The sequence below is a fragment of the Leguminivora glycinivorella genome, chromosome 11 (assembly GCF_023078275.1).
Source record: "Leguminivora glycinivorella isolate SPB_JAAS2020 chromosome 11, LegGlyc_1.1, whole genome shotgun sequence".
Taxonomy (NCBI): domain Eukaryota; kingdom Metazoa; phylum Arthropoda; class Insecta; order Lepidoptera; family Tortricidae; genus Leguminivora; species Leguminivora glycinivorella.
Window position 1 is genome coordinate 4,934,492 of NC_062981.1, and position 258,342 is coordinate 5,192,833.

The 258,342-nt window shown below is 37.7% G+C and overlaps 4 protein-coding genes and 1 non-coding gene across 5 annotated transcripts; 1 reads left to right on the plus strand and 4 right to left on the minus strand.

The window, feature by feature from the left end:
• The first annotated feature begins 6,592 nt into the window (after positions 1 to 6,592).
• On the plus strand, positions 6,593 to 125,442 carry LOC125231311 (dorsal root ganglia homeobox protein). Its single transcript, XM_048136752.1, has 10 exons — positions 6,593 to 6,643; positions 9,859 to 10,056; positions 39,723 to 39,840; positions 55,196 to 55,287; positions 57,281 to 57,382; positions 76,429 to 76,542; positions 77,168 to 77,325; positions 77,768 to 77,875; positions 123,712 to 123,848; positions 124,672 to 125,442. Exons 1-10 carry the CDS (start codon positions 6,593 to 6,595, stop codon positions 124,899 to 124,901), a joined length of 1,308 nt encoding a protein of 435 aa, XP_047992709.1. The 3' UTR covers positions 124,902 to 125,442.
• A 6,590-nt stretch (positions 125,443 to 132,032) lies between these two features.
• LOC125230943 (chromosome transmission fidelity protein 18 homolog) lies at positions 132,033 to 206,574 on the minus strand. Its single transcript, XM_048136241.1, has 18 exons — positions 206,362 to 206,574; positions 205,728 to 206,136; positions 205,177 to 205,330; positions 203,793 to 203,969; positions 202,983 to 203,132; positions 202,223 to 202,292; positions 201,568 to 201,696; positions 200,284 to 200,446; positions 199,649 to 199,844; positions 198,516 to 198,661; positions 190,985 to 191,152; positions 190,408 to 190,471; positions 189,553 to 189,708; positions 188,320 to 188,464; positions 187,696 to 187,787; positions 186,705 to 186,854; positions 147,933 to 147,987; positions 132,033 to 132,762 (listed from the first exon to the last, which is right to left on the minus strand). Exons 1-18 carry the CDS (start codon positions 206,447 to 206,449, stop codon positions 132,659 to 132,661), a joined length of 2,616 nt encoding a protein of 871 aa, XP_047992198.1. The 5' UTR covers positions 206,450 to 206,574; the 3' UTR covers positions 132,033 to 132,658.
• On the minus strand, positions 133,282 to 133,354 carry Trnan-auu. The gene has a single exon. It is a non-coding gene; the product is annotated as a tRNA-Asn (tRNA).
• Positions 206,575 to 208,798: 2,224 nt separating the features above from the next.
• Positions 208,799 to 233,606, minus strand: LOC125231035 (cyclin-dependent kinase 5 activator 1). Its single transcript, XM_048136375.1, has 2 exons — positions 232,893 to 233,606; positions 208,799 to 212,334 (listed from the first exon to the last, which is right to left on the minus strand). The coding sequence occupies exons 1-2, from the start codon at positions 233,589 to 233,591 to the stop codon at positions 211,954 to 211,956; spliced, it is 1,080 nt and encodes a 359-aa protein (XP_047992332.1). The 5' UTR covers positions 233,592 to 233,606; the 3' UTR covers positions 208,799 to 211,953.
• A 13,699-nt stretch (positions 233,607 to 247,305) lies between these two features.
• Positions 247,306 to 249,284, minus strand: LOC125231378. The gene is made up of 3 exons (XM_048136822.1): positions 249,031 to 249,284; positions 248,195 to 248,310; positions 247,306 to 248,037 (listed from the first exon to the last, which is right to left on the minus strand). The coding sequence occupies exons 1-3, from the start codon at positions 249,185 to 249,187 to the stop codon at positions 247,453 to 247,455; spliced, it is 858 nt and encodes a 285-aa protein (XP_047992779.1). The 5' UTR covers positions 249,188 to 249,284; the 3' UTR covers positions 247,306 to 247,452.
• Between the last annotated feature and the right edge of the window lie 9,058 nt (positions 249,285 to 258,342).

Below are 258,342 nucleotides of genomic sequence, written 5' to 3' on the forward strand. Positions count from 1 at the left end.
TGCTGTGAGCCACCGTTTTTGAGTTATCAACAAAAAGCGGCCCATTTAAAAATAATTTCCAAATAAAATATTGATTCTAGCGAAAAATGTTATAGAACCCTTCTTGTAGGAAATATTATGTAGATTAATTTTGTGTACATTAGTTTTGGCTGTGAGCCACCGATTTCGAGTTATTAACAAAAAACGGCCCATGTAATCTATTTAAAAATACTTTCCAACTAAAATATTGATTCTAGCGAAAAATGTTATAGAACCTTTCTTGTGGGAAATATTATGTAGATTAATTCTGTATAACATTATTTTTGGCTGTGAGCCACCGATTTCGAGTTATTAACAAAAAACTGCCCATGAAATGTATTTAAAAATACTTTCCAACTAAAATATTGATTCTAGCGAAAAAACGTATAGAACCTTTCTTGTAGGAAATATTATGTAGATTAATTCTGTCTAACATTATTTTTGGCTGTGAGCCACCGTTTTTGAGTTATCAACAAAAAACGGCCCAAATATCTATTTAAAAATACTTTCCAACTAAAAAATTGATCCTAGCGAAAAAAGTTATATAACCTTTCTTATAGGAAATTTTATGTAGATATTTTCTGTTTAACATAATTTTTTGCTGTGGGCCACCGTTTACGAGGTATTGACGAAAAACGGAGCATGTAATCGATTAAAAAAAACTTTCTTACTAAATTATCCATTTATATATTGATCCTATCGAAAAAACGTACATAACCTTTCTTGTAGGAAATTTTATGTAGATATTTTCTGTTTAACATATTTTTTTGCTGTGGGCCACCGTTTACGAGTTATTTACGAAAAACTAAAAAATTGACTTTCAAGATCGAATGGCAGGGTACGGACCCCACCTCATGTCATGGCATTATTTTTCCATGGCTATTTAGACCCTCATCTTTCACTGGTAAAAATGACAGACTGCCTCAAGAACCTTTTTTGGAATTTTTTTTTTTACCACTTTGTACCGTTCTGGCACGGTGAAGGACCCGGCCAAATGATCTGGCATAAATACTATGCGACTTCTGAGGAACTCTATTTTCACTTTTTAATAATTCCAGGTTGCCTCAAATACCTTTTTTGGGCCTCAAAAAATTAAATCTTTAAAAATTCATAGCTCGATAAAGCCCCGCTCCCCAGCTGCCAGACTTGCAGACCTGATGTTGGCTATGATCAGAGAAGCATCTGAGCACCTTTCCAGGTTGCCTCAAGGACCTACTCCAAAATCCTGCCAGCTCTTGGACCATTAATTGAACAAAAAATGGCTGGTGCTCCTCCAGAAAAAAAGAAAAGCAAATACGTCACCAAGGACGAACGAATTAACAGAATATTAATGTTGAAAAACGAATATTCAGAGATAAAATTATTAAAATCGCTGGCTGTTCATTTAAAATTACAATAATGACAATCAAAGAGTGCAGAATTTATAATTAATATAAATGATTTGATTCGGAATAATGTTTTTCATTTGACTCATGTTATAAATTACTATTACAGAATCACTTGTCAAATAATACATTATAGCAAACATTTTTAGGCTAAACGTAGTTTTATTAGTCAACTTATTTGTCAAATATTAACTTGTCAAAAGTATCTCTTATAAAATGTAATTTTGTAGGTTAATTATTTGGTCATGCCAATAATTTGTCAAAAATGTTTTTGTAAAGTAAAGATTTGCCAAAATATCATTTTGCCAGTAGTTGGTTGTCAAGTGTCAATTTGCTAAACAAGTTTTGGTCAAACGATAGGACACCACTATAAGTACATGTCGGCGGCCGCGAGTTCGCGGCCCATTCAGTGGTGACGACCTTCGCGCGGCGCAATAAAATTCAATGTTGGCCGCTCGCGTGCGGTCCGTTTGTTAATGTAGGTAAGAATTTAGAGTGGCGGCGTTTTGTGAACATCAAAGGAGTGAGCCTTCCAGGTACTTTTACTATTATATATTATGTGCCAGTAGTCAGCCTCAAATCGAAAATTCTATTTCAAAGCCGTCTAATTTGATCTCCAATAGACCGATTTGAATGATTCATGTTTTTATAGTTCAAGAAAAAAGGTGATTTTTGAGAAGAATAAACCTTATTGTTTGTTTTAGAAATATTTCGTTTAAAAGGGCGTTTTTGCCAGTACTGAGCACCAATATATAGCCTACTAAGTATCCAGTTCCCAGCCCTCGGCGTACGTATACGTTTGACGTGTCTGTCTGTTTGTCTGTCTGTCTGTCTATCCGTGTGTATGTCTGTCCATGGTGTCGTAGCTCCGGAACGGATGAACTGATTTAGATTTAGTTTTTTTTGTTTGAAAGCTGAGTAGAGTGTTCTTATTCTTAGCCATGTTTCATGAAAATTGATCCACTATGTCGCGGCCGGGCGTTTTTTCAAAATTTTAATTTTGTGGTTAGGTTATTGTTAAAACAATTGTCACTTTTATAATAAGTGCCTACATCTTAAACGAAGTATAAATGTGTCGCTTAACTTCAAACTCGGGTAAATCCATTCTGCTTTAAGGTTTATGTATAAAAATATAATAATAATATAACATCGACTCTCGCTAGGTGGATGGATCAAGGGCCAGATGCAGAAGGCGGTGATCTTGGACACGGCGCGGATAGGTAGTCCGACGGTTCCTCTCTCTGCAGCCCTAACCACCGGCAGCTTGGGCCCTGCCCCGCTGCTGGCGGCACCCTAGGTTAGGTTTTTTATAATGTGTTTATATATTTTGGGTGCGTATCGATCGATATAACCTTATTTGATATATTTTTAGTCGTTATAACGATCATTTGATATAATTATTGAATCATATAACAACAAATAATATACTAAAAAATTGTATAATTCTTATTTAATATAATGATCATTTCTTCGAATAACATTTACTATAACATACTTTGAGCATAATGCTTATTTCTGATAATAAATAAATTGTATAATACAAATTCTTTCTAAAGCACAGTTAGAATAAAAAAACTTGTACAATAAATTAGATCCATCATTTACCAGAACTGTTAGAACTGTGATCCCTACACACAACGCGCTGCTACCAGAAAAATAGGTTTGGTTAGGTTAGAACTGTGACCCTTAAACATATGTACTGCTATCAGAAAAGTAGGCTAGGTTAGGTTAGAACTGTGATCCCCTCAAAAAAGAATAAAATTACTTCATGAAAATGTTTTATACTGTTTGCTAGTTATATTATACTCGTCGTATATCAATAGATAGTTATACCATGTAACGGTTATTATAAATAACTGTTATAGGAAATAATGATTATACAATATAAAAGTAGATATTTTGTTGTTATACCAAATATTAATTATGTCAAATGAGTGATTATATCCATTAAATATATACCAAATGTTGTTATATCAAATGTTACTATACCAAAAATAGTTATACCAATCATTACACACCCATATATTTTGTATTGTTTTTGTAAGTCGTTTTGTATTTTACTTTTATAATCATATTATAAAATACCCTAGCCTAAGAGTTAAAATAAATAAAGAATATAATATTAATATTTAGGTAATCTGAAAAAGAATCAACTTTATAGGAATGGATTTACCCGAGTTTGAAGTTAAGCGACACAAATATCTTAAATGAAGTAAAAAAACCCCAACCAAATTAGAAACAGACGCCAAACCCCTCAAAAACAAATGACTCGCGCACAATAACGTCATCGCGCTGGTAATTGTATCTCTTTGTGCCGACCCCGGTGATTTATCGAAGAAAGCTTTTAAACCCTTACCCATTGTGCATGGGTCATTGCCGGTTCTGCGATTTGCTCTATTAATTTAATGTTTCTTTTATGTGGTAGATAAAAGTGGTTAGGTAAAAAATATAAGTACTTGTGTTGTGTTACAGAATCTTCAATAAGTTTAAACATTTTAGTTTCCTGGGGACCGATTTTTGAATCTCGAACGCACGAATTCACCGTTCGAAATTTTGTGGAAAACGACGTAATGCTATTTTTGAAAAAGGAGGGCTAGGAATGTAAAATTTGGCGGTAATGACAACTCGTTTCTGATACTATTAGTAGAATTTTAATCGCTAGTCTCTCTCTCTTCCAAGCTATTAATCCCACATGGTGGTGGGGTCAGCTTTCCTTGTCAGCCGCTTCCACTTCGCCCTATCCTTGACGTCGTCTTCGGACACTCTGCACTCAGCCATATCTTTTAGCACTACGTCCCTCCATCTTGTCTTCGGTTTTCCTCTCTGCCTCTCTTACCGGACTTCTGGGGCCTCTGTAAAATTGACTTTTAAAATAACACATTTACAGTCTGCTGTCAAAAAAAATGCTAATTTAGCTTGGCCGCTCTGAATCAAATTGTCAGGAAAGCTACAGTTAAATCAAACAGTAAGTATATAAAGTAAGTATAGTTATGCTATCATATTATCCTGAAAAAGTAACGACCTCAGAAAATGTATTTTTTCAGAAATAACTGCCTAAGCCGCAAGTGACCTTAAAGTCTCAAGTAAATGACTCAGGTTCCTCGTAAGTGACGTGTCCAGAATGTGACTTAAATCTACAATGATGATGATGAAAATGATCTGCTCCGTCCGCCCAAAGGGTAGAACCTCTAGGTGAGAAAAAAAACCTTTTATTTTTTATTTGCTTAAGGAACTCCTAGGCATGACTTTCAGGAGTCATGGATGAGGTCAAGTCATAAAACATTCCCTAAACACCATTAGGTAGAAAAAATAGAATTTAATTTCCAACTCTACAAAAACCCGATAGCAAACAAAAAGCCTTCAGACAACACTGAATATGTATGGGGCAAAGGCAATAAAAGTCAACTGCGGCAATAAAGTGCCAAATAAATTCAGCGAGCAAATGAAAACAGGACGCTCCCGCGCGCCATTACCCTCCAACGATTACAGCAAAACGGGAATTCAAATGAAATCATTTACCATATTATTATTTCTGTACTCCCGCAAACTCCATTTTGTCTGTACATACGCGCGAAGCCAATTTTTTAAGTGTGCCCGCTCAAAATAAATTATGTAGGGGGAAACGGACAAGAAATAAAACTCGCGAAACCGAGCTAGAAAGAGACGGGTATAGTTTTGTCGTTGCGTCTCGCCCTCCGTTCCACTTGAAGACGGCCTCGAGAGCTAAGCTCCCATTTTATTGTCACTTACACCGCTCCAAACTTTGCTTTGCAATCCAAAAAACAACTAATCCGTACCATTGTATAGATTTTAAAGCTCAAGTTTGGAGTATATGCAGTTTTGTAAACGCAAGGTTAAGTTGGCACGAGAGTATACAAGACAAGTAAATTTTGAATCAGCGCTCTGATTAAAGAATCAGACGCTGAAACGATTGCTTATAAAGTATTAAGCTGCTTATTTTGGATTGTCCGAGAATATTTCATAATAATGTCGTCTTATTGTTCTGTTTACGAATTTTGAAGGTATTATTTCGGATAAGATGTTTTCCTGTGAAATTAGACTATGAATTTTAAAGTTGCAGCACCAGTTACGCCAGGCTATTAAAATTGTAGAACACCTAACATTTCCAGCAGTAAAAATTCATACGTAAAATAAAATCTATTTAAAATAGCATTTTATCTTCAGTTTTGTAGACTTGTTTAAAGTGAAAACTAACTTGATATTCAAAAATATTTAAGTGTAAAAAAAGGTTTTTTTTTTCTATTATATCCGAATCAAACCTTAAGATAAATTAAATAAAATAGGTGTCAAGGGAATTCAATACATAACGCTAAGCCGATGGTTTTCTTAGATATTTTGAAAATTTATGATTTATAAAAAAATATACATATCAATTTTAGAATATATTATGCTCTTTTTATATTTAAACTTTGGTAGTCATTTATTTTAAGACCTTTCATTAGGAAAATTTTATGTTAAATTTCCATTGGCTTGAGACTGATTCAGATCAGATCAGTAAGGCTCTCCATTTAAGCCTGAAAAAACAAACTTAAGGTAAAATAAAAAACCTTGTCGGAAAACTTGTAGGAAGTGCAAAAAGGTTTGTGAACGAGCTAATCCCGTTACCCTCTCGAAGGTAAACAGAGGTAACTCGATATCTGTAAGGTTAATGAGTAACCATGTTAGTGGCCGAGAATCGAGTTATCTCGATACCTGAATTACCTGACGAGCCACGAGGCTCGATAGAAATCGAATAGTGAGGTCGAAAAAAGAGTTGAAGCGCCAATTGTTGTAAGCATTATTTTATTTTGAAAGTATTTCCTATCAAGCGGAATACTAACGAAAATAATTTTATTTTTGAACTGCACTTAACACGCGAGTGGGCTTGAAATATTTGAAATATGTTTGTCTCAAGAAAGTTTTGTATCTACTTACCTAGTTAAAACTTAAAATAAGTACCTCTAACGTTTAAACTGTTTAAGACTTTTTTTTTCACTGTAGGTACCTACTAAAAGTACTTACAAAGTGGTACTTTACTGTTAATAAAAAAATCCTACTGAATCAAGTATATTTTCGATTTGAGCAGTTAAGTCCGTTCTACTATAAATAGTCTAATTTACCCCGTATTTATTTAGCCCGTACATATGACCGGACTTTGAAATTACCCGAAAGTAGGTACGTAGAAAAACATGTTGATATCTGATAGAAAGTTAAAGTCCGAGAGCAACAAAATTTTACATGTATGTATGTATTTTCTAAATGATAACTAAAAGTTATCACCTTAGATGAGTTCGATGACACTTCCAGAAATTCTGAATTACGCATAAGTACTATGTTCGCAAATATTTTTGAAAAATAATTTATACTTTGACAAAAAAAAAAATTAAAACTTAACTTTTTTGAATATAGTGCATTATCAGTGCTTATTAAATAGATTCAATCAAATATGAGAGAAAAATAATGTTACATTTAAATAAACAATGTATGAAACGGAACATCTGCCCCTAGTATTTTCCGTTTCATGCATTGCGTTATAAATTTTAATATAATATTATTTTTCTCTCATTTTTGATGGAATTTAGTAAATAGACCTTGATAATGCAATATATTAAAAAAGTACAGTTTTTACATATTTTTCTTTATTTTACGCAAAAATATAATTTAGTTCGCAAGAATATTTAGCGAACATAGTAGGTATGCGTAATTCAGAATTTCTGAAAGTGTCACCGAACTCATCTAAGGCGAAAAATAGTATAAACGATGGACTTCCGGTTCGAACGCCATCTTAGCGGTATCGTGTCGTAAATAATTTATGCATGTATATCGTGTCGTAAATAATTTATGCAAATATTATGCAGTAAACTAATGTTATAGTAAGAAGCTGATGAAGAATTAATCTCGAAACGCGTTTAGCCACTTTTTTGTCGTCAACGGCCGATAGACCACGTGCCCTTGTAAAATCTAGCTATCAATTTACAAGTGCCAACTACCGAACACTGTCGTACTTACCGTACCAAAATCAATAACAATTAGCTTATATCACCTTGACACTGGCAAAATAGTCCCACCAATGAACTGGGGCCATTTAATTTTTAAAACTTAACTTAGTATAAATGATAATTGATAACTAAAACAAACAATATTCATGTGTCCCAATTTTAAATAGTGTTTCTTCATCAAAGTCGACCAATCGAACCACCAACTAAATTATCACTCATTACTCTTGTACCTATTACACAACGTGTCACTCCCGAAGACGCGCGCCTTGACTCGTGACTTCATGTTCTTAAAGGTGTGATTTGACAAATGAACCCGACATGATTATGACATGAACTATATCGAATGTGGCAATTATCTGGCATTCTATTATACTCTGGGAAGGTGCGTGACTTTTGTACTGATGTGGCACACAATAAAGCAAGCGCGGATCCAGCTTTGTGCCCAGGGAGGGGGGGGGGGTCACGTGGTACAGGCCCAGGCCCGGGGGGGGGGGTACTAATTGAGACTTTAAAGTTATTGTAGCGAGGTTAAGAGCCCGATTTAAATAAATAAATAAATATTATAATATAAGACATTATTTCAAGCTCACAAGCTCTCAAGCTCAAGACGGCTTGTGTTATAGGTACTCAGAACGCAATATATAAAATGAAAAAAAAAATTAAAATGAAATATTTATTTTCCAAGTAGGCATATTACAATGTGCATATGAACAATCCATATTATTTAATATTATAAATGGGAAAGTATGTGTGTCTGTTTGTTTGTCCGTCTTTCACGGTAAAACGAAACGACGAATTGACGTGATTTTTTAAGTGGAGATAGTTGAAGGGATGGAGAGTGACATAGGCTACTTTTTGTCTCTTTCTAACGCGAGCGAAGCCGCGGGCAAAAGCTAGTATAATATAATATACAAATACTTATAAACATAGAAAGCATCCAGGCACAAATATCTGTGTGTGTGTGTGTGTGTCATTTAATTTTAACAATTTGATAAGGATGTAATCTGGTTTTGATAATTTTTGTCGTTTTGGCGCTCTTTGACGACCGGTCTGGCGCAGTCGGTAGTGACCCTGCCTGCTACGCCGCGGTCCCGGGTTCGAATCCCGGTAAGGGCATTTATTTGTGTGATGAGCACAGATATTTGTTCCTGAGTCATGGATGTTTCCTATGTATATAAGTATGTATATATTATATATATCGTTGTCTGAGTACCCACAACACAAGCCTTCTTGAGCTTACCGTGGGCCTCAGTCAATCTGTGTAAGAATGTCCTATAATATTTATTTTATTTATTTTATTTATCTTTGAAAAAAGTATCTCAATAAGTGACCAAAAAAACCGTCAAAGTAATATTAAAACCAGTTTTGAACTATATCAAATTGTGACGCCTGAATCTGGCTCAAAATTTAAAGATGGTAATATTCAAATTGAATAATGAATTTATTTCCATGGAATACTCAAAATGCTGTGAATTTTTATATTATAATATCTTTTTTTTTTAACAGTTTTTACTTCTAAATTCTGAACTAAAAAAGTCTCGGCTCTCGAAACACAAAACTATTTAAATTTATATAATTAAATAATCGTTTTTCCATTTTGGACACGACATCGTTAAAGTTACTAGTCCTCCTATACATCTTCATATTAATTATTCATTGCTGCGCAAGTTCACGTCGGGTGTCGAAGTACGGCGCCTATTTTGATTCGTTTTAAGTATTTGAACTTAATAAAGTTCAATTCGATGGAACACTCTATGTTTTATCGATAAAGTTTATAGATACAAAGTATGTGGGTTCTTAATTTGTCAAACCTATATTTTTCTACGGGACGACCGTATCGTAATAACATTTAACTACACTTACAAAACAAATCTGTTATTTTCAGAATTTTCGAAAATATTATCCCTTGCCCATAAGTGGGAAACTATAACAAACGAAAAGAAAAAAAGCTAACCTCGTACGTTGAAAATTCGGAGCCTGCATACAATTTATCATAAATATGCACCTGTCTACTATTCAGTTTAATCAGTGGTAAATTGTATATTGTTGCTGTGAAACTTCACAATGAACTTTCTGACTAAGTTCTCCATTTTCCTCAATTCAAGTCCAAGACTAATGAAGTTTGTCCTTAACACAAAGGGGATTAAAAACACGACAAAATGCTGCTTAGACGAATTAGAGTGATCAGAGACGCAACTCGATTACTCCTCCGCCCTAATCCGCCCAACGGTCACTTAATTCTCTTTTAAAGCAATCTTTTCGGCCGCTAAAAGTATTTCCAAACGTATAAATAATTTAACGAACGAGGACGTAAAGTTTGCGACCGCCTCACATGCAAATCGAGTCACGCGCTTCGTCTCGCTCTTACCTATACTTTTTAGACTGGTGTGTGCGAGACGAGAGATGCGCGAGAGAGAGGGAGGCAGTCGGTAGTTGCGTTCTGCTAAGTGAATCAGTGCCCGCGCTCGCTATTAAATCAGGGCGAGGGTGGGGAGGGGGTCGGCGGGTGGGGTTTGTTTGCGCGGCCGAAGGCGGTTTCAGTCTGGCGCGAGCGCTCGCGTGGAGTGGATGTACGCGCGGTGACCGCGTGTGTACGGAGTTGGCGGGAACACTCCCGCCCACAAAACGACAAAATATTTTCAGACGCTAATAAGGTAATGTGTTTGTGGTGTTTTCGAGGTCCGATTTGTGGTTGGATAAGGTTTGGTACCAAGTTTTGGGTTTTTGATGAAAGTTTTGAAAACTTTTTTAGGTTATGGCTACCGAGTCTCAAATATTTTAATTTAATATGAAGCAATGGAAACAACTTATACAGTGTCATTCAAAAACGTTTACTAATTTTTCATTTTCTTGACAAAGATATGCCGTCGGTATTTTATCAAAATTGTATAAGCCGGTTCACACAAGACGATAGATACATTCAATAGCTTATTTAAATGAATGTAAAGAATGAATAGAATAACACAAAAATATTATCCCAAGAACACGCAACCATAAGTAGGCAAATAGCTAGTGGTAATGGGTGCTACGCGGCTACGGCGGCGTAGCACCTGCTACGCGCGCGCGTGAAACTTTCGTAGCGCTTCTGAAGTAAGCGAAGGAAAAATCTTTTTGACAATCTCATGGACTGTAAACGCGTAAGTACTGTTAATTTGAATTAGTTTTCAATACTGGCTATATGAACATTTTATCAACCGACGAAGTTTACAAACCCGACGGATATTTTCAAAATGTGTTTTGCTCTAGCTATCTCTTTCATCTTCAATTATCATTTTTAGGGTTCCGTAGTCAACTAGGAACCCTTATAGTTTCGCCATGTCTGTCTGTCTGTCCGTCCGTCCGTCCGTCCGTCCGCGGATAATCTCAGTAACCGTTAGCACTAGAAAGCTGAAATTTGGTACCAATATGTATATTAATCACGCCAACAAAGTGCAAAAATAAAAAATGGAAAAAAATATTTTATTAGGGTACCCCCCCTACATGTAAAGTGGGGGCAGATTTTTTTTTTCATTCCAGCCCCAACGTGTGATATATTTTTGGATAGGTATTTAAAAATGAATAAGGGTTTACTAAGATCGTTTTTAGATAATATTAATATTTTCGGAAATAATCGCTCCTAAAGGAAAAAAAAGTGCGTCCCCCCCCTCTAACTTTTGAGCCATATGTTTAAAAAATATGAAAAAAATCACAAAAGTAGAACTTTACAAAGACTTTCTAGGAAAATTGTTTTGAACTTGATAGGTTCAGTAGTTTTTGAGAAAAATATGTAAAACTACGGAACCCTACACTGAGCGTGGCCCGACACGCTCTTGGCCGGTTTTATCTACATAAAGAAACCTTATTTAATTTAAAGCCAGTACATTTCGCTTGCAGTAATGTTTTGCTCGAGGGACGTAATAATTATGATTGACTGAAAATGAAAGAATTGAACTTACCTACAGCAAATTCATAAAATTAATCGCTTGATTGATCACGGCATTAATTCGCATTTATACAAAAGTTTATTTTAATTAGCACAATTATTTTTTCACCGCATACCTGACTTAATCGCGAGTTGTTACAGTTTCAAATTCAAGGTTCCGTGGTCGGTAATGGCTTTTATGGCTTCAACCTATGGCTTCAAGTATCCTTAATATTTAAGTACATTATATGTGTAGATATTGTAAAAAAAATAAACGTTATAATAAAATAAATAAATAATTGCTCTAATATTTGCAGTTGAAAGCCGGTATTACCTACTGGATTTTGAATTATTTGAATAAATAATAATTGTAGGTACTTATTCAAAGTTATGCCGGCGGTTCTATTCTAATCAGATTATTTTTTAAAGATGTAGTCAATTTATTTAGTACGAAAGTAATGTAAAAGTTTAGTCCTATTCCACAGATGTCATATATATACCATAGATCAAGCAAACGTATCTACTTAGCGTGTCAAATGAACTAAGTGAAATCCACTGAGTTGTCCGTCTTAACTCGCAGCTTGCAGCTTTCGGGCGTCAATTTTTGTAAGTTGAAGTCAACCAAAACATAAAAAATGCCTCGTTACGTGATATTCAATTGCAACAACACAAAAATTATGAACAATCAAGATCCTGAGACATATTTAAAAATATTTTAAGCGGGTTACTCACGTATTAAGTCGATATAGCGTTCGACATGTGCCGCGCGCACCGAGCAAGCGCCCGCAGTATGCGTCGCGCTCTCGACATGTAAAGGCGGGGTGTCGCTACTCTTGAGAAAGGTTCTCGAAATTGAACCGAAACATGTCGAACGCTATATCGACTTAATACGTGAGTAACCCGCTTAAAATATTTTTTTTTAAATATGTATGAGTCTCACGGGAGTTTTATAGTTAAAATCCTGAGACATATTTAAAATTACAGGCAAGAATCAACTTCAATACAAAATTTGACACGCTCGGCACCTATACAAATATATGAATTTGTTTCTTCTATCTAAATTATGTTCTGTGTCCTATTCAGATGGTTGTCAGCAAGTCACATCAAATCACTTCGCACTTCTTACAATTTTAACCCCGACGCGACGGAAAAGGGGTTAGAATACCGCCTAATCTGTCAGTTTCCGCTTTCCTTACACAGTGTGTATTTTTGAGGAATTCGCACATTTATAGGATATGTAAAAATTAAAGTAAATTACATAGAAGGATACAGCTAGGGAACAAATCAAATTTTTTTTTTTGATTTTTTGTTTTTCAAGTAGTCACACTACTATATATAAATTACTAGCTTTTTCCCACGGCTTCGCTCGCGTTAGAAAGAGACAAAAAGTAGCCTATGTCACTCTCCATCCTTTCAACTATCTCCACTTAAAAAATCACGTCAATTCGTCGCTCCATTTTGCCGTGAAAGACGGACAAACAAACAGACACACACACTTTCCCATTTATAATATTAGTATGGATAGTATGGATAAACTGAAATAGATGTCATACACGAAAGAAAAAACGACAAGGCCCACTGGTCTCCGAGCCGGGAATCGAACCCAGGTCTTCAGCTTACGCGGCTAACATCTTAAATAATAAATAAATAATAAATATTATAGGACATTCTTACACAGATTGACTGAGGCCCACGGTAAGCTCAAGAAGGCTTGTGTTGTGGGTACTCAGACAACGATATATATAATATATAAATACTTATATACATAGAAAACATTCATGACTCAGGATCAAATATCTGTGCTCATCACACAAATAAATGCCCTTACCGGGATTCGAACCCGGGACCGTGGCGCAGCAGGCAGGGTCACTACCGACTGCGCCAGACCGGTCGTCAAACACACCACCACTAGCCACTCTTACCAGAGCCTTTACCACTAGACCACCCGCCCGCCGTGGTACCCGACGAATAGAAGATGATTTCGAGGATTCGTATAGAAGGTACAAGCACACATTGCTGGCCCTTAGAGTTTGTCAAAGGCGCCTAGCCTTATCAGAGATAACATGCTCTAGAGACATTTCGTCGGGTTCGCGGCGGGCGGGTGGTCTAGTGGTAAGGACGTTAGTCGCGTAAGCTGAAGACCCTGGTTCGATTCCAGGCTGGGCCTTGTCGTTTTTTCTTTTGTGTATGATATCTGTTTCAGTTTAGACAGAAGGATGTTGAATGGATTTTATTCATAATTTAATGTTTAGAAGCAGTACCAGAGTGTATGTTATGTATAATAGTGATAGTTCATTTATTGATTGATTTATTAGCATATTTTAAAATTAACACCACCAAAGCAAAGAAATTATAGTTCATTGTAATAGTTCCGTTCTCTTTGGTTAAATTTATTCTAAAAAATACTCGTAGTATGTTAGTTTTTTGTAATTTTGTACTAAAACGATACATGTACCTACGCACATCCACCTTAATATTAACCTTTTCAAGGGAACTTAGAATACATATGTACTTACAAATATTTTAAGTGACAGGTACACACCACATATAAAAAAAAACCGGTCAAGTGCGAGTCGGACTCGCTCACCGAGGGTTCCGTACAAACTTTCAATAGTTGAATCATCAAAATGTTATTCATAGAACTCTACAGATTTGACTAAATCCCTCAAGACTCAATTTCCCACATAATAAGTAATATTTTAATATACAATTTTATTGTTAGACAACGTCCAAATAAAATCAAGACTATTCGACTTCAATAGTTTACGACTTACGACATGTCGCAAGGACGCTCCTGAACTGACCTCATTATATCAGGAAAAACGCGATGTAGGAAATGAGCGTTCAATGTACAGCGACATCTATCGGCAAATTGAGTAAACTAATGCGCGCGAGCTAGTATGGAAGATGGTTTTTATGGAATAATTGTTTATTGCGTGAACCGATTTTAACCATTTTGCCTCTATATTAAAGCAGGTAATTTCATTATTATTTTATTAAAAAATACAGGTACAATAAACACCCGCAAGGGTGTTGAAATTGAAAATGTAAATCTGAAAGGTTTTTTATAAATAAATAAAAAAATTTTTAAGATACGTGTACGATTTTATTTTTCCTGTAATATTCATTATAATAGCCATGTTTGGTGAAAATTTCATAAATTTATGTTGGTAAACTTCGGTGATAAGGGGGGGGGGGGACGGTATTTTTTTTTACATTTTCCATCAAAAAACATTTTTTTTCCACAACCAAAAAATTATAAAAAATAGTTTTGATATGTACAATTTGAGCTCTTTCTAACGATATCCCACTTGACCTAGTTACTTGAAATTTTCAGTTTGCTCCCCTTTCATTTTGGCCATTTTCTACCATTTATATTAATTAATTAAAAAAAAAAATACTTTAAACTTGTAGAGGTTTACAATGTTTATAACTATTCCAAATTTCATATCGATAGCATAAGTAGTTCTCGAGATATTTAACAATGTGACAGACGGACAGACAGACGGACAGAGTCGCACCATAAGGGTTCCTGTTGTACCTTTTTGGTACGGAACCCTAATAACGTATCTATAATATGTTCTTGTCATTGATCATGAGATGTATAATATACCCACGCTTCATGTGTAGAATATTAAATTCCAGTCATTAATTTTAACGTCACAGTCTCAATCGGCAGTAAAGTAACGCAATAAACTTCAATTACCGCTCGATTCGCTGCATTGAAATGTGATCATGAAGGCGCCACTGCCACTGCCGTACATATTCTATGTATTATTTTGCACTCAGAGCATATTGTACTATATAAAATATACTAGCTTTTGAAGGCGGCTTCGCTTGCGTTAATTTCTAAAATTACGGAATACTCCATACAAACTTCTACCCCACTTTTAGCGAAGTGGGGGGTTAGAAAGAGACGAAAGTAGTCTATGTCACTCTCCATCCCTTCAACTATCTCCACTTAAAAAACACGTCAATACGTCGCTCCGTATTGCCGTGAAAGACGGACAATCAAACAAACACACACATTCCCATTTATAATATTAGTATAGACACACCGCCGACGGACGTAGCAGTTGGTAGCTCACTGAGCATACAGTTGTGGTTGTGTGCATGTGTGAGGAACTGATGACACGATTCGCTGGTTCGCATATACACAGATAAGAATATGATGGTTCCAGAGATTTTGTATATATTTTGTTACACTGTGTATACTCATCTTAGACGTCACACATCTCAATATTACCGCAATAAAGAACAATTATTGCTCCGTATGTGTACATTGGAAATTAATCAGGCGCCAACATTACATTAAACCCCCTTATTCATAAACGTACTCTAAAGTTATGTATAAAGCCTATAAAGTTCATTTGTCCTTTTCTATCACACTAATGCATCGGAAAGGGACAAACGAACTTTATCGGCTTGATAACTTTAGAGTACGTTTATGAATAAGGGGGTAAATGTTTATACATTACATTCTGACAAATAGTGTAATTACTTATATGCAAGATTTTGCCATGAAAAATGTGGTCAGTTTTTTTATCATTTGTAGCATTTTGATTTTTTTTTATTCATTCCAAAGACATATGTAACTCCATATTGACAGCTACAGTCTAAGAAAAAAAACCGGCCAAGTGCGAGTCGGACTTGCCCACCGAGGGTTCCGTACAAACTTTCTTTCAAACTACCTAGTAAAAATAATCTCATATTTTCATATAACTCTAATGACTTGACTAGAAGACAAAAGTATAGGCACTAATGAGTATTATTGTGTATAGCGCCATCTCCCGGTCAATTTGCTAACTAATTTGCGCGACCTGGTTTTTCAGGGATAATTCTTTATAATGTTAACCGATTTAAACAGTTTTTACTTTATTGGACAGAATATGGTTTACGTAACATCTCGTATTAATTTGAAGTACGATGTGCATCCGCAAGGGTGGGTAAATTAAAAGTAAAAATCTGAAAAGTTTTTTGTGAATAAAAAAAAAAGTATTCAAAATACAAACACGATTATATTTTTCCTGTAATATTTAGCATAAAACCAATGTTTACTAAAATTTTCATAATTTTTCGTTGGTAAACTTCGGAGATAAGGGGGGGGGGAACGGTATTTTTTTTTACATTTTCCTTCAAAATTCATTTTTTTTCCACAACAAAAAAAATATAAAAAATAGCTTATTTACGTTCAATTTGAGCTCTTTCCAACGATACCCCACTTGACCTAGTAACTTGAAATTTACAGTTTGCCCCCCTTTCATTTTGGCCATTTTCTACAATTAAAATTAATATATTTAAAAAAATTATACTTTCTATTTGTAGAGGTTTACAATGTTCACAACTATTCCAAATTTCAAGTTAATAGCATTAGTAGTTCTCGAGATATTTAGGAATGTGACAGACGGACAGACAGACGGACAGAGTCGCACCATAAGGGTTCCTGTTGTACCTTTTTGGTACGGAACCCTAAAAACGTACCTCAGAACCATATAGAAATAGGTACGGTGGCCTAGATGGCGTTACACCTTTGGGGCTTTGGGGGACGCTCGGCTAGAATATTAATATTTGACATTTTAACACATATCAAGCTAACAATATGGCCCAACTTGTCAAAACTGAGGTTCAAAAGTTTTAAGCTTGTGTCGAGAGACGGCAATCTATGCACTGTGATTACATATTTTACTTTGACAGTAACTCTCTATAATACTTGATCCTCTTTGTTTCATTTGAATCTAGGCATCTTGATTTATGACCAAAATATTAAATATGTAGAATCAAAAAAAGTCGGCCATTTTGAAAAAAAAAAATATGGCTGCGTTAAAAACTGCCCAAGGTCACATCTTGGACACTGGCGATCAAATATATGAAAGAGGCGCGTTCCTAGCACACATTCTAAGCTCGTGTAGGTGAACGCGTACCATGCTTGTATGAGTGAGATATGACAGGTCGACTGTTCGCGTTTTTGACAGGCGGTAACTGTGAGGTAACCGAGAGGGGGTGGGCGCCACTTTCAGCGGGGAGCGGGAGTGGCCATACTGTACGATAGTACTCTTTATTATACTGTGCCAAGGTCTGCTATGACATTCGGTCGAGCACCCCCTGCATTACTACATTCATTATATCTCAGCATTGGTCGTCTCGAGTTCACGACGCATCTCAATCTCCGAGTCAACGCAATAAGTTGTTCCGCATGCGTATATTGGAATCTGATCAGGCGCCAACCAACAGTATGTTTACTTATGTATGTTTTCTATGTATATAAGTATGTATTTATCTATTTAAGTATGTATATCGTCGCATAGCACCCATAGTACAAGCTTTGATTTATTTATTCTTAACTAAGCGTAATGATCTTTTTTTTTTAAATAGAACAAGAAATTGGGTTATTTTAAAATAACATTTCTGTGCACTGGTATACTGCTTATTATTATCACGGCAATACATATAACATCTGAAAAGAGTTCTGGCAATTAAAAAGGTGCGTGGCAACCGCACACTTTTTCAGTAGCCTCACAAAAAAAATAGCGCTTAGTGCCAGACTCCGTTTTCCGACTTAATTTTTTCCACATTGGCCGATTCTTCAGCAAACATTGAGTCTATCATTATCATCAGCATCATCATTGGCTTTCGAGTCTATAACCGACTATATAAGTAGAGTTAGGTGGGGCGACAACGTTTTTTATGGCTATGTAAGACAGTAAAATAAGTAAGGTACAGTGGGCCAATTTCGACTAGGGGACAAATGAAACTGACCAATTTTTTAACATGTTTCACAATGTTTGCATTATTAATTAGAGTGCCCACTGGTTATAGATAGATAGATAGAATACTCTTTATTGGGACACCTCGGCAAAAGATACAGTGGAGACAAAACAAATGATTATAAATAGAGGCAGACAACAGGCGGTCTTATCGCTAAAGAGCGATCTCTACCAGATAACCTAATAGGTATATGGCACACGTGTTCAGTGGATACATGTGGAACTAAACTTAATAATGGAAAAATTGGATCAGTCACAATCGCCCCCCAGTCGGGATTTGCCCCGCTGTACCTTATATTTCATCATCATCATCAGGCCTTGTACATCTTTACAGATGATTCAAGCAGCGTCTCAGATCTAGGGACAGCGGCGCTTGTGACTATATAACCCGATTCGTGATCGGCATAACCTACCACATCTGTCACAAATAAAACTAGAATTAGTCTCTATCTCTACACGAGCGCGATCCTCGTTATGCCTTATTGCCCGTTTTCGGGCTAAGTTTTGAAACCAGGACCTGTCATGGGTTTCACGACCTCTTAAAAGGCTGGCCCTCCACTCGACGCGTATTGCTGCTAGGTCTTCCCACGAGTTAAAATCTATGTTAAAAGCTACCATATCGCGCTTTACACAGTCCTTAAAGCGGAGGAGTGGGCGTCCTACATTGCGCTTGCCTGATGCGATTTGGCACAGCATAGTCCGTCTGGGCAAACGAGTACTGTCCATACGCTGCACATGGCCCAGCAACCGCAAGCGTCTCTGCTTTAGGAGCACCTTCCACATGCGCTGTCTTCGGAGTATACTCGACATAACATGGAAAGATAGGGTCACCAACGAAAGTGTGCTGGACATCGCTCAGCTGCCTAGTATTACCTTATATTTATAATTATGTAAATACCTCTTACTTACCTACATAACGTAACGTCAAATTTTCACACTACACCTAAGCCATGCTGCTGCATATTAACGACACGCAAACAACTCAATTTTGTGCTGCTAATATCGTATTCACAAAAGGCCCCTAGTTTCGAAGCTTGCATATAATTGGTATGCGATGAGGGTATTCCTGAAGCGTGCGATACTGATTCATTTTAGGCATCACATACTAATTGTAGGGCCTATTTTAGACATTAGCTAGCTTTTAAGTTTAATCTTAGTTTCTTATATAATTATGTAAATATTTTATGGGTTAAATTGTGGCGTAGGCGAGAGGCTGGTAACCTGTCACTGCAATGTCACAGTTTCGTTTTCTTTCAACCCCTTATTTGCCAAGAGTGGCACTGAAGCTTTAGTAGTTTCACGTGTTCTGCCTACCCCTTTATGGGATACAGGCGTGATTGTATGTATGTATGTTATGTAAATATGTTCATGTAAATAAAGATTATTTTAACCTCATTGTAAGTGTAGATAATAATTATAGTAGCTCAATATTAGGTTAGCTTATCAGTCGTGATAAGGTGAAAATAAAAGATTCATTAGATCAGCTAAAATGGCGGCTAAAGTTATATGTACTTAATTTACATTTGGAAAACGTCATATCTACGAGCTTGAAATTTATTTATCTAATTAATACTTAGGTACTTCGTTTTTCTTCTACAAATAGATAGCATTGGTTTGGTAAACTTATCATGATCGTTTGGATATTTAAGAATTACATTTTGCTAGGTATAATAGGACCCAATAAAATTGCAACAATCGGGATACAACTCTGTTTATGTATGATACAAATACTATTTAACCGAATGCTTTGCACGTGACAAATACAGTGAGCTGCTTATTCAACAAATTAGTTTTATCATACACTTACCACATTTCCATAATTCCCATAACCAGTCAGAATAAACCCCCACCCCAGACGGATCGAGTTAGCGAACGCGGAGGCTTTTAATATCAACTTTAAACTGGCTTTACATAATAAGTCTGCGAGTTATGTTACTTCGGGTAATTAGATTGGTCGTGCTTAGAGTTTGGTAGTTTGGCTAGTCCAACTAGATGGTTCTGTATGTCTGTAATTAAAGTACCTACCTATAAATTCGGGTTATTAGTTTTTAGCATTTTTTCATAGATGATTGCCAAAAAACACAGAAGCAGAGCAGTTTGCAAAGTGGCGGAAAACACGGCAGGCCTTTTATTGAAAAAAAGTTTTACGACCCTTAATTACCCATTTATAATAAGCGGTTGAAATGTTAATGAAATCTTCGTTCATACACTTCTCAAAATCCTTCCTGAAACTGAACGCAACAATATAATATTGAGCATTAATAGGGTCAGCATGCGAAGTTTATTCAATAGAAATAGCGCTCAATTGCGCCGCGTCACAGTAATTGTTCGTAATTGATCTCGACGGTTCGCTGTTCCAATCCGTTACCGAGAATTCGTCTCGAGACAACCAACACTAAGGGCCACTTGCACCGACGAAAATGGAGGGTTAACCCACCATTTTCATCGGTGCAAGTGGCCCCAAGCGTCATATCTTCATTATAAAGTACCTAGTCAACGTCAAAATCGCTTACGCTTCGTAAGCGTATTACAGCTTTAACTATCCCTCTTCTCTACTATTTTCTTCTGTAGTGGCGTGACAGAGATAGTTGCGTTTCGACTGCCACGTTACGTCAACAATTGTCACCTCAGCTAGGCTGGCAGGGCCAGATTTCACCTTAGACCCACTAGGCTCCGGATTAGGATCGTAGGGAACCCGTCAATTGATTATTTTGAAATGAAGAAGAGCACCGTGGTGCCCACCTGGTGCAAGTGGCATACATGTACCTAGTTCTCTGAACCCGGGCTTGTTTCTCTGATAGTGTCATACTCCTTGTACCTTATACTGGTTATGTTGAGTAGGATCTTTTGGGCTTGGTGAATCTGACGCAGCATATTACTTGTGGGGGTTGTGTAAAGGACGTGTATGATATGGAAAATATTGTCGCTTACGTCATTTATATTGATGAATAGAGCTAAATCATGTGGCGAAGGTATGCGTAGCTCGATTACATTTGCATTTTGATTGACAGAGAAGAGATAAAATTAAATTCAAACTAATTCGTACGAATTTCGACAGTAAATATTTAAAAAAGAACTATTTTGTGGACTACACATATTGGTTTACAAATTACCGTAGATAAAATGTACAAATCGTTACCTAATTATTTTTTGTGTTAATAGACACGAAAAATCGGGTTATTTTGCATGGATATAATAATACATAAACGCATTATGCATACTAGACTAGACTCTAGTGACTAAAGCTACTTTCCAACTTACTTTAAAATTACTTAACTTCAAACCGTATATCTAACCCATTCGAAGATATATTTAATTCATCTGTGTCTCACATTTCAGTCTTGTAATTCAATGCGTTTTTTCCATCACTGCCCCTTGTAACCCGTTATTAACAGTTAATTTAAACGCTCAATTGATCTCCATTACCATTTATAAAACTCCGTTACCGTGATTAAATATTATTGATTGTTTAGAAACAAGCGGGCTGAATCGTATTGTTGAATCGTAAAATAATTTGTATCAATTGATGACAATGAATTTACGTATTAGGTACGCGACGTAATGTAAGGTATACTACGAGCATTCTGAGTTCAACCAATGTCTACATAGTTTATTAAAAAAAAACAGTATATAGAGGAAGCGCGGCGCAGCGCGGAAGAAGTGAAACCTCATAACATAACATCAAAAAATATTTTTTCTACTCCAGCACTTAAATCTGTCAATTAGATTATTGTCAGCGGTATCCAAATTAAGTTCATTTGAGTCGATGAGAAAGTCTATTTGTCTATAGGTTCATATGATGACTGCTAGCAGTAATCATATGAATATAGGAGTTCTGTTAATTTTTTTTTAAAAGCACAACTTCCATTTATCAGGTATGTTTTCATTTGCAGCAATAAGTAACTTTTAATAAATAATATAATATTTAGGTTCATAATTTAAATCAAGATGAAAAAATAAACTGAAATGCGTTTTTAATATGAGATATTGCAAAACAAAGGTAAAAATCATAAGTTTATCCAATAATTTTATATTCGATATTTAAATATTCTTGAACGCAACCATATTTTTCGTAATTGAAAACCGGCTTATTTTCTATTTCTCTTGTCTATGGTATGTTTGACATTTGTAAACTTTTGACGAAACTATTTGAACTACATATTTCGGTGTTGTGTAGTTTGTTTTAATTCGACGTTATTGTGCAAAAACTTAAGTGATTATGAGTGATTCTGGTGAACAATGTACTTCCGAAGAAATCAAGGCTATGGCGCTCAAAGTGACTGACAATTTGTTACCTGAAAAGTCACCAAAAATGTTATGATTGTTTTGACATGGAAATTGCAAAAAAATGTTTCAACTTTCTCTGAAACCGCGTTGTTGGCATATTTTGAAGAATTGTGCAACAAGTAAGTTCTCGCCATCAACATTGCGGACAGAATACCTAAGGCTCCCCACAGACAGTCTTAAAAATTCATAATCTTAAAAAAAACTTGTATGCAATCTGACAGTTCAGATCTGTCAGTGTCTTGTCAGTGTCAGTTTGAACTGTCAGATTGCATACAAGTTTTTTTTAAGATTATGAATTTTTAAGACTGTCTGTGGGGAGCCTAAGATCCGCACAAATGTTCCCATTCATGATATGAAGTACATACGTAAGTAACCCATTTTATTATTCTCGAATACGTATGTATTTGGCTGTCGTAGAAAAAGTATAGTATACAATCGTAACATTATGAAGGCTATAAAAGTCTCGTACCTTACTTAGGCCACTCGGCAAGCCTCGTGACCTAACCGCGGTACTCAACTTTTATAGCCTTCATAACGTTACCGTTATATAATATACTATTGTCAAGTGGCCATCACGTTTTTGCGTTTAGTTACGTCCATATTTTTACTGTTTTAAATATTTTACATTTAGCAATGTACATCGCTTAAATTATTGAAAAAACCGGCCAAGTGCGAGTCGGACTCGCGCACCGAGGGTTCCGTACAAACCTGCAAGGTTTACAAAGTTCGTTTTTTTTTTCGTAACTAAAAATTTAAGGTTTTCGGAATTTTTCCTTTATGTGTGCTATAAAACGTTGCTTCATGCCAAATTTCAAGATTCTAGGTCGACTGGAAGTACCCTTTAGGTTTTGATTCCCTTGCGAGTACTTGCGAGTTTCAAAATATGCAGCTTAAATTGCTGTTTCTTTTGATTGCGTTGACATAGAAGTTTGATTTTGTTACAGCTTAAAGGTATTATAGACTTGAGTATTTGGTATGAATTTCAATTTAATACCTCTACGCGTTTATGAGGAAATGGGTAGTAAGGTTAAAATTATTAAAAAAAAAATATATTATGTCATGTAACTAAAAATTTATGGTTTTCGTAATTTTTCCTTTATCTATGCTATAAGACGTTGCTTCGTACCAAATTTCAAGATTCTGAGTTCACGGGAAGCACCCTGTAGGTTTTGATTCCCTTGCAAGTGTCGAAAATTTGCGGCATAAACGGCTGTATCTTTTGATTGCGTTGGCTTAGAAGTTTGATTTTTTCACAGCTTCAAGGGACAGTAGACCTGAGTAATTGATATAAATTTCAGCTTCATACCTCCACGCGTTCCTGAGAAAAAGGGTCTTGACAGACGGACGGACGGACAGACGGACAACAAAGTGATCCTATAAGGGTTCCGTTTTTTCCTTTTGAGGTACGGAACCCTAAAAACAAACATAAACTCAATTAAATAGCTCCAAATCTTTTATTTCAAATACGGAATACACATTCAATTAAACATAACTCATTTTGCACTCGATCTAAATATAAAACACACACATTCCAACCAACCATTCCACCATTCAAAACCATTCTGGGCATTATGTTCTGTCACTGACTGAGTGAATGAAGAATGAAATGAGTAGGTAAGTCGCGTTCAGCGCAACGACACTGACAGAATGTTTCGCTCTGAGTGAGCGGACTTTCACGCAACGTATCACTGACTGAGTATTACGCGCTGTCAGTCGGAAGTCGCATTATGGCCGCTGTACACATATGGCCAACGGTTCCACCAACCCTTTGTGAAACCCCTTGGCCAAGATAAGAGCCGCTGTTTACACATTGGCGAACCAATCACTTGGCATTGGCTCTTCATGAAAGATGGACGTGGAATGGAAAAGTCTAGGAAATTCTAGATCATAGACGTTGACAGAAAAATTTGATTAAAAAATAATAACCCCGTAGTAAAATTAAATTATTTGAAATATTAACAATTTTTTGAATATTATGATAAGAACATTTATCTTTTTTAGGAAATACATTAAACATTTGCAAGGTTATTTTATTTCCTAAAATCTACACTATTATTGACATAGATAAACTTATTATTTTCGTAAATATTTCACTACCGTCCTCTCTGACGGCTGACGACCAACTGAATGAAGCGCCAACGTGTAAACGCAGTTGGCCATTGGCGCCAAGATCCTTTGATGTGTGGACAAAAAACCGACACCAATCGGTTGGCCGGCAAGCGCAAGCGCCAACTGCCAACTTACGGCCAAGTAGCCCTCTACACGCTTGGCCAAGGGGGTTGGTGGAACCGTTGGCCATGTGTGTACAGGGGCCATTAGAAATTTCAATTCAAAAACCAATGCTGGACCAGGGGACCGATTTTTGAATCTCGAACGCATGATTCGCCTTTCGAAAGTCTGTGGAAAACGACGTAATGCTACGACTTTCGAACGGCGAATTCATGTGTTCGAGATTCAAAAATCGATCCCCAGGCCGTGTAGCCAATATTAGAATAGATGACGATCCGTATCGTATCTAAATAGAGCGAGACGGAGACAAGTCCTTCCCTTTAGACCATGTCGATTTGTCTTCGAACCGCAGCGAAATTTAAATATTACGGCTCTCATCACATTTTATTACTAAGTTTTTCTATGAAATGATATTCTATTCACAAGTTTCACAACTTTTCTGTTTTGCATACATTAACAAAATTTCATTAATCGTACATTTTTTTATAATTACCACTTCGGTGGCAAACAAGTCCGCCTGATAGAAAGCGGATTTGATTAATAAGTTAATAACTTGCACGAACTAATTCAACCTTCATAATGAAATAGCCAAACTCGCCGGTAACTGATCTAGCAAAGCAAAATCATCTGAAAAATTTAATGATTGATATCCTATTAATTTCTCTCGATAACTAAGTATAAAAACAACCTAGTTATGTTAAACAAAAGGTTTATTTTAGTATATTAGATGAATGGAAGATACGAGTTTAAGACAGTAAGGTCGGAATTGGATACAGCAGAGGATAATTGAAGCCATTAAGTCGCTTACCAGATAAATTCTTTATGTTTCACGTCCAAATTGGTCTGGCCGGGCATGCGTCATTGTGGCGGGAGACGAGAATGACAACCATTCTGTTCTGATGACAAGATTAAATAGTTGGATAACTAAAAATTAAGCTGAGTTTAGACCAGCAAGTTATTGCTGCAAGTTTTGAGACGCGACTATAGGAAAGAGTGAGTGGCAAATATCTGCATCTCTTTCTTGCATATACTTCTGTCTCAAAACTTGCAGCAATAACTTGCACATCAAAGGCACTGGTCGCACCAAAAGCGAGTAAGCCATGAGCTTTCGCCGATAGAAACGAAGAAAGGGGAAAAATATGTAGGGGGGATGTTGAAGATCATGGAGAGCGATCATAAAAATTATACTTAAAGCAAAATATGAATTTCAAGACGTTTCTGCTTGAGTTACAAATGAGTTAATGTGAATTTCGTTTCTAAAGGAGAGTTTCTTGAGCTCTTAATCTTTGCGTTCGTCCCTGTATCTGAGGAGATGCATCTAACCTAAATTGAATTTGATATTGAAAAATATTAATTGATGCCGATCTCTAAAATTGGTATAAGTACTAGGTACACAAGGATTAACAGGTATCCACCAATATCCCAGTGTTAGCTCAACAGTTGTTGATCAACCACATATTCTACACTTCAACATACTAACCAATGTAAGCCTGTCTCCGAACACGTTCAATTCTTACGGCTCACAGGTCTCTTTAATCTGGACATCAGTTCGCAGTCGATGAAAAAAGCTTAGCGCATAGATAAGTAAACAGTTTTCGTTCAAAAACGGGAGTAAACACAATTTGGCGCGCAATCGCGTTTGTATCGCTTAATTCGACGAGTCTCATTAATGAATTGGATTAATTTCAGTTAAAATGTCTAATTAATATTCTGCCTGCGTTCGTTACGAGTAATGTTTGAATTTCATTAATTATTTCCATCGGTTTAATTTATAAGTTGTTGTTGCTTTCATACAAAGTAGAAAAGTACTTATGAAAATGGATTTATTTGATCTTGGCTCACTTAAACTTTGATTAAAGTAAAATAGCGGAAGATACGGCACGTCAACTAATTGTCAGCTAATAAATGGCACTACACACTACTACATACAAGAAGACCCACACAGCTATGTAAATTTACGCTATTGAACGACAGAGACACACCGATTTATTACGACGGTAGTGCGAACGAGACAAACGCGCGCATCGAGATGAGCCTCTTTTCAAGTGTCATGTCAAAGCTCTTTAATAAAGATAAAAAAAATGTCATTGCAAAGAATCAAGAAGCGTCAGCAGACAAATTGGAGTATAAGAATTATGCAACATATTTTTTATGAAAAAAAAAAAAAATTACTTATTATTTATTACTTTACTATTTTGCACTGTGGAGCGCTGTTTGGTTTGGTGTAAGTAGGCGGGTTACCAAAAAAAAACATAATTATAAGTATATTTTTTAATATTTATTTCGTCTTATTTTTAAACTAAATTATGAACTTATTAACCAAAATTTAGATGAGGCATGTTTTGCCACAACTGTCAACAATATCTTATTTGATACAGACATTAGAAAAAAGAGCGTGGAGTTCCTCCGCGCGAAAGAAGTGAAACTTCGTAAAATTGAAATGAAAATATAAGAGCTTGATGACATGTATCTCACTTAGGGTTGCAAAAAATACGGTTTTTTCGGGCTTAAAAAAAAACATGAAAAAAACCGTGAAAAAAAAACAGGTTTTTTTTCTGGAGTATGAAATCTCAAAATTTGCAAAGCAGTTAATACTTTTATACGGTTTTTTAGACTTAATGTTAACTTTTAAACGAATTTAATCAAATAACTTTAAGTTCTGGTCTTATAAAAGTAACATTTACGAAATCTGTAGTTGGTAGTTATCACTATTTACTGTTGGCAACACGACCGCCTCTCTACGCTGCACGTAGCATCGGGGATTCCCCAATAAACGTTTGTAGGTATACTGAATGTTAATCGTATTAAAATGTACGTTATTGTTATTGAAACACGTTACAAGTCACGAAAAACCGTTATTGTCGAATTATTTGTTCATGTGAAAAAAAAAAACATATTAAAAAAAACCATGGTGCTCGTTTTTTTTTCGTAATTCTGAAAAAAAAAACATTTGTTTTTTTTTCTATTTGCAACCCTAATCTCACTCACAACACACTATTACTTTTTGAAAATATGAAATGGCAGAAATTGATGGAACTAAAATAGTGACCTCATATTTTTTCTTTAAGACAAACTTTATTAAAATTGCTTACGATAGGGTACTTTCCTATACTTAGAATAATAGTTATTTACAAAACTTTTCCCCTCACTATAGCGAGAAAAGTCGAGGCGTCCAGTCTGGCTCTTGTAGTTGTTTACGCACTACAATAAGCCTTTTGTGTCTGACAAGTTCATCTCCAGGAAAACTAGAAAACAAATAAACATATTTGGTGCGAGTGAATTAAAAAAAAATCTTGTCGATAAGGCAAGCATTTTTGCAACAAACTTTAGTTGATCATTATTTTATTATTTGTAAATAAAAATAACAAAATAATGTACTACTAAAGTTCAAATATCATTAAACAAAAAATAATATAATCAATCAACAATCAATACCAGGTAAAAGTTTTGTTATATAAATTATTTATTATGATCAACATTTTATGCTGACGCTACCGCGAAGGCAAATCTCAAAAGGCAATTTTTGAGCGTCATTAATGTATCATGCGTATTTGGTCGCACGTCAATGAAACTTATATTTCTATCCCGCTCTACAAAATGGCCGTCAAAACAAAGACTTTATAAATTATCTTAGAAAATAAAATTTTTCATGTACTTACGAGTGAAATGTGATTCCATGCGATTGGTTTTTCCTTTTAGAATGGTTTGTGCAACGCATAAAAGCACACGAAAGCATTTTGGTTACGTTTTACCCATAAAAAATAATTTATAATTTCCTCACGTCACACGTCTCACGACATCCGATGCGCACGCAGTGCCGATTGCAACTGAAGGCAATCAAGCGACGGGAGCTTGATTTTTGAGGGCCACATTTGAGTGGCGCGTCACCTATCTTCCGCTATTTTACTTTAATCAAAGCACTTAAAGGAAAGAAAACGAAGGAAATTAAATCGCCCACTGAGATAAAAATAATATTTTTAGACCTATAATATTTTTAACGGTAATGAGACTAATGAGTGATGTTAAGACCTTAAAGAAACGCATCAACTTAAAGAAATCGACACGCTAGATTCAGACTTTATTTAGTGTTCAATTCTATTTTATTCTATTAAGTTACTACTATAAGTAAACAGAATAAATTCAGAGCTTATTATGATCATGAATTGATTTCTATTCCCCAGAATCTATGTTTCTTTCTGGTAAACTAAATATCTGATCAATTTAAATATAGGTAAATAAATGTAGGTACGAGTAATTGCTATGTATGATAAAGCGTATTCTTTCAATTAATTTATAAAACCAGATAAAATCAGTTCTCACACAAATCCTGTCGCTGCTCAAAACCTTTGCATCACCGACATTACCGACAGCATGACGCGCTGAAACAAAAACACCTTTTGTTTTTTCTCCAATTGAATTAGGTTGTTTATGGTGTAAAAGAGGTCTTTTAATAAGACAAGTGGCTGGATGTGTGTGATTTAAACACTCGGCCAAGAATGTCCTGTTCGCTATTCAAGACGCAGGTGTTTTGTTTCGCACATTGAGGTACTTAAAAATAAAGGTTCTTTATGAAGCGTGATCAGTTTTTTTTGATGTGACAAGGGATTATTGAAAAAGGTATAATCTTGATTTGCATGTAATCTCGTTTGTGCCTGGATGGTATTTTTTTTATTATTATGCTAATTTGAAGAAACTTAAACTAAAACAGAAATTTTCGAGGAAAACGTTGTGTTTGTACTTACTTTGTTTTATTATCAATAAGTCAGTTCATTTTATTTTAAATAAGTTGATACTTCTCCACCATAACTTAGGTTCTAGAATAGTTTCAAACGTATTTTTAAAAAAGGTCTTAGCTGTAAAGTTGGAGCTAGTGTTTGTTTAATATAATTGTACACTGACTTGTACTTATAAATGTATCATAGCAATTCCACTTCATGGGGATACCCCCATTTGCCAGAATTTCATTTGCCATAATTTTATTTGCCATCCTATTCAACAATCATAATATTGTTTCTCATAACAACTTATGCCGTAATCATTGTTTACTATATTAATCTAGTGCCAGAAACTTTGTTTCCCATAAAGTCAGTTTCCATAATGTCATTTGTCAGAATCATCGAAATCCGTAATTACCACATTCCATACCATCATTTGTCATACAAATTAGCGTCCAGAAAAGTCAATTTCCATAATGTGCTTTGGCAGAATCGAAAACTACTATAATAGGTACTAGAAGGACTAGAGAATGAAACTGCTATCAGAAAGTAGGTTAGGTTAGGTTAGAACTGTGACCCCCTGGAAAATGAAACTGCTATCAGAAAGTAGGTTAGGTTAGGTTAGAACTGTGAACCTCTGGAAAAGAAAACTGCTTGAAAAGTAGGTTAGGTTAGGTTAGAACTGTGACCCCCCGGAAAATGAAAATACTATCAGACAGTAGGTTAGGTTAGGTTAGAACTGCGACCCCCTGGAAAATGAAACTGCTATCAGAAAGTAGGTTAGGTTAGGTTAGAACTGTGACCCCCTGGAGAATGAAACTGCTGGAAAAGTAGGTTAGGTTAGGTTAGAACTATGACCCCTGGAAAATGAAACTGCTATCAGAAAGTAGGTTAGGTTAGGTAATAATATGGGCAACAATTAATATGGCAATAATTGCTTATGGCGTTTGAATATTCTGTGAAACCATATTAGAGCAATTCCCGTTTAGTTTGTACATTTGGATCACGTCTCCGATTTTGATAAAAATTGGTAGGCTGATAGAGTCCATGATGCTGAGCAAGATCCACTAGGTTTCCCAAAATGTCCTGGGTTGTTTGTATGAAACCTTCCTTTTTTGTTACCAGATTTCTATACATTTTCGGTAACAAAAAAGGAAAGTTTCATACAAACAACCTAGGACATTTTGGGAAACCTAGTGGATCTTGCTCAGCATCATGGACTATCAGCCTACCAATTTTTATCAAAATCGGAGACGTGATCCAAATGTACAAACTATTCGGGAATTGCTGATTATTGCACTTAATAATATGGCTAACAAATAGTATGGCATTGTATGATTATGGAAGGTAATATTCGGATAAACAACGAGTATGTCATATGATTTTTATGGTAAACAAATCATTCGGGCAAATGAAATTCAGGCAAGTTAGATTCGGGCAAATGAATATTATGTTAAATGACTGTCGGGCAAACAATAGACAACCCACTTTATGTCATTTTTTTTCACACAATTCAAAGTTATCTAAATATGTTCATATCTACCGCCAATCTTATGTAGTCCTAGTCCCGACTCTCGTATTATTAACGTCATTACAATAACTGTCAATACCTGTCAAGCAGCGTGTCAAGGTTGGCGCGCGAGGATGTGGCAAGTCCTGATAAATAAATAGGATTATGAGCCCCACGCCACGGATTAATACAATTGCTCAGTGCCAGGACGCTGTAATACGGAACTGAATACTACAGTTTATAAAAATGGAGATGAGCGGGATAAGGTAGGGTAGGAAGGTAGCTAATCGTAGATATTTTTTGTAAAAAAATTCAAATAATAAAAAAAATACGGAGGACAAAAGACCCGCTCAAAGGTAAGCATTGCAAGTTAGCGAGAAAATGCTGCCAATGTCAGCATCTTGGGCACTATGCCTCAAGAAATGATTTCATCCATAACAAATGTTAGATGTGACTAGAGATACCATTAATCCATATGGTGGAATGATTCGCTATGGATAAGGTCGGTTCAGAAGCCAAGAGTCTCACGTACGAGAGAAATAGGCTGATTTTGTACTAGTTAAATCGGCTTCTTTTTAAGAACTGTCTAAACGATTTGCTTACGTCACGGTCAATTCATTTAAGTACTTATAGGTAAAGTAAGTTCTCTTTTCTCTTTGATTTATTAAATTAAAATGTTTTTGATATAAAAATAACTAAGGTAACGGACCCAATCACGGACAGTTTAAGATAAAATTTTGCCTATTTTTGATATTTCACTGATACATGTAAAAATTCTACCTCTAAGCGTGTTAAAACTTGAAAGTCTTATCCTTCTTTTACATTTCAAGCGTATTGCAGAATAGATGGATCCCCCATTATGGACAGTGAAATAAATTTAAAATTTTACTTTTAAAGCCAACTGATACTCAATGAGTCAATTTTATATACCCCAAATAAAATAAAGTATTTATTCAATTAAACATATAAAATAGGTACAAATTAGCCTACAAATAAAACTAAATTAAATCTAAAAAACCTAAATAACTTTAAAACAGGGGTAAATAAATGTACTATAAATAACAAACAAAACAAATTAAAACTATTCTAAACTAAAAGTTAACAGCTAAACTAAACTAAAACTAAATTAATAATTAAGTTCCGTTCCGGCTATCACCTGATCTAAAGGTTCCAAAAATGATTTGTTAGACCTGTACCCCAAAAGCATAAAATTGTTGTAGTAATTCACCGAATCGCATTTCACCTCGATCTCATATTTAATTTTCGCATTGTGTCTTAATAGTTTTTTTTTCAAGTGGCTATAAGTTTTAGTCGCATTTCACCTCGATCGTGCATTTAAATATCGCGTTGTGACTCAATCGTTTATTATCTTAGTCGTTATTAGTTTTAGTCGCATTTCACCTCGACCGTGCATTTAACTTTCGCGTTATGACTCAATCGTTAATTACTTTAGTCGCATTTCACCTCGATCGTGTATTGTATTGGCGACGTGATTCAACGCAACAGTATGAAGATTGAGTAGATTGATGATTCTGTAGACTTGGGTGTAATTCTTAATTTCGGATACTTGGCGTTAAAGAAAGCAAAACAAATGATCTAAGACACAAAGCTGCTTTATTACTCCTTAAAAGAAACCTAATTATCTTCTTAAACTAATACAAATCTGCTTTGTTACTACTTAAACTAAAACACAACAGAAAACGTATTAAACGTAAATTAACGTATCAATTTAATTAGAGTCCCAAACAAACATCGATCGCGGCGAAATGCGTCTACGGTAACATACTACACAAAAAATTTAATTCTACAATTTAATTATACTAATGTCAAAAGCTACGCGAAAAAGTCGATCACGGCGAAATGCGTCTACGGTAACATACTATACAAAAAATGTAATACTACAATTTAATTCTACTAATGTCAAAAGCTACACGAAAAAGTGCGTCAAGTAAAAAAAATCTAGTGATATCTTTTTCATTCAAGGTGAAATGCGATTCGGTGAATTACTACAACAATTTTATGCTTTTGGGGTACAGGTCTAACAAATCCCAAAAATGCTGGCAGCGTTGCCGCGTTGCACAGCCAGTGAAATTTGTTGGACCAGGTAAGAGCCGATTAGTTTGGGTTATTTTAACATAGGACTGTTTCTTGTAAATTTTGGTTTCGTGAAATGTTCCTTGTCCATCATAGGAGGTACGCAGTTTTCCGGTTCCAGTTATGGACACTTAAATAAGGTAATGGCGCCTATTAACGTGGTACTTAAGGCAGATTTCAAAAGATACCAAAAAATTAAGGGTATCAAAGCTCATTAACGACCACAAATATTTTTTTTATGGAAAAGTATTTATTGAACTATTAGTTTTGAAGAGTTTTAGGATCATTTTAGTTTATTATATGTCATAAAATGATTATTGAAGTCAACATACCTAAATTTTCTATTACCGTGGTAATGAACAGGTTGCAGTTCTATTAACGCGAATTGAGATTTCATTACCGAGGGTACGAATGACAGTGTTTTTCTGCCATCGGTAAATAGAAACCCATCTCAAAATTCGGAGCTTAATACCGACGGTTGAATATACAAATTATGACAAATACATATACCTATACTATCCTCCTTTATGAATACCCACAGAAGACTCAGTTTCACCTAAGAAATCTGTACTTACGGTACACTAAATGTCATATTTTGATACAAGACTAATATGTCGCTCGGTAATAGATACTTCTATAGGAACCCATTACCGACCCAAACAAATATTGCATGGATCGGTAATAGATTCTTATATATTCTATTACCGAGGGTTATCTGATCGTACCATCGGTAATAGGCATAAATTGGAGTATTATAAAATCTAATTCCGACCCATAAAAACAAAGTCATACAGATGTATTTTCATTACAAATCAAAATAAAATATTGCAACCTTATATTAAAACCAAGTTTACATAACTGGTAAGTAAGCATCAGACTTTATGTCAATGTTTAAAAAAATTGACAAATTAACGGTTTTCATAGAAACTACGAAATCAGTCATGAAGTTTTTGCTAAAAATTAAGGTTTTGTTGAATAATTTTCATACCGCGTAAATAGTTCTTTGATAGCGTGAATAGATCAAGATTGAAACAACTGTAAGACATTATATAACTGATCACATATACTTAAAATAAAGCAAAAAGAACTAATATCACTACTTTAACTATTACCGTGGTATACCACAGTAATAGAATCTACTCACGAAATGGCGCCTTTCACCGCTGTCTTTTAATTTCCACTTTAAACACATTTCCAGGCTAAACAATACGTAAAAAGTACTCAGAAGTCATGTAGAAAACTATAAACAATAATTTGAAATGCATAACTTTCTCCTGTTTGCCATAATTATTACGTAAACTACTAAATGAGATTGGAGTTCACTTAGGTTTAGCGTCACACGTCAGTATGACACAACCTCTTCTCGCGGCCCCGTGGCAAAAACTGTCAAATAGCGAGCGTCTTCTTTCATTCACACTCTCTATCGCCTATATGTGCGTTAGTCAACTAAACAGGCTTCCTTTGTGTGAGTAACTTTTTTTAAGAAATTGGTCGGTTTGCCTATAAAATGCGTATTTGCAAATGCGGCGGTAATGGACGTCGATTTCGATACCCGCGTTGATAGCCGCCGTTACCTTAACACTATTTCTTTATATCTTTGGAGCAACAAACTAGTATGTTTTATACCTTATCTCATGGTTAATGCAGTAAGTAAAACTCATTCAAGTTTACACCGAGTATTATTTTTTTATTATGTTATACATTAACTCAACTCTCTTAGCAACATTACTAATAATTCGTCCTGATATTATTTTCAGTAAACTGATGACTTTTATCTTGCCGCCAAATCGTTTAGAAATAACCGAATTAAATGAAACTTAAAATGAAGCAGCTTTATGATCCTTGTTTATGGTACAATTTGAGATACTTATTTTTTAGGATTTGTGTTTTGTTTTGTCCATAATCGCATCACCGTCAATTATAGGGTATTTTACAGTACTACATGTCCATATTTTTCTTTTAATTATTTGGTGTTTTATTTCGTTTCGTGCACTGCATAAAATATTTTCTTTTAGATATGTTTAGGAAAACACCCTATTTTTCTATTTTTATTATAAGCTTAGGATAATAATTTAGCATTGACATTGAACACGTAACAAGCAATAACGGTGATAACAGACAGTAAGGCGGTAACCTAACGATAATATAATAAACGGGATTATGTCGGCCCCACGCGCCGACAGGACGAGCCAATACAACGATGGTTACAGGTTACACTCAGCGTATACAACTAAATATAATATATACAAAATAAAATCTTAGATAATCTATCGTAATGTATAATTATTATGAATATGAAAGATTTTTTGATTAAAAACCTATCGCCGATTGACCCTAGTCACATTTTTTTTTTATTTATTATAAGAGACTAGCGACCCGCCCCGGCTTCGCACGGGTACTATACCTACATGTAAACCTTCCTCTACAATCACTCTATCTATTAAAAAAACCGCATCAAAATCCGTTGCGTAGTTTTAAAGATTTAAGCATACATAGGGACATAGGGACAGAGAAAGCGACTTTGTTTTATACTATGTAGTGATGTAGTGATAGTGAGTAGTGATAATACCTCACCGTTGATTTGAAGGTTGCCGGGTTATATGAGCATAAGAAAAGTAGAAGCAAAGCGCTTCGTGCGAATTCGGGGAATATCTACCAAGAAAGGATGCAAACCGGCCGTGCGTCTAAGAGTCCGATGGTAGAATGGGGATGGTGGAACAAGCTCGTGTAGCTCTTGAGCACACACCCCAAAGTGCGACCTGTAAAACACCGACAGATTGGCGACTTTCCGCCGATGGGCCAAAGACTGTAGCTTAGCCGTTAGCTTCTTGTCGCCAATCATCTTTCTGGAAATGATGATCTGATCTGATCTGATCGAAAGTGAAGACTGGGCCTAAGATGGAGCTCAAGCTCACTGATTCGGTAATTTGTCAATTGTAAATATTCAAATAGGTTCATATAGGCAGCGCCGGCCCGCGCACTTGATCAGGGTAGAGCGAGATACAGTTTTGGCGCCCCCTTGTTTAAACCTTTTTGGGGTCCAAACCCAAAACGCCATCGTTATAGATTTGCTTTGTCCGTCTGACACCTCACAAACATTTAATTAATTAAAATAGCTATATTAACGCGAGCGAAGCGAGCGCGAAATTTTTTCCTATAATTGATGGGGGGGTCTACATCAGCCCCTGTCTTTCATAGGTACACGTACCTATGCGAGGCTAAAGCTTTCCTGCGAAACTGATAACAGTCGGAATTGAGCTTCATTTCAGGGCCAATGCAAGACATGGGAGACAAAAGCAAATCGCGGCAAAGGCCAACTTGGACAGACATTGGAAATTCGACATGTTCGACTTCAACTGCAAAACTGCAGAGCTTGGAATTAAATAGGTTAATTATGCTCTCATGTTGTTCGGCCTTTGGCATATTTTGGGGAATTTAGACTTCAGTGTGCTTACGTTCCCGACTTCTAGGCCTTTTATCTCGTCATCAGTTTAATTTTATAACACTAACGCCGTGGCTTGCGTGGGCGACGGTCGCGCGACCGTCGCCGTCGCGTCTCATACTTCCATGTCGATAAGGTTTGATTTCGTATGCGTCGCATCGCCGTCGCACGATCATCGCGCGACCGTCGCCCACGTAAGCCACGGCGTTAGAGTTAATTAGGCCACAGTAACTCGGTAGTCAGCGTCGGGATGCCATAATGGGCATCGGTGGTTTGCCATGTGTCGGTTTCCTAGTGATTAAAAGTTCGTTCATCATCACGCTTACGCTCCTTTGATTCATACAAAATTGCGCGTCTCTGAGACTTTTTGCGCCTCTGGCTTTAAGAGGGACTCCGCTTTGGATTGTCGGTCATGTCATTTGGATAGCGACGTAACTTTGTCTTTGTCGCTCGGCCTCGCAACAATGTGGTTCGTCAAGAGCTATTAGATTCATCTTTCACGACGCCCTAGCAACAGCTCTCACCTTATGAATGTTGTACATTTTGGCATTGTGGTGCAACTTTTCAGATAATCAGAATCACAAATCTAGACTTTAAACAACTAAATAAAATTCGATCCCGGGTTCTCTCATCAATTTAGGCTATGTGTGCGCCCACGTAATGACGATTTTGGCGCCCCCCTTACCATTCGGCGCCTAGAGCGGCCGCTCCACTCGCTCTACCCTTAATCCGGCCCTGCATATAGGTATAATTCAAAATTCTCAAATGAGAAAGATATGTTTAATTGCAGTTATTTTTAAAACCCTTAAAAGTGGTCAATGACACTCCATTTCAGGCAATTTCGGATCGGTTTGGCTCGGCATTACAACTAGAGGTTCCTTTTCGTGCACTACCACAGATATATAAGATATTTAAGAACAGATTTTTGACAATTATAAATAGTCAAAAGTTATATTGCCATACATTACAAGGACTATCACAACTTGACCCTGAACTGCTCTCAAACATTAGTTTTGTAGGAAGTGTCATTTCTCTAGGGCAGTATTTTTATTCATTCACAGTCGGTGACAACCCTGCGCGCTGACGTCACGCGTCGCCCGCGCATCGCTTAGCTCTATTGCTCCATTAATGTCATTTATGCTCGCCAACACGTGGGCCATCGCAATTGAATTTCATTGCCATTTTCCTCTCGCAAACAAACTTATGTCACTGAAAGAATGTTAACCAAATTGTCTGAGATTGCTGGCTTGATTTTACTGTTTGGGTATGACGTGAGTGTTGAACTATTCACATATTTCACACACACTTCCATAGCCGCTATGGAGTTCGTATGAGAGACTATTTGACTGACTTCTTTATGATTGTTATTGGATATTATACTAGTGATATTCCTCTAACTCTATTTATTTATTTAGTCATATCTATGATCAAATTAGGGAGGCTAACCAACCAACTAACTATTTTGGCCCAGTGATCCAAAGTGAATTTTGGCCTCCGAAATGAGAGCACGCCACCTATCTCTATCCTGCGCAACTTTCTGCCAGTCACTGACTTGAAGCTGACGCAGATCTGCTGCCACACTGTCCTCCCAGCGATACCTGGGTCGACCCGCCCGACGGCCACCAGCCCGTCGACCCAAGAACGATCTCTTGACAGCCCGATCGTTTCCTCTAAGTAAGTGACCAACACCCGACACTCGAAACACCAGAAGAGTTGGAGGTTCCGGCCTTTATGGCTCTTTTCTTGAAGGTTGAAGGTAGGGTTGCAAACTTGCTATTGAATAGTTAGTACCTATTCAAACAAATCTATATTTGCAATCGCTAAAATCATCTAGGATGACGATACCGACTTGAATAGACTGATCTAATATGACGATTGCGATGCCGACCGGTTACATAAACTCCCCCCGACGGGCAAAGGACACGGCGCGCATAAATCAATTAATTTCGATGAGTAAATTGCTGGTGCACCGAGTGAATCCGTTGCAACGTATGCGCATTTATGCAAGTAGGTGTGTGCGATATATGTATATCGCACATAAGAAGTTAATGTGACTCAAAATTATCGCTTACCTGTTGTTGTGAATGATTTTTGAGGTACTTAAACTTAAAACAGCAGTTCTCGAAAAGTTTGTACAAAAATTAAGGAAAAAGTTACATTTGTTTTTTTATTCCTTTTTTGTCACCAAGATTTATTTCATGAATTAAGATTTTAAGTTTTATTTCGTCATTAAGGTTCTCTAGTATCTATATTTTCTTAATTATAACATTGTATCCTGAATATATCTTACGAAAGTCGACTTATATCACTAAATGTTGGTAACAAAATACTTAGGATCAATTAAAATTTGCTGACGTGGCTACGTACAAACTTTTCGAGAACTGCTGAAAAAGAGTGTAAGGCCAGTCAGTTGTACCGTACCGACACAATTATCATGAGTAAAATGCTGGTGCACCGACTGAATCCGTTGCAACGTACTATGCGCATTTAGGTACCTATGTAGGTGTATACGATAGCTGACGCATACGAAGATCAATGTGACTTAAAACCAGAGAAAACGTTAAACAAAATGCATATTGTTTATAAGGACGTCCACGTCCACACGTCCTCTTTTTAATTTTTCCAATGGGAAAAAAAATAAAATAAGAGGTGAAAAAAATGGAGTAAAGATAGCTCCAGTAGCAATTTAAGGCAGCTCAGAAAGTGAAACCATTTGTCCAATACCCGATAATGACACCATACCCAACATAACTATACACCCATTAACGATTGGAAAGCGCCAAAGCCAAAAATGAAGCCATCTAGACCACGATCACGAATCTAACACTGCCCCGATTACCATAGAAACGAGACCGCCGATTACAGGCCGCGATATGGATCACGGCTTAAAGATCTATAGATCGTTGCGCGCGCACTGTAATTGTGTTCGGCGTGATAATCATAGATTATGCGAGCGCTTTTATTGAATATTAATCTGGTGCTGCGTTGTGGGGAAATAGGTATGCGGTGCAATGGTGTGTTTAGTGTTGTGTTATGGTTTAATTGCGAGTTTAATGGTCGTAATTGTTAAAGAACAATGACAGTAAATTATTGGATATGCCGGTGTCGCAATTGTCTGTTCTTAATATGAATTTTAATAAACGTATTTAGTACTGTAGTACATTTCAATCAATATATTTTATTTTCAGGTAGTATTATGTCACTTTATTTCAATTCTAAGTAAAAGTATCTAATGTAATTAAAAAAAAAACATAGGTAATGTAAAAGTGTAATTCAAGGGTTTCAGAATCAGCACGAGACACTATTAGTGTTCTCGCTTAAATAACGCGTGGTATTAATAAGACTATTTTTTTTTAATTCGTCTGTTTTTGGTTCCAGCTGGCGAGCGGCGGTGGCGGCGGCCGAGGTCTCTTCTGCTACCACTGCCCGCCGAGCCTGCCGCCGCACCAGCACCGACTGCCTGCCCTGGAGTACCCCTTCACCGCCTCACACCCTTGTAAGTACGGTCCTTTGCTACCACTGCCCGAGGTGCCAACAGGCTGCCCTGGATTACTCCTTTAGTTCCCGTTTAGTTCTAAAAAATACCGAGGGAACCGGCAGAAAATAACAGGGAGGGAATTAAATCTACCGCGGAATGGAATAGTTATCGAGACAAATTTTATTGGTTTTACGATACTGCTTAAATTAATTTGAGATTTTTGTTTGTACCTAATTACAAAAAAAATCTTAGTCAAGCTGTGATGTCCAATAAAGTACACTATACTAAGTACCTCGCCGCCCGCCGGCGTCTTGCAACAACATGCTGAGTTCAAAGCCTTTTCCCTACTGCACACATTGCTGGACACACAAGTGTAATTTTCTGTTTTGTGTGTATATAATTTTTCTTCGAATGTTTTTGTGTATTTGTTTTTACTATCTGTTTCTTTCTTTTTCAATTTCACCATTTTGTCCTGTGTATGTGTGTTGTACTGAATAAATGTCTTTTTCTTTTCTTTCTTACTTTACATTGGATCGGTCTACTCATAGTACTGCCTTCTGAACATGTTGACCAAATCACTTCTTGCTATGAAACTTGAAATGCTGTGTAAACACCATCACAGCCTTGAGTCATTAAAACAACAAAACTGACTAATAGTAGAATCAAGTAGAATACAAAACAATTTCCTATCTCTTTTGACAAGACCATACAATGAGAGACGACTAAACCTATCTGTCACAATTAGATTCTTAAATATCTGAAAGACTGTATCTACAATACAAAAAAAAATCTAAACCAACATCTGTGATCTCTCATATATTTTGTTGAGACCCCAACTCCCCAAAATTCCCCATTTCACCACCGCTACACGTTACCACACAACGTCCGTAGGTCAGGTCCGAATGGTCCGATTAGTCCACTTATCGGTCGGCAAACTCCTAACTAAGTTCCTCCTCGGTCCCCGCTAACTGCATTACCTAAGCTCTTGTCTTGTACCGATTTTACAACTCGATTTTCAACGCTAACTTGATACCAGTATTGATGGACGGTAATGAATCTGTATTATTGAATTAGGAATTCGGTTACGGTTTTAATTGATTCGAAATTTGAAATTTTAAAGCGGTTAATCGGATTTGCAGTTATTGTCGTTGGTACTGCGATGAATTTATGAATATTTTATTGTTGCACTCATTTGTGTTTTTTTTTTTAATTTGATAAGTATGTATAAACATGGCATCGATAAGTATAACGCTGTTACGTCGTCGCCTAAATAAATATTGTTTTTTTTTGTCTGATTTTTACTGTTTTATGTGCTATACCTAATGTTTTTATTTTTTAGTTTCACAGTGCTTTGGTTTTACTGTTATGCTATGTAACTTATTTGAATAATAAATAAATAAATAGAGTGGAAGTGAAAACCTTATAAAATAATAAATTCTAATAACGAATTACTTCTACAAAAAAACATTTAAAACCTAATTTATTTAAATGCAAATACTGAAGCAAACAAAAATAAATTAGGTTTTTATAGAAATATTTTTGGCAAATCTTGTCACTAAAATTCAAAGGCTTGGAATTAAAAATTCTGTGGGACTTAAACCATTTTTCTAATTTGCCGCCTTTTTGTAGTGCCACGATTTGCTTTACCGTCTACACCTTAGTGGTTTTTTGCATTATTTATAAAAGAAAAACTTTAAAGACCTAAAATAAAATAAATACATCAGTATAAAAAGTAAAACAAAAACTTACTACATAAATTGTTTAATCAATAGCAGACAGATCACGAAAAAGGTTTACCGCAAACTGCCCGCTAAAAAACGCCCCGAAAGTTCCAAATTCGAAAAAATCAGTTTCTTACGGTAACCCCTCGCGAGGGGTGGTAATGTGCTAATGAATAGAAGGCAGACGAGACGGGGTGGCGCGGGGGCGGGGGATGGGCGGGGCTCCCTTGGGATTGGTCGCCGCTGGCGTCATCTATTATTCATAAAATAGTTTTTGAGTCGCGCCAATGTCGCTTTAAACGAGTTACGTCCTCTAACTCAATAAGGATCATGTCACTTTTGATTAGTCCGATCTTTTTTGCGATCAAAGAGAGCATAACTGCGTTATTCGGTTTTATTTAATTACGGCCGTCGAAAATGACAGCCAGCGTAGCTAATTTGGATATTGTTAATTTTTAAAATCTATTAACGAATTGCTGGATGGGAGGTTTTTAAAAGCGTAGTTAAAAACGCGGCTAAGCGGATCGTTTAAAAATGCATGACGCAATTTGGCTCCGAGTCGGGCGGTTAGCACAGCTAGCAATCAGATCGCGCGATGAGCGCCCAAACGTTTACTTAACTTTTTCACTGAAGTGTGTTTCACTTTCACTGAAATATACCAGTCTGTAGGGAAACGTATCAGAATACAAAGGGGACCAACAGAATTTTCACTTTTTTAAAACGAAATACATTACAATTCATTAAAACCCTAAATTCATACTGTTGGTTAATATTGCTAAGAACAATAAAGCAATAGTGTGCACTGGCCCCGTAGCCGAATGGCATTTCTCCGACGCTAAACGAAAACGAAACGCCGCGAAAGATTGTCTGGCTCTGTCGCGCCAATACGCAAGAGCGATAGAGATAGATATCTACTAGCGTTTCGTTTCGTGAGCGTTTCGTGAGCGTTTGTGCCATTCGGCTACGCACCCAGATAGCTAAATTAATTTAGGCAGGGTAAGAAAGAGACAAAAACTAGCATATGTCACTCTCCATCCCTTCAACTATCTCCACTTAAAAAAACCTCCGTTTTGCCGTGAAAGACGGACAAACAAACAAACACACACACTTTCCCATTTATAATAATTAAAGTATCTTATACTTTTAAACGAGCAATTCTTGTATATTTATTTATTTATTTATTTATTTATATATATATTTATTTACACTGACGATCTCGGAAACCGCTCTAACGATTTCGCAGAAATTTGTTATGTGGGGGTTTTTGGGGGTGAAAAATCGGTCTAACTTATCCTTAGGTCCCGGAAAACGCGAATTTTCGAGTTTTCATGCGTTTTTCTTCGCGCGCCATCTCGTGTGCAGTAGTTGTACTGTTAAGACAGAATTCTTTCGGTCGATGTAAGTACTATTTATTGCAAACACTAGATGGCGACACAGGTCAAGGCTAAAACGAATAGAAAATACACTATTTGAGTTTTTGTGGCGAAATGCGCGCCATCTCGTGTGGAGTAGTTGTGTTGTTAAGGCTGAGAATTCTTTCGCTCGATGTAGGTACTATTCATTTTTGAACTAGATGGCGACACATGTCAAGGATACGAAACAGAACCGAGCGAAGCTCGGTTGCCCAGATATATTATGGATATTTAAACAATAACACACGAAATGCGAATTTATAGTATCCGCATGCGTAATCTTATAAGTAAGTACTTATAAGACATTTTCACGTAAAAGCTAATTACTTAGGTAGACTCAAAGTACTTACATGAAAACATTTTTTTAATCTGTTATCTGTTATAAAGGCGAGACGTACACAACTAAATAATATAGCTTCCAAAATACTTCTATAACTTAAGTAGCTTTTTAACTAGGTTTTCAACTGTTGATAGGTAAGACCGATTTCACAGTAAGTAAGTACATTAGAGTCTTGAAGTTTAACTTGGTCCGGGTCATCTAAGCCAGTTAAAGTCTCAGCTTCATAATCAATTTGACCTGGGAAACTTTAAGCTTAGTTGTTCAATCCTTGACCTATAATTGATTGTTGAATAGGGAACTCTCTTGCCGATTTCACTAGTCCTTCCTTTATATATACACTAATTATCCTTTATTTAATGGTTCTTCCATACTGGCTGTTATAAATGTCATATAACACGGTGTGACAGGGACAGCGCGATGGCGCGATACGTCCAAAAAACGCAACAAAAAAAAACAGTGCGTGGAGTCCCTCCGCGCGGAAAAAGTGAAACTTCGTAACATATAATCTCAAAAACATTTTGTTAAGTGACCATCATGTTTTTACTAGAGATGCACCGAATATTCGGTTACTATTCGGTATCCGACCTATTCGGCCCTTATTTTAATATCCGGCCGGATACCGGATGTGCTATTTTTGATTGTATGATTTTGGGGTAAACAAATTAAATGTAAAAAAAAAAACAGTTATGGTTATAATACTTATAATCATAGCCCTTTATTATATATGTCGGAGAATGACTAAAATGTGGTTTGAGACACGTTTTATGACGCTATATTAGGGTTCCGTACCTCAAAGAGGAAAAACGGAACCCTTATAGGATCACTCGCGTGTCTGTCTGTCCCTCTGTCACAGCCGATTTCTCCGAAACTACTAGACCGATTTACTTGAAATTTGGCACACGTATGTAAACAAGTGGCCCAAAGACGGACATGTAATATAATTAAATGAAATTAAACGAAATTTAATCATAGGGGCCACTTTTGGGGGGTAAAATTGAAAATTAAAAATCAAAGTTATTAGAACTATATTGTGCTACATATCAAATGAAAGAGCATTTTATAAGCATCTCAAATATATTTTTTTTATAGTTTTTATTTTGGTAATTTAGAAGTAATTTAAGAAAATAAGCAAAAAATTACCATTCCCCCCCCCTTATCTTCGAAACTACTAAGCGGAAAATTTAAAAAAAAATACACGAGATAGCCCTCTACCTGTAGATTACAGGAAAACCTATTAGAAATCTACAGTCAAGCGTAAGTCGGACTTAAGAGAAAAAAACTCAAATTGAGATTTTTCACTCACTGCCGCTGCAAGTACTTACTAAATGTTTTGAAATTTTGTGAGCGCCATGGACAGGTAGAAAGAAATTCATTTCTGTTTAGAAATTGTTAAAAATTTTAAGCATTTGCCAAAATGACTTAAGTTCCTACTAAAAAAGAGGCGCTTACGACTGTTTAGAACTGCACTGACCATAATATTGCCCTAATAGGTCCAAAAATGGTGTATATATACGAAAACAAAAAAATTGTGCCACCGACAACCAAAATCTGAAGTCTATTTGCTCTATCTCTTATAGTTTCCAAAATATACGCAAAATCTTTAAAGTACAAATCTAGTGTAGTCAGGCGCTCATGACCTTTTTGTATGGAAATGTCGAAATCCGACTCGCACTTTACCGATTTTCATAGAAAGTTGTGTTTTATTATAGTTTTGAAGGAGGTTTCTTGTTTTTAACCACCAACGCAAAAATATTATAATAATAATAGGTTTGACGCTTGACATGTCTGTCTGGCATCATATAGCTCCCGAACGAATCAATCGATTTTGATTTAGTTTTTAATGTTTAAGGTGAATTCGTCGAGAGTTTTTTTTTGTACCACGTAGGTGGCAAACATGCATACGGTCCGCCTGATGGAAAGCGGTGACTGTTACATATGGACGCCTGCCACTCAAGGAGTGGCACATGTGCGTTGCCGACTCGACTCATTAGAAACTTGTACAAACCTGTACTTAGAAGGGGCCTGGGTGCCGACGACTGAAGGAAGGAGGGGGAAGGAAGGAAGGAGTACCGCACCCTCGTTGAGCTCTGGCTGCCTTACTCACCGGCAGGAACACAACAATGAGTAAAGTCTAGTGCTACTTGATTGCGGTCTTTTGTAAAGCGGAGGTAATAGACTCTGCTCTACCTTAGAGTATATTCAATTTAGTATTAGAGTTATCAGTCAAGAAATTTAAATGCAGCGCCATCTATTATTAGTTTCGACAACTTTTCATGTGACTTTCCATGCCTAAAGGTTCGCACAAGTCTCAAGTCGCGTAAATTACTTAGTAAATTTTGCCGAGAGACGGCGCTAAATACAATAATACTCATTAGAGTACATATACTTCTAGTCAAAGACATATATAACTCCGTATAGACAGATAAAGTCTAAGAATAAAACGTACTTACCTCAGTACCACACAGAAGAAGGGCTCAGCTAGATGGCGCTAATATTAATATTAACACGCTTTTATTAGGTCGTCGTGTATGTAACTATGTAATGGAATCTACGGAGGCTAATTTAACCATCATCCAAGGATCGTAGCGTAATGATAATTGGCAGCTGTATGTAGTTCTGATGACAGTACAATAATATGGTACTGTTGAACTGATCTGATGATGGAGCCGGAAGATATGAACTGGAACTACATGATGGAACATCGTATCATAGCTGTTTTTGGGTTTCTTAGAAAAGTCTTGTAATGAACTTTGACTACGATTAGGTTTCAAGGTCTGATGATGGAGCCGGAAGATATGAACTAGAACTACATGATGGAACATCGTATCATAGCTGTTTTTGGGTTTCTTAGAAAAGTCTTGTAATGAACTTTGACTACGATTAGGTTTCAAGGTCTGATGATGGAGCCGGAAGATATGAACTGGAACTACATGATGGAACATCGTATCATAGCAGTTTTTGGGTTTCTTAGAAAAGTCTTGAAATGAACTTTGACTACGATAAGGTTTCAAGGTCTGATGATGAAGCCGGAAGATATGAACTGGAACTACATGATGTAACATCGTATCATAGCTGTTTTTGCATTTCTTAGAAAAGTCTTGTAATGAACTTTGACTACGATTAGGTTTCAAGGTCTGATGATGGAGCCGGAAGATATGAACTGGAACTACATGATAGAACATCGTATCATAGTAGTTTTTGGGTTTCTTAGAAAAGTCTTGTAATGAACTTTGACTACGATTAGGTTTCAAGGTCTGATGATGGAGCCGGAAGATATGAACTGGAATTACTAAAAAGATCAAAGTAGTATTTAAAATAAGTTGGGATAGGGTTTTCTGGAGACCCTTAAGAGCAAATAAAGGGAGGCTCAGGGGCGATCGAAGCCCCCCATAAAAAAGACAGATCAACGTAGTATTTAAAATAAGTTGGGTTAAGGTTTTCTTGTGACCCTCCAGAGGAAATAAAGGGGGGGGCTCGGGGGCCGAAGCCCCCCGCAAAAAAGAAAGATCAACGTAATATTTAAAATAAGTTGGGATAGGGTTTTCTTGTGACCCTTAAGAGCAAGTAAAGAGGGGCACAAAAAAAGATCAACATAGTATTTAAAATAAGTTGGGATAGGGTTTTCTTGAGACCCTTAAAAGGAAATAAAGGGGGGCTCGGGGGGCGAAGCCCTCCGCATAAAATAAACATCAACGTAGTATTTAAAGTAAGTTGGGATAGGGTTTTCTTGTGACCCTGAAGAGCAAGAATAAGGGGGGCTCGGGGGCGAAGCCCCCCGCATAAAAGAAAGATCAACGTAGTATTTAAAATAAGTTGGGATAGGGTTTTCTTGAGACCCTTAAGAGCATATAAAGGAGGGCTCGGGGGACGAAGCCCCCCGCATAAAAGAAAGATCAACATAGTAGAGAATGCCTTAAAGCATAAGTCCGCCTTTTGTACTGCAAGATTTTCTTTTATCACTGCTTCCAGTAGTTCCACAGGTGGTAATAGTTATTTGTTATACAAGGGGGCAAAGTTGTATTTTAACGCCGAGTGTGGAATTGAAAAACGAGCAAGTGAAAGGATTCTATAGTTGAACCACGAGCGAAGCGAGTGGTTCGAGAATAGAATCCTGAACTTGCGAGTTTTTTAACACACGAGATGTAAAATACATTTGCACCCGAGTGTAACACAAAACTTTTCTCCTCACTATAGCGAGGAAACTTCAATGCAAAAAGTGCGTTAATCACTGCTTCCAGTAGTTCCACAGGTGGTAAATCATCTTTATTACTAGATTCACCTACTTTTATCAATTTTAAAGCAGTTAATTTGACTTTATTCAAGGTCAAATTACTTTACCCACTAGTGGATAAAATGCGTTTTTACCCGCTGGTATTAAAGGACAAAACACGTGTTTCCGAGCTAGTGAGGGGAAAATGATCTTTATTACTAGATTCACCTACTTTTCAATTTTAAAGCACTAGTGGATAAAATGCGTTTTTACCCGCTGGTATTAAAGGATAAAACACGTGTTTCCGAGCTAGTGAGGGGAAAAATTCAATGTTGGCTGCTCGCGTGCGGTCCGTTTGTTAATGTAGGTAAGAATTTAGAATGGCGTCATTTTGTGAACATCAAAGGAGTGAGCCTTCTGTACTTGTACTATTATACATATATTCTGTAACAAAACTAACAACATGTGTTCCAAGTACAACATTCGAAATGCCGGAAAGTTAGTAGGTATTGACCGTAAATTGGCGAAATCCAATTTACGGTCAAATTAACACATGTGATGGACCCTGCCGTCTATAATAAATTGCCGCAATATGTGGTTGAAGCGCCTAGTGTGTCGAACTTTAAGTACCTATCGCTTAAAAAATTGGCTGATCGAGCACCCGTTCTACACTTATGACAATTTTTTTATTACCTAATTAGAAAAATATTTTTGTGCATTTTTTATGTGAATATTGCCTAACTTTTTGTAATTTCAATCTTCTGTCTATTTATTCTCTAAGTATTATTGTTGTATGAATATTATTTTTTTAAATCAAATCTTGACGTGTAAAATGGCGTTGAATGAATAAATGAATATGAGTATGAGTAGTATGATTATTTTAACCATTGAAAGTTAGTACGGAACCCTCGGTGGGCGAGTCCGACTCGCACTTGGCCGGTTTTTGACAAATAGAGCAAACAAGGGTTTACAACTTTGTACAACCTGGCTGGTATTCGACTGAGTTCTGCCAAAACGCCAGAGAGGACGCTATTGTCTAAAAGAACAGAATCGAAAAACAGATGATGAACAGATGATTGGAGGCTGCCGATCGAGCTGCAGGCAAAAATGGTTGAGGAGTGCTGGCGTTGTTGGAGGTTCTTCGGTCTAATCCGGCAGTTTGCTCGAAATAATAGGCGGGATGTAATCTATAACGTGTTTTAATGTGTAATCTATTTTGTGAAGTAAATTCTGTGATATGGACATGGTATTTCATTGAAAAGCTCTCATAAACAACTACAACGGGTCCTGACAACGGTTCTGGTATGATACGCCCACGATCCGACATATATTAAAAAAATAAATAAACAAAACTGGACTCCGCGCGAAGTTCACTACGAAATAAGTCAAAACCTGCACGACGCGCCCGCTCCCTGCTTAAATTGTAACATGTATTGTAGGTAAAATTCTACTGTCCGAATATTCGGTATCCGGTATCCGGCCAAACAACTATTCGTTGCATCTCTAGTTTTTACGTTTAGTTAGTTATGTCAATCTTTTTTTTAATATTTTACATTGCTATTTGCTCAAATTATTGAAAAAAAAAGAAACAAACTCAATTTGCACTCGATTTTGCACATTTTGCGCATTCCATTTTGTACATTCGAAACTATTCTAGGAATTCTGTTCTGTCACTGACTGAGTGAATAACTGAATGAATGAAATGAGTGAGTCGCGTTCAGCGCAACGACCACGCAACGACACTGACAGAATGTTACGCTCTGAGTGAGCGACATTTCACGCAACGTAACACTGATTGAGTGTTACGCGCTGTCAGTTGGAAGTCGCATTAGAAGTTTCACTTCAGAAAAATAATTTTCTTTTTCTTTTTTTGGTATCAGAAACGACGGTGTCTTAAAGTTATGCGGTCTCCTCACGAGCTCCCTGTATATCTTATTATTCTTATTTTTATAGGACATTCTTACAGATTGACTGAGCCCCACGGTAAGCTCAAGATGGTTTGTGTTGCAGGTACTCAGATAACGATATATAATATATAATATACAAATACTTATAGAAAACATCCATGACTCAGGAAATATCTGTGCTCATCACACAAATAAATGCCCTTACCGGGAGTATATGTAGGTAAAAAGCGAGGAAACACGCAATACAAAATTAAAATTTTGAAAAAACCCCCGACCGCGACATAGTGGACCGATTTTCATGAAACATGGCTAAGAACACTCCCGCCTAACTCAGCTTTCAGACAAAAAAAACTAAACCTAAATCGGTTCATCCGTTTGGGAGCTACGATGCCACAGACAGACACACACACAGACAAACAGACAGACAGACAGACGGACAGACAGACAGACAGACACGTCAAACTTATAACACCCCTTCGTTTTTGCATCGGGGGTTAAAAAACAGCTCTGACCATTCTATTAACCATGGTTTAGTTTATTTAATCCCAAAAGCTTAAAAGGAATAAAACTCATCACCAAGGATAGTTGCCGCCGCCGGACGCTGGCAACTCTTCAATTTCCGCCGCCCGGGATTTTTCTACGTGATGAGCACTCAATTATTTACACTCAATTAATGAAAATATTTATAATCCGGTGTAATCCTCGCTTTTGTTATTTCAAATTTCTTTTTCGCCGGAATTTAATTCGGGTAATCTGTTGCGGTTTTAGAAATTGTGAGTTTTAAGATTTGGTGTAGAGATTTTTTTTTAAATTGTACTCGCTATAAAATCAATATTGCTTATGCTTAAATAGATTTATTTTACTCGCCTTGTCAACTTTTCAACTACCGGGTATTACTTAATAAGCATGCAACACATACCATTTGCACACATACCACCTGACGTCGCTTTGGCAAAAAGCTTCATCGCGTGATTTGACTGAGTATTTATCACTATATGCCCCATCATAAGTAAGTACTTACAATCATATTTTACAAATGCCTATAAATAATATATCAGATACCCGAATAACGTTGCGCTTCGAAGTTCTTATTACGTGTCTAATTAAAAACATGTTTTTAAGTAGGATGTAGGTGCTGAAAACAACCCAAATCTCACTTCCCTCACCCGTTTGAAACTTGACTTCCCACCTCATACGAACCCAAACCGCTGCTCAATCCAAAATGCACATTCCTTATAAAACTGAAAGTCCTTTTTTCAATGTACCAAAAAAATCCCTAAAGTGCCAACATAGTGTAACTGAAACTCCGCTTTATTTGTATAAGATAAAGTTGATTTTGAAATGCAGTAAAAGCACACCTAGCCAACGCCATAATCGCTTACGCTTCGTAAACGTATTGTAGTCAGGGTACGTAATCAAATGCACAAACGCTCTCGATACGATCCGCTTCGTAGCTACCTATCTCTATCGCGCTTGCGTGAGCCAGACTCCATTTCTATCGGCGTCTGGCGTCGACGGTTGCCATTAGGCTACACCGGTAGGGTATGTAGCCGAATGGTGCAAACGCTCAGCTCACGAAACGAAACGAAACATATCTATCTCTATCGCTCTTGCGGATTGGCCCGACAGAGTCAGACTACCTTTCGTAGCGTTTCGATTTCGTTTTGCGCCATAGAAATGCCATTCGGCTACGGGGCCAGTTTCTCCCTATCGCTTTTCTGTAGTGGCGCGACAGTCTGCGTGTCGATCGCGTAGCGCCAACGATTGTCGGCTAGGCCGGCAGACGCGGCAGAGTGAATCGTTACGCAGTTGAGTCGCCAATTAGTCGCGGCACCTGTGCATGTGTGTGTTAATAAGTGTTTGCGACAAATGTGTGCGTTATCCAGTTACTACAAAGGCCACTACTGTGCAAACACTAGACGTCAGACGAATACAAACCCTTTTAAGTTATTGTATTCTTGCAGTTTCTCTAACTTTTAATTGTTTTGCATTTTATATTTACAAGTTAATTCTGCATAAAGATTTTGCTCCCTAGAGCTGAATAATTTACGATGTTTCATGTTTCATCGAAGCCAATTATGTACGTGAAATGAAGTAGGCACAGTAACAAACTTTGAATTACCTTCTTATACAATTTTTTATCACACTCTGATTCAAAGGTTCGCTGGTCAAGTCCTGCCTGCGGATTTTTTAATTTTTACTTGAATATAAACTTAAACAAGGCGCTTTATTAGAAATAAAATGTTACTTTAACAGTGGTTAAATGTTGTTAACTTTTACCGAGAATGTTTTTAAATGAATATTTCTCTTAATAGTTCATAATAATGAATTTACCACGAATACAGATAATATAGATATTAAATATGTACGCTCCCAATAAACTCGCAAACTAAATTACGGCCCGAGTGCGCTGCAAATTGAAATGAATAAACTTCTGAATAAAAATATTCCGTCATAATTATATCCACAGGCTACTTCCCACTAGATGGAGCAAAGAGTAAAGCAGATAAATTGCGCCCAGTATCGCTACTGTAAGAGAGACGGCCTATCGGTGATGGGCACCCATTAAAGCACGGGCATGGGATTATTTAAACTATTTTTTTATTCCATGGGAGCTAAATTACAAAGAATTACTCTCAATCGCTGCTTCTATCCGAATGCCCCGTCAAGTGTTCGTTGAGTGTTCGTTCTGCTTAACGTTTATATATTTATTCTTAATTCAAATCGGGGACTACTGCCAGTCACCGGACATCAAATGCTGTAAAAGGTTTCATTCCGTATATAATATGAAGCCTCTTACACTACACATTAACCTACAATAGGTTTCCTCACTCACGGTGTTTCTTCACTATGTTTATGTCTCTAGCTCTTGCGTCACTTTTACGATGCTTGTCGTCCCATCATCTCTGTTTCGGTTTCATCTGCGCCGACAGTGATCCTATAAGATCCAATCTGTTGCTATAGACTTGCTAGTTTGATTCAGTAATGTGCATTCGGCAGATACATTATTTCTAATATTTATGTAAACTCTGTCAAACAAGTCTGTCAGTAAATAAGAACAAAGAAAACTATTGGTATCCTTTTCTCTAGCACCCTAAAGAAAACTATATGCATCCTTTTCTTTAGGGTGCTAGAGAAAAGGATACCAATAGTTTTCTTTGTTCTTATTTACTGACAGACTTGTTTGACAGAGTATATTTCACAACTTTTGATGCCTTAACAAAACGATATAGGCACCTACTAATTAAACCGACCGACCAATTTTAGACCCTAGTATTAACAAAGTGTAAGGTCTGAGGAAAAATAGCCTACAGTCTTCGAAAAAAGAATAGGTAGAAATTGAAAAGTGGCAACATTGTAATGTACCCTTTCAAATATTTAAATTGTTATGTCAGAAACAGAGAATATGATGTTGCCACTTTATAATTTCTACTATTTTTTGCCAGGTTGTATGACAAGTGTAGCAATCATCAGCAACATTCTACAGAAACCAGCGCATCATAAAGCGAATTCTACTAATGGTAGTCTATAACCACAATATTACTTTATCGTGCCGTTACGCTTTTATTCGCGTTGACCGCGCGTAATTGATGCGATATTAATATCGTGCGATTTAACGAATGTTTAAATTTAACGCCATATTCAATTAGCATTTTAAAACGCTCAGTTATATGTACGAGAGAGTTCTCGGGAAACGGATATAAGGATGTTTATAAATAAAAAACAATTTGCTTCCAGCACGCGAAGCATTTACAAACACTACATAGTGGGAAACGAATGTTAGACAAAACAAGTACCTAAGATATTTAAAAATATTTTAAGCGGGTTAGTCACGTACCTATTATTAAGGGTTATTAAGTCGATATAGCGTTCGACATGTTTCGATCCAATTTCGAGGACCTTTCTCAAGAGTAGCGACCCCGCCTTTACATGTCGAGAGCGCGACGCGCTCTAAAATATTTTTAAATATGTAACCCGCTTAAAATATTTTTAAATATGTATGAGTCTCACGGGAGTTTTATAGTTAAAAGTACCTAAGATGTTTTAGATCAGACAAATTTCGAAAAGATTGGTCAAACGTTTGTATAGACAGAAATTACCAAATATTTTGAACACTGACATATCGGTATCATATCGTATCGAGAGCTAATATTTGAAGTAAATTAATGTTCGAATTGGGCATATACAACTTATAGGAACCGTTACCCGTGCACCTCGTAGCTTATGAATCTTATGATACACTAATGTAGTTCTACATCTTTGATATTTACTGTATTATGACGTAGCGTTTTTCATCTCCGTAGCAGTAAGACGAACGGAGTGAGACTTTAACATGAATTAAAATAATATTGATAAAAATAACTTGTACTGTCTTCGGTTACCGCGATAGTTACTCGTGAAATAAAACTATGGAAACGGATTATATAGCGTATAATCCGTTAATTACGAACGCTGTAAAATGTTCGACGTCGGGTCGGGATGAATTGTAAATTCATTATATGCGATATAATCCGTTTTCATAGTTTTATTTCATGAAAAATAACTTGTGCTACAAGATTTAGATTTATTTATTGCATAATATAAAATTACATTATAAATTATTCTATCTTAATCTATACGAATTTATATTATGATCGTCGAGTATGATTTTTATATAGAAATGTCAATTACAATTATAATTTGATACTAATTAAAAAAAAAATTATAAATAATCACAATGTAATTTTTTTACATAAAAAGGAAAAAAAGAAAAAAACAAGGTTCATCTCATAATGAATGAAGAATGATCAAGTATGATTTTTTGAGAGTAGTAAAGTCAGATCTCTTAAACGCAAAAATGTCTATAGTACATTTTTTCGATTCAAAAAACTTGTCAACTTTTGATTCATAGTCTAGAAACTGATTTGATTTCATTTTCATCACGCCAGTAGCTCCAAAGGCAATTAAGCATGAATTAAGCAAAAGTTGATATTCCCGGGTGACCCCACGGCACGGCAAGCGGGACAGAAGCCGGGTAATGGCGCGGGCGTCCGGTCTTTTCACGACGTGGGGTGACTCTGGCGTTATTGCGTTTATGGTAATGTGGGTTTGTGATGGATTTTATACACTGAGAGGACCATATCGAAATACATGAGTGGTACTCGTAAAGACAATAGGGTTTTATGGATTTAGATTTTTATAATGCTTGCATGCGACTTTATCGGAATAAGATGTAATTGGAATGTGTATGTGTATACCCAATTGCAATTTGTAATTTTGTATGCCAATCGGCGAAACATAGAGCTCTTATATATTTTTTTACCGACATTGTTACCTATGTTTACACACAAATAAATAATTCGAGTCATTGGGACAGTAATATGAACTAACATTTTCCCGTTTAAAAGGAAAACGTCAAAATCTAATTTTTAACCAAAACGAAATAAAAGATGGTTCCCAATAAAATACTGCAAAGATGGCTCTGTTGTCTGCTTGTTAGAACTTTCAGATAAGTTTTCAGATTTTATGCATTGAAATTGTCTGGCGATTTTATAGTTTGTGTTTTTATACAAAAAAAAAATTAGTGTAGGCTCATTCCAAACGTACAGTTGTGGTATATTGTGCCATTTAAATATCTATGCGTTATGGGCTAGACTATAGAACCTTCAGACACTCAGCTTAAGTGGATAGAGTTTACTTTTACCTCCCATTTGTCGCATTGATATTAACTGACTGCCCATACTCATTTTGCCTGAGTTACAGTCTCATGTGCAGCATTTTACTGACGACTGTTATTGTTACAGACACGAGCTACTCGTACCACCCGGCGATACATGATGACACGTTCGTGCGGCGGAAACAACGGCGGAACCGGACCACCTTTACGCTTCAGCAGGTAATCAACACCCTGGCACACTTCGGACACAAATATATGAAAGAAGCGCGTTCCTAACACACATCCTAAGCTCGTGTAGGTGAACGCATACCATCCTTGTATGAGTGAAATATTGACAGGTCGACTGTTCGCGTTTTTGACAGGCCGTAACTGTGAGGTAACCTAGAGGAGGTGGGCGGCACTTTCAGCGGGGAGTGGGAGTGGCCATACTGTACGATAGTACTCTTTATGATACTGTGGCCCTGGCTAGGATTTAGAGACATAAGAGGTCCATCAGGCACTTGGACCACTTGGTATGATTAACTAACTAGATAACTATTTTTGCTCAGTGATCCAAAGTGAATCTTGGCCTCCGAAACGAGAGATCGCCACCTGTCCTGATCCTGCGCAGCCTCTTGCCAGTCACTGACTTGAAACCGACGCAGATCCGCCACCACACTGTCCTCCCAGCGATACCTGAAATGGCACTTGGAATTTCAGGCAGCCCCTGTTAATTTATCGAGACGCCTTTTTCTTTTTCAAAGCCATTTCCAGGTGGACTGCATCTGTACATCCTTCTATGCTTATTTAGAAAAACGTCCCTTAATAAAGCAAGGAAGAATTTGAATTTTAATTCATTTCGTATTGAATCTTCGACGTTCAAGGACAGCAGAGTATTGTTTCAGCAATCTTGAAAAAGTTTCACGAGTTTTTCAACTATCCCTTAATTCCCTTATTTACTTACGGACACTAAGAAGCATATAGGAGAATTAGTGAAGTCGTGTTTTTTTCGTCTTAAGGTCTTATACCAAGTACGATATCTCTTAAATGAGGAAATTCGTAAGTTGTTGTGCGAATCGCTGGTACTCTCTAAGTTAAATTATGCAGACATTGTGTACGGGACACGACTATTGGAAAAAACTCGTCGTCTTATCCAAAGAGTCCAAAATGCCTGTTTCCGTTTTTGTAGCTCAATACCACCGAGAACACACATTACACCATACCTTAACAAAGCATCCATATTAAACATGTCCTCACGGAGGCACTTACATCTAGCTAGTCTCTTATTTGGCGTTTTTAATGACAAAAAGCCCCATTACTTATTCTCTAAAATACGCATATCCTCTTTCCATGAACGACATGGTACACGGTCTACCAGGCGCTGTCTCCTAGAAGCTCACCCTCACAAAACTGTTGCTTTTACAGGCTGTTTCCGGTATCTCGCAACCAGGTGCTGGAACAATATCCCGCCCCCGATTCGTCAAATTAAAACTAAATTTACTTTTAAACGTCATTTTAAAAAATATCTTTTAGAAAAACAAAGTTTGGGTATCCCTTATGGCTACCTGGTTGCAGATTACCGGATTTAGCTTCAGCTTTAGCTCTAGCTGTAGCAATTATTTTACTATCTATCGATCTAACAGATCAAACACACATTTCTTTTCATCATAGCATTCATCTCACTCGTTTCATAGGCAATTATTTATAGATATTTTAGGTATATAATTTCATCTCTTTACAATATTTCTTATTCAATCAATTATGTGTTATCGTGATCTGATCCGGTTCCGGCAGAATATCAGTGCTGCTGCCTCAGGGCGTAGCGTAATATTGAGCCGTAACCCTTTTGTCTTGTTGCGACGCGCACAGTATCATAGTACGCTATGGTAAAAATCTGTGTAATTTCCTGTTTTCCAATTTGCTTATTATGTATTCTAATTCTTTTTTGTAACTTATTTCTTTTGTGTATTCTGTGTGTATTGTGACAAACAAATAAACGTATATCTATCTATCTATCTAAGGATGACCAACTCAAATCGTTCATGGTGTTTTAGGAACCTATTTCAACTTATTTAATCTTCTCGATGAGCATTAGTGACACATTAAAACCACCGCTTTCCATCAGGCGGGCCGTATGCTTGTTTGCCACCGACGTAGTATTAAAAAAAAAGCGATGAAAATTTATCGAAAATGTAAATTTTGACAATTAGCTTATTTGTTGTGTTTGACACAGTTGGAGGAGTTGGAGACGGCGTTTGCGCAGACGCACTACCCTGATGTGTTCACGAGAGAAGACCTCGCGCTCAAGATCAACCTCACGGAGGCCCGAGTACAGGTCAGTCTTAAACATGGAATTACAGCCATAACATTACGGCAGCAACACATGACTGTGACAAAGATACACACTGGGTTTTACGTAGCTACTCGATACAGATTGATTAAGCACAATAATATGTAGGTATTTTTTTTGTGATTAATTTAAATATCTGGGCGACCCTTTGCGTTTACTAACGTGAAAGAAAAATGCGTGAAAACTCGAAAATTCGCGTTTTCCGGGATCTAAGGCTAGGCTAGATCGATTTTTTACCCCTAAAAACCCCCACGTAACAAATTTCAGCGAAATCCGAGCGGTTTCCGAGATTGTCGGTATATAAATAGATATTTATTTTTATTTTTTATTTATTTAAAGGATAACAAACAACTGTACAAGGGGTATTACAACAACTGTTACAGTAAGTGTTATTATATGTACAATCAACAACATTATCCACAAAGTACTATGCAACTGTTGAAGGTTGTCAGACACAATATACAAGAATTGCTCGTTTAAAGGTATAAAGTGCTCGTTTAAAGGTTTATGTTTTAAGGACGTCTTTAACACTTGTCTCTGATCTGTTCTGAACCTGAAAAAAAACCTGCAATATACGTAGGTTAGGTTGCGTTTTCACTTAGTGCTCTGAGCGAGCATTCGTCCGTTGGTGCGCAGATGAATACACTTGACTTCCATACATTTATCGATGCACGTACGAACGAATGCTCGCTCAGAACTGTTCAGAACACTAAGTAAAAACGCACTTAAGGAATCTTTAAATAGGTAAGGCAATATTTGTAAGTGTGTTTAGTGAAAGTTGGGTGTGGGAGAAAAGACTTCAAAGTCAAGTGAATGCCGTAGAAATGAGAGCGTTAAGAAGCATGGCTGGTGTAAAGTTGAGTGATAGGATCAGAAATAGCGTGATAAGAGAGAAGTGTGGAGTGGATGTAGATGTGGTGACAAAGATTGAGATGGGTATGTTAAGGTGGTTTGGGCATGTAGAGAGGATGGATGAGAGGAGATTAACGAAGAAAGTATATGAAAAAGGAGTGGAAGGGTCAGTTGGTAGTGGAAGACCTAGGCGAACTTTTCTTGATCAAATCGGGGAAATATTGCAAAGAGGCCAGGTCAGAAGTACTCGAAACCGACGAGCGTGTATGAGAAATGTTATGAAAGTGTGTGAAGCGAAAGTGGTTTGTCAGGATCGTAGTAAATGGAAATCCGTGATCTCTGCCTACCCCTCTGGGAAACAGGCGTGATTGTATGTATGTATGTATGTATGTGTTTAGTAAAACGTCCCACTTTGTCGGTTACCATTTAGGCGAGATTGACTTGTATCTTTATATGAATAAATACAATAAATATTATAGGTAGGACATTCTTACACAGATTGACTGAGGCCCACGGTAAGCTCAAGAAGGCTTGTGTTGTGGGTACTCAGACAACGACATATATATTGTCCCGGATTTGTAAGGTCACATTTTTGACACATTTGTTTTGAAGTATGTTGCGATGTGGCTAAGACGTATCGTTTGCCAAATCTAACGATTAATTTCGAATTGGTTGAATCGATTAGGTCCTATGTACAAGGAGGCGCTTAAACAAATATACGATTTCTATCAACTTACTGAAATGTCATTCGAATCGAAATGACAGACTGCCACAGCACTAGTTTAAAAATAAAAATGAATGATAAATGACATAATAAGTCAATCCTGCGTGATAAATTAATATCGTAAAATACTCACTAACGAAGATCCGCAAAAATGTAACATGTGTAAGATTATGTTTAAAGTAAGCGAAATATTGTTTTTAAGTACTTGATTTTTTTAAATATTATTACAAGATTTTTTAAAATTTCATTAGGTCGCGCGAGTTTACGTTTTGTGGACGCTGTCATGTGTCAAAAAGAGGTTCTAACAGCTCTGGGACAATAATATACATAGAAAACATCCATGACTCAGGAACAAATATCTGTGCTCATCACAGAAATAAATGCCCTTACCGGGATTCGAACCCGGGACCACGGCGTAGCAGGCAGGGTCGCTACCGACTGCGCCAGACCGGTCGTCAAACTGACAAAGCGGCTTTGTTGCAATCGACAAAGTGGGACGTTTTCCCGTGCACACTCACATTTTGTTACTGTACAAGCAATAACATTTCAAAAGTGATGATTATAGGTAGTTTCAGAATTGCTCATTTGACATTGATATCAATATTAAATTCATAACCGCGTTTAACAATTTAAATACACCTCCAAATCATCATAAACGTAATGTGATTACTTATTGTATACAAAATGGAGGCTCATGCAAGTTTAAACAAGGTGCACACTGGCCATAAACCGGTGAAATACGAGCGTTACACGCGCGTGTAGCCTGAGGAGTTTATTGCGGGGGTGATTGTGTAAATGTATATGCGCCTTTAGAGTCATAGATACGTAGAATTTTAGTTATGACTGCGGGCGTAGCGCACTAGTGTGATAAACCTTATCAAGTCGATGCGTCCTTATTGGATTTACAAATTAGTGCGAAAAGGACGGCCTGCAGGCTTAGCACATGATTGGCGCGAGAGTATCTGGTCGCGAGATAGACTACCCGTACCCGTCCTTGCCCCGTAGCCGAATGGCATGGCGACGCGAAACGAAAACGAAACGCCGCGAAAGACAGTCTGGGTCTGTCGCGCCAATACGCAAGAGCGATAGAGATAGATATCAACGAGCGTTTCGTTTCGTGAGGTTTCGTGAGCGTGTGTGCCATTCGGCTACGTACCCTTATGCCATTAATACAATTAGAAGAACATACGCGGCGACATATATCTCTCGCATCAATCATGTGCTAAGGGTGCTGACACGATAGTCTTTATCACGCGACCATGCGTCTAGCTCATACTCATTGATGCCCGTGAGAAGCAAACGGCACTATAAGCGAAGTTTAGTATGCTACGGTGTAGCAGTGAGTGCAGCGTAGCAAATTTCAGCTACGGCTCTGAATATGTTAGGATATCGATCTTATTTCTATAAGATTTTGAATATCGCTCACGCTGATGATAAGAGCTAACTCATGAAATGAAAATCGTGTGTGCCATGCGCGCTAATATCCACAACGATCGTCAGTGTGGTGTCAAAACCAGTTGAAATCCATAAAAATAGATTTAACTGAATCGGACTCCAAAACGAATTCATAATGTAATTATCCGCTTCAAGCGAGCGACGTCTATAGACGTCGCCACGTAAGCGTTACCTACACTTTAGTTGGCATTTCTCGCTTGAAAGCGTTAAAATACTTCAGTTTCCTGTTTTTTACATTATTGAAGGAACATAACGTGTTTAAGTAATATATATTTAAATGACCTTCATTGTTTATTTTAAAACTTACACATATCAACTTAAAAATAAGTAAATTCGTAGCCTTTGGTCTATTTAACTTAAAGAGTTTATACATAGACACAGACATAGATATCATTTATTGGTAATAACTTATTACAGGTCACAAATGTTACTTATTTCTACATATCTTATATCTACTATACAATTATTGTATCAATTAAATATTACATTTATTATTACATATTAAATTATTCTTTACAGTCAATAAATTCTTTAAAGCTGTAGAAGCTTTTCTTGATGAGCCAACTTTTCTATTTTTTCTTAAATGAACTAATAGTTTCAGCTTTTGTGATATATGCTGGCAGCTTTACCTATAGAACTTATATTTTGATGAAATAAACATGTTCGAAAGTCATCCAATAGTGGAACATGCTTTTATCCCGATGCAAACTCCGCAGTGGAATTCATTTTATTTTAGATTTTATTTTCATAGCATTCGGAAGATATTGGTTGGTTAGTACGCTCGTCTGATAGGTATTTGCGTAATGGAATTGACGTGAAACTACCCAACATTCCATTTAGGAAATAGTTCCGTACATACGTTTGTTGGTTGTGTAGTGCTATAAACTAAGTAGTTAGATATTTTTGCTGTCGTTATGGTGTTTATTTGAATGTATTTTGACCTAGCCAGTATAATTTATGACCAAGTCCCTAATCACAAATTCTATCACGATTATTGTAGTTACTTGCAATATGATTTGATTACAGGTACAATATAAAAACTTAACGTAAGGTCACTGTTAACCGTAGCAGTTGTTGAAAATGAAAAAAAAAATGAACAAGTGAATAATATAGGCGTCAAGAATCAGTTAGGTACGCAAAATCTCTTACTCACGCATTCCACAAGAAAGTCGCTTACGACATGCTTTTGCCTTGTATAGCAGCTATATCAATCAAATCCGTAAAGCTTGAGAAAATATTGCCAATTGGTTAACCAAGTCATGACATTGTCAGACACAACTTCGCTTTCTTAGCGTCTTCAGAAGTATTAGAAGAATTGCATGTCGTTAGCGACGTTCTCGTGGACTGCCCGTGATACACGTTTGACTACCAATCAGAATGGTTCAATAATAAATTCCTAATAAACTACACAAGTAGGTTTACATCGCGAAGACACCACTAAACAGAATACATTCCGCCCACCGAAGCGTGTCGCTCGAAAAACATCTAGGTAAATTACATCATTTGCATGCAATATTTGGGTTCGCTGCGACTCGGTTTTAGGCAAATTGCTGGGAGCAACCAGGCGTGTTTTATTTATGCCCAAATAAAAATTGCCCAATTCCGTCGGCTGAGCACGAAACTGTCTGAATTTAGTGGCTCGCTGTCGCTTCGAGGCCTACGCGAATGGTTTTTATGGCCTGAACGGGAGTTCGGAAATCGGGCAAAGTGTTTGGTTAACCCTTAATGGGAGGGTTCGGAAAGTAATTTTCGCGGTTGTTATTTTTTGTGGCGTTTTATGCAGAGGGTAATGTGATGTTTACGCGTTTAGAGCGTTTATAGATGCGTAAGCCGGTCAAATTTATGTTTTTATATTGGACAATTTAGCAAGCATGATGTAAAGCTTCTTATCAAAGAGTACGTAACACAAACGTTGCTAAAACCAAGTACGATTTAATACTGGACGGACAAAGCCCATACAAAAAAGCGTACCCCTGAAATGTATGGGCCTTATAGGCTTAAAACTAGATGGCGCTGTTCGCAGCCTGGAACTGGCCTAAATCATATTTTCCCCAATATTTTTGTGTGTTTTTACTTTTTATAAGAACATAAGAACATCTTTCTTTATTTTAAAATCATGATATCACGTCAATACACATTTTGAAACAAATTCATTTGTAGGCATCATCAGTGTAGTTATGATAGTATTTAATAGATGGCGCTAAAAATCGAAGTACGATTCTTAGTATGAAGTATGTAAATCCTATATAAATTATCCTTGATAAAACTATTATCATTGATACTGACTTACTGTATAAATAGGTATTATTTAATAATAAATAAATAAATATTGGGGACACCTTACACAGATCAACTTAGCCCCAAACTAAGCAAAGCTATGCTAGCAAACTAAGCAAAGCTATGGGTGCTAAGCGACGATATACATACTTAAATAGATAAATACATACTTATAATTATATAGAAAACATCCATGACTCAGGAACAAATGTCTGTGCTCATCACACAAATAAATGCCCTTACCGGGATTCGAACCCAGGACTGCGGCTTAGCAGGTAGGGTCACTACAGACTGAGCTAGACCGGTCGTCGTTTTTACCAGAGATGTTGCGTTCTTTCATCCACAAGCAATTTACTTGTCCTCCCGACACCAATACACTTATTAAAGTTTTCTCCCATCGATCAAAAACCGTAATTCACTCTAAACTAAACTAGTCCATCCACAATTGACACCACTGACGGGCACGTAAGACCAATTTGGACACGTCGATCTCACAGATCCACTTCCATTAGTTAACTAGCATTGTCAAAAGCCACTCTGTTGGCAAAACCACCAAAACAGTTGAGAATTGAACGCTGCACATAACCAATTCTATTCGATCTTCGACCGCTCATTGGTATCGTAGCGTGTGAGGCGGGTATAACGGATCAAGTTGGTCTGGCGGTCTGTAACGCGTTTAAGTCGTTCATCTCGCAATGGTATTAGGGTATGAGTCCCGTCCCTTTCGCACCTTTTGGAACGTGTTACCGGGATTAGGGGTGTCGCCGAATGATTTGTGGCTTAGCGGACTTAGGATATTTATGATGGCGGAAATATTGATGGAAACTTGGTAATTCGACGAGTTAGATTATTTTGTGTAGTTGGATGTAAGTATTAGTTACTTATAGTTCAAAATCTGCTTTTGACGGGTTCTGAGAATCTTTGTAACTAATGAAATAAAACTATGGAAACGGATTAAATCGCGTATTATAATGAATTTAAAATACATCCCGACGTTTCGAACTCTTTACAGCGTTCGTGGTCAACGGGTGACTGCGGGGGTGACGGGTGGGGTGGGAGTTTTATTTCATGAGTAACTATCGCGGTAAACGAAGACAATACTTTGTAACTAAGTTAAGTATTACGTTTTACATTAGAAAATTACCCTGATTGTTCTCCCGTACAACCGGCTGGAACGGGCTACAAGGCATTAAAAATGAAGAATAGTGATTTGTTTTCGATAGTCATTGATTTGGTTTAGGTATGTTTAAAAAAAAGGCATTTTGAAAATCGATATATCTAATTCATATCGTAACTAGAGCTAAAATTTGACGTATCTTAACCTTCGAATTGAGCCCTTAAACTGCAAGCAACACTATCAAAGACTTATTAAAACTGTCAATTTAAGTTAAACTAGAGTAGGTTAGTCTTAGTTTTGCACCACCTAAGTACGCTCCGCGCAGATATACTCGTAACGATAATACCAAAAACATAGGCCGATAATGCCGGTAACCCTAAAAGAGCTGGTAATATAATTGAGTCGGCTTTCAATTTGATTCGCATCCTCGTCCGACGGGAGTGTCGGTGATAATTCGCCCGAAAAATATAAAAAGGAAGCTTTGGGAGCAGCTGTCAGAAATATTGGATTACCGATGCCGCGGTGTGTGGAACATACCTTTTTAGGTTTTGACCGTATTGAATTTTCACTGCGACAGATTGGAACTGTCCCGTCGTAACATAGTCATAGGTATATCTATTACCTTCCGACGCGTATAAATATGAGGAACTATATTCACTGAAAATAATCAGATGTTTAACCCAGAAACATATACATACTTAAGTACCGTCATAATAATTGGTGTGAATTCGATGACGAATAGGTAGATGTATGAAAATATTTTTTTGAGGACATTAATAACTTGGTATGCAATCGAAAATATCATGGCCGTATATTCTTAATTTTTCGACGCCATATACATATAAGCTAGATACTCACAATTCAGTTCAGTTTATGATAAAGCCTAACAAACACTATTCTGTAATTACACTGAACGGAAAAAAATATATCTAAGGTCCACTTGCACCAACCACTTAATTCAGGGTTAGTGGGCTGTCAACTGTCAAATTCCATATAAAATGGTGGGTTAACCCTCAATTTTCGTTGGTGCAAGTGGCCCTAAGTAATTTACTTTTGAACCTAACGGAACCTTTGGAAAGTGATTTCTTATTTACTTAGCTAACGTAAGGGCCTATATGAGTCTTGGTTCAACACAAGAGCATGCCACTTTGCTATCTATAAAAAAACCGGCCAAGAGCGTGTCGGGCCACGCTCAGTGTAGGGTTCCGTAGTTTTCCGTATTTTTCTCAAAAATAATGAACCTATCAAGTTCAAAATAATTTTCCTAGAAAGTATTTATAAATTTCTACTTTTGTGAATTTTTTCATATTTTTTAAACATATGGTTCAAAAGTTAGAGGGGGGGGGGGGACGCACTTTTTTTTCCTTTAGGAGCGATTATTTCCGAAAATATTAATATTATCAAAAAACGATCTTATTAACCCCTTATTCATTTTTAAATACCTATCCAACAATATATCACACGTTGGGGTTGGAATGAAAAAAAATATCAGCCCCCACTTTACATATAGCGGGGTACCCTAATAAAACATTTTTTTCCATTTTTTATTTTTGCACTTTGTCGGCGTGATTAATATACAAATTGGTACCAAATTTCAGCTTTCTAGTGCTAACGGTCACTGAGATTATCCGCGGACGGACGGACGGACGGACGGACGGACGGACGGACGGACGGACGGACAGACAGACAGACATGGCGAAACTATAAGGGTTCCTAGTTGACTACGGAACCCTAAAAATCATAAAATGGCTACAACCTATCTAAAGACACCTATCATGTTGTCTATTAATGAACTCAATCACTTTAAAACCGGCTTAAGAGACTTCGTTCAATTAAAAATCTTTGAAAAATCACACTTCAGCCGTCACTCGTAATTATTACGAACAAAGAAACTAAGGCGAAAAATCTAATTCAATACGACTTTGATATAGAGTCCTCGAGCTCTTAAAACAATCGTGGCAAACAAAACAAGGCATTACGAGTACAATGGTGCTTATGACATCCCTACCATGGAGTTAACTTCTTTTACAAAATTCACGAAAAATCCGCCTAATTTTGTTCGCGGAAAAAGTTCAAAATCAAATGCAGATATTTCACGACGGAGGCTAAAGTGATTGCAACACCCTCTCCTTCTATTTTAACCAAATTTCTCTGTTTCTGTTGCACATCACTTTCGAAACTAAAGTGAGAAAGAGAGGATACAAGTTTTTGTTTTTAGAGTTAGATATATTTAGGGTTTTTGTGAGCGCGGACACTCAGTCTGTTCTACTATGGAGATCCTTACGAATTCGGCAGAAGTGTTGTAATGTCACTTTGGAAAAGCTTAAATTTAGCTTTAAATTGAAGCACATAAGTCATTTTAAATTGAAATGGTTGTGTAGGGTTGTGCATTGTTGAATTTGCGACGCTTTTGAAATAATTGCTTGTTAAAATGTTAGTTTGGAGTGTTTGCGCTGTTGAAGTGTATTGTGATTTTTGAAGGGTTTTTAAACATTGTTTTATTATATTGCTTCAAGAGTATTAAGGTACTTGTTGTGGAGATTGTATCATATGTTCAGCGATAATTATTTGAAAAAAAAAAATCGAAAACTTTATTAATTAAGAAACTTAAGACTTAGACCGTTTTCACATTATCCGATCCGATATCGGATGTCGGAAGGATTTCAATAGAAAAAATCCAAGATGGCGCCTGTAATGTATGGGATATCGATCCGACATCCGATATCGGATCGGATAATGTGAAAACGCACTTATTGGTTGACGCTCTAAAAAAAAAAATTTTTAAATTATTTATTCAATAAAAGTGAACAGTTTACATAAAACTTTCCGCCAAACTGTAGAACAGTTTGTTGGCAGGAATAGGCTTTCATCACATGTACTGTTGTTTCTTAACCTTAGGTGCTAAAGTGTTAGTACAAGTTACAAACATAGTTAGTTACTTAATACTAATTACTAAATTATGTTATTTTATTTTAATTACGTAATTTTATTAACTAAAGTTGCTATCAGTTGCTAAGGATGTTTGACATAATATGTGGATGTACTCATTCCTAACTTTAGGTAACTACCTTTGTAACGCATGGAACTTAAAAAAAACCGGCCAAGAGCGTGTCGGGCCACGCTCAGTGTAGGGTTCCGTATTTTTCTCAAAAACTACTAAACCTATCAAGTTCAAAACAATTTTCCTAGAAAGTCTTTATAAAGTTCTACTTTTGTGATTTTTTTCATATTTTTTAAACATATGGTTCAAAAGTAAGAGGGGGGGGGGACGCACTTTTTTTCCTTTAGGAGCGATTATTTCCGAAAATATTAATATTATCAAAAAACGATTTTAGTAAACCCTTATTCATTTTTAAATACCTATCCAACAATATATCACATGTTGGGGTTGGAATGAAAAAAAATATCAGCCCCCACTTTACATGTAGGGGGGTACCCTAATAAAACATTTTTTTCCATTTTTATTTTTGCACTTTGTTGGCGTGATCGATATACATATTGGTACCAAATTTCAGCTTTCTAGTGCTAACGGTTACTGAGATTATCCGCGGACGGACGGACGGACGGACGGACAGACAGACATGGCGAAACTATAAGGGTTCCTAGTTGACTACGGAACCCTAAAAAGGATAATATGTAGTTGATTTCATCCTTTTTGAAATCGATTTATCTTTTGTTTTTTTTTATACTGTAAATATCTGATCGAAATCGTATCTAGATCTAATATTATTCTTATATTAAAGTTCGAATGAGGTCGTTACTCTCAATAGAAAAACTAATCATCAGTTAACAACCCTGTTTCAATGAGGTCGGCTAATTTGCCCCATGTGACCGAGGTTACATGTTTCGGTACTTGTTTAAGATACTTATGAAAACTTTTTCATTTCAAGTAACAACAAAATATAACCTGTTGAAAATACCAATCACTTGACTTGCTTTATAAACTGGACTCAACTATCCAAACATCGTCTTAATCCCGATTAAAACCCCCAATCACAGTGAAATCACCCGGCGCCGGCGCCGGTGGTGTCACATTTCAATTTGATCGCTAACTCGCCCCCTGCGGCCGCCGTAACCCTAGCGCCGTGTGACAATGCGACACCCACTGTTGAATGTTAGACCCGATGCGCGAACTGTCAAATCGTATGGGTTGTCATGGAAACACACGTGTAATACAAGGCTTGTACCTTTCGAGAAACGGGCCCCAGCCCACTTATCGAAGCTACAAGTTACAATTTACAAGTGGTAGTCACTGTCTAATATGACAAGTTGGAAAGAGACTTAAATTCCGCTTGTAATTTGTAACTTTCAGTTTTGAGAAATAGGCTACTGCTATGGTTCGTGTCATTCAAGAAGACGGGGGCTGATTTTTGATTGTCAACCAGACGACCATTCAATTTCGTTCAATATTAACGAATTAAATTAAACTAACAGAATCGAAAACGTGTGGTCGTTACCACTATTTTCAAAATACATAGGTTTACCATATCTCGCTCTGAGTCTCATCCATTTTATTGCACACACATCTGTAATTTTACTTGTAAAGTTTTTATAAGTTCTTGCATCTCTATTTCGTGCTGTGTTGGTAAATAAATATCTTTTTATTTTTTTATACCTACTTTCGAAGGGCAGCGGCGGCGTTCGAAATTCAAAAATCGGTCCTCTGTCCGTATTATTGTCCTGCAATTTACAGATTATATTTAAGAAAGTTGCGCGACTATGCTAGTATGCCGTGAATGACACAATTTACATATGTATGTAGTCGAATATTTACTTTCTATTTTTTAACTTTCGATTAGCCGAAACGTCTGCAATCGATGCCACTAATAAATTTAAAAATGAAATATGTCGGCCTTGGATGAGACTTGAACTCACGGCATCTGGATCGATACTCCAGCGCTCTGACAACTGAGCTACCAAGACTTCAAGCAAGCCAGCGAAATTATCCACCACTTAAGTCAATGAGACAATGACTGTAGGTATACTAGGTATTGACTTCCTATACCTATATTTTCAAGTTACAATAACTCTGATTGTCATTCACTTTGTGTGCGTTTCAGGCAATTAACCACGCGCCACAATAAAGTGTCGTCTTCCACTCGATTTGATTCCAACGCGGGATTGACAGAGTGACAAACCCTCGGAGGGGCGATAGCTGCTTGTTTTTGTTTTTTTATTCGGTTGGGTTTTGTTCATAGACTTTATTATATTTTTAGGAGGTCCATTTGCTTTGAATCTTTACAGTCTTTGGCATTTTGTGTAGGTGTTTTTTTGTATCGATATCAGCCGCTTAATGCAAAATTTGCTAACACTTTAAGTATACCTACCTACTGGTTTAGCTTAGGTTTAAACTTTAATGCACAAATACAAAAAAAATAGGTTATAAATGGCGATAATATAACCTATAAATGGCGAGCTTAACGCCTAACGGGATTCTCTACCAGTCAACCATCGGGCCAAACTTATCATGGAAATAAAAATATAGGGAACATTCTCACCCTAACAATATTAATGCGCAAGTTGGCGTTAAGTTTTTCATCACATGATTAGGGGCAAATTGCCCCCCTCTCCCCTCACCCCCTCTTCCCTCCGTTCTTGGGTTGGGATCCGGCAAATCCTCGGTTATCCTCGCTAAGACCCGGAGAGCTTTCTTAGAGACTAAGAAATCAAATATGGGGTTTGGATGAGGCATATATACGCATTTTCGGTAAGTACGTATCATAATTGAAATGATCGATGTGTAAGACGGTGCATGTACCTATCTCAAATTAATATAAGGTACAGCGGGGCAAATCCCGAAAGGGGCAAAAATAACTGGTCCATTTTTTCCATGTTTTACAATGTTTGCATTATTAAATAGAGTGTCCACCGGTTATATATATATGGTAGGCGTGTTCAGTGGATACGTATGTAGAACTCAACATCATAGTGTAATAAAATAATGAAAAAATGGATCAGTTACAATTGGCCCTCCCTCGAGATTTGCCCCGCTGTACCTTAGGTATTTTTCGTTTCAGAAGAAATTATCATCATGATGGTCATACAAAAGTTATTTACTAGTCTGTTAAATGAGATTACGTGGTTCAAAAGAAAGAAAGGTGTTTAATTTTGTATCTGAGTGTGTTTGAATTTTTGTAAATCACAATTAATCGATAGTATTGAAAAAAAAAAAAATATAATATATCGTCACTACTTTAAAAAAAACTTGTATCTTCGTCTGTCAATGAAAAGAAAATTGTAGTAAGTATGTATGGAATGCATATAGACTTACTGCGTTTTAACTTTGAGAAGCAGCGTGAGATAAGAGATTTTTTCAAAGTAGTGACGATATGAAACCAATGAAACAATATTTTTTATGATTTGATATTATTCAAAGAGGATCGAGTAGGTATTATCAAAGAGGATCTACTTTTTTAGTTACTGTCAAAGTAAAATACGTAATCACAGTGCATAGACTGCCATCTCTCGACACAAGCTTGAAATTTTTAAACCTCAGTTTTGACAATTTGGCCCATATTCTTAGCTTATATGTGTTAAAATGTGAAATATTAATATTAGCGCCATCTAGCCGAGCGTCCCCCAAAGGTGTAACGCCATCTAGGCTACCGCGCCGTACCTATTTATATGGTGCTGAGGTACGTTTTTTTCTTAGACTTTAGCTGTCTATACGGAGTTACATATGTCTTTGGTATTATAGAGAGTTACTGTCAAAGTAAAATGTGTAATCACAGTGCACAGACTGCCATCTTATTTAAAACTTTTGAACCTCAGTTTTGACAATTTGGCCCATAGCTTGATATGTGTTAAAATGTAAAATATTTTTATTAGCGCCATCTAGCCGAGTGTTCCCCAAAGGTGTAACGCCATCTTGGCCACCGAACCTTTTTCAGTATGGTTTTGAGGTATGTTTTTTTCTTAGACTATCTGTCTATACGGAGTTATATATGTCTTTAATATTATTTAAGTATTGTTCTATCATCAAGTCAAACTCTGGCTAGCAAGTGTCAGGAAAATTAACTGAATCTTATAATATAATAATAGTCAAAGGATAGCAAAATTTGCTGGTCCAAAGCTGTTTGGTGTCAGTTTTCAGTTTTTCTTTCTATATTTTTGACAATATCAATAGAAAACTCACATTGTCTCATCACACTGATTCTCACATCCTCGCGAAGTAATTAGATTCCACGCGGAGTGGTGTAATTCTCACAAAATGGAAGATGTATCGCATCTAACCTGTTTTGGCAAATTATCTCCTGGATTATTCAGTCTCGCGGGGGTTGGAGCCCGACCGCGTTTTAAAAACGCGCTTTGATCTCGTTGCGTTTAAGGAGCTCTAAAACCTTTAAATACTTTAAGATAAGTTTAAGTGCCTGCTTGTGGTGTGCGGGGAAAAAGGATTTGGAAATCGTGAATGTAAAAGAAATATCGATTATTTTCAGGGGGCCGATTTTTGAATCTCACGGCGTTCGAATTCAGAAAATTGTCACTAAAAATAATAGGCAATTCACCGTTTTCAACCGGTATTTTAGTGACAGTGAGACTCAAAAATCGGCCCCCTGATCGGGATTATGTGCGACTATTTTAGTACATGGGCTAGGGAAGGCCATCGTTTTATAACTAGCATTAAGTTACTCCTAAGTTAGGTTGGGGTATTTTCTTTTATTTTTGTGGTTATCTGTAGATATACATATGTATATATTCTTATATATGTATACTAGCTTTTGCCCGCGGCTTCGCTTCGCTTGTGGAATGCTCCTTAGTCCATTCAAACTTCCACCCCCTATTTTAGGAAAGTGGGAGGTTAGCAAGAGACAAAAAGTAGCCTATGTCACTTTTCATCCCTTCAACTATCTCCACTAAAAGAATCACGGCAAGTAGTCGCTCCGTTTCGCTGTGAAAGACGGACAAACAAACAGACACACACTTTCCCATTTACTTATAATATTAAGTATGGATACTTGGATCTCGCCGCTAATGTCTATTCTTCTCATTATTGATATTTGTAAATCCATAATTAATGAAAAGATAACTAATATGGTGGTGACGGGTTAAGAATTTCACCACCCCCTTTCTTCCCGTGGGTGTCGTAGAAGTCGACTATGGGATATGGGTTAAATTGTGGCGTAGGCGAGAGGCTGGCAACCTGTCACTGCAATGTCACAATTTCGTTTTATTTCAACCCCTTTTTGCCAAGAGTGGCACTGAAACTTGATTAGTTCATGTGCTCTGCCTACCCCTTTATGGGATACAGGCGTGATAGTATGTATGTGTATGTATAACTAATATGGAGGTAATTAAACTTAATGGAGGTACGTAGTACCTACGTATATTCAAGGTAATGCTTAAAGCACCTATAAAGCCTTGAAAATAACTCTAGGTACCCAATAAATTGAATCTGAGTCAGTTGGACTCTATAAATTGTGAAGACAGCGTGAAATTGGCCGCCATTCCATTCCGTAATTCAGAATCAGATTTTGTTACAATTTCCTATTTCAAATAAATGTTCCTCGAGATTGTCACTTTTATTCCGTTGCATATAAAATGTCAGCTAAGCATAAAAGCATAATTTGTACCCATTTTTCGCAAATATGCAAAGAATACTAAGAAACACATTTTTGGAATATTATAAAATTTTGTAAATCTACCAAGCCACGCTCTGTCACATCGATTGTAACCATTTTTATCAATATACAACCAAAGCTGACATATGTAATTTCCATAAGAACATTCCACGTGAATCAACCCTCCGTGAGCTGCGGAGGGCGTGAAATAATGTTTCAACTCCGACCCATATCGGAGCCTCTGGTTTAGAAGGAACATCATATCAAAGAGTTTCATTTCGTCAGCTATGCGGCTTTGCACTATAGGAGGGTTTATGAAGATGAATAAGGTGTCTTAGATCGGAAATTCCTACATAACACTACTTTAAACTTTCACGATTTTTAAACATAATAAATTTTAAATCAGAACTTAATCACATTAAAACTGCATGACCTCCAACATCTGACGTCTGAAGTCTTCGCTGAAACCACAGGAAAACACCGTTCCTGAAACGAGTGAGGTCAGTTTTAATGTACCTAATTTTACTAGATTAAATCCGATTTTTATATATATTTTGTATATTTTTTTTTCTACAATAAAGTTTAAATAAATACATTCTAACAAAATGGTCCCAAGTGGTCCCTTTGTACGTGTATCGTAAGGACCCTTTATGCATAGAATGCCACATATTTTCAGTAGTCATTAAGCTTTAACTTTCCCGTATGAAGTGTTTTAAAACATAAGCTCCGCTGACATAATTACGCAGGTAGAAACTTTTAAGTAGGTGAGTGCAGAGACTTACGGTTCTAATGTGTGTTTAAAAGTTGTTCTGAATTCATTTTGTATGGTTAATCATGTGAAGCAGGCGCTTTTAAGATGAAGGGTGTTTTTGCGTTTCGTCTTTTCGCTAATAGGAGTTAAAAGGAGGGGAACTTTGTCTCAGAGAAAGTGGTTTTTTAAATTTAGTATATTTTTACTGTGGTTGGATTTTTTAGGATATTCTTTAGCATTAAAATAGACAAATATGGTAGTACACACTACAATGCTTTGAAGTTTCTGCGTATATATTGTATTTAAATATTTATTTTATACTTGACACGTAATAATACGGGTTATTTACTTTATTCTGATCACTAAGATTGACTCATTAAATCTTAATAAAAAGGGTATTCCCCTTATATTACCTATTATCCTTATGCTGGATCATTAGTAAGATGTTTAAAAATGCAAAAACCACATCCCACCAACCAATCCACTTAAAAATAAAAGAGGTGATAGTCCATTGTTGCAAAATCGCTCCAAGCGCCCTTAAAACAGCTGAATAAAAGCTTCCATTCCCTTTACAGAGCCAGACAAAGGAACCAATTGCGGACCACCCGCTAAAGAGCCATTACACACTTCACACTGCACTAAACAATACATTTGTTATTATTTAACCCGGAGTAGCGAAACCAAACAAACGAGCCAAACTGTAGGTAATTATGAGCCCCCTACAGTGAGAAACACCCCTTACTCAAGCGGTGGACCATACCAGTTCACAAAGATACCTTTCGGTGTTAGCAATGCCCCGCGCTCTTTCAATATCCGTTTTACTTACGAAGGGTGAGGGAGGTCAATGTTAATTTGTTGTTTTAAGTTAAGAATGACAAGGTTGCAAGTTGACATGTGTTTTTGATAGATTACAACCTTGTGAATTTTGGGACGATTCTGTCGTTTAGTAAGCGTCGGTTTTCATTAAGTGATTGTTGTAAGATTAAATGGGCGAGAAGTAATTTGTTTTGTAAATTGTTTGCTTAATTGCTGGCACTCGAGCTTAAAATTACGGGTAAAGTATTATTTTAGCCGTGCGAGTATTAGCTTGGCAGTGACTTTTATAACTTATATTTAATACTTCTTATACTTTCAATAGCAATTTGGTTGGAACACTAAAATGTTATGAAAATAAGTATGTATCTATTTAGATAGACTATGAAATAGTCGTAGGTCACATTTTTGATTGATCTTGCATTGCATGTGTACCTAATGTGTACTGCATTGACGCACATGTGTTGGACTATAAATCTTGAATCGTACTACATACTTGTTTTAAATATTAAATTGTTATTACAGTAGGTAGAACCACATCTACCAAAATAAAATGGGTTCTCGATTGCATTATGTTAAAATATTTATTTAATATAATTATGTTTGATCCGAGGCTTTCTGTATAACTTCATTTAGTGGGTACATGGGAAACTTACTATTATTTTGCGTACTCTTATGTACACGTGTAACTAATGTGTACTGTAAAATTACCCTTTTATATGAATAAACTACCCATTTCTACAAATAAACAACAAGATATCATCTAATATTGATTCTATTCTATCAACACGAAAATAACCGTCCACTAATCCTAACATCCCAAACTTAATAACACCTCTATTATCACTAACATAATCAAAGAACATTATCGCCAACCCTGGCGAACATCGGACAAAAAAGTCCTTACACGCGGTAGGGGCATTAGGGCTGCCACGTTCAAATATTAATTCTACCCTTAACGATAAAAACTATTAGGAGGGAGAGGATTATGGGTGGATTATTATTTTAACGAAATTAGCTTACGATAGCCGAGGGACTTGGGATATGCATAGACTAGGACAGAACAGACAAGCCGTTCTTGTGGATATCTTGTAGGTATTTTTAGAAGGTGACAATCATAAAATAACAGAAAAGATTCTTTTCAGATATTTTTGATATAAATTACCATTACGATCGTCTACGCAAGTCTACAAAGGCTACTTTTCAACCATCAAAAACCAGGAAAATTATAGTTATTCGTTTCATTTGGGTACTAATAATAGTATAGGGTAAGGTAAAGATGTATGATTAGTCTTCGTTGGAAGCGACACAAATCTTACTTCATTCATTTAAATAAATACATTTAAATCAAACGACTTTTGACAGTGACAAATGTTTTAACCTATAACAAATCTAGTTCTAATTTGTAATAAGAATTAGCCCCCTGATGTCAATTTTTAACTCAATTACCGTAAAACCACATGCTACGCTGTAGGCCGTAACAATGCTGTACAAAAATTCAGAGAATATATGTACAGTCGAGTTCAGAAATATGTGTACATTTTTTCACCTTATTGTAACGAGTTAAGGTGAAGAAATGTACAAATATTTATGCACACGGAGCATGAGCAATAGAAAAGTACATCATCGAGATAAACTCTTTTGAAATCAATTTGGATTCGCGTACACATAATCATCCTCCTTGCGTTATCCCGGCATTCGCCACGGCTCATGATCATGAGGTCCGCTTTGACAGCTAATCCCAAATCCCAACCAATGGTTTCGCGTAGGTGCACATATTCTGAAACATAATTTCAATAATGGTTAATTTTTCGCGCTAACTCCCTAACATTTCACATAATTTATACTGGCACGTCTGCGTCGCTCATCACTGCAAGATTTCATAGCACTCACCCACTAGAGGGCTTATTAAAAGTAAATTGCGAAAATTGCAGTGCAAATGTGGCCCGGCGCTGTATTCAGCTAACCAGCTTACCGCTACCAAACTAACTTGATCTACAATCCACTGATCGTTAATTCTAATCATAGCTCAACTTTAATTGGCGATAAATTCTACTCGACCAATTCCTGACCTATTGGTCTGTATAACTTTCAAGTAGTGGCAGGTCATTCATACTGGTCTTCAAGTTTCGCACCCCTGTACTTTAGGGGTATATCAAAATGATATTTAATCTTTGAGTTATAACAAGGCAGTGCAGGGGTAGTAATACTGGTTGGAGTGGTGTTATTTTTGATATTTATGGGTCAAGATGAGGATAATCCTTGGATTTGGCTGGTAATGTGTTTGGGAGGATGATTTGGGAGGATCAGGTTACCTACACACACATTTGCTTATAATAGTAATCGAAGCTTACGAATGAATCTTTCTTGATTCAGTATTTGCCTAACAATAAAATATTAATTTCAAATTTTGTAACTACTTAAGTATGCTTACAAAAACTTATAAGCTTTACTTACAAATAAATTTGTAATTTGTATCAGGTGTGGTTCCAAAACCGGCGGGCGAAGTGGCGGAAAGCGGAGCGGTTGAAAGAAGAGCAACGGAAGCGGGAAGGCGTTGATGTGCTTCCGAAAAGGGACCCTGCCGATGATAAGGTAAGGATGACACGAGAAATCTTGAAGTAAAAAGATTGCTCACATCAGTCACATCCAAGTAAGCTATCAAAAACACTTCGTAACCAGGTCGAACAATCCATGTTCTAAGCCCTCGTGGTGATCGTACTCGTGGCTATACTTTTTATAGGTAGAAAATTATGTGTCGGACGAGTAGACCAGCCGGCGTATTATGCTTCCAATTTTATCACTTATCCACGTCGATAAAGCATCCGTCACGCTTCGGCAAGCATCAGTGTGAGAGTGACAGATGTCTTATCCACGTGGATAAGTGATAAAATTGGAAGCATGATACGCCGGGGTTCCGGACCACTGTAACGTAGGTGATTCTACTTACGAAATATTAGCCTATAATGAAAATTTTAACTTTTGAGCCATTTGTAAAGTCGAATTTTATTTTAGTTATTTTATTTTAAGGCCTCAAGGGTGCAGTTCCAGTATGAGGTTCTTTTATACATATCAAGGTACAGAATCATTATCAAGTTGTAGCTACTGACTAACATGACTGCACCAGACCGACGTCAAACTCCGTTTTTGAAAACAATAGGTACCTAATATACTCTTACCTCCTCCCTTCTCTTTGAACTTATACTCGTGTATATTCCAGGGTTCATCGGAATGCATGTCCCGCGGCTCCGCCGAAGCCTCCCCCGTGTCGGGCGTGGTTTCCCCCCGCGCCTCGCCCCCTGTGACGCCTGGTTCACCTCGTCGCTCACCGCACCGCTCGCCAAGAAGATCGCCCAACAGGTCTCCGAGGCCTGACAGGTCCTTTTACTCATGTATCTATTTATTTATATATGTTTTGGTGGCGGTTGCGCCGAAGCTTATCCCGTATGATATGTGTGGCATCGCAGCGAGCCGATTGCCACTTCGTTTACCGTGAAGACCGTTCACCGTCTATTAAGAATACAATTACAGTCAAGTTGGCCCAAACGCTTGGAGTTTGTCGCTGGTTCTGTGAGCACACAGGCGTACTTACTATTAGCAAGTACATTGTAATAGGATCCTGCCGCCCTGTTAAATCAAGAACCATTTTTGATTAGGTAACTAAGTCGAATTAAGATTTTCCATCAATAATAGGACAGGCTTATCTGTTCAAGTTCAAAGACTTTCAATGGAACGACGAAGATTTCTCTTCTTTACTCTTTTCACTGACATCATGATTTCAAAAGCATGCGTTTTTCAATTTGATTTTCTGTGATATCAGGTCTGAGACCAGTTGTCCGTCGCCGGCGCCATCTGTCGGCAGCGCAGGCTCCAGGGAAGCAGCACCAGAACCTAGGCCGCAGCACCACATCTTCTCACCTTTCGACCAGTGAGTACCTACCATAGTTTCTTCTTTATTGTACCCAGCAGCGATTAGCCGCTCAAGCACTAGACGCCAGTAAATATTAACTTAGATGCTAGTTGTTCCTTCTCGGCACCTATCATCTTCATATGGGTAGATGGCCGAGCCCTAATATTTTGCCGGTCTGGATCTGCTGACTACTGTGACTACTGACTACTGTTGGATAGAGCGTATTATCGTTTATCGTTAAAATCATTAAATAGAACAACTGACGACATAATAACAAGTAAAAACAACCAACCAAAGTTATGTTACTTATGTTTATTCGCCTAGTAATCCTACCATCTACTTGCATCAACCTAATAATTTTAACAGTCCGAACCGAGTTATTTCATCAGTCAACCTTACTCGTAGTGTACAAGCAATTAGCAATTAAGGCTACAAGTGAGGTTTAATGAAAGATAATCGTATTGCGCGCGATGTTCGCTTGACTCACGTCTTTATGAGTTTTGAAGAATTTGCGTTTAGTACAATAAGTATTGTATGTCTGCGGTGGTCGTAATTTTTAAGTTTAAAGAGATACTTCGTTGTTCTTGAGTTCTCACTTACTCGTATCTATTTAAGTATTATTAAAGTTGTCATATTTCATATTAAGAGATAGGTGTGGACAACACCGTAGCCAAGAACCGGGAACAGTGAAAACGACAAACAAGGAGAGCCGACTCCAGATGACGGAATAAGGTTTAGGAGGAGAAGAAGAAGTCATATTTCATATCAGTATTCATTGGAATACTCGTATAGTAGAGATGTAGACACATTTATCTATACGAATATTGATCAAGCAGAAAGAGCATGGAAAAATCGCACAGATCTGGTAGGCCTTTGGCGCCCGTTGCTCAGTTGGTCAGAGCAAATCGTTCTAGTCCTACCGGAGGTGTTAATTTATCCTTCAGTTTAAAAACATTTATCTATATAGCGGGTTCGGGCTTCAAATGTAGGGTGCTCCATTGTACTCGTATCGGAATCACGGTTGATCAAATGTACGCTAAACATATTGTAACAGATATCAGCCACATTGATTGACATTGATTTAATACCAATTGAGGTGATAACAACCAATGAAGCTATTTGGGCTGCCGTCAAATTGTTTAACCAAGTGCCGATGCGTTGGAATTTATTTGATTCCAGCACATTGAATAAACAAATCAATGATGAAATACATAGATACTCATAACTATATTTAATAATTCGATAGATTGAATTAAGAAAAAATGACCTGCGTTAGTCAGAAGAACTCGGTAAAGGGCACAACGAGACTAGGAGACAACGAAATGAAAATTAGTAGAGTTTTTATGCCATCTGACCATAATTTTTTTTTGGGTGGTGACACTAATGATTTCTAAATTTCGCTTTTTATAAGATTAGATGCCAAAAAACTAAAATAAGGTCAATAACATTTTTTCTTGTGACAATACGTGATATTCGTGTCCCCAGTAGTGCTGAATTTTTTTTGGTATTTATGTAGTTGTATTTAGTATGTGTAATTTGGAATTTTTTCAAGTGTTCCTGAACTCATCCCGAGTGAAAAATAATATAAAAGACTATTATTATCGACTGCCGAAATAGTCAGTATGGCCTTTCGGCATTACGATCAAGTTAAATTCACTATCTCAATACAAGTTAAATTAAACCTATTCCATACAAGATAAATGAAGATGTTAATTTCATGTTACGTTAAATAATTAACCCATCAGAGTTCGCTAAACATGTAATCGAAACACATTACTGGCATAATTGGGTTTGATTGAGTATTAGTGTAACTAATCCGACAGAGTGACAGATAACTGGAAACAGAATTATATTGGCTGGCGGTGTAAGTCATGAGCGCAGGTGCCTTGGCCAAATGGCATTTCTACGACGTAAAACGAAAACGAAACGCCGCAGAAATGTAGTCTGGCTTCGTCGCGTCAATACGCAAGAGCGATAGAGATTTGGCTACGCACACAGGTTTAGTTTAAAACTGTCACTTTGACTGGTAAGTATGTATTTTCGTTTCAAATCCCAATGCCCGATAGTTGAAACTTAACACTTTTGTTATCATGTTTGTCCTTTGTTATCTAATTAAGAACACTTAGAATCGGCACGCGTCGGAGCAAATTTTTCTGCATACAACTAAAGCGGAAGTACATGTAAAAAAAGCCACACCGAAAAAATGTCTGGTGAGATTTTTTGCGGCCTTCTTTTTGTGCGATGTTATTGATGGAGACTGTACAGTCTGCTATGGAGACAGTTAATCTCCTCAGCAAATAAATTTTGTAATAAAATCAAGCGCTGAAGTTATTGACATTGTCAATGATACGGACAGTTATTATGTCTAATTAAGATATAATGAAATGATTTATTAATAGTAATTGCTTAGTAAATATTAAAATATGTTAAGAAAATAATGCACATTACAGCACTATAGGTACTACATATTAATAAATGCAGTTAACTTTGTGTGCGCGTTCAAACAGCTTCAGAAAGCTACTTTACTTAAATGTAAAATAAAGAAACCATTAGATGTGCATATTGTCAGCCGAAGTCAACAAATAGGCTTTCTTATTTACTGGCCGAGGTGTGTAATACTATTTTTCTGTCCGACGGAGCCGGAAAGCGATAGTGCTTTCTGGCCGGAGGACAGAAAAACCATTTCCCGCTGACGCTTGCAACTTGGGTCACAATTTCATCTTAGTTGTACAAGTAACTTGGAAGATTCCCTTAATCGAATTAACAGTTTAATTGTCGATAATAATGATCCGGGGCTAACTCGGCTCCAATTGAGAAATTAACTTTGTGCTCGCTTTAATTATTACAGACATTATTATTTAATTAAACAAGATTGATTTCTGCCTTGTTTAAACGTGATCTAAGTGATTAAAATGATTAAGTTGCTGTGCTCTTGTTTATATCGGCTTGGCTTTAAATTAAACGTCTACAGAAATAAATGGTTGAACCTTGAACTGAAAAAATATGTAGGTACAGCTAGTATAGTAGGCATATGAAACTAAACAGCTAAGTATGGCAAGAAGTTTAATACAGCGGAATTTTGACGTAACCCTTAAGAGGATACGGTAGCGAAAATGCTAAAATGGAAAGGAGCCCCCCTTTCAACTTGGGAATTTTAGTTAAATATACAAGTGTTATTAACTAGATTTATCGAAAAAAAATGTCCATTAAGAACAACTCAGTCAAAAGATATTTCAAAAAAATCTTTAAAATCGAGGTTCCGCTCTCGACTCTTTCCTCCTTCAAAACTTAATCAATCGGAACGAAATTTGAGAATCTGAATAACAATGAAATAATCTATGTCGGACCGTTTAGCTTTTTTGGTTAATTGTTACCAATCTTGAGTATCACACCTTTTTTGGGCCACAATGAAAAAGGCCGTTTTTGGAAATTTTTGATTGGCTTTAGAGTCTTTAAAAAGCAGAATATCAAAAAAATCAAAACGGTCCGACACAGATAACAATCTGTGTTGAAAAAATCATTGCTCTATCTTCAAAAACCAGGGAGGAAATAGTCGAGAGCGTTTGTATGGAGAATTGACCCCTACCGTATCGTCTTAATCATCCTTGATCATTTGATCCACAAATTTTACATTTTGATGCTAACTGTAACATGGTTTGGTATAGAGTTAAATTTCAGTCTAAACACATGATATCTAATAAATACGAATAAAGGCGCCTTCCGACCCGGATGTGTCCCGGCTTAGGGCGCCGACTTATCGCCTGGCGTGGGATAGTCTGACCGCTCCTTAATATTTCAGGAGCCGTAGCATGGTCAACCTTTTGTCACTTTGGCACTTACATACTTGTTGGAATGTACTCACTATTGTCATAAGCATAGATATATTAATCATACATATAATCTTCGTAAAAACTATTCATATGGCGTCAATATCCGTCAAGCGCGCTTAGTGGGTCACAGTAGAAAATATTCCATCGGCATCAGACGTCTAAATACACATAAATTAAAATCGTTGGTCAATCATAAAGAGCAAATCCTAAAAGGGGCCTGGCCGAGATTAACAACAAAATCATCGAAATGATGGAAAGTTGGAAACACTCAAATGACATTAAAGCCTGGTGCCGTAGCCGAATGGCATTTTTGCGACGCGAAACGAAAACGAAACTCCGCGAAAGGTAGTCTGGCTCTGTCGCGCCAATACGCAAGAGCGATAGAGATAGATATCTACTAGCGTTTCGTTTCGTGAGCGTTTCGTGAGCGTTTGTGCCATTCGGCTACGCACCCTGACCAGAAATATTATATGACTATTGTCAGGAGGGCGCTGTTATTTCATGTATGGGGTGACAGTTCAGTATAGTATGAAGAAAATAGTTCTAATGAAATTCCGCAACATGGCGCGTAGTCATATATTGCTGGTCAGCCTTTAGTAGCATCTGCCATCCAGATACACTTAATAGTTATTTGTTATACAAGGGGGCAGTGTTGTCACATCTACCTATTTATAGGTAGATCTACCTATTTTGCCTCCCATCTACCTGTCTACCTATTTCGGTCCTAAATCTACCTATTTTCTAAAATATTACTATTGTAGAAAATTCTCCATGCGTGTTACGAAATTAAGTTTTACCTGTCTTATAATTACAGCATTTTACTTAAATCGGAACGTGTGTTTAAAATATTTTAACAAAAACATGTATAAACACCATAAAGAACTCACCAAGTAAACCAATAAATATATTTTAATAGTTTAGAAGCATTTTTAATCATTAAAACTGGACTTACCTTAGATGGTATTAAAACAGGTAGATCTACCTATTTTTCGTTTCTAATTCTACCAGTTTCTACCTATTTTTTCACCCTGGTCTACCATTTTGTTCAAATTGTATGTGACAACACTGCAAGGGGGCAAAGTTGTATTTTAACGCCGAGTGTGGAATTGAAAAACGAGCAAGTGAAAGGATTCTATAGTTGAACCACAAGCGAAGCGAGGGGTTCGAAAATAGAATCCTGAACTTGCGAGTTTTTTAACACACGAGAAGTAAAATACATTTGCACCCGAGTGTAACACAAAACTTTTCCCCTCACTATAGCGAGGAAACTACAACGCAAAAAATGCGTTTATCACTGCTTCCAGTAGTTCCACAGGTGGTAAATCATCTTTATTACTAGATTCACCTACTTTTATCAATTTTAAAGCAGTTAAATTGCCTTTATTCAAGGTCAAATTACTTTACCCACTAGTGGATAAAATGCGTTTTTACCCACTGGTATTAAAGGACAAAACACGTGTTTCCGAGCTAGTGAGGGGAAAATTAATTTAGCGTTCGATGTACAATTCACATCTTATGAGTAAGTACATAACCTTCTAAATGACGTCAAGAAAAACAAATGAGTGTTAAATTGACTCATATCAGCGTGATCAATAACGCGCATAACAAAGTAATTGCGCGAACGGGGTCGCCGCCCTTTCTAACCCTAATAACAATACGTTCTGCCGGGAATTTGGGACGAAAAGCGGCGCGTGCGCATGCTCGAACAATTACGTGTAGTTTTCTTTTCTACTAATAGTGTTGAATTTTTGAAGACCAAAAAGTGTAGGTGGGCATTGAAATTATATACCCACTAGCTTTTGCCCGCGACTTCGCTCGCGTTAGAAAGAGACAAGAAGTAGCCTATGTCACTCTACACTCTTCAACTATCTCCACCTAAAAAAAAAAATTACGTCGATTTGTCGCTCCGTTTTGCCGTGAAAGACGGACAAACAAACAGACACACACACACACTTTCCCATTTATAATATTAGTATGGATATAACAGGCTATGTATTTATTTTATTCGTTTCTAGTTGAAGAATGTCTCTTTTGACATTGATACCGTCGAAGATCATATTCAAAATAATTCAGACTAAGAAATTAGTTGTAGTGCAGAAAAGTATATTATGTAAGTTGAGTGACATGAAAGTCGAGGACTCTCTTTGGTTTGTTTGTGTGTGGTGGTCGAAAAATCATGGGTTCAAATCTCGGTCGTGCTTATTACTAAGTAGATCGTGTTATTTATGATAACACGTGGATTTATCAAATACCTATAACCTTCAATATACCAGTAGCTAACTTATGATAGAACAGAAAAAAACTATTCTCGAAAAAACTAAATTGTCACATACACAAAGAAGTTGGAAATAAATGAAACCTTTTACTATCTTCTAGCTTTCTCCTTCTATATATTGTTGCCAGGTCCTGGGCATATTTAATCATATTGAACGAGTTCTCTCAGCTCATTGTGCATTGATGGGAGATGCCAATAGCAAATGCTTTAAGAGAACGAAGCCCTTTCATTCACATCATCAACAAATTGAAATGCAATCGTATCAAGATACTCAACATTATTGCTTTAGAACAAACCCACTTGATAGATAGATTTGTTGACAACAAATCTATAAATAAATAAAATAAGGGAAATATAAGTTTTTAATACAGTTCTTCGTAAATGGAGTGCAGGTATACCTTCGTGAGCTTGGCTTCGACGATAGGTGGCGCGATATCGCTCTAGACCGAGCTCATGTCAAGTCAGTGTTCTTGTGTTGTGTGTGTGTATAATTTAAAGGGTAAGTTACAAACAAGTAGCAGTAAGGCAGAAAACATTTCCCATAGAGTAATTGCATTCGCCCCTTTAATTAATACATAGATGAAATTACCCTGCGCGTGCGTTTCACAGCTACCGTTTCTTACCATGACTTTGACACTGACACAGCTATAGTATGAATTTTCTGAGATGAACTTTTCGCTTTAGCCGTAATCTGTTAAACAAAGGCCTTTGTTTCTATTATTCCCTGCGGCTAGCTCCCGTTTCCACAGCACGTGCTAAAGTCTCAGTGTAGTTAAAAAGCAACTATCATGATAGCAATAAGGTTCAAATTTATTAAACAGTTTGCAGTATGCAGGTAACCTTTTTTGAAGATGACAAAACGTGTTATCTCCGAAAGGTCTTTTTATGGATTTGAACCTTATTACTATCATGATAGTTGCTTTTTAACTACACTGAGACTATAGCACGTGCCGTTTAAACGGGAGCTAACCGCCGTGAATAATAGAAACAAAGGCCTTTGTTTAACAGATTACGGCTAAAGCGAAAATTTCATCTCAGAAAATTCACACTATAGCAGGATGCATCTCCCTCATACGGACATCCAGTGTCTCTGTCGCCCGACAGTGACAACAAGGAAATATTGAAGCTGAGTAACAATGTTACTTCAACCCAGAAGGTCAATGTCACTCTGGTGAAATAATCCACTGGTGCAAGTTTCGACGGTGGCTAGCGTTTAGAGTCGCGTAAAACTCTTGGTGATGGTACTGTTCAACCCCTTCGCCCGCATGCCGTAATTGCCCACATTAATATGACAAATAGGTTTACGGCCCGTGCCGATAGCACCCTGTAGTGTGGGGCTACCATTGATTTGACCTTTGTGATTTTGTGCAGTGAGAGAGTACTATAAATATTAGATTTTCTTCATGTAGGTTCATGTAACTTCTATTCAAAATTGTCGCGGTTAACCACAACTTGAATAAGGTTTCTAAAGCAAATTGAAATGAGCTTTTAAAGAGGCAAATACCTAGATCGTTTCTTGTGGTGTTCGTAATGAGTGATAACTTGGTTGTTACTTTTTGCCGTTTCATAGGGAATTGCGATATAAGCATGGTCGCGTGATATGAGCCTATCGCATAGTATGACATTAGGCCCACTTGCACCAATCACTTAACTCAGGGCTCATTTTATATGGAATTTGACAGATGACAGCCCACTAACCCTGAGTTAAGTGGTTTGCCTCGTCAGACTACTAGTCTACTGAAGTCGTGTTGAAAATGCTCCAAAGTGGAATTATAAGCGACCGAAATCATCCAATTACTCGTCTAACATCGTTTAGCGTCCAACTTAAGTGCGTTAACGAGCGCACATGCGCTATTTCACAGTAACGCGATTACACTCGGACTCAACTAACTTTGTATAGTAGCGTTGGCAGTAACTAATCCCCTTATTCTTAAAAGTTTACTAAAGTTAATAAGCCGTACATAACCTAAACAGATGAAGCGCACCTAAACAGTGCCATCCCCATTTCGGTCAGGATGCCAGAACGCATCGCACGTACGTATAATTCTACGTATATAAGTATTTATATATTATATATATCGTTGTCTGAGTACCCACAACACAAGCCTTCTTGAGCTTACCGTGGGACTCAGTCAATCTGTGTAAGAATGTCCTATAATATTTATTTATTTTTATCGCTCGCGAGAAATCGCTCGTTAGTATGTAGAATTGTAGACGCTTACGCGTTGGAAAGCAGAGCGCATGCGTACGCATGTGCATACTCTAACGAGCGATTTCCTATACACAAGATGCGAATAGATGAGGATAGATGTGGTTACACCCTAGCACAGAGGTTGAAAGAGAGGTCTTTGCTCAGCAGTGGGCGATAAAGGCACACCTCGGACACTGGCGATCAAATATATGAGAGGCGCGTTCCTAGCACACAGTCTAAGCTCATGTAGGTGAACGCGTACCATGCTTTTATGGGTAAAATATGACAGGTCGACTGTTCACGTTTTTGACATGCGGTAACTGTGAGGTAACTGAGAGGGGGTGGGCGGGACTTTCAGCGAGGAGCGAGAATGGCCATACTGTACGATAGTAGTGCGATAAAGGGCTGATATGATGACGATGATGACAGAGGTTAATGGTGGTTCCAATAGCTACCTACATCCTTATGGCAAGCGACAAAGTGGAACTTTTTGCTTGAAAACGACTCATTTATTAATTAGAATCATAAGTAGATGATGACGTTTGCGTTTGTTGTCATCGCATAAACAAGGCAGCCCATTCGAGTCAATTAGCGCTGGTTAATGAGTTAATGAAACCGTTGAGACTCCGGCCTTCCTGTGTCGCGTTTATATTGTCTCTGCCGTTATTGTGTCTATGGTACAGTCGTGAAAACTTACATTTTAAGAGTACCCTTACCCGACGTACAAGTAGCCAATTAGAATGTATTTTTTAATACTACGTTTGTGGCAAACAAGCATATGAACCACCTAATCGTAAGCAGTCTCACTGGGACGCATGAATGCATGCCCTTTGCACCATGGTTGAGCTCTGGCAACTTTACCGGCGGGAACATTCAACTTTGGCATAAAAATCATATTTTATTTATGATGCCATGCTATCACTTGCGACTAAGCGAATGGATAATCCGAGAGAGAATACCAACTTTCGACGAACATACTATAACTCGACCACAATGATCCAGCACTCACCACGCTGACTGTACCTACACTACAGTCTGACATAAAATAGTAGAAATTAAATGCGTTTGTACGTGTTATTAATTTCATTTTCTACGTATTTGACGTAAAGACCTTTGGTATGCTTACGAGCTGCTCAATATGAGTATAATTTGTTAATCTCTAAGGTTAGCCTTGATTCTGGTTTCTGTGTGAATGCAATTTTTGGCAGTAGCCTACAAGGTTAAACATGGCATCCATTTTTATGGAATTTTTTGGTTCCATTTTATTTAAATTCCTTGTTGGACTGTATATTCCAACTGCGCGGATGCATGATCCAATTGTCCGCTAAATTGATACTCTATTTGGCTCAATTAAACATTAATTAGTGCCGCTAATGAACACCGAGCCGCTCCATGGAAGAATTGCTTTGTGTCTAAAACGACAGAAAAATTATTACTCTGTATAGAGATAGAACCTTTTGGTTCTGAGGAGTCTGAAGTGTGGTAGTAGAAGGACAGAAATAATGATTGTTTTATATAATGATACGCTTTTCTATCGTGCTAGTTTTAAAGTGGCAGGCTTTGTACAGTCAGATGTATTTTTGGTCAGTGACGCAACTAACACAAATGTCATAGGGTGCGCGCCCACGGGGGCAACAGTTGCTCGGCGACTTTCGCATTTGTATGAAAAGTTTTGTCGCCTCGTGTGCGCACTTTCATACTAGGCCATAGTCGCGACAAAAAAGTCGCCGGCAACAGTTGCCCGTGTGCGCGCTCTCTTACTTCATTGTCTAGTCCGGCTGTTACCATCACAAGTAGGTATATGGTAAAGTCATTTATAAAATTTTCTATGGTCAATTGTCAGTGGCTAAAAGCAGAACTGCAACAAGAGCTATTTAATAAAAAACACTTTAAACGCTATTCATACGTCCATTAAACCGCCCTCAACTGGCCATTACTTTATTCACACCACTTTATAAATCAAGCCATCAATAAATCGACGCCCAAATCCAAACACCATAAAAAGCACTATCTTAATAGCGAAACAGATTTCAATCAACAAAAACGGACAATAGGCTGCGTCCACACTCACGCACAAACTTACTCATACCGCCATTAATCGAGATAATCTATTAAAGTCATGCTACTTCCACATTTGCCGACCAGCATACATAACCTTGTGGTAGCATAGCCACCCACTGCGTTAAAAAGCCGAATCATTCCGAGCGCTGCCGACTTTCTCCGAGGGTGCCGCCCCCGTCGCCAAAGGGCACGGCGATTGTTAACGCTAAATTGACTCAAATCTGGTACAAAACAAACGAATGGCACGTGCTAGGCGAAGCGTGTTCGAGTGTCGCCATTGATGCTAAATGTACCGTAATTGGATCTTGATTTCCGCATGTCGTATGTCAGAAGTGAAGGTTTTCGAGACTAAAGCCCGGATGCAATGATCATCTCGAAATGTCTTCCATTCATTATCGAAGTAGCTATCTAAATTACTCCCAAATTACCTACTTGAGACATCAAGTCTTATATTTATTTATACACTATCAATAGAGTCCGTTCGGAAAGAAAACAGTCGTAGAGTAATGAATATAATGTATGGGATCCCATATATCACTAATTCACTATTCTACTCTGTCACCACAGGCTCTAGTGTAGTGTATACCTAGTTATACAGTTGCATAAAACATTTATGAAAAAAAAAAAGCCGTTCAGCTACCGTAAAAACCAAACTACAAAACAAGAACTTCACTTTTTTCAATTCACTTTCTTTTAACAGTTCATTATTTCCATTCCCCACTTGAAAAGGTGTCCAAATATTGACAATAATGATAGCTATTACTTCCACGCCACCGGTCACTTGACTCAGGCCCATATGTATGTACCCAGCCAAGCAGTGGTCTCCCGCCGCGCGCCGCGGGCGTCGAGCGCTCGACAATGGCGCGTGTGCGGCGCGTGTATACCCGGCTTTATGGACAATGAGTATCGTTTTAATACGTTTTGTGGTAAAAATGATATTTAATGTGTTTAATGTTGTGGGTAAAGGGTGAATCATTTGTGGCAAATATTCGCGAGAAATGTTTTTTTACTTGGTGTTTGTTTTCGTACAACCCTATAAGTGCCAGTTGGAATTTTTCCGTTTTTGGAAAACATTTTTTCTTGCTTTTGACGGCCAACCTGGCCTAGATGGTAGTGAAGCCGGTATTCCCCGGAAAGGGCATTTATTCGGGTGACACACATACATGTAGGTTCCTAAGTTATGAATGTTTTCTATGTATTGTAGAGGTATATATTTACGTATTTCTATATTTTGTATATATCGTTGTCTGAGTATCCACACCACAAGCATTTAGCTTACGACTTAGTCAATTTGCCTAAGAATGTTACCTAGCATAATATTATTTGTATTTTTTAATTTCAAAACTTATGGAAAATATTGTCGCACTCATGAACAGATTAGAAACGCCTGCATACAATCGGGTGTTTAACCGATAAAAAATAAATCAAACTAACACTGTGGCCGCCCGCGCGGAAAGATTGAGTGGTCTTTTTAACCCTTTGGCCGCCCATGCGGGTGCATTTTGTACGGGTTAATTATGGCTAATCTTGGTTAGGTGTAATGTTACAAAGTGATTACAATCTTTTTGTGTCATTAAAAGCAAATTAAGAACCATTTCACTTAATTAATTTTACTTTGAATTCTTCAATTCTTACTTTTTTGTTTCATCTTGTGTGTAAATCTAAGTAAATCGGTTAAAAAATGGAAATATTCAAACAAACACTGCCAGCATTGTCAAGCACATGTACTTAGATATATCTATAATTTACGAGGGCAGATACAGTACCCCTTCTATACAGGATGTCTGCGTCTAAATAGCTTGGCCAAGACTACAAATAGGTAAGCTAACACACTTAAGTATCCATTCACATAGTTTCTCTTCTTTATACTTAAATATACATATTTCCGAGACATTAAAACAAAGTTTTGAAAGGCTTTGGTTAGCTTTTTATAATTAAATAAATAAATAAATAAAATAAATAAATAAATATTATAAGACATTCTTACACAGATTGACTGAGTCCCACGGTAAGCTCAAGAAGGCTTGTGTTGCAAGTACTCAGACAACGATATATATAATATATAAATACGTATATTACATAGAAAACATCCATGACTCAGGAACAAATATGTGCGCTCATCACACAAATAAATGCCCTTACCGGGATTCGAACCCGGGACCGCGAATGACACAATTACGGGTAGACGCGGCGACATATTTATGCGCCAATCACGTGCTACCCTGCTGGCAGTTATGGTTTATGTTACGGAAAATCAAGCATTCACTCCGAAACATTAAGTAAATTCTGCGTAATAAGCATCAAAAGCATGTATCTAAATTTAAAATAATTTCATTCCAATTTTCCTCACAATCAAACTCGAGCAGCCCAAACTGTCCCCAGTGCCAATAATTAGGCCTTATCCGATAAACTCGAACTCGTTAGCGTAACGAAACTAACGTAACGGGAACGAAACGGGTGTAACGGTAACGACGTTACGGGATACTGTTCGACTAGCAACCAAGTCATAGGACATGACATGGATTTAGTAAGTGTAGAAAACTAAAATGCTGTGTAACTAATATCTACTTCTATAATTAAGTTATAGTGTTAAATAAATTTGGAATTTGTTGTATTTAAAGTACCCAAGTAACATTTTAGTGCTATAATTTTGGTTTTCGACGCCAAAAGCTACTATAGATGTCGTATAAAGGTTTTCGGCGTGACTGCTTGTCGTATAAAAGCCTCCAGTAACACCTTTTAGCTCTATAAGCTTATACCGCTAAAAGGTGTTATTAGGAAGTGATGTAAACGTTTATATCACCATTTTATAGAGCCGCTATAGGCCTGGTCTATAACAGGAACAAATATGACTACTATAGATCTATATTATTGTATAATAGTGTTAGGAATCACTGCTATGCAATCAATTTGCGCTATTAAGGTTCCCGACAAGCCGCTATAGTTGTTGCGTTATGCAGCTAAAAGGTGTTATTAGGAAGTGATGTAAACGTTTATATCACCATTTTATAGAGCCGCTATAGGCCTGGTCTATAACAGGATCAAATATGACTACTATATAACAATATTATTATATAATGGTGTTAGAAATCACTGTTATGCAATCAATTTGCGCTGTTAAGGTTCCCGACAAGCCGCTATAGTTGTTGCGTTATACAGCTAAAGGGTGTTATTAGGAAGTGATGTAAACATTTATATCACCATTTTATAGAGCCGCTATAGGCCTGGTCTATAACAGGATCAAATATGACTACTATATAACAATATTATTATATAATGGTGTTAGAAATCACTGTTATGCAATCAATTTGCGCTATTAAGGTTCCCGACAAGCCGCTATAGTTGTTGCGTTATACAGCTAAAAGGTGTTATTAGGAAGTGATGTAAACGTTTATATCACCATTTTATAGAGCCGCTATAGGCCTGGTCTATAACAGGATCAAATATGACTACTATAGAACAATATTATTATATAATGGTGTTAGAAATCACTGTTATGCAATCAATTTACGCTATTAAGGTTCCCGACAGGCCGCTATAGTTGTTGTGTTATACAGCTAAAAGGTGTTATTAGGAAGTGATGTAAACGTTTATATCACCATTTTGGTCTATAACAGGATCAAATAACCTACTAAAGAACAATATTATTGTATAATAGTGTTAGGAATCACGGTTATGCTATCAATTTGCGCTATTAAGGTTCCCAACAAGCCGCTTATAGTATTTTTAGTAGTCGTATTTTAACAGAAATTAAAACCTAACTATACCACTATTTTGGGATATAGTGGCTTTGGAAAACACTGCTACAGTATTTAACACTGTAGTAGTGGTATGAATACCATTATAGAGCTATTTTGCTGTATAATGAAGTTTTCAGGATACGTTTATATAGCTTTGAAAAGCGTTAATAGTCGTTTTCTAATGCCTTTTATATCTCATCGCCGTATACGTCACAATTACTCTTTTATATCACAGAACTGTGGAATAATGGTTTCGGTATCTCTTTTAAAACACAATAGCGTTATAGCTGAGTTTACTATGTGTTTTATAAAAAAAAAACTGTTTAGAAGATCTTTCTATAGTAAAACATTGAAAACAAGTATTGTTTTCTATATAAAGAACTTATAAGTTAAACTGGATCATAGTTAAAGTCTCATGCAACCCTAATTGAATCCACAATGGCGGGCTTATGGCAGTGAATGCGTATGATAAGTGACATAGTCGAACTATAAAAGCGTATGTTTTACTTCTTGGATCCATAGTAGAAACTATGGTGCCAATAATTTTATTGTATTAAATTATATTTATTTATTTTATTCAAAACAGGTATAAATCGAGGGCGCACTTAAAATACTCCATTAAACTAATATTCTTCTAACGGTAAAATTTCCATCGCATACCTTTTTGCAGTAATGATGGAATTATACGAAATCCAAATTATTTTGATTGACACTAAACTTCACAAGTTCACACGCCACTTTTCATAAAGTTCCTCGTTTAGAACAGTTTTTGTTAAATATTACACACATTAAATTATTTTAGAAATTTCATTCATTCGCATTAAAAGGGACGGCAACTGCTATTACAGAATAAAAAACCTGTATAACGGAATCTCAAATGCTACTATAGCATAAATTGATACTATAATAGCATTACTGTGTCCTCTATGTCAACAAATTAGCACAATAGTCATCATCACATCACCATTATAGACCTTAAACGTCACGGATGATACTGTTATAGCCCTATTATATCACTAAATGGCTGCATAATTGCGCCAAATCGGCTCTACAGTACCAATATAGACTATTTATAGGACCATTTAATGTGATTTAATTTGGTGCTCGCGACCACTATAGGACCAGAAATTGTTACTTGGGTAGTTACATTACCTACTGTAATTATAATCATAACTGAAATAGATTTCATACACAAACGAAATAAGAAATACTGGTTGTCTAATATTGTGTAATTTAACGCCCATCCCCTAGTTAAGGCACTGGTCCCACCGCGAGCTAGTACCTAAGCTATGAGCTATCGGCTATAAAACGAACAAAAAATAATCACTCCCGTGTAAATAAAAGAGACACGGCGATGTTTATACTTACTCGCCCAGCGGTGAGCTATCAAAATCGCAAAATCTTTTATTTGCACGGGAGTGCTTATATCTTCTGTTCGTTTTTATAGCCGATAGCTCGTAGCTTACTAGCTCGCGGTGGGACCAGTGCCTAAATTTGAGGATAACTTTTTTAAGGTAGTACATATAGTTTAACTTATTTTACTCGATTAACTATGAAGACATTGATTTTACACGTTCACTGCGAGCGATCTTCTAGGTGGCTTCTCTGTTTTCGGTGATTTTTCTCTACATACTTATGGATTTTCTCGTGTACAGTACCGCGAAGCTTAAGGAGACTTAATCTGAATTCAGATATTAACCCTTTCGCTGACAGTGCTCCGCATGTCGACGTACTGTCTGTACGGGTATGTCCTTTCTGCGGCAGTAGTTCGGCTGTCGACTTAGTGTCAGTGAATGGGTTAAGTAGCAGTTGAAACTAAGAGAGTTAAATCACTCACCCAGACATTTCTTATGTTTTCGTTGCGTTACCTATAAAAATTGACGCACGAATGTTGCAAGCTGTGAGTAGGTACCAGTGGCGGCTGGTGAAAATTTCTGCTAGGCAACACTGAGCAAAAAAAAAACCTACCTTAACAGTAAGGTACTTTACTAGCAATCAATTTTAGGCAAGCCGTTGGGAATCGGCTTGTATGGACCAGCCGCTCCTGGTAGGTACCTACGGACGGACCAGCTAGACGTGTTGACTGAGTATGGTATATTGGTATAGTATGGTATATCCATCCATACTAATATTATAAATATGAAAGTGTGTGATTCTGTTTGTTTGTCCGTCTTTCACGGCGAAACCGAGTGTCGAATTGACGTGATTTTTTGAGTGGAGATAGTTAAAGGGATGGAGAGTGACATAGGCTACTTTTTGTCTCTTTAAAACGCGAGCGAAGCCGCGGGCGAAAGCTAGTATGAAATATATGTGGTACCTACTTAGTTGTTTGCTCTTAGTTTTGTAAAATCCCAAGCAAGTTTCAGTAAGATTGACTTGACTGCAGTCGAATAGAGCTCGTTTGTCGTTGGTGTTCCAACTCTTTTTGCCGCTGCCAATCTAATTTGAGCCGTATAGACGCTGGATTAGGATTCGATTTGGCGCGGCGGGCGTAGACTTCGTTAGGGCCGGACGCGGGCGGAATTGCGTTACGGTTGCCATGGTTACGGAATAACCCTTTCCAACTATCACCCTGTAGCATTTTCTGATTCTGTATTTCCTTCTGTTATTCAGTTTATTACAAAATTTCAAATTAGGTAGGTATGGTTTGAATAATTATATTGTAGCTCGGAAAGAGAAGAAATAAGTGCATAGATTTTTTATCGTTTCCAATGACAATATGGCTGGTCCTGGGGCCTAGCCAAGTTAAAAATCATACATCAAAAAATATAAAGGAAAATATTCAGTATAAGAAACGCTCAAAAGTCACATCACCGATTCCATATTTTGCATATTTATTTTTCGATAGTTGTTTTGTATCGATGATTGTCTCTTGGCCAGAATAAAAATCTTAAAAGTTAACGTTAATTATCTCATAAATCTCATAATTATCAACATAAAATCAATTCCTCTTGCCTAATTACGAATTAATTCAGTTTGAAAAAGAAGTTCCCAGATAATAGAATAGGAGTTGGGAACAAATTGTCACGATGACTAAAGCAATAAGCCGATATAACTTAACTACTAGTCACGGCTTGTGATCACAGTAAACACGATAATACAGTACTTCAACTCGTTAAATGTAACCTAACATATTCATTGCCGGAGTGAGGTATGCGCTACGTTACGAGCGTAGCCAATGACAAGGGAAAATCATTTGTAGCGAAACGCGTCTACGAATAAACTAAGCGGATGGATGGCAGTGTATGCACTAAGCACCGTGTATTAGTATAGGCATTGAATGCAATGCACCAATGTACTACTCTACAAGTTAAGTCAAGATTTGAAATGCATAATCAAGATAGTAAAATAACGTAAGAAGTGTAAATGTACAGAAATTTTGAGTTCAATTTTAGAAATACGTAGTTAAAGTACTTTTTATGTTACGCAACTAACAAATACCTCCTATTAAGTAATTAATTAAATCGTTATATGTGAAAAATATAGTACATTTCGATACAAGTGCGAAAAAGAGGAAGCTCGAAACGAGTGGCGATAAATTAAACGACCGAGTGTTTTAAATTGACACGAGTTACGAATTCCCTTTTCGCACGTGTATCGAAAGACGTTTTTCAGTACAGATGGACCTCCGAAGTTTCGACCTGCCATATATTGAACCACTTCTCGCACTAGTGCGTAAAAAAACATCATCTGTACTGAAAAATTAAGTATGTACCTATACATTTGCTATTTTAGTGCTAGTATCTTTACATACATACATACAATCACGCCTGTATCCCATAAAGGGGTAAGCAGAGCACATGAAACTACTAAAGCTTCAGTGCCACTCTTGGCAAATAAGGGGCTGAAAGACACGAAACTGTGACATAGTATCTTTACATTAATTATAAAAAGGCTCGTATGAATTTTACGTACCTTCTGTAGTAGGCGCAATTGCGACATAACAGAAGTTAAGATACTGTTAAAACACTTTTACTGCGTCCCAACTTATGGACAAATTGCGAACAAATAACAAATTAAAATTAGCCAAGTTTGTGGGGGACGATCGCTCCCTTTAATTTGCATCGCGAGCGAGCGAGGGCGGTTATTATACTTATTATATGAATGAATAGTAATCGTGACAACTTGTTTTAATGTGGGGGGAGACGTTTTCATTTATTGAGAGTTTTCAGTAATGAAGAAAATTTGTGAACGCTTTCAGACGCGAAGTGAATCCAAATTGGAATATTATAAAATTAAATAGATAAGACTCGTGAATCTCATGACAGTGATTTTTGTGCTATAGACGTTTCAAGGCAAATAATCCTATCGAATATCTGTAGGTAGGTCTGGTAGGTAAGTATACTTATTTATACTCTGTATTTACGTAAAGTAGGTTGACAAAGAAACTGTCAAATAACAAAAAAAAAACCGGCCAAGAGCGTGTCGGGCCACACTCAGTGTAGGGTTCCGTGGTTTTCCGTATTTTTCTCAAAAACTACTGAACCTATGAAGTTCAAAACAATTTTCCTAGAAAGTCTTTATAAAGTTCTACTTTTGTAAATTTTTTTCAAAAGTTAGAGGGGGGGACGCACTTTTTTTTCCTTTAGGAGCGATTATTTCCGAAAATATCAATATTATCAAAAAATGATCTTAGTAAACCCTTATTTATTTTTAAATACCTATCCGACAATATATCACACATTGGGGTTGGAATGAAAAAAAAATATCAGCCCCCATTTTACATGTAGGGGGGGTACCCTAAAAAAACATTTTTTTTTATTTTTTCACTTTGTCGGCGTGATTGATATGCATATTGGTACCAAATTTCAACGTTCTAGTGCCAACGGTTACTGAGATTATCCGCGGACGGACGGACGGACGGACGGATGGACAGACATGGCGAAACTATAAGAGTTCCTAGTTGACTACGGAACCCTAAAAAATGAGACCAAATGTGGAACAATTTCATATTCATTTATTCATGCTTTCACATAAGTATACAATAAGGGGTAGGTACACGTTATATGACACCCTGTTAGGGCATAGCAGGTAAACTTATGATCTAGAACTTAAATACTAATCTATCTTAATGAAAATACATACTAATTAACAATAAAAACAATATACAAAGCTTAATCACAGTTACCTAAATATTTGACATATTATATATATGTATACAAATCATTAACTTAAATTTTGAATTTCTTTGTCTAGCAAAAAATCTTGTAAATTATAATAACATTTCAAGTATCATTGGGAATACTAAATTCAGAAATTATATGATTACTAGCTTTCGCCCGCGGCTTCGCTCGCGTTAGAAAGAGACAAAAAGCAGCCTATGTCACTCTCCATCCCTTCAACTATCTCCTTTTATAAAATCACGTCAATTCGTCGCTCCGTTGTGCCGTGAAAGACGGACACACACTTTCCCATTTTATAATATTAGGTAGTATGGGTGTGAATAATTTGCTTTTCTAACTGGCCGCCCAGGTTGGTAATAAATATTACCATTAGATTAATGCAGTGTCTGGCTCCTAAACTTTAGCCTAAAGATGCCAACTCAATATACCAAATGAAAATACATAAACTCTACTACATAGTAATAAGCATGAAAACATCTGAAACAGCATAACCAAACAAGACTCATTCATTTATGCATTCCGCCCGTCTCGCCCACCGTAGGCAAAAACTCAATTATCATATTTTATACCTCATAATACTTACGAAAGAGATATTCAATTATATAATTTTTCCTCGGGAAAGGGATTCCCTTTTCATTTCTCATTTGGATTTTTCTCTTAAGCAATTACGAGCGCGCCTGAGGGAGCGAGAGATTGGATCCGCGAATATATTTCCACGTCGGACGCGAATTTTCTAATTTGTGTTTTAACAAGGATCTGCGCGACGCTGTGTTTCGTTTAAACAGAAGCTATACTATGAGCTTTTCGCGTTTTACGATACGTTACTCGAAAGCGTAAATTTCATGTTTGTAATTTTTGGTTCTAGTAAGTAACCGTAAGTGCGATTTCACATTATCCGATCTGATATCGGATGTAGAACCGAAATTCTTTTTCGATATTTTTAGGATATGATATGACGAATTACGTTTAGGTACTTTCTTTATTATACATTTGATGTCATTTTCCGTGAGGCGTTTACTCTATCGAATAAAATTCAAAGAGCGGTTTCGCACAACTTCCGATCCGAGTCCGTGAAAATAAGATTCATAATAGTAGCCGTAGAACTATTCGGAACAGATTCGGATCGGATTTGGATCGGAAGTAGTGCGAAATCGCTCTAAAACGTCAAAAAATCGTGGTATCTAGAGGCTTGGCTTGAAGCAGCGCGTACTCGCGTTTCCGAGTTACTGATTCGATTGAATAGAAATGAGACCATTACTGAAGAGGCGTCGGTGTGTTCGAGTAAGTAATAACTTTTTAAAATAAATAAAAGTTGGGACAATCTCACTCAATAGGATCTAATCTTCAGAGCTCAATGTGGATTATGGTATCGATGTGGATAGCATAGAGAAGATTACCATAACCATATTTGAACCCGTGATTTGATCAGGATCGTTGAAGAAGAAAAGGACGATTCCGTACATGACGAGGTACGAGTAAGAATGTAGCTAAAAGTAAGATTATTTGTCACTATTTGTCCCTGTGAATATTACATACAACTAATACGAAAGCAAATATGTATGTCCATATGCTACTTCGTCTTCAACCACTGAAATAGTAGGTATTGAGACTAGGAGGCATGACAACAAAGGATAGTTTATAAACATTATCAATCCTACTCTGACGCAATCTAGTCAGATACAAATCAGCCGGAATGAACATCACCAAAGTCGGCCAAGTTGCCCAGCGATCGCCTGATATTATAATCGCAAACCAAGTTCGCCGGAGCGGTTGCTCATTCGATTCCTGCCATCGGATTCCAACTCGTAATCGCATTGAAGTCGGGAACACAAATTATTCGTGCGCGGAAACTCGGTAACTTCGTCAACCCTATAAAGGAGAACAAAGCTACCACAATTGGCCGACAATCGATGTACCTGAGTCGATGGGAGTTTTAAAAATGGCGGGTCTTTGAGAGCAAACTCGATAAGGGCGCGGGCGCCCGTGGGAGTGAAACGCAATTTGTGAGGAATTGCTTGCCTTTGACTACGGGACTACTTGCCTGTTTGCTTTCACTGCCGACTATTGAGTTTATTGTAACTTTAAGAATTAGGGACGGATACGTATGGCGAGCAGGCACCAATTGGTGTCAACGCCTACGTTAGATTCAATTTCTATTTGGTTAGTTTGTACCTATAATGAGCTGAAAATTTGCATGGTCGAATTATGAAAGAATTCGTAGATAAAAGGACCACGAAATTTTGTGACTGTAAACTACAACATTACCTCATAATAAAATCGGCTTTTCCTTGTTATTTGATTTTTCCTCAATCACAAACGAAGAAAAATCACAATATCAATGCCATTATCGATTTTCCCTAAACTACCTCAATCAAACACTCAAACAACAAACGAGATCATTGGCAAGTGTGACACCCATCCACTTACGACATCAAAGACCGAATGTATCGTCAAAATAGAAAAATCGCAATCCAATTTCCGTGGCCTGAGGCCGGTCGCAATCAGAATCACGTCTATAAAGTCCTTAAAGATCGTATCGTTCACCAAGACGCCTACTTTCGACCGTATTGTCATGTGATTAAAGGATAGATTTTTCAATTCTGGGCGCCATTGTGGATGACACCAAGTATAGACTGAGTCGTGACTTGCCTGCTTATGCGGGCGCAGTGCGACAGCTTTTGCGAATCTGATTGTGACATTTGCGAGTCTAAGATTTGTTTAGAAGGAAAAAATAGATTTGGTGCGAGTAAGATATAAAAATAGTTAAGAATAATAATATGGCTGATATTGTAATAGTATGGTAGAATATTAATGTGGTAGTGGCATTAAGTTCGCCTTGTACCGAACAAGGATGTCCTAAAGCGTCACTTGAAGAGCTGTGACATAGAGCCCTCTCAATGGGAGCATTTGGCAACACAGCAGTTTGGTGACCAACAAAATGCAAGAAACATTGGATAAGAGTCGAAGTGGTCACCAGGGTCGAAGTTAAAATCGGTCGGACATAATAATTACCTGTCATTAAGTCCGCCTATTGTAATAGTGTTCAAGTGCCCGCCAAGTCATGCTAATGATGCTAAATAAAGAAACACGGACGAACCGTACCGACATTAAAATAGGTGTAAAGTCTCAAGCTCCCGAAGTACAGCCTCTACACTATTAAGTATATCCAACAACCATGCTAAAAACTAAAATAAACACAATTTATTATCAAAATATTAGGCATTTACACGGGCAAGTTACTAGCCCACTATAAATCATGCTAACTTTCCGCCCAGGGGCGGGGCGCACACCCCCGATAACTGTTATTACAAACGGCTACAAATAATAGCTTCAGGTAGGGAGCAATTTCATCCCTGAATAATGTATGAAAGTCCGCCTCCTAAGTGTGTTACGATTTTTCATAATACCTTCTTTTTGATGTTGCGCGCCCTCTATTGGTGATTCTTGGCAGTTTAGTTTTATATTCCTTTTACGGTTTATGGATATGAACGTTTTGTTTAGGTTATGACGCGGATGGAAAGACTTCGTTTATGATTGATGGAATTGTGTCGATGAATATTGGGTAAAATGGTTCTTGCAATGGTCAATAATAACGTATCCAATCCATATCCCATTTAAACCTAAATGTATTTGAAGTCAAGTATATTAAAGTTAGTTTCAGACTGTTTGACACTATTGGGCTAAATTTATTTAGATGAGATGAATTTTATTTACAGCAGTGGTGCTATCTACCGGCAAAATTTATCGCATTTGCAATATTGTTATTGCATGGGGTTTATAAATAAAAAAACTTTTATAAATAAAAATCTGAACAAGATGTATTTACATCGTAGTTACATTTTGTAGATCAAATCTGTAGCGAAATTGTTACACGTGTCGAGACAGGCACCTAATGTTACCGTGTTGCACAGTATACCTATTAGGGTTTGCAAAAACCGGTTAACTTTAAAAACCGGTTAATAACCGAACCTATACATTCAAAACCGGTTAACCGGTTTTTAACCGGTTTTGCGGATTTTTAGTAAATTACCGTACTACGCAATAATATTACCATTACATTCCAGAATTCTGTTGTTTATGATATCGTAGCAGGTATTACTTGCACGATGAAGATCATTTTTATCCAGTTTTTGTAAATTTTGTAAAATGCAGAAGATGCCACAAATGACTTGAGTGCCCATAGTGTATATGGCGCTTAAAACTGTCGTGACTTTACTGTGATAATCACTTTAAGAACTAAATATTTGTCAGTTGTGCGTTTCTAAGCATGTCGCGGAGGTCTACTCTACAGCTCCCAGAGACACTAGTAATATTTACAAGGAATTAACGTAAGAAAACCAAGATCTTAATTTTCCCTCACAGACTACCCAATACATGGATGATACGGACATATAGAGTCCGGATATAACCACGCCCAAGGGACCGCTGAGATTACGTCGTACTAACTGGACGCCGTACAAAACGAATTTCATTTCGGTTTAAAGATATGTCATTTTATGGTATGCGTGCTTGCTCATCACCGGCAAATTACTGTCGTATATCGTAATAATAAATAGTCGCATTCCTTGAACCTCGATTTACGTAACTAATATGACAATCGATTTTTTTATTATGTAAAACTGGTTTATACGCAATCGAGAAATAAAAAGTGGGTTCTATTTAGCTTATAAGACTAGACCCGAGGCGAACTAATGGTTAAAATTATTAAAACCAATGCTCCAAAAAGTCACATGGCCACAATCTCATCTTGCTACTTGTAGGCAAGACAGGGGCCGTGCTTAGGGCGGAAATAGTTTTGTTTCCTCAATTTACTAGTAAAAACGTTGTCGCTCGTCGTTGTAACCAGACTTGACGGATGGATTTTGCGTAAAATTACGTCGTAAAAAGCGGTTGGACGTTAAAACCGGAGTCGTAATAAACGGGTGTACTTTCATAATATCACATATGAAAATCAAACAAATACCTGTTCTTCCGTTATTCGGTTATTGTAAGCCGTTGGACGTTAGGTACATGCGGAGTCGTAATACTAACCAGACTCTACTGTATAAAATATATTTTTGAGTGGACTATACTATGACTTCTTTAAGAAATTCAGTGCAGGTGCGTAATGTTGTCAATGAAAAGTATTCAAATCAAGAGTGAACAGGCATCTTCTGGGCGAGCTCACTCCATCGTAGGCCACGTCTTTGCCTTTGGCTTAGAGTAAGCCCATTTATAATAAGTAAATAAATAATAAATAAATCTTTATTGTTACAAAACATTGAAGAATTACATACTTTTGACTCTTTTTTATGCCTAATTTGGTCATTTTGGGAAATAAATATAGTTTCGGTTATTAGCCGGTTAGAGACTATGAAAACCGGTTTTTAACCGAGGCCCAAAAGTCTCGGTTAACCGGTTTTTCGGTTAACCGGTTAACCGGTTTGCATACCCTAATACCTATATTTCCATCCCATACATTAAAATGCGACCGCCTAAGAACGCGCATACACTACACACATAGATGGTGCCACAAAAAAAATGTCTTGTAGCTTTTGATTATACTTGTAGATGGCGTTAAGTGTCACTTTTGACATAGATTTGTGGCTCGAAAGTAACACTTAACGCCAATCTACAAATAATCGATGGCAACAAGGCATTTTATGTGGCGCCATCTATGTGTGGTGTTTTGTAGTGTATGCGCGTTCTTAGGCGGTCGCATTTTAATGTATGGGATGGTATGATCTTCTTATATTTAATCTATGCTAGAATCCAGTAGAATCTATGGTATCACTATAACAATTAACAGACACGATACTCCTATCTATTACAAGTAAACAGTGATCATTAAAGCAATTAAACAATAACAGACGATTACGATGAATAGTAGAGTTTATGTAAATGACCCTCATACTGGTGGGATTGTGTTGCAGAGCCTTTAATTGGAACCCTTCCACAGCGGCTTAATTAATACAATTTAAACGCGTAATTAGAGGGCACACGTGAAATGCGACTAGTGATGGGACGGTGTGGTTTATCGATATCGATTTTTGTCAAGGATTCCCAAGACGATCGAAATTTATACCTCAGTATAACACTACACTGACGTGGTCAGTCTGATTTTTCACAATACTATATTTAATTTATAATATATCAAACTAAAACCACGTATAAGTTTAATTTAATTACCGAAATGTTTTATAGGTATATGTATTTTCATCTAACAGCCATTGAAAACTGTCTTGGCGACGTTTTAATATTGTTAAACTATAAATATTTTCATGTCATAGAATAGTTTCAATGTTTTTAAGTCATACATAACAAAAGCACAATAATTAAGGCTAGTGCCTGTCTCAGAAACAACTTCTTCGTATTTACCTTGTAGCTATTCAGCGCCCATATTTTTCTCATACCTAAGTCTATTTAATTTTATAATTTATTAGCTTTTTCCTGCGGCTTCGCTCGCGTTAGAAAGTAACAAAAAGTAGCCTATGTCACTCTCCTTCCCTTCAACTATCTGCACTTAAAAAATCATGTCAATTCTTCGCTCCGTTTTGCCGTGAAATACGGACAAACAAACAGACATACACACTTTCAAATTTTTAATATTAGTATGGATTGATCCAGAACCTTGAAGCTATAACCAGTACGCTGTTTATTGTCTTGATTGATGATTATTACCGAGAGGCAGATTTTAGCGCCGTCATTGTTTCTAAGTAATTACTCAATCTCAATGGACTAAAATCGCAATTTAACCGCCGAATAAAATAGTGGACTCTTGTGGCCTGTATTAGGTTCCTTGACTGCCTTGTTAATTATGTTTTAAGTAAGTTTATTTTTTCGAATTCATAGACAACGAGCCACATATTAATTTATTTTATGAGGGCCTTTAATTTACATACATACATACATACATACAATCACGCCTGTTTCCCAGAGGGGTAGGCAGAGATCACGGATTTCCATTTACTACGATCCTGACAAACCACTTTCGCTTCACACACTTTCATAACATTTCTCATACACGCTCGTCGGTTTCGAGTACTTCTGACCTGGCCTCTTTGCAATATTTCCCCGATTTGATCAAGAAAAGTTCGCCTATGACCCTTCCACTCCTTTTTCATATACTTTCCTTTAATTTACATTGTTTTAAAGCTCATACTTTTACGATTATGGTCAATATCCCGTGCCACATACGTAGAATCATGTTGATAGTAATAGTAATTCTCCTAAATTGTGTGACTAATTTTGTTTGTAACGTAGAGTTCATGAGGTTAAATTAATTTGGTCACAATCATCATATTAGTATGAATAGCTGATTCATTCACGGGATATGATATTGTATCTATGATTTAAGTAGAGATTCGATATGTTAAACAACTTTTATATTAAAGCAATTTACACAACTAATGTATTTTCGTAAAAAAAATATCTAAGACAAATTCAATGGACCTAAACAATGCACAGCTACGATAAAATGAGGTTTATAATAATTATCATGTATGAAATCGAGCGACTGATGTCTAGTCTTACTTTTTGCGATTTGTTTAGGACCCTTTGGCATGCGTGCAATATCGATATCCGCACGCGAACAAACTGTCGACACCGCCCCTCCCTCATCCAGTTGACTCGTCTCAAATGCCTCGTCTGCTTTTTCGTCCGCATTAATTTATGCCTTTTTTACGCAATAACGCTTAATTGGACTTTATTTATCACTTTAATTTTTCTAATTTGATAACTCTCGCGGTGTTTTCATTGGAATTTATGACGTGTCCGGGGGAAGATCTCAATATCAATTTAGATGCATAATTTGAACAAATGCGTTTCAATTGTTGTGATGAGCGGTCTTTATTTGTTTAAATCGAGCGGCGTCTCTCATCGGCGATGGTTTGATTTACCCGCTCACTCTAAGCGAATCGCATTACGTTGTACAGTCACCGTCAAATATATCTGAGCGGTCGGGGCGCGCAAAAATATCTGAACAAGCCTTATCGACAATAGAGGCGTGTTAAGATATTTGTGAGCGCCTTGTCCCTTGACTGTACGTCAAATATAAACCCAATATAAGTGTGTTGTACCATATTATCTTGCCAGATGTCACGTTTTCTCATGTAAATAAACGTAGGTATTGTCGGTATATATGCCACTTCATAATTCAATACGACCGAGAATTTATCTTAAACTGTTATTATTTGTAGCTTCCTTCCATTCTTTGTTTCTTCCTACAGCTTAAGAAAAAGCTCCTTATTGTGCACTAATATAAGTACCTACTCGAAGTATAACAACTAATGTCGTTGGCTTAAGAGTGCTTTCACATTGTCTGATCCGATTTCGGATAAGTAATAGAAGTGAAACGTTAGTGTTTTTCTCTTCCTTTTATCAATTTAAATAAGATGTTGATAAAATGATGATAAAAACAAATCATTCAAAAAATCATCAGGAGCTCTCTAGCAGCTGCTTGTCTCATGGGCACCATACGACACCCCATATCAGAGAGGCACATCGTATTCAACCTTGTCGGATCATCATTTTGTCATTATTGGAGTCTGAATATCGAAATACTGTGAAGCCAGCAATCAGTCTAATTCCAACATTGCTACAAAAATGTCATAGTGGAATGTTATCGATCTGTCAATTGATATGTCAATGTGAAAAGTGACATTTAATTTTCTTCAAACAAAAATTTTACTTTGACACAGGTTCAGTATATCTAGTACCGCTGTGGTCTCTTAGGAACACTTGCCTTGTCCCAAATGGGGTAAATAAATGTCTTTGTAGTAATTTTTAGACTCTTAGGACCCTAAGTCCGCTGCCGGATCGGACGATGTGAAACGCACTGGCAGGCAGTTTTTAAACCTGTAAGCAGTTTAAAGCCCGCGGGGCCGGGTACATTAGCGGCCGCGGATCTGCGCAAATGTTATTATTCCTAGCGGATTACCGGGTTTGACTTTTGGGGTTCGCTCTGATCCCGTCTTGGATGAAAAAATCGATATGCTGTGATTTGTGGTTCTTTTAAATTTTATAGTCGTCAGCATTAACTACTCTGTAAAATTAATACTTATGTAATATTGATTTAAACTTTCACGATTTTTACACATATTTAAAATTGCAAACGGAACTTAATCGCGTATTTACTATGTTTTAAACACTAACCTCCGACGTTTCAAGGACGGCATTGTCCCCGTGGTCTCGGAGCAGACTCACATAGTAAATACGCGATTAAGTCCCGTTTGCAATTTTAAATATTATGTAAAATTGTTAATAAAACTGTCAAGAACACTGTAGGTATTCGTTAAAAATATTTTGACCTTAAAGATTTGTTTAGACAAAAATAATACAATAGTAGTAGGAGAACGTAGTAACGTAACTTTCGATAGTTATTGGTATACTCGTAAGTAATCACAAGTGATTTATCCTTAATTACTTAATAGAATATCGCATTTCCTGCGAGTATTGTCACTTACAATATGTATATATCGATTTGTGTCGTAACAAAAATAAATCGCAAAATTATATGTATGATTTGACAAACATTTAAGAACACATTCATCAGAAGTCTTAAATAAATCGATGATGATGATGACTAAATTAGAAATTTGCCTTTCATTTTTTCTTAACCCTCATTAGAGATATATTAATAGAGTCGACCTCAGGCATGGGGTTGATGGTTGAGCCCTGTTTGCGTTGTCAGTCCGGATTATGTTATTATATTTAATGTGCACGAGGGCTTGTTGCAATTTCGGTTAAGATTTGTTTGACTTGTGGTACACATGTTGTTAGATAATTTCGTATCAATAAAGGGTGGAAAAATATGTTAGTTTGTGAACAATTTGTACAGCTGGTGCAATCAGTCGAAACCACATACTTGACACGCTTTGATGTCATGTCTTAGCATTACTATTTAACACCAGTTACCAGTTAGAGTAGATATCATATCGTCACTACTTTGAAAAAATCTCGTATCTCACGCTGCTCCTCAAAGTTAAAACGCAGTAAGTCTATATGCATTCCATATATACTACAATTTTCTTTTCATTGACAGACGAAGATACAAGTTTTTTTGAAAGTAGAGGTAGTGACGATATGTTGTTATAGTAGTTTAGACAAACAAAAAATACAGTAACAAAAATACAGTCAATGAGGTAACTTCCATAAGTTGTGAACGATTGGCCACTAGGCCCCATATCGAAGATGTTTTTCGAGTTATCGTCGTACCGACCTTAATGAAAAGAGCCTTCACCCATTTTAAACCTCCAACCCTTCTGGGTGATTCGGGTGTCCATGGGCGGCAGTGCTCCTTTCCCATCAGGCGACTTGTCTGCTCGTTTATCTCCTATCGCATAAAATGCATGGCGGATAAGATTTTGGAGCTTTTATAGACCATAGATGTTGAAAATACGCTTAGATAACCTAAACGAGTGAGAACCAGTGAAACATTTGAATACCATTACTAAATAGGTATGTCAATAGATACCTCTTTTTCTCAACTTTCCCGAAATATAGCGCGTCTGTATCACTTAAGAAATTCTCAAGTCCGTAACTGATTAGAATTCCCCACCGCGAACCCTTTCGTAACCAGCACGTAACGTAATATATCCCTCGCCATTTGTACATTTGTACGGAGATACGTTTACAATTTGCACCTTACTGCTCTATGATACGGCGGAAAGTGTAAGTGTAGATACTACACTATTCACGTAAAGGACTAGTTTATTTATTCGCGAGCCGGCGCGGACGCATTACCTGATTACGTACGGCAGCTGTAGGGTTGGGGACACATCGATGGTGTGGAAATAGTAAGAAAAACATGACGGGTAAACTTATACCGTCTTGAGCTATATTGCACCTGTACTTACCATTAATTGCAGAAAATTTGATAGTTGACTCTAGCGCCTAGCTATTTTTCCCAAAAAAATAACAAAAATACTTACTCGATGTTGTTTACGTCACTTCAAAGTCCCGCGACCACGGCCGGGAGTAGCGGGTAATTCTCCAAATTCCTGTAATGTTACAAGGATATGAGCGCAACGAACTAAAAAGAACATCACACTACTTCAAGACAGGTTAAGGACATGCGCTGATGACCAATCTTATCCTCACCACCAAAGCACCAAATACAGCGTGCGTAGCCGAATGCACAAACGATCAAGAAACGCTCACGAAACGAAACGCTCGTAGATATCTTTATCGCTCTTGCGTATTGGCGTGGCGCGACAGAGCCGCTTTTGCGGCGTTTCGTTTTCGTTTAGCGTCGTAGAAATGCCATTCGGCTACGGGGCCTGGGTGCGTAGCCGAATGCACATGTAAACACTCACGAAACGCTTTCGATAATATCTCTTTCGTAGCTATCTGCTCTATCTTGCGTATTTCGATCCAGCGGCCAGCGGCCTTTCGATCGGCGTCTGGCGTCGTAGAAATGCCATTCGGCTAGCAGACCAGCGGGCCGATTTTTGAGTCTCACGCGTTCGAATTCAGAAAATTTTCACTGAAAATAATAAGCAAGTCACCCTTTTCAACCGGTATTTTTGTGACAAAATCCCTTATTCGAGATTCAAAAATCGCCTTCCAGGTCATCAAACTCATAAGATACAAACTCTTTTTATTAGATTCCGCTAAGTTAAATAATTATATTTTATACGTACCTATTGTATTGTCAAATTAAAAGCGGAATTGAATTTCCACCGCACAACTACCTCACCTTTCATGTTATTTTCGTTACTTACATCACTTGTAAGCCGCGACCACGGCCTGGGGTGGCGGGTAATTCTCCAAATGGTTGTAACTTGAGCCGGGCCGGTTTAAAATTGAAATTTATATGCGCGCATAATACATGAGGGATTACGGCTGCGGGGCTCTTGAGACGTCACTAGCGGGGATATTTATCATTTTGTATGGATTGGGCTGATTTCTAGTGCTTGGTGAACTATGGAGAATTTCTAAAATTTATAGTAAAATATCTATGTGAAATTTGAAAAAAAAAAAAACACAAGTTTAAATCACCAAAAGTAATACCTTACCTACGTATTAATATAATTTTGTATCTTTAAGTTATAGCTTAAAATTGGGCCGGTAAATGATAAATTTGGATGTGACAGGTTCTTTTAAGAAATAATTAGGTAGAGCTGATTCTTAAATTTCTTAAGTGCGAAAAACACATAAACACTAAATAGAAACACTTATTTAGTGTTTAATCTAGTCCACATTAAATTCTTTTAAAGCTTCACCATCTGGCCGAAAGATTTGAAATATTAAAAGCTATTATTTATAAAGCCATTATAAATATTAAAGAATCTATTCCTAAAGTGTAGACGACGTAATTCGGCCGGGAGAGGCGATTATAACGATTAAATATTCATTAACGAATTTTTCTTTTTAAAAGCTGAAAAAATGGCGTAAAAAGAAAATTGCCAATTAGGATCCGCCTCCTACCTTCGCTTGGAATTGAATTTTCTCAAGGAATGTATAAAGTGAGTGTTAGGATGTTTAGCAAACGAATGAAATGATTTTAGCGACTGAATGTTTTATGGTTCTTTAATATTCGAGATGGTAAATAATTGCCTTGATGGCAACTGAAAGTAGATTTTTTTATTATTTCTGTTTAGCCTGCATTATGTTTTTGGTTTATGTCTTGTGTTATTTATATCATATTCATACACTTATAAGATACTTAATTAGGTACACGTATAATATAAAGAAGGTATACCTAACTAATAACCGTACAATTTTAGACTTGTAGAATTGTTTTAGACTTGATGCACATTACAAAAATTGTACAAAAAAAACTTCTATAAAGAAATCATGTATGTACATTGCTAGCATAGGCAATTATCTTCACCGCCTCAGCAATTTGTACTTTACACCACCACCACCGCGCGTTGCCCAAAAGGCATACAAACTACACACTATCAAAGGTACATAAGCTTTTACAATTTGCAACAGCAACCATGTAATAGGCACGACAGCCGAGCAGGGTGCTCCGTAGGTATGTTCGCAGCCTCGCTCACGGCTCAATTATTCATGCAATTAACTGATTATAGCGACATCCGGCGACACCACCCTAAACTACTCTATACTTGGTACAGTCACCGCCAGATATATCGCGGCTTTCGAGGTGTTTAGAAATTACTGAACACGCACTCTAATGTCTCTAATGCCTTGAAAGTTGGGGCATGTTTTGATAATCGATGGAATTCAGTATTCAGTTCTTTGTTTGCTAATATAGACACGAAAGCCATGCAAATAAAATACATTATATAAATAGTCAACAACAAAAAGGTAAGTAACAAAACAATAACAACAAACAAAGGAGGCATTACTTTGTGAAAATACAAATGTATAGATTGTATAGCGCGAAAAGGGTTTCCTTCGTATTTTTCCGGAAACGTTCGTATTTGTCATGGTAGTTCAGTCAATGTCAGTACATCTTATACTGAGACTACTGAAATAGTATACAAGTTACCGTAATAATACGAAAGCAAATCTTTTCGCACTACATCTGTACATCATAATCAAATTCTAGTAGATTATTTTGCTAGTCTGCGAATAGATAACGCGCTAGTCAATCATAACCTTCCTTGGGTATTTTATACATGCAATTAATGTTATCCACCCTCCCACCTTAAAAATAAATACACAAATAGCTAATTATCCTGGTGGTGGGTTGTTATATTTGTATATTTTTGGCTGCACCGAAATATCTGATGGGACTGTACGAGTAAGGTTACTACTGTATACTTGTATAGTAAGGTTGCCTTACCTAACCTCGTAAATGAGAAACAATGTAGGTATAGAGCTGATTAAATATACTCCTGCGTTTACTTAGTTGGGCGAACGTTAATTTAGCTGCAGGAACGTTAACATGGTAGGTAAATAGATGTAAGTAATTAACAAGAGACGCTTAAGTACTGTAGGTAAGTAGTAATAAATGCAAAGTAGAAATAATGATTAATTAAGAGCCAAAAGAATGTAAGTTTTTGGCGACTTCGGTAAAATTACACGTAGGTAACTAGGTATCACCAGTTATTTTTTGTTCAGTGACTAAGCAGAGACCCATTAGGCATCCAGTCACGATTTATTTAAAAGATTCAATTACATGTAAAAATATTACCTGTCTTTTTAAATAAAAAATACAATAAGTACTGAATTTTTTCACCTCCCTAGAATTTGTTTGCTATTTTATCCGTTCGCATGACCTAATGTGATACTGTCTATTTACTTCTAAACAAACCTACTTTACAAAACGCTCCTAAACTACATTAGTAACTCTTATTGCCATATAATTGTAACTTTATTCACTTGAGATTGTAGTCACCCACCGAATTACCGAATGTCGTCAAATATGCCTCCATATTAATAAGATAATCATAATCTTCCAAGGAAACATGCCTAAACCCTTTACCAACGCCGTCACGACGTAATCTCCCCACTCCGTCACCTCATGACGTATAAACCTATCAAATTTGACGGCACATACACCTTTTTTGAAATAAGAGGTTGTACAGCGCCCCTGCATGTAATTACTGTCAATTTATCACCATACATAATTAATTTTCATTTGTAGCAAGTGTGTATTCCGTTACGCTATATTTGATCATTTATTCACGGAGCTTCAAAGGCGGCCAATTAGATTGGGATAGTGTGAAGTAAACTATGTTATTAAGTAAGCATAGTCGACACTCAAGGCTGAGAAGTTAAAAGCTAAGAGACGCTTGGTTATAATGTAAAGTATGGGATAAATGCAGAAGGCCTTCCATAATCCGATTTTGAAATGTTAAAATTCTGGTCACCAAAAAATAAGACGACCTTGAGCTTCAAAAGCAGAATAAGGGCCCATTTAGACGGTACGAGAACTCCTATACGAGTTCTATTACATTGCGGTATTTGATGGCTGTGTAAAATTGTATGTTACCTCAACAGCCCGCAATGTAACTAAAATCGCATGCTTGTTCGAACGCCGTCTAACTCAGGCCTTAGGGCCAGTTACATCAAGCCAAAGAATATAATACTGCATCAAGCACATTTAAGGCTGCGCGTGCTACGCCGCGCCGTAGTAACATTAGCTGCGTAGCGAAATTCATTCGTAGATGTGACGTATGGTAGGTCCGTAGGTAACCTCTACGAACAGACAAGATGACAAGTTACAACAAAAGGCATAAAATGAAGTGTATTTTGCTACCGCTTACCTGACATTTCTTCTTTCATTTCTTAGATTTGTGCTAGAGGAACGTTATGAGTTATCAATAAGGGATTTAATTAAAATTTTGAAAAAACCCCCGACCGCGATATAGTGGACCGATTTTCATGAAACATGGCTAAGAATACTCCCGACTAACTCAGCTTTCAGATAAAAAAAACTAAATCAAAATCGGTTCATCCGTTCGAGAGCTACGATGCCACAGACAGACACACACACAGACAGACAGACAAACAGACAGACAGACAGACAGACATACACACAGACAGACACGTCAAACTTATAACACCCCTTCGTTTTTGCGTCGGGGGTTAAAAACAGTCGAAGTGTTATGTTGACTTGACATTATTGGCGGTGTAAAACTTAGTTTCTAAAAATTAAAGATTGTAATATGAATTTGATGCTCAGTAACAAATTATAGGTTACTAGCTTTCGCCCGCGGCTTCGCTCGTTAAATTAAAAAAATTGCGGAATGCTTCATAAAAAACTTTCACCCCCCATTTTACACAAGTGGGGGGTTAGAAAGAAACAATAAGAAGCCCATGCACTCTCCATTCCTTCAACTATCTCCACTTAAAAAAATCACGTCAATTCGTCTCTCCGTTTTGCCGTGATAGACGGACAAACAAACAGACACGTACACACTTTCTCATTTATAATTACACATCGGTAACTTGTGGCATTTAGGTGGCACTTGACAGAATACCGATATACAGACTATTGGTAAATATAAAATATCGTCACTACTTTAAAAAAAAACTTGTAGCTTCGTCTGTATAGGTATAAATTAGGTTTATTTTGCAATAATACTTCAAGTACTAAGTTATGAGCACTTGTTTATTCTTTGAAGATTCAACATCAAAAGAGGGCGATTACAAGTAACAGTGGCTTATATAACTTCACAGCATGAATAACTGGTTCGAATGAATGATTGAATGATGTCACTTGAAATGTCAATCACATTACTAATTTGTCTGAATTACAAGTTTTAGAAAACCGAAAATAATAATAAATGTCATCTGATTAATTAGTTCAGACAACACCACGACAAGTGACATCACACATCAACATAACAACAATCAATTTAATCATAATTTGCTTATAATTAACACTCGGCTATTCCTGACATCCAAATTACGCCCCCGTAATTACAAAAAATCGTCGGTAATGGCAACATTACAGTAAACCTGACAATGAAAAAAAACAATAACAATCAGGGTAGTTCTTAAATTTGCAATAATATTTAGTGATGGTAGTTGAAAAGTAAAGAAGTACAATTACTAATGTTATTTATCACATGAAAACTTATCACTTACTTATCGTTATATTCCAAACATTATTCGTGAAATACATTTAAATCATCATCAACATTATATAATATTCAGTGTACAAGGTGATAAAGTGAGGATGCACATAATTAACTCATAATACAGGTGATTGTGACTGAGGACACTAAGGAATGTTTACACCAATGTGTGCACAACGTATTCTGCCCGGCCTTTCCTGACCCGTACTTTACGTCCTCGTAATGTAATTATGGTTTGGATTTTATACGTAATCATCATCATATAGGACACACACAGTTTATGTTTACGTGATGGGACACACCCTTTTGAGATTTTTACGTAATCATTACAGGACACACACAGTTAATGTTTACGTAATGGGACACACCCGTATGTGATATCCAATGGATAATCAAGAATCTAGCTTGATCTATGCCATTAGATATATATTTTTTTTTTTTTTTTACCAACGGACACACCAGGATGGTAACATATATGCTATAGATTCAGGTTAACAGTGTATAAAAAGTACATAGAAGTAACTTCACATTACCTACGATACTTCTATTTATCTAAGTATTTCTGTAAGAACTGTGTTTAGATCTTTAGTCATAAATCATAATCAAAATAATGCATGCACATAACATAAGAACATTAATTAGATTTTAAGAAAGAACTTTTTATTTTGTACAGTTTTTTTTTATTTGGCTTTTTATGACATAAATCAAATATGTACATACCTTCGTTTTTGATATTGAATTTAATAAATCAAAATAAAATTTGTGTTTTGTTTTTATTTTATTACCTACCTACCCTTTTTTTATACGAATTTCAATTTAGGGTTCCTCTTCATCTTCACTCATAGACTGTACAACAAACTTTTTCATTTTATCTGCTGCAATTACATTATTGTATTTTCTACCACGCGTATTTAAAGATGTAACCCTGTAGCGATCGTTATCATAGACCTTTATAACTTTATAAGGTCCAGCATATTTATCAACAAGTTTGCCACTGGTAAGGCCTTTTTTTATTATCTTACGTTGTATTTGAACTAAATCTCCTACCTTGTAGTTAATACTGGGCAATCTACGTCTATCATACCTAGCCTTACTTTTCTGAGAAACGTTTTCAGTATTATTTTGTGCATGAGCTCGTAATTCAGGTAAGTTAACAACGGCCTGATTTTTATTCGGTAGATCAATTTCAAACCTAGGTTTAAAACCGTAAACTAATTCAAACGGACTCTTTTGTGTGGTACTGTTAATAGTAGTGTTAATTCCTCTTTCTACTTGTGTTATATACTGTTCCCAATCATCATCATCCTTTTCACCGGTGTAAGCTATCAGTGACTGTAATATTGTTCTATTAAAACGTTCTACTTGTCCATTCGCTCGTGGACATGCTACCGCGTTAAGAATGTGCCGAATTTGTTTTTCGATGCAGTAATTTTCAAATTCGTGACTAGTAAAGGCTTTGCCGCGATCAGTAATAACGCGAGTTGGATATCCAAATGCTCTTGAAAGTAAATTTATAGTAGCCGTAACGTGCGCCGTGCATGTATTTGGTACTGGTTGTAACCAGGTAAACTTGGTGAATCCATCTACGACGACTAAAAGGTAACTGTTTTTATTTTTTGACAAACAAAAAGGACCCAAATGGTCGATATGCCACGTGTGCCATGGAATGTTACCCTTATCAATTGGATTTAAGTATCCTCGTTGTTTACCCGGTGGCTTTTTTGCAAATTGACAAGATATGCACGCTCGAACGTACTTAGTAACAAATTTTCGTAACTTTTCAAACCAATAATCGCGTTGTATAAGTTCTATGACTTTATTTTCATTCAGGTGACCATTATCATCGTGAAACATTTTTGTTACGCGCCAGCGAACCGATTTAGGAATTACAATTTTATGCTCAGTACCAATTTTTTTATATAAAATACTATCTTTTACCATGTAATTGTCTTTATAATCAGGATGTTTTATATTTTTAACTATGTTTTGTATTTTTGGATCGTCCCATTGCACAGCGGTAACCCAATTCTCCTCAGTGATATGTTGTATAGGGAGGAGACTGCGACTCAGGGCGTCTACGTGCTGCATTTGTACACCCGGCCTATAACGTATTGAAAAATCAAAGCTTTGTAATTCGAGCCACCAGCGTCCTATCCTAGGCAACATATCTTTTTTAGTCCATGTAGTACTAAGTGCTTGACAATCTGTATATACAATGAAGGGCCGTCCTAACAAATACACCCTAAACTTTCTGATGCTTAGGACCACCGCCATGGCCTCTAATTCGTATGAATGATATTTTTTTTCAGTATCAGAGGTTTGTTTGCTAAAATAAGCGACAGGTTTTAAAGAACTATCAGGTTGAGTTTGGAATAATATACCGGCTACTCCATGGCTTGATGCATCAGTGTGTAATTGAGTTTCATATGCCGGGTTATAGATAGCCAGTACGGGTTCACGAGTTAATGAGGTTTTAATGTCTATAAATGCCTTTTGTTGTTGATCAGACCATTGCCATTGCTGATTTTTTTTCAGTAAACGTGTGAGTGGTGCAATTCGACTCGCAAATGACATTATAAATTTTCGGAAATAACTGGCAAGCCCAATAAACCTCCTTAATTCGTGAACGTTCGTAGGTTGTTGAAAGTTGTTTAGTGCCTCTACTTTCTCTGAAGAAGGTCTGATTTCGCCTTGAGATATTAAATGCCCTAGGTACTCTATATTGGCTTTCAGAAAAGAACACTTGTTACGTCGCAACACTAATCCAAATTGACTTATTAGCTCTAACGTCCGTTCAAGATGAATAAACGCGTCCGAAACCGATTTCGAAGCTAACAAAATATCATCAATGTATGCTGTCGCAAATTCAAATCTCGATTGATCTAACATCATATTCATTGCTCTTTGAAATACTGCCGGACCGTTGGCTAAGCCATAGGGCATCTTTTTATACTGAAATTGTCCGAAGGGAGTCACGAAGCTAGTATATTGTTTGCTATCCGGATGCATTTTGATTTGATGATAGCCTGCCGCCAAATCTAACTTCGTAAATACTCTGTCATCACTCAACCTATCCAACTGATCTTGTATGACTGGTAACGGATAACGATCCTTTTTTGTAATTTTATTTAGTTGACGGTAATCGACACACATTCTGTATTCTCCCGACTTTTTTGCAACTAATATGACCGGGCTGGCGTATGGCGAGTTACTGGGTTCAATTACATCTTTATCAATAAGGTCTTGTACTATATTGCGAACTACTTCTTGTTCCTTAAGGGACATTCTGTATGGTCTATGATAGAAAGGCACTTCTGTCGTTAATTCAATTTTCATTTCCACGTTACATTTATTTGAATTAGGGCCGGAATAGTCGTCAAAGCAATGACTGTATTTTTGTAGTATACTCTCTAGGCGAGAAATGTCGTTACTATCTAAATCCAAGTGGATTTGTTTATTTTCGTGTGATTCATTTACTTGCGCTCGAGCTATGCAACGTTGTGAATACATAGTAAGTGGTTCTGATTGTAAATTAAGCACGTTAATATAACCTATATTGCAGAAAAAATCCGTTGTTTGTTCTGGAATGTCTATCTCTTTACCTAACTCCCTGTGTTCAGACCGGTGAACTTTTATACTACTAGTATCTGTATCAACCTCTTCGTCTGTGTAAACAATGATTCGATTTAAGCCTTGAAGTATTACTGTGTCGTGGGGAATCTTAAGCTCGATTTTAGAAACAGGAACTTCTGCCGCTTCCGTGCAAGCAAATGGAAGTTCTTGGTTGAATTCATTTTCCATAGAGAAAATTAAAGTATGAGTGGTCTTTTTTACACAAATCCCTGGCATTTCGCTAAATTTTCGACCAATAATCATATCAGTTTCTTGCATATCATCTGAAACTACGAGAACTGGAGTGTTCATACAGATACCATCTACACTAAGGTTAAGCATTGCTTCACCTTCCGGAATTGTGATTTTGTTACCGTATCCTACAATGTTAGAACGCGACTGTGTTTTGAACGGCAATGAAATTTTGTTAGCTCCTGATAAGGTAATTGTGTTGCAAGCACTGCCTAAATCAATAAACGCTGACAAGTCATGTCCATTGGCCACAACGGTTTTGAAATATTTACGATCTGCCTGGTCTACTGCCTTAATGTTAAACAACTTAGATTTTTTTTCGCGGTTATCTTCGGGTTTAGTGTTACTGGCGGGGGAAACTGGTGCTGCCTTCTTAAGACTATAACATTCGTCTCGAGTATGACCCGTTTTATTACAATAAGAGCACTTTTTAGACATTCTACAGTTTTCTGTTTTATGTCCTAGCTTACTACAAGTACCACAACGCAGATTATCTTTACACTGAGATGAAATATGACCTCTTCGACTACATGTGAAACATTTTGGTCTATTATCAGTAACCGATTCAGTGTTTTTGGCGGAGTTTGGCAAATCAACGGCGGAATCAGTTAAATATGTTAATAAACTTCGCGTATCCCTACACCCTGTACCACGAGCTCCTGCCTTTAACAGTGGGTCGCCTAAAGTAAAGATTATTACATCGCATATCATATCGTCATTTAGTTGGCATAATTTACCCTGAGACAACTTTTTATAATAAAAGTCAATTACCTTCTCGTCCTTGCGTTTGGTAACAGTCACGAAGTCGTGTAGCTTGGCTGCGAGTCCTCGTCCAGTTGGGAAGTATTCCTCCAGTTTTTGCTTCCATTCCGCCCAAGAAAGTGTGATATCTTGCAGATGTCCAAACCATAAAAGCGCGTTGCCTTCTAAACTCGCAGTCATATGGTAGATGAGGGTCTTTTCGTTCCAGCCGTAGATGTTTGCGAGCGACTCAAGCCGATGTATCCATGCAGTCACAGAGAAAGTGTTGGAATTCCCGTCAAATTTTGGTACGTTTTCAGGTTTCCCAATAAATCTGACATTGTTTCCAAAGTCTAACACGGAAGGTCGATTTTCTTGAATAATGATTGTCCCAGATTGGTCGTTGTCCAAATGATGGTGCTGGGATGGCGTATGTGTGATACGCGTAGTCGACGCTACCGCATTGTTTGGGGTAGCACTTGGTTGAGACGTGGTTATATCAGTAGTGGGTGGCCTCATTGTTTGACCATGTACAGCTTCAAGTATTGTCGGTTGATGGTTTAAATTGACACCACTGGATGTACCTGCCGCTGCCGTTACGGTCTCTGGTGCGTTGTTTCTTCCTTGTTCAAGTAATTGCTCCAGCATATGTTCCAATCGATCCAATCGTTCTTTGTTATTAGGTGGTCGTGGTTTTCGAGGCTTTTTAGCAGGTGGTACTGTGACCTCTTCCACCTCTCCTTCACTGTCGAAACTTCGACGCCGTCCAGGTCTTAATTGCTCGGATCCACTACTCATGGTTACTATCTACGTCAATTATAGACACGAAGCACTAATGAGGCGTGAGATAACTAAAGAACACTTCTGAGATATAAATTAGGTTTATTTTGCAATAATACTTCAAGTACTAAGTTATGAGCACTTGTTTATTCTTTGAAGATTCAACATCAAAAGAGGGCGATTACAAGTAACAGTGGCTTATATAACTTCACAGCATGAATAACTGGTTCGAATGAATGATTGAATGATGTCACTTGAAATGTCAATCACATTACTAATTTGTCTGAATTACAAGTTTTAGAAAACCGAAAATAATAATAAATGTCATCTGATTAATTAGTTCAGACAACACCACGACAAGTGACATCACACATCAACATAACAACAATCAATTTAATCATAATTTGCTTATAATTAACACCGCGGGCAAAAGCTAGTGTGTTTGTAAATCACTAGTTACGCCCAGGACTGCGTGAGATCTTGCAGAAAAACCTTTTTCTTACTCGTGACCCAAACAGCCTCTACAAATAATAATCTAAATGGGTTTAGCAGTTTAAGCACCAAGAGAAATCAGACCAGCGAAACACACGTAGAGTCCACAATACCACATCTCGGACACTGGCGATCAAATATATTAAAGAGGCGCGTTCCTAGCACACATTCTAAGTTCGTGTAGGTGAACGCGTACCATGCTTGTATGAGTGAGATATGACAGGTTGACTATTCGCGTTTTGACAGGCGGTAACTGTGAGGTAACTGAGAGGGGGTGGGCGGCGCTTTCAGCGGGGAGCGAGAGTGGCCATACTGTACGATAGTACTCTTTATTATACTGTGACAATACTGAGGTTTTGACCAACATTGTCTTTAAATAAATAATAAATATAAATATCCTTCATATTTTATATTTAACTTGCGCCACGAAAATCAGCCATAATAACCCAAATCCCAAATTGTATCAACTTTTAAAATTCCGACATGAAAGCCATCCCACATAACACAAGCCCTTTACCTCGAAAGCAAATGCAATAAATGGAACAACATCGAAGCCGGCATGAAAGATAAAATCAAAGTGCTTTAAAGGCGACACATTTAATTTGGCTCGTGGCCCGGTGTGGCTCAAGTCATGCGATTGCAGCGATCACCTTTTACCCATGGTACCACGGCTTTTGTACCACAGGGGGACTACGGGTAATTTTTTTCCCCGTAGACCCACTGTACCAAAATGGGACTACGGGTAATTGAAAAGAACTGCCTTTTACCCGTAGACCACCGCTGTCATATTTTTCGCATCGTCGCTAAAACGAATTAAGAAATTGGCAGTTAGCATAAAACGCATTCAAAGCAGGCATTTCTAGCCTCAAGTTTCTTTATTTTGCCTTAAACTCGACGGAGCCCCGCTTTGCGGGGCTCGTATTTCCAATCTGTTTGCCCTTCGGGCATCTAAAGATACCTAACGAACCTAACCTACCTATCTTAATGTGCCGAATTCGCTTTTGGACAAAAACGCAACAGGCCTAAATCTCGGTTTGCCAGATTCGCATTTGGACAAAAACGCAACAAGCCTAAGTCTTAGTACGACTATTTCTCAATTGGTCTCTATTTCTCTCTATTTCTAGGCATAACGCGAATTAGTCAGACTGCGTTTTAGGCAGACCCGGACAAAAGGATAATAAATTCTATAAGTAACCAAAAAGTTTTGCTTAGTTGTGAAGGAGGCATGTCATGTGCATTGGTTGATGGTGGTGGTGGATCTACGGGGAAATAACTTATCCGCGGGTATGACCCGTGGGCCCACGGCAAGTTTCGTATTCAAAAAGATAACTTAAAACTAGAGCAGTGGGTCTACGGGGAAAAAAATACCCGTAGTCCCCCTGTGGTACAAAAGCTGTGGTACCATGGGTAAAAGGTGGCAGCGATTTGTGAATTTGTAATTCGATTCCCTGACTAAATGACTGGGTTCGATAGCTCTTTCTATGGTGAATTCTGATATCTATTCCAATTTATTATATTTTATAATGTAGAATTTACCGTAACTATATGTATAGTGCGCAGGATTTTGAATTGATACATTGCGCATGGATTGAACTCACAAAGGAGCTGTGCACTTTTGCAGTTACGTGTAAGTACAACCGGCCGAGTTCTATGCAGATGCCCGACTAGCTGATATAATATCAAAAAGTCAAGAAACCATTTATTTATCCTAATTATATTAGGACATTAACTTGGACTAGAATGTGATGGGGAATAATAAGGTGACCGCGGATTAAGTTCTGTAAGAATACTCGTAATCCTTGGTCATACGCAAATTCGCCGATTTGAGAAGTCGTGAACCAATAAGGGCTGGGCGAGCGGACAATAACTCGCCGTGATTTCATTGTCCTCGGCGTAAGCTGGCCGGATCACTACTCTGTAACCCGCTCAAGCTCCCGCTTGCGCTCATGCCTTCCGTCCGCTCATCAAGTATGCACTAAGGGAATGGGCGAGCGCGCGACACCTAGCCGTTATTTCATTGTCTGCAACAGCTAACCGGATCACTTGCTTGCTTGCCAATTATTTTACCATGACTCTGTCTGGCCTTTGCCAGATTTGGGTGGCGTTATTCGCTTTGTACGCCTTTGCGTTAGATTTTGAAGGAGAGAAAATATCAATCAAACCTTTGCCTCTCGCAGAGAAGAAGAGTATTCAGTTATTACACAAATTGAAATTGAAATAAATATATAAATTATATGGAGTAGGTAAATACTTTTGACGACCGGTCTGGCTCAGTCGGTAGTGACCCTGACTGCTGAGCCGCGGTCCTGGGTTCGAATCCCGGAAAGGGCATCTATTTGTGTGATGAGTAGGCTTAGGACTTTTTATGGCATACCGTGGTTCTAAAATCCGTGGAGTCGACATATGAAAAATTTTTGAAGTCAAAGTCAAAGTCCAACAGTATGATGTCATATTAAATATAAGTATTTATGCATACTGTCACAACGTTACCTAGTTAATTTTAATCGAACGTAGTTAATATTAACTAATAATGTTATTTATTAGTAAATTTTATCATAATCCTATATAATAATACCAAAAAATTACTATTAAGATAAAATCAACTATGTTCGATTAAAATGAACTCAGTGACGATGTGACAGTGTGTAATAAATATTTATATTTAATGTGATATCATACTGTTGGACTTTGACTTTGAAAATTTTTCATATGGCGACTCCACGGATTTTAGAACCACGGTATGCCATAAAAAGTCCTAAGCCTAGTGATGAGCACAGATATTTGCCTAAAAATAATGCTCAATTAACTAAACGAATTACATCTAGGCACACTAAATTACCTAATTACGCCTAACTAATTCTGGCATGCAACTCATTACGCGGTGACGCGATTATCGCGCGCCGACTGTAAATATACCGCCCTGTAATTACTATATTGGGTTCACTTAAACCGATCTGCTAATACGGTTTTGGTTAGCTGTTCAATATTCGTTCGATAGGCTGGATATTTAGAATTATAGTGTTAATTGTTAGCCTTTTTAATCATTTTACCTAACATGCCTAAGTATAGTCTTCTCGGAGGAACCTCCTTTCCGATTGTTTATTTCAGTTTTGAAATTACATTTTCCAAAAACTACCAAGTGTAAGCTGCCAAGGTGTGGCCGGCCGGCACGGCTTTTCACGGGTTATTCAAGTTTTGTTGAATTGTAGAATTCTCCTTTCATTAAACAAACCAATATAATATCATAACGTAATTGCTTAATTCTGGGTTCAATTTCCACTATCCGCAAACGAATTCAAATCTTAATGTCCCACCATCTCAAGTACCTTTGATTCGTTAACGCATTGTCATTCAAACCAAGCGAAACTAGTTAGATTCTTTGTCAACCTCTCAAAGACATGTCTTGCGTATTCCTTGCGTGTCAAGGTGTGGTTAACAATAGGTTCGTTTCAAAGAATTATCCAACCAATTTCTTGCATTCTGGGTTGAAATTCTACTGTTCGGGTCTTCCAGTCTTTTTAAATCTTAAAAATCTCATCATCTCAAATCTCAAGTAGCTTTGATTCGTTTAAAACACAGTTGTCACTCAAGGCAATCAACATTCGACTCTATTACAGTCCCTCAAAGACAGACGTCAATTCAAGCGTTTTGCGTGCCAAGGCTTTGATTTTCACGCGATTGTCACCCAAGTGACCCAAGTCAAGCGAACGTGTACCCTATATCGGTACAACAGGGTCACACGTGTAGCGTTTTCCCTGCGTGCCAAGGCGTGGCCGGCGCGCTCGGCTGCCCACGGCTGGGGTGTCGCGCCCTCTCGGGGAGCCCTTGCATCGATCCTTGCAGATTGGGACAGATTTGAAGAAGCCTGCATATTCTGTGAGGACGAACGGCGCATACGTATGTAGAAGTTTGTTTTGGGACTTTGAAAGTGAGTAATAGTGAAATCACTGAAACAATTTATAAGATGAAACCTGGAAAAACTTAAAATAACTCTTCTTCACCAACGTGTCAATATTACAACCTAATTAGACCACCAGTTTTGATCACGTCGTCAACTCCTCTATAAAATATGTCCGTATCTGTTATTAATTATACGGCAAGACAACAAAGTTATTTAAAATCCTATTAAACAAGACGTTGTACACCTTTTAATTGTGAAGTGTGGCAAAAATTACTTATTACAAGGTTGCTACGATTCTGCGTAGCACCAACGTCTATGACCCTCAGCTACAGCTCAAACCTTGATCGTATCCTTTTAATTTTTCCTTCATTGTTGCAGCTCAAGCGCCTACCGAGCATCGCCCGCGGCTGCAGGGGACGCTCCCCCCGCGCCCCCGCTGTTCCTCCCCCCGCACCTCAGCCACCTCTCGCAGCACCTCAACCATCTGTCGCAGCCGTTCTTCCCCAGCTTGAAAGGTGAGAAGGACATACTACCATCACCCGCGGGGAACGCTCCCCCCGCGCCCCCGCTGTTCCTCCCCCCGCACCTCACCCACCTCTCGCATCACCTCAACCATCTGTCGCAGCCGTTCTTCCCCAACTTGAAAGGTAAGAAACGATTTAGGGCTCCCACACAAGACAACTTTTTCCTGTTATGCCGCATCAAACCAGTTGGGTACTGCTGGGACCAAGAGTAGGCAGATTTGTGTTTGTGCATTCTGCATACGCACTATACGCAGCCCGCAGGCAAAGTAGACAGCTTGCAGAGCTATATAGAATGCAAATTATAATTGGTGATGTTAATAAAACTCAAACTCGTAGCGAAGAGCGTCTGATCGTAGTGAGAAAACGTACATCTAAACCTGATACCGCTGGAGTGACTTTTGCTGCTGTACCCTGTCATCCTTTTTCTTTCAAAATTTATTAGTTTCCATTACAAACAAGACAGTATTCTTTAGATCCATTAACATCTCTTCAACGTTTTATTGGCTGTGAATAAGTAGGTACAGATTTACAACTAACTTAAGTAGTAGTAGTAAAACACTTTATTGTACCAGAAAATAATACAACACACAGGAAAAAGAGCTTATTATAAGTACAAAGGCGAACTTATCCCTTTAAGGGATCTCTTCCAGTTAACCTTTGAGCAATTGAGGGAGAATTGGAGATGGTAGGCATACAGTACAAACGGCGCAGGAAACGGATTCTAGGTAATAATAAATTAAAACCGCGTTGCTTACCTAAGGTATAGTGGATACTCTTTCTAAGCCCCACCTTTAACACTCATGTTTTCCCTCAGGTTGGGGCGCCCCCTGCCCCTGCTGTCCCAAAGAAGAGGCCCGCTCCACCAGCGTGGCCGAGCTCCGTCGCAAAGCCCACGAGCACTCAGCAGCATTGCTGCATTCCCTGGCCAGCTTCCAGTCGCGAGCATTACTGCCACTGCCGTTGCATCTGCCGCCGCTGCCAATGTCACTGCTACCGCATGAGCCGCCGCCAAGTCAGCCGGAACCGCAGAAGAATATAGACTAAAGGCGGTATGAGGATATACTAATTTATAGTGTGTTGAAAAGCACACAATGGAAAGAGGAATGCCAATATTACCAAGATATTTTTACCAGCTGGACTTCTCAAAACAAAATCCCAATACCCACGAGCACTCCGCCCATGCAGTCGCAGAAAAATATAGACGTTTGAAGATATTACAACTAATTTATACACTACTGTGTTGAAAATAGCACGCGATACTAATTGTTGAATGCAATGTGAAATAAAGAGTTTTATACCGGACGGACCTAGTAAACCAACCTATAGAATCTTGAAGAAACTGATACTTCTGAAAAGTATAGAACGATTTATCGCAATCAAAGTTGTTCTAACATTCTAAATCATCATTAACAAATAAACAATTGAAAACACTATGGGATTAATCATTTAAAAATCACCTAAATTCACCAGTACCTAGTTTTTTTCCTGCGGTCTAGATTTTAATAAATGTTTCAAGACACACTGTAAATTATACTTTGTTTTTGAAAATTACAACACAGTGCGATAGTAATTGAAAACAAATCATTATATTCAGTTTAATGTTAAGGATAAACTTACTACACGAAGAAACTGTGGATTCATGTGCCATATTATACAGTATCGTGCCATCTTATGTGCCATCATTTTTAGCTTAGGATATTTCTTGCTCATTTTTATTGTTCTTGTGTTTCATGGAATATACACGAAATATTTAGTGCCAAATTGTAAAACAAGTGTCATAAAACTTTTTTTTTTCTTGAGTAAAATTATAAGATGCAATGTGAAGTTACTTTATAAGTACTTTTATTTATTACACGAATACAACTGTGTATAACAGTTTATTTTCATTGATTTCTGATGTCTGTGTTGGAATCAAGAAAAATATAAACCCTCTATATAAACGTTCACTAAGTCATCAAGCTGATAAAGTTCGTTTGCCCCTTTCCGACGTATTACAAATAGGTGTGCTAGAAAGGGACAAACGAACTTTATCGGCTTGATATCTTTAGTGTACGTTTATGAATAAGGGGGTAAACCTATACCTATTTTCCGTACGTTCCGGTTTACCCCGTCACTTCGCTTAGTATACCTATGGCACTGGTCCTGCCGCGAGCTAGAGGTAGTAAGCTATGAGCTATCGGCTGTAAAAACGAACAAAAGATAAGCATTCCCGTGCAAATAAAAGAGACACAGCGATGTTTATAGCTACTCGCCCAGCGGTGAGCTATCAATATCGCCGTGTCTCTTTTATTTGCACGGGAATGCTTATCTTTTGTTCGTTATAGCCGATAGCTCATAGCTCGCGGTGGGACCAGTGCCTAAGCGTGGGATTAAAAAAGCTGAAATAAGTGCCTAGTTTTAATGAAGGTTCCAAAAAAATAGCAAAAGACGGGGTCTTACTGTACTTATTTGTGATTAAATTATTATTTAGTTTTTGTAAACACTTTCATATAATTGCAGTGTTCGACCAAAACCTGTTGTGTATATTTCTTTTCTATGTGTCAGATGTAGAAACATGTAAATAAAGCAGTCATTGTTTTATTCAAATACAAAGTATTAAAAATAACGTAATAATTTAGCTGCTTTGTATTTGTTAAAAACGGTGGTTTTTATTGTTCAGTGACTCGATGTTTGTACGGTGTCTGTAGTTAAGTAGTTTTGTAAATAAATAGGTAATGTTTAAAATAGTATAATAATCATTGTATTATATATTTGATATATATTATAGTTAATATTCATTCCAACAGTTATATCCACAGAAAAACGATTAAGAAGATAGTTCGATTGATATTTTCGATCTTACAATTTGCATTGCTTAAGTGTATATTAATCCAATGCATATACAATTAGGTAACTATTAAAATTTACGTATTCTTCGTTTATGGCTGTGTAATATTAATATTATTTTGAAAATTGTCGGCATTCAATAGCAACTATATGTATTTATATTTTAAAATCTATGTATGTTCAGTTACATTTCACACTTTGACCGTAATTTTCACCTTTGTATTTCTTTAAATTATTAGTAGGTATATCATAATTGCAATAATACTTAACATCTCGGAACAAATGTTAATTACAGTTACAATATAAATATAACATAGTATTATAAGTAGACGTACGGTCGGCCCCATATTGTAAATACATAGAGAGCCGAGACGACCACTGCACTATGCACGAACCGTGGAATTGTCGGGCCGACTGTACCTGTATGATAATATAAATATACTTAATATATACGTACCTTAGGCACATTTAAATACCTAGTTGTTTTAATTATTGCAAAATAAACTATTATGTACATGAAATGTTGTTTGTATAATCAACAGACCCATTTCTCGAAGCTACAAGTTACAATTTACAAGTGGTTGTCACTGTCTAATATGACAAGTTAGAAAGAGACTTCCGCTTGTAACTTGTGACTTTCAGTTTTGAGAAATGAGCCCCTGTTACCCTACCCTTTGCATGCCACGAACCTTCAGAGACGGTACACACAGTATATGTATGAAAAATACTTGCTTACCGGTAATTTCTATGCAAGTTCTTACAGATTTGTCTTTTCTTAATTGGGAACTGCAAAAATTCATATTATGAAACTAGTTATTTTTAGGACAACCAGCATTTCTATGCACAAATTATAAGGAGAAAGTTAGCAAACCTGACTAATCGTAACCAGTGATCCCAGTATAGGTACAATACTCGGGAAAGTTATGAAAAAGGCCACTAGTGAGGCCAACAGCACTGCAGTAATGTTGCGTCAAGGTTTATTAAAGTAGTAGCCTGTCTACACACGTTAGCCATGGGAGCAAGTCATCGGTAGTTTACACAAAAATATAATATAGGTAATAGAAAAAACCGGCCAAGAGCGTGTCGGGCCACGCTCAGTGTAGGGTTCCGTAGTTTTCCGTATTTTTCTCAAAAACTACTGAACCTATCAAGTTCAAAACAATTTTCCTAGAAAGTCTTTATAAAGTTCTACTTTTGTGATTTTTTTCATATTTTTTAAACTTACGGTTCAAAAGTTAGAGGGGGGGGACGCAGTTTTTTTCCTTTAGGAGCGATTATTTCCGAAAATACTAATATTATCAAAAAACCATCTTAGAAAACCCTTATTCATTTCTAAATACCTATCCAACAATATATCACACGTTGGGGTTGGAATGAAAAAAAATATCAGCCCTCACTTTACATGTAGGGGGGGTACCCTAATAAAACATTTTTTTTTTCATTTTTTATTTTTGCACTTTGTCGGCGTGATTGAAATACATATTGGTACCAAATTTCAGCTTTCTAGTGCTAACGGTTACTGAGATTATCCGCGGACGGACGGACGGACGGACGGACGGACGGACGGACGGACGGACGGACGGACGGACAGACAGATATGGCGAAACTATAAGGGTTCCTAGTTGACTACGGAACCCTAAAAACTTTATTCAAGACAGATTAAGAGCCAGTTCCATCACGCAGCAGACGTGGAACTGAACTTACAATAAAATTTTACGAACGCTTTAACGGGGACAGGCGCTTTGATGCAAACGGACCTAACAGACACATTGTTGTTAAAATAGACAAGCAAGGCAGTAAGGTTGCGTCGAGTTTTATAATGTGCTACAACTAACTGTCTACAAACAGGAACGATGCAAACTAGTTATGCTAGTGCACGCAAGCGTGCGTATCCGAATGCACAAGCGCTCACGAAACGAAACGCTCGTAGATATCTATCTCTATCGCTCTTGCGTATTGGCGCGACAGAGCCAGACTACCTACGACTACGGGGCCTAAACTAATTTAATTACGACATATTGTCGTTACAACAGTAAAATTGGGTAGAGTAATGTAAGTAATAGAACTGTCTACAGACAAGAGTGATGGAAGCTTGTCATCGGTAGTTTACACGAGAAATAATTTAAACACAATATTGTCGTTACAAACATCCAACAGCTTGACTATAAGGTGTAACTTGTTTATAAGGTGGTAGCACTGGCTATACAAATAAGGATGGAAGCAGTCATCTGTAGTTTACACGAGATAGAAGTTAACTACAACACATTGTATCTACATACATTATACAATACCTAACAGCAAGATAGTAAAGTTGCGTCGAGTTTAATAATGTGGTAAAACTGTCACAAACAGCAGCGATGGAAGCTAGTCATCGGTAGTTTACTTACACGAGAAATAATTTAACCATTGTTGTTATTTATCCGATCCGATATCGGATGTCGGACCGATATCCCATACATTACAGGCGCCATCTTGGATTTTTTTTATGAAAATTCTCCCGACTTCCGATATCGGACCGGATAATGTGAAAAGGGACTAAGGCAGTAAGGTTGAGTCGCGTTTTGTAATCTGGCAGAACTGTGTACCTACACACAGTGGCGATGGAAGCCAGTCGTCGCGGTAGTTCACACGAGACAGAATTTAATAACGACATAGGTATACTGACACCCTATAAACCTTTTTGGTAACTAATAGGCATTGGTGTCATCGAAAAAAGCAGCTAAATACGTTCGAAATATGAGAATATGTCATCATCATCATCCTCCTTGCGTTATCCCGGCATTTGCCACGGTTCATGGGAGCCTGGGGTCCGCATTGACAACTAATCCCAAGATTTGGCGTAGGCACTAGTTTTACGAAAGCGACTGCCGGAGGGTAACTAGGCCTTATTAATATGAGAATATGTGCAATCAACAATATGTGTATTCAACGGCCGAGTTTGCGTTTCATGAACAAGAAAATATAGTCAGTAGCTAATCGCTTAAGTGGAGGTTGACCTCCGTGAGCTCGGCGTCGGCGAAAGCTGGCGCTATACCGCTCAAGACCGAGCAAAGTGGCGTGCTCTTATGTTGGAGGCCAAAACTCGTTTTGGGTTATCGCGCCAGCCAAGTAAGTGAGTAAGTAGGGTAAACTCGCCTCATTCGGTGACACGCCTAATTTGGTGAAACAACCAAAAATCGTCTTTCGGAATAGTGCTTCAAAGCTTGTATCACCGAATTAGGCGTGTCACCGAATGAGGCGAGTTTACCCTAAGTAATCGCTTGCATGAAAGACTAGAGCCCGCAGCGTGCAGTGTAGCAAGATAGTAGCAAATTAGAGTAAAAGAACAAAATTAATAATAAATAATCGTTTTATAATCATTTTATAGTAATTACTTCTAGCCTTTACGTAAACAGTGTAAACATCTTGTAATTTATTACACTCATTCTCATTACTACCTACGCGTCTGTCGTCCATTTCATAAAACCCATTATTTCTACTGATTTACGACATTTTTGCAACAGTTCGCCGCAAGAAGAACCGTATATCTCGGAGTTTAGCCATTTTTCATTAACTAATGAAAACGCTTAGATTTTATGGGATGTATTTATGAAGCAAGTTTGGCTATAAGGGGTTTGTTTCTTGCAAACTTGGGTTATGCTTTCTCAATTGTGGTGATTAGTTTGCGGAGTTTTTTGAACAGGTGTCAATTAAAAGGAAGGGTAGATGGGAAAGTTCTGAATTTTAGAAGGGGAAATTGTAAACAATTCGGATACAAAAAGTAGAAAGTTGAGGGAATGATTTCGATTTTATTTTATTATTCAGGGTTGCTCTTTGTGCGGACATGCAAGAGAATAATCTCACACATCAGGAGATACCGAAGACCGGGAAAAGTGGAGGAGATTGAGCAGGAAAGCGGACCATGGCGCTAGGCTGGGAAAACCCTAGGTTGAAGAAGAAGTCGGGGTTGTTCTTTCTAGTCATTTTCATTGTCATTGCGGTAATCTAAATATTGTAGGTGCAATTCTCTATTGCTCGAGGATGGGTCTAAAGCACGGGTCTATTGATATCAATCGTGATTGGAAGTATCTTATCCAGGCGACCACTAAAGTCACCTGAAGTAGTATTTTCATTTGTAATTTGCCTTTTTCGCAATCGTGAAACGTAACATTCTACAAGTCTACATAATTCTGCGGATAAGAGTACGTTTTTAAAAATAGGCGAGACGACTAAAAAAACTAATTAAACCGTCAGTTAGATTATCAAATAATTTTAGACACATATTTTTTCTATTTTCTCGTAAACGAAAATGACGACGGTACAGTGCGTTAAGTTTCGCGTGACGTCAGTCTAGGTACAATTTTTACTTAGAAGTGACGTCACAAACCCTCACTTCGGAACTATGATGCCCTATATCTTTGTATTTTTTCATTAATTAGAAGAAACGAAAAAATATATGTTTAGTATTTTTGGAGGATCTAACTGACGGAATAAACAGAATGCCATTTTTTATGTATTCGTCAACCCTATTGTACTCAATACGCTTGGTGAGTTTTAAGAGTTTTACGCTGTGATTCTAATAGAAACCTGCATGAGTACAATATTATGTATTGTAAAGATTACACATAAGTACCAGGTGATCGCAGTAAACCGCAGAACTACAAGATTTACACCGCAAGTTGCGGCGCAGGTGGCGCGGTGAGTTCGCTCTTTACTGCCGAATAAACAAACATAACAATGCAACTTTGCTCTCTATGTGCGCGGGTTTTGGGTAAAACAACGTTATCTTGTGTATTGGTTTCAAGATTTTTGGTATTTTAGTAAAATTGTGCACCCGAAGATGCCGAAGACTAGGAAAAGTGGAGAAGACTGAGCAGGAAAGCGGCCCCTGGCGCTAGGTCGGGAAAACGCTAGACTGAAGAAGAAATTTTGCACGTTTGAAGCATTCAGCGTGCTCGTGTCGTCGCCGAGTACGATGCTATATACGTAGATGGCATTTCGAAATTTTTTTATCATCAGGATTGAATCAGCTCGTGATTCTGAAAAGAATGAACCCAGACACGTCCAGATCTAGTGAAACTCCATATTCGAGATTTATTTTGGAAAACGCCCAGATACGTCTTATCAGACTTCGGCGAAATCACCTGGATATTGTGTCTAATATGTACATCTGACAACGGCAGCGGTTAAACGGTTAATATGAAACCAATGCATTGTAAGTACGTAAAATTGGTTGCAGCGCAGGTGGCAGTGTAAGTTACTTAGATATTTACTGCCTAATAAATTTGGATATCCATGCAAGGTTGCACTTCATGTGGGGGATTTCGGTTACGGTTTCGGTTGTAACGTAAAACAACGTAATCTTGTGTATTGGGTTTATTTTAATTAAAAAAAAAATAAGTTTTGGGTACCGTGTTGTATGAATACATCAAATAAAAAAAACATTTGAAAACACACAAAAAATATTGAAAATTAATAAATACATCCAAAGCGGACCGGCCACTGTGTTAGGTTCCTATACTTACCGAACAAGTAAGAACTAAAAAACCTCAGCAAATCTTAAATTAGCCCTATAAAATAACACTTATAATAAAAATTATTAAACTTACGATTAAAAAGTAGTAGCTTACAAAAGTGTTGTAACTGAAAACAAAAATGTAACTACAAAACAAACTATCAAAATATAAAGACTGATGTTTCATGATCATGATTTTAAAAGCAATAACTAAATACAAACCGTTCATTTATCACGACGCTACACTCACTACAATTAGCGCAAGTATCTTCACAAGGCCCATTTATAAAAACACTAACCCCCTTATTCATAGCCGATAAAATTCGTTTGTCCTTTTCTATCACACCAATACGTAGGAAAGGGACAAACGAACTTTATCGGCTTGATAAATTTAGAGTACCTACGTTTATGAATAAGGGGTGAAGAATGTAAAAATTGTTAGGTACATGGTTTTAGCTAAAGGATGATTTGACTACATTTGCTATAACAAGTCCTTGGTGCGTACGTTCCGTCTCACGGCGTTGTTGAATCCTTCTCGGTACTGATAAAACACGCTGCTCGACGATATCACATCGGGAACTGTATCTGTGTAGGAAAAAATATATATTTTGTAATCTTAAAAATTACGTATCATAAGTTCACAAATAGCTCAGGGCCGGGACCAGTGGTGTACTAGAAGAGAGGCTTAGGCCTGATTTAGACGGCGTGCGAACTCGCATGCGATTTTCGTTACATTGCGGGCGTTGAGGTTACATACAATTTTGCACAGCCATCAAATACCGCAATGTAATAAAACTCGTATACGAGTTCTCGTACCATCTAAATCGACCCTTAAGCTCAACAGTAGGCTATAAAGGGATGATGATGATGAATCTTGAAATTGGTTTGGCTATTTTAGTTTTCATTGTATTCCCATTTGATCAGATTCAATATATTGTTGGACATTTCAAATATGCATAAAAACATTTTAGCAAGCAAGATACATACGCAGAAAAACACTGACTAACATAATTAGATGAATAATAAAGTTTTAACTTCTGATTAGCAGAAACTTCTGCAATCGATGCCACTAGGCTTAGAATAAATTTAAAAGTGGAAAATGTCTGCCTTGGGTGAGACTTGAACTCACGGCCTCTGGATCAATATTCCAGCGCTCTGCCAACTGAGCCACCAAGACTTCAACCAAGCCAGCGAAATTTTCCACTACTAAGGTCAATGGGACCCGTAGCGACATCTACCGTAAGAGTGTTGAACTTCTTAAACGGCAACCGGAGTTCCAAGTCATATTGGAAATTCACCAGTTACGATGCGCTAACCATGCTAAATTTTAATTTATTCTAATAATAAAGTTATCAGTATATTGTAGGTAACTTGTAACACGAAACACGCCCGAACGTTTCTATGACGGCGTTGTCCTCGTGGTCGAGATCATGAGTCTTTTCCGTTCACAATGTGTAAAAAACGTGACATTTTAGACTCTTGAATTTATTTAGTGTTGGGTTTTCATGAAGTTATGGTTTTTTTTTCATTATCATCGTATAATCGTTTAAAAATTAAAATTGCACATGCTATTCACTAATTACCCAAACGCCCGTAGTAATTAGTCTTCAAATATTCAAACGTAAGTGTATTTATCGTACCATTCCGCAGTGTTACGCACATGTAGCAGATGGGGCGGGTCCGTTTATATCAATTACACGCGGTTCTAAGCTGCACTAATGTTGCAATAACAATGACTAATGTCACATGGTTTATGCTTTTATGGTTCCGGTACAATGTATGGCTGATATGGTTTAGCGTTTGTAGAACCTTAAGATAAGATAAGATAAGATAATTCTTTATTTGATAAAACACGAGTGATATAAAGATGTTAATATGTACATTCGAGATCTTTACATGTTTGGCTGAATTTTCAGCATTCAAATATTGATTACATTAAATTACAAATATAGTACAGAAGATGGTCGGAAAAAAAAACCAAATGTCAAATTCTTCTAATCATACTACTACTAACAAAATAAATAAAATGTTTGCATGTATAATAAAAATAAAATAAAGAAAATAATGTTAGTTAGTTAGCAAAGTTACAACTCGATACAGCTCTTATAAGACTCTTTACAAATAAAATACACTTACATCACAAAATAAAGAAGAATGGATTATATTATGAGTAAAAAAAAAAAAAAAATTTTGAAAAGCTAATGTCAATTTACAAAATTCGTTATCTAGAGACTATTTATTTTAAAATGTCGTATTATATCATTTATTAATATAAATGATAATTAGAAACAATGTTCTAATAGCAAACTGTACAATTTTTTCCTAAAAGCCTTACCTTCTAATATTCTTATGTCCACAGGAATTGAATTATACAATTTTATAGCCATGCAATAGCAGTTATTTTGGAACAGTTTTAGCCTTTGCTGCATTGGTATCTCTAAGTCGTATTTGTGGCGCTTTCCATTGCCTTTTTCTTTAAACAGTTCTATGTTATTTTTCACAAATTTACACATTTCATACATATACAAGGATGGTAACGGCAAAATCTTTTTTCTTTTAAATAATGGCCTGCAGCTGTCTAGATAGTGGGCTCCGCACAGGGATCTAACACATTTTTTTTGCGCTATAAAAACTCTATCTGCTTCGGTTGAGTTGCCCCATATTATTAAGCCGTAACGAATTTGTGAAGATACATAGCCGTGAAAGGCAGCGGTTGCTGCCGCTTCAGATACAATAGAACGTAGACGCCACAAAACATACACAAAACGATCTAGCTTATTACATAAGTGGTTAATATGGGCTTTCCAATTGCAATATTTGTCAATACGTAGACCTAAGAAAACTGCAGCATCAGTTTCCTTAAGTTGCACGCTATTAAAGTCTGTAGTAATCTCGAGTGGTTTACTTTTATATGTTTGAAATTGGATCAGCTGCGTTTTTTGCAAGTTTACATTAAGATTATTATCATTTAACCATTGAGTGACATTTGTCAGTGTATTTTTAATATTATGACATAGAGAATCACCATTCACCCCTTTGATTAAGATAGTTGTATCGTCTGCAAAGAGTATACTGTCGTTTTGTGTGGTTTTAGGTAAATCATTAATATATAATAGAAACAAAATTGGCCCTAGAATGCTGCCTTGTGGCACACCGCATTTATTTTCAATGTAAGGAGAATTATATGATTCTTTTTCATGGTTTGAGTTAAGTTTTGTAACTTCAACACATTGCTTCCGTCCGTTAAGGTAACTTTCTAGCCAAAGATACGGTTGTCCCCTTATGCCGTATTTGTATAACTTTGATAATAACGTTTCATGGCAAACGAAATCAAACGCCTTACTCATGTCTAGCATCAGTGCTACCACAGGTGCTTTATCATTTAAACTTAAGGTGACATTTCGTACCAGCTCAAAACAGGCATGTGTTGTTGATTTCCTTTTTTGGAAACCGTACTGCTTTGGTGTTATTAACTTACACTTTTCTAAAAAGTCGATTATTTTCCTATATACTAAGCGTTCGAAAACTTTAGATAGGACAGGGATTAAAGTGATAGGACGATAATTCGACATGTCACATTTGTCCCCTTTTTTAAAAATCGGTTTTACTACCGAAATCTTGAGCCTATCTGGAAATACCCCTTCTGTGTATGACAAATTTATAATATAGTGTAAAGGCAATGAGATAATAACCGCAACAGATTTCAAAATGTTGACATTAATGCCATCGTATCCCGTAGACTGAGTATTTCTAAGGTTTTTTATAGCTTTATAAATGTCATAGTGATCATCAGGCAAAAAAAACATGGTATGGGTATTTTGGTCAATTAATGATGTTACATTAGAACTATTCTTAATACTTTTGTTTGTTAATTTTATTAGGTATTGGTTAAATTGTTTTGCGATATCTAAGGGATCATTGTATGTGATACTATTTTGGGTGATTTCTTTTATTTCAGGAGATACTGCGGTGGAGCAACATGTTTTTTTTATAATACTCCACGAAGTTTTGCATACGTTTTTGGCATTTTGTATTCTTTTAAGGTTTATTGATTTTTGGGCTGCATTCATACATTTGTTAAGAATTTTGCAGTATTGTTTATAGCGGCTAAGATTTTCTTTTTTATTTGACTGGGAATATTGATACTTACAGTACAAAATTCTTTTTCTTATGCAACATTTTCGAAGTCCTTTTGTTATCCATGCGTTCCTGGTAGGTTTAATTACATGCTTGATTGTAATAAACGGAAAACAGAGATTATAAAATAATGTGAATAAGTCATGAAATGCGTTAAAGGCTGCATTCGTAGTATTCTTTTCATAGACTTCGGCAAACGAAAGTGCTGCGATTGCGTTTATAAATTTCCTAATATTATCATCACTGTAGTCTCTTTTCTTTTCGTACCATATTAAAGGTTTTTTAGCAAAACTGTTTCTTGTATTCAGACTACACGATAAAGTTTGACCCGTGTCATAGTAAGACAATTATCAAAATATTTTAAGCAACTACTGTATAAGGGCCAAATAAGGCTCAGGTTACAATGTCAGGAGCCACCGAAACAGGTTAAAGAAAGATTTTTTTCGACCTACTACTAGATTTTGCTCGAGTTGAAAATATAGGTCTGTTCAGAAAGAGAAGACATTGTATATTTTACATTGTGACTTTTCTCTTTTAAACTGGCGGGGCGACCGGGGCGTGAATCATAAGAGTGGAGTAAGGTTTTTCTTTTTTTCCATACTGTAGTGTGCACTGTTCCACACACTTTCACGTAATGTCTCTATATATTCCGTAGGCTACATATAACAGTAATAAATCATACGTTTAACCAACAAGTTGTTTCCATCAACGCTTCTCCCTACATGACGATTCTGGCAGGATCGCCATGTGATGTGGAGCGTAAATGATAACTACTTCGTATGGAGTATACGTTTAATGTGCCTGAAATAATAAGTACATGCCAATATATACTAAGCTATACACATGTGTGGGTAAGGTGTGGTACAATACACCTGAAATAGTTGATCGAATATGTCTCACATGTTCATAAAATAATTCACCCGAAAATAAAATAGCGGGTTTCTATGTATTATGATTCCGTTTTCTTAACTGAAATAATAGAAAATCCTGAGATAAAGCTAACCCATCACACCAACATCATAAAACTACATATCCACTCACGAAACAATATAGACACAGAAAATTAATTTCAACTAAAATCAATAACAATAAAGTCCTATTTCGCTTGCACAATACACATCCTCAGGGCACTAAGCAAGCGCCTAAATCGCTTCGTAAACGTAGGTATCGTACCTAGCTCTCGCTTTCGCCCTGCTGGGTAGGTATGTAGCCAAATGCACAAACGCTTATGATGATAAAATAAATAAATAAATATTATAGGACATTATTACACAGATTGACTGAGTCCCACGGTAAACCCAAGAAGGCTTGTGTTGTGGGTACTCAGACAACATACATAATATACAAATACTTATATACATAGAAAACATCCATGACTCAGGAACAAATATCTGTGCTCATCACACAAATAAATGCCCTTACCGGGATTCGAACCCGTGACCGCGGCTTAGCAGGCAGGGTCACTATCGGTAGTGACTGCGCCAGACCGGTCGTCAAAAGATGATAATATCGTTATCGTAGCTAATTATCTCTATTCTCTATCGCTCTTCCGTATTGGCGTCTAGCGTCAACGATCTTCATTTCGGCAAGGCCGGCTGTAGTGCCGCGACAGAGCCAGACAGCGTTTCAATCTCCGCGTAGCGTCGACGCTTATCGCGTTGGCTAGGCCGGCAGTACGGATGACTATGTACAAAGTCATATAAAACGGCGCCGGGAGTGTTTGCGCTAGTTAATTACTCCATTGTGCGCTAGATGTCGTTACATAATGCATATTCTTTATTAACATACGCTTTTTTATTCCCTGTGTTAGCTGTAAGTGCTTTCCGGTGATAGAGAATAGGTTAATTTTAAGTTGGTTTTTGTTTAAATAGCGCGTGCTTAATACGAATTTGTAATAAGGTCGAATAAAATAATCCATATTCATCATAATATTTACTTCACTAATTCTTCCCTTAAAAAAGTGGTTTGTAAAAAAATTGTCAGTCGGTCGACTAAACGAGCACAACCTAAGCTACATGATATTGATATATATGCCTAATGCATATCAACCCCCGTGCGGCGTTAGCGATTTCCCAGATCAATAAATTTATTTGGTTTATTTAGTGTTAAGTTCATATTTTTGAACATTTATACCTCTATGAAAAGGGGATTGTCAGTCCATTATTTTATTGACTACATAGCCGGCAATTTCTAATCTCTATCTCTATTATAATGTACATAATATCCACCATAACACTCGGTTAAACCCCCTCAACTACGCTAATCATCACACATATTACAATAAACAGTGGAATCAAACAGCAAAGTCGATTTCCCGGCCGCCCGCGGCGAGGGGCCGGGAACAATTAATTTACGCGCTGGCTCGTTACAACTTGGTCTCATTCTGCAGTGAGACTATTTGATTTGGGACTTTTTAATCAACTGGGAGTACGATGAGATTTCTCAATTTGAAATGTGTTGAGGATTTCAATTGTTTTTATTGAGAACTTGAGAATTAACAAGTCATTATGAATTATTTTTTCCGCGAATTCGCACGAAGCGCTTTTTTGCTTCTTCTTTTCTTATGCGCACTGCCAAGGAGTGGAATTCCTTACCGGCGGCTATATTTCCGAGCTCATATAACCCGGCAATCTTCAAATCAAGAGTGAACAGGCATCTTCTGGGCGAGCTCACTCCATCGTAGGCCACGTCTTTGCCTTTGGCTAGTCTGTGGCCAAGAGTAAGCCCATTTATAATTAAAAAAAAAATGAAATGAAATATATGTATACTTGGTGACGGTACTGACGGTCAAGCAAAACGTGCCACAGAAAAAACGCGCGAAATTCAACTGCATTTTTCAAATTTGTCACCTTTATTAGTGACGACTACGGTCTATAGGTAGCTATTTCAATATCATATATTTTTTATTATTACTTTATTTATTTTTATTTTATTTCATAAAAATAAATAAAATAATAATAAAAAAAAGGCGCGAAATTCAACTGCATTTTTCAAATTTGTCACCTTTATTAGTGACGACTACGGTCTATAGGTAGCTATTTCAATATCATACATTTTTTTATTATTATAAATGGGCTTACTCTTGGCTACAGACTAGCCAAAGGCATATAAAGTACACTGCTGTCCCGGCGTTAGATATTACTATCACCGCCATCGCGCCACATTTTTTTAAAACTAAAAACGCTTTTTAACTTCGTTAGACGATATCAAAACTTAAAACATAACGGTGTTAATATAGACATTGTTTTAAGGATTCACTTCTCACCGTACACCAATCCTAGCCTCCCCGCAGTATAATGAGCGCCGGAATCGGATTTAAATATTAAGCATCTCCGACTGTACGCCAGAAACAATGTAGACGCCGAGTGAATTTACTTTCAATCCCATTACCGATCGCGTTGAGATTATTAACCAGTCACCTTAACGATGGGGGTGGTGGGGGGTTTCTGCTAATTTAAGAAGAGACCGTCTCTCTATACAAAACATAAGACCCATTTTCCTCTCTAAGATGTCGCTATGCAAAATATTCTTACATTCATTAAGCCTTGTACCTACATAATATATTCGGAGCTCCTACTGAACTTTTCATTATTAAAACGTTAGGTTTCGTTTTTGAAAGAGTTTATTTTGTTTAGCTTTTTCCCAAAATTCCCGCTTGGTGCGCTGTCCAAAATCTTATGCAAAATGAGGCATTAGGGGCATACATAAACTTTTACTTTTACATCACTTTTTCGAATGGACTTAACACAAGAGGAACAGATGATTGAAGCAGCATAGTAATCTAGCATCAGCTCCACTCATGGTCATATAGCCCAATTATTACATAACTTCACATCACATTATATTAACGGATTCAAAAATTAAATATTAATTCGGCTAGGAAAAAAAATCAAGCCAATATGTATACCATACATACATACATACAAATACGCCTGTACACCATAAAACTACTCAATTTTCAGTGCCACTCTTGGCAACTCTAAAAAATTTGGCAATGTCCATATATTTTTAATAATGTTAATCTTTAGAGTAAAACCAGCACTACGTTTGTATGGTTAGGTGTTATCAGATCGTCCGTCCACTTTAATCTTGAATAGGACTATATTCATGAGAATCCGCGGGATTTATGACGTTTCAAAATGGTGACGAATAGGAATATGCCTTGGCGATATGATTATGTGCTTATAGGAATTTGTAGATTGTAAGGGCTTCAGAGGCGATTTAGAAGACAAGGATTTGATGATGAATAATTGTTATTGTTCCTGTTATATAAATGAGTTACATAATAGATTACATACCGACGAAGCGGAGGTATTATGAGCGGACGTAATGGATTGATTCGATATTTAATGTACCTACTTTAATTTTCTGGCATTATACGCTATCAATATCAGTAGCTTTCTTCAATAAAACGTATGAAAATAATCTTATTTAAGTAGCTCAGTGGTCCTTGTATTCCGATTCGAACGAAAATAAAGCATTTACCATTGCGTGGCCATCGTTCCACTTTAATCAATACTAAATATTAATTAATGTACAAATTTTGGTCAAACAATTCCTATTACATATTTAATTGAGGTATACGTACAATTTGGGAAATTAACGCAATTTTTATTAACGAATTCTATCACATCCATAGGAGTTGTCCATCTACCTGAACTACCCTGTGACTTCTGGGCGATGCTTAAAGTGCAACCTGTCTACTAACTTCACAGTTTTAATTACACTGACTATAAATATGTTTTTCTACTCCAGCACTTAAATCTGTCAATTAGATTATTGTCAGCGGTATCCAAATTAAGTTCATTTGAGTAACGATGAGAAAGTCTATTTGTCTATAGGTTCATAGGATTACTGCTAGCAGTAATCATATGAATATAGGAGTTCTGTTAATTTTTTTTTAAAAGCACAACTTCCATTTATCAGGTATGTTTTCATTTACAGTAATAAGTAACTTTTAATAAATAATATAATATTTAGGTTCATAATTTAAATCAAGATGAAAAAATAAACTTAAATGCGTTTTACATATTAGATATTGCAAAACAAAGGTAAAAATCATAAGTTTATCCAATAATTTTACATTCGACATTTAAATATTCTTGAACGCAACCACATTTTTCGTAATTGAAAACCGGCTTATTTTCTATTTCTCTTGTCTATGGTATGTTTGACATTTGTAAACTTATCACGAAACTATTTGAACTATTTCGGTGGTGTGTAGTTTGTTTTAATTCGACGTTATTGTGCAAAAACATAAGTAATTATGAGTGATTCTGGTGAAAAATGCACTTCCGAAGAAATCAAGGCTATGGGCGCTCAAAGTGACTGACAATTTCTTACATGAAAAGTCAGATAAAGCGTACCAAAAATGTTATGATTGTTTTGACATGGAAATTGCAAAAAAATGTTTCAACTTTCTCTGAAACGGCGTTGTTGGCATATTTTGAAGAATTGTGCAACAAGTTCTCGCCATCAACATTGTGGACAGAATACTCAATGCTACGACGATCCACACAAATATTCCCATTCATTACATGAAGTAAGTAACTAACCCATTTTATTATTCTCGAATAGGTATGTATGTGGCTGTCGTAGAAAAAGTATAGTATACAATCGTAACATTATGAAGGCTATAAAAGTCTCGTACCTTACTTAGGCCACTCGGCAAGCCTTCGTGGCCTAACCGCGGTACTCAACTTTTATAGCCTTCATAACGTTACCGTTATATAATATACTATAAATAAACAAGTGAATTAAACATCTATCGCACTTTACAATAGATGGTCATGATATAAACCAGTCACGCAGTGTGCTAACCGCGTTAACTCAAAAACAATTCGGCAATCTATTAACCCCCCCGATCGTCGGATCGGCTCAGGTGCGCGAGGCGGCGGCGGCGCGCCAATGAATATTAACAACCCTTTCGCTGCCGTAATTGAGAGTAATAGGCCCCGCGCGACGGAGATTAACGTTATGTGATAAAGACGGTTGGGGAATGCTATATTGGTATTATATGTCGGCCGATTGTAAGATTAGGCATATTGTGGAAAATAAAAAAAAATCTCGTTTCTTGATTCAAGAAGGTTTAGCCGAAATGACAATCGCTGACGCTACGTGGCGACCAAAACGCAACGGGCTCTGTCACGGCAATACGGAAGAATGAAAGAAAGAATGAAATATTTATTTTCCAAATAGGCACAATTACAATGCGCATATGAACGTCAAATAAAGCTACCCCGGCTCTAATCCTACGCCTCAGCCTCGAGAAGATTTCGGTCCCCCCTCAGTTGGAGGGGCGTATCCACTATGTGACCGGCAAGAAACTCGGCGGGCCACTTCTTTTCAAAACATTACATCTTATAATTAACATGCATTAAAAAACAAGATACAATTTAACATGCAAAAGTATTCATCAAAAAATATTAACAGACTAGGTAATACTCTATGGAAATTAATTTCAATAAATTATACAAAGTACAAAGCTACTATGATTAATAAGAGATGTTAGAGATGTGTCCGCGACGGAAGAGCGATATTCAATTCAATTCAATAATTTTATTTCGGAAAAAATCCATAGTGTTACCATTTCGTAAGAGGCATATCGTGGAAAAAAAATCTCGTTCCTTGATTTAAGAGGCGCACGCCTTAGCTGAAGTGACAATCGTTGACGCAACGTGGCTATCGAAAGGCAACTGGCTCTGTCATGCCAATACGAGCGATTAAGAGATGTAGTTACGATAAGGAAATGAGCGTAAGCGATTGTGACGTTGTATGGGTACCCTACTACGTGGGCTGCTACTTCTGTTGTCTATTAGGCTTCGGTTCTCTAAAGCAACCTAACCCTCCTAGAGAACCCATCTGCTAAATTAAATCGATAATTCTAAAATTATATTGTATTTCAAAATTCCCTTACGACTTTATCACAGTGATATAGGTACTTTTAAATTATTTATGTTTTTAATAGAACTATTTTTGCATGTTAGCTTTATATTGCATGCCTATCATAGGGTGAACATAAGGACCTTCTTAAATGTAACACCACACTGACTGTAACAAAACTATGTTCTTGCAACTTGAACGGGGAAATTAGCTAAAATTACGGCATAATTAATGGAAGTTTTTTTTTAATTGGAATATGTACGTTATAGAGCGAAGTTATTTTTCATCAACATTTCATAATATTTTAGTAATATCAAACAAATTTCGACGATTTCGTATGCATTTTGAGCGAAAACTTAACATTCATTAAAGAAAATTGCAGGAAAGGGCCAACTTTCGTGATGGACCACGCGAAAACTATAAGTGCTAGAACCAAAGTGTTAATGAATGATTTGTAGTAAATTTATTAAGACCCCTTATTCCTTAGAGCGCTCATCAATTTCACGAAACGGCCATCGATAGATGGCGTTGGCGCTCGGTACGCGAGCACCGGCAACTCAACGCGCGTTTCAACGCAGACACGAATAATCTTGATAGTTTTGAATTAAATTGCTAATAACATAATTTTCAATTTTATATGGGGACTCTTTATTTAATTTCATATTCATGGTATGGTAGTAGTAAATAAGGTATATGAATGTAGTAAAAGTATAGTATTAGTCTACATGTACATATATAAATTCAGGTTTCCTAATTGATTGATTCAACAACCAACACCGCTGAGCCGAAACTACGAAAGCTAGAAAGTCGAAATTTGTATAGATTGCATTAACAAAATTTCGAAGAGATAAGAATCGATTATGAAAATTTACACCCCTAGTAGAGGGAAAAAGGGGGTGAAAGTTTGTAGCGGGATCAATTTGTTTTTTTTATTAGGAAAATTTTAGTTAGGAACTTGAAATTAGAGAATAGTTTAATAGTGATTTCTGTTTTTTAGGGTTCCGTAGTCAACTAGGAACTCTTATAGTTTCGCCATGTCTGTCTGTCCATCCGTCCGTCCGTCCGTCCGTCCGTCCGTCCGTCCGTCCGCGGATAATCTCAGTAGCCGTAAGCACTAGAAAGCTGAAATTTAGTATCAATCACGTCAACAAAGTGCAAAAATAAAAAATGGAAAAAAATGTTTTATTAGGGTACCCCCCCCCCCCCCCCTACATGTAAAGTGGGGGCTGATTTTTTTTTCATTCCAACCCCAACGTGTGATATATTTTTGGATAGGTATTTAAAAATGAATAAGGGTTTACTAAGAGTTTTGAATGATTCACGGTTATTTTCATTAGACTTATATTGACCGGGATATAGACCGTGATTACCTTTTTGATTTTTGTCGAGCTCCCGATATTTCGACGCAGTTGCATGCATCATGATCACGGAAAACTGACGAAGGCGGGTGGATGTTAAAGTTGTATAGACAGCGCGCGATCTACCCTCCTTCGCGCGCGTCGGCTGCGTTCACTTTCAGCGCTACCACTGGTCGCGTTCACACTCGATGGTCTGTCCAAACACACTACACTCATAGTGTCACTACGTTTGTTCAATTCTGACTTCACCGGTTTTTTACACAAACAAATCACTGGATTCCATACATTAGATAGTTTGAAGCCATCCTCACGATTGAAATTTTTATATTTGTGAATCTCAATGGCTTCTCTGAATGGCTTCTTTGGCCGGTGAAGTCAGAATTGAACAAACGTAGTGACACTGTGAGTGTAGTGTGTTTGGACAGACCATCGAGTGTGAACGCGACCAGTGGTGACGCTGAAAGTGAACGCAGCAAACGCGCGCGAAGGAGGGTAGATCGCGCGCTGTCTATACAACTTTAACATCCACCCGCCTTCGTCAGTTTTCCGTGATCATGATGCATGCAACTGCGTCGAAATATCGGGAGCTCGACAAAAATCAAAAAGGTAATCACGGTCTATATCCCGGTCAATATAAGTCTAAGGGTTTACTAAGATCGTTTTTTGATAATATTAATATTTTCGGAAATTATCACAGTTATAATGACTTTCATATTTTTATAAGAACAGCATGCACTTACGTCCAGAACAGTGACATTTGGTGCATTGGAACTGCTCATGATGTGTCACTTTTTAACCGTCGCCTCAAATCTGAGAGATTTGAGGCGAGGTTCTCAATTCGTCTGTATGTTTATTTTTTTTTTTTATCTTTGTTCCTCGATATCTCCGTTGTTACTGGACCATTAAAAAAAAAAATTATTGAATGTATATGAATACAGATAAAAAAAAAGTAGTGGATAAAAAAAAATATCTGTCCCCTCTTTACATGTAGGGGTACCCTAATAAAACATTTATTATTATTAACGACCTTCCACATATTTATAATGAGCCCAAACATGATGGGGTTATGATGAGGAGAATAGCAGTTCTGTTGACCACCTCCTGACTCCATCATGAGAACTTGGACCTCGTCTAGTTCGATGGTGCTCGTCAGCCCAAATCTAATGAGCCCGAACATGATGGGGTTATGATGAAGAGAATAGCAGTTCTGTTGGCCACCTCCTGACCCCGTCATGAGACCTTGGACCTCATCTAGTTCGATGGTGCTCGTCAGCCCAAATCTAATGAGCCCAAACATGATGGGGTTATGATGAGGAGAATAGCAGTTCTGTTGACCACCTCCTGACTCCATCATGAGACCCTGGACCTCATCTAGTTCGATGGTGCTCGTCAGCCCAAATTTAATGAGCCCAAACATGATGGGGTTATGATGAGGAGAATAGCAGTTCTGTTGACCACCTCCTGACTCCATCATGAGACCTTGGACCTCATCTAGTTCGATGGTGCTCGTCAGCCCAAATCTAATGAGCCCGAACATGATGGGGTTATGATGAGGAGAATAGCAGTTCTGTTGGCCACCTCCTGACCCCGTCATGAGACCTTGGACCTCATCTAGTTCGATGGTGCTCGTCAGCCCAAATCTAATGAGCCCAAACATGATGGGGTTATGATGAGGAGAATAGCAGTTCTGTTGACCACCTCCTGACTCCATCATGAGACCTTGGACCTCATCTAGATCGATGGTGCTCATCAGCCCAAATCTAATGAGCCCAAACATGGTGGAGTTATGATAAGTAGAATAGCAGTTCTGTTGAACATCTCCTGCCTGACTCCATCATCATGAGAACCAGAACCTCATCCTGGTCCCAAAATATAATAATAATTCAAACTCTCAACAAACTTCACGTATAACTTAAAATCCAAAATCATATGAAAAGCATGTCGAATGCTAAAATTGCATAAGGTGTAAAAAGGATCAAGATTTGTTTAGTCGCAGTTTACGGCACTTCTCGGAACTATCGAGCTGCTTACGAAAGCTAGGTGCGCCGGACGATCAAACGCAGGTCCGTTGTCTTCGAGCGCTCGGCGCAGACTGAGCGGGCTCGCGTTAGCACAGTGTCTTTTATTCGAATTTTAGGTGTTTTAAAAACATATCTATCGACAGAAAGGTATGTCTTATATGTATGATTTTTTTTTTATAGGTCAATAAGAAGTTCTAGTTTAGGATAATATTATTTAAGAGTTACAAAAAATGCAGGAATCGCAGGAAAAATACATAATGTAAACCTCTTTTTATCGAAAAAATGGGGAGGATACGGAAGGTTATTTATCCACCATTTCAAGTAAATCTTAAAATGTCAAAGTATTAGCTAACTCGTACAGGATATAACAAATAGGATTGTGATCATTTATTACCCCAAATAACATTTTTAACAGCACAATCACGATTCTAAACGAGCTATTCCACTACGAAATTTGAAAACGTCTTCCGAAAAAACTGATTTTTCGGAAGTATAAAAAGACATATTTTAAAGTAGTACCAATTGACTTTCTAGCTTAAGATATGTACTTTTAGGAACATTATCATTTTTTTAATAATCATTTATAGTTTCTTTATAATTTGAATGAAAAAAGGTTCTATTTTGCAAAAAACGCTCATCTTTAGGAATAAGGCCTCTTAAGGATTTCTTTGTTCCTACACGCTTTTTCTGTATCTTCAACGGTTTTGTCAGAAATCGAGAAAAACCGCATTTTCGGCTATTTAAGGGGGGAAAGAGGAGTGACGCAGAGGGAGGAGGGATGAGGAGGGTTGATGAAAAATAACTTCGGCCTATAATGTACATATCCCAGTAAAAAAAAATCTTCCATTAATTATGCCAAGATTTTCATACATAACTTTCCAGGAACAACGTACTAATAAATATATTTATATTTCTATTTCATCTGCGGGTATCAAGCCAAAAGTATGGGAAATTTGTTTTATTTAATATCTCATGTTTCTATAATTGAGAGGAATCGGCGGACGAAAGGCGCGACGCAGATTACCGTTATGGATTACGACAATTTCGGTTTATGTTAGGAGTTAAAACTTTTTGAAGGGCGTTTTGCTCATTACTGAATAGCGACAGACTCAGGAAAGAACTTTGACGCGTTTTTGAAGTGAAACTTCCAATGCGACTTCCAACCGATAGCGTTTAACGTTTGTGTCAGTGACGCTGTCAATGAGCGTTAAGTGTTTAACGCTGCAAGTTCTCAGTGTTGCAAACTCGAATTTTTAAATAACCTTTCTTATTTATATTTCCATATTACGAAGTTTCACTTCTTCCGCGCGGAGACTCCTGACACGTTTTTTTTAATTGCATTTTTTTCTTTCCTTACCTGATCTTTGCACCTGAGACAGCGGTACTATGCGCCCGAAGAAATCCTTGTGTACCTGAAACAAATATTACAGTAATTCATTAGATGATCACACCTCAATTTGAATAGTAACTTAAAGTAAATATCTACTAAATTATTTATTAACATACAGAAACGTCTGCACCAATCATTGCCACTAGGCTTAGAGTAAATTGAAAAGTATTTAGAAAATGACTTCATTGATACTTCAGCGTTCTGTCACCCCAGCCAGAGAGATCTTGTGCTGTGCCTGGGGGCTCAGACGACAGAGTAGTGTTCAAGTCACATCCAAGCCAGTCATTATCTACTTATAAATTTAAATATTGACAATGTTATACTACTCTATTTCTTTTGGTACAAAAGATAAAGGCGTTCCCTTCTCGACCGTTTTCGCCTTTAAAATGCTTTAAAAGAGGTCTTCATACAGGCTTATCAATCTTATCAGTGCATGGCGAATTCGTCAATAAATTCATTCGTGATTTACTTACTACAGTGTGTCGTATCTGGCATTCTACGACTAAAGAACTCAACACACCTGACGGCGCCAAGCACCTCTCGCCGCGACACTAACCGCGGCCACCCACTTGACACTAACGACGTGACACTAATGACATCGCGAGTAACAACATCGGCGAGACGACTTCTCTAATTGTACACGCAAATGCCGCGGGCGTGACGCTCTCGTGTGCTTTAGGTCTGAGGTTGCATTTCACATACAGAGTTTTCAGGACATGTGACAAGATCAACTCTACAAATTCAAAAAAGCTGGTGGCGGTTTCATAATTTTGTTATTACATGGCGACCTTGCCATGATAACTTGTTATTGCAATGCGATTAGATACGAGTATGTAAGAGACACCAAACTCATTTACAATTATGTCGTTATGTACTTCACAATTTGGAACCCAAAATTAGCGAAAGTTGTTAACAAAAATTAACTCGCTGTCAGTTTTGTGACGAAAATTAAGCAAGAAATTTCAAAAAAATATGTTATTTTTGTGTTAATTACATAAACTTTAAGCGAGAATCTACATTCAGAACGTGAAAAAAGTTAAATATTAGACAGATTTTGTGCTTAATTGTCGTCACAAAACTCACAACGAGTTAATTTTTGTTAAGAGGGGGTCGTACGAAATCCTCGAAAAGAGCATTCGGCGTTTAACAAATGCTGCTCACATTTCTCAATCAAATGAAATAAAATAAATGTAGTTATTATCTTAAAGAGTGTGTCTACAACTTTTGACTATTCAGAATCTCTAATTATTAAGGGTATAATAAATAAACCCACGCAAAGTTGACCCAAAATGAGAAAAACGTATGTCGCCGTTTAGTAAACTTTGTTAAAAAAATTCAATACTTTAGTTATAACATTAAGTGATTCTAAAAGCCAGATAAATGGACTAGAAGTTTTGAGGTTTTTTATATTTTTCCTCTCAAAGGCAACACAGAAATTTTACCTTAAATTTAAACTATCGTAAAATTTCCATACATTCGCCATTGCTGTCAGAATTCTCCTTTCGATTAGACGCCGTGAGCGGCTCATCGGAGGCAGACGTGTCGCCGGTCGCTCCGTGTTGACAATTAAATTTGACAAATATTTTGACAGAAAATAGTGTACGTACACGAAAAACCATACCAGTGTAAAACTGTGCTCAAAATAAATAGGGTAAATCAAATATGTCAGGTGGAGATCCAATCTCATTTAAAGTTTAAAGGTGCATGGCTTGTGCATAAAAAATAAATAAAAATATATCACATTATTAAAGAAAATAACGAACACAACCGAATGAGTATAAATGATTTCATTCTAGTTCGGTTAAATTGAAAAAAGTTTCATGTTTTCTTTTACTCATTGGAATACATTTTCATTACGCTGGTATTAACAGTACGTCATTTTAAAAATATATATGACAGCACCTACGTCAAATTTTGTCAACCAAACTTCACAGGTTGTATGTAAACAATTACAATTTAATTTATCCATACATATTTAGATACTTATTAATCGATTCTTACTTAGAATAGAAAAAAAGGGAATGCGAGCGGGTATAGGTATAGTGCTTCTGGTTCAAATTTAATTGTATATATAAAACAATGTCTCAATTTCATTAAAGATTTACTCTGTGCATACCGCGAACACGTAACCGTAAGTTGAAAACAATAATAATTATAAAGTACCTAAATACATCGTTGTTTAGAAAGCGCTTGTTTTAAATGGCACTTCTCCACTCAACTAGACCAAATATTCATGGAATACCAGCTGGTGACCAGCATAAAATGACTATGAACGGCCGTGCAAAAATATCAGATTTTCTATAGGGGGCCATAAGTATATGACATGTTCCCGGCAAAAATTGGTGATGCTCCGTGACCGTCAAAAACATCGTCTCTCTTTCTAGCGTCTCGCGAGCGTAGCGTCGGGCCAACTGTATGGAAAAAGACGCCGCGTCAGCCCGGCTTAGCCATACAGTTGGCCCGACGCTACGATCGCAAGACGGTAGATGTGAGAGGGTCCTTATCCGGATAAATATCTGATCGGGTCGCTTAAAAATTTTTGCTTTGATTCCTTATAAAAACCTAAATTACACTCACTCTCATCCGCATAAATATCTATCCATTGTTTAAGCAAATATATATCTTACGGGATAGAAATCATTAATATGTTATTAAAGTGCAATAACAAACCCTACCTGGTTGCCTTACAGCCGTAAGTTGTATGAGGTGATTTGACAGTTCATGAAAACGGTGTAGACTTGTCATTGGATATGTCTGTCTCATCTGTTCTTAAATTATGACAAGTAAACTTATTGCAAATCTAGTATCAGAAGCCTTTATACAAGTTTTTATTCAACGTGCCTTGTTAGTAGGTATGTTAGTTTGAGTCAAAACGTAGAAGCTAAATTTGACCCACTTTTCGGTTTCCGATTGAGCTGAAATTTTGCACACATGTGTAAATCAAGTGACAATGCAATATTATGGTATCATGGAGCTAATACAAATACAACAGCACAAATAGCAGAATAAGCAACCAAATGTCACCTACCAACTAAGACACTAATGTACCTACTTATTCTTCGCAAATAAACTTACTTACTTACTTTTTACTTACTTACTAATCTGATGATGGAGCAGAAAGGTGATCATAGGAACTCTGTTATGAAACGTCGTATCCCCATTGAGTCAGGGTTTTTTAGAAATGTCTCGGAGAGCAATAGATGATTGTTGAAAGAAAGGTAAAGTCGGCGATAATAGCTTGTGCCAAAAATGAAATTTTTGCAAAAAAAACTTATTATAAATTGGGAGGTGTAATTTTTTATTATCTCTTAAATAGCATTAAGAAGAAAAACCGATCAAGAGCGCGTCAGTGTAGGGTTCCGTAGTTTCCGACATTTTACATAATGACAATTTAATAAATACCGTAATTTGGGGTGAAAAGGGTTCCGGGGTATATAATGTTATTATATTTCTTGACATATTCCTTCTATTTTCCGCAATCAAAGTAGGAAAGTAATATATTTACAGTTTCATGTCTGTCAAAGTTGACGTTAAAATTTATTGGATTTTTACTTATTTTAATCGTTCATTATCCTTTTGAATGTGTATACACTTCTAAAGTTTATGTATAACAGAAAATCATAAGACATATTTTCATTTTTATAATGGTTTTCATGAAGAAAGCGATGCAACTGTGTTGGGGAATTTTTACGGGATGAATAAATATCCACGGCCTGAGGGGTGAATGGGATCAGGAATGGGGGGAATCGGGTCGCAAAGGGGGTGAATAGGTTTACGAAGGGGGGGATTAGGGTCGGATGAGGGGTGAATTGGGATGTATGGTCAATGCTTGTCACATTGTATAAAAGATATATAACTTGTTACCTAAAGTGATATTTTTATGAATGACCTCTCTGTATATGGACGCAATTTATACGTCAATGTATTGCTTCGTAGTTAGACTAGATACAAGAAATTAACACTTAGAAATATTAATCACACCTCTGTCAACCTCTACGTTTCTACTTAAGTCCGCAAAAATCACCCATGGTTGCTATAATATAAACGGATTACTTTAAAATAAAAATCATAAGTATGAAACTATACAACTAGGGAAGAAATAAAATTATTTTTAACCGACTTCAAAAAAGGAGGAGGTTCTCAATTCGACTGAATGTTTTTTTTGTTGTATGTATGTTACTCGATATCTCCGAGAATTGTGGACCGATTTTCAAAATTTTTTTTTTGATCGTACGGGTATAACCCCGAGATGGTCCCATTGGCACCAAGTCGGGGTCTGATGATGGGATCCTGGAGAAATCGAGGGAACTCTTCAAATGTTATAGGCACATGTAATGTTTTTAATGTATTTTTCAAAGGTACACCAGTATTTACGCCTGATGATGGAAGGTCAACCCCTCAATGGTTAGGAGTTAAAGGATAATTCTTTTACTAGTGTGCATATATTTGGACTGATACATATAATATCAATAGGAACCACTAAAAATCAACAAATAAATAAACTTTTTAACAAAAAAAATTAAAACCGCCTTCAAAAGTAAGCGCGTTACAAAACACGGAGAAACTAAAAATCCAAAAAAAAACCTTTGAATTCAGATTTCTTATCGTATTGCAATAATCTAAACATCCAAATTATAAACAAATCAATTATTTTTGGAGTCGGTACCAGCCTGTGTATGGTTGGGTGGGGCAAACAGGCAATAGCAAGGCGACGAACAGGTCTGGTAGGCAGTTTTTTTTTGTTAAAAAGTTTATTTTATTGAATAATTTTTGATTTGTTCTTTTTCAGGTTCATATAAATAATAAATTTTCAATTCGCTCAAAGGTTGGATGAGATCCCTTATAGGGATAAGATCGCCTTTGTACATCATAACTATACTTTATTTTTATGTCCTAACTTGTCTTATGTACTTGTACAATAAAGTGTCCACATACATACATACATATATTTAAATAGATATCATACACGAAAGAAAAAAACGACAAGGCCCACGGTGGCTGAGCCGGAAATCGAATCCGGGCCTTCAGCTCACGCAGCTAACGTTATTACTACTAGGCCACCAGGCCAGGTTAAAAAAACCGGCCAAATGAGAATCTATTTTCGCACAATTGTAAAACTAAATTATTTTTACTAGTTACCTCCAAAATACCAATTAAAATTGGGCTACATAGTACATCCTTTTCTGAAGATTTTGGGTTCATGGGGTCGGAACGGGTATAAACTAACGTAATTTATAGTGAATAGAGCCAAAACCGACTTTTGAACGTCGATAGCAGTTTTTTTATATGTGCCATGCTAATTTTTTACACAAAAAATCTTCCGACAGTGTGAACTTTGGTTTGTCTTTGAAAATATGACGTTTTATTTAGTAATTTTCGCTCACCCTAACGTTGGGGTGAATAGGGTCGGGAAGGGGGTGAATAGGGAAAAGTGCTAGGGTTGACTCTTTTGGATTGCGAACAAAATATGACCTGTCACGAGCATATTATATTTATTTGACCAAAAAAATAAGGATTTAATATGTTATGAGTAGTCGGTAATGAAATCTACACATATCATAACCCTTAACCAACCTCTATAGTTAGATGGTGCTCTGACGCGGTGAATAAGTAAGTATTGTCGTGGGCAGTGCGGATAACGTGTCAAAATAAAAGCATAGTTTTGTTGCTATTTTTCATGTTTAAATAAACTTCTAAACTAACGAAGTGGGTATTAAAGAAAAAGGTTCACAGTGAATATTAGCTTGCCAGAAATGTGTTTATCTATACCATTGTATTGAATTTTGTATCATAAAGTCAAACTAGGTATTTACTACTAATGATTTACTCTGTGGGGTGTCTTTGATCACTTGCATGGGGTAACATTGACCATAATGACACATAGTTGATTATTGTCTGATTATGTCACGGTACTTGTTGAGTTGAGGCTGATAATTGGATCTCTTCTTATGATAAATATTGAAACAATTGCAAATAAAGTTGGTTTTTTGAAGATGGTAATTTTTATTCTTGATCAAAGTAACCTCAAAATAGCGTTAAATAGTTGTAATATTTGACTCTGTGAACCATTTTTTTTATCTTTTCTTGAGATAAAATACTTTTGTAAGGGATTACATTCGATTATCATTATAAAAATATAGTGTATCAAAGTAACCCCAATGTCAGTTTAAGTTTGATCACATCATAAGAGTTTTGAATGATTCACGGTTATTTTCATTAGACTTATATTGACCGGGATATAGACCGTGATTACCTTTTTGATTTTTGCCGAGCTCCCGATATTTCGACGCAGTTGCATGCATCATGATCACGGAAAACTGACGAAGGCGGGTGGATGTTAAAGTTGCATAGACAGCGCGCGATCTACCCTCCTTCGCGCGCGTCGGCTGCGTTCACTTTCAGCGTTCGTCAGTTTTCCGTGATCATGATGCATGCAACTGCGTCGAAATATCGGGAGCTCGGCAAAAATCAAAAAGGTAATCACGGTCTATATCCCGGTCAATATAAGTTTGATCACATCATTTTTTTTCTGCGTACATTATTTTATTTATTTATTTATTCTTTATTGCACATAAAACACTAAGTACAAATGGTGGACATAATGCCTTAAGGCATTCTCTACCAGTCAACCACTGGGTTAAAAAGAAACATTTGATACGTGCAGGCATCGTGACAGAAAACAATAATCCTGATATCAATTATTTTGTTACCTTTTTAGATTTTTAGCAGGAAAAGACTTAAAAAGTTGATGGTCCCATTTTTTTTCTTTCTTAGTTACGTTACGTTGACCAATTTTCGAATTTATAGTTCTCTTACTCCTACATTTAATGGTTAAAAATACCCATTAAATGTAGAAACTAGAGAAGTTTAAATTCCCAAATCGGTCAATGTAACCCCAGTTTACGGTAGACACCGTCAACCTATTCTAATAATTCTCTTTTTATTTGAAAGAAAATTCGTTTCGATACTAAAATATGCAATCTAAGATAAAAAATGCTTTTCATATAGTTACAAACTTAGTTCAGATTTTTTTGTACAACTTTTAAAAATTGTTCTACATATCAAGTTCAAAATAATGTATGTATGTATGTATAAGCTTTATTGTACATAAAGGAAACAAAAGAGACACAGTTACAGAGTCAGTAATATACAATGTAGGCGGACTTATCCCTAATAATAATAATTTTCCTAGAAAGTCTTTTTAAAGTTCTGCTTTTGAGATTTTTTCATATTTGACACAGTTTCGTTTTCTTTCAACCCCTTATTTGCCAAGAGTGGCATTGAAGCTAAGTAGTTTCATGTGTTCTGCCTACCCCTTTATGGGATACAGGCGTGATTGTATGTATGTATGTTGAGAAAACAGCCCTTATGGCCTGAAATAGGGCATACGGCAGTGATATTGACATTGACATATGCTTTTTCGTATTTTGATGGTATTTTGACTGCACTGTATTTTTTGCCATGCTAATTTAAACCTTATCTTTGAGCGATGTTTTTTAATTTTCAGTTACATCACAGATGTTTATGACATGACATCTAGGTATTTAGCCATTTAAAAGAAACTACAAGGGGCTTTACAGACGTGGCGACTACAACTGGTACAGGGCCTAAGCCATAATTTAAAATTATATTGTGATTTTTATATGTATTTGTGTTTTATTTAATACTAAGTATAAGTTTCAACATTTTCAACTCAAGGAACTGAAATTAAGAGAAGAGACTCGGAAATTGGGTAAGATCAAGAGTCAGATGATGAGAAGATGCAGATGGCGATGGCGGTATCGGTATTGGATAAGATATGCGTCGATATTCCTTGTCTTTCTTTGTGTCTTTGACTTGACTGCTACTAGCTCTGTACTCTATTCATTAGGTTTAATTTTATACACTATGCTTTATTTTTGTATTAAAATAAATGATAAAAAACCTAACGACCAAAAAGAATAAAGAAAATATCTGATAGTCTTTAATACTACCTGTATATACGTAATGCGCAGCACAGGCAGGCAATTATGGTCGCGCGATAAGTGATAAAATAGCAGGCCGTCCCTATCGCACTATTTGTAAGTGCGATAGGGACGGCCTGATATTTTATCGTCTATCGCGCGACCATGCTTCCCGTGCAGGCCTCTGAAGACCTGCAGGGCAATCATGGTCGCGCGATAAAAGATAAAAAACATCGTGCCGTCCCTATCGCACTTACAAATAGTGCGATAGGGACAGCCTGATGTTTTATCATTTATCACGCGACCATAATTGTCTGCCTGGAGGTATCGGCCTTCACACGCGTCTTTGATTAATGTTTTGCAGAGATAAGCAGGCTGACGATTTTTTATCTAAATGTAGAAAAGTAACGCAAAATGAAGTGCAAAGTAATTTGAAATACACCTAGGTAAACAATCAACTGAGTAAGGAACGTTATCTACATATTTAGGTAAGTAAATTAAATTCACATGAGACATGAACAGAGAAGGAAAGCTAGATGACGCGTATTCTTTCTCTGTCTTCTTGTATGTTACCCTTTTTAGAGTTTTAATTTCTCGAAGGAGGTCAGTCGTTGACTACAAACTCAAAATAACACTCTTGAAAAAAATTAAGGGTCACTGACCTTTCACAGTAAATTGAGGTAGTGTGAGTGAAGGGTGTTTGTGTGTGTAATGGGGTAATTTGACAGATTCTGAAAATTCTCCCTGCTCTACCCCCTCTTAACGATTTTCACTAATTTTGGGTCCCAAATTTTGTAAATGCCCTTAATTATTATTTCCGCGTGGATTTCGCCCGTACCTGTCCATACATGTATCGGCTTGATGAATGAGAACAAAAACAAGCACAAATATTGTCAGTTTCGTCTTACTCGCTATACTAGAATACTTTATCACAAAATTCTCAAATCGAATGCAGTGGAATCTCATTTCTCGTAGACATGTGTCTACGCAATGCAGTGCTACGTGCCGTAGCGGCTCGTAGCTTCGTAGCGGCGTAGCGGAGCCCGATGAGAATTCAGCGAGAAAGACGGGAATTTATTGCGTTACTGCGTTATGAAATAAATGTTGAAATGTACGGGGCTGTAACCTGCACACTGCATCGGGATAAAGTTTGTTAATGTCGGAATAACCCCGCCGAAACATGAATGTATTTACTATGACAAAATAGTACATTACGATACAAGTGCAGAAAAAAGGAAGTTCGAAACGAGTGACGATAAACGAAAACACGAACGGAGTGATACCATGTGCAGTAGCCGGATGGCATTTCTGCGATGCGAAACGAAAACGAAACGCCGCGACTGGTAGTCTGGCTCTGTCGCGTCAATACGCACGAGCGATAGAAATAAATATCTACGAGCGTTTCGTTTCGTAAGTGTTTCGTGAGCGTTTGTGCCATTCGGGTACGTACCCTGTACGGATGGGTCAAAAAATCAGAGACTATAACAACACCACTGTCTATGCAACTTTAACATCCACCCGCCATCGTCAGTTTTCCGTGATCATGATGCATGCAACTGCGTCGAAATATCCGGAGCTCGACAAAAATCAAAAAGGTATTCACTACTACCAATTACTAGTGTGTTAGAGGCGCCGACTACCCACAATACTGTTCGGGCGTGGTGCAAGGCAAGAGCGATAGTAGGTACTTATAGGTAGCGAGTGCGAGGAACATACTATACGGTGCAGATATATTATTACAACTACCCAGCATACTCTCCACGGTTGGTGCAAGGCACGAGTGAGTGGCGTTGAAGATGGCACGATGACCCAAATTGAGTCTTGGCCTTCAACACAAGAGCACGCCTTTTTGCTCCAGAGCGATCGATATCACGTCAGCTTTAGCATCCGCCGAATTCCATTCCATCCTAGAGTATACAAAACCAATTCCATCGAGAAGTAACTAGTGTATGGACGAGAAATTGAAAGGCAAACAAACAGTATCAGCCGCGGACGCGATACCAAACCAATTACTAGTGTGTTAGAGGCGCCGACTACCCACAATACTGTTTGAGTGTGGTGCAAGGCAAGAGCGAGTGACGTCGGGTCAGTCTTGGTCTGGCGAGCGGCGAAATTGATAGGCAAACAGTATCAGCCGCGGACGCAATATCAAACCGAGTGACAATCGGGTCAGCCTTGGTCAAGCGAGTTTGGGACGTGAAATTGATAGGCAAACAGTATCAGCCGCGGACGCAATACCAAACCGAGTGACAATCGGGTTAGCCTTGGTCAAGCGAGTTTGGGACGTGAAATTGATAGGCAAACAGTATCAGCCGCGGACGCAATACCAAACCGAGTGACAATCGGGTTAGCCTTGGTCAAGCGAGTTTGGGACGTGAAATTGATAGGCAAACAGTATCAGCCGCGGACGCAATACCAAACCGAGTGACAATCGGGTCAGCCTTGGTCAAGCGAGTTTGGGACGCGAAATTGATAGGCAAACAGTATCAGCCGCGGACGCAATACCAAACCGAGTGACATCGGGTCAGCCTTGGTCAAGCGAGTTTGGGACGTGAAATTGATAGGCAAACAGTATCAGCCGCGGACGCAATACCAAACCGAGTGACAATCGGGTTAGCCTTGGTCAAGCGAGTTTGGGACGTGAAATTGATAGGCAAACAGTATCAGCCGCGGACGCAATACCAAACCGAGTGACAATCGGGTTAGCCTTGGTCAAGCGAGTTTGGGACGTGAAATTGATAGGCAAACAGTATCAGCCGCGGACGCAATACCAAACCGAGTGACAATCGGGTTAGCCTTGGTCAAGCGAGTTTGGGACGCGGGACGTGAAATTGATAGGCAAACAATGTCAGCCGCGGACGCAATACCAAACCGAGTGACAATCGGGTCAGCCTTGGTCAAGCGAGTTTGGGACGCGAAATTGATAGGCAAACAGTATCAGCCGCGGACGGCAACACGAAACCAATTACTAGTGTGTTAAAGGCGCCGACTACCCAAAATACTGTTCGGGTGTGGTGCAAGGTTGTACAATTGTACAGTTATTTGGTCTATTCTGTTATACTATATAATTTATGTTTGAATAAATAAAATATCGTAAATATCTAGATTTAAGATTTCACGTAAGTATAATAAAATTGGAACACACAACCGCCGTCGCTCACTCTCTACACCGTACACCAACCTCGTTCCAGCGCAATATTTCCGATTACGCGGGTAGGCGGGCGGTAAATCGCGACATCTACCCGCATAAACACAATTCCGCGCTCATAAAAGTTACCGCGCGACGCGATGATATGCCCGATCAGAATGAAGGTGTTGTGGGATTACTTGGAAACTTTATTATGGCGGGCAAATCGCGTTGGGAAAGATGTATTGTGGAGATTTGTTACAGGGTTCGGTAGTTTTTACCTGACTGTTCACGCAAATAGTTTTGTTTGACATTGATTATTACCTATAATTTTTCAATCTACATGATAGATTTTAATGATGAGGTGTTTTGACACGTTTATTAGTACTAAACGCGTAACGGCTATTAAATGAAAATTGATTGATGAACAACCAACGACTTTAAATCAAAGTGTAACGTTAAGGGACATAATTTCAGGTTCAAGTCCAAATAAAATTGACAGTGGCTAGTTTTAACTTTTGTCATTTAGCTACAAATATAAACGGCATAGTTTACACTGATAAGCTTCGTTTAGTAATAAGATTTAGTGTTCATCATTTGCCCATTATACTTCGCGCCTCGTCCTCGAGATTAGTAACTGGAGACAAAGAGGATCGAGTATTATAGAGAATGACTGTCAAAGTAAAATGTGTACCTAATCACAGTGCATAGACTGCCATCTCTCGACACGAGCTTAAAACTTTTGAACCTCAGTTTTGACAATTTGGCCCATATTCCTAGCTTGATATGTTTTAAAATGTCAAATATTAATATTAGCGCCATCTAGCCAAGCGTACCCCAAAGGTGTATCGCCATCTAGCTCACCGTACCTTTTTCTGTATGGTTTTGGGGTACCTACGTTTTTTTCTTAGACTTTATCGGTCTTTAAGAAGTTATATAGGTCTTTGCTGGAGATAAAAGATATATATCTTGATTATTCATATAATAAATATATATGTAATAAATAATAATGATAATTATGATAGAACTTCACTTCAGGTAAGTTCGTTTAATCATTAATCACCAATAGCAATAGGCACCAAACGTCCTCATTGTCTCCAAACCTACATACAAAAGTCTCGAATTGCATTACGCTCCCCAAAGCCCTGCGCTCATAAACTCAAGCGCTCTATTTACGCGAACAAATAGATAGCAGATACCCGCCTAGCTTCAACTGCGAACAATGAAAAATGACCGCCGGAAAATTGCGGCGCGGGCCGGAGTTGGGAAGATAATTTTATATTTGTTGTATCATCTATTGTGGTTTCAAAGGGTTAGTTGTGGCAGACGTCGGTCAAATGATGATTCAACAGAATTGGGACATAGCTCATCAATCTGCCGCGGCATCGTGATCGCGTTGGTACTTGTGTCTTTTGACCATACATCAGAAACAGAAGATCCGGTTACAAATGACAATGTGTTTTTCATTCATTCTAGTTTTTAACCCCCGACGCAAAAACGACGGGGTGTTATAAGTTTGACGTGTCTGTCTGTTTGTATGTCTGTCTGTCTGTCTGTTTGTCTGTCTGTCTTTATGTGTGTGTGTGTGTGTGTGTGTGTGTGTGTGTGTGTGTGTGTGTGTCGCGGTCGGAGGTTTTTTCAAAATTTTAATTTTGTGGTAAGGTTATTTTTCGAGCCTAGTACCAGCGACTCATTTGACCAGATAAAGGCTGTCTTGTATCATAGGTATGTTATCAAGATGTTTTAATACCAATATGGCTATGCGTCTCCAGAGGATCGTTATGCTTTATCTGCATTCGTCAGCCATCATAAACGTCCTGATACGCAATTTACAATCACCGTTACATGAAAGAAAGCCCAAACCAAACCCAAATTATCACAATCAACAGCAAATTTACTTAACCAACTCGTCATACCCATTACATGTTAAACGAAACCCTTATTAGGCCCACACTATGTACCCGGGCCTTATTCTCCAGGCCGCCTGCGGCCCTGCTCCGTCGCGCACTCTATTTTCCTATTTGCGCGGCAGATTGGTTCTGATTGTATTGTTTGTGGGCGGACCCCGCAGTGACTACCCCTGGTGCACCCGCCCGGAAAAATGTTATCCGCTCCTGAAATATGTTTGTGATAAATATTTGAAAGAATGGATGGCGATTGATTTCGAGCACAGGTTTTGTGACAGTGGAGTTACTGCAACAGATTTTGGGCTATCACTTTATTACTATGCCAAATCCAATTCCATCACATTTTCATTATTCTTCAAAGGGTTTGTTTTAAATGATAACTTTAGAGTATATAAGTTTAAATTGCCAGTTCCCGCGTCTGAATATGTAGGTACCTATACTACACCCGCCATAACGCCATAATGAGCGATTTTCCGGGCTTTCAAATTGAGTTTTATTTCTTATGCGATATTTGACCGCTTTGTTAATTTATTCCATACTAGCTTTTGCCCGCGGCTTCGCTCGCGTTAGAAAGAGACAAAAAGTAGCCTATGTCACTCTCCATCCTTTCAACTATCTCCACTTAAAAACTCACGTCAATTCGACGCTCCGTTTTGCCGTGAAAGACGGACAAACAAACAGACACACACACTTTCCCATTTATAATATTAGTAAGGATTTTATTACGTAAATAAGGTCACTCTCCACCTCTGGTATGTATCACCCTAAGAACTTCTGTTCCCTATTTATGGAATGATGGGTGTCAAGGCATCGGCTGTGGCACTGATATTACGCCGTAATGGGCAATTTTCCCGGCTCTCTGAGTGGATACATTCAAGCAGGCAATTCAGTTTTATTTCGCGTGCGATATTTTACCATTTAGTGAGTTTATTCTGTTTTTATAATGCTTTTAATAAATTGATTGCAGTTTTTAATAATAAAAGTTTTTTTTTTTTAAGGAATGGAAGGTTAAACAAGGGAAATTCAATCAAGCCTCTTTAAACCCTCAGTTTTAGTGGTGTTAAAAAGAACAGCTTTTTTTAAACTCGTTTCTTTAATATATTGCCCGAAACAGCCCGATAGAACTCGTAGATAGATTCAGATACTCGTACCCGACTAGAATTAAGTACCTACGCAAAATTGATATTTGTAATATCTATGTATGTATATACATATGTTATAAATTTTGAGAAATGTTAATGCTGTTAATGTTTAGAATACGTTTGAAAGTTTGAATAATCGATTATTTAGGACAATACTTTAACCCCTTGTACCACTGTCAATGGGTTCTATGGCCTGAGTTACTAAGACCTGACAACAGATATTTTCATCATATGGGTCTTTAAAAGGCCTATAAAGGCGTTACACTTCTTAAACGCCAACATTATTATCATAAATCCATGCCTCCTTTAATAGCTCTATTACCCCCTTTGTTTATCCCGACCTATTGTTTTTCTATTGATATACTTACGCCAGAGGTTTTATCGTATAGGGGTCAATAAAAGCAAACAATGCCCCGGACAAATAGCCTTTAAGAACATAAACAATTCAGGAGAGGCCCAAAAATATCGGTTACACACAGATATAGGAAGGATGGAGATTGGACATGGCGAGCGGTTTGTATTGGATACGCCGGTCGCAAGTTTTTGAATCCACACACACGCTGGCACTGGTCCCATCGCGAGCTAGTAAGCTATAAGCTATCGGCTATAAAAACGAACAAAAGATAGAGATAGCTCACCGCTGGGCGAGTAACTATAAACATCGCCGTGTCTCTTTTATTTACACGGGAGTAATTATATCTTTTGTTGGTTTTTATAGCCGATAGCTCATAGCTTACCAGCTCGCGGTGGGACCAGTGCCTTTAGACGGACGTTCCTATTGGGGTGTTGCGCAATACACGTGCATCATGCTGTGTACATGCGAACGACCAGCGAGTCGTGTATTCACGCACGCACACAACGACAACTATACACCTGTTTTTTTTTTCGTTAAATTCGACATGTCTTTAGGTTCGTTATCAGGAGCCACCCAGATAACACTTTTAGTTAAATTCGCAAGAAAAAATTGTTCATCGTTTTCATACATAATAAATGATTTAATTAGTGTGAGAGACCCTTAAGAATAATATTGAAGTTAGTGTCAAGTGATTGACGGCACATGTCAAAACAAATAACACTGGGAAGTGGTAAAGGCTGCACACACGTGTTCAGTAATTATTTTTACATACACATACATACATAAAATCACGCCTGTATCCCATAAAGGGGTAGGAAGAGCACATGAACTACTCAAGTTTCAGTGCCACTCTTGGCAAAAAGGGGTTGAAATTAAACAAAATTGTGACATTGCAGTGACAGGTTGCCAGCCTCTCGCCTACGCCACAATTTAATTTTTAAATTTTAATTATTTTTATTTTTTTAATAACTCGATAACCGTAAGAGTTAAGATGCTAGTTTCTTAGAGAAACTAATTGTATTTGGTCTAAAGAACCATTCCTTAAAGTTAACGGAATTCAATAAAAACAGGGTGTATACAATGTTCAATGAGCTAACAACTGTGACACGTCCGTCGTGTCCGCTCTCTAGTATCACAGTATAATAAAGAGTACTATCGTACAGTATGGCCACTCCCGCTCCCCGTTGAAAGTGCCGCCCACCCGCTCTCGGTTACCTCACAGTTACAGCCTGTCAAAACCACGAACAGTCGACCTCTCATATCTCACTCATACAAGCATGGTACCCGTTCACCTACACGAGCTTTTTTTTAATATGAATAGGTAGACGTTTGACCACGATCACACCCGATGGTAAGTGATGATGCGGTAAGCTTACCTATGAGATACCTATTTACTCTTGCTTTAAAGAGACCTGGATTGTACTCATGCGGAAACACAGACTCAGGCAAGGCATTCCACTCCTTGGCGGTTCGCAGAAGAAATGTTGAAGCGAAACGCTTAGTGCGTATTTTTGGAATACTAACCATGAAGCGATGCCGCATTGCCGATTGTCTGGTGGTCCTATGGTGAAATGGGGACGGAGGAACAAGGTTGTACAGTTCCTCAGCGCACTCTTCAGCTTAGCATGTGTGCTAGAAACGCGCCTTTCATATATTTGATCGGTGTCCGAGGTGTGCTAGTATTATATGCTCTGTGGTTACACTATTTACTTGCTTTCTGTATCACAGATAACGGGAGTATTTTCCCTTAATATCTTTTTCGGTATTTGAGTTATACGTAGAAAGGCTTAAGGGTGCTTTCAGAAGAGCAAGATTGAGTAAGATATGAATTTTCGGGATTCATGTTCCAAATAGGCCTTTGAAACGATTATGGGAAGGGGCTGCGGTACTTTGTGTGGGCGGTATGTAAATTATTCACTATTGGTAAAAAGAATCAGTTTTAGCTAATGTTTCTCTTTATTTTTATGGACAAAGGGTTATGAAAAAAGTTATTAAAGGTAATATATATGTTCTGGAGCTATATTTCTAATACTTTGATGGAAATAAAATGCTTAAAAAGGCAATGCTCAGTTTTATTGTCGTTTGATTTCTAATTTTGACCCCCTACGCAAAAACGACGGTGTGTTATAAGTTTGACGTGTCTGTCTGTCTGTCTGTGTGTGTGTGTGTGTGTGTGTGTGTCTGTCTGTGGCATCGTAGCTCCCGAACGGGTGAACCGATTTAGATTGTGTTTTTTTTTTGTTTGAAAGCTGAGTTAGTCGGGAGTGTTCTTAGCCATGTTTCATGAAAATCGGTCCACTATGTCGCGGTCGGGGGTTTTTTGAAAATTTTAATTTTGTGGTTAGGTTATCCATTAAAATGGTGTAATAGTATTTAAAATAGGTTTGTCCCTTCCCATTTACCTACTTAATACGAGTTTTTAATGAAAAAAAAATAGAGAGATATTCTCGTGGGTTTAAAAGAAACTCTTAACAAAATAAGTCGTGAAGTTAAGCAAATAACAAAGCGGTATTATAAATTACATTCGATTTGCCGCTTCAGCTAATAGCGGTAACTTCGGCACCGATACCGCAGTGAAACTACGTTTATCAGTATCGAGACTAAAAAATTATTGCTTGTTGTGATTTGACACAAGTAAAGTCAGTCCTGTACTCAATTCGTCACTACTTTGAAAAAATCTTGTATCTCACGCTGCTTCTCAAAGTTAAAACGCAGTAGTAGTTTTTTAAAAGTAGTGACAAATTGTATATTCTTCACCTGGCTCAATCAGTGGCTTAAATAATTTCTAGTTGTATTGCAGAAATACGAATACGTAGTTAGTGTATTACATGATGTAAAACATATATTTCTATAACGGAATGGTGGCCGCTAACAAATGTAAAAAGTGCCTGGCATCCGTTGGCTCGTTGGGTCGACGACATCCAAAAAACTGCGGGTCACAACTGGATGAGATTACCTAGCCCAGGACCGGGAGAAGTGGCGTACTAGAAGAGAGGCCTATGCTCAGCAGTGAGCGATAAAGGGCTGATATGATGATGATGATATATTTCTTTAATAAACAATTTATGCCATTTCCTAAATTGTTTATTAAAGAAATATATCATCATTTGAAAGTAAGACGAGGAGTATAATATTTTATCTATAGAATACAGATGTAGTGCGAAAAGGGTTTCCTTCGTATTTTTCCGAAAACGGTCGAATTTGTCATGATAGTTCAATCAATGTCAGTAAATCTTGTACTGAGACTGACTGAAATAGCATGACACATTCGTATGTTTCCGTAACAATACGAAGGCAAATCTTTTCCGTAAAATATTCCCTCCGTGCATGACTATCCGGCTGCCATTCTGCTTGGGACGTATTTATTTTACAATTGACATCTTCTTAATAGTATGAAGCTTTAGTTTGAAAGCTCATAATACATATATTTGCAAGTCTTGCATTAAGGCCGCTTCAGCCGCTTGTATCTTCTTCAAAAAATGAACTCTTTTAAATCATGAGGATACTTATTACTTCCCGACTCAATATTTACTGCAATCAAATGACTGGCAGTAATACTTGCACTGTGTCTCGGTATTCCCCGCTGGCTGGTGATCGATCGGCTATCGATGTCCATAGAGAATTTAAAACATAATCTCATTTTTTTATCGAGAGCCAGCGATCTAATTTAAAAAGATATTGGCCGTGGAAAACTCTGGGAGTAATTAACTTTCTTGTGTACTTAACGCCAGAGCCGATTACAGTCTTGTCGTTTATTTTAAATTCGTTTTCATATTTAATGGCTGAAGTAGTCTCAATTAAGGTGAGAAAGATATTTTTAGTTTTAGTAATTATATCTTAAAAGGAACCAAACTAAAAAAAAGTATTGCTGACAGAGTACAGCTTATTGACTTAATTAGTATTTTATTTTTCACAGCAAGAAGATGGTCGTCATATTTTTAATTCTACGAGTACCTTTTCTACACATCTCGCATTGGTAACATGATCTGAGTACTCCCTTAAACCAAAGACATATGTAACTCCGTATAGACAGCTACAGTCTAAGAAAAAAACGTATGGAAAAAGGTACGGTGGCCTAGATGGCGTTACACCTTTGGGGGACGCTCGGCTAGATGGCGCTAATATTAATATTTGACATTTTAACACATATCAAGCTAAGAATATGGGCCAAATTGTCAAAACTGAGGTTTAAAAGTTTTAAGCATGTGACGAGAGATGGCAGTCTATGCACTGTGATTACATAATTTTACTTTGACAGTAACTCTCTATAATACTTGATCCTCTTTGCTTAAACGAATCCCCACTAGGTATTTGGCGCACTGTGCTGGTATTAGTCAATTTTCATATTGTCATTTAGTTATCTTTTAATTCTTACTCATTGCAATCTCTATTATTTTTCAACTGTAAATTGAAGAACATATGTACCCTAAAGCCCCTAAACCATAGAAAAGCATTCATTACCCCCGGTCAGTAGCCAAGTGTGCACACTACCACACAAAAGGGATAAACAAACTGTTATTAACCCGTTGATTTTCAAGTCATTTGGCCGCAAGCCAGTCTGGTTCAAAGCGCGCGCGTTCCACTAAAGGTCGTAACCACCAAGAGCAATGTATGGGTAAACGGCGTTTTGTTTAAGAAGCTTTTCATAATGTTTGCGTTAATCAGATAGGGGGCGCAATATGCGGCCTGTTTGCTGACGGGCATAAAAGACGATTATGCTGGGTTTTTATGCGGCAAATGTCGCTTTTGAGTGGGACATTGAATTTTGTGTTTACAGGTCTTTAGTTCGGTGGTGGTGATGAGAATATGTTTTGTAAAGTGTATATTTATTGCGTACATTAAGTTAAATTTAGTAGACTTAAGAGTATATACGGTATTTTTCATATATGTAGTTTGACTGAAGAAGGTATAATTTGTCATGGTTTTGTGTAAACTGCGCAGACGGGGCGGGCTGTCAGTTTGTAATACAACATAAATCCTACTTTTTATGGCACAACCTAATAGAAAATAACATTTTTTTATAGGACATTCTTAACACATATTGAATGAGCCCCACTGTAAGCTCAAGAAGACTTGTATTGTGGGTACTCGGACAACGATATAGGCGTCATCCATATATTACGTCACAGTGTAAGGGGGAGGGGGGGGTCATACTAAATGTGACAAGCCCTGTTAAAGGGATACAAAAAAGCGTGACATAGGGGGGGGGAGGGGTCCAAAAACCTGAAATTTGGTGTGACGTAATATGTGGATGATCCCAATTATGTATATATATAATATACAAATACTTATATATATATAAAATGTCCATGACAGGAACAAATATCTGTGCTCATCGCACAAATAAATGCCCTTACTGGGATTCGAACCCAGAACCGCGCAGGCAGGGTCAATACCGACTGAGCCAGACCGGCCGTCAAAATATGATAGTAAGTACACACAAGACAAGTTATTGCCAAAAATCGATCTCTTCCAGACAACCTTTAATACGCTGCCTTGCCGCGCAGTAATGTACCTATGATTTAGTATGCAAAATTACGAGTGCGGCGTTGAATATGTTACTTGCCATCAGCCCCTTTAGCACAACTTGCCTTGTCGCGCGCGAGTCCATACATCAAGCGCGACTTCAAGTATGGACTCGCGCGCGACAAGGCAAGTGGTGCTAAAGGGTCTGGTGTGATCGTGGTCAAACGTCTACATATTCATACAAAAAAAATTGTATAATATTACCTATCGGACTAAGTCATGAACAGACAGAATGGCAGCAAAACAAAAAGGTTTCCTTAATGACCATTATAGAATCCTGAGAAGTTAATCCGAAAATCTCCGCCCTAACCCGTCAACCCAATCAGCGGCCGCGGAAGGGTTATTTATCAGCCGTATGACGATAAATGACCGCCGCGGCGACAACTGACAACTTGGATTTGATGATAATGAGGGTTAGAGGGAGGTAAATCAAACTAGATGTATTTTGTAGGTACGTAATTGTTCATACCTAAACCATAAAGGGGCCCACAGATATCCAGATACTTAATAAGTTTTTTTTACAAAAATTTAATTTTTGGAACAAGCTTTTATCGCCGACTGTACCTTTTTTTTCAACAGTCATCTGCTGCATTCCGAGGCGTTTGTAAATCCCCTTACTCGGTGTGGATATGACGTTTCATAATAGAGTTCCTATGGCCACCTTTCTGCTCCATCATCAGATCAGCTCCATGATACCATAATATTGCATTGTCACGTGATTTACATATGTGTGCAAAAATTCAGATCAATCAGAGACCACGAAGTGGGTCAAATTTAGCTTCTACGTTTTGACCCTAACTAACTATCATACCTACTAACAAGGCAAGTTAAATAAAAGCTTGTAAAAATTGGACTGAGTGTATAGGTAAGTAATTAAGTATACAACAGCAACAACAAAAAGCAACACAGTTAAAAATCGGTAATAAACCTACCTAAGGTTTATTACCGATTTTTAACTGTGTACCAAAACATTCTTAGTGGACAATTTTTGTGAGCTGCGTTTACCGGAATACTCATAATTATAACGAGTCGTTTTTTTTTTCGTGTTTTACATTTAAAAACGATATAAAAAAATAGGTACGTAAATAGGTACTCAAAGAAATAGGTACGGGCTGAAAAACAGCGCTGTGCAGTCACTAGACTCGCGGCACAAGCTGAGTCTCGAGCCTATTGTCGCACCTAGTATTTAACTGTTGGTAGTTACTTAGTTATTTTAGTCCTCAAAGTTGTGATCATAGCTAATATAGAATATAGACATGATTGTACTGTATCATAGCGTAGCTTATACTCTTAGTTGCATGATAGAAATAAATACTTAAGTAATTGTACCTTAAAATTAAATATTTGCGACAATAAATGACTTTTTTTTTTATAAATTATTCGCAAACTTAATGCTCGTTATTAAACAAAATACTACACCAAGAAAATCGTACCCACCAAACAATTAAGTCCGAATCTAGAAAATAAAAACATCACAAAATGTTATGCATAGTGAGCAAAGGAGAGTACACCGCAATCTTGACAACACAAGTACAGGTTGTGACAGATGATTGAGTCAATAAAACGTTTATTACCCAACCCTCTCATGAATACATTTCGAGCCCTACTTTCGCAAGCTTGCGTCTCATCAATACATTCATTTTTAAGTACCACAATGATCGCAAAGTTTAAATCACAATTATTAACGTAGCGTGATGAATGGGTTAAAATATCTCGGCACCGGCTGAAAAAGTTCGCCGCCGGCCATGCACATGGCTTCCAATTTAAAATTATACGCGTGTTTAAATTTCGAACCGCATTATTGGAGCCTATTTGAATTTGGAACTCCTAATCGGACTACGGATTACCATTCTTCAAATGACAATTGGGTAAGACGGTATTCTAGGGCAATAAAGGTTAGTTTTAAATGGTTGGTGTTTGGTGATATGTTTGTTTAGTGACAAGATTAGTTACAATAATAGTACGAGGGTTGTAAATTGGGACTTTGGGACTGTAATCCTTGTAATGTGGACCGAAATGGAAATTACGAGGTAACGTCGTAAACAGTAATACCGTTATGGCAAAAATGTCTTTATTATTTAATGAAGATTGGATAGACTGGTAAATCTGATAATGGACTTTATAGTAGTTGCGGCTAGTAAATTGGTTGAGATGAAGATTACGTAATGGTTAACTAACTTTCTGAGAATTGCTCCTATAGGTAAGTACTTAATTTTCAGGACAGTATGAAAGTAATTTTAGGCAATTTAGTCAGGTATGTTGCCTTTAAATCGCCTACTCTTAATAAAGTATTTTGTACCTGGGCATGATCCCCCAGATTTAGAGAACAAAATGCATTTAATGGAAGAATAAAACGAGTACAGATACAGATGTGGTGCGGGTTTCCTTCGTATTTCTCGGGAAACGTTCGTATTTGTCATGCTAGTTCAATCAATGTCAGTCATCTTGTACTGAGACTGACTGAAATAGCACACGTTCGTACGTTTCCGTAACAATACGAAGGCAAATCTTTTCGCACTACATCATGTACTATCAGCTGCAAAAGTGCATGGCGAATTTATCAATGAATTCATTCATAAATTCTCCATGCACTTTTGCAGGTGGTAGTACTTTGCTGTTTCCGCCGGCGACCATGAAACGGTACCTACATGTTCAGTCTTTCAACGACAACATTAGGATCAACGATCATTTTCTTAATCAGGATTAAGGAAAAGACATAATTTCTCGTGTTTGACGATTAAAATAACATTTGAACAGGCGAGGCTTTTTTATGCGATAGGAGACAAACAATTTAGCAGACAGGTCGCCTGTTGGTAAGCGATCACTGCCGTTAATGGATACCCGAAACACTAGAAGAGTTCGAGGTGCGTTGCCGGCCTTTAAGGTGGCTGTACTCTCTTTTCTTGAAGATTTTAATACCAGTGCGGAAATACCGCATAGTCAAAACCTTAATCTTTGGAATGACTTTAATTAACTGGTCATTCTAAAACATAAATGTCTTATAGCTCGGCCACACATGCGCGTTTTGATAGCGTCAGCGGAGCGCAACGATAGCGGTGCGCCGGACGGCCGGACGAAGGCTGGCGTTGCGCCCAGCGGACGCCGGCGGGAACTAACGAGCGCGGATTGCGAGCGGAACGCCAGCGTTCCGCCGGCGCACCGCTATCATTGCGATCCCCTGACGCTCCGCTAACGCTACGCTATCAAAACGCTTTATGTGTGGCGGAGACTTTAGTTTTAAACCGACGAGTGAGAAAGATAAATCCTTAAATATAACAGGAAGGCTTTAAAAAAGCAATAGGTATTAGCTTTCAAAGGCAATGTTCATTTATTTCAATTAGTTCAGCTAAAATAAAAAGAGTATATTTTCACATTTTAAATATTTTAAGTAATTTATAAGCTCAAACACGCGTTATGTGAACTTTATACAGTGTTGCAAAGGGGTAAATTAAAATGTTACATTCGTAAAAACTATTTTGAAACTGAAATTTCCCAAATTCGTGGAAATCTAATTTCGAGTTATTTAAACTCCGGTTCGTTCGGAAAAACATATTTGATATTAAATTACTTTCTAGTTTCAACTCGTTCGAATATACAGTATGAATCGTAATAAAAGAGCCGAAAACCATCTGAAAACTATGTTTCAAATCGTTTGCCGATACCTAATGATGTAATGTAATTCAAAGGGAGCTTGTAATTTTAAGTACTGATAAAGATCGTATTCTTTTTATGAATGTGCTAGTCATTAGCTTCTACCCTGGAATTCGTCTGCGTATAATGATTTTTTCGTCAAATGTCTCAAGGCCTAAACTAATATAATGTCAAACTTAGATTTTTTTTTTCTTTCGTCCTTCTGGACAGGCTAAGACCATAGGCCATACCGCTCGTCTTGGATGAGATATTTTTTTCCTTTATTCTTCTTGTTTTATACTTATATAATTTCATTAGACTTAGAAATAAATCAAAGTAGTGGGATTGAGTCAATCTGTGTAAAAAGGTCTTATAATATTTATTTACTAGTATTTAAAGTGTCCTTTCCCCAGACCTGGGTTAATATCAATACCAAAGAAAATTGAAATAGGCATAACACAAACAGATAGGCGGACCACATTAATTTCATTATTACCTATCACAAAATACCTCGTAATAATTGTCTAATTAATAGTATTATTCGTTACAATGTCGCCGTGGTGTCTAAATAAACTGCGTTGTCTGCATTAATGCAAATACTATATACTATAATACGTGCAGCTTCTGACGTTTCCCATACATAGGAACGGCAACAATTTTACTAGCGCCATCTAGCGGTACGAGTTGATCAAAGTAGTTGTTCAGACTTTTATTTTAGTAAATTAAAATAGAAAATGCTATTACTTGATCTACTTTAACATTTTTAGACGGAATAAAACAAAAAATAAGAATATGTGACTTTTTTTAATTTTATACTGTATGAAACTAAACTATTTCGATCAACTCATGCCGCTAGGAGCGCTAGTGTGCATGTTGCCAACTTTGGCACCAAGCTGCACGTATTAACTCGTAGAGTTTACATAGTATTTGATTAATGCAATCTCGCACAAGGGTTACCAGCGTAAAAATTAGCTTAATTATCCCCTATGTCAACTATACTCATGTCATTTCCCGATACCTGGATTATTTCAATACCAAATATAGAGGACATTTAAAATAGATACCTATTAGCGGACAGATATGCGGACATTCCCATTTCTAATATCACATAATACCCCTCGCAATAATATCCTAAATAAATAGTGATTCGTTACAAATGTTACAATCTCGCCGCGTCTAAATAAGCTGCATTGATGCAATCCCGCACAAAGGGTTGCCAGCGTAAAAACTAGCTAACAAGCGTGTGCCCGCGGCTCTCTAATTCACAATTTGCCGCTCGCCCGGGAACGTTCTAAATTCAAATTTCACCATGTTCCACAAATGAATTCGTTCGGAAAAAGAATTTATGCAATAACGGCACCCTTTTGACGTCTGCGCGAGAATGGGTTTTACATGTGGAGTTTGTAATGGAATTTGGAATAAGTCTTTAAATAATAACTTGCATTTCATTAGTGTAACTCAAAAGAAATAAAAAACAAAAAAACATATCATTTAGGTATTTTTATTAGTACACCATAAATAGACTATCTAAAAGGATGACTTTTTTAAGTTTTAGTCCACCGATAGTTTACAAATATAGTAACATGTTAAAATGTTTGTAGGTACCATTTCTTTTCGGTAGTAGTAGGTAATATTAAATCGCTAAGTGTGTATACAACCTTTCCGCACCCTAAATTGAAAATGGCTGAATGCTGAATGCGCCATTAAAACATTTTTCGAAAAAAGAATAAACCGCGCATCCTTTACTCTATGCGTCGATTTGGTGTTTAGAACTGGCAGAAAATAGGGTTGGGTGCCTCGGGGCGGTGGGTGGTTCGTTTTCCAAATTCGAATGATGCCATAAAGACTGCGGTGCAATCATACTGTTACGGGTAATGTGCCGGTGTTAGGGAATAGAGTACGAATTTAAATGTAAGTATTGGTAATAGTGTTTTTAGACTTTTCAGTAGTTACACTTCATTTCATAAAATGTAGCTACTAATAAGTAAGTTACGTCAAAAAATACTTTAATTATTTTATTCATTTTTATTACACATAAATAAATAGAAATATTACCTACCTGTATTTGACAGAGGAGTTACTGTGTTATATTGTAAAAAGAAGATCGACTTTTTTTGTCGTTGCTAATTTTTTTTTTTATGACAGAGAACATAACGCAAACAATTTCTTTCTTTCGTTATTATATTTGCATCTTTAGCCCGAATGAGCAAAGTTCCAAATGTCAGAAAAGTATCTAAAAATGTCGTATACTTAATACCGGCCTTAACATTATGTATTTATGACTATCAAACTTATATCGTTTATAAAATTAAAACAGCTCAACAACATTAATATTAACCAAACACGATTCCAACTAAAATTAACATCACAGTCTAAAACCGCGTAATCATCCTTCCAAGACGCTTTAACATTCATCAAACCCATAATACCATTGATTACGTAAACCGTATAAGCCTTGCCTACCCTCTTAAGCCCTCTCATAATAGAGGCAATAACACTCAGCCGAGGAAAGAGTGCCCCTATAATGCGCCAAGTAAACGAATATGCGGGGAAATTGCTCGCAGAGGCAGATGTGATTGCGAGCCGGATACTGGCAATCATCAATCGTGCCCCCCCGCCTAGTCGTAAATCACGCCGACAATGGACGGAGGAAGTTCTTAAGAAGAAAAACTATAGGTCATATCCTTCCGGGGAGGCGGCCAATCGGAAGCGAGCGCTAACCTTACCCCCCGCTACAGAAAAATCCTCCCAGCTATCTTGAGTTCGTTACACGTCTTACTCTCCAACCGCATCAGCCTGTCCCTGTCCCTTACCTTACTTCAAAGCGGGATAGGGGTATATTTTCTAGGGGTATATTCTGAGTTTTTATCGGTGGTGTCGAAGGGGTTATTCGGTTAAGGCGAGATTTTTCCACGTCCGCGGCGCGACGGCGAGCGGTCCGTCACCCGGATTATATAGATCGATACATTCAGGAAGACGCGCGGCTTGACTCTTGATATCATGTAATTAAAGTTTAGATTTGACAATCTGCGCGTCACTGCGGATGGTAGTAACTGTAAGAGCGGATCGCCAGGCGTCGGTTTGCGACTGAATTATTTATTTTGATAAGCTAAGGGTGTGTTGAGTAATTCTGCTGGAGGTGGGACATATTGACATGAGCACGTACGTAGTTGAATTTTATACTGAAGCCACTTTTTTATGGTCGTAATAAGACACAGACTGATGGGTAAGTTTAGTAATCATGACACGTGAATTTACTTTATTTTTACCCTACAGTCACATCACACAAACATAGGTATATGTATTTACCCTACGGGCACATAATACACAGTACATATATATTCGTTTTGTATATTGACTTGCACCATGTTTTTATTAAAAGTCGACATATATTTGAATTTATGTAGTTTTAATAATAATATCGTATTGCAAGAGCAAAACTGAAATTCTATATGACTGAGATCGACAAATAATAAAATACCCACAGTTGCTTACATTATAAATGGGAATGTGTGTGTGTCTGTTTGTTGCGGAGCGACGAATTGTCGTGATTTTTTAAGTGGAGATACTTGAAGGGATGGAGAGTGACATAGGCTACTTTATGTCTCTTTCTAACGCGAGCGAAGCCGCGGGCAAAAGCTAATACTTAATAGTTGATACTTTCCGAATTACCCACAATTAAGTAATTAATCCTGAAGTTCGGAAAAGTGGAAGCTTGAAAATGTGGCGATAAATTAAAACACGACCGAAGTGTTTTAAATCGACATTAGTTACGTATTTCCTCTTCGCACGTGTATTGTACGACATTTTTCAGTACATGTACATGGCCTTTGGAAGTTTCGATAAGACTAGTAACGATACGATTTGCGTAGGTACTAGATTGGGATAAAAACACCATGTACTTAATGAAAAAAAAATCTTAAACGCAAACTAAACAAAGCATCTTCGAAAAATCCCTTTGCACTTGTAATAGTTCTAATCTCCGCATAAAGCCACCAGTCCACCACCCCTCCTCTTTATAACTACAGACCAGGAGGAGGATTATTAACATCTATTACCGAGTGCGAGCACAAAAATGGCTATTCACACCTATGTAATAGAGAAATGTATACTCTAATGCCATTTAACCATAAATGAAACAAATTAACTAGAAAAATTAAATATAATTATGAAATTTCTTTATGCTAAACTCAAAACAAGTGTACTAGTTTCTAATGGGTCGGCATCGCTCATGTGAGTTGCAGGCGGCAGGTTACAATGACCACTTTCCATCAGGCGGACCGTATGCCAGTTTGCCATCGACGTGGCATTAAAAAACACTTCTCACTTCTAATCTTCGCAATTCGCATAAAGCTACCAGTCCACCACCTTCTAACTACAGGGGGAGGGTTATTAGCATCTATTACCGAGTGCGAGCACAGAAATGGGTATTCACGCCTTTTACTCCATACATGAAATGAAACCAATTAACTAGAAAAATCAAATATAAAAGTATAATTTCTTTATTCTAAACCCAAAACTCCATCTTCAAAAATCCCTTCGCACATCTAATCTCCACTTAAAATGACTTAAAGCCACCAGTCCACCACCGTATAACTACAGACCAGGGGGAGGGTTATTAGCATCTATTACCGAGTGGAGCACAAAAATGGCTTTTCACACCTATGTAATAGAGAAATGTATACTCTAATGCCATTTAACCATAAATGAAACCATTTAACTAGAAAAATCTAATATAAAAGTATAATTTCTTTATTCCAAACCCAAAACTCCGTCTTCAAAAATCCCTTAGCACATCTAATCTCCACTTAAAGCCACCAGTCCACCAGTCCACCACCCTATAACTACAGACCAGGGGGAGGGTTATTAGCATCTATTACCGAGTGCGAGCACAAAAATGGGTATTCACGCCCATGTAATAAATTTACTCGCTGTTAACTCGCGCTGGACCTCCCGTTGCGAGGGTGTATTCTGGACAGAGAATTTTATGGGAATTCCATATTTAGCTAGTTTTGTAACGGTTGTGACTTTGGCTGGATTTTATGTCTATCGTACTGGTTATAGAGGTATATCGAAAAGAATAAGTCGAAAATTCTTAAAATTAGACTTTTATATGAAGTTAAAAACTATTGGATCATCATTACAAATATATAACTATTTGAATATTTACGGGTCTTAGGACCCACTGTACGTGGCCCTTGGGCAGCCACAAGAGCCTGATGCGGTTTAGAGACATATACACACGCCGATCGTGTATGTTACTAATATTGAACTTCTTATGATAAAAACACAATAGCGAATCCTACAAACAATATAATGTAGATGGATGGATTTATCAATCTCAGAAGTCGTTGGTATGAAAATTACATCATATCATTATTTTACCATTTGAGGCCCACAGGGCTACCCTGCATAACTAGGGCATACGAATTGTTTTAAAAATGAGAGTTGCCCAAAAAGTATTTTTCATATGCACCTATTGTAAATTACATATTGTAAATTACATCGACATCGCAATAGCCGTTTTTTTAATGAATGAAATAATTATGCACATGTGTCCGAAAAAATATGATAGATGATTTTCCGCTACTGTAGGTATTTATGTGCACGTGCCGTCGAGCCACTAAGGTGGTTATGGCGGACCTGCTTGTATCCTCAGAAACTTCGCAGGTAGTGTATTTTTATTCCTAAATTGATTTGAAAATTCGAAATTCGTATGAGACAGAGGTAAACGACTAGCCAACAAGCGACCCTAAGTGCGTTTTCACATTATCCGACCCGACATCGGATGTAGGACCGATATCCCATACATTTAAGCCGCTCTTTCATTTTTGCCTTTGAAATAATCCTACATCCGATATCGGATCTGATAATGTGAAAACGCACTAACGTCTATGACTATGAAATATGGCTGTCCAACAAAGCGCTGATTGTTTTACTCAGCGCAAATGAGATTGGTGGCCGCTTAGCAGTTTAAGCCTATAGTAGACCTGGGGCCCATTCCTCAAAACTGAAAGTTACAAGAGGAAGTCTCTTTCCAACTTGTTATATTAGACAGACTTACGCTTGTAACTTGTAACTTTCAGTTTTGAGAAATGGGCCACTGCTGGGGTCGTCGTCAATGTCGTCATAGACTAAGATTCCATCGCATTATTATCAGAATACGTCCGCCGCGCGCACGCGACCGGCACAGCGCCGCTAAAGTGCTGCTCGCGATGGACAAAGCGCTGATTGCTTGGATTTACTCAGCGCAAATGAGATTGGTGGACGTTTAGCTGTTTCAATCCAACATTTTACTTTTGTGTACACGTGTAAATAGTTTCTATTTTTTGTTATAAATGGGCTTACTCATGGCCACAGACTATCTAATCAAGGGATTTGAAACTAATACGAGTATAAAAATTATTTTCAACTGTTTTTTTTTGTTTAAGATGTCAGCGTAAGAGTGAGCGCGATATGAGTCTCTGTGACTTTTGTCGCAGTGAGAAGTAATCCTAACCAAACTATAATATTTGCCGTGTGTAACGTTGAAACGGCTTTACCTAGACAAAGAAGAAATACCTACATCGATAAACGAGATATCGTGTTTTCATTGATATTTGCTTCTCGTAAGTACCTCCTTAGTGAATTTGTAGTTTGTATGCATTATTTGTTTCCTAAATGAAAGTGAAAGAACATCAGTCTCTTTATCCATACTAATATTATAAATGGGAAATTGTGTGTCTGTTTGTTTGTCCGTCTTTTGCGGCAAAACGGAGCGACGAATTGACGTGATTTTTAAAGTGGAGATAGTAAAGTTGAAGGGATGGAGAGTGACATAGGCTACTTTTGTCTCTTTCTAACGCGACCGAAGCCGAGGGCAAAAGCTAGTTACTTAATAAATAAATGATTTCACGAATCCTTCGATTCATAAATATTTGTCGTTTATGATGATCTACCTTATTTGTAGTTTATGCCTATTATTTATTAACTATGTAACAATATAATCTCTCAAAATGTTTAAAGAGTTCAATACCTACTTATAAGAAAGTTCGCCGGTGCAAAAGCATCCTAATTGGAAGTGAAAAAACATCGGGTAAGTAATAAATTATGGCGTGAATCGACGCAGCGCCGCGGCCATTAGTGGGGCGGCAACTTCAGGAAAAATGGGGTTAGGCGCCGCGCGCACTGAACACGCGACGCGGGTGAATAAGTACCTATAGCCGGTCTAACAAGTTTGCCACTAGAAAAAAAAAATTCACATTTTCTATGGGACTTTTTTTTAGTATGAATAGGTAGACGTTTGACCACGATCGCACCTGATGGTAAGTGATGATGCGGTCTACGGTGGAGCACGCTTACCTAAATATTAGCGTACAATTTTAAAGCGAGTACTATACCTGTGGCCCATTTCTCAAAGCTGAAAGTTATGAGTTACAAGCGGAAGTCTGTTTTTAACTTGTAATAGGTATTAGACAGTGACTATTACCACTTGTAACTTGTAACTTCGATAAATAGTCATAGTTACTAAAAACGTATACAAAAATAATGAAAACAAGTCTTCTCCAACTTTATGACCGACAAACCACTGAATCGCTTTAGCTTTAATCTCCTAAAGACTTTTTTTGGGAGGCGGGGAAAAGCATAAAATAGTTTGAAATCCATAAATCAACCAAAAGGGAAAAAACTTCCCCGGAAGATGAACTAAACGCAATTATTTAATTGCTAAAATGAATATTTATTTTAACATTTTAGATATGTATGCCGTTCCGATTTACAACATTTTAGAAACTTTTCGCAGTTTTTATTTATTTTCTGTCTAGCCAACATTTCTTTCACTGGCTTTGTAAAGGTAGTAATTCTTGACAAGACCAAAATACCTACTCTAGATTTTTTCTCGCAGAAAGCCCAGTGTGCGTCGCTCCCAACCCGACCCTCCGGAGGAATTCTTACAGACTTTTTAATAGAGAGGCGGCCGCAACCCTTTTATTTTGATTAGTTATTGTATTTACCGCCCCTAGCGACCGGTATTGACAAAAATTACCCCCCTCTACCCCCACTTTAATGGGAATTAAAAATCCCATCCTGACGTTTGATTTTAAACATTTTTGAAAAGGATTTGCGGAATATTATAATGGACTTGTTTAATAATGAACGAGTTTATAATCGCAATTGTAATTAAGATTTTTGAGGTTGGGGAATCTTTTTGGTTTAGAATTTTGTGTTGTGGTGGATTAGGCACGGATCGTTCGTTTTGAAAACAGTTAAAATTAATATTGTGTTCGAAAGTACTTTACAGATGTAGTGCGAAAAGGTTTGCCTTCGTATTGTTACGGCAACGTACGAAACAAACGTGTCATGCTATTTTCAGTCAGTCTCAGTACAGGATGTACTGACATTGATTGAACTAGCGTGACAAAGACGAACGTTTCCGAAAAAATACGAAGGAAACCCTTTTCGCACTACAACTCTATATTACCTATTGAAATTGCAAACGCAAACGGTCCTCCGCGACGACCGCGACCACGGGGACAATGCCGTCCTTGAAACGTCGGAGGTCAGTGTTAAAAACATAATAATACGCGAGTAAGTCCCGTTTGGATTTTTAAATACATAAGAATACCATCAACTAGCAAGTATGCAAGTAGGTATAAGCATATCAAATGCAATAACCATGTATTGCAGTAACTATGTAAACAGGGGTGTTCATTCGCGCAGTTAATCATTTCTTTTTGTGCGCGCCGGAGATTGCTGCGATTACGTGACCTCTGCCGGCAAAGAGCTAGGAGGCAGGCAAGGCAGTATACCTATTTATTTCTTTACAATATTACATTACAAATTTATTTGTGATACGACACCGCTAAAATGCCAAGCACCGGAATGATTGTCCGAATAAATCATTACCTAGCGATAAAAATATAACCTTTAAATTTATGACATTTGCCTTATCTTATCTTATCTTAAATCTGCGGGGGCCCTTACGGATACACTTCGACCCATCGGGATCTTTTGTGCAATTACCCCCTACGATCCTAAGATCCTTCAGCTATTCAGGAGCTTCTCGACCATCTCCACGTATCGGATGATGAGGCTCATGGGTAGCTCTCTGAAGTCCTTCGGTGCCAGGTAGCCTGCTCCAAAGTTCTTCATTCTTTGTCTGGCGAGGGCGTGACATTCACACATTAAATGTCTGACGGTCTCTTCCTCTTCGCCACACATGCGACAATCAGTGTTGTCGGCGTGTCCCATCTTGGCCAAAATTCCTTTGACCCCGTAATGGCCTGTGAACACCCCCGTTATAATTTGGAGTTGTCTTTTGCCTAGCTTCCCTAGCTTTTTGCTCCATCCAGAGTCTACCCTCTGCATAAAGAGCTTTGAATGCTTCAGACCAACCAGGGCATCCCACTCTTTTTGGTGACTAGCCTTTGTTTGGTCTTTCATAGCCATTCTGATGGTTCCTTGTGAAAGGCCCACATAAGGTTCCGGACCTATGAAGTTGTCTTCAGATCCGGCCTTGGCAAGTTCATCAGCGTTTTCATTGCCAATGAAGCCTTCGTGCCCCGGTATCCATACCAGTTGCACCTTGTTTTGCCTTCCAAGCTTGTTAAGAGCTTGGATGCCGTTTAATACCAGTCTAGAGGTAACTCTGGGCGATGTGAAGGCTTTGAGTGCCGCTTGACTGTCGCTGAGTATATAGATAGTCTTACCTTGGATTTGTCTAACTATATTCTCATGTACACAGGCAATTATTGCATATGTCTCGGCTTGGAAGACCGTGGCATAATTGCCCATGCTGATACTACCACTGTAGTCATTTGCATAAATGCCTGCGCCCGTACCAGATGCCATCTTGGACCCGTCTGTATACCAGATGATGGTGTTGTCATCAGGGGTGGGTGTCTCCAGCCCCTCCTTCCATTCGGCTCTAGTATGGACTTTGGTTTTGAAGTTTTTGTGGAAGATGAATTTCGGTTGCATTTTGTCGCAGCCCATACTCATCAGCCTTCCCATAGAATTGTTGTATTCCATGCTTGTGTGTTTAGTCTTCGGCATGCTATCGCTCCAGAGGCCTGTTAAAGCCAGCCGGTGTAGCGATTTCAGTGCCTCAGACTGTATCACTAGATGTAGCGGCGGGAGATCCAATAGTACCTCCAATGCTGCTGTTGGCGTCGTTCTGAACGCACCCGTTATAGCCATGCATGCTGTCCTTTGTACCTTCATGAGGACATCCTTGCATGTGCTCAGTAATGTCCTTGGCCACCAGGCCAGGCTTCCGTACAGGATTATAGGTCTCACCATCATGGTGTAGATCCACCTTAGTACCTTTGGGTTTAAACCCCATGTTTTGCCGTAAGCTGACCTACACATTCCAAACACTCTAAGTGCCTTGGCTGTGGTCAGTTCGACGTGTCTTTTCCAGTTCAGTTCTTTGTCTAGTGTTACCCCTAGATATTTCACTTCATTGGAAAGTTCAAGTACCCTTCCATAGAGCCTTAGTTGCTCCATGCCAGTAAGGGCCCTTTTCCTGGTAAACGGTACTACCACTGTTTTGCCTGGATTGATGGAGAGTTGTTGGTGGTTACACCACCTCTCCACTTGCCTCAGTGCTGTATTCATGATTTCTGACACCGTTCCCGGGAATTTCCCGTTTATGAGTATCACTAAATCATCTGCATAACCCACTGTATATACTGGGCCCTTATTTAGTTCTTCCAAAAGTGAGTTCACTACCAGGCTCCATAGAGTCGGAGAGAGAACCCCACCTTGTGGACAACCTTTTGTTGCTGTGGCTAGTAATTCTTCCCCCATGAGGGAGGACTTAATTAGCCGGCTGTTCAACATATTACCTATCCAGCGGCAGATGGTAGGTTCTATGCCATGTTTGAGTGCAGCATTATTGATTGCACCATATGTGGTGCGATCAAAGGCACCTTCGACATCCAGAAATGCAGCAAGACATAGTTCTTTGTTTTCTATGGCCTGCTCCGCTCTAGTTGTCACCAGGTGTAGTGCTGTCTCCGTGGACTTGCCCGGCTGGTATGCACATTGCAAGCGGTGTAGTGGATGTCTCTTGAGCGGACCATCCCTGATGTGTCTGTCCACCAGTTTCTCCAAAGTTTTAAGGAGAAATGATGATAGACTTATGGGCCTATATGATTTGGCTTCTGTGTAATCCTCTTTGCCTGGTTTGGGCAAGTATGTTACCTTTACTAACCTCCATGCACGTGGTACATGTCCGAAGGCAATACACGCTTTGTACAGTCTACTCAAGTGGGGTATAAGTACGTTAGCGCCTTCTCGTAGTAGTATGGGGTAGATTCCATCTGGCCCCGGGGCTTTATATGGCTGAAATGTCGATAATGCCCATTGTATTTTGTTGTGGTCTACTACCTTTTTCGACGTGTCCCAATTATGCCTGGTCGTGCGAGTGCACTGTTCCGTAACACTAATTGGTTCATCGTCTGGTACACTCTGATTTATTATCGAGCCTGGAAAGTGTGTGGCACACATCACCTTGAGGGTCTCTAGCCCCGTTTCAGTCATTCCACCATCACTCCTTCTAATAGAGGTGAGTGGGACTGACTTCGTTGTGGCTAGTGCCTTCGTGAGTCTCATGCCTTCCGGAATGGAACCGATTTGATCGCAGTGGTTTTTCCACGCTTTCCTTTTCGCTTTTCTCACTGCCTTGCTATACTCTGTGAGTTTTCGCGCGTAGAGCTCAAAATCATTACTTCTTTTGGCATCGTTAAAGACAGCCCTAGTTTCTTTCCTGAGTTTTGCTATCTCCGGATTCCACCAGGGTACCTTCTTCGCCAGGATTTTCTTTTCCGGGCAGTTATTTGTCCAAGCCGTATGGACGGCTTGCCCTATTTTGTCAGCTTCAAGTTCTATGTCAATAATAGAGTTTAGCTTACCATTGGGGTTTCCCATGACATTTGCCTACTTTTGTGCCATACGATTAAATAAATTACCTAAAGAGATAAAATCAAGAACACTGGGTTGTATGTGGGCTAAAAAGATGCTTTGTGCAAGTAATCGTACTGCACAATTGTAATTTAACTGTTTAATCGTTTTTTAAGTACTGACTATAAGTTGGCCGACAGATAACAATTTGTCAGTCAAAAATGACAGTCCTGACAGGCCGATATCATCCGGCGCACTGGTAATCTGTGAGGCCTTTATAGCTACTTTCGCACAGAAATAAGAGTGACCCATCTGTTTAAGTCATCATTTCTACAAGACGCGCACAATACGACTGGGATCCGCAAACACAGTCGCAATTAGCGCGGTGCCGAGTGCTGTGATGTGTCGCGTATTGACACCACGCTACGCGAGTCTCGTGTTCATGTGAAATACTATCTAGGGCTGTGTTAAACCCATTTGGAATATATTATCTGTTCTGTGTTCTGTTTATTACCTTTTTTTACTTTTTACCATGTAAAGATACCTAGAATAGGCTAGTTTCCTACTAGTCAAATCAGCTTCTTTTTAAGGACTGCCAAAACGATTCGCTAATATGGAATTACTATGAAATACTGAGGAGTGATGTCACGATCAATTAATTTACTTTATATCTTTCTCTTTGACTCATTAAATAAAAATTATGTTTAAACATAACTACTGTCCATAACAAGTATAGGAAACTAGCCTATAATAAGCGGGGTACAATTTTGGCCACGTAGGTAAATTCCAAACTGTTTTGTACGCGTCCGAAACTTACTAGTCATTGCATATTTTGCATAATGCATATAGCAATAATCGAGAAGTCCTTTCGTTTAGGTTTATAAATATCCATATAAATAAAAATAAATATCCATAGCGGGAAGATACTACTGTATTAAAATGTGACCAAAGTAAGACAAAAAACCTTAAATATCAGTAATATCACCTTATAGGTCCAATAAGCCTCTTCTAAAACATTTTCGTCGCCAAATCCAGCATCATAGCATCAGACAGCAGCCCGCTAATATACCAACATTCGACGCGACGTCGACGCGGCGTCTTTTATCATACAGTTGGCCCGACGCTACGCTCGCGAGACGCTAGATGTGGGGGGGCTAACTTACTATGTATGTCAGTAGGTGCCCCTGCCGTATCAAAGATTATCCGCCTAAGTGCGTTTTCACAATATCCGATCCGATATCGGATGTCGGACAGATATCCCATACATTACAGGCGCCATCTTGGATTTTTTTCATTGAAATCCTTCCGATATTGGATCGGATAATGTGAAAACGGACTAAGGATCAAAAGAACCTAAACTTAGGTTATGTTAATTATAGGACCAAATAATCTCTCCTGAAACGTTGTCATCGCCAAATCCCACATTGAAGCCGCGGCAGCTTATCAACATACTAAAATAGGTAAGCTACCCGCATATTATCAAAAGCTTTCCGTCTAAGGATCAAAAGAACCTAAACTTAGGTTACACCCATTATAGGACCAAAAAGTCTCCCCTAAAAAGTTGTCTATGCCAAATCCCGCATCGCAGCCGCGGGCAGCCCGCTAACATACCTAACTTACTATGTTAGTACCCCTGCCGTATCAAAGACTTAGGATCAAGGATCAAAAGACCTGTTTAGACTTAAATTTTTTGGTCGTATAAAGCTTGTGATTATAGGACCAAAAAGTCTCTCGTAAAACGTTGTCTATGCCAAATCCCGCATCGCAGCCGCGGGCAGCCCGCTAATATATTCCATCAAGCGGGTAAACCGCAATCTGCGCGCCGCCCATTCAGCCGTAACGAGCTCCTTTATCAGACCAACCGGTCTTTGGCTTTCTAATTCAAGTGGGGGTAACTGCTATGGGCATTTCTAATTGGCTGCAGAGATCTGACATGCGATCTTGAATATCATATAAGTAAGCCTGTAAAAAACCAAGGCCAAGGCCCAATGGGAAAGTATAAGTGTCTCTTTGTTTATCCGTCTGTCACGGCAAAACGGAGCGACGAATTGTTGTGATTTTTTTAAGTGGAGATACTTGAAGGGACGGAGAGTGACATAGGCTACTTTTTGTCTCTTTCTAACTTTTAAATTTTGTAAAAAATACATCGAATTAAAATAGTACTTAAATTACGATAAAACTGCGGAAAAGATGAAGTTCGAAATAAGTGGCGATAAATTAAAACACGACCGACGAAAGTGGTTTAAATCGACACAAGTTAGAGATCAAAAAGGTTCGAGTATATAGAGAATAACTGTCATAGTTAACTGTGTAGTCACAATGCATAGACTTGCCATCTTCCGACACAGGATTAAAACTATCGAACCCACAGAACTAGATTTAGACAGAAGAAACAAGTTCATCTATTTGTATAGGGACCGAGCGTGTCAGATTTTGTACTGAAGTTGTTACTTGCCTGTGATTTTAAATATATCTCAGGCCCTTGAGTGGTCATAATTTTTGTGTTGTTGCAATTAATTATCACGTAACGAGGCATTTTTAATGTTTTTCTAGACTTCAAATTACAATAATTGACGCCCGAAAGCTGCAAACTGCGATTAAAGACGGACAACTCAGTAGATTTTACTGAGTGTATTTGACACGCTAAGTAGATACGTTTGCTTGATCTATCTATGGTATATATGACATCTGTGATCGAACCCCAGTTTTGACCTTCTTACCTGACCCTTTATGTGACCTCAAGCGACAGAATGTGACGGACGACAAGATCAACTTTGGGTCGCTGAGCGCAGTAAGTATAATTATATCGTGACAAGAATGAGATTAGCGATGACAGGTTTGCCAATTAGGTACATACGTCAAAATTTGTATAAAGTGACAGCTATCTCAAACCCAAACCAGAGTATAATAAAGAGTACTATCGTACAGTATGGCCACTCCCGCTCCCCGCTGAAAGTGCCGCACACGTCGGTTACCTCACAGTTACCGCTTGTCAAAAACGCGAACAGTCGACCAACAGTGAGTCGATATTTCACTCGTACAAGCATAGTACGCGTTCACCTACACGAGCTTAGACTGTGAACGCGCCTCTTTCATATATTTGATCGCCAGTGTCCGAGGTGTGCCCAAACTTATCATAATCACGGTTCAGTACTAAGTAGGCAAAGACACAGGCGACCTGTCTGCTCGCTTGTCTCCTATCCCATAAAAAAAACATGCTACTAACCTGCGGAGCAGCCTTGGTGACTTCCTTAGGTTTTAACCGTTGCAGGTGGTTGGGTAATGGAACATCCTTCTTCGGTAATGGTTCTTTCATCGCTGGCGCTGCTTTACTGGCTCCTTCTGTGCTCTTCTGTGCACCGCTCACTCTATTAGCCTGTGACAAACAATAAGTCCGTCAATATACGATTCCGATGTTTTCTATGTATAAGTATTTGTGTATTATACACGGTGCTCGTGAGCATTGCGAGATTTTAAGCACGCATTTTTGAGGCCAAAAGTTTTTTTTAAACGCAGAACAAAAATTCGGCAAAAAAAAATACAATTTTTTAATGTATTTTCACATAAAAAGTAAATTTTATTTATAAAACTGGCACTTAAAATGAGTCTTAGCGTTTTTTTTTCATCTAAAAACCTCTTTTTTGATAGGTTTATATTTCATTTTTTGACATTTATCAATGAGGATAGTGAGACTATTCTCCATAATGACATCAACACCGTTAAAAAAGCCTTTCGTACTGAGTAAAGATAAGAAAAAAATATTTTTCAATTGGTAATAAGAATAAGGTTATAACTCTGAAACTAGGCGAAATCCAGAAAAGTATATATGACATTTTAGTCTCAAAATGGGATCAGGAATATGCTGTCAAAACCTCTCACAATGCTCACGAGCACCGTGTATGTATATATATCGCTGCCTGAGTATGCAACATAAGCCTTCTTGAGCTTACCGTCAATCTGTGTTAGGATGGATACATAATATTTATTTATTAGCTTTTTATCGCAAATGCAAGCATCACTCAAACGTCAAACTCCGGTCGCAATTGCAAGCAAGCTCGCAAAGAATTCAAAAACTACTTTATCAATATCATTAGCACTGGCAGTCTAGCGGCGTGCGATTTAATAAACAAATATAGAGATTCCTTGGATATTGACGACAAAAAGTGTAGACTGCGCCGATACGATTGATAAATAACATACAAGATTATTTTTATTACCATTTCTTCGTTTCTACGAATGACCTCCAGTTGCTGTTCGCGGGCGATTGCTTGCCGAACTGGCGGCGGCGGCCGCGCTCTGTCCTCGTTGCCTGTTGAACGACCATTACCTTAATATTTAGAGCTAATTATTATTGTAGTAATAAGACGCAATTTAGAATGACTGTCCCCCTTATTCATAAACGTATACTAAAGTTATCAAGCCGATAAAGTTCGTTTGTCCCTTTCCAATGTATCGGTATGATAGAAAGGGACAAACGAACTTTAGTGTAGCTTGATAACTTTAGTGCACGTTTATGAATAAGGGGGTTTGTTTGTATATTACCTGCGGGATCCTCAGTTTAGCCAGCTATGGACAAAATATGGCTTAGAATATTACAATATATTAAACAATCAATACATTGACATGTTTAATAGCTAACGTTTACGCATCTACATTCGTAAAAGACGAGTAATATACTAAATATTGTAAATAAATATACAGTAGTGACAGACTTTCGAAAGTTTTCTCAGCATGTTATACCAGGAAGAAGATGTTACATCCTGGTCATGGCACCAATTGAAACGGTGTTGCACAATATACTTAAGAAATTTATCAACTGTTGTAACTTTAAATTAACTCACCAAAGAAGGCTATCTTGTGTATGTCCGGTTCTAGAACGAACGCGTATAAGCCCTCTGGAGTTCTTTGCTGGACATATTGTAGGCCATAGTCGCACATAGCACCCGCGCAGGCACGAAGGGCTTTCCGCTCATTTTCAGTGCATAACTGCAAAAAATATATAGGTTGAGTATATATAAGCTTTTCATTTGTGATGAACCAGAAATATGAGATAATTTGATGATGATATTTTAGTGATTGCGTTATTGTTATAGCCCATGTTACTGACAATCTCTTTGAGAAAAATTAGTAACAAGTAAAATCATCTAATTCTGGATATCTAAACAACGATAAACAATGAGGAGGCACACTCAAAGGTTATGACAGATGGCGCTACCCTATTAGTCCATACGTGAGAGCGAGAAGATGATATGTTTTTTCTCTCTCTCACATATGAATGACAGTGACATGCCTAGACACATGCACAGGCGCCGCCTGGCGGGATAAAATGTCAGTGTGCCTCCTCATTTTAATGTACGCCACGCACGCTGTAAAGTGTTCGAAACAACTGGTTCTGCCGTGCTAGAGATTTCTATGGAAGAGCGATAGAGAGCTACAACGCTACTAGCTACGATAGGCTACGAAGCGTAAACGAATGTAACGCCGACTAAGTACCCTGATTGTCAATGTCACTGACGCTATGGCAGTTTTAATTCGAATGTAAAGATTACCTGTACGTTAGCGGGCGACAAGTAAGGCAGTAGCGGTATCAAGCTGTGCGCGATAATGCAACACTGGCCGCGTAACTTTGCGCGACAGATGACATTGTCGCATCCAGTAGTCAGCAGTATTACCTGTACGTTGGCAGTACGGAGCACTGGCGAAAGTAAATAAGGCAGTAATGGTATCAGACTGAATCGCAGCAAGCGAGAGCGCGACACTTCGTGCGACAGGCGACATAGTCGCATCCAGTAGTCAGCAGTATTACCTGTACGTTAGCAGTACGGAGCACTGGCGACAGTAAATAAGGCAGTAGCGGTATCAGACTGAATCGCAGCGAGCGAGAGCGCGACACTTCGTGCGACAGGCGACATGGTCGCATCCAGCAGTCAGCAGTATTACCTGTACGTTAGCAGTACGGAGCACTGGCGACAGTAAATAAGGCAGTAGCGGTATCAGACTGAATCGCAGCAAGCGAGAGCGCGACACTTCGTGCGACAGGTGACATGGTCGCATCCAGCAGTCAGCAGTATTACCTGTACGTTAGCAGTACGGAGCACTGGCGACAGTAAATAAGGCAGTAGTGGTATCAAGCTGAGTCGCAGCGATGTGCGCGATAATGCGACACTGGCCGCGCAACCTCGCGCGACAGACGACATTGTCGCATCCAGTTCCGTTTGTCGGCGGTACATCTGTGGATAAAATATAATAAATTTTATAACAGTTTATTTCAAAAAGGTATGTTTGTATTAGATCAGCAGCCTTTAGATAATGTATACATAATGTGGCTGTATAGAATGAGCGGAAAGTATAAGCTTACTAGAGGTTTGCCCATACATCACCACATATGCATTATACTTTTTATACATACCTGTCGTACATGTCGTAAGCCAAGCCAATTTTTAGTTCCTACTGCTTCAAATAATGTTTCACAGCATAGTCCCCTAGCTCGTATGTGTAATTCTTACAACAAGATAACAGATTTAAAAACAGTGTAATAAAATTATCACATAGTTAAGTATACTTATGATCTCAATTTAATTTAATTATTAATATTTTCGTTCATGTAATTTATATTTGAATGTTGTGCTTGGACTGCTTGGTTGTTATAGAAATGTAAATTTAATATTATTAGTTTAGAATAGTATTAAGATATTTGTATCCAATTTACATTTTGTAACCTCGCCGTAATAATAAATAAATACCTTTGTGCTAATTAAAAGATATCTCTCTTTAATTTATATAGATTTTTATTAAGCTTTACATAATCTAAAAGGACCTTGCTTGCCTGAGAGGTGTTATAACCGTTACAGGCACAAAATTAACACTACATTGTATTTGTTTATTTTTCTCGGTTTATATTTAAATATATTTTACAAGCAAATACTCACCTCTTGGGCTTGCGTCGGGAACTTGACTCTCTGCGGAGTTCTAGACGCCAATAATGTGTGACACCTGCAAAGTATTAAATTACTAACTTTAACCCGCGGCTCCGCTTGCGTTAGAAAAGACAAAAAGTAGCCTATGTCACTCTCCATACCTTCAACTATCTCCACTTAAAAAATCACGTCATTTCGTCACTCCATTTTGCCGTGAAAGACGGACAAACAAACAAACACACACACTTTCCCATTTATAATATTAGTATGGATAATTAACCTAACAACCATTGGTACTAGTTGCAATTTAAGTATTTTTGCGGTTTTTTACAGTCATTTCGAATCTCTGATGTTACTAAAGATATTGCTAATGATATTTTATGAAAACTGCGGATTTATGAATATGGAGTAAAACCGCTACTAATTTTGAGAACTCTTCTAATTGAGGTCACTGTGCCCGAAAAGTTGTAATGTGAAATGTAAGAAATTCAGTTTAAGCTTTGGTCGTGGTTTAAAGACTAGCATATTTATGCCTAGTTCTCATCATTCCTTTTATTAAAAAAGGTTATCTATAATTAAATTTACTTGCCTAGCTATACACAGCGGTAGCGCCCCATACAATGAGTAGTTCTGAGTCCGTAAAGTCCACGAGTATATAGTGTCGTAGAATCGGAGCCACGAGAGCGTCTCACACGCTATGAGAAGCCGTGAGTCCACACGAGCTTGGAGGTAGTTCTCGAAAATTCCATCTGCTAGCCTGAAAATTATATTTTTTTGAAGTTTTATTTGAATCATCTTAATTTTAAAACTCACATATACATATTACATAAGCTCAGGCCTGTATTCCTAAAAGGGGTAGGCAGAGCACATGAAACTGTAAATTTAAGTGTCACTCTCTTGAGAATTTCGTTAGTCATAATTTAGTTTCTTGCAGAAACGCGTAACTTTTCAGGATTGCCATAAAACAAATCTAACCTAACATAACGTATCTATAGATGACCATAGTGAAAACACATTATGACTAACTAGCTTTTGCCCGCGGCTTCGCTCGCGCTAGAAAGAGACAAAAAGTAGCCTATGTCACACTCCATCCCTTACTATCTCCACTTAAAAAGTCACGTCAATTCGTCGCTCCTGCCGAGAAAGACGGACAAACAGACACACACACTTTTCCATTTATAATATTAGTGTGGATAATTGCATTATGACTCACAATCATTATGTTAGAATAGAATAGAATAGAATAGAATCGTTTTATTTGTTTAAAAAAGGGTATACATTGATGTTACATTATATTATAACCAGCCTTAATTTACCATAATACATGGCGTACAAATAATCTTAATTAACCTATTTATCACCTAACATGACATTTGTATCATCAAATTTACATGAAGAGATAATAATGATAAAAAAAACAATAATTTTCCAATAATTAATAAATATACAATATTGCAATATCAGTATAAATTACAATTAGAAATTATTATTATTAACTTTATTTAATTACAATAAGTCTAAGAATATTACTTTAATAACAATAATTTAATACACAATAAAATTTTAAATTATTCTATGTCATTTCTATGATTAATTTTTTAATAAATAGTTATAAAATCTCACAGTTTACATGTGGTTTTAAACTCGTCAATAGAATAATAGCAATTTTCTATAAGATGGTCAGTTAAATATTTCTTGAATAATTTTATTGGAAGGGCTTTAAAATTGTCTGTAAAAGTATTAAATAATTCTACTGCCATGTAATGCACGTTTTTCCTACTCAGTGAAAGATTTGTTTTGGGAACGTCTAACCTATGTCTATGTGTACCTCTTTGAGAGGTCATGGTTATAGCTTTGAAACATGAGGGATTCTTTTTGACAAAAATGCAGATTTCAAGTATATACATTGCAGGTAATGTCAAAATTTTATTATGCTTAAATATAGGCCTGCAGTGGTCTAGATGCCAAGCTCCAGATAGAGTCCTTAAACATTTTTTTTGTATTTTAAATATGATGTCAGCATCGACCGAGTTTCCCCAAATGATCAGGCCATATCTCAATAGGGATGACACATACCCGTGATATGCCGAGAGAGCTGCTGCTTCCGAGACCACATTACGAATACGATAGAGCACATAAACAAAGCGATCTAGTTTAGAGCGAAGACTATCAATGTGGCTCTTCCAGTTACAGAAGTGGTCAAGGTTTACTCCAAGAAATAGTGCAGAGTCTACTTCTTCGATTTTTGAGCCGTTGTACTTAATTTCCATGTCAATATGTTTACTTCGGTATGTCTGAAATTGTATCATTTTTGTTTTACTTATGTTAATTTTTAAATTATTATTGTCTAGCCAGTCTATAACATTTACCAAAGCTTGGTTGATTTTATCGGCAAATGGCGTCTCGTCGTCATTTTTAATGAGCAGCGTTGTATCATCCGCAAAGAGAATAGACTTATGGTTTATACTATTTGGGAGATCATTAATATAAAGTAGAAATAGCAGGGGGCCTAGTATACTTCCCTGCGGCACACCAGTCATATTAGGTTTATAGTCTGAATTATAATCCACCTTCTCATACCCATCAATGCTGGTGATTTCAACACACTGGTGGCGGTTACTAAGATAACTGGCAACCCATTTCCACGCTGGACCTCTTATACCACATCTGTACAATTTATGTAGTAATATTTTATGATCCACAAAATCAAAAGCCTTGCTCATATCTAAGAACACGGCAACTATTGGAATTTTTTTATCAAGGCTTTCAATTACTTCTCTTACTAGATGGTAGCATGCAAGTGATGTCGAGCTATTCTTTCTGAATCCGAATTGATGTTCAGATAAAATTTTGTTTTTTATTACAAAGTTCATAATCTTTTCGTGCATTATTCTCTCAAATATTTTCGATATGACAGGAATTAGAGTAATTGGCCTAAAGTTATTAAAATCTGTCTTAGGACCTTTCTTATAAATTGGCTTTACAACAGAGTATTTTAAGCGTTCCGGAAATATGCCTTGTAAAAATGAAAGGTTCATAATATGAGCCAGAGGGGCAGCAAAGGCATTAGCATTCGCTTTCAAGACCTTAGTACATATGCCGTCGTATCCTGTTGAACTGGTATTTTTCAATTCTTTTATTGCTTTTAAAATATCTACTGATGTCACTGGAGAACAGAAGAGGCTATTTATATTTTGTTGGATATCATGACACGAATTTACATTACATCTTTTTTCTTTATGAGTTAATTCTATAAAAAAGTTGTTAAGTTTGTCTGCCAGAGTTTTAGGATCAATTTTGTTAGCTTCAATTATTTCGTCATTATTATTGGTACTAGCGCAATTGTTTTTTATTAATTGCCAAGCAGCTCTAGATACATTTTTGGAGTTTTTAATGAAACGATGGTTTGCAATTTGTCTAGATTTATGTAGACATCGTTTGAGTAATCTCGTATAAGCCTTATATTGTTTCATTAGTTCTTTATTGTCAGGATACCTGGCTGCTGCTCTGTATAATTTTCTTTTATTAGCACAGCAAATCTTAATTCCTTTTGTGAGCCATTTATTCATGATGGGTTTATTTTGTTTTGTTTTTTTGATAAAGGGAAAACATAAGTTATAAAATAATGTTACAATGTCATGAAATTCGTTGAAAGCTTTGTCTGTGTCTGTTTCGCTAATTATATCAGTAAATGTTAAGGCAGAAATACAATCGCTAAACTTTTGCAAGTTATCTTGACTATAGTCCCTTATTATTTCACGCCAAAACCTAGGTCTGGCTTTAAGTGTAGTGTTCATGTTGACATTGCATGAAAGTATTTGACATGTTTCATGGTCTGACAGATCCAGTGTATAAACATTAGGTTGACAGTCTAATATGTTACTTGCAATTAAATCAATACATGTCTTTTTTCTGGTTGGCGATACTATATGATTGTCTAGGTTATAATTTGACAAGATTGATGTTAACTCCTTCTTAATCTTACTTTCATTCATATAATTTATATTCCAATCTCCACATATTACGACATGTTTAGATTTATTTCTAGTAACTTTTTGCAGAACTTGAGTAAGTGAGTCAAAGAAAACATTAACGTTCGATGATGGTGTGCGATAGACACACACTATTATCATATTATATAATGGAATTTCCGCGCCACATGCTTCAAAGTCGTACTTATGAGATAATGACTGTATATAATCCAAAGTCTTAAAATCTATGTTTTTTTTAACAAGGATGCATGTGCCGCCTCTCCGTTCATTTTCTCTACAATATGATGAAGCTACATTGTAATTGTTTATAGTGAGATTAGCAATAGAACCAGATTTAATAAAGGTCTCACTAAGGCATATAATATCGATACTTTTAGTCACTTTTTCTAGATCTATAATTGCCGTCTCTATCAAATCTCTTTTGCCCAAAACACCAGCTATATTTTGATGCATGACTGTTATGTTTCTTTGATTATTGATTAAAGGAACGAAAGGAACAATTTGTATCTTCAGTTTCAGTGAGCTGTGGGCAAAGAGACCGGTTCGCTTCATCTGAATATGTGGGAATATGTACAACAAAATCACGCATCATGATTTTAACATTTTGTAATACATTATTTATTCCTATGGGTAGTATTTTTCCTGAGAACTGAGAAAACATGTCTAAACTTAAGTTCAAGTTAGAGTCGAAGAAATGTGCCCATTGTGAATCTTGAAGTGATTGATTGAGGTGCGTATTAAATAATTCAACTCTATAATTAAACAATGGAGCACCACATACATAAGTCGGCGTGCACACTACTATGTTTGTGTGAGTTACTTTATCTAAAGTTGATGTTATTTCTTGCACGAGTTGCTTATGCTCGAAGCGTTTACCAATTTTGAAGTCTCGTTCTCCGATTAGTAAAATGCAGTAGTCCGTTTTTGTATATTCTTCAAGCTTTTTGGGCAGCGTGGCCAAAAGCTCTTGAATCCTTCCTCCCGGAGTTGCAATGTGTATGCAATCAAAGTTATCAAAATGTTCCAGCATGGCATTCAGTATTTTTTTCCCAGGTCTACCACTAACAGTACTAATTACACATAGTTTGTTGGTCACAGTCGTTTCTTTTTGCTTAAAAAGTTGCAAATTGTGGTTTATGGGAGGTTCCTCATCTCTAGACATGTTACAGCTTGCTTCGTCTTGCTTTTTATTTTTTATGTTTTCTGCGTCACTGTCCTCAGAGTTGTCCAACAAACTATGCCCTAATTCATTTTTATTTCGCTTTTTTCTTTGCTTTTTACTAAGTGATGCTCGGGCTGGAGTCGAGCATATGCGAACTAACCCCTTGATGGTATGTTCTTTACCTTCTAAACGTTTCTTTAATTCGCCATTCTCACAAATTAGATTTTGGATTTCGTTTTCTGCTGATTTGAGCCTAATTTCCAAGTTCAAAATTCTTTGTTCGTAATCATGAATCATCTGTTCATTTATATTTCGTAAATCTGGGAGACTTCTATTTTGCAGGTTATCGGAAGCAAACGAGTTGTCAGACGAAAATGATTTAGAGAAGAGATCAGTTGTAAATTCGGAGTCGGTTGATAATTCTTTTTCCAAAAACTGTTTATTTTGCGGTGTACTCATCGCTCCGGTATGGGCTATGACAGTCTTGTTGACCATGGAAGGTGGGACGGTGTCTGCATTTGTAGGGTCGGCAGGCGCAGTGGGAAGATTTTTGACAATCTCGAGCTCCGTGTATGAGAAGCCTCTTACTTCGTTAAGATCGGCAGGCGTGTTGGGATGACTTTTGACGGTCTCTATCTCGGCAGCTGACGAGCCTGTTAACAGGTTAAGGGCAGGCGTATTGTGCCGGCTTTGGACGATTTCGATCTCCGTAGGCGATTGACCTTCTGGGTCGGTAGGTCCGGCAAGCGTATTGGGCCGACTTTTGACGGTCTCGACCTCCGCAGACAATTGATCTTCTGAGTCGGTAGAGTCGGCAGGCGTATTAGGCCGACTTTTGACGACTTCGATCTCCGCAGTCGATGGACCTTCTGCGTCGGCAGGGTCGGCAGGCGTATTGGGCCGACTTTTGACGACCTCGATCTCCGCAGACGATGGACCTTCTGCGTCGGCAGGGTCGGCAGGCGTATTGAGCCGACTTTTGACGACCTCGATCTCCGCAGACGGTTGACCTTCCGCGTCGGTAGGACCGGCAGGCGTATTGGGCCGACTTTTGACGGTCCCGATCTCCGTAGACGATAAAACGGTTGTGTTGGTGGGCGCAGCAGGCGTATTGGGGCGACCTGCGATGGTCACATTATCCACGGACGGTGTGGAAGAAAGTTCTTTTGTATTACTTGACGGTGGTGTGTGTGTAGTCACAGATGCGGGTGTAACTCGAGACCGAGAGGGTAACGGCCTCAAAGTTTGTTTGCTTAGAATAATGGGAGATCTAGATTTACAAGACTTGCATTTCCAGTTTTCTCTTTTTGCAGGTTCCATCAGACGATACACTTTTTCTGAAAATCCCACGCAGTCAAAATGCCAATGTTTTTTGCATTCTGAGCATTCTGCGCTATTTTTAGAATCTGCTGTATGTTTACATTTTGTACAAGTCGATGCCATTTTACGGCTGTTTATTTTTGAAGTTTTACTGGTAGTTTCCATTGTATAGTATATATTCTTGTTCTAATATTTATAATCACTTAAATACAAAACCTGGATAAGCATGCAAGGCAGCTGCAGTATTGTCTTTGTCAGTTTTTTTTGTTCAAATAATTACACAAACAAAAAAGAAAAGGAAAAAGAGGAAAAAAAAATACACAATTAAAAACCAAAAAAGTACTTGAGTTTTTCACCCATAAAAAATAGTGTCTTGGGTGGGATTTGAACTCACGCCATATTAGCGTTGTACGGGTAAGTCGCATGTATGATTAAAACTACGCCAGGCGAGCTTGTGACGTATCTGGCGAAAATTAACGTTCTAAGTATCCGTCAGTGGTTGTGGTTTAACTTGGTTCTCCTTAAAATGTTTTTTTTTTTTTTTTTCAAATTATGGGGCACAAAATAAATTCACATGTGTTGTCAAAAATAGTTCACAGAGAGTCATCAGTCATCATATCACATAGTCTCCGTAATTGTTTTTTAATTATACCACTATTTTAGTCACTAAACTTAATTAATATAAGCAGTAATAAAAAGTCAAGTTAATAAGTTTTTCAAGCACGATAAAAAATAAAATAAAAACACAAAAAATCACTAGCGTCCGAGCGCGGATTCGAACCTGGTGTACGTGTGGTCAAGGTAAGTTTCGTCGATAGCGCACACTTTTACGCCAAGCGAACATATGACGTCACTGGCGAAATTGAGGTTCTACTGTTGCATCTATTATGGGAGTGGCTTCGTTACTCTTCTTTTCGCTGATTGGAGTATTCACTTAATACACACTACTCAATGTTTACATGTGTGCGTGAGATTTGAACGACAAAAAGACGTTTGTCAAATTGTTTTATTGCTTTTTGTGGATTTTTGCACATTTTGAACAGTATTTGCACATAAAATAGGTTCCTCACAGCACATTTCACACAAAACCATATGAGTCTTATAGGTTTATATGATTTAAACACTTTTTTCTTAATTATAACTACGGAGCAAACAGCAACGCGACTGCTTCGAGGTAGCGCTCTCCCCTCCACACTCGACCCTTAACCAAAGTGATCCGCTAATAATACTGGGGGACATCTTACACAGATCAACCCAGCCCCAAACTAAGCAAAGCTTGTACTATGGGTGCTAGGCAACAATATACAATATACATACTTTAATAGATAAATAAAAATATCCATGACTCAGGAACAAATATCTGTGCTCATCACACAAATAAATGTCCTTACCGGGATTCGAACCCAGGACAACAAAACAAACACAAACATACCGATGTAAACAAAGGGATCCGATAATATTCATTTATGCAAGGCAGCATTCACTAAAAACCATAATAATTAAATAAATAGGCAATAATACAGAAACTCAACCAAATATATTAATTTCATCGACGTTTAAACCTTTTCGTTATCGATACGTTACCCTCACTACGTCCGTCGAGGTTTGTGGCCCACGCCCGGACTTTTATGGCCTCAGTCGTTTACCTGTCATATTCTCCAGCCGCTTGTACCGTTTTCAGTATATCCGTGTCTTTATCGTTGACGGTGAATATTGCCTGCAGGCCTTGCATGAGGCTCTTGTGGCAGTCCTTGGTTCCTATTGAGGCTTTTTCTACGTCCGCTACAGTCACCTGGAATCGGGAAATGCTATGTTAACGTTTAGAATATTGTATATTGAGACAAACACACGAGACACATGTAGTGCGTTTCAATTAAGATTAGCAAAGACATATATAACTCCGTATAGACAGATAAAGTCTAAGAAAAAAACGTACCTCAGTACCATACAGAAAAAGGTACGGTGGCCTAGATGGCATTACACCTTTGGGGTACGCTCAGCTAGATAGCGCTAGTATTAATATTTGACATTTTAACACATATGAAGCTATGAATATGGGCCAAATTGTCAAAACTGAGGTTCAAAAGTCTTAAGCCTGTGTCGAGAGATGGCAGTCTGCACTGTGATTAGACATTTTACTTCGACAGTAACTTTTTATAATACTCGATCCTCTTTGAAATTAGTAAACATAAGGCTTGAGATTTTATATTAGGTGTCGACGTAGGTAAGCAGATGCAGCGCAGGGCTGATTTTGGTCGTCGAACTCTCTGATTTTAATCGTATCCGAGTTACTTCTTTAAGCTTATCTAGAAAATTAAGTAGATGTTACGCAGACCTAGTTCGGGTGCGCTCTTGACGCCACCGTATCGGAAGCGCGAGGGCAAAGTGATTTTGGCCGTAGTTGACTTTGAACTCGATTTAAACTCTACCCGAGCTCCTCTATTAAGCTTGTCGAGAAAATCAGAAGTAGCGTCGCACTAAAGTCAGCTGCTGTGGCGCCAGGGGCTAATTTACTGGACCTTTACTGTGCCTGATCTCGACCGCAGTTAAACTTTGACAGTATCAGATCAGACCTCGACCGTAACTGAGCTCCTCCTTTTAGCTCGTCAAGGAAACTAAGTAGACGTAGTGCAGCTCTGACATCAGCCGGGCTGATAAGCGGGGAAGGGAGTCTGTCGATACTTGCAGGATTATACTGGGACTGGAGGCTGACAGATCGCAAGGGAGACCAGTGCTATGTAGGGAATCGGGACAGAGAGAGCAGTGCTAGTGATCCTACCTGAGCGCCTCCTTTCAGCTTGTCAAGAAAGCTGAGCAGATGAAGAGCGGCTCTGACGTCGGGATGCGCTCTGGCCGCCACCGCGGCCGCCACGCGCGGCGCCACGCCCGAGCCCGCGCGCGCCGCCGCCAGGCTCAGGCGCGCCGACAGCCGCGGCAGGGACACCGTCGACACTTGCAGGATCAGGGACACCGGCCTGGAATATTACATTTAAATACAATAAATAAATAAATATTGGGGACACCTTAACCTTAATTTAACGAGGATGATGTGCCTTATGTTTGAGTGCATCCTATTGAGCATGTGTTGTTTTCTTGTCAAAATGTGCGTGTGTCCTGACACTAATCATTATATATTTTTGGCATGTGTTATTTATTTCCTCACCCCCCGCGAAATTCGGCCGACTTTTTTCTAAGCGAATGCGACATGAAAGCGCTTCCAGTTTATTTTTCCTCCGAGTTTTGCACAGATTTTTAAGCGAATTTTAAATGAGTACTCCTTACACCTAGGTATTATTTATTTATATGTGTTTGAAGTTTTTAATGGATTTGGCCACTACGAGCATAGGAAGTTGTGTTATGAGATGACAATTTAAACAAATGGAAAGCCACAAACAATATGTATGCTAATATTACCTTAACGGCCTCAGTGACGTGGCGTACAAATTATTGCATATAGCTATGACAGGGCGCCGCAAAGGCTGCGTCTTTGCCTTCTTCTTCCCGGCGGCCGCTGCAGTCGCCGTGCACCATTTCACCAACAGCTCGACTGTGGGCAACGGAGCGCCGTCTATCTCATCTAGAAATTTTGAAAAATACATAATTAAATATGTTTCAAATAAATTTCATAGTTATAGGTTGTTTGTTAAATATTAAAATTGCAGAATAGATAGATATTTTATAGATATTTATCTATTTGACGACGACTTAACGTCTGCAACCCACATCTCACAAATGGTCTCATCAGAAGATGAACGCTGTCTTCTGAGTCAACATTATGCTGGGGCCATTTGGTTGTATTGTAAACTTACCAACACACTGTACACAAATAAATTATTTTGAATACGACTGATTTTTTATTAGACTTGTAAAAGATTCTTGTAATTTGGTAAAATTCACAACATGTTGCATGTCGGAACTTAGTCATCTTAGTAACAAAACGACTTTATGTGTACACTTAGAAACCACGGAAAAAAGATTTAAAAATCATTTACCTAATATATAAGGCAGTTGGGTATCTCGGGGTCTAGCACAGACCGCATCATAGTCGCATTATGCAGCGCCGTTCTAACCTCCGTTCTTTCGCTCGTCCGAGGCATTTAGTTCTATTATAACCTTTATGCTAATTTACTTAGTATAAGGCAGTCTGAGTTTAATACAGACCGCATGAGGGTACCACCATTGTACAGCGCTGAATGTACTGCGCTGGTCTACATCAGTTATTGTCCCAGAGCTGTAAGAACCTCTTTTTGATACATAACAGCGTCCACAAAACGTAAACACGCGCCACCTAATGAAATTTTAAATAAAATCCTGTAATAATATTTTTAAAAAATCAAGTACTTAAAAACAATATTTCGCTTACTTTAAACATAATCTAACACATGTTAATTTTTTGCGGATCTTCGTTAGTGAATATTTTACGGTATTATTTTATCACGCAGGATTTACTTATTATGTCATTTATCATTCATTTTTATTTTTAAACTAGTGTTGTGGCAGTCTGTCATTACGATTCAAGTGATATTTCAGTAAGCTGATAGAAATCGTATATTTGTATAAGCGCCTCCTTGTACATAGGGCATAATCGATTCAACCAATTCGAAATTACATCGCAACATACTTCAAAACAAATGTGTCAAAAATGTGAACTTACAGATCCCGGACAATAGTTCTACGCTATCCTGTATGTTAGTTTACCTAGTATAAGGCAGTTGGGTCTCCGGTCGGGGTCTAGTACAGACCGCATCAGTGTCGCATTGTGCAGCGCCGTTCTAAACGCTTCCGTACTTCGCTCGTCTGACGCATTCAGTTCTACTGGCCTGTAACCTGCAAAAACATAGGAATACTATTACCTTTATTATAAAAGACAAACGTAAAGCATACTTATACTCACACTCATTTATTTATAATATTGTTACATATTACACGTCACAATTGATTTAAGTACATAATTATTATATGGTATATTAAAATTAAAATTATTATATTAGTATCCGTAGTTTGATATGTCGAAATATGGTAATACATTTTTAAATTACATTAAGGACCATTGAGCATTATATAATATTAGAATAAAATGGATGCAATGTTTTGTGAATGTTAAATTGTTAATTAATAATTTAAAAGATGTAGAATTCATTCATGTTATAAAAAGCGTGGGTGATAAGCCATTTTTTTAACGCTTGTGTGCATATTCGAGTCGATCGTATAAATCAAATAATTATAAATATGTATCCACAAAAAATTGTGTGTTTTTTTTCTTTCGTAAAAGTAATAGTAGTAGTAGTATTAATAAAAATCTAGTAAAAGAAAACTAAGAATTGAAAATGTATAAAGAAAAGTATTTGCTTACCCGCGAGTTTAGCTAGCAAATGCGCGAGCGTGGTTTTCCCCACACCAGGTGGTCCGCACAGCAGCGCCACCTATAAATAATTAAAACATGCATATAAATAAATAAATATTGTGGGGGACTTCTTACACAGATCAACCTAGTCCCAAACTAAGCAAAGCTTGTACTATGAGTGCTAGGCAACAATATTTATACATATAAAGATAACATACTTATATACATAGAAAACATCCACGACTCAGGAACAAATATCTGTGTTCATCACACGAAAAATGTCCTCACCAAGATTCGAACCCAGGACCATTGGCTTAGCAGGCAGCGTCATTACCAACTACTCTGCCCTGCTAAGCCGAGTGGCGCTATCTCAAAACCAAATGATTTTGAAAATGAGTACTCTAGACCGTCAAACAGGTACCTATTTATATTACATGTTATTTATTTTTATACTGTATGGTGACAGCGGACATGGAAGAGAACAATTTCTCACCACAGGATGCCGAAGACCGGGCAAAGTGGAGAAGGCTGAGCAGGAAAGCGGATTCTGGCGCTAGGCCGGGAAAACGCTAGATTGAAGAAGAAGAAGACTGTATGGTGGCAAACAAGCATATGGTCATGCCATCATGTAAAAATTATTGTTAAATACAAAATGATACTGATTTATTATTATTGGAACATGGCTATGTGAGGATTGTATTTATCTTCTCGACTTTCCCCTTGCGATATGGTGCCTTAATTGAAACTCAGCTACTCAAATAAATCCTACCTTGTGATGCGGCCGGCCGTCCTCATCCATCTCTGGCTCGGCCTCTTTCTTGCCTTTCCACTTGTTGGTGAGCTGGAACTCGCCCGCGCGCTTGCTGAACGTTATCCTCTGCTGGGGCTCTTTCGTCTTCACTTCCTTTTTGAATACTATCTGAAATTCATAAGTTTAGAGATAAGAATCAACAAATAACTAAATAAAACATGGTTACTGGTATTAGTGACGCAGTTCTAAGGATACCATAATTAAAATCAAAAATGGTCCTCAAATTTCCTCATCATCATCATCCTCCTTGCGTTATCCCGGTATTTGCCACGGCTCATGGGAGCCTGGGGTCCGCTTTGACAACTAATCCTAAGATTTGGCGTAGGCACTAGTTTTACGAAAGCGACTGCAATCTGACCTTCCAACCCGAAAGGTAACTAGGCCTTATTGGAATTAGTTCAGTTTCCTCTCGATGTCACGGTCCTCAAATTTACTGATATGACTTAATATGCTGTTTTTCACCTGCGCTCCGCGAGACTTGTACCCATTTTCACTAGAGCCACAGAATGCATTCTGTGGCTTGTTTTACCTGTTATCCCATGGAAATTTACTGAAAACTTGGAGAAAAATTTAATTTCCCACCCTTACTTAGTTTTTCACTTGACCAAAGTAAAGCTTATCACCTTGTCTTGTCCCACAAATGCAGTAATGTAACAATGCTCTGTTGACTGGCTCCTCTGACAGCAGATCTAGATTAGGTAACTTGTCAACCCACCGAGGATGTCATTCTCTCTCTTTCTATCACTATAATGTGTTGAACAGTCTTACCTTGTCCCACAAATGCAGCCAGTGTAACAGTGCTCTGTTGACTGGCTCTTCCGAGAGCAGATCTACATAGGATTGTGGTTTGAATTTGTCCACCCACATGAGATTGTCATTTTCATCTTTCTCTACAACTTGTAGTTCTTCAGGCTGGACTTCTTTTTGTTTTTGTTTCTCTTCCAACTGAAAATATTATAAGGAATAAATTAGGTATGAAATTTTAGAGATAATTTTAAAATAAAATTCTGATACAGACATTTTCTAGTAAATAAATACTTGGCGGGGCCACTACCGTCACAGTATAAAACCAGTAATAAGTTTTCTAACAAATTTTGCGCCGCGCGGTTTGTCCTTGAGTAGCGCTCGCACGCAGCGAGGTGCAGAGAGTACATGTGGAACCGGATGATGCCGGTCGCATCAGTACGCGCCGCGCTGCGTGGCGCTGTCGTGTCGCGCGCTGCGCGTGCGAGAAAGCCAAATAGCGACCGAGTTGCTGCTGCCGGAGATTTACTACTGAGTCGTCCTGAGTGCTACCGTGCCCCCAGATTATTGAAAGTAAACTTTAATAAATTGGGCACAACAATATTTATCTATTTACTAGCTGCTAAAGCGATGGTGATCTATGATGTTTCTTTCTTGTTATCTGGGAAAACATCAATACCTGGTATTGTATTCTTAGTAACAATACCAGAAATATTCATTTTCCTTAATAGGCTACTTGACCCCTTTTTAAAGTTTGTCTTATATTATTTTATTACTTACTGTCCAATTAACTGACAAAAAATATCACTATATTTTATTATGACTTATAAACCGCAACAAATATTTATAAAGAATACTTTTATGTAATCAGGCAAAAAACAACAGCCATGTCATCTATAGATTTTCTGTGAATGAAGTAATTCAGTGCGAAAACAACACTTTCTGACACTTTAAGTACGAGGCATAAAGGCATTATGTCAGTGATTGATTTGACATGAATTCTATGACGTCACTACACGGCCGACAGCATTTTCGGTGGCCAAAATTAAAAATAAATTACTCACATTTTTTAATTAAAAATACGTAGTCATCGTCAATCAATCAATTAATCAATCATTTATTCATAAATAATAATTTACACGTCACATCGTCATACAATTTGCATTTCTATTATAGTTCGTATGGGTAAAAATAATAATAGTAGGTACTTAATCTAGTATTAAATAGTATTAACTGTAGTTTTATAATCATAGTTCGTAGGTTTATCGTACACATTTAATACGCAAAGTCATTAAATATTGGTTTCTTATGTCAAATATTATTATTATTTAGAAGACAATCATTTATTGAGCCAAATTAGATATGAGTCTAGTAGCCTATTATTATGTCTTAGCAAATGCATACTCACAAGTTTCCGAGCCTCAGCCCATGTGCTAGCATAGTTGGCGTGCAGAGATACACTCTCCTTCGTCATGTCCAGTGACTGCTCCCATGAGTCTTCGGACTCTAACCTAACATAGAACCTGTCCCCATCAGAGTTGGTTACAGGCATGAAGGCCCACCTGAAATAACAAGTTGATACATTTTTACATATTTACCTTCTGTCTCTGACCTATTTTATATTTTTTATTTTTATATTTTTTTATAAAAATAAAATTAATCAGTATGTTTAGTTGGATATTAATGTAGCAAGTATTTTATTGCCTATACAAATTTATTATTTTTGTGTAAATGTATAAATGCTTGTCATTTAAACATAAACATTATAAAAACATGTTGCATTGCAGCAGACCCGGCTTTATGGGATAAGATTTATTTCCATCCGTACATGTATATGTGACATGTAAAAGTGCCCCTGTGGCCTATTTGCTGAATAAATTATTTTGATTTTGATTTTGCTTTTTGATTTTGATTTTTTGATTTTGGATCCATATCCTTTTTATTGACTACTTGAATTACCTCGGTATATCCAACGAAATATTGTCTTTCACATTAAAGTTGGGCTTTGCATCACCCTGAACCCTATTAGAAGGCTCCAGAAGCAACTGCCGCAGTCGCCGGCCTTCTAGAATCTTCTGAATCAGCTCCTCATCTTCTTCATCCTCAGTCTTTTGCTTTTTACTTGGTAACAAAATATCATCTTCAATATCCCCGATGTCTCCAAATAAGTCGTCTACCGTCCGTTTATTACTTGAAACCACTGCTGTAGGTTGTGTGGGCTGGCTTAAGGGTAGTGAGTTTATACCATCTATGTTTTCAGTTACTGAGTTTTGACTACCAAATGTGGGCAGATGTTTTCTTACGGTTGGACTTGAGAAATCTAGACTTCTTTTAGCTGGTAAAGGATTTTTCTTTACTATATTGTGGTCTGAAATAAAGTAGTGCTTAAATGAAAAATTTGTAACAAATAATGTCTACAAATGAACATGTCTTTGTGTATAAAAAATCTTTTTTACGTACATCGGCCTCGAATCTTGGGATCGCATTAACAGCTAACGCTCAATAAAACTATCACATTTATTTAGTCTAAAGCTCAAAGCAGACTTACAAGAGGAGCCACAAGTCTTAGTAGGTAATCCTGAATAATTATTACCTGTACTATCTTCATCATCACGAAGCATTTCCAGCTCATCGGCGTACATGAGCTCGTACTCCTCGTCCGGGTCCGGATAATCAGACATTGTGAATGAATTAGATCTACCGCTTATAAAATGAGCTGCACTAGACTACTGTATAATAGTTATTCTTAGTATTTCATTAAGTAAGTCGTAAATATTCGTATTTAAACCATTTAATTTAACGATACATGCCGCGAAATGAAAACAAAATTAGTAGTAAAGTAACTGTCAAAAACGTCATGGGTAGCATGACAGCTGTCAATGTCAAAAAATCCAAAGGGATGTGATGAATTTCATGCGGTATCCACTTGGTCTCAAATAGCTTTAGTTCAAGGAATGTTTTCGACTATTCGTCACGAGATGGCGCTACCAGTTGATACAAAATATACTTTATTCTATTTGTCAAGAGATGGCGCTAGTAGTTGTCACGAAAATATATTTCTATTTATCACGAGATAGCGCTAGTAGTTGTCACAAAAATATACTTACATTCTATTTGTCACGAGATGGCGCTAGTAGTCGTTAGATTAATTTATAACTTATTTAGTCATTTATATATTTAATAATAAGTTTACACGGCGTTGCAGCATAAAACACCAATACACCGAATTATAAAAGTAGTGTTCTTGTTTATACTATAATTGTATAAATACACTCCTTGTACACTCCTTTTTAGGGTTCCGTAGTCAACTAGGAACCCTTATAGTTTCGCCATGTCTGTCTGTCCGTCCGTCCGTCCGTCCGTCCGTCCGTCCGTCCGTCCGTCCGTCCGTCCGTCCGTCCGTCCGTCCGTCCGCGGATAATCTCAGTAACCGTTAGCACTAGAAAGCTGAAATTTGGTACCAATATGTATATCAATCATGCCAACAAAGTGCAAAAATAAAAAATGAAAAAAAATGTTTTATTAGGGTACTCCCCCTACATGTATAGTGGGGGCTGATTTTTTTTTTCATTCCAACCCCAACGTGTGATATATTGTTGGATAGGTATTTAAAAATGAATAAGGGTTTACTAAGATCGTTTTTTGGTAATATTAATATTTTCGGAAATAATCGCTCCTAAAGGAAAAAAAAGTGCGTCCCCCCCCTCTAACTTTTGAACCATATGTTTAAAAAATATGAAAAAAATCACAAAAGTAGAACTTTACAAATACTTTCTAGGAAAATTATTTTGAACTTGATAGGTTCAGTAGTTTTTGAGAAAAATACGAAAAACTACGGAACCCTACACTGAGCGTGGCCCGACACGCTCTTGGCCGGTTTTTACTGTGTACTTAACCACAGTATAATAAAGAGTACTATCGTAACTTAACACAGCAAAAGGAAGTGTACAATGTTTCTAATGGGTGGGCAACGCGCATGTGACACTCCATGAGTTGCAGGCGTCCAAAGGTTACGGTGACCGCTTTCCATCAGACGGACCGTATGCTTGTTTGCTACCGACGTATATAGTATTAAAAAAAAACCTGCTGCCTTAAATAATGCCTGCCAATAAACCAATTTTAGGTCTAGATTTTGATGAATTTGGCTTTAGGACACGTAGTCTGTCAAATTTTACGTCTAACTTACTGGGGGAAATAGGCAAGGTACCTAGTAGTTGGAATAACTACTTGGCAGTAGCTAGACTAGTAGGTGTCTAGGTTAGGCCGTTTTCACATTATCCGATCCGATATCGGATGTCGGACCGACATCCTACATCCGATAAACGCTTCCGATAGTGTCGGATGTCGGTCCGATAAAACGCATTGTTTCAAATCAATAAAGTATGATTTTGTATCAAAAAATATTTAAAAAATGTTTTATATTTAATAATTATAAGCACTATATCCTAAATATTATATTGTAAAATTAAAATACCGACAATAAAAAATACTCAAAGTGTCAGGCAAAATAAATAATTTTACATTCAACTATATCTTATTAAAAGATGAAAAAACTAGTATCCGCAATTCGGACCGATGCATTACAACCTTCTTTTTTCCATGGAAATTGTCAACTAATTTGAATTTCGATCATTAGCAGCTGTTTAATAGACGCCATTTTTGTCACGCACACTACTACACACGTATACATAAGTACATTATATACGCACACAAACAAATATTAGCGGCCGACAACTGGCGGGGGGTCCGGTTCCGGTATGCCAAAAAATGTCGGAAGCGTCCTGCCGATATCGGCAGTTCGATGGTGCCTCGGACAAAAACTGTTGTAGGAAAGTGCCATCGGCATTGAATCCGCAATTTTTGCGTTTTATATAGTTTTTTAGTAATAGTGATCTATTAAATACATAAATGAAGACCTGGAAGCGCATAAATCTTACATTTTACATCCTTCCTACATCCGATATCGGATCGGATAATGTCAAAACGGCCTTAGGTAGACAGGCAGTTCCTATCCATAAATGAAATAAAAATCTGTATACGAAAGTCTTTTTTAATAATTGGGTATATTTACAATAGAGTAATTAACAAACGTGAATTACATGAGTAGGTAATATTAGAAGAGGTACCTGATCAGTAATACCTTCGATTATTATGACACATGTTCCAAATATCAAAGTTATGCTATAATATCAGAGGGGTGATTCTCAGGTTACAGCGTTTCAAACACTAGAGAATTAAACTTAGTAATTAATCTCAATTTGATATCACTCACATTTCGTTAACCCTTCTCGTTTCTACGAGGAGAGATACCTTGCAAGGAATCGCATGCAGATGATTGCTGCATGATTAATAAGAAGTAACGAATTAAATCGATTGATCCAATGACGCAATGTATTTCAAATCGCACGCGATAACCGATGACGTGTGGAAAGGCCGTAAGTGTGCCAAAGATACGCTGCGAGTAGTGCGAGTAAAAGCAGATGATTTAAAATTCAAGTGTCGCTTAACTTCAAAAGTGGGTAAATCCATTCTGCTATAAGGTTGATTATCTTTCAGATCATATTATATTATTTATATAAATTTATATCTTCAAATGAAGTGACTCATATATAATTTCGATCGAACTTCACTTCAAGAAGTTCGTTTGATCATAAATTATAATCAACCTTATAGCGGAATGGATTTACCCACTTTTGAAGTTAAGCGACACAAATGGAAGGTCTTGGGCCTAGCAGTCAAGTTCCCGATATTATTGAAATCTTTGACTATATAACAGCGTTTGAAACGTTGTAAAGTTTTGAGAACAACCCAGAGATCACTGGAATTCGACTTTAAGCTGTATCTGAATTCTGAACTTATCACTTACTTACTAATAATTGGAATGTACATAGCCTGATACTGTTTCCAAGAAAGCAAATATCGGAATAAGAAAATAATTTTCTAGTAGGATCTTGTCCAAAAATAAGTGCATTTGTTAAGATAAAAACATAGCTCTAACAGAACTGACTAGATTCAACATTATGCTATTTCAAACAGAGTATTTAAAGGTACTTTTGAATTTCAATACAGGTAAATAGGAAGTTTTAGATATTCAGACGGCATCAAGATCATGTCTTATATAATAGTCCAACGAACATCCTTAATATTCTTATGCTACCTTTACTAGGAGTCACATCGTGCAGATGGAACCAAATCTAATTCGTACGATTAACATGCTTGTAAAAACTGACTATCGGTGGAACTTATATCATTGTAAGCGTTAAAAAAATTAGTACTCTTGGTAGATTATCCTTTTACGCCAAATGACGCGAGGCGAGCGGCAACAGTGTAATGTCAGTCAACCTTCGAGCATTCAAATAAGTTTCTCAATGATGTTAGCTGCTTACACGATGTTCTCCTAAGTAAAACTTTAAATAACCATTTTATCAGAATGTGTACTGTTGACCAAATAAATTATTGCCTTACAATATCTATCCACATCTAAGAATAAGTACAACAATCACCGGAGTAAATAAATAACAAAACGAAACATATCACAAACACAAAGCTAAGTCAAAACATCACAGACATCTACTTCCCTAGTCATTAATGAGATTCCAGTTCTTAAATACTGCCACTTCGTACCTTTACTAACGTAAATTTAACTACGGCACTCGGTGACACTTAAATACAATCACTCATAATTATGTATACCAAATCGTATTAATTTATCTATGCTAACTACAGTATTTTATTAAGGAAAACAATAAACGCTGACTAGAAATAGGTAATTAACTTAATATTAATGCTGCAATTACATAACTACGGTCGCCGCATGCTACTTACTAAACGCATGCGGCTTACCTCAAAGTCGACCGCATGGTAAGTACGGACTAAATGCAAGCACTTTACCTCAAAGTTGACCGCATGACCGCATGCGCGCAAGTTATGCGGCGACCGCCATATTGTAAAGCTTACGTACGTTGTCTTTCTCAATCTTAGAAAAAACTATCGCCTCGTTCTGGAAACATTTTCTTGAATATATTTAGGCTATTGCGTTCGTTAAGACCCACGATTCGAAATTCATTAACTAGTTCCAGACCTGATGGTCAAGTCCCACCGAGTGCCCTAGGCCTCCGCCCATCTCTTCACACCGAACAAACCTCCATTTAACCACACCAGACTATTTATGACTTAACATATAAATTTATTCGATATTACTGTACAAAACGCTTAATCGTTCGCAATATTTGACCTATTTGTTAAATATACTTCAACCAATGGTTCAATCGCCCGCTTTAAGCTGACGGCCGTATTACGTACACTTCATAGAAGGATTCACCGGATTCCTTTATTTACTGACGGTTCCCCGCTATTGCATCCTCCCGCCTGCATCTAAACTAACTAGGTATATGGCATACGAGCATTTCACTACATTACGAAACTCTTAACTTACTAACTAACCGCTGTCTATTGGACTAAACGCCGCTGCAGCGGGCCCAGAAAGTATCTTTACCAGACAAATTACCTACGTTAACATTACAGACATTAATTATGTAGAATGCAGCAATCGAAGTCGACACGGCACGTGTAGGTTGTGGCCCAGTAAATAGGACGAACGAACGCGAGACGTATTTGTGGCCCGTTTCGTTGGTTCCGGGAAGTGAACTCCACGATCGACACGACACCAAACTTTCGCATAAAAGCTATAATTATTAGCGGCGGCCTTACAAAGTTTTTCGTTTAATCAAGTTTTCTCGCGTTTTCTTCCCCCGTTCGCGCTCACCAGTCTTATGGGGTAAATATGATTTCAAATAAATTCTTGGTCAATCGTCACGGCGGGATTACATTCTTGAGCAAATAACAACGTCGATATCGTGCTGCACTTCGAACAACATAAACTTGCTCGTATAACATCAGTTTAAATTCAAAAATGAGTATTTTCTACCAAAGCTTTCAGGATCCTTCACGGTTACCTACAAATAAATATCTTTCAATTTCACTACATTCTCCAAACAGTTCAGACGTAACTACGAGAACACTTCACTTAGAAGTTATTAATTGGCTCGTGTGGAGCTATCCTAAGTCCGGAGAGTTCGTCCAAGCCGGCGTCAGACGATTGAACGAGAGCGGTGGCGTAGAGCCGACATCAGACGCGACTGGGGCGATCGGTGAGGGCCAGCCGCAGCACGGCGACCTCGGTGTGTCAGGCGGCCGAGATGGCGTGCGGCGGCGCGGGGGCGGGGTGCGCGGGCGCGGGCGGCGGGCCCTCCACCACGCCGCAGGCCTTCAGCTCGGTGAACACCTCAGTGAAGAAGCCGGGCTCGGAGTTGATGCGCAGCATGTTGAACGAGAGCCGGTCGACGATGAGGAGGCAGCGGTCCCAGAACTTGTCCTTGGAGTCCTCGACGAGGAAGGGTTTGAGCGGGTAGGAGATCTCGTTGCCCATGTAGGAGTAGGAGAGGTAGAGGCAGGTGAGCACGACGGCCTGCAGCTCCTGCGGGCGCGCGATGCGCTCGCCGTCCACCAGCTCGCGCACCAGCATGTACACGAACACCACGTTCGCGGGGTTGATGAACGCCACGTCCTGGACACACAATTACGACATATTTAATACATAGGTATATTGCCTAAGACTACTAGTAAAGCTCTATTTAATTGGATCAGGCTTACTGATAAGGAGTTTGAGAGCAAACTTTTAAATCAAATTTAATTAAGTGAAAGAAAAGGATTTACACTTTAGCAGTTGCCAGCAAAAAGTTATAACAATATTTATTGTCAATGACAGTCAATTTGACAAGCCGTGTTCACGCAGTTTCCAGGAAAAATAAATGTATTTAAAAACTGTTTAAGAAAATAAATGTGATATTACACTTTCAGATTGTGATAAAATATATCTCTGATAAACCGGACAGCTGCAAAGCACGCAACCAATGTTCCAATTGGTTGTGATGACAGATTAGTTAAAAATTAAATGGAGGACACTCTAGTAAGTACGTCAGTGCTTTTTGGACATTACAGCATGCTTACAGATCATTATATTGTCTCCCTCAGCTTCTGATGATTAGGTTCTGTCACCTATACATCCTACCGACTGCGCCAATGTTAGATAAATAAAAGATTCCACAATTCGCCACAATATGCTCATACATATAGGTAGGTAAACTTAGCTTTCAATTGTTGGGTAAAATAAAGAAACTAACTCGTCATACCTAGGTATGTCAAAATTATATCACGAAAAGTCAGTATAATTGTTTTTCATTTTCTGCATACGTGGCAAAAGTTAATGAAATAATTAGGAATATTACAGCATTTTCTCTAAACAATTTGTTTCGCTACACTCAACTTGCGGACGGGATATCACATATCTACTCAAATCGTCCACATTCCTATGATTGTTCACAGAGTGATATTTTTTTTAAATGTTTCTAATACATAAAGGTACGTTATTAAGTCGAACAAAACGTGCAATGCCTTTCCCTCTTACACTCAAGCGTGGGCCGTATATCACACAACTTTAATGTAATTATAATAGACATTTTTATATTAAAGGAAAAAATGGAAAAATTTACGCTTCCGGCGGGACTTGAACCCGCACCATTTTTGCAATCCGTGCAATGCTCTTACCAATTGAGCTACGGAAGCCACGCCGGACCTCGCAAATCTTTCCATGCCTTTCCTTTTTGTACACACGTCTTGGGGTGACGTTTAGCGCCATCTACCGACAGACTATTACATCTTGTAACGGCACTGGAGTCTCAAGTTATATTGAGAATTCACCAGTAACAATGTGCTAACCCATACTAAATTAATTTTTATTAAGCAGAAACGTCTGCTAACGATTCTAAACATTTTTATATTAAAGGAAAAAATGGTGCGGGTTCAAGTCCCGCCGGAAGCGTAAATTTTTCCATTTTTTCCTTTAATATAAAAATGTTTAGAATCGTTAGCAGACGTTTCTGCTTAATAAAAATTAATTATAATAGAGTTGAATATCGCCTGTTTCACTTCATGGCTTATCGATCGACGCCGTTCATTAGAATAAGTACAAGAATCCTTTCGAGTTGTTGCGTGATTCAAACATAATTTAATACCGTGTAATACCCTACTCTTGTAATATGCTCAATGCTCAATAGATGGCGTCACGCTAAACAAAGAAATAATAATATTTATTTATGTTAAAATTATTCACGATCCATACTAATGTTATAAATGGAAAAGTGTGTGTGTCTGTTTGTCCGTCTTTCACAGAAAAACGGAGCAACGAATTGTCGTGATTTTTTAAATGGAGATACTTGAGGGGATGGAGAGTCACATAGGCTACTTTTTGTCTGTTTCTAACGCGATCGAAGCCGCGGGCAAAAGCTAGTACCTATATATAGAATAGAATAGAATAGAATTCAACTTTCTCCACCTAAAAAAATCACGTCGATTCGTCGCTCCGTTTTTCCGTGAAAGACGGACAAACAAACAGACACACACACTTTACCATTTATAATATTATTATGGATTATGGATAGGTCGTTTTTGCAAACTTTATGAGCAAGTGTAGCGTACCTCTTTCATATATATAAATGCAACAGAGACAGTTTTTTTTGCGTAAACTATTACCGTGCGAATTAACGATTAGTTTAAACGATTGGCACGTTGGCTATGCACCCTGGACCATTTAAAACTAATACATTGACTACTCATGGCTACACCCCTTGAAACCTCCAGGGTGAATATTGAACTTACCTAGGTACATGTATTGTTTATAGTTTTTGTTTACTACATTTAATGCATAACAAGAAAAGAAATCACGAATAATATAAAATATAGGTAATGTAAAAAGTAACAACTCTATTTCTATTAATATTTTTTAATATAGTGTTTTATTATGAAACTATAACTACTATTCTACTGAGTCATTAACTGTAATTGGCGTACTTTCTATTCTTTCTAATGCCTATTTTAAGAAAGTCCTTCGTCAGTCCAAATATCTCAATAAAAACATGACGTCACACACAATCATTCGTATCGATTTTCCCCAAAATAGTCTATCGACTCTAGCGGAATAGCTCGGGGCGGATCGACTTGATAGGTTGTAAAATGAAGCTTACCGTCCACTTATCGGGCGTGTTCGGAAAACAAAATAAAACGAATATTTGTTTTGGTTGCTAGGCAACGCACTGGTCTGAAATACTTCGATCGAGGCCAATTTTATTTACAGACGAACCGACATGTTTTGTAGAGTATTAGTTGCGAAGTGCTTTTCTTACTTTCTGTAGTAAACGTAGATTAAGAGATAACGCGCGGCTGCGTCCGCGCCTAATTAGTCATTAGTCATTAAATAGCTACCACACTGACCGTACGTGTGTTTGACTCAGTCCTCCCGGGTTTACCGTTATAACAGTGGCGACGACAGTGCGAATTAACAAAACGCGTGTTTAAATAATGGCCAAGTTAGCAGTTGGTTCATTAACAGTTTTTAACCACGAAGTCCAAGAGTGGTCACTTTATAAAGATAAATTAGAACAATGGTTCATAGCAAACGATTTTGGGGAGGACGACAAAAAGAATAAGCGGCGAGCAATTCTTTTAAGCAACCTGGCCGAATCGACCTATAGACTTGTGCGCGATTTAGCTTTACCCTCCGTAGTCGGCGAATTATCGTACAGCGCAGTGATCGAACTACTAGATAACCATTTCGAGCCTAAGAAATGTGGATTTGCAGAGAGATTTAGGTTCCATAGTGCTACGCAACGACCTGGCGAGAAATTGACAGAGTGGGCCGCTCGTGTGCGGGGCTTAGCGGCATACTGTGGGTTCACTGCGACTGCTTTAGATGAAGCTTTACGAGACCGGTTTGTCTTGGGCATGGCACCAGGCCCAGAGAGAGATAAGCTGTTCACACGGAAGATGGGCGACCTGACGTTGAGCTCAGCGTTAGAGTTAGCCGAGAACATCCGGTGCGCTCGTACGGGGTCGCAGCAGACTTCTCTACAGGCTTCACAAGCTGATACATTGGGCCAGGAACCCTTGCAGGTGTTAAAGGTACAAGCGACATCGGGACCTAAGCGTGGGGCGGCAGCGGGGTGCGACAGCAAGCGTCCGGCGCGCCCCCATTAGCGGCAACAGGAGCGGCCAGCTGTGCGGCTTGCGGTTACTCGAATCATCAAATTGAAACTTGTAAATTTACGCGTTATAAGTGTAAGCAGTGCGGGAAAAAGGACACCTGAAAAGAATGTGCCCCTCAAAGCAAGTCGGGGGACAACATTTTATCGAGTGTTGCGCGGACGGTGATGATGGCGACATTTATGATGATGACGGTAAGCACAAACTTGTTTGCAATATTCGGACATATCGAGGCGAACCAATGCGGGAATCTGTTTTAGTCAATGAAATTAAGTTAGATTTCGAAATCGACACTGGCTCGGCTGTAACGGTAATTTCTGACAAGGATTATAAGCGGTACTTTCCACAAGTTCCATTAAAACCAAGTACCACTTTTTTAAATGTTTACGATGGGGGACCGCTCAAGATCCTAGGGGTCCTAACCTTGCCAATTACCTATAGATCACAATGCCACGACATTGATGTTTTTGTAATTAAAAATGGCGGGGCCCCATTGCTTGGTAGGGACTTTATTCGTAAATTTAATTTGGAAATCGCCGAGATCAACAAATGTGAAGATATTTTAACGCAAATTACGTCACCGTATCCTAACTTATTTTCTGATAAGTTAGGGTGTTGTAAATATATTACAATCAATTTAACTGTAAAACCGGATTCGCAACCCATTTTTCGCAAAGCTAGACCGCTACCGTTTGCCCTCCGTGAACGGGTAGGTAAAGAAATCGATCGCTTGGTCGGGTTAGGTATTTTGGTGCCGGTCAAATCGTCGGAGTATGCTAGCCCTATAGTTCCAGTTTTGAAGCACGACAACTCCATAAGACTATGTGCAGATTATTCGGCTACGTTGAACAAGCATTTAATAGTAGAAAAATATCCACTACCAAGAGTAGATGAATTATTTACTAAATTGCACGGCGCGAAATATTTTTCAAAGCTGGATCTCTCGCAAGCATACAATCAGTTTAGATTAAGTGAATCTTCACAGATGTTAACGTGCATAAATACGCACAAAGGATTATTTAAATATACACGTTTAGTGTTCGGGCTGTCCAGTGCCCCGGCGACGTTCCAAAGGTCAATGGAGACACTCCTGTCCGATCTTGACGGAGTGTTATTATTTTTAGATGACATTTTAGTTGTCAGTAAAAGTAAAGAGGAAAACTTAGAATTATTACATAAAGTGTTTCATAGATTAGAAGAAGCAGGCTTAGTTCTACAGAAGGAAAAATGCTCCTTATTTCAAGAAACCGTTTCGTATTTAGGGTTCGTCATAGACCGACATGGAATCCATAAATCTCCAGAAAAGGTTAAATCTATATTAGAAGCGAAAGTACCTACGAACCGTTCAGAGCTGCAATCGTTCTTAGGTATGGTAAACTATTATAGGGTATTTATAAAAAATGCCTCTTCAATTCTAAGCCCATTACATAAATTATTAAAAAAAAATGTTACGTGGGAGTGGACAGAGGAACATGACAACGCGATTAGGGCTATTAAGAACGCATTAACATCAGAAAACACCTTAGCTCATTTCAACCCTGAGGCAAAATTAATTTTGACAGTCGATGCGTCACCTACAGGGCTCGGGGGAATTTTATCTCAAATGGAGGGCAATATAGAAAGACCAGTGGCTTTCATATCACGCTCCCTTACTTCGGCAGAAAAAAATATAGCCAACTGCAAAAAGAAGCCACAAGTATTGTTTTTGCTGTACGAAAGTTCCATCAATACTTATTTGGTCGCGCGGAACCCTTTATTCTCAGAACGGACCATAAACCATTATTGTCCATTTTTAACCCGGACAAAGGGGTCCCTGAGATAACGGCTAACCGCTTGCAACGATACGCGATATTTTTATCTGCCTACAATTTTAAAATTGAATATGTTTCTAGCGTTCATAACTCCGCGGATTATTTAAGCCGAGCGGTTATTGATACTCGCCGTGAGAACAATAGCCCGATAGATAAGGCGACCTATATAAATTTCGTATGTGAAGGTGAGCAATACTTCACTATAACGGATATAAGCCGTGAGTCTCGCAACGATGCAATTATTTCTGTAATAATGAAGTACATACAAAAAGGTTGGCCGGATAAGGTCCGTGACCCTTTATTAAGACCTTATTATAATTGTAGGTACGAATTATCAGTTGAGCAGGATTGCTTAATGAGGGGTCATAAAATTATTATTCCCGTCAGTTTGCATGAGCAAATTCTAAGTGAATTGCATAAGGGACATTTTCGCGTAAATAAAATGAAGTCAGAAGCGCGGGAACGACTGTGGTGGCCGGGCCTATCGGCCGATATTGAGCGCTGTGTAGCGTCGTGCGGAGTATGCAGAGCACTCCGCTCCGCCCCACCACGCGTCCCGCTGGCTCCGTGGCCCTATCCTACTGCTGCATGGCAAAGAGTTCACGTGGATTTTTTAGGCCCGCTCAATAATATGGTGTTTTTAATTATCGTTGACGCGTACTCTAAGTGGGTCGAATGCTATAATGTTACTTCTGGTTATAGTTCGCGAGTGGTCATTGATAAGCTTTGCGAAGTAATGGCGCGGTTCGGATTATTTAATACAATCGTCTCAGATAATGGCACGTCGTTCGTGTCATCTGAATTTAAGGAATTTTGCTTACGTAACAGGATTAAATTAATTACAACACCGACTTATAATCCTGCCAGTAATGGCCAAGCAGAGGGCTATGTGAAGATTATTAAGAAATCAATTAAATCTATAATTATGTCAGGGACAAGTCCAAGAAATATCAACATTAAATTACAAGAATTTTTATTGCGTTACCGAAATTCTATTCACAGTACGACAAACAGGTCTCCCGCTGAGGTACTATTCGGACGAAAATTAAGGTGTAGTCTAGATTTACTAAATCCTGCCGTCGAATCGCCCTCCGATCCAACACTCGATAAAGTAGTCAAAGACAAACAGTGCTTGCAGTGTGAATATTATTCCGGTGGCCGTAAAGTAGATTTTAAGATAGACGAACCAGTGTTAGTGCAAAGTGTCGTAAATAAAAAAACATTTTGGGTACGTGGCGTTATAGTAAAAAAGATAGGCCGAACATTATTTTTAGTAAGAATATCGAACTCTAATAAAATGGAAAAAAAACATGCCAATCAACTCCTCAAATATAGGGGAAGGGAGTGTACCGCGGACGACCTGGAGGAGCCGCCACCTAATTTATGTGCTAGAGCGCGGGAGCGAGAGGAGAATGTCATACCAGCCATCATTTTTGACGAGCATGTATCACCGTCGGAGCTCGGAGCTCAGCACAGTTCAGTGGAGCCAAAAACGACGACCGCGGTGCCTGACGAGCCTGCTCCGGCACCGCCACCACCGGCAGAGCCCACCGACGACACAGATGCGCGTTTGGGGCCGGCCTGCGGCGAGCGCCCTACGACGGCTGCGCTACCCGGCCTGGCGGGCGATTCTGTTGCCGGTTCGGCTGTTATCGATGCCCCAGCGGATGGCGAACCTCCCCGGGAAGGATATTTAAAGCGGACCAGAAACCTTGTAGATTTTAGGAAGTATTTTTAGCTTAAGGTGGAGGGATTGTAGTAAACGTAGATTAAGAGATAACGCGCGGCTGCGTCCGCGCCTAATTAGTCATTAAATAGCTACCACACTGACCGTACGTGTGTTTGACTCAGTCCTCCCGGGTTTACCGTTATAACACTTTCTTATTTTCTTTTGTACAGTCACGTGTAAAAATATGGGTGTACACATCTTACTCAAAAATATGTCCTATATAGCATCTTAGTCCGGTGTAATAAGAGCGTAGTACCATATTTATGAGACGATTATTTCGATACGTATTTTTGCGTCAGTGAGATATCACAAGCCCTCAACAACCGAAGTATGTAATCACAATAACTCCCCCGATAACTACTAATTATACGCTACGGCGCGTAAACGATTGGCTACTTGTCTACGCAGTGCTGTTAAAACAGACTAGACTCTAGAATATACCTTTACCTAGTCACTGTTAGTGCGTTTTCACATATCCGATCCGATATCGCCTTTGAATTTCTGCCTTTGAAATACTTCCTACATCCGATATCGGATGGGATAATGTGCACTTATTCCTTATACATATGTTACGCTAAAGAAATATTTCTTTGAAAATTATATTCTGTATATTAATAAAGAAATAAATAATAAATAGTAAATAATTAATAAATAGGTTATAATTAATAGTTAGTTTATTAGTTAAAATTTACGTCGATCAAAGCTTTTACAACGAATGAAAGGCACATTGGTCTAATTTGAGTAACCAATGTAGGTATATAAGTATGTAATGTTACATAAAACGTAATATTTCACGTTCTTTAATGTGTGTTCTTTTTATCTGGGCTATAAACAGGAAATACAAAATTCGCACATTCGTAACATCTGTCTCTGTGACTCTAATGACGTCTTTATGGGAGTGAAAGAGAAAGGCAATAGCCCTGACCTTAAAAGGAAAATGGTTGTTTTGATGAAATATTCGTGACTACTCTCAGTTTATTCGTGGTGGAAATTACTTCCTTTCAAAGTTTGCATAAACATAGGCAATATTCTACGCAGTAATAAAGAAAACCTACTTGTAAAAGGATTATCTTTATATACACCTAATAATAGGTTTTAATTTTAATTTCAAACTTGGTTTCAACTCCGTAAGGCCCAGTGACCAACTTTTAGGACAGAAGCGTTTAGTCAAAGCTATCCTCAAATAAAGTTTTTCAAAAAAATTACATTAATTTCTGAGAACCGAAATTTTTCATTTAAATATACAATTTTTAGGAGTGTGTACTATAAATAGGTAAAAGTATGTGTTAATGATAATTATAAGAGGTACACAGATTTTTTTCTCTTGTAATAGTCTTGATATACAATAATTTCTAGGTAACAAAGTAACTAAATAATACAATATGGACAAGCTTTGTTCATTGTTCCGTCCATGGCTCCATTTCTTTTGTGTTCAGGACCAAAGAGCTTTTCTTTTAATACCTGTTCTTACTTTAAAGGAATTTTCTTCCTACTTTGAAGTGAAACTAATAAGAGAAAGCAATTTTATATAATAAAAGGAAAATATTATATTATGTCTTGAACTCGATTCGTATTTCATTAATAGGTTCTTATTTATCTAGTCGTATGCCATTAATACAAGTCTTATTCGCTTTACAAATTTACAAATTAATGTGGCTAATCCCGTCATAGGGACTATTTAACATTTAATAGAACAAATATATAGATAGGGTAGGGTATTAAGCAAGAAGAAGAAGGGTTAAATTGTGGCGTAGGCGAGAGGCTGGCAACCTGTCACTGCAATGTCACAATTTGGATTTCTTTTAACCCCTTTTTGCCAAGAGTGGCACTGAAACTTAGTACTCACTTCATGTGCTCTGCCTACCCCTTTATGGGATACAGGCGTGATTATATGTATGTATGTATTAAGCAAGAACCTTATGCCATCCTGTACACTCTCAGGAAATATATCAATTGAAAGAGACAGACATAGCTACTATATCTTTAAAATCAGTACCGTGGTACCGCTTTTACTTCCAATTTTAAGAAAATGATATTATTTGTGGTGAGCTGACTATCAGTCCTATATTGTCATGGAAACATGGTGCCATGATGACGTCACATACCCGTCATCTTAGGATTTCTACAATCAACTATTCACTTTATTTGAATCGCATTCATCTGAATACAGATTATGTTATAATTATGATCTTGTTATGACATGGCCCTGGCTATATCACTACTCGCAAATCATGTTGCAAAAAAGCACGAGTTAGATTGCTTAATAACCTAACCACAAAATAAAAATTTTGAAATAACCCCCAATCGCGACATAGTAGACCGATTTTCATGAAACATGGCTAAGAACACTCCTGACTAACTCAGCTTTTAGACAAAAAACAAATCTAAATCGGTTTATCCGTTCGGGAGCTACGATGCCACAGACAGACACACACACACACAGACAGACAGACAGACACGTCAAACTTATAACACCCCGTCGTTTTTGCTTGGGGGCTTAAAAATACGGGTCCCAGTTAATTTTCGCAACAGTGCTCTTTCGCATAATTCAATGGTTTAAAAATAGGATCTAATTACAACTTTTTTGAGAAACTCTGTTACAACATAGACGGCCATTTTTAAATAAATAAATAAATATTACAGGACATTCTTACACAGATTGACTGAGGCCCACGGTAAGCTCAAGAAGGCTACGCTATTTGTAGGCTATTTTTACGAAAGGCAAAAGGAACCCTACCTTAGCACGAAACATACAGGACTGTCAAAAGACTTAAAAGGTATATTTAGAAACGAGAAACTTTATGTTAGTTTCAAATTTTAAAAAAGTTTATACTTCTTCTTTGTTACAGGTATTGCTACGGCCTACGACCGTAGCGATTCGTAGAGCTCTACGCAGGTAACCCACCCATTTTCAAGTGTCCATAATCGTACTGTGCCAATTTATCTTACCCTACTTTCTCTTTGGCCTCTTTCGCTGCCTGAGGTTTACGAATTCACCGCACACTCTTCTGTAATGCTGCCATTTTTCACAGCAAGGTTTTTTTTCCCGCCTGGAGGCCGATTCGAATATTGATATCAAAATCTATCCAATATAAGAGGTTTTTTTTTTGTCATTTATAACTTGCTTACTTTTCGCCACAGACTAGCTAAAGTCAAAGACGTGACCTACGATGGAGTGAGCTCGCCCAGAAGATGCCTGAGGTTGCTAAAGTGTTATTATCCATTTATATGGATGCCTTTATGGCCATATTCAGTATCATGTTCTGGCGAGCAAGCACGGTCGCGTGATAAAAAAGCCTATCACGTCAGGCCGTCCTTTTTGCACCGTTTGTAAGAAAGTGCGATAGGGACGCAACGACGAGACGAGGTTTACCACACTAGTTTGCTACGCACGATAATTGTGAAAATGGTGAGAAGACATTTTAAAGTGACTTTTTTCTGTTGGGTAGGTACGTCGTCTTAAATAGTCACCAAAAAATATTTGATCTGTTTGGGAGGCTTGGTATAAGTACGGTTAAGGTTGGTATTCTTAAGCAAACTAGTAAAATCAATACAGTTAAGTGTGTCATAAGGGGAAATGTGTGTCTGGCCTTCACATTTTGCCTGTTGAAACGGTCAGAAAATGGTCAGTGTTTATTACAAGTTGAGTTAGTATGTTAGTGTGCGTCAAAACGTAGAGGCTAAATTTGACCCACTTCCCGGTTTCCCATTGAGTTGAAGTTTTGCACACATATGCAAATCACGTGACAATGCAATATAATGGTATCATGGAGCTGATCTGATGATGAAGCAGAAAGGTGGTCATAGGGACTCTGTTATGAAACGTCGTATCCCCTTCGAGGAAGGGGTTTTTAGAAACGTCTCGGTGAGCAGTAGATGAATGTTGAAAGAAAAATACAGTCGGCGATAAAAGCTTGTGCCAAAAATGAAATTTTTGCAAAAAAGCTTATTGAGATTCAGTGTCACGCGTTTACCACTAATCGTGAGTATCAAGTAGCAAAAGTATGAATTGGTAAAAAAATATTATAATTACATCATTTAGATATCAAAACGTAGCTTCGAATTACTCCCCCGGGCAGTTCATTCAATATGGAGGCGGTGCGTGGGGCGGATCGATGTGAGACGCCGCTTGTTTTGAATCAAGGCTGTTTGTTGACTTACAAGAATGTAGTTGTAAACTCCGTCTACGTTAACTTCGCATTGATATAAACAGAGCATGAGTTTTAATTTTTAACCCCCGACGCAAAAACGACGGGATGTTATAAGTTTGACGTGTCTGTCTGTTTGTCTGTCTGTCTGTCTGCCTGTCTGCTGTCTGTCTGTCTGTCTGTCTGTCTGTCTGTCTGTCTGTCTGTCTGTCTGTCTGTCTGTCTGTCTGTCTGTCTGTCTGTCTGTCTGTCTGTCTGTCTGTCTGTCTGTCTGTCTGCCTGTCTGTCTGTCTGTCTGTGTCTGTCTGTCTGTGGCATCGTAGCTCCCGAACGGATGAATAGATTTTGTTTTTTTTTGTCTGAAAGCTGAGTTAGTCGGGAGTAGAGATGGGTAGGGGTGGGTAAATACCGGGTATTACCGGGTTTAGTACCCAGTAAAAACCCATAAATACCCGATTGGGTGGGTAAAAACGATTACGAATTAAATTTTAAATAAAATTATATTTCCTTCATCACGTTATATTTTATTATTAAATGGTTATTTTTGAATAATTCTAAGCGACACGAATTATTTTGACTTTATGGAGAGAGTTTCTAGTCCGATGAATCGATCTATCAGGAAAAAAAAGGCCAGGTAGACCGATCACTCGGACTGAGCGGAATTGCAAATCCATATAGGCTGAATAGTCGATCTAACTGGAATTCAAAAGACCAAGTAGACCGATTACTCGGGCGAAGTGGAATTGCGATTCCTTATAGTCCGATAGACGGACCAACGGGACAAATAAATCCACGTCGTCCGACTAGTCGGACAAAGCAGTCGGACTACGTGGCTACAGGGGTGAAATCGATCTTGGATCAGCGGTACAAGTAAGTACAATTTTATTGTTTTTATCAAACCATGCGCCTATTTTTTACTGTATGGTTTTTTTCGTAATTCTTAATTTCTTGATTAGGTATGTTTCAATTACCTATATCATAAACAATTTATTTATTTCATAAATGACATTTATTTTGTACTTAAGTACCTAGTAAAAAATTATTTAAACACTATCAACTGTTTGTTTTACTGTTCCTGTTCTATTCTACTTATCCGGCTTGTAGTCTAAGTCTTCTTTATTACACTATCATCTAACTTTGTCCAGCACCTGGAGACTAAATTTCAATTAAGTAAGAATTCAGATAGTATTTTTACTTCATTTGAATCATAGAATGTTATACGAAGTAAATCAAAGCAAAATAATAACGAAAACCTTAATTCAAATACGTTTTACATTCTAAAAAGTTTTTACCCACTCATTTGGGTGTAAAAGGGTAAATACGGGTGGATTGGGTAAAAACCCGGTAAATACCCGGTATTTACCCGCGGGTTTTTACCCACTACCCATCTCTAGTCGGGAGTGTTCTTAGCCATGTTGCATGAAAATCGGTCTACTATGTCGCGGTAAGAGTTTTTTCAAAATTTTAATTTTGTGGTTAGGTTATAGAATGCATTTTACTAGATTGCGAAAACGTCCCAAAAAATTACATTTATTTTAAATTATACGAGTAAATGGGCTTAACTCTTGGCCACTATTAAGCCCTTCGAGCGTTTTCACATTATCCGATCCGACATCGTATGTAGAAAGGATGTCAAAAGCGAATGTCAAAGATGGCGCCTTTGATATATAGGATATCGGTCCTTCATCCGATGTCGGATCGGATCATGTGAAAACGCACTTGCCATTATCCATACTTATTAACCTACTTAACTGAAAGTCTCAAATTACTGCGAGTACCTACATTTACTTATCCCTTTCCAACCGAAGAAATCGAGGTTTGCTAAATAAATTTCGAATTTTAATGACATGTATTAAAATTGACAAGTATGTATATGTTAACAACCCGCTAACAACCTCACGATCGTATCAGCTCGCGTGTAAAAATATACTATATGAATGTCCTATCGTTAGACGACCCTTTTACCTTTCCTAAAAAGTGCCATCTAACATAATAACAAAGTTTCGCAAGAAAGTTGTAATTAGATTCCTATTTTCAAATCACTGATTTATTAAATTTAGCTACAGGAGAAGTATATTACGCGAGAAAAGTTTTTTAAAGGAAAAACCGATTTACTAAACTTTTTTGGAAAACAAATAGCAAAATTGCATATATTTTATCCACAAGAGTGCAAAGTAATTTCATACAATTTTTTACTTGACATCTCGAGCTGGCTGGTAGAGTTTACCTATAAATGATGATTTTGAATAAATTGATAAATTGTATTTATATAGTTTGTTATTTTAGAGTCAGTATTTTGTTCGAGTTAGTGTGTTGAAAAATTTTGTGTTCCACTCGGCGGCAAAGTTTGTTTAACCTTCGTGCCTTGAAACCCTCGCAACGCTCAAGATTCCACTTTTATATTGGAATCTTTCGCTTGCTGGGATATCAATATTGGCACGTGCGGTTAAACAACAACTTTGCCCCCTGGTAAAACAAATAACTATTGGTATTAAGTACCTAATAATAGAAGTTTGAGGCAAACAGGCATTCTGCTGTGGGATATTACGAGTAGGTATGTGGTTTATCCTTCTATTTATACAAATGACAAACAAACATTAGGATTAAGACTGTCGACAGTTAATTACATTATTCATAATAGCATTTCAAATAAGTAGTCATTCGTTCTTGAATGTCATATTAACATTAGGATTTAAGTACCTATTAGTATTATTACTTAGTAGAAAGGGATAACATTCATTAGGCTTGCAAATTTTTAACCCCTGACGCAAAAACGACGGGGTGTTATATGTTTGACGTGTCTGTCTGTCTGTTTGTTTGTTTGTCTGTCTGTCTGTCTGTCTGTCTGTCTGTATGTCTGTCTGTCTGTCTGTCTGTCTGTCTGTCTGTCTGTCTGTCTGTGTGTGTGTGTCTGTCTGTGGCATCACAGCTCCCTAACGGATGAACCGATTTTGATTTAGTTTTTTTGTTTGAAAGCTGAATTGTTCTTAGCCATGTTTTATGAAAATGGGTCAACTATGTCGGGAGATTTTTCAAAATTTAAATTTTGTGGTTAGGTTATTATGAATAGGTACGAGAACAAGCCGGACAAGCGATGAAGTATTTTCAATTTACTCGGTTATGTTTTTGAGCAGTGCTTGGACACTCCCGATCGGGCGATTACGGCAAAATTCGGCTCGGGTTCGCATTACGTAGAAATTATTCAGATTTAGCACAACTTGACGTCCCTTTGCGTGTGCTACCACAGATTAGATAAATTAACTACTTACATTGATTTTTACATCCCTAAATAGTTGAGAGCTGGTGCCCTCTGGTGGCCACACAAGTCGACCCTGAACTGTCAAACTTGCAAGTGATGTGTGCTTGTTTTTGTTGTGTAAAGTGCGTTTTCACATTATCCAATCCGGTATCGAATGAAGGACCGATATGATAGGCGCCATCTTTGATTTTTGCCTTTGACATCCTTCCTACATCCGATATCAGATCGGATAGGTAAGTAAAAACGCTCTAAGACCGATAGTCCACTATCATATGTTTGTCATAGAAATATGATCATAGGCAACATGCCGTCCTTTTTCTTCACGTTGGAGAAAAAGGGAGCATACAGAGCTATGATCATATTTCTATGATAAACATATGATATTGGACTATAGAATATGTTTATCATAGACAGTATATGATCACAGGTCTGTCTGATTGGCTTATTTTATTGATTGTGTGGTGACGGGTTAAGAATTTCACCACCCCCTTTCTTCCCGTGGGTGTCGTAGAAGGCGACTATGGGATATGGGTTAAATTGTGGCGTAGGCGAGAGGCTGGCAACCTGTCACTGCATGTCACAGTTTCGTTTTCTTTCAACCCCTTATTTGCCAAGAGTGGCACTGAAGCTTTAGTAGTTTCATGTGTTCTGCCTACCCCTTAATGGGATACAGGCGTGATTGTATGTATGTATGTGGTATGGTGGTACGAGTAGTAGGTACTAGGTACGTAAATCGATTATTTTCGTTCAAGATTAAAAAATGAAAAACTAAACATTTAAGACGTGTTTCCTGCAACACACTGAAGAAAAGTTGGCAACGTGGCATTAAGCAAATTGAATGAGCACAAAGTGCTCAGAAGGTTGCCAAACATTTTTTTGGATAGGTACTGTTTTACTTGAATACCTACTTTCGTTTAAGTCAGTGTTTGGCTAGACTTTAGTGCCAAATTAAAAAAGTAACAAGCACTTCAGTCTGAAACATGTTTGAATCCATACTATTACTATTTACAATCCATACTTACTTAATATTATAAATGGGAAAGTGTGTGTCTGTTTGTTTGTCCGTCTTTCACGGCAAAACGGAGCGACGAATTGACGTGATTTTGTAAGTGGAGATATTTGAAGGGATGGAGAGTGACATAGGCCACTGTTTGTCTCTTTCTGACGCAAGCGAAGCCGCGGGCAAAAGCTAGTAATATTATAAATGGGAAAGCGTATGTATGATATTGATATGTGTCTGTTTGTTTGTCCGTCTTTCACGGCAAAACGGAGCAACGAATTGACGTGATTTAATGGAGATAGTTGAAGGGATGGAGAGTGACATTGGCTACTGTTTGTCTCTTTCTAATATCTCAATACTTTACGTGAGTAATCATGACAGTCACTAGCGTAAAAGTAAACCATAGGCTACAGATCAGTTCAAAGGAGATGGGACGAATGAGTGTGTAAAATAGTTGCTCTTGACAGGTACCGATACAGTTGCCACTTAAAACAATCAATGTTTTATTGTTAATTTCATTTGTGCCAGCTAATAAGTGCAAACACGGAATTACACCCAGCTATAAGTGCAAACACGGTAGAGTTGTGCCTGCTCGTTCACTGAAAAGATCGCTCCCAACTAGTACGATCTCCGAAGTGTACTAAGTAGTTCGTTCTTTTAGGACATTAGTACAGTAGTACGCCCAGAGAGCGAGAAACAAATTATGCATATGGCGTACAGTAACGCTCGCTCGTACAGTCAGCTGCAGAGAAAGGTAGACCCCCTTGCATACAAATTTGTATCAAATATGTATTTGTACAAATTTGGGGGGTCTACTTTTCTCTGCAACTGACTGTACTAGCCGAGAGCTGATCGGCCGTTTTCGCGCGCTCTCGGTCCGAGTCAGTCGGCTCTAGTTCGGTTGCGGTCGGATTTTGCTGTCATTGTCACTTCTCGGCTCTTCGCTCCTTTCGCTCACATTCTGTTGCGCGTGTGTGAGTGTACTAAATGTACTAGCAGAATCATTTGGGAGTAGTTCGGTCTAGTGCAGTGCAGGGAATCGTGTATTTTATACTATTAGCCTAAAACACGGAACTTTCACTACAGCCTGACCCAGTTGAATAATATCTAGTCAACCAACAGGCAGGTGTAGGCCGAATTCATTGCCCCAATTCACGAACTAAGTGACTGTTTGGGTTTACGGCCGCCGGTTGTTACTATTTTATCATTTGGCACATCACTTGGGGTTGCCAGTAGGGTTTTGAAATATCCTGAAATAGCGCGCCACTAAATAAATAATATAGTGAGTGGAGTTAGCCGTTATCATTTTCAACTACCAAAAATTTACTAATGATCATCATGATTTTCAGTTTAAACCTCTAATTCACAATTTAATAGTTCCAAACATAACGTTCAAACGTTCGATAGGATCTATTTTATTGCATTTTTTTTCCCTGCTATTTATGTACTTAGAAAGATCAATGCAATCAATATAAGCCAATAAGGCCCACTTGCACCAACCACTTAACTCAGGGTTAGTGGGCTGTCATCTGTCAAATTCCATATAAAATAGTGGGTTAACCTTCGGGTTAACCCTCCATTTTCGTTGGTGCAAGTGGCTCTTAGTGAATAAAATCGCACCTCCCGCAGCTTTATTTTCTTGACTGCAATCCCATAAGTCCCATTCTATTTTTTTTTACATGTACTTATTTCTGTATAATTGGCAAAAGATGAACTAAATAAGCTCTGCAATGAACCACCATAATATCTGAAATTTCAGGGAAATTCTGACTTCTGGTAACACCACTACCTACGGTAAAGGTCACGATTAATGGCCAAAGCATGTTAGTTCATACGATATTCAAATGAAGGCAAGAAGATCGAATACCGAATTCTATTTATAAATAGGTAGCGAAATTGGACTTTAGCAATGTAGGTCACCTATTAAACCTTATTTCCGTTCCTATTAAAATGATAGTTCGGATTACCCCATTAGGCCTTTTAGTGCCTAATTATGTCTATCTGTGATATAAAAATGCCAACTCCACAATCTCTTACGTTTCGTAGCCAATTCTCATCTTATTATATTATAATGAATTAATCTCACTTCTGCAGTAGCGCAACAGAGTCATGCGCGGATCCAGGGGCCAGCCTAGGTTGGCCATACAAATAGACCACGTGACCCCCCCCCCTCTAGCGCCTGGGCCTTTACCACGTGACCCCCCCCCCTGGGTACGAAGCTGGATCCGCGCTTGAACAGAGTCAGTCTGCGCTTCGATCGCCAGGTAGCGTCAACGATGGTCACCTCTTCGCCTAGACATAGCCTGCCATCCACAGGCGGAATCGAACCTCGTCGAATCGAGTCCTCATACATTAGAATGCGATTCGATGCGTCTAATAGATTCAGCTTCATAAAACATGCAGAAGGCGAATGAGGAGGCACACTCAACAGATGGCGCCACCTTATTAGTCCATTGCACAGATAATACTTAGTTATTTGTTGTCTAAAACTAACAATAGCTTAAATCAAAATTATGTCAAAACCAATAAGTAGTTAAAAATTAATGTAAATATAATTATGTAAATATGTTCATGTAAATAAAGAGATTTTAATAAACAAGTGTAACATATATACTCTCTTCTATTCGCTCTTTAGCGATAAGGCCGCCTGTTGTTTACCTCTGTAATAAAATTTATTGTAATGTGTGTGTTCCTATGAACATTTCTGAGGTTGTGCAATAAAGTGGATTTGTATTGTATTGTATTGTATATATACTATGTACGTAGTTGTTAAGAAAATAAAGAGGCTTTCTATTCTAAGTATTCTATTTGTTTTACAAGGGGGCAAAGTTGTTGTTTAACCACACGTGCCAATATTGATACCCGAGCAAGCGAAAGATTCCAATATTACCGCGAGCGCAACGAGTGGTTCAAAAAGTGGAATCTTGAGCGTTGCGAGGGTATCAAGGCACGAAGGTTAAACAAACTTTGCCACCGAGTGAAACACAAAATTTTCACCACACCAACACTATGAAAATATGAACGGTAAAACATCAAAATAAATAAAATACTTCAATGTATTTAACGTTTATTATTCAAAATCATCATTTATACGTGAATTGCAACACCCAGCTTTAGACATCATCATCAAATTAAATTTTTTATGAAATTACTTTGCACTCTTGTGAGTCTTGTGGATAAAATGCAATTTTGCTATCTGTTTTCGAATAGCAAAGAAAGCCTTTGTCAGTTGGTGTGGTGAAAAGAATTACATACGTGAGAGCGAGAAGATGATATTTTTCTCTCTCTCTCTCTCTCACATTTGAATGACAGTGACATGCACTTGCACAGGCTGGTGGGATAAAATGTCAGTGTGCCTCCTCGTTAATGAGACTCGACTCGGCGAGCCTAGGGAACCCTTATTTCCTAAGGCTTTTCCGCTCTATCGGCTACGTGCTACGGCGCGTAGCTTACACTGGCACTCTGATAGTGAACGTGTAATATGGTCCTCACATAAATTTAAATTATCAAAAATCAAGCCCGGATTTCCTATCTAAGGGCAATTGGGCACGCCATGTCTGACCTATGGTAGCATACAATAACCATAGATTGCATAAAATCTAGATAACGGGTATGTGGCGTCATCAGGGCACCACTTTCACAATATATTATTACTAGCTTTTGCCCGCGGCTTCGCTCGCGTTAGAAAGAGACAAAAAGTAACCTATGTCACTCTCCATCCCTTCAACTATCTTCACTTAAAAAAAATCACGTCAGTTCGTCGGTCCGTTTTGACGTGAAAGACGGACTAACAAACAGACACACTTTCCCATTTATAATATTAGTATGGATGATTGATAGCGAGTTGCTCGCCATAAACTTGTATTTAATTTTCATAAAGTTGGAAAGTATTCATGGTACCTACTAGGGTATAGGTTGAAGGTCGCGTACAGTAGGTATACATATGTCTTTTTCAGAATAGGGTATGCTTCAAGAGAGTGTACAGGATGACATAAGTTTATTTAGATCTTGCATAATACCATCTCTATCTCTATTTTTCGTCTATGCAATAACAGATTTTGGTAAGACTTAATTCGTTTTTGCTCTTTTCACTCAGATTCTAATAGCACTTTTTTTTCATATCCTTACTTGCATTTTGGAAGCATAAAGCCTAAGTTGACGTATGGATATAATACCTACATCGTCTCTTTTCCTACATTCACAAAATAGTTTAGTTATCTGTTTACAACTACGAGTAGGTAAATACTAATTTTAGGTGGTTATGTCGGCGGTGCATTATGCTACAAAATACAATTGAGCACCGTAAGTAAAAATAGAAAAGTCGTAGTAGGTACGACTTAATTTCCCTCGAAGGTAAACACAATAGAGTAAAAAGTGCAACGAGGGCAAGGCTATTTACTTTAATGCGACGAATGCAATTTGAACTGACCAAGCAACTGTCTGGCAGTGAGAGCGGGAGGTGTCTGCGACTAGTGTGGTCCTTTTCTGATACAAACAATTGTTAGCGCGTAGAAAAGAAGCGCAAGTTACTATGGGCCATTATATTGGCCCAGAGACCTATCAGCCCCCCCCCCCCCCACACACACATCTGTATGGGCCAACTGTATGAAAAAAGACACTTTGCCATACAATTGGCCCGACGCTACGCTCGCGAGACGCTAGATGTGGAGTGGGAGGAGGGGGGGGCTAATTGATGTAAATAACTAATCTGATAGTTTATCATTTACCTATATTTTTAAAGGTCACTCAAAAGCTTTTCCCAAATGCATAATGCGACGAGAGTGTCTCTACTGATTTACAATTACATACTTTGTTACGTATTAAAAGGTTACTTCTATGACGACTATTGACGACCTTTAAGTGCTACCTACCGAAGAAAACAAAAGAATATCCCACCCACGCTTTGCGACCCGACGAAATATGCGCGGTAGTTGGGAAACGTTTTATTTCCACCCTAATGACGCATTATATAACAAAAGCTCTCAAGTGTTTAAAGGGATACGGAATTTAGGGGAATACAGGAATGACGCAAGGGATGGTAGGTGAACGAACGGCAGTGCGGCTGCGCGAGGGTTGTTTACCTGCCAGCCCTGCAGCAGCAGCGAGCGGTCCACCGTCCGCAGCCACATGACGGCGTCCCCCGCTTGGAAGTCCCGCAGGCGGTGGCAGCGCGTGTGCAGGAACATCCCCAGGCACTTGAGCAGCTCAGAGGTGGACGCCTGGATGACGGTCTTGCGCGGGGCCACCGCCGGCCCCACCGCCGTCGTCGGCAGCTTCTCCGAGTAGCAGACGTTGTTGTTGAGCGCGTTGGTCCGCGCGACCTCGGCCGCCGGCGGCAACGGCGCCGCCACGGGCGCGGGCCGCGCGTATATCGTCCCCTGCACGCTCACATTCTTGTTCCTGTCCAGCGGCGCATTGTCCGTCAGCGGCGCCCGGAACGTCGTCACGCTCTTCGTCTTGCATTCTAATTTCTTCTTATTGTTATTGGCCGTCGAAAACCTCTTCCAGGATAAGGCGTTTATGAAGAGCGAGTGCTTCTTCAAGTTTTTCTCGAGCGCCGTTTTCTCGGAGATGATTTTGGCGGCGTCGTCGAGGGTAGCGCGGCGCTCGTCGCGGGGGAGCTCCCGGTTCTCCCTGTTCTTGGCGTTGTTGAGTCGTTCGTAGGAGTAGGCGAGCGCGGCGCGGTCCGGCGGCGGCGCGCCGGCGGGCGGGCGCCGCTCGCGCGGGCTGAAGCTGAGCACGGTGCCCATGAGGCGGGCGCGCGTGCTAGGACCCCGCATGCATGACGTGCGCGGCCGGCGGCGGCGGCGGCCCGTGTGGGCTCGATAGGGCCGCGCCGGCGCGCCACGTGCCGCCCTATCGACCGCGGGCGCGCGCACCCAGCTGACCGCCGACCGAGACCGCCGCCCTCCACGTCGTCAGCGCCCGGTAAACAAACCCGACGAGCCTTATTCTCCAATGCACATCTTCTATCTATACAATATTGTTCAGGGCGCTCTCTCGCTCTTAGCTCGCATCCATATGAGAGCGAGTGCAACACTCAAACGCACATTGAATTTGTATTGAACTCTTGTTTCTTAGTCCCCGTCACAATCACTGATTAAGATAAGTAACTTAAGGTTTAATTTCAATGAAGTCTCGCCACTTCTTATTGTACGATCGATAACCCAATGGCGTATTAAACGAATGATTGACGCATTGCAAGATTTTATTTCGAAAACTTTTAATTAAAAGGTATCCGTAATTAACCCATTTGGATTACATTAACGTTTACCCATTTATTGCTGATTAGTTACCCATTATTATTTTCAGGAATTAAATACAATTAAACTTCAAAGCGCTATCCGAGTCGGTCTCTGGCATAACTAACTTCAATTACAGTTAGCGTTTTTTCTCTCTGGAGAATTTTCGGTGGAAAATGTAGGTTGATTTGAAACTGACCCGAATATGACGGAAGAGTCAGTTTGAATAGTAAAGTGAATTCGTATTCCGTTGACCAAAAATGTATCATTGTTTAGTATGTCAACTTAACTTAGAATGTGAATTTGTTGTATTCGTTTTTATTTTAAGGCTGAATGTTCAGACGGAATTCGGATCAAACTTAGAACGTTGTTTGATAAGTATAATTGTGTCACTTAAGATCTCAAAATAACTATTACGAATTGAATTGAGAGCAAGAATGCACATCAAGGCGTACGCAGAACTGACCGCAACAGGAACACCGATCTCTAGACATTCCATAAATGGGTACGTAGCCGAATGGCACAAACGCTCACGAAACGCTCACGAAACGAAACGCTCGCTCTCTATCCCTATCCCTCGATCCTCTCCTCTTCCTATCTTCTTCTCTCCTATCCTCTTGCGTATTGGCGCGACAGAGCCATCAGACTACTTATCGCGGCAGTTCGTTTTCGTTTCGCGTCGCAGAAATGCCATTCGGCTATGGCACCTGGCATCATGTATGGCAACTTGGCAAGGCTGCTAAGTTAAAGTGGGACTAAACATAGCATGTCGGCCGGATAGCTCGGGGGCGGACCGAGGTTTCCGAACGCTGAACCAACACAGGCTGAGTCCGAATCCCATAAGGATTTGCAGGCAAACAAAGAACAAAACTGGGGGTTAGGTTACCATGAAGTGCTAAAGCCGTTCAGTTTAGGTTGAGACATCGGAACGAAACTATATAACTGCTATAGTTGTCCCTTTCTTTCGACCTAAAAAAACTTTTTTCAAAACTTTTCTGTCAAAAACTTTTTTTTCTAAAATAGGTAATTTTTTTTTTCCTTCTCAGAATTACGAGCCCTTTTCATCCTACTAGGCAGAAGAAAGCGTCCCAAATTTATTTTTTCCATTTCGTTACCATTTTTCAAACACTTTGTATAGCGGTTACAAAGTGGAAAGTATGCAAAATAATAGAAAATTTTGGGACCATCTTTTTATCTCTTATTTTATGTCCTAAATCGAAAGGGTTCGTGATTCTGAGTAGGAAAAACATAAAATTTACCTACCTTAGAATAGTACATTACGATACAAGTGAGTAAAAAAGGAAGTTCGAAACGAGTGGCGATAAATTAAAACACGACCGAAGGTAGTGTTTTAAATCGACACGAGTTACGAATTTCCTTTTCGCACGTGTATCGTACGACGTTTTTCAGTACAGATTAGCCTCCGAAGTTTCGACCTGGCATATAATGAACCACTTCTCTCACTAGTGTGTAAAAAAAACACCATCTGTACCTACTGAAAAAAATATTTTTGGTGATTGTTCTCGCGAAAATGCCCCCTAAACGTCTAAGTACCTACTTCATGCTGGTAACCCCCTGATGGTAGCAAAACCTGGACCTGGACGTATTGTCAAAGATGGCACGTCCCTGAAAGTACGTAGGTACCTACATTCTACAGATATGGCGGAAAGGAACAAAACAACAGTGGAATGCTCTTTAACTCTTTTTCCAGAAGTCAGTGTTTTTTTCCTCTAGAGAATTTTCCGTAGTACCTAATGGCAAATGTAGGTTGATTTGGGAGGAACTGACCTGAATACAATTTTCATTGTAAAGTGCTTTCCCCGTCATAAACGCTGCAACGGACGAAGCTTAATAGCTTTCTCGTGACTTTTAATGCTTTAATCTAAACAAGGCTGCTGATAAGAAGGAAATTTATAAGCAAGAGTACTTAAACACTACATACATACTGTACTTAGTATGAAAAAAGAGTGGAAGGGTCAGTTGGAAGTGGAAGACCTAGGCGAACTTTTCTTGTTGAAATCGGGGAAATATTGCAAAAAGGCCAGGTCAGAAGTACTCGAAACCGACGAGCGTGTATGAGAAACGTTACGAAAGTGTGTGAAGCGAAAGTGGTTTGTCAGGATCGTAGTAAATGGAAATCCGTGATCTCTGCCTACCCCTCTGGGAAACAGGCGTGATTGTATGTATGTATGTAAGAGTACTTTAGTAAGAAGTGTGCCTACCTAGGTTAGAGTCTCAGGAATTTAGTCTGCAAAGAGTATTTTAATATCACGTAGCTGTTGTACGAGCGTAAAAGCTACCTAATACACAATACAGCTTCCGCGAACTGTATTCAGCCGCGTCTCCTTTCAATAGGGCTTTAATGATCGCTAAAATGTATGTATGTATATATTTTATCCATTGTCTATATGGTACCTTGTTGTACAAATTGCTAGATTTTTATTACCCTCTTTAACTCATTCCTCTCATTTACTCAAACGTTAACTGGAAGAAATCCCTCTAAGGGATAAGTTCGTCTTTGTACTTCACATCTCAATGTATGTGTTTTTGTACAATAAAGAGTTACTACTACTACTACTACTAAAATGACTTATTGTCTTCTTCTTCTTCTTCTCAGCATATTCGCGTCCACTTAAGTATTGCGCGAATTATTTTAATTAGGTTATACTATACATATATTTCCTTGCTTATTGTTTCAATAACCTAATTTTGGAAATACCTACCTATAATTTAACGTCATTGCTCTTTCTCCCCTTCGACCCTTGCCACCGTGACCGAATGGCCGAGTGGTTTGAGGCATCCGTCGCGATAACGGAGGACGCTGATTCGAATCCAGCTTTGGACACTTGGAGGCCTTGGTCATTTTTTCTTTGTATATGACATTTATTACAGTTTATAGTTAAAATAGTAGTGTGTCTACTAAAAATACAAATTAAATTATTTTCTATGAGGATAATTTAATTTGTTCTAAGAATTAGCATGGCAGCGCCATCTCTCTTCGCTAACTCGTAATCACATGGGTTGATTCAGTTAGGAGATCGAACTAGTTTCGGTTCTATCTCAGAGATGGCCGGGGGCGCCTTAGCCTTCGGTAATTGTGTAATATACTTGAAAATTTCGACCCTTGCCACCGTGACCGAATAGCCGAGTGGTTTGAGGCATCCGTCGCGATAACGGAGGACGCTGGTTCGAATCCAGCTTTGGACACTTGGAGACCTTGGTCATTTTTTCTTTGTATATGACATTTATTTCAGTTTATAGTTATAGTAGTGTGTCTACTAAAAATACAAATTAAATTATTTTCTATGAGGATAATTTCATTTGTTCTAAGAATTAGCATGGCAGCGCCATCTCTCTTCGCTAACTCGTAATCACATGGGTTGATTCAGTTAGGAGATCGAACTAGTTTCGGTTCTATCTCAGAGATGGCCGGGGGCGCCTTAGCCTTCGGTAATTGTGTCATATACTTGAAAATTTCGACCCTTGCCACCGTGACCGAATGGCCGAGTGGTTTGAGGCATCCGTCGCGATAACGGAGGACGCTGGTTCGAATCCAGTTTTGGACACTTGGAGGCCTTGGTCATTTTTTCTTTGTATATGACATTTATTTCAGTTTTCAGGTCATTGCTCTTGCAAATATCTCCACTTTGCAAAATACCACAGCTATATAAAACTAGATCCTACTCATAGTCTTGTCTTGTGTTCCTGAATACAACGTTCATATGTACGTCTGTGTTAGGGACATCAAAGCAAGTAATTGTCATAATCAATGCCGATCAAGTACAGCTTCCAATCAGTCACGTTTATCAATAGATTACCCCCCATTTTTTTCAACAGACAATGGAACAAACCCAGACTGAATGATCCGCACGGGCGGCCGTGGCCAAGGTCGTCTTAATGCGCTTAGCCGAAGCCATGCAATGACGCGCAGTTCGCCATCCAAACCCACCAGCAAACTAAGACCCCTGATGTTCACACACTAAGAAACTAACCAGGGGTTATGTTATACTGGGTGGAGGCAGTCAGTTCGACGCCACAGTGATTGTTGTACCCGTATTGATTAGAGCATGCATCAAAAGGGTGGGATGACGATCCGATCATAAAGTCGTCAATCCTGCGGATTTGTAGGGCTGCTATTAAAAATGGTGAGCAAGTGTCACGTTATTTTAATTTGTAATATTATAATTTGCCTATATTTAGCGATTTTTATGTAGAGATGTCAACAGGAGATCGTGACTCTGACCCTGGGTACTTGGGTAGTTTGAGTAGGTATTTCAGTTATTTATCTAACAAATTTAAGAACAAGTCACTGACATTATCAGAATTAATACAAATCTGAAGCATCGCTGATGCAGTCACAATCTGAATGTAACCTAGTACCTACCCAAAAATGTAGTAATATCAAAGCAAAATTCATCCGGACTAATGAAGTATCTCACAAAGCCCAAACCAAGAAAATCTTATTCTCCTTGGGAAGAATATCGTTTTCAGTGTTTTTGTTTATAATTTCCTTACATCCGAGGCGATGCACTAAACCAGCGTTAGAAATTACACCCAACTGCCATACGGCATTTCGTAAAAGCATACCCGTCCCCTCGTTTAGTATGCTACACATTATTCTAAGTCCCCTAGACGCCCTAGACAAAGGGGTGCTATCGGGGAGAGCTGTAATCAATGTCTAGCCTGTTTTTGACACGTGCCAAGCGATGCGTCTACTGTGTAAATATTTACGGAGTGATTATTGACAGGGCGAAAAAGAGCATGCGTGAGAACAAATGCATTTAGCATGGCAAAAGTTGCTTGTATTGTATTGGATATGTTCGGTTCTTCCACTTTATACTCCATATTTGTTTTTCTTTTTTCTTTTACTTTTTTTATATATATCATTTCCATCATTTAAGAATTTTAGACACAGAGTCCATAACCAAAAGTACAAGTCGTTAACGCTCCGGTACGAACGATACCTGGCCCCGTAGCCGAATGGCATTTCTCCGACGCCAAACGAAAGCGATACGCCGCTGGCTCTGTCGCGCCAATACGCAAGCGCGATAGAGATAGATATCTACTAGCGCTTCGTTTCGTGAGCGTTTCGTGAGCGATTGTGCCATTCGGCTAGCCACCCTGAGATGCAAGTCGCAACTGAAGGGAATACGGAAGAGTGACAAAGAGAGATAACTAAGATACTTACGCTACGCGGAACGATTGTAATCTTGGCCAAGGACCATGTTGTTGCTTTCGTTTATTGATACAAAACTTACAAACCAGTTAGGCAGTTTTAATTTCTTTACATTTCTAAGTTGGTCTGTCATAATCATGACAAAGTCAACTATAACACTTTAAGTTCTCGCGGTTTGTACACATATTTAAAGTCACATACAGGTCGAACGCGATTAATTAACATTATTTTACCGTTTTTCCCAACGTTTCGGCCAGGTTGCACTGGCCGTGGTCGCGGAAGACTGACGTCCCAGCAAACAGCAGTCAGCAGCAGCAGCAAACAGCAGTCAACTATCAGTCAATGCTACATTTCAAAGACTTATATTTATGTAGGTACCTTTGGCGTCGTCCTATATCTATTGGGTTGGTAAGAAAGTAATGAGCGAATCATAACCAATATTGTAATTTTTATTTAATTTATTATTTTAATCATTTATCAAAAATATAATGGCCTTCGTTATCTACTACTTGTCTCCATCGTTCTGGTAAAGAATGAATAGCATCGGCGAAGAAGTTCTTAGGTTTAGATTCAAAAAACTCAGCTATGTACTGTCGTAGATGGGCTTGATCATCGAACTTTTTTTCATTCAAGGCATTGCTTAGCGATCTGAACAATGCGTAATTCGTATGTGCCATTTCTGGAGAGTACGGTGGATGAGGTATCACTTTCCAACCTAGCTCCAATAGCTTTAGCCGAGTCACTTTTGCAATGTGTGGGCGAGCATATTCGTGTAAGAAAAAAACTTTAGCATGCTGTGGACGATTCTGACATATTTTTTGGTTTAAATTTTCAAGCTGATTACAGTATACTGATGCGGTAACAGTCATTCCACTTGGTAGGAGTTCCCAGTGAATAATACCATGAATATCCCACCAAACGGACAGCATAACTTTTTTCGGGTGAGGCTCTGTTTTTGGTGCCTCTATTCCTTTTTCGTTTGGAGCTAGCCACTGACGTTTGCGTGTGTGAATTATATATAAGACCCATTTTTCATCTCCAGTGATAAGATGGTCCAACCAGTTGAATGTGCGGCGAAAAGACAGAAGTTGTATGCAGATATCGGCACGGCGGTTTAGTTGATCTCTATCAAGTTCGTGCGGTATCCAAACACTGTATTTGTAGTTTTTTCCCAACTCGTGTAAATGTGTTTCTATGGTGACATGAGAGCAGCCTAACTCGGTAGCAAGAGTACGACTCGTTAGCCTCGGTTCTCCTTCAATTAAGGTTTTTAATTTGGCTACATCAATCTTCACCGGTCGACCAGACTTAGGTTGATCTGATAATGAAAAGTCGCCACTACGAAACCGCTGGAACCATCGTTTCGCCGTGGCCTCAGACACAACTTCAGGAGCAACACGCTGACATATATTACGCACTGCTTCGGCGGCTGAATGGCCAGACTGAAATTCATATAGTAAGCAATGCCTTACATGCACTTTTAATTCGTCCATTTTCTTCCTTATATTAGCTCGGCGACGACTAGTGAATGACTGACGAGAAACTGTGCGACTCGCCCTTTATATACTTTCGACCATAGAAGATTCTAGAACTCTCTCAAAAATTTTATGTGGAATTCAATCGATCGCTCATTACTTTCTTACCAACCCAATAGAATCACAACATACAAGAACATACATACCTACAAAGGGACAAAGCTATTGATCGCTGATGAGTGATGACGCATTTAGACCACTCTTACTGAGGACAGATCGACTCACATCTCACATATAACTGACATATAAGTATGTTGTACAATGTAGGTTCGGTACAATCGCCATTTTTTGCAGTAGGGCGTAGCATTTCATGTATCTGTGTATATGACATGTAAGTTAGTTTACCTTGCAAACGTTCCCTCGTTTATTATATTAAATAATTTACTGTATAAGTAACTTTGTAAACAGCAAACAGCAGCTGACTAAATTATGTCGTAAACCTAAAATCTAGGGATCTATTTTAAATAGGTACTCTCAACATTAAATACTTAGGTATGTATATACTTGTCGAAATCAACTTCAATAAAGCTATTTAAACTGATCCGTCACTAAGACTTAAAGCTCGAGAAAAGTAATTTAAATTGACTAGACAAGTAGACACTGCTCAAAAACAATTTCGTCTAGTCAGCGCGTCCCGGCGGTCAGTGACCACAAAATCATATGCAGTGAGACACTTTGAAGAGGACTCTGAATAATGAGATGAACGTAACTAGCTACTCTACAGACTACGAAAAAAGAAGGAGCAATCAGTTTTTTAAATAAAAATATTCAAAATAATCCATCCTTGCGTTGTTCCGGCATTCGCTGCTGCTCTTGGAAGCCCGGGGTCGAGATTTGGCGTAGGCACTAGTTTTTACGAAAAACATGGCTACAGCACCAGAGGTAGGCAAATGGCATTTCTGCGACGCGAAACGAAAACAAAAGGCCGCGATAGGTAGTCTAGCTCTGTCGCGCCAATACGCACGAGCAATAGAGATACCTAGATATCTACGAGCGCTTCGTTTCGTGAGCGTTTGTGCCATTCGGCTACGTACCCTGACCTTCTAATCCAAAGAATGTCTTGCTAATATGCCGCGTGGACTCAGGACACTTGTATGAAATTGTTTCATATGCACGCCGCACACACCGCCCCGCTGTGCTTCACGCCCAATATAAGCATACACTCAGGCCTTACGGCTCAGCCACGACATTGGTCTAAGCGCGACAGCGGTGAGCGGCGGCCATACATTGGAGCGAAACACAGCGATGGGACTTTTCATTCGCACGTATGGCTGCCGCTCACCGCTGTCGCGCTTAGACCAATATCGTGGCTGGGCCGTTAGTGCGTATTCACATTATCCGATCCGATATCGGATTTCGGAAGGATTTCAAAGGCAAAAATCAAAGATGGCGGCTTCAATGTATGGGATATCGGTCCTACATCCCATATCAGAAAACGCACTTACACTAAGCCTTCTGAAACTGTATCTGCTACGCTCCGCCCGCCGTTGTAGCAACGTCTACGCCGTAGAGTTGGAGAAGTGACTTCTTCAATGGCGCTCCGGCTGTTATATGTTATGTGACAGCGACATAACATTGTGTGATAGGGACAGCGCGATGTCACTGATATTAGGCTGTCCCTGTCACACCGTGTTATACAAGTTATATAACATTTATAACAGCTAGTGTGGGAGCACCATAATACACAGGCCTACGGTCACAGACTACAACAACACCGCATGAAACCTTTACAAAGAGCGCGTGGTTAAAATATGTCAATTTTTACTGGTGAAATGCAACAATTTTAGCATCAGGGGGTTTTGAATCTCGGCCTATGATTTCGTGAAATTCGTTCAATAATATCTCCACTACTAGCGATTTAAATTCTACTAACAGAATCGAAAACGAACCACTTTACCACTAGTTTAAAAATTGCTAGCCGTCCCTTTTCAAAAATAGCATTACTTACTTCGTTTTCCACAGACAAAAATCGATCTCCTGGCAGAGATAAGACACATTATAATTTTTTCACTACTTACAGAGCGATAACCGAATACGCACTCTCTTATTCTAATAGGCAGTAAATGTTTGGGTACCACGTTGTTAGTAAATATTGATAAGGCCGGCCAAATGCTTAACTCCTATATAAACAGGCACTATTTATTACCTATATGATATTTGCAAGTCGCTTTTCGGTGAAGGAAACCGGACTAATTTCAATGAGGCCTTGTTACCCTTCGACTTGGAAGGTCCGATGGCAGTCACTTTCGTAAAACCTAGTGCCTACGCCAAATTTTGGGATTAGTTGTCAAAGCGGACCCCAGGCTCCAATGAGCTGTGGAAAGTGCCGAGATAACGCAAGGAGGACGATGATAAACAGGCACTATATTTATGACTCACCAATACGACATTTCAGCATTAAATGTGAGTGCGTTTAGTAAAACGTCCCACTTTGTCGGTTACCATTAAGGCGAGATTTCCTTATATGAATAAACTAATAAGGCGGCTTTATAGCAATCGACAAAGTGGGACGTTTTCCCGTGCACACTCACAAATAATGCATGCTAACTATTTTCAAAGAGCTGTGGGCGCATTCATAATTATTTATATTTCTCTATAATCTGTCAGCATTTCAATTTCTCTCTTCTAGGAAATTTCATTTTAACCTTTCATTCTGTGAGTGCTGCGTGGGCTGAATAATGAACTTAAATTAGATATTCATCAGAATAACTCAAAACGAATAAGGTAATTACTGTAATTTGATAAACATCCGTATCTAATTTTGAAACGCTATTTTTATATCATTATGAAGGTTCCTTATCTACCTAATTTATTTGACTAGGTACAGTCACCGGCATAAAACAGTGATGATTTCTGTACCTTGCCGCTTTTAATCATTTGACAACTTCGTATGACATTTCAAACAAGACGTTAATGTGACAAGGTACAGAAATCATCTCTTATTTATTCTGACTGTACAGAATTTGACTCCAATTACCACATGTAAGTTTTTATTGAAGGGATAAATGACCAACCAAGGACGATGCTAATAAACTGAAAAGTGGAAGATTTAATACAATTATTAAGGAGTATTGTAAATAGGAACAAACGTGAGTGTGCACGGGAAAACGTCCCAATTTGTTGATTGATATAAAGCCGCTTTGTCAGTTTATTCATATAAAGATACGAGTCTAATCTCACCTTAATGGTAACCGACAAAGTGGGACGTTTTACTAAACACGCTCACAAATATTTATAGACGATCAAGCAAATCTCATCACTAAAAAAAACCTTGACGTTGGTTGAATCATCGATGAGCTATGATTTATTTTTTAAAGTGTTATGGCCACAGAACTTAATTTAGATAGAAGAAACAAATTCATATATTTGTATAGGGGCCGAGCGTGTCAAATTTTGTACTGAAGTTGATTCTTGCCTGTAATTTTAAATATGTCTCAGGCTCTTTATTGTTCATAATTTTTGTGTTGTTGCAATTGAATATCACGTAACGAGGCATTTTTTATGTTTTGGTTGACTTCAACTTACAAAAACCGGCCAAGAGCGTGTCGGGCCACGCTCAGTGTAGGGTTCCGTAGTTTTCCGTATTTTTCTCAAAAACTACTGAACCTATCAAGTTCAAAACAATTTTCCTAGAAAGTCTTTATAAAGTTCTAATTTTGTGATTTTTTTCATATTTTTTAAACATATGGTTCAAAAGTTAGAGGGGGGAGGACGCACTTTTTTTTCCTTTAGGAGCGATTATTTCCGAAAATGCTAATATTATCAAAAAACGATCTTAGTAAACCCTTATTCATTTTTAAATACCTATCCAACAATATATCACACGTTGGGGTTAGAATAAAAAAAAATATCAGCCCCCACTTTACATGTAGGGGGGGTACCCTAATAAAACATTTTTTTCCATTTTTTATTTTTGCACTTTGTTGGCGTGATTGATATACATATTGGTACCAAATTTCAGCTTTCTAGTGCTAACGGTTACTGAGATTATCCGCGGACGGACGGACGGACGGACGGACGGACGGACGGACGGACGGACGGACAGACAGACATGGCGAAACTATAAGGGTTCCTAGTTGACTACGGAACCCTAAAAATGTAGGGACAAGTTGAACTATTTATATAGAGGCCGAGCATGTCAGATTTTGTACTGAAGTTGTTATAAGAGGGCTTTCGTGTAAAAAACATAGAAATCGCAACCGAGCGCTTGATCATACCGTGTGTGGTATCAAATTAAAGGGCTTTTGCGAGTAGTTTACAAATATATATCACATTATATGACTTTTTCTACTTGGTCTAACGAAATATGAGAAAATGTCCAAAAGTTGTAATAATTGTACCTGTGAAGGCTCGTTTTCAAAAAATTGACAAAAATAAATATTAGCAATTTATAATCACTAAGGTAAAACAGCAATTTAAGCAAACGTTTCAGATTCATTAAATAAAAAAAATATTTCGATGTGATGTAGATTTTCAAAGAAATTGTCACTTAATTTTAGGTAATTTCTGAAAAAAAAATGATTTCGTCTTAGCCTCGTTTACTCTTTTTTAAAACCTTACTTATAATAAAAATGTAGTCTGAGAAGTTTGTAGTACAGGGTATACGAATTATAAATTTACCTGTTTTAGTAATCAAAATTGTCCAAATTTTACAAATAAGATCGACTAATTAAGATACGTGAGTTTTCCTAAACGTGCTTTAGAGAAAAATTCATAATTAATTTAGTGACTTGGTTTTCAAAAATCCAGTCTTATAAAAATCAAGATAATAAGATGCTCTAACTGAAATTTTAATTAAATAAATCTATTGGATAACGGAAACTGTAGTATTTCATCGACTAAAACAATTACATTACATTAATTTTACATTATTTTGACTTTTTTTTAAAGCAGCCTCAAATATGTCTCAGTCCCTTGAATATTCATAATGTTTAATGTTGTTGCATTTAAATATCATATAACGAGGCATTTTTTTGTGTTTTTGTTGACTTCAAATTACACAAATTGACGCCCGAAAGCTGCAAGCTGCGAATAGCCGCAGTCCCGGGTTCGAATCCCGGTAAGGGCATTTATTAGTGTGATGAGCACAGACATTTGTTCCTGAGTCATGGATGTTTTCTATGTATATAAGTATTTATATATTATATATATCGTTGTCTGAGTACCCACAACACAAGCCTTCTTGAGCTTACCGTGGGCCTCAGTCAATCTGTGTTAGAATGTCCTATAAATTTTTTTTACTGAGTTCATTTGACGTGCTAATAAGTACCTTGATACGTTTGCTTGATCTATGGTATATATGACATAATTATGTGGTAGGGACAAAGGTTTATCGTCCAAAAAATTGAATTGCGTGCGTTTTTAGTGCCAAGATATGCTTGACCGTCAATATTTCTGATTTTTTTTTCGGTTAAAACAGCTTTTTATTCCATCTTTAAAAAAAACCTCAACATACATTCTCTCATCTCAATAACGATACATCAGCAGTCATAAAGTATTAGTTACAGGCAGATTATACCCGTCATGGGGAGAGGGTGAAACACCCAAGTCAAATTCAACCTAACTACTTACCAATAAAACTCATTTTCATGAAGATAGTGTGACCCATGTCATGGGGTATCGAAATGCAAGTTCGTTGACCTTTGCGAATCTGAATAAATGTGGAATGACTTCCGTATTAATTATTGCTGGTATTTGAGGGGTGCTCTTGTAATACATTACAGGTAATATAAATAAACTAATATTATAAAACCAAATTTAATGACAACACTTGTTGAATTATTATCTTCGGGCGAAAATATTTTAAATCGTGTTATTTTAAAATAAGTAGTTTATCTTCAGTTTTAAATAATGTGTAACATAAATAGTGGGGATCTGTTGAAGGCCAAACGTGTGTCATACATATACCTACATTTAAAGAATTTAAAAAAATTTACATTTCACGTCAGTCAACCTTCCATAAGAAGCCCAGAAAATCTCTCGTGTTTTTATGGTGTCGTACCATAAATGTACAAAAGCGGACCTTATTTTAAGCTATTTTAAAAGGTAACAAAAACGAAATGAAACGGAACGGATCAATATTACTAGTATGAATAATTTAATTAATTTACACAAACATAATTGATTTTTATCTTAAAGGAGGGCTCCAAAAATTAAGTCAGATTACCACTCATTAGCATAGTTTCATCAGACCAATAATTTTATTGCACAGATAATTCACAGTAGGTAAGTATATAATGTTATATACCTTATATTCTTTTTTTTTTAATTATGACATGTCGTACCCTCATTTCCATTAGGTATAATTAAGCGCAGTGCTTATTAGATTTGTTACTGCAGGAGTACAAACAACCCCTTTTGCCATTTCTTTAATTTTGATTTTTTTTAGGGAATTTTAGGTCAAATTGTAATCTCACTGGGAAACAAAAAGTGTCCCAGAATTTCCATACATTATTGTTACTTTCCTCTTTTGTCACCCCACACAACATGTACGGAAAATGGTAACATAATAAGAAAAAATCGTATGGGACAATCTTTTTTACTACTAGGATTGAAAAAGCTAGTGATTCTGAGTAGAAATAGCATTTTTTTTTTTTCAAAAATATATCACTTCATAAAAGTGGCGAAAAAAAAGACTGCTAATTTACTTATTTACTTACGTATTAACAATGACAACTAAATACAGCTTTTAATCGCTGGTAGTGTCCTCAGTCTTTATAACTACAGCTTTAAATTCCGTTTTCGACGTTGATGATGATAAAGGATCGACAGTCTGCGTATTTTTTTTCACGTCAGGCTGCTTTGTAGCATACGCAACCGCATTTCTTGAAGTACTAGCAGACGATTGGAACCCAATGTTAGATGGTTTTGTAGATGAGGTCACTTCGAAAGGTTTCTTGCTAGCTTTAATATCATCTATAAGTTGTAGCACTCTTATTTTAAACTGTCTTATTTGACCTTCATCCATCGTTTCAAATTCATCCAAGAGACTGCGGAAGAAATAATTCATCGGGTGTGTACTCGTAGATTTGACTGTTTCGCGACTAGTTTCATCTGCAGATATACGTCGTTTCCGACTGACAACGTCGGTGATAGAAGGCCCGGTAAATAAAGTTTCCTCATCTTCTTCATCTTCAATGCAATCACTTTTATCGTCTTCAAAATTATAATCTTGCGATTCTTTATCATCGTCATCTATGCTTTCTAGCTCTTCATTCTCGCATGGCAATGGTAATGACAACTTATGACGAAATTTTAGATGAGGTAACAGGAACTGGCCCCGTAGCCGAATGGCATTTCTCCGACGCCAAACGAAAGCGATACGCCGCTGGCTCTGTCGCGCCAATACGCAAGCGCGATAGAGATAGATATCTACTAGCGCTTCGTTTCGTGAGCGTTTCGTGAGCGATTGTGCCATTCGGCTAGCCACCCTGTAGGTGTTCAGCCAGGTAATACACCTTTTTTGATCGGGAACCGTTTGTTGGACCTTTCATGCTTCTAATAAAGGAAGATCGTATATTCCTCCATCTTTCTTTGCATTCATGAACTGAAAAAACGTACATTTTTAAGTATTTATTTATTATTTAATGTTTCCAAATGTGATATTTAAAACATGTTACAGTAATCGGCGCCATCGCCACTTTACCACCCTAGCGCTTACTGCTTAGCTGCAAATTAGTACTTGACTGTGTCGACTGATGTATGCACAAATTAAACAATCATTTTCTTTCGGACGGTCGTCCGCGCGACCCGCGCGCGGCGTTGCCTAGACAACGGCCACGTAGTTTACGCATCATATAACAGATAGCGCTGGCGGCGCTGCATGCGAGACGCAAAACATTCGACCGGCATCGGCAGCGGCATGAGACCTAGGTACCTACTTATAATATTATAATCCGTGCAGTTATTATCGTTTGGTTGACGGTTTAGATAGGTATTTAATGTGCAGTGCTATATTTTGAACAAAACAAATATCTTATTTTATTAGGTACCTAATAATACATTACAATACAAGTGCGAAAAAGAGGAAGTTCGAAAAGAGTTAATAGATGAGTTAAAATGCGACCGCGAAGGGAGTGTTTTAAATCGACACGAGTTACGAATTTCCTTTACGAGTGTGACGACGTTTTTTTTTGTACAGATGGCTCTCCGAAGTTTCGACCTGACAAGAAATGAACCACTTCTCGCACTAGTGCGTAAAAGCGCACCATCTGTACGTGAAAACTAACATTTCGTATTTGAAAATCCATAAACAATGATTACTCACCTGTGCTGTTAGTTTTCTTCGCGATTTCAATCCATAATTCGTCTGTTATTGTTTTATTTGAATAATCCTGTAAATTATAGTCATAAAGCGCAGGGTACCTTTTTACATGTTTGACAAGTGTAATGTAGGTTTTTTGCGCTTCTCTTGCCAATGGCATTACTTTAAAAATACACGAGACGGTCGGACGTTATAACGTTGTGATGTTGATACTTGATGTACACCGTCGCCACCGTCGGACTGCCGCTTCGTGCATACCGAAAGCAAACCGCGCGCCGCCATTAGCGCAATGTTGCCAGTACTTAAATTTAAAAAATCCATACTAATATTATAAATGGGAAAGTGTGTGTCTGTTTGTTTGTCCGTTTTTCACGGCGAAACGGAGCGAAGAATTGACGTGATTGTTAAAGTGAAGATAGTTGAAGGGCTAGAGAGAGTGACATAGGCTACTTTTTGTCTCTGTCTAACTTCCCAAGTCCCCACTTCTCTAAAATGAGAGGAGGAAGTTTGTATGGAGCATTCTGCAATTTTCGAATATAACGCGAGCGGAGCCGCGGGCAAAATCTAGTCTATACTATTTTTCACCTATTGTAAGAGTTATGTGACGTTTCGAGTTTGACAGTTTTAGAGATGTCCTATTTATCGACTGAACTACCTATAAACTTTTCTATTTTCATTTTCTATCAGTTTTAGAGAGATGATGGCATCATTATGCTAAGGAGCTGGCTAAACGTCTTATAGACGCGTCGGGTGACCGGAAGGCTGGGGCTTACCTTGCCCAGCGCATCGGCATTGCCGTTCAGCGCGGCAATGCTGCCAGCCTTCTGGGCACCCTACCGGTAGGCTCAGATTTAGGAACAATTTTTTATTAGCAGGGTTTTATTTTATAGGTCATTTTAGTTTAGTTATAGTTTTATTTATAAGTTCATAGTTAAGTTTTTTTTGTTTAAATAATTTCATATAATTAAATGTATTCAAATATTGCATAAGTGAAAAAGCGACAACTGACATCGCGACAAGTATAAACTTTGGGACGGCAAAAACACACTAGTACTTTGAAGTTATGAACTAGTTTCTATCAGAAAATATATTATTTGCCTATCTTCAAAAAACTTTACCTACTTACCCAATTATTATAGGTTGCGATTACTTATCGATCTTCTGTGTCTCCAAAAAACTTTGTTTATTTTTTTGACATAAGAAGATATATTTAGGTCGAGTTTATAAATATTCTAAAATACTTTTTGCAAACTAAATTCAAAGTTACCCTTCAAATTCAAATTCAAAATATATTTATTCATGTAGGCCTAATTACAAGCTCTTATGAATAGTTCATTATATATATATTATGATTTACTTATACAGATATAATTTGATGAACCTTTTACTTATACAGAAATAATTTGTTTATTTTCATTCCTAAGGAAACATAAAAATCGCAACAAACCGCGGGATACTCTGTCGCCTGGCAACCTCGCAACGTTGCCGCACCGCGTGTGAGTGCGATGCAACATCTATTGTCTCACCGCCGGCCTAGCCAGCAGAACCACCTAACACACAGTAGACACGCGGCATAAGTACACATGTATACCGAATCGAATTCGAATACCGGTTCGTACCGCAATGAATTGAGACCAAATGTGATATATTAGCATTGCCAATGTGTATTGTATACCTGATTAATTAATGAACTATGGAAATAATAAAATAATAATATGTGGTATCTTTCCAATGAATGGCATTATCCCTTTCGGCTGTTTAGGATTGTCAACTTATCCTAAAAATTGTTTATTGCTGGAATCGCTTGACCGGGAGAGTGTCCGAATAGTCCGATCATTTGGCTACACCGTGACGCCGCCATAGATTTAGAATTATTAAACTAGATTGTGGAATCACATTTTTTGCCATACTATACTGAACCTTATCACTGAGACAGAAAGGTGATCGTATCAGATTAGCGAAAACGGTCCACATGAGAGGGCATTGTTTGGGCTGGTGTCCCTCTCGCACGTGTGGCCAGTGTTAATGAGGTTACCAATGTTACCATAGTATAGTATTTTTATCTGTATGTGTATATTACCTGACTTTATAACTTCTTATATTATTTTAGTGTTATATTCAAACTAGGGTTTCGATATATTTCAAAGAATTGGAAAATAATTATAATGTAACTATTTTGATGCCAATAAATCAAAGATTTGTATAATTAAAAAATATGTTCAAATGGGTATTAGTAGATTTGGTAGTAACTTTGAAAATTGACTTGTATCCCCAGTGTATGACAGTGATAACGTCACTGAATAATGTTGACATTGTCAGTAAGTGCGAGAGGAACAACACCAGCCCAAACAATGACCTCTCATGTGGACACACTTTTTAACCGTCGCCTCATATCTCAAGAAGGACGGTTATCAAGTCGTCTGTATGTTTTTTTTTTTTTTTTTTTTTTTTAATGTTTGTTCCTCGATATCTCCGTCGTTACTGGACCGATTTTGAAATTTTTTTTTAATTGAATGTATATGCATACAGATTGGTCCCATTTTTCTCAGAACCCAGTTCTGATGATGGGATCCTGGAGAAATCGAGGGAACTCCTCGAATCTGAAAGGCATACATATAGTGATTTTTGTGTTTTTAAAAGAACAGCATGCATTTAGGTACGGAACAGTGACATTTGGTGCAGTGGAACTGCTGATGATGGCCAGAATAGAACTCTTCAAATCTGAACGGCACGCTTATAGTGACTTTGGTATTTTTATAAGAACAGCATGCACTTTCATCCAGAACAGTGACATTTGGTGCAGCGGAATTGCTGATGATGGTCAGAACCGAACTCCTCAAATCTGAACGGCACGCTTATAGTGACTTTGCCATTTTTATAAGAACAGCATGCGCTTACGTCTAGAACAGTGACATTTGGTACAGTGGAACTGCTGATGGTCAGAACCGAACTCCTCAAATCTGAACGGCACGCTTATAGTGACTTTGGTATTTTTATAAGAACAGCATGCACTTGCGTCCAGAACAGTGACATTTGGTGCAGTGGAACTGCTGATGATAGTCAGAACCGTACTCCTCAAATCTGAACGGCACACTCATAAGTGACTTTGGTATTTTTGCAAGAAAAGCATGCATTTAAGTTCAGAACAGTGACATTTATTTATTTAGTTATGTTTGTTAAGCATATTGAGTTTTCAAGTCAAAGTTTGTCAAGCTTCGATTTCTTATAATATAATATCGGATTCATGAGGAATTGAGGAAACTCCTCAAACCTTAACGTTATACGTATATTCATTTATGTTGCCATCTAATAATTAAAGCATTAAAAGCAGTTTTAAAAAATACCTACACATTTCTACATAATCCAACATTCGCAAGTAACTTTCACCAGAACCCGAAAGGCGACGGTTTTTTTTTCTTAAAAATTATTGACCTAACTACTCATTCTGGTTTAACTGTAATTCTGTGGACGCCGCACACCATTTGAATTATTTTGAATGTGTGCGCTCGGCCCGCAAGTCCCGCAACACACACAAGCAAGTGGGAATGAACGGATATGAATCAGTCAGGGACGCGCCGCGCCGCGCTGTTGCCGTGCCGTCTCGTACACAAGAGCAAAAACCGTAAAGTTTAAAAAAAATGGCGTCAGTGCCACAGAAAGTACAGAAACTGAGATGTTACTGCAGTGTATTTGGGTGCATGGAAAACAGTTACAAAAATCCGGAGCTAATATTCTTCTGCTTACCTAGACGTCTAGAAAAGTAAGTAGTATTTATAATTCTTGTTCTGTACTACCTAATACTTGTCCTACAATAGGCTAGTTTTCAACACTTCCAAGTATTCAAATCAGCTTCTTTTTAAGAACTGTCAAAACTATTTGCTAATATGGAAAATAATTACTATGAAATACTGAGGAGTGACGTCACGGTCAATTAATTTAGGTACATACTTTAAATTTTTCTCTTTGACTTATTAAATAAAAATTACGTTTAGAAATAATTATTGTCCATATTTTTCTTCTAAGTATGTGCTGCTTCATTTCGTGCATTGCATAAAATGTGTTATTTAAGTATAGAAAACTAGCCTATTGCCCAGGAACTCGCCCACACGAAATGGCGACAGTACGTGCGTTTTCACATTATCCGATCCGATATCGGGTGTAGTACCGATATTGCATACATTCAAGCCGCCATCTTAGATATTTGCCTTTGAAATCCTTCCGACATCCGATATCGGATCCGGACAATGTGAAAATGAAAAAGCACTAAGATTTAAAGTATAACTTTACTGTAATGTGATGTGATTAATTAGAACAGTTGATTAAACTGGAATCAATCAATACTATTAATAGTTATATTTTTATTAAGGGGTCTAACTGCGATCTGCAAAAGCCTCATGGTCAATTTTTACCCTCTAGCCATTAAACGCATAGCAAATAGTATTATTAAGTATATATGCATCATGCAGTTTTGACTCTATTGACAGCATGTCCAAGTTCAAATTTGAATAAATATTTGTCAATATAATAGTAGAGCGGCGAGAGGGTCTCGGGAAAAGTTGATGTGACTGGAGAGTATACTGCTGACAAGTGGTATCGTTGTGATCGGTACACTTTACTGAGTACGAAATAATGACTTGTCACTTTCTCAGACTGTGGGGGGGTTAACTATGACGTCACAAAGATCGCGGTCCCGGGTTTAATTTTTTTGCCAATTTGTCTAGAACCCCTTATCCAATTTTGAAAAATGAGGTGTCGATTGAAAGCGTATAACATGCTGATTAAGATTTATTATATGTGAAAAGTATAGTTTTGTTAGTTATTTTTTAATTAACAATAATGCAAAAAATACGTTTTTTTTACTCTCTTTTTTGATTTTTGTGACTCAAAAAGGCAATGAAAACGGCCACTTAGCTAAAAAATATGTTATATAAATCATTTAACTACATTATTAAGCTATCTGTTGCTTTTTGAATTTCTACGATCGGATAATAAATGAGCAAACTACAACCACATACCTGTAGGCGGGGAGTACCGCTTGACACGCGTTCCCATACATTCGGCGTCTACCAAATTACACCTCGCGCAAAATTCGTTTCAAGCAGATATACCTCTAATCTTATTCATCGTAACCTATCAATATTGATATCATTTGAAAGCACAATTAAAGTACTTTAAAAAACAATGTCAATCATTTTTTTAAAATCAATAATCGCCAGTCTGTGGTGGTTACAAAGGAAAAAAGTGGGTATGCAATTTGACTGGTTTCCTAGGTTTGATACCTAGACGAGTTTAAAAGGGGAGGTAAAGGTGACATATGGGTTTTCTCTGGCCTAAAAGCTACACAGAGGGTCAGGGAGAAAAAACTAGGGTTTAAGTTTAGTTTTAAGTTATTTTTTCCTTTATTTGTTGATTTTATTGTGTTAAATTTTTTTGTAATTTTATCAAGGATACACGTTGGTTTCTTTTGCTAAAAGTTGCCTTTTTTATGAGAAATGTTATGAATTTTATGGCTTTTTCCGATAGAGACTAAAATTAACTTTCAAATAAGGCCACATAGTCATACTTTTACTTATATAATATTAAGGGTATGACTATGTATCAGTAGGCCACATAGTCATACTTTTACTTATATAATATTAAGGGTATGACTATGTATCAGTATGACTATGTGGCCTTATTTGAAAGTTAATTTTAGTCTCTATCGGAAAATGCCATGAAATTCATAACATTTCTCATAAAAAAGGGAATTTTCAGCAAAAGAAACCAATGTGTATCCTTGATAAAATTACAAAAAAATCAAACACAATAAAATCAACAAATAAAAGAAAAAATAACTTAAAACTAAATTTAAACCCTAGTTTTTTTCTCCCCTGACCCTCTGTATAGCTTTTAGGCCAGAGAACAACCCATATGTCACCTTTACCTCCCCTTTTAAACTCGTCTAGGTATCAAACCTAGGAAACCAGTCAAATTGCATACCCACTTTTTTTCCTTTGTAACCACCACAGACTGGCGATTATTGATTTTATGAAAATGATTGACATTGTTTCTTAAAGTACTTTAATTGTACTTTCAAATGATACCAATATTGATAGGTTACGATGAATAAGATTAGAGGTATATCTGCTTGAAACGAATTTTGCGCGAGGTGTAATTTGGTAGACGCCGAATGTATGGGAACGCGTGTCAAGCGGTACTCCCGCCTACAGGTATGTGGTTGTAGTTTGCTTATTTATTATCCGATCGTAGAAATTTAAAAAGCAACAGATAGTTTAATAATGTAGTTAAATGATTTATATAACATATTTTTTAGCTAAGTGGCCGTTTTCATTGCCTTTTTGAGTCACAAAAATCAAAAAAGAGAGTAAAAAAAAGTATTTTTTGCATTATTATTAATTAAAAAATAACTAACAAAACTATACTCTTCACATATAATAAATCTTAATCAGCATGTTATACGCTTTCAATCGACACCTCATTTTTCAAAATTGGATAAGGGGTTCTAGACAAATTGGCAAAAAATTGAAACCCGGGACCGCGATCTTTGTGACGTCATAGTTAACCCCCCCACAGTCTGAGAAAGTGACAAGTCATTATTTCGTACTCAGTAAAGTCTACCGATCACAACGATACCACTTGTCAGCAGTATACTCTCCAGTCACATCAACTTCAAAACTAGACGACTTTTTTCAATTCCGCCGCCTTACTATAAGGACTATCACGCATTTAAGGGCTAGCGATGCATAAGCGCATGATACAAGTAGCAATTCGCATAGGCCGAGAGCTCGAGGGCTTCTTTTTGGAATAATTTATCTTATTATTATTTTATTACACACCGTGTTTCTTTTGTTTTCCGTTAAATTCCACACGACTTTAGATTCATTATGGAGAGCCAAAGGTTTTTTTTAATGCATCGTTCTCATACACATCCTCATGAATAAATGAATTAATAAGTGTGAGAGGACCTTAATAATAACATAAAAGGTAATGTCAAGTGTCTGACGGCACATGTCAGAACATATAACATTACATTAGGAATTGGTCAAGATCACACACATGTTCAGTACCTAATATATCTGTATAACCGTAAAAATTAAGAACCTAGTTTCTTAAAGAAATTTAATTGTATTTGGCCTAAAGAACCTTCCCTTTAATGAATTCAATAAAAACAGCCCCTCTAGCACAACTTGCCTTATTTGCCTATTGCAAGAGCGAGGCAACTTCGCGCGCTAAACATTATGTAATTATCACTAATCACTTAAAGTTGAAGGTCTTCGAAAAAAATAATAATATAGATCTTTAAAAGATAAATATTCGGAACTCGAAGTATACGTTTAATTTGCTTAAAGCCGTTACAAGGTATACTATAGATGCGCCTACAAACACATACCTATATGAACCTACTGACAGTCCATCCCTTCGTTCATTGGGATTATTCTCCAAATAATAACCGTTGTTTTTTTTTCAGGCGAAATGAATGGTTACGATTAATATCGCGAGAAGATTTAATTGGCAAAGACTCAACACATCGAATATGTCATAAACATTTTAACGAGCATGATATTATGAAATCAGAAATAGGTCAGAATAGACTAAAAAAAGATATCCTACCAAGTTTAAATTTGCCGAAGTGCCCAAGTACCAGTTCACGCCAAATTCAAGTTAGTGACTCTTCAACCCAAACACCAAACGACCAGATTATGTCAGGAAGTGACATTATGGATTCGCTTTCTGCCGTCGAAACAGAACAGACTGATCTATCTCGAGATATGTTTCATAAATTATGTGATCGGCTCTTATCTAAGGACTTAGCTGTTTTAGTAAAAGCTCAAACCTATTTAAGATCACGCTGCAATAGAAACAGCTCTCTAGAATATAAAATGTTTTGTCTGAATTTGTTTTATGTGAGTCCACAAGCGTATCGATTATTAGAAAAGACAATCTGTCTGCCAGATAAAGGGACATTATTTAAGCCGTTTATTCCAAATTCGACTCAAACTAATGATAATTTAATGGAAGCCTTAAAAGTGAAGGTGAATAATATGTCTGATGCAGAAAAACATTGTACACTAGTAGTGACTGAAATGAGTCTTAAAACAAATTTATATTACGACATTAAACAAGACAAAATTATCGGATTTCATGAAGTGGATGGCATTCAATCTCCGTCACCAGCCAAATATGCTTTATTAGTTATAATACAAGGCATTTTTGTAAAATGGTGGCAACCAATAGGATTCGCTCTGATATCACAGTGCAAAAAGAATAATAACATATCAAAATGGATCGACAAACTGACATCAAAACTTTTCGATATAGGCTTAAAAGTAAGAGCATTCGTGTCAGATCCAGAATCTGATCTGTTAAACGCAGCTAAAAAACGGGACATATCCACTGAAAAAACACACTTTACCATCAACGGCCATAAAATCTACTACATCTTTGATGCTCCCCAACTAACAAAATCAGTGAGGGATCATTTGTTGACCTATGATTTTTATTTTGGTAATAACGCAGTAGTAAAGTTTGATCACATAATCAAATTCTATGAATACGACAAAAAAAGGACATTTAAACTGGCACACAATTTAACTGACAGTCATATCAATCCGTCAAATTCGGAAAAAATGGACGTTCGTTATGCGTCACAAATCCTAAGTAGATCTGTAGCCGCTGGTATGTCAACTTGTATAGACATTAAAATCCTAGACGAATCAGCCATACATACAGTTGAATTAGTTAAAATGATAAACGACCTATTTGATACACTAAATTCTTCCGTTTTCCGTCACAGCTACTCATACAAAAAAGCATTCAGTGGAGATGAAAATCAGGTAGATTTCTTAAATAATATGTTGGTGTTTTTTCAAACATTGAAATTGATCAACCCTAAAACTGGTCAAGACGACACTGAAAGTGTCAAATTTATTCAACGCTTTCAAATCACGATAAAATCAATTTTGCGTCTCCATGAAGACCTTAAACAAGAGGGTTATAAACATTTACTGACTAGACAACTTAATCAAGACATCACTGAAAACTTCTTCAGGAAAATTAGATCCAATAATGATAAGACAGATGAACCAACGAGCAGGCAATTTATATCTGCATTTCGTAAAATATATTTTGATAATTTTAACCAGCCCCCAAAAACTGGTAACTGTGCTGAAAACCTGAGCAAATTTTTCGTGATTCTTAATGATTTTGAAACTACTTTTAATGATAATAGAGATTTTAATATCAACTCTTCTAGTATTGATGAGCAAGGAAATAACCTTCGTGAAATCGTACGGTCTGACTATACAGAGTTTGGCA

What these genes read in the sequence shown, in the direction of transcription:
- LOC125231311 (XM_048136752.1), top strand. Translation starts at nt 6,593, where the DNA reads ATGTTGATATCTGATAGAAAGTTAAAGTCCGAGAGCAACAAAATTTTA. An exon ending in ATCTTCTCACCTTTCGACCA is followed by an intron (nt 77,876 to 123,711) that starts GTGAGTACCTAC and finishes TCATTGTTGCAG; the next exon opens with CTCAAGCGCCTACCGAGCAT. An exon ending in GTTCTTCCCCAGCTTGAAAG is followed by an intron (nt 123,849 to 124,671) that starts GTGAGAAGGACA and finishes GTTTTCCCTCAG; the next exon opens with GTTGGGGCGCCCCCTGCCCC.
- LOC125230943 (XM_048136241.1), bottom strand. Translation starts at nt 206,449, where the DNA reads ATGTCTGATTATCCGGACCCGGACGAGGAGTACGAGCTCATGTACGCC. An exon ending in AGCTGAAAGGAGGCGCTCAG is followed by an intron (nt 198,662 to 199,648) that starts GTAGGATCACTA and finishes TCCCGATTCCAG; the next exon opens with GTGACTGTAGCGGACGTAGA. An exon ending in TTCGTAGAAACGAAGAAATG is followed by an intron (nt 186,855 to 187,695) that starts GTAATAAAAATA and finishes TGTTTGTCACAG; the next exon opens with GCTAATAGAGTGAGCGGTGC.
- LOC125231035 (XM_048136375.1), bottom strand. Translation starts at nt 233,591, where the DNA reads ATGCGGGGTCCTAGCACGCGCGCCCGCCTCATGGGCACCGTGCTCAGC. An exon ending in TGCTGCTGCAGGGCTGGCAG is followed by an intron (nt 212,335 to 232,892) that starts GTAAACAACCCT and finishes TTGTGTGTCCAG; the next exon opens with GACGTGGCGTTCATCAACCC.
- LOC125231378 (XM_048136822.1), bottom strand. Translation starts at nt 249,187, where the DNA reads ATGCCATTGGCAAGAGAAGCGCAAAAAACCTACATTACACTTGTCAAA. An exon ending in GAAGAAAACTAACAGCACAG is followed by an intron (nt 248,311 to 249,030) that starts GTGAGTAATCAT and finishes ACGTTTTTTCAG; the next exon opens with TTCATGAATGCAAAGAAAGA. An exon ending in ACCTGGCTGAACACCTACAG is followed by an intron (nt 248,038 to 248,194) that starts GGTGGCTAGCCG and finishes CTACGGGGCCAG; the next exon opens with TTCCTGTTACCTCATCTAAA.